General features: G+C 46.0%; 10 protein-coding genes and 1 pseudogene across 26 annotated transcripts; 5 read left to right on the forward strand and 6 right to left on the reverse strand.

The window, feature by feature from the left end:
- Positions 1-26,749: 26,749 nt before the first annotated feature.
- Positions 26,750-45,622, forward strand: NPR2 (natriuretic peptide receptor 2). 6 transcript variants are annotated; one of them, XM_060100805.1, is made up of 22 exons: positions 26,750-28,208; positions 29,033-29,238; positions 35,970-36,083; positions 36,387-36,522; positions 36,766-36,875; positions 37,088-37,220; positions 37,448-37,532; positions 37,772-37,892; positions 38,055-38,129; positions 38,341-38,418; positions 38,667-38,771; positions 38,889-38,960; positions 40,942-41,101; positions 41,282-41,437; positions 41,515-41,683; positions 41,843-41,989; positions 42,486-42,609; positions 42,799-42,867; positions 44,453-44,627; positions 44,699-44,797; positions 45,065-45,156; positions 45,290-45,622. In XM_060100805.1, the coding sequence occupies exons 1-22, from the start codon at positions 27,542-27,544 to the stop codon at positions 45,353-45,355; spliced, it is 3,159 nt and encodes a 1,052-aa protein (XP_059956788.1). In that variant the 5' UTR covers positions 26,750-27,541; the 3' UTR covers positions 45,356-45,622. The 6 variants fall into 6 exon arrangements, with proteins under 6 accessions (XP_059956788.1, XP_059956790.1, XP_059956792.1 ...); XM_060100807.1 differs by having other exon boundaries at positions 36,766-36,860; XM_060100809.1 differs by lacking the exon at positions 37,772-37,892 and having other exon boundaries at positions 37,408-37,532.
- A 545-nt stretch (positions 45,623-46,167) lies between these two features.
- SPAG8 (sperm associated antigen 8) lies at positions 46,168-48,003 on the reverse strand. The gene is made up of 5 exons (XM_060100810.1): positions 47,938-48,003; positions 47,035-47,836; positions 46,758-46,932; positions 46,541-46,586; positions 46,168-46,456 (listed from the first exon to the last, which is right to left on the reverse strand). Exons 1-5 carry the CDS (start codon positions 47,973-47,975, stop codon positions 46,267-46,269), a joined length of 1,251 nt encoding a protein of 416 aa, XP_059956793.1. The 5' UTR covers positions 47,976-48,003; the 3' UTR covers positions 46,168-46,266.
- A 758-nt stretch (positions 48,004-48,761) lies between these two features.
- HINT2 (histidine triad nucleotide binding protein 2) lies at positions 48,762-51,128 on the reverse strand. Of its 3 annotated transcripts, none has more exons than XM_060101040.1 (6): positions 50,806-51,124; positions 50,514-50,585; positions 49,444-49,584; positions 49,246-49,350; positions 49,069-49,141; positions 48,762-48,948 (listed from the first exon to the last, which is right to left on the reverse strand). In XM_060101040.1, the coding sequence occupies exons 1-6, from the start codon at positions 51,094-51,096 to the stop codon at positions 48,857-48,859; spliced, it is 774 nt and encodes a 257-aa protein (XP_059957023.1). In that variant the 5' UTR covers positions 51,097-51,124; the 3' UTR covers positions 48,762-48,856. The 3 variants fall into 3 exon arrangements, with proteins under 3 accessions (XP_059957023.1, XP_059957024.1, XP_059957025.1); XM_060101042.1 differs by having other exon boundaries at positions 48,875-48,959; positions 50,806-51,128; XM_060101041.1 differs by lacking the exon at positions 50,514-50,585 and having other exon boundaries at positions 50,806-51,121.
- Positions 51,129-54,144: 3,016 nt separating this feature from the next.
- FAM221B (family with sequence similarity 221 member B) lies at positions 54,145-60,322 on the reverse strand. Its single transcript, XM_060100461.1, is given in 10 exon segments — positions 54,145-54,509; positions 54,658-54,702; positions 54,705-54,773; positions 54,965-55,162; positions 55,319-55,429; positions 57,743-57,886; positions 58,065-58,391; positions 58,394-58,486; positions 58,489-58,684; positions 60,253-60,322. Coding segments are annotated over 9 exon segments (1,548 nt in total). The 5' UTR covers positions 60,253-60,322.
- Positions 60,323-61,081: 759 nt separating this feature from the next.
- On the forward strand, positions 61,082-192,884 carry TMEM8B (transmembrane protein 8B). Of its 10 annotated transcripts, none has more exons than XM_060100825.1 (14): positions 61,082-61,144; positions 61,689-61,816; positions 66,305-66,494; positions 66,873-67,080; positions 73,010-73,143; positions 73,435-73,901; positions 74,312-74,637; positions 77,622-77,715; positions 77,873-77,996; positions 78,085-78,227; positions 78,441-78,619; positions 85,564-85,710; positions 85,844-85,960; positions 86,211-86,634. In XM_060100825.1, the coding sequence occupies exons 7-14, from the start codon at positions 74,359-74,361 to the stop codon at positions 86,544-86,546; spliced, it is 1,419 nt and encodes a 472-aa protein (XP_059956808.1). In that variant the 5' UTR covers positions 61,082-61,144; positions 61,689-61,816; positions 66,305-66,494; positions 66,873-67,080; positions 73,010-73,143; positions 73,435-73,901; positions 74,312-74,358; the 3' UTR covers positions 86,547-86,634. The 10 variants fall into 10 exon arrangements, 9 of the variants coding, with proteins under 9 accessions (XP_059956808.1, XP_059956805.1, XP_059956807.1 ...); XM_060100822.1 differs by having other exon boundaries at positions 61,086-61,235; XM_060100824.1 differs by having other exon boundaries at positions 61,086-61,235; positions 61,738-61,816.
- On the reverse strand, positions 89,275-92,317 carry LOC132492315 (olfactory receptor 13J1). Its single transcript, XM_060101781.1, is given in 4 exon segments — positions 89,275-89,884; positions 89,886-89,985; positions 89,988-90,233; positions 92,296-92,317. Coding segments are annotated over 4 exon segments (978 nt in total).
- Positions 122,219-126,918, forward strand: HRCT1 (histidine rich carboxyl terminus 1). The gene is made up of 2 exons (XM_060100827.1): positions 122,219-123,257; positions 126,848-126,918. The coding sequence occupies exon 1, from the start codon at positions 122,285-122,287 to the stop codon at positions 122,618-122,620; it is 336 nt and encodes a 111-aa protein (XP_059956810.1). The 5' UTR covers positions 122,219-122,284; the 3' UTR covers positions 122,621-123,257; positions 126,848-126,918.
- Positions 126,972-128,324, forward strand: SPAAR (small regulatory polypeptide of amino acid response). Its single transcript, XM_060100828.1, has one exon. The coding sequence runs from the start codon at positions 127,186-127,188 to the stop codon at positions 127,411-127,413; it is 228 nt and encodes a 75-aa protein (XP_059956811.1). The 5' UTR covers positions 126,972-127,185; the 3' UTR covers positions 127,414-128,324.
- LOC132491599 (olfactory receptor 2S2-like) lies at positions 161,642-162,674 on the reverse strand. The gene is given in 2 exon segments (XM_060100462.1): positions 161,642-162,049; positions 162,051-162,674. Coding segments are annotated over 2 exon segments (1,032 nt in total).
- Positions 176,162-177,121, reverse strand: LOC132491947 (olfactory receptor 13C7-like). The gene has a single exon (XM_060101027.1). It carries the CDS (start codon positions 177,119-177,121, stop codon positions 176,162-176,164), a length of 960 nt encoding a protein of 319 aa, XP_059957010.1.
- A 424-nt stretch (positions 192,885-193,308) lies between the features above and the next one.
- LOC132491866 (olfactory receptor 13C7-like) lies at positions 193,309-194,316 on the forward strand (annotated as a pseudogene).
- The last annotated feature ends 12,528 nt before the right edge of the window (positions 194,317-206,844 follow it).

A 206,844-nucleotide genomic window follows, 5' to 3' on the forward strand; every position in this document is an offset into this window, starting at 1 on the left:
CCCAGAGATCAGGTCTGTCCAGAGGCCGGTGCGCTCCGAGAGTGAGAAGTAGGTTAGGGAGCAGCGGGAGTTAGGGCTCTTTGGGTACAGTTGTGGCGAGGTCACTGAAGGCTTTGAATGCCGAGATGAGGAATTCGGATTGGCCTCGCAGGCAGAATCGATGGTGTCTAAGCAGTAGTGAGGAGCTTAAACGCAACGTTATCTGTGTGTAGCACTACTGCCGCCTTCAGTCTTTGCCAAAGGATTAGGCATTGATCCTCTAATTTTTATAGTCATTTAAAATTGCATGACTACATTTATCAAACGATTTAAGTAATTTCGTTGAATTTTTAAAAATAGAAAAGTTGAAGAATCTGATTCAGTATTTGATTTAAAACCCAAAAGTGAGGCTACCAAGATTAGTTATATGGCATGGAGTCTTTTCCTTTGTCTTGCTTTTGTGCCATTTTCCCCTCACGTGGGAGTTCTTGTGTTGTTAATGCTTCAGTTCTATGTCAGTAGCATAGCAGTTCTAGTTTTCCTCTCCCTCATCTTACGGTCTTTACTTTTAACCTTAACTTTTGTCTGTGCAGCCCTTTAACTTGCACTATGTATCCTAAATCCAGTAAAACATTTCACTGGGCTACAGTATAGAAAGATAAGTAACCCAGCTTTACCATATATGTTAGGTTACTTATTATCTTCTGTGGACATGTATGTAACTATAAAGTTTCTATATTTACCCTGTGGCTGATAGAGAGATACAGCTAAACTTGTTATTCAGGATAGTATTTCTATAAGCAGAGCAATTTATTAGTCTTATTTCTCTTCTAAAATCAACTCTACAGTGTCAGAAACTGACACTAATTCTATCATGATCTTTTAACTTGATGTTATCTTGGGCCAAAGGCAATTGCAAAGATTAGGATTGTTATAATTTATTTTCAAGATCCTTAAATTCCAGTTACCTTTGGCCCCAAGCAAGAAAATCTGGGTCAGTTAATTTTTTAGAAAGACTATAATTTCCCACTCTGGGCCTTGTTGTTTTCTCCTGTGCTGTTTCAGCCCCAGCCCTACCTTATTCCTAGTGGCCTTTGCCTTCATTCCTTCTTTGCTCTGCTGGGCATCTTTAGAGGAAAACTTCACACCAACTTCCTCTACCATAAATTCTCTCCCTCCCCTCAGCTCTACACTTCTCTGTGCCAACATACACCACTGCTTCTTCATTGATTTTGGTTTTTTTAAGCCTACAGCCCTTTCTGGCTCTTTTCCATCTTAAACTCTCTTATGTTGAAATCTCTTTTTCTTCCTTTCTCTTTGGTAAGACCTCGGATTTTTAAAAGGTTAGGCTTTATTTATTCTGCATGATCCACTTCTGTCTTCCTTCCTCTTCTATCACTTTTTTCTTATTCTGGACTCTTTGTACACTCTATTATGCTTTCTTTCAGCAAGGCTTCAACCTTCTCCTTGTGATTAAACATTCTTCCTCTATATACAGCACAAGATGCTTATGCTTCCATTCTGTTTCCTATAAGAAAAAAAAGTCGTCAAATTCACATCTACTTCAGTCTCGTCTTCAAACATTTTGCATCCAGAGTCATGACGTGGCTATTATTGTAAAGTCCATTGAGTGACCACTTAAGCTTGGTGTCGTGCTAGGCACTGTATAGTGCATTTCATAATCCTGGTGCCAGATTGCTAAATGCTAACCAGTAATGGATGTTATCACATGTGTTTGCATGAATGTTCTCATATATGTATACACACCAGAGTACACAGATAATAGAACCATAAGTCAGTAAATGACTATGAATATGTATATTCAGTATATTACATTATAATCAAGCCAAATACATTTTGGGGTGGAAGATGAGGATGAGTAAATTCATAGCTAGGATAGAAGGTTAAGAGACAGTATCCTTTGGCATTCTGTATTCAGACGAGAAGGAGAGGAGAGAGTCTTGCCTGTGGAGATCAAGAGACTGTTTGAAGGTGGCTGAGTTTCAGGAGTTGAGAGAGATGACTTGTAAGGCTGTGGTGAATGGCAGGAGGATGGGATGAAGGGGCCAGAGTCCCAAGAACAGACAGCTGCTGTACCCAAACAGCTCATATTCTCTCTGGCAGAGAATATAAAAGATTCTTTGGTTGTGGTACTGGTTTCAGCTATAGTCAAGTTTCTCTTGATAACCTGTATTGAAGTTTTCCGGCCTTGTCTCTGCACCATTAGAACCATTCTTACCAATTTTTTCTTTTTAAGTTTTTTCTGCTTATAAATCGGTACATAAATGATAGCCCCACCACTAATAATTAACCCCCAGCTAACCATCATTAATTTTGACTAAGTTACTTATCTACTTATATGCTTTAATTTTGCCTGCCTGCCCCACAGTCTACTTGTGGTAGTAGTGACTTCTAAAATGCCGTTTATGACTCTCACTTTTATCTCATTTGTAAATTGCTCTTTTCTTAAAATTGTAGACTCAAAACTAGATACTGGCCTCCCTGGTGGCGCAGTGGTTGAGAGTCCGCCTGCCGATGCAGGGGATACGGGTTCATGCCCCGGTCCGGGAGGATCCCATGTGCCGCGGAGCGGCTGGGCCCGTGGGCCATGGCTGCTGAGCCTGCGCGTCCGGAGCCTGTGCTCCGCAACGGGAGAGGCCACAACGGTGAGAGGCCCGCGTACCGCAAAAAAAAAAAAAAAAAAAAAAAAAAAAAAAAACTAGATACTGAGAAGGCATCTAGTTCTTTGTTATCTCTGAAATATGACCAAGGAGGTCTTTGCTTAACTGTCTCTACTGAATGCAATGGATTACTGCCACCTGTGGTGAAGTTGGCCCATTCTATTGTCATCTAGCTTTAGGTACTAGCAGTTGTTCAGCTAAATCTGGCTTGCTATAGCATCTCATTTTTTTCCCTGTAGTTCTGCTCCTTGAAACATATGGGAAAAGTCTACTTGTTTTTCAATGTGGCAGCTCTTTAAAGATTTGAAAGGGTTTGTATTGTGTTAGCTATTTATCTAAGCTTTTTTCTTTACTCCAACACTGTTCAATAGAACTTACTATGATGATGGAAATGTTCTCTACCTGTCCTGTCTAAACAGTAGCCACTAGCCACATGTGGCTATTGAGCACTTGAAATGTGACTAGTGTGACTGAGGAATGGAATTTTAAATTTTAGTTAATTTAATTTAAATAGCTGGATGAGGTGAGTGAGTCTTGTGTTAGCATAGCTCTAAACTCTGGGAGTTAGTACACTGTCACATGGCTGTCTTTTGGCTGCTCCAGAAATCTTATGGTCACCTCAGACCTGGTAAAAACATATGTAACTGGGCTCTTGATCTGTCTGGAGGCCAGTCTTACATGTTGTCACAACTAGAAAAAAAACACAAATCCAACCCCCAAAGCCCTGATGAGTAATGTCAGTTTTTGTTGGAAGTTTCTTAGAAGGGGTAGGAGATGAAGGCTATATCTCATCTCCCGTATCTCAAAAGCAACACTAAAAAAATCCCTCATTTAATCTCTCTCCCTGAGAGTCCCTGAAGTCCCTCTCCCTTCTCTTCCCTTCCTTCTCAGAAACGTCTTTCCCCCTCTTCCTTGAGCCTTCCTCGTCCATGCTCTTTGAGCACACCTCTGCCCCCTTCGTCTTGGAGAAGCATTCTTGGGTGTGCTCCTCGTGCTCCAGCTCCCCTTAGGGAGAGGTAATTCTTATGCCCTAGGCTTGACCTTCCTGTGGCATAACTGCTGCATTACCCGCATTTTTTCCCTGCAAGTCTTCCTGGTGCTTCAGCTTTGCTTCCGATCCTGACCCCACGAAGCCAACACAAATAGGGAGGCCTCAGGTTACTAGGACAACCAGGGCACAGGAAACCGTAAAGGCTCAGCACTCCCACAGGCGTCACAGACTGGCTGTGCCCGCTCGCTTTCTCCTTAGGGACTCAGTCACACTTCCTAATCCCCATCCCCAAGTTACCCAGACTGGAGGATACCCAGGCCTAAGCCACAGATCCCTGATTTTGCAGACCTGGTGGTGGAATATGGAGTGGGTGGGATGAGGAATAGTGAATGAAGCTTTCTTACTAACACTGATATTCCAAGTCACCTTGGTAATAATTAACTTTTGTACCAGTGAGAATTACATTCCCCTGAGAGTTGATGAGAGTATAAGCTTTATTTATGTTATTTATACTTGCTGCATTGGACCTTGAGTCTTGGATCTTTTTGGATCCCTGAGTAGATGTTTTCACAATTTGCTTTGGGTTAAAAGATTTAGCAATCTACTTCTGATACACTGGCACCAGCTAATGTTTAGTAAGAAAACAATGGTTACCAGATAATGAATTTAGGTTCTATTTACACTTTATTATAAAGCTAGTCATTTGTTTCAAGGAAGACCATCTGATTTGATTGTCTTTAAAGCTGTGAATAAGTGCAGATCTACTTGCACTTAGATGCTCAGAGAATGTTGAATTGATCCAAAACTGGAGCAGGCCACTTCTGTGGAACATTCCTGGTAGGCCAGAGCAAGAGAGAATAAGGGGGGATAAGGTAGACTTGAGAGATCTTCTCAAACAATTGCAGGACTGTCTTGTGGAAGAGGGGTTAGATTTACTTGGTTTAGCTTCACAAGGTGGAATAAGGAACTTTATTTCAGATGGCAGTGATGGCGGACAAATTTTGGCTTAATAAGGAAGAACAGTTGAATAGTTAGAGGACCTCAAATTGGAATGAGCTGAATTGTTAGGCAATGAATTATTTGTGATTGTATTGTTTATATAGAGGTCAGATTACCATTTGCAGAAGCATTGGATGAGATTTTGGACATTTAATTGGATTTGACCTGTAAAGAGAAACAGGCAGATTTATCAGAAGTCAATTCACCCTTTCTAATATGATTCTGTGGCAACTATTGTGGTCAGTACGATTTTCCTAGACACTTCTGCTAAGTTTACCCACCTGAGTCATTGAGTATTAGATTTGGTAGTAGAGTGTTTAGAGACTTCTCTAATGCTGTGCACTAGTCCTCTGTTGATTCCTCAGGAATGCCTCAGAGGTGGCTGAGAGGTGTAATGAAGGAGAGCTGGGGCTCTGAGCCCTTTACCTGTGCGGGGAGCGGGGGTTCTGCTGGAAAAAAAGCCCAACACTTAAAGACCCTGATATTCCAGTTTCTTCATCTCATTGACAGGGAAAAAGATATGGAGTAGGGAACGTGTCTTACCAAATGTCACACAGCTAATAAATTTCAGAGCTGGAATTCAAATCTAACTCTTCTAATTCCAATCATTTGTTTCTTCCACTCTACTAGTCTACCTTATTATAATTCAGGAAAAGTTTCTCTCCATTTTTCTGACCACCGCAGTAATCCAGAATTTTATTTCTTCAGATCTACTCTTCTCTATTAGCCACTGAACTAGTCTCCCTGCTGTCCAATCTCTACTTCTTCTTGTCTATATTATCTTCACTGTTGCCAAGTTACTCTTCATGAAACATTGTCTTCATCGTGAGATTTCCCTGCTCAAGAACCTTTATGTCGCCTGTGAGAACTTTACAGCCTGGCACATAGTTAGCATTCCTTAGGATCCTTGTTCAGCCAGCTGAACTTGAGCCCATTCTCTTATGGGCTGTGTAATAGATTAACCAAGTCCCACCCTACCGCTAGACTCTAACTTTGGTAGAATTTTTATGTACATTTTTAATCAGGGATGATGATAAGATACAAAAGAAATTAAAGATCACAGCTAATAAAAAGCAAGTTGTATAACAATACGTATAATATAATCCAATTTATTATATGACATGCATTTTTTAAAAACAAAAATGAGATATATAGAAACTGGGAAAAAACACACCAAACTGGTGACAGACATTAACTCTGATGAGGGGGATTAAGAAAAGTTGGGAAGTAGGGGAGGAAGGTGGGAACTTAAAATATGTATTTCTCCACTGAGGAAAGCCTCACAGGGTGGAAGGGAAACCTAAGGAACCAGGCTTGGAACTGACAAGAGAAAGAACTGCTTAGTTGTCTTGACTGGCTCCACTGCAAGCCATTTCTTTGCCTCTTGCATCACTCTTGGAAAGAAACAAAAGTCGCATGAGATTATCTGATTGGTCAAGCTTAAGTCAAGGCCCATCTATGGCCCTATCAGGATATAGAGAGAAAGGATCTGGGGGAAGGACCCCCTAGGGAAGCTCCTTGGTTTCTGTCGAGAGAGGGCAAACATTTGATTTTACTCTCCCAACAAGGCTATACACAGCGCTGGAGAGTCAGTTGCCTGAAAGGACATCAGAGTAGTCTTAGGATGCTGGGGGCTAGAAATGACAAATGTCCATTGACTTTATCACCCCTCCCCCACCTATCTGCATCTGGATCCTAGGCCTGCCTTTTCTTTTGGCTCAACCAGGCCCTCTGGTGTGGTTTGTTTTTTTGTTAGTTTTTTTTTTTAAGATGGAAGCATTTACTTCTCAATTATGTATTGAAGATTTTTTGGCCACGCCGCACAGCATGTGGGATCTTAGTTCCCCAACCAGTGATCGAACCCATGCTCCCCGCTGTGGAAGTCTTAACTTCTGGACCACTAGGGAAGTCCCTCTGGTGTGGTTTTAACCTTTACTAGAGAATAAGGGGCAGTGAGTTAAGGGGATGAGGCAGAGGAGAAGGGTAAGGTAGGGCAGGTAGAGAGGGCAGTTAGCAGGTTTACTTTGCTTTCTCTCCTTCCTGTGCTTGCACAGAAAGCCTTTTCAGTGACTGACAGTTAAAAAAATGATCATAATAAACACTTGTGAGTCTAGTTACAAATAAAAACCTTATCCCTCTGGCTGTTCTAACAACCTGCTCCTCTGATGGAGGAACCATTCTTCCCCTGTGTCATGTAGACTGTGACCAGGGAGGCATTTCTGTCCCTCTCCCGTGTATGTGTCCCTGCCAGCACACACACCAGATGACTGTCTGCTGTATTTGGAAGGTCCAGACCCCAATCAGAGTATGTGCCAAAAGTATTTTGTTTTCTCACAGCGGGGATTCTTCACTTTTTTTTTTTTTTTTTTTTTGCGGTATGCGGGCCTCTCACTGTTGTGGCCTCCCCCGTTGCGGAGCACAGGCTCCGGACGCGCAGGCTCCGGACGCGCAGGCTCAGCGGCCATGGCTCACGGGCCCAGCCGCTCCGCGGCATATGGGATCCTCCCAGACCGGGGCACGAACCCGTATCCCCTGCATCGGCAGGCGGACTCTCAACCACTTGCGCCACCAGGGAGGCCCGATTCTTCACTTTTGAAGCATTAACCTTCTGATAAAAAATACCTTTCTTCACCTCTTCACATAGCTTAGGCCTGACTTTTTGAAAATTAACTTGAGTTAATCACAGGAGAGTGTGCAAATTCACACTGTAACTTCTGTGAATTGGAAAGCCAATTCCCTGACCTAACTCTATTTCTGCTGGTCAGAGAGTCCATTCCTCTGGTATGTTTCAGAAGGCTGATGGACCAAGGATAATCTTATACCACAATAGACTGATTAACCTCTGTAATGACTTATTGGCCAGCTACCATTGATAACAAAAAAAGACTTAAATAGCTCCTTAACTGTTGCAGAATAATTATTTTTTCAACTTTATTGAAATGACAAGATGATGCACACATTTTGTTTATTTTTTTAATTAAAAAAATTTTTATTTTATTTTTGGCTGTGTTGGGTCTCCGTTGCTGCACGCGGGCTTTCTCTAGTTGTGGCGAGCAAGGGGCTACTCTTTGTTGTGGTGCGCGGGCTTCTCATCGCAGTGGCTTCTTTTGTTGTGAAGCACAGGCTCTATGTGCACGGGCTTCAGTAGTTGTGGCACATGGGCTCAATAGTTGTAGCTCACGGGCTCTAGAGCACAGGCTCAGTAGTTGTGGTGCACGGGCTTAGTTGCTCCACGGCACGTGGGATCTTCCTGGACCAGGGCTCGAACTTGTGTCTCCTGCATTGGCAGGCGGATTCTCAACCACTGCGCCACCAGGGAAGTCCAATGCACACATTTTAAATGTGTAATCACTGAGTTTTTTTTTTTGTTTTTTTTTTTTTTTTTTTTGCTGTACGCGGGCCTCTCACTGCTGTGGCCTCTCCCGTTGCGGAGCACAGGCTCCGGACACACAGGCTCCGCGGCCATGGCTCGCGGGCCCAGCCGCTCCGCGGCATGTGGGATCTTCCGGGATCGGGGCACGAACCCGTGTCCCCTGCATCGGCAGGCGGACTCTCAACCACTGCGCCACCAGGGAAGCCCAATCACTGAGTTTTGACAGATGTTTACACCCGTGTAATCATCTCTGCAGTCAATATGTAGAACATTTCTCTCACCCTCCCCAAATTCTCCTGTTGCCCATTGCAGTCAGTCTCTCCCCACCCCACCCCAGACATCCACTGATCAGATTTCACCGTAGATGTTTTGCCTACTGTAGAGCTTCGTGTAAATGGAATCATACGGTATGTATCCTGTGTATGGCTTCTTTAATTCAGCATTATGTTTTTGCTCTCCATCCATGGTTTTGTATATATACCAATAGTTCATCCCTTTATTGCTGAGTAGTATTTCATTGTTGGAAATACCACAATTAGTTTATCCATTCACCTGGTGATGGACATTTAAGTTATTTTCCACTTTGAGCTGTGAACGTTCACATACAAGTCTTTGAGGATATGTACACATGTTTCTTGGATAAATACCTTGGAGTGAAATCTTAGGTCCTGTGGTAAGTGAATGTTTTTAACTTGATAAAGAAAAAACTGCCAAGCTTATCCAAAGTGGCTGTTCAATTTTACATTTACCAGCATTGTATTAAAATTCCAGTGTTCTGCATCTCCATCAGTACTTGGTATTGTCAGTTAAAAAAAAAATCATTCTAGTAGCTGTGTGGTGATATCTCATTGTGGTTTTAGTTTGCATTTTCTCAACGATTAATGATACTGAACATCTTTTCATGTGCTTAGTTGCCACCTGTATTTTTTTTTTTTTTTAAAGAAGATGTTGGGGGTAGGAGTTTATTTATTTATTTATTTATTTTTGCTGTGTTGGGTCTTCATTTCTGTGCGAGGGCTTTCTCTAGTTGTGGCAAGCGGGGGCCACTCTTCATCGCGGTGCGTGGGCCTCTCACTATCACGGCCTCTCTTGTTGCGGAGCACAGGCTCCAGACGCGCAGACTCAGTAGTTGTGGCTTGCGGGCTGTAGAGCGCAGGCTCAGTAGCTGTGGCACACGGGCTTAGTTGCTCCACGGCGTGTGGGATCTTCCCTGGACCAGGGCTCAAACCCGTGTCCCCTGCACTGGCAGGCGGACTCTTAACCGCTGCGCCACCAGGGAAGCCCCCCATGTATCTATTCTTTTTCAAGTTATTTTCCCATTAAAGAATACTGAGCAGAGTTCCCTGGCTATACAGTATTGGTTATCTATTTTAAATGTAGCAGTGTGTACACATACACATACTTCTAATAACCCCTCTGCTTGACTGGCAAGCCCTGGAAGCTGCCTCCTTGTGCTTATAATAAGCAGTCACCACCAAGCACAGCCCAGTTTTATAGGCCTAAATAAGTGTAGATGCTTCCTTTACCCCCTCTAGAGGTGTTAGTTGCTATGAGCCTTGGAAGTTCAGTTCTCAGTCATCTCCTTCTCTTCTGTTTTGCTTGGCTGAAGCATATTTATTAGCTAGATTTTAAGGTGGTTCTACCTTTCAGTGAAACTTGGCTTTTATATCTATTATTCTGGGCTAGTATCTGGGCCCAGTCTTATTCATGGCCTTAAGGCTTTTTTTTTTTTTTTTTTTTTTTTTTTTTTTTTTGCGGTACGCAGGCCTCTCACTGTTGTGACCTCTCCCGTTGCGGAGCACAGGCTCCAGATGCACAGGCTCAGCGGCCATGGCTCACGGGCCTGAATGCTCCGCAGCATGTGGGATCTTCCCAGACCGGGGCACGAACCCATGTCCCCTGCATCGGCAGGCGGACCCTCAACCACTGCGCCACCAGGGAAGCCCGGCCTTAAGGCTTCTGATGGCTTTTCCTGTGGAGTAATATTCTGTGGAGCTTTCTACCATGTGCTTTCTTTCCTGCCAGGATTAGTCAAAATTTAGCCTCAAATTGCTACCCTCCTATTCCAAAAGTCTGTAACCTTTATGTTCCATGTATTGGGTCTGAGGGATGACTGTAGCCCTTAGCTTATTTCAGGACCCATGATTAACATACCCTGGGTCTAAATAATGAATCTGTAAGCCCAGTGGTGGCTTGTAATTTCTATACAGAAGCTTAAGGGCAGAAATCTGATTGGAAGGGGAGGGAGGCGGTTAGAAGATTCATCTTGAAGCTGAGTCCAAAGAGTAATGTGATCAGCTGACTAGGACTGACCACCAGAAAAATAAAAAACAAAGATATGCTTAATGAAAATATGTACTTTGTTCATATAAGTGAGTTTTATAAATATAGAATCTAGGGCCTTTAAAAAATATTTTGTAGGCTAATTATTTCATTTACTTAGTTTCTTCCTTCCCCAAACAAAGTATGATACCATTAACCTGAGAATTTTAAACACATGCTTTGCTGACTTTTTCTGTTTGTATTTTTTAAAAATATTTATTTATTTATTTAGGCTGCACCAGGTCTTAGTTGCGGCATGTGGGCTCATAGTTGTGGCATGCATGAGGGATCTAGTTCCCCAACCAGGGATTGAACCCGGGCTCCCTGCATTGGGAGCTGGAGTCTTACCCACTGAACCACCAGGGAAGTCTCTATTTGTATTTTTTTGTTTGGTTTACTTTACGGGACGGGGGAAGGAGTTTACTGCCATTGATGCCAACAACTCTTCCTCAGTTCCTCCAAGCAGTCTTCTCCTTGGTGAGTTATACTGTAAAATTCTAATCATTACTGTTGTGCCATATCAAAATGCCTTATGTACGTAGCAATGACAGCACACATGCCCACACCTGGGGAAACAAGGTCACGTTCCACCTGAAATTATCTCCATTGAGGTGATAGATCATGCCATGATTGTGGATGAACTCTCCGAGGAAATGACTATGGAAGAAGAATGCCAAAAGCGGAGGACCAGAGCGTTGGTGGGGGGATGGGGGTGGGGGTGGATGGCCACAGTTCAGAGGAGGAAGAGGATCTGCACCACAGCGATCAGTGGACACTGAGACGGAACGATGACTAGGAGGATGAGCTGTGGTGGAAGCCATGGTAAGAGACTTAAGAAGAAGGTGTTGGCCGACAGTGTCAAATGTGTTCGAAGTATAGTGGAGGAACTTACTGTCCCCTGTAAAGTAGGAACTTCACTGGGTTCTTCCTCATCTCGATTATTTATAAAAATTTTACACTAGACTATTCAATTCTATTCAACAAGTATTTACTGAGGGCTTCCCTGGTGGCGCTGTGGTTGAGAGTCCACCTGCCAATGCAGGGGACACGGGTTCGTGCCTGGTCCGGGAGGATCCCACATGCTGTGGAGCGGCTGGGCCCGTGAGCCATGGCCACTGAGCCTGCACGGCCGGAGCCTGTGCTCCTCAACGGGAGAGGCCACAATAGTGAGAGGCCTGCGTACCGGAAAAAAAAAAAAAAGTATTTACTGAGCGGCATACTAACTGTGGTGGGGTTGTATAAAAGAGGTAGAAAGTGTTTTAAAGTAATATGTCTTTATAAATAAATATACTGGTTAATTTGTACATAAAAGCTCCATCAGTTTGGAATGGTATATTTGTTAAATTGAAACTACAGACCTATTTCAGTGACATTTGAAGAAACCTCTTTTGGTATCCTTTCATCCCTGTGATACCTTTTTTTTCCTTAATCCTCATCTAATTTTTTCTTATTATAAAAGTGATACATAATCATTGAAAATAGAGTTATATGTAAACTTATGACTCATCCCCAAAAGATAGTGATTCTTAACATTTTGATTTATATCATCCCAGATGTCTACTGTGTATTTATATGTGTGCGTGTGTGTGTGTGTTGAATGAAACTGGGCTCATTCCATACATTTTTCAACTTTCTGTTTTCACTTAATGATATATCGTGAACAATCTTTGATATCACACATCTCTGAAACAATGTTTAGCGGGCTGCTTGGATTTTAATGTATGAGTGTAACATAATTTAATTATACAATGTCCTATTATTAGAAACTTAAAGATCTTTCCTAATTTTTCATTATTACAAACAGTGCTGTATTGAGTATCTTTGAAGCTAAATCTATGATTGTTTTCTTTAGCTAAAATTCTTGAAGTGGAATTGATGGGTTAATGGTAAAAATATTTTAAAGGCTTTTGATGGAAATCACCAAGTTGCTCTCTAAAGTTGTTCCAGATTGTACTCCCACTAGTAGTATGTGAGAGTACCATTTTCCTACCCACTTGCTATTGTCAGGTATTATTATTTCAAAAAACCTTTTTTATAGGTGAAAAAATAGTCCTTCATTGTTATTTCAGTTTTATAGCCATTTTATATGTGTGTGTGTGTGTATGCATATATATATTCATTGGTGGCAAATACTTATTCTTCGAAGATAAATTTTATTAAAACAGACGTGTTTTAACAAGGTGAATGATCCATCTTGGTAGTACAGTTTTTTTTTTTTTTTTTTTTTTTTTGTGGTACGCGGGCCTCTCACTGTTGTGGCCTCTCCCGTTGCGGAGCACAGGCTCCGGACGCACAGGCTCAGTGGCCACGGCTCACGGGCCCAGCCGCTCCGCGGCATGCGGGATCTTCCCGGACCGGGGCACAAACCCGCGTCCCCTGCATCGGCAGGCGGACTCTCAACCACTGCGCCACCAGGGAAGCCCCGGTAGTACAGTTTTTGACTGAATGTAGATGTGACCCTGAAGTGGCCATATCCCAGTTCTGTCACTTTCTAACTGGATAGTCTTGGGCAATTGGTTAATGCCTCTAGGCCTCAGAGTCTTTACCAAATGAGCAGTATAATAGTACCTGTCTTAAGAGAGTTGTTAGGCAGATTAAATGAGACAACTAGATGCAAAACGCATGGCCCAGTAGTTGGCATACGGCACAGAATAAATATTAGCAGTAGTCATTGATGAGCCTGATTTTTCGTGTGGTCTCAAACTGGCTGAAGGCAACATCAAAAGTGATGTTTCAGAAACAGTTTTTTAAAGACTTCATCTTGGGAGTGATCATCTAGACTCCGAAGGATACTGTTCTTTCCATCAACAGATACTGTAGGTGCTGAGAGGATCCAAAAACGAATAAAACATGTCTTCTGTTTTCAGGTAGCTTACTGCCTCACAGGAGGGATGAGATGTACCCTCATTACTCTAATATGAGGCAGAAAGCGAAAGCCTTGCAGAAGAGATCAGATAGAGCACCGTGAGGGTTCAGGTGAGAGACAGTTCTCTAACAGATGGCAGCAATATTTGAACCAGTCCTTGAAGAAGGGTTAGGATTTGAATTTGTGAAATATGGGATGGGAGTGGGGAGGGTTTTCTTGGCAGAAGGAATCACCTGAGCATGAAGGCAAGTAAAGCTGGACATAGAAATCTAGGTATTATGAACCTCTGGCACTAGCTAAAATCGTGGAAGTGGATAAATGTGTAATTGGTATAAATTGCACAAGTCACAGACTTGGAGGTGTAGAGATTTTAACTTTTGCTTTTAGAGCTGGTATCCCCCCCTCTCCACTGAGAGAGGAAAGCTTACTCTTGTAGATATCAGGTATATATCTCTGGGCATTCTACCAGTTTAGTTCTATCCTTCAGAATTTGAATTCAAGGATGCAAGCCAGGCACTTGTAGGGAGGCTTGTATCCTTGTTATGAGTCTTATCTTGGTCATTTCCTCCCTCTGCAACAGCTTGTCATGTTCTCCTCTCCCCATAGCTGGTCCTTTTTAAAATTTTTATTGGAGTCTAGTTGATTTACAATGTTGTATTAGTTTCAGGTGTACAGCAAAGTGGATCAGTTATACATATACATATATCCACTCCTTTTTAGATTCTTTTCCCATACAGGTCATTACAGAGTATTGAGAAGAGTTCCCTGTGCTATACAGTAGGTCCTTATTAGTTATCTATTTTATATACAGTAGTGTGTGCATATGTCAATCCCAGTCTCCCAATTTATCCCTCTTCCCTTTTTCCCCCCGGTGACCATAAGTTTGTTTTCTACATCTGTGACTCTATTTCTCTTTTGTAAATAAGTTCATTTGTACCATTTTTTTAGATTCCACATATAAGCGATATCATATGGTATTTGTCTTGCTCTGTATGACTTCCTTCACTCAGTATGAAAATCTCTAGATCCATCCATGTTCCTGCAAAGGGCATTATTTCGTTCTTTTTTATGGCTGAGTACCAATAGCTGGTTCTAAGAAGATGATGGCCAGTGGTGGTTTTGATGGATGGTGCATAGATAACTCCTTAGAGACACATCCACTGTCTACCTCATCACCAGCAGGTGAACCCTGCACATCCTCTTGCTCTTTCAGAGACTCTTAGGGTTGGCACTCCAGCTCACTTTCCCTTCTAAAGCCTACAGTTCCCTCTGGGCCCATATGAATTTAAGAATCCCTTCTCTCCACTCCCGGGTCCTTAGGAGACTCAGCCTTCCAGCATCCCGCACCCCCCATAATAGTACATGCACCTTCCCTGAGAGGCTGGCCACTGGAGCTCTGGACAAGGCAGGCTTCCCAGGTCCATCACTGGATGATCCAATGGGTAGACTAGATGTGTGCTTAGGGCACCAGCAAAGCAGGGCCACAAAATAGATTTGGAGGAAAAGATTTTGATATATTTTTTTTAATGTGAAAGTAGTTACTGTGGGAAAAAAATCAAATTTATTGTACTTTATATTTACATTGTATTATATTGTAAGTGTAAAGGACTGATTTTATTTTTATTAATTTTTTTGGCGGGTGGAATACCATAATCTTTCAGTGTTTGGGATTTCTAAAGACCCTAATTTGGCCCTGTGCAGGTCTAGTCTCCTCTTTGACTCATCCGAATTTTAAGGAGGGGATTGTCCTTGCCCTTGTTAGTGGCCCCTTCCCTAAATTATCCTGAGGACAGGGAAGTAGGAAGTCCATAATGCTCCTTTCTCTCTCTTTTCCCCAACTCTTTTTCTCTCCTGATTTCCTGTGTTCTTTTGGAAGAAGAGGAAAATCAATTCTGTCTCTTCATTCCTCTGTAACTCAGTCTGAACTCACACCAATAGCAGTGAGCTTTGAATTTAGCAATGTTGGAATCGGGGTCTTTGCTCTCAATAGCAGTCAGTTCATTTTTGGCTTAGCTGCCACATTTCGAGTCCAGCCAGGAAAACAGAAATCACTCTAAGTATCTAAATCAGAGGGAATTTCATCCAGAAAATTAGCTATAAAAATGAAGGAAGAGCTGGGAAGCCATTCAAGGGAAGGCGAGGCAACCCAGAGATTAGTAACAGCAGTAATCGTCTTATCATCCCTGGGCTGAAGGAACAAGGATGAGTTAGAAGCTGGAACTTGGGAGCGCCTTCCTGAGGGCGGCAGCAGCCACAGGGGACACACAGCTTCTGTGGGAGATGCTGGCCAAGGCAGAGGGAGAAGGGGAGGAAACACTGGCTCCGGCTTCCTTCTGACATTCTTCTGTCAGTGCCCCTCGCTGACGGCATTCAGCAGGGATCCGGGAGCCAAGGGCTCAGTCTGTGAATGTCAGCCTCGCTGGAGAGGGAGAGGTGTGGATCTGATAAGAAACAGGCCAAGGACTGAATGGGTGGGTTGGGCCAGTGGGCGCAGGAAGGAGCCCGTCACCACTTTGCCACATAAACTGGCTTTTGTCCCTTCCTAGTTAGTACACTTCTTCAGGGTGGGTGAGGCAGGGAACTGTATTCTGACTTATTTTTGTGTCCTCTGAAGTCCTCTCAATAAATATTTGTTATATTGAACCGAATTTAACCGAATTTCTAAACTCTCTTTTGGTCATGTATCACTGACTGGCTCCTCTTCTTAGACTTTTCAGTGGGGAGATGAAAATTTTGAAGACCTTTGCACAGTTGCTATGAAAACAAGCAGACTCATTCTCTTCAAACATTTCACCTTTCCAGACTGTGACCTCAAACTGCTGATGGTGGGGTCTAGTTCCTTTTTGGGTAGGAAATATCCGTAATAATTACCATAATAATTAACATTTATACAATGCCTTACAACTTACAAAGTACTTTTACATTTATTTTCATCATAAGTAGGTTTTAATCTGGGGATCCTGGAATCCGTTTATTTGTCCTCTGTCAGACTGGCGTAAAGCTTAGATTTGAAAGGAAAACATCAGGGTTCTTTTCTTGTTCTTTCTGAATCGCAGATGGTGGGCAATCTTCTTGGCCCTTTTTGTTAGACAGTTTAGTTACTTTCAGTAGCTGATGGACATGTTCTCAGCTGCCGTTTGTTGGGAGAGACTGGCATCACATTACTGCTCCATTTTTCTCTCTCAGGGACCTAGCAGGTGTTTGAAGACAGTGACCATCTCATCTACTCACATGGGGTCTTTGCAGTCATATGTAGCACACCTGTTGTTTTTAGAGCCCTATTCTAATCCAAATATGTATATATGTACAGTTGACCCTTGAGTAATATGGGGTTTAGGGGCACCAACCCTCCAGGCAGTCTAAAATTCATGTATGATTGTAGAGGTGGCCCTCCATACGTGGTTCCTCATCTGTGGATTTAACCAACCATGTAGTACTGTAGTACCTATTTAATCGAAAAAAACAATCTGTGTATAAGTGGGTATCATGGCATGATATGGAAAAATAAGTTGAACAGTGTTAACCAATCAGAATAGTTTGGACTAAACATGTCATTTAGAAAACTGGCATCTGGTGTGGACTGCTTCTGGATGTATGCACGTCCCTAAATGTCTGACCTTTCAGGATTTGCCTTATCTGCATAAATACCACTCCTTCCTCCTACATAGAGAACACTGGACTCTCACTTCCTGCTTGCTTTTTCTTAGCCTAAGACTTGTTAATCTGGGGTCCTTTGGCCTTCAAGGGTCTCAGAAGATCCTGGGTCCATGTGTTCCCAAAATGATATGCAAACTTTTGTGTGTAATATATATATGTGCCTTTTGGGGGTTGGGGGTGGGAGAGAACGTGTTCATGGCTTTCATTCAATGTTCTACCCCCAGCCTGTCTCTGTCTTCTTTCTTTATTCTGCCTGAACCTTCAACTTCTAGTTCTTTCCCTCACTCAGAAGATGATTTTGCATCTTCATTTAGGCATGCAGTGGAGCCCCTTATTTCACAGAATTTTTCCTTCACTTCAGCACATTGTAGAAGATATTGAGTCGAATTTTTCCTGTTGCCCTGGAATTGGTGACTAGGGTCTAAAAATGAGGACAAGGAAACACTAAGCACCACACATTCTGGAGAGAGCTGCTAATAGCTGGGGTCAGTCATCCTCTCAAGGGCTTAAAAAGAGATAGCAGAACTGGCCCTGGTACCTCTAACCACTAACCCCACCCGTCCCTCATCACCTTGTTCCCAGTCTGTGTGAGGTGTAAGACGACTCAAGGGAGGGAGTCATGAGCCTACCAGGGAGTACCTCCCCCTCCTTTTGCCCCCCAAACCAAGCAGGAGGGTATCAAAGAGAGTCTACATGAAAGAGGGACTGATTTCTCATTCCCTGGCTAGTCTCTGTGTTTGAACAGTGGACTTGTTTAGCTCTGCATTTATCTGAGAAGAAGAAAGGCAATTAGGTGTGAAAGACAGGGGCTTAGCGGTAGAATAGCCTGTATTCCTTCTGTTTGGCTTAGCAAGGACATGTGAGTTTCTTGTGGTTCCGGGGATACTGAGGAAGATAGCTGGGCTTGAGCCATCTTGCTGGTAGTCCATGCAAGAGGCTGCCTGCTGGACAGAAGCTAGGAGGGTTAAAGGAGGTGACCTGGAGCGGGATTGTTTCCATTAGGGCACAGCTCAGTTGAGAGGCCTCACAAGTGCCCTATAAGAGAGCTGGCAGGGCTTCCCTGGTGGCGCAGTGGTTGAGAGTCCGCCTGCCGATGCAGGGTGCGCGGGTTCGTGCCCCGGTCTGGGAGGATCCCACGTGCCGCGGAGCGGCTGGGCCCGTGGGCCATGGCCGGTGGGCCTGTGCGTCCGGAGCCCGTGCTCCGCAACGGGAGAGGCCGCGGCAGTGAGAGGCCCGCGTACCGCAAAAAAAAAAAAAAAAAAAAAAGAGAGCTGGCATTTTGACATCTGTCAGACAACAGGCTCGGGTGGCCTGTCATCCACAGCCAACAGTGGTTTGTGATGACAGCTACCTTATTAAGTGAGGAGACAGTTATCTCTTCCCTCTCTGCTCTCCTCCTGGTTCCCAGCCCCTGTAGAGCTAGACCCCTTGTAGAGAAACTTCTAGAGAAGTAGAAGAGGAGGAGAAGCTACAGGAGGGAGCATGCTCTCCTCCCCACTTCAGGTTCCTTCAGCCATGGCTCAGGCTTGGGCTGGAAGAGGGGAGGAGACGAGTTCTGTGTTGGACCTGAGATTGGAGTTTAAATCAATTGGATTGGACTGAATTGTCACATAACTAAAAAGGAGCGGAGAGCTGTGGAATCTGTCTTTGCTCTTGTGAGGAGTGGGAAGGAGACATGTCAAGGCACAGATGAAGACTGTGATGGGGTGGGTGGCAATGTTTATACCTAGCTGAGTTCAATGCTCAACCAATAGTTACATTTATCTATCACTAAATCCATCCCTGAATTCATTGTTCTATCTTCCCCTGCAGTCTAAGAGGATATATTTCTTTTTCTGTAAAGTGAATCCCTTTATCTGTACTCTTGTTTGTTCATTGAGAAAACATTTATTTGACATCTTAAATGTATTGCCCCTGTTGAGGTACAAAGATTAAACATGAAAGAATTTTTTCCCTTGTAGAATACATAAACTAGACGGGAAGAGTAGAAAGTAACTACCTGCTTTAAAAACAACATCTTAAGGGTTATAAAAAGTGGCCTGGAAGGCTTCAAAGAAGAGTAGTAGTTGGAAGGCAAAAGAAGAGAAGACATTTCAGGTTGATGGAAAAGCAGTGGGCATGGACTAATGTGGCCCACTTAGGGTACTACAGATAGTTCTGTATGTTTGGAAGGCAGATGTGGCAGCAGAGGAGGCTGGAGAGAAAGGTAGGAGCCAGATCCTGATGGGCTAATGTGCTTGTTCTCTATTCTGTAGGCGAGTGGTTCTTCACAGCAGTGGTACTGCCCCTGGAGGGGCGTTTTGGACAGTTGTGGGGCACTTTTCATTGCGATAGTGATTGAAGGTGGGAGCTACTGGCGTTTTAGTAGTTAGGGGCCACAGGTGCTAGACTCTGCAATGTGAGGACAGTTCCACATAATTAAGAATATATTGTTTTAGGGCTTCCCTGGTGGCACAGTGGTTAAGAATCTGCCTGCCAATGCAGGGGACACAGGTTCGAACCCTGGTCTGGGAAGATATCACATGCCGCGGAGCAGCTAAGCTCTAGAGCCCGCGAGCCACAATACTGAGCCCACGCACCACAAGTACTGAAGCCCGCGCACCTAGAGCCCTGCACTGCAACAAGAGAAGCCACCGCGGGCCTCCCTGGTGGCGCAGTGGTTAAGAGTCCGCCTGCCGATGCAGGGGATACGGGTTCGTGCCCCGGTCTGGGAGGATCCCATATGCCGCGGAGCGGCTGGGCCCGTGAGCCATGGCCGCTGGGCCTGCGCATCCGGAGCCTGTGCTCCGCAACGGGAGAGGCCACAACAGTGAGAGGCCCGCATACCGCAAAAAAAAAAAAAAAAAAAAAAAAAAAAAAGAGAAGCCACCGCAATGAGACTCCCGCGCACCGCAATTAAGAGTAGTCCCCGCTTGCTGCGACTAGAGAAAGCCCGTGCAGAAACAAAGACCCAACACAGCCAAAGATAAATAAGTAAAATAAATTTTAAAAAAAAGAATATATTGTCTTTAAGTAGGTACCTGCCTACCCCACTAGGTCATGTATTTTATGAGAGAAGGCCTTTTTTTTTTTTTTTTTTTTTTTTCTGGCTGCACTGCACAGCACGTGGGATCTTAGTTCCCTGACCAGAGATTGAACCCATATCCCCTGCAGTGGAAGTGCAGAGTCTTAACCACAGGACCACCAAGGGAAGTCTGAGAAGGACTTTTTATCTTGTTAATCTTTGTACTTCAACACTGGCAATACATTTTGGATGTCAAATGACTTGAGTTCTGCATGATTTTTGAATGTTCCACCAAACATTTGTATAGGGTGTCATATATAAATATATCTGGTCTGTTGTTACTTATCCTAACACTGGTGTTTAACCGGGTTTTTTTTTTTTTTTAATGAAACGGCTTCTGATCTTACTTCTCTTAAATCCTAACTTACTCATTCCTTACAATTAGGTGCAAGAATCTGAGTGCTTCAGTAAGTCTTCTATGATGGTCATGTGCAATCATTTATGTATTGAAATACCTATTATTTTATTATAAGTTATTTTTTATTTCTCTTTTATATTAGATTTAGGACATTTTATTGGTGTTTTGAAATTATGTGTATAGATAGCTTGTATTATCTATGAATTTCATTTTAGGTTAGTAAAGGTGCTGTTATTTAAAATATTTATTAGAAGAAGGGAGACTTAGGTCTGATAGGATCGAGAGCCACTATGTAGCCATTGGTTTCCAAAGTGTTGTTTGGAGCCACAGAGCTCAGATGTTTTGCTCATGAACTCCCTAAAATAACAATAACCCCCTCACACAGTTTTAAGTTGAAACCTAACATTTATTATCCAAGTTTACATTTATGTATTGTTAACAGGAGATAGAAAATACTTATCATTTTATAAGTTGAAATAAGCTGAGGATTGACTGTAATCATAAAAAATATTTCATGATGATTTGACAAAGTAGACTTTGAACTATCTTATTGAATAGAGCATGCCAAATACAAAATAAGTTACTGAATTTTTTATCCATGGGTTTTTTCAGTGTATCTGAATTTTTTCGTGGCCTGTAAGACTTTCCAATTACTTTTTTTTTTTTTTTTGCGTTATGCGGGCCTCTCACTGTTGTGGCCTCTCCCGTTGCGGAGCACAGGCTCCGGACGCGCAGGCTCAGCGGCCATGGCTCACTGGCCCAGCCGCTCCGCGGCATGTGGGATCCTCCCAGACCGGGGCACGAACCCGTGTCCCCTGCATCGGCAGGCGGACTCTCAACCACTGCGCCACCAGGGAAGCCCCCAATTACATTTTTTTTAAGGTCAGGTTATTGAGGTATAATTTATATATGGTAAAATTCAAATGTGTACTCCAGTTACTTTTAAAAGAAAGTATGTCACTAATGTATTTTCCTTTGGCTGTGCCAATTGTAGAGAATCCCAGCATGGGCTAAACACCCCATTTCCAACGCCAAGTTTTACCCTTAACAGAAGTATGTATATAGTAAGGAAGGCAGGAAGCCCCATTAGTTTAAGGCCCCTTGATTAATCTTTAAACATTTCCCTAGACCAATATCTTCATTTATATATCCCTTTGTTGGGTGCCCCAGTATTTACACTCTAGAACAATTAACCATAGTAAGGTTTGGCGGCAAGAGACATGCCTTTCTTTTGTAAAGCGAGGGAAGGACTATGTGAGCCCAAGTTCATTCTCCAGAAGATGAATTTTAGGAAAGAGTACATATGGAAGACTAGGGTCTGGAAATGGATTCCCTTGAAACGATCTGTATATACATAGCCCTTGGAAAATCTTTCTGTACTCCCCTTGCTTGAAGGCTACCGCCCAGAGGTTCAGGGCTCAGAAGCTCTCTCTGAGAGGGCACGAAGGGCAGGGGATGTGGATTTCTGGGCTTACTTCTACTACTTCTCCTGGAGCACCTGGGCTTCTTTACTGTTTTACATTTAATCTTTTGTTTGAAGGAAGGGTTTTGCTGCTAAAAATATCACTTTGAAAAGTACAGCTCCCATGGGGAACCATTGAAGAAGTTCAAGCAGAGAAGTGACATAATTAGGTTTTTGTTTCAAAAGGGTCATTCTGGCATCTGAACACGTCATCACAGAGGATGGATTAGAGAGAGGTGAGACTGGAGGTCCAGAGACCTGTCGCAGAGGCATTGAAATGGTCCAAGGAAAAACTGTAAGAACTGGCGACTCTGGGCTCCATCCCAGAGTGGCAGCATCCACTTTAGATGGAGCAGGGCCTTCATGGTTTGTAAATCCCCATCCAGCTGCCTCTCACATTTACACTTCCTGCGTGGCCCTGGAGGGCCTGTGCCTTTGTGACCCCAGCCTTAGAGGAATCTTTGACTCTTTCCTCTTCACCTGTGGATCCAGTCTGCCACCAAGTCCTGTTGTTTCTTCCTTCAAATCATCTTGTATTTGTTTCTCTCTCTCCATTACTATGCCATCATCTTAGACCAGGTGCTTAGCATTTCATGCTTAGATTTCTCCAGGAGCCTCTTAACTTATCTTCTTGCTTTCAGTCTGTCTGCCAACCAATCCTACATTGCCACCGTAGCTACACTTTTTGTTTTCTATGACATAATTCAGCCATGTAAAAAGAGTATAGTTTTGTCAAATCTTGCTTCAGATTTCTCCTCCTGTCCCAGTCTTTGGCTTCTCTAGAAAATTCTAAGCAGAGCAGAAGATTAAAATAGGGATGAATACATTTCTTTTCTCTAGAAGCTGTTGTTTAGATCTAGAAGATTATGTTTCCTTTGCTTCTTTTTATGTGAGATATTTGTAAATTGAGCGGGACTTAAAAGGTGAGGGAACACATGCCACTTTTTCTCAGTGAAAGATTTTGTGAAGAAAGTATAATTTTAAGTAGAGTAGAGAAGGAAACATAACCGAGAATATTATATTTAAGACTTTATGGCATCAGATGCTCCCAAGGGGTGGTAAGTCATTACTGGGGATGTTAACAATGCTGAAGGGTGGGAACAGGAACATAGGGAAACAGTATATAAACCTGGGAGAACAGGCCAAGTGTGGAAGAGCAATGGGAACCACTGGGACCTTCTTGGACACTCACAGAGGTGCTGGTCCAGGCTTGGAGGGAGCAGATGGGTGAAAAAATGGGTTCACCTGGAGCTTGAATCATCATGGAGATAAATGTATATGGTGGCTTCTCCTGACAATTTTTAAATTGCTTCTTAGGAATCGTTGGCTCTCCATGAAGCATTTTTCCATGGAAAAAACTGCTCTTCTGGACCTTCTTTTCACAAAACTGATATTTGTAGCCCTCACAGTATGTATCATTTCAACTTTTAGAATACATATCCAGACAGGTAAGTTAGAAGCTGGGATTTGATTTGAAAATATTTTAAATTTTAAAACTTTTCTAACTTATACAAGAAAACTGTGTGTGAATTCAAAGTAAAAACCCTTGACCCTGTAAACAATAATAGCAGCTCTTTGGGGATATTGAATATGATGAGAAGGTGAACCCAAGGTCTAGAACCATGCTGTGTGCTGCTGTGTGGAAGGTGAGGGGAGTCGGGAGGGGGAGGGGAGTGGGCCACATGAACAATAATGGGGGTTTGACCTGTTTTCAGGAGTCTCTCTTTCCCTCACTAGGGATAAAAGAAATAATGCAGAATTTTAGTAAGGTCTTTTTTTGCCTTTAATATATTTCAGTATGTTGTTTTTTTGTTTTTGTTTTTAAAATTTTGGGGGGCTACAGCCGTGTGGCTTGTGGGATCTTGTGGGATCTTAGTTTCCTCACCAGGGATTGAACCTGCGCCCTCCGCAATGAAAGTGAGGAGTCCTAACCACTGGACCGCCAAGGAATTCCCACTGTGTTTCTTTTTTATACTGCGTCTCCCTCTCCCTTACTGAAATGCTGCATTTGAAAATGAATCTTTCCTGCCTTATTTTATCTTACTTTCCACGGCTGCTTTATGCCCTCTGTTGGCAAGTTCTTTTGGACCTGTCTTGTGTGCAGGAGACATTCACATATAAGTCAAAACCTTTTTCTGCAAGTCAGGTTGGTTAAGCAGAGAGAAGACTGGAAGGTGTTTTGTTTCTCTGGAATCCTACAGGCTTGTCAGTCTTGGTGTAGAGGCACAGTCTTGGTGTAGAGCAAACCGGAGGGTCCAGAGTTAGCTGTGAAATCAGGGAGGTTACAAGTTCAGTACTGAACTGGGAGTTTGTTTGGGGCATCAGGGCTTGACATGGAGATTGGCATGAGCCTGAATCCCATGTCAATCTCAGAACTCAGCAAGGGTCTTGAGGCTCCTTTGGCCTGAGTGTGACAGGCCTCAGGACTTCTTTGCACTAAGGAAGAGGGCAACTTGGAAACTACCATAGCTTCTAGCAGCTAGCTAACTGATGCTCCACAATTTAGTTCCGGATCAGATATGAGGTGTTTGGGCTAGCCCTGTCCCAGAAGAAATTACTGATGGTGTCTGTGAAGTAGTGGGAGGCATTACCAACTCTACAGAGATAAAGTTGGCTCCTAGCTGGGTGCTGCTCAGGCCAGCAGGACCTTTAGGTTTCCCAGGCTTTGTATGGGTAGCAGTAGGGCCACCAAATACAGACAAAATCTTATTGTCCATATCAGTGAGGATAATTAGATAGTTGGAATATATAGATAATCAATCTCATTTATCTAATATTTCCAGCCTCTCCCTACAAATAAACCAACAAAACAAAAAACTTTCATTGGATGTTAATAAGAAACAGCATTAAGTGATTAACTTTTATTTCCCTGACCTTTCCCACTTTCTAGTCTAAGTGGCCAGTTGGAAGGAAGAGGGAAGGGGCAAGATGCTTGAAATGACATGTCATGCATTTAAACTTGTCTGGGGAGTCTGGGCAACAGTGGTGTCTGGTCCTCAACTTGGGTCTGCAGGTGTTCCAGAGAGACTTTTCTGGGTCTTTAGTGTCCATTACACTCTAAGCACAGCCTCACATGGTAAATTCCTTGAGTCAGCAGAATATCTGTACAGAGCCCCACCTTAGAGACCAGGAAACCTGGATTCTAGTCTCTGCTCTGCTATTAAAAAGCCATATAGGATTGGGGGAGAGGGGCGGGGGAGGACGCTTATGGGACTTCCCTCTCTGAGACTCAGTTTTTAATAATCTTTAAATGAGGGGAGTGAACAATATTACTTATAAGATTCCTCCTAGCCCTGAAATTCTGTGATTCTGGCAGAGATTGTGTCATTTGGATTTGCTTCTCTCATTAAACTGTGTGTAGTTGCTTGAAAAGTATTATTTGGTGGATTGGGTCTGAAGTTAGAGCCATGTCTTTTTCAGGTTGTCCCATCACCCTTTTGACTGGTCTATATCCTTCTTTTCCTTGCTCAGATAGGACGAAATTTCTTTACATTAACAGTGTCAGGAGCTGGAACTGGCGTTAATCCATTTGTGTTAAAGAAAGAGCTGCCCTAAGGTTTCCATTTCTACCAGGTTGAGGGCAAGAGACGTTGTTGGGGGGCTGTCCTTTGGCCTCTGTGCCCCAGGGATTCCAATTGTATGCTCCTCAAAGGTAAGTCTGTATCATTCAGCTTTTTGTATTCACCCCCATAGCTTGTGCAAGGCAGCCAGTGTTCAATAAAGAAGTACCTAAGAATAAAATGGCATTGTCCTTAATTTCCCCCAAAACCACTAGGTGTCGCCTTCATCTCAGAGAAATTACGCCCCTCCACTCCCTGCCCGCCCACCCTCCTCCCTCTACTCCAGCTTTCTCAGCTTCTTGGCACTCTGATTTCTGGAGAAGTGGCTTGAAGCAGGAGACAAACTGTGGCTCTTGGCAGGGGGAGGAGAATGGGTTTATGTGCATCTCCTTTATGACAATTTGAGGAAAACTCCCTAAGGTCCCATGCAGCCCCTCCCAGCAACCATGAGATCATCCCTCACGAGCTGTTCCTCAGGATCAGATCAGCACTCCAGATATGGGGTGTCTGGGGTGAGCCTTCTAGGATGGAAACTTGGGAGTGGGGTGAAACCCAAGGGGGCCACAATGGGCTTCCACTGCTGGGGAAACGTTTTGCTTAATCAGTCTCTGAGCCTTTATCAGGTGCAAGCCCAGGCTGTGCAGGAAGACAAAAGAGAGAAGAGGCTGCTCTGGGCTCCCTCCCTGGAGCAGATGGTGTGGTGGGAGCCCAGTGGGCTATGGTGGCCTCTGAGGACACGGAAGGGCACAGAGGGGGCGTGGGGACAGGAAGAGGGAGATTGGAGGGTTGAGTCCTAAGGAAGAAGGAGACTCATGGACTTCGTAAGGACTCAGGAAAAATCGGTCACCGGAGCGCCTCGCTCCCGGAGGGGCTTATCTTCCAGGGAGCAGGCATGTCTTACTGGTGAAGGACGGAGAGGTTCCCGTCAATGAGAGGGGTGCTATCGTTTACTAGGTGGAGGACAAGTGAGGATACCAAATATGTGGGGATCCCTGACTGTTTCCTGGAGGCTGGAGTGTTTGAGGGACTCAGGGGAGTTAAGAAAGGATACGCGAGGGGTGGGTAGGGAGGCCCTGGGCTCGTGGGAGTGTGTGAGATGGAGAGCGCGCGGCGGGGTGGCCCAGGGGCCTGGGGGAGACGGGGTAGGCCTTAAAGTGAGGGGACGCCCGGAACCTCGCCGGCCTGAGAGGCCCTTGCGCGGAGCCCCCGGGCTGTCGCCGGGTGGGTTGGAGACCTGGGAGGTCCCCGGGCGCCCGGGTGGGAGTGGGGAATCGGGAGCGGGGGAGACAGCAGGCGCCGGAGGGTGGGGCCGGGCGGGGGAGGAGGAGGGGCCGCGGGGAGGGGGCGGGGAAGGCGCGGGGCGGGGGCGGGGGCGGGGGCGGGGGCGGGGGCGGGCGGCCTGCCCGGGGAGTCACACTCTGCAGCCGCCGGCGCAGCGAGCGGAGACGGCCGGGCCGCGGCAACCTGACCTGGACGAGCGGCGCGCCCGGGGGCCCAGGCGGGGGGCGGGAGGAAGCGCGGGGCAGCGCCGGCCGCCCGGGCCTAGGAGAAGCGGAGCAGAGAGGAGCGGGGACACGGGCGGGGCCGCCGCAGCTCCGGATGGGACCAGCGCCCTGGGCCCGTTAGTCCAAGCAGGAGCTTCGGGAGAAGCCTTCACAGGGAGATTTACCCCTGCCTTGCCTTCTCCTCCGGCCCAGGCCTCGCTTCGCTGCCCGCCTGCCCATGGTCCCAGTCCTTCCGCCGCGCCGGCCCCCTCCCACCTTATCCCCTTGGTCCTTCTTTTCGCAGCTCTCTGCCCTCCTAGCCCTTAAAGCGGTGAGGTCCCCCCAGGCCTTCTCTTTGTACCAGCCTCCCCACCCCCTCCACCCCATCGCAGTCTCGGATCCCCTTTTCCTTCTCAGCTTCAGATTCATCAGACGACTTCACCTCTCACTCTCCCCATCCCAGTCACAGGCCCCCTTGGTCCCTCCCTCCTCCTGCCACCCTACTCTTAGCCCTCCTCCGTCCCTGCCCTAGGCTGGTGGACCCACTCCTTACCCACTCCCCGGGGCTTCCTCCCACCTCCTCCTCCCCGATTCCTGCCACTTTCTGTATCCCGGCCTACCTAGCTCATCCTCATTGCTCTCCCTGGCGGCTTCCCCAGGTTCCAGGCTGGGCGGTGCTTGTGGCTCCCCCGTAGGCCAGAGCGGCCCCAGGCTCTGGGGGGGGTGGGGCCGCTGCTTTCTCCCCATGGCACTGCCATCACTCCTGCTGGTGGTGGCAGCCCTGGCAGGTGGGGTGCGTCCTCCGGGGGCGCGGAACCTGACGCTGGCGGTGGTGCTGCCAGAACACAACCTCAGCTATGCCTGGGCCTGGCCACGGGTGGGTCCCGCTGTGGCGCTCGCTGTGGAGGCGCTGGGCCGGGCGCTGCCCGTGGACCTACGGTTCGTCAGCTCTGAACTAGATGGCGCCTGCTCTGAGTACCTGGCCCCGCTGCGCGCTGTGGACCTCAAGCTATACCACGATCCCGACCTTCTGTTGGGCCCCGGTTGCGTGTACCCCGCTGCCTCTGTGGCCCGCTTTGCCTCACATTGGCGCCTTCCCCTGCTGACTGCGGGTGCTGTGGCCTCTGGTTTTGCGGCTAAGAATGAGCATTATCGTACCCTGGTGCGCACTGGTCCCTCTGCTCCCAAGCTGGGTGAGTTTGTAGTGACGCTACATGGGCACTTCAATTGGACTGCCCGTGCTGCCTTGCTGTATCTGGATGCTCGCACAGATGACCGGCCTCACTACTTCACCATCGAGGGCGTCTTTGAGGCCCTGCAGGGCAGCAACCTCAGTGTGCAGCACCAGGTGTATGCCCGTGAGCCGGGGGGCCCTGAGCAGGCCACCCACTTCATCCGGGCCAACGGGCGCAGTGAGTGTGGCCCGGGCTACTTAGGGTCAGGGGAGGAGGGTCGCTGTGTCCCTGGAGCTGAGCGCTGGGAAGCTGTAGATGGAGATAGCCGTGGAGGAGCCGAATGTGGTGGTTGGGATCAAGAAACACGTGTGGATGGAGCCCCTGGGAGGGGCTAAGGCGCTGTGTTGGGGGGCTTGTGGATGTCACAGACAGATGTGAACAAAGAGTAAGATGGCCTGAGGGGAGAAGCTTGTGTCGGGGAGAGTGTGGGATTGGGGGAAGTTGAATTTGGGGAGCAGTGTGAGTTCCCTGGAGTAGTGAATGTGGTTGATGGTCACTCCAAAATGTGTGCCTGTCTGTGAGCAGAGACTTCTCAGACTGGGCCGCCAATACCCCTTGGTGGCATAAAAAGCGTGAAGACTCCATAAATGGGCTTTGCGGTGCAGCTGATTAGGTTGGGAAAGACAGGTAAAGCTCACACTGAGAGAAATTCTGAGCAGTCAGTGCCTTTGAGCTTAGGGAAAGACAGGGCAGAGTGGGGGAGTGAGGAGGGCTGGGGGGCGAGCAGCAGGCAGGGCTCTGGGAAGAGGAGGGGCTTGAAGGATAGCTCCCTTCCTCGGGTCTGGAATCAGCCTCTGACTTCTGCCAGATGGTCCATACGGTCCCAGGGTACTTATGACATAGACTCCAAGGGGGGTGGGTTGGGGAACATCTGCCGGGTGGTTGATAGATTAGGCCCTCTCTTCCTCGCTGAAGATGGAAATGCAGATGGTCAGAGAGGGGGCTGTTTAGGGTCCTGGATGCTTTCTCAGAGTGCCCCTCTGTCATGTACCTGCTCCCAGTTGTGTATATCTGCGGCCCTCTGGAGATGCTGCATGAGATCCTGCTTCAGGCCCAGAGGGAGAACCTGACCAACGGAGATTATGTCTTCTTTTACCTGGATGTCTTTGGGGAGAGTCTCCGTGCGGGCCCCACACGCTCCACAGGCCGGCCCTGGCAGGACAATCGCACCTGGGAACAGGCTGAGGCCCTCAGAGAAGCTTTTCAGGTATCATTTGAGCCAAACTTGAAGGGAGTGGGGAGAGGAGCTTTTTTGGGAATTCTCTGTCTCTCACAAGACCCCACAGAAACCTCAGCAAGAGGGCAAGAATTGTGAACCCCAGGGGTGAAATGGACGGAGGCTTTCCAAGTCTAGTCTCATCTTTGTGGCTCTTTCTCAGTGTGTCTTCCAAGACTACCTCCCAAGATCCTGGAACACTGACTTTTCCTAAGTACCAATGGTAGATATACCGTGGGGTTGGGGGAAAGTTCAGGAAAAGATCTAGACCCCGCCTCTGGGAGGGCTTCCACCCTTTCTGGAGAGGCAAGGCATGATTGTGGTGCAGTTGGATACAAGTACAAGAAAGGATGTGATGATGTGTCCTGGAACAGACACTAAGAACTTGAGTGGTTCAGAGGAGAGAGTGGGCTGGGTTTAGGGAAAGCTTTTATAAAGGAAGCAAGACTCTATGGTGACTTTAAAGATAGATGCCATATTCCTAGTCAGAGTGGGTGAGAGGATGCAGGCAGCTGGAGCAAAGAAAAAAAGATGGGAATGGACATGTTTGGGGATCCAAGAAGATACTGACCTGACAAGAAAGAATGGCTCACTTGGAGCAGATTACAGGAAATAATGCTGCAGAGGTAGATTCAGATTAAGGAGAGCTCTGAACCTAAGAATGAGGCGCTTGGACTTGAATGGTGGGGTCTTCGAGGTGTTTTTGTGACGAGAAATATACTGACAGAACTCAGTTGGATTAGAAGAGGAGGAGACAATGAGGCCACCTGCAATAGGTTAGAAGGCGGTACGGAGGTATGGACTTGAACTATGGTGATGATAGCAGGAATGAAAAGAGATGGATATGAGAAACAGTTTGTAGGGAAAATTGACATGACTGTCTTCACTTCTCTGCTCAAAACTTTCAATGACTTATTTCCTACAGAATAAAGTCCTGACTCCTTATCATGACATTTAAGATTTTATACAGTCCTCAACCCACTTTTAAAATCTTACCTCCCGGTACTGCTGAGTACTCCAGCTGGCTAGACCTCGCTCAGACCTGCTACCTCGGGCCTCCCTGCCCCCCTGCCTTTGGGGTCTTTGCTGCTTTTGTCCACAGTGGTCTTCCTCCCCTTACCCCAAATCTCTCCCTCTCAAAATCATACCCATGAGTTGCTCCCCGATTCTCCCACCAATTTTTCACTTACTTATGTACATAAGTACTTTTTAAAACTTATTTACGCATACCCCCTTCTTATCCCAAAAAGGATTTGAGGTGGCGTATAGGATAACCTTAAGGTCTTTTCAACCCTGAGATTCTTTGACTCTAAGTAGGTGTGTATAAGGGCTGGACTTGGGTGGCCACCTTCTCCAATGAGTAAGGTTTTATGTGGCTGTGATTATGTATTTGGTAGTGTCTGACTGTGAATGACCTATCTGTTTGCATGCCTGAGTATGAGTCTGTGACCGTCACACTTGAACACGGGCAGTGGCAGGACAGGTTTTGTTGCTGCTGAACTTTTGCCTTAAAACGACCTTCTCACCTTTGTGTGTCTGGATAATGCTTGTGTATTCTGTAATACTCAGATCAGTTATTTTCCCTTCTAGGAAACATCCCTGAATCCTCAGGTTGGACTGAATTTCCCACTCTTGTGCCTATCTCTATCTGCTCTAGAACTTACAACATTATTCAGTGAATGTTTGATTCATCTGAAGACTGACTCATTCTGTTAGTGTTTACTGAGCACCTGTTATGTCCTAGTCACTGTGCGAGGTACTAGTATACAGCAGAGAACATAACAGATGTCCCTGCCTTTTGGAGCCTACATTCAGTAGAACAGGCAGAGATAAACAAGCAATAGTTACAAACATAGAACAAACTGTGATGTGTTACTTAAAAAAAAAAAAAAAAAAGCATAGTGTGGTATGAGAGGAGAGTATCAGGGGGATTGTGCTTTAGCTAGTGTGGTCAAGCAGTGTCTCTCTAACCCTCCCAGATGGGAAGACTCCACAGCCTTCTGGGCCATACTCTCTTTGTGGAGGGAACACCTCTCTTCTTGTGGGAGAATTCCTACCAGCCAAGGGGCCCCAGCACTTAGGGTAGGAGGAGGAGGGATCTAGTCTGCTAACAGTTAGTTACATACAGTTGACTCTTGTACACTGTGGGGGTTAGGGGCACCCACCCTCCATGCAATAGAAAATCTGGGTATAACTTTACAGTCAGGCTTCCCTCTTGGAGGTTCCATCCACATCTGTGGATTCAACCAACCGTAGATCACATAGTACCATGGTCTGCGTTTATTGAAAAAAATCTGCATATCAGTGGACCCATGCAGTTCAAACCCAAGTTTTTCAAGAGTGAACTGTAAATTAATTCTCAGCTCTCCCACTCACTGTAGGCATTATTCAGAAAAACAAAGAGGGAGATTTTGCTACAATATAAGAGAAGGGGCAGTCGAGAATATGCTGAGGGGAAAATCAAAGGGAAGTTGTGTGGTCAGCTCCAGACAAGGATGAAAGAGCAGAGAGCCCACACCCCGGAGATACCTGGCCCACTGGGGTCCCAGACCAGGCCAGCCTGGAAAAGGTGGCAGCAGAGGTGAGGAGTCCTGATATAGATGCCCACAGCCTTTCCAGGAGGGTGTCATGCCCAAGGAAGGGGTCCCAGCTCATGTTGGATACTAGCTATTGGGGGAGAGGACTCTAAAATTAACTATGTTGCTATGATTTTTCCCCCTCATTGAACCATAGCCGCTTGAGGGCAGGGATCATGCTTATCTTTGTATTCTGTGTGCCTAGCACGTTTGCTGAGTTGAATCAAGGTGTGTGTTGGGAAGAGGGGGGACGGGGTTAGGAATTCATTTAGACAAGAGTAGAGCTGGCAGGTACTGTAAACCAAGATGATCAACCAGGAAAGGGAAGAATAAGTAGATACGGTGGAACTAACCAAATGACTAGGCTCTAAGGATCCAGAGTCTCTGTCTGGACATTTGAGGACATTCTACAGGGTCAGAAACCCAGGCAGAAGCCACAACCTAGGTGACCAGCATGAGACTGGGTTACAGATGGGGGACACCAGCGGCTAGAATGGAAGTAAGCAGTAAACCAAGGGCCGTGTAAGGCAGCATCTCTTGTGGAGACCATTCTGTTAATTTAGGCCACTGTTGACAGCGCCTCCTGCGGCAGCCAGAGTGGGTCTGGTTGTGGGTGGGCCCACAGGCAGAGCCAGGCATCTGCTGCCCTTGCACATTTCCCAGGTGCCCTCCTGGCTTCCACCCACCACTGTACCCATTTTGGCAGCCTTTGCTTTTTTTTTTTTTTTTTTCCGTCTGGGGTCCCCTGTGGAATGGGACACAGTTACCTACCTTTACCTTCTCTCTAGCCCCTGAGCAAGAACAGAAATTCTTTGGAAGTTCTTCTGCTTCTCTCTCTTTTTTTTAGTAGCTAGTAACCACAGCAAAACAGAGTCGAGCATAGCAGTTCTCAAAGTGTGGTCTTGGGATCCTGGGGGCCCCTGGAATCCTTTTAGGGGGACCATGAGGGCAAAACTATTTTTAAAATAATACTAAGGTGTTATTTGCCTCCATCACTCTCATTCTTCCATGATTGTACAGTGGAGTTTTCCAGAGGTTATGTGACGTGTGATGATGTCATCATTCCGGCAGCTATAGGAGGTGTGCTCGTGTATTCTTGTGTTTTAAAACTTTGTCAGTTTTAATTTCTAATATGGTAAATATTGATAGATGTAATCCAAACAAACAAAAGCTCCTTGGGGTCCTCAATAATTTCTAGTAGCCTAAAGGGGTCATGAGACCAGAAAGATTGAGAACTGCTAGTCTAGCAAAGAAACAAACCTAGACCCACCGTGTGTGGCACCCCGACATATGTGGCCCCTGAAATCATTGCAGAGACCGGATATGGCCTCAAGGTGGACATCTGGGCAGCTGGTGTAATCACTTACATCCTGCTCTGTGGTTTCCCTCCATTCCGTGGAAGCAGTGATGACCAGGAGGTGCTTTTTGATCAGATTTTGATGGGGCAAGTGGACTTCCCTTCTCCGTACTGGGATAACGTTTCTGATTCTGCAAAGGAGCTCATTACCATGATGCTGATGGAGGATGTAGATCAGCGATTTTCAGCCGTGCAGGTCCTCGAACATCCCTGGGTTAATCCCCTAATTCAATCCTCCTTACCATCGTGTGACTTTCATTGTGGAAAAGATGACTCATTGCGTCCTTCCATTTCACAATTCTGGACCTCTTTTAGTAACCAATGCCCCTGATGCCCTTGACAATGCAATGCAGTGTGGTGGGAAGACCACAGAGTTCCAACCTATTTCAGGCCTGACTCAGCCATTTTCTAGCCCTGTGACCTTAAGCAAATTTTTTAACCTTGCAGAGCCTCAGTTTGCTCATCTTCAAAATGGGAAAAAATACTTTTTAAAAAGCATTGAAAACCTATTATCAACCTTTATAATGAAATAGAAATTGTGTGAAGCCTGATCTTTTCAAGTTTTCTTTTTTTTTTCTTGCGGTACGCGGGCCTCTCACTGTTGGTTCCTCTCTCGTTGCGGAGCACAGGCTCCGGACGTGCAGGCTCAGCGGCCATGGCTCACGGGCCTAGCCGCTCCGCGGCATGTGGGATCCTCCCGGACCGGGGCACAAACCCGTGTCCCCTGCATCGGCAGGTGGACTCTCAACCACTGCGCCACCAGGGAAGCCCCTCAAGTTTTTAAACTAACTTTTTACATTTTTTGTCAACCATATCCTACCCTTCTATTTTTCTTTTATTCTTTGAATAGGTGTTACTGAACGAACCCTTCCAACCCCACCCTCAGTCTCCCTCTCCTTTTTAATTCTGCCTGACAGTGGGAGAGTATTAGCAGTGTGTGATCAAGCATCCAAATGCTCCAGTAAGAATAATTACATCATGAAGTAGACTCCAGTCTAATATAATCAATGTATATTAGAAACTGACTTCATTATTTCCTACCTGGAATGAATTGATCTATAATAGATCGTAAGTGATATATCTAGTATCTCTATGGTACTTTCTGTGACAGGAATGAACACAACTGGGAGAAACGGCTAGTTTTATTTTTTTAATTTTTTAAATTTTTAATTTTTTTAAAGAATCAATTTTATTTATTATATTTATTTTTTGGTTGCATTGGGCCTTCGTTGCTGCACATGGGCTTTCTGTAGTTGTGGCGAGGGGGGGCTACTCCTCGTTGCGGTGTGCGGGTTTCTCATTGTGGTGGCTTCTCTTGTTGCGGAGCACGGGCTCTAGGCACATGGGCTTCAGTAGTTGTGGCACGCGGGCTCAGCAGTTGTGGCTCGCGGGATCTAGAGCACAGGCTCAGTAGTTGTGGCGCACGGGCTTAGTTGCTCCGCGGCATGTGGGATCTTCCCCGATCAGGGATCGAACCTGTGTCCCCGGCCTTGGCAGGTGGATTCCTAACCACTGCGCCACCAGGGAAGTCCCCAAATGACTGTTTTTATTTTTTTATTTTATTTTATTTTTTTTTATTTTTTTTTTTTTGCGGTATGCGGGCCTCTCACTGTTGTGGCCTCCCCCGTTGTGGAGCACAGGCTCCGGACGCGCAGGCTCCGGACGCACAGGCTCAGCGGCCATGGCTCACGGGCCCAGCCGCTCCGCGGCATATGGGATCCTCCCAGACCGAGGCACGAACCCGTATCCCCTGCATCGGCAGGCGGACTCTCAACCACTTGCGCCACCAGGGAGGCCCCCCAAATGACTGTTTTTAATCTCTCATTTCACAAAGTCACGTTTCACAAAATATATTGATCTGAAGTCTTTCCCCAAAGTTGCAGTGCCAGTTTCCTGACGAAGGCAGAGGCTGGTCTCAGTGATTGTGGAGGCCTGAGGTGGAGGCAGAGGCCAAGAAGCGGGAAGTGTGTGAGGCCAGTGGGCCAGTGGGAGCCAGGCAGGCATCCCAGTGAAAGACAGAGACTTGCTGACTGTGGCCAGTGAGAAGTGTGCATGACCGAGACCATGTGTGCCACTGGCTTATCTATGAGATGTGTGTGGGCACGTGACTGTTTGTTTTCCTTGTGACTCATGATGTGTGGGACTATGCCAGTATGCAGGACGGTGCTGCATATGGTGGGTGTTCCATGCACATTAAAGGAGCCGGCTCATGGCTTTTTACAGATGGAATCACTCTCTCAAAGTATTTCCCCCAGTTGTCATAGGACCTGAAATCTCTAATTCACTGGGAGGAGGCACCGTGCTCAAGTGGCCCAAATGAAAATGTAAACATTTTACTGATAACATTAGCAGTACTTAACACCAGGGAGAGGAGCTGTTGCTCAGTGTTGTCCTTGCCAGTAAACAGGTACCCGGAAAGGATGGGACAGAGGACCTGTGAGTGTCATGGCGGCCCTGCTGGGAGGCCTGGGTGGTAGTAGGGGCTTCAGGACGATGAGGAGCCCAGTGTGGGGGATGGAGTTGACTTCATCTATTTCCCAGTCTCCACCTTCCCAGAACCATCCTATCTATCTCTCTTGTATGGAGGTGTGCCACCTGCTCTCCCCAGAGTATTAAACACACACACACACACACACACACACACAGAGTTTAGTATCCTCTCGGCCTTCAGAGTCACCCATGTACATTTTATATCATGTATATTTCAGCAAGTTTCCCTGTCCTGCTTCCTCTCTTCCCCTAATGCCCACCTTGAATCATTTCCACTCTCCCATGTGCTGTTGGTACAGATGGTATTGGTCATCACATACCGAGAACCCCCGAATCCTGAGTATCAGGAATTCCAGAATCGTCTTCTGATAAGAGCTCGGGAAGATTTTGGTGTGGAACTGGCCCCTTCCCTCGTAAGTAGATCTCTCTTTCCCCGAGAATCAGGCCAGGCTTTGAGAAAAGCCTCTTCTCCCTAACTCAGAATCAAGCCTTGGCCATGGAGCCAGCCCTACTTTGGGGGCTGTCCACTTCCATTCAGGATTTTCTCTTCTGCCTTAGTGTTCAGTGAGGTAGGGATGGCACCTTAGGAATGAGAGGAGGGAAGAAAGCAAACCAGAACGAGGAGAGGTAGAAGGAGACCCCAGAGATGGAAAAGGGGGCTGGGGAGGGGGCCTGGCAGGACCTTTGGAGAGCACTGCTGACGTTACCACCCCCAGATGAACCTCATTGCTGGCTGCTTCTACGATGGGATCCTGCTATATGCTGAAGTCCTGAATGAGACAATACAGGAAGGAGGCACCCGGGAAGATGGACTTCGAATTGTCGAGAAGATGCAAGGAAGAAGATACCATGGTAATGGAGAGGGTCAGTTGGAGGCCAGAGTGCTGCTGTCACGCTCAGGAGTGGAGTGGGCGGAAGAGAACACAGACACCAGGGGCAGGAGGGGGAGTTAGTAGGGGTCAGAGAACATGGCAGAGGTGGACACATATTAAGAATGGGGGCAGGGACAGACCGTGAGGTGACTGGAGGGATTGGGAGGACAGGAGAGGGGCCTAGGGTAGATCTCAAAGTAAGGGGTACTCCTTTCTGTCTTAGGTGTAACTGGACTGGTTGTTATGGACAAGAACAATGACCGGGAGACTGATTTTGTCCTGTGGGCCATGGGAGACCTGGATTCTGGGGACTTTCAGGTGATGGGGGACGAGGTAGGGAGGAGAGTGGGGGGCCTGCAAACCCAGCTTTCAGGGGGTCAACGGGGGCAGAATCACAGGTTCTAGAGGCAGGGACTTATTTCCTCTGCTGGAGCTGCATGGTGGGTGGGCGGTAGGATGGGGAGAATAGCACCCAAATAGCTGGGTTTGGGGGGAGGAGGCTGGTGGGAGCAGGCCTGTGGGCCCTGTTTTCTCCTTCCTCACAGCCTGCAGCCCACTACTCGGGAGCCGAAAAGCAGATTTGGTGGACAGGACGGCCCATCCCCTGGGTGAAGGGGGCCCCCCCTTTGGACAATCCCCCCTGTGCCTTTGACTTGGACGACCCATCCTGTGATAAAAGTGGGTGTGTGCAGGGACTGGGAGCAATCCTTCCTCCCTTGACTTTCCATTCTTTTACCTCCTCCTCACGGGCTCCCCCACCCTTAGCTCTATATCCCCTCTTCTCCTATGCCCCCTGCCTGCTTCTTTACCTCTAGAGATCTATCTGCTCCCTGCACCTAAGAGCATCCCCCCTCCCCGTTCACAGCACCACACACAGTCTTTCTCAGGGCCCCCTCTCCCTTCAGCCCCACTTTCCACTCTGGCAATTGTGGCGCTGGGCACAGGAATCACCTTCATCATGTTTGGCGTTTCCAGCTTCCTCATTTTCCGGTGAGTTCTGGGCTTTCCGCTGACCTACTCCCTCCCTCCCGTTTCCACACAGACTTCTGGCTGAGGCCAGGGGCCCCCAGAACATGGGGGAGGGACTGCATCCCTCTCTCTCAGTCCTGTGTCTGGGGTGTGACAACTGCAGCTTCAGGAGCTGCCGGGAAGTCTCTGCAGCCCTGCTGTTGGCTTCTGGGGTGGTAGGATTGGGCTTGCCAGTCAACTGAGGTGTGCAGTCCTTACAGAAAACTGATGCTGGAGAAAGAGCTGGCTAGCATGTTGTGGCGCATTCGCTGGGAGGAGCTGCAATTTGGCAATTCAGAGCGATACCATAAAGGTGCAGGCAGTCGCCTCACACTGTCGCTGGTGAGCCCTCGTCTCAGCTGTCCCTCTGCTTCCCTCTGAGTGCCTGTCCTTTCGTACCCTGGACCTTTCCCAGCACATCAGCCTGTAATGATAGCACCTGCACTACCACCACCATCTAATGTTCCTTTCATCCTTCCGCCTCCATGTTGCCCTTGGCCCCAGCGGGGATCCAGTTACGGCTCGCTCATGACAGCCCATGGGAAATACCAGATCTTTGCCAACACCGGTCACTTCAAGGTGAACATTCGTCCACTTGTTCTGGTCCCCACCATTTCATCCTGTCTCATCCGCATCTGTCACCTCTTCCCGTGACCCTCTGCTCCTCATAACCCTCCTCTCTCTGTCCAGCTGAGCTCCTGGTTGCTCCCACAGTTCTCCAGTCTTTTCCAGCACCCAGAGACCCTTTCTGATATTAATGTCCCTCTTCCCCTTTCACTCCCACCATCAGGGAAATGTTGTTGCCATCAAACATGTGAATAAGAAGCGCATTGAGCTGACCCGGCAGGTTCTGTTTGAACTCAAACATGTAAGTCGTGGTGTATGGGTTGAGGGCCAGGGGTAAATAAGAATGGGAATGGGGAAGGGGAAGGTGAAGGGGAAGGGGAGGACTAGGGAATAGTAAAATTGGCTAGGAGGGCAATGGGTTTATTTATAAATGATTTCAAGTTGTAAGTACAATTAAGAGAAAGGTCCTCTCATGTAGTGGTAGATTTCTGTATCTAATTTTTAGCTCTTTCAATTCTCTTTTTCTTCCTTTTTTTTTTTTTTTTCTAGATGAGAGATGTTCAGTTCAACCATCTCACTCGCTTCATTGGCGCCTGCATAGACCCTCCCAACATTTGCATCGTCACCGAGTATTGTCCTCGTGGGAGTTTACAGGTGAGGGATATAGGTGGGGATTATAGGCGCAGGAGAGATAGGCCCAGAGTTACACTGACTGTGCAGGTAATAGTGGGGCTAGGAAAGTCACATAATCTATTCCATGTCACTTACCAGGATATTCTGGAAAATGATAGCATCAACTTGGATTGGATGTTTCGTTATTCACTGATTAATGACCTTGTTAAGGTGAGTCTTCCCCACTCCTCCCTGAGTTCATCCACTTTAAAATGCCTCCCTCTTTCTATCTTTGCTTATGGTTTCTCTTCCTAGTCTAAAAATTCCATCTCTCCATTTCCCCTTATTCTTAAGGTTGGATAATAATGGGTAAACAATGGATTTGGGGCTTTTAATTGGGGGGAATGAGTTTTATCTGCCACAAAGAGTCCTGTACTTGTAGAGAACTTCTGTCTTCCTGCCCAATCTCAAATCTCAGATCTCAAATATCTCAAATCTCTCTCCGTCATCTTTTCTTTTTCCTCCAAGAGTTTATATTAAAATCTCTTAGAAAGGAAAAATAAATGGGGTCTCCAAACATATTTATCTGCTGTTTTTTTCCTCATCATTTACTCTCTAACCAATATTTGGCGTATCTGCTCTTTTGTTCAGAAAAACTGAAATTCGAAATGAACATTTATTAGTAAAACTAAGAGAAGCCAAGGAAAATTACACTAAATGTTTGGTATCTTCTAATATACTAGGTTTCAGCTATTTTCAAGTGACCCAGAGGTCCATGGATTTGTGGAGGCATAAATTTGAATCTTGCACAGGTGGGACAGGTGTTTAGAAGCAAGTCCCCTAGCCAGTGAGCTAGCCTAGTGGATCACCTGTACCACACCTGGAGCTGGCTTTGGTTTTTCTGCATAGCTTTCAAGAGGTTATTTAAAAAATTTTGTGTGTGTGTGTTAAAGTTTGCCATCAAATCAGAGATAAAATATTAGGTAAAGTTGATGTGGTGCTCAGCTGGAGGTGTGATGATAAATGTAAGGAAAACATGACTCTTGAGAGAACAGTGATTTGATGGAAAGGTGATTTAGAACAAAGCCAGAAGCCTAATATCTGTATTCACGAGTTTGGAGATTCCCAGAGGTTTGTTGATATCAAGATGAAACGAATAAAAAGGAAGAGTTCACAGAGATTAGAGTTTTGAGTTGTTTAAGCCCAGAGCTAAACATTTAAAGGAGGTTAGCATACAGGACACTGTATCCTTTTTCTGTTCCACCTGAACTGACTTCCCAGGGGAAGCACCACTCTGCCTTCTTAGGACCTGCCTTAGAGTCCCTCACAGGCAAACTTTCTCTCCTCTCTGGCCCCAGGGGGGCCAGAGGTTTCAGGCTTCTGCATTGGCTTGGTAGCTACCTCCTACCTTTGTCCAATTCCCAGGTTTTTCTAATTTACTATTTTCTCCACTTTCTCTCTGGCCCGACATCCCCTGTAGTAGATCGCTTTCCTCCTCCATCTCGACTTGCCTGCCTATACATGGTTGTATGTTAAAGTTTACAACTGGCTAGTCTTCCTTGGTGCATCCAGGTACTCTTGATACCTGGATCTCAAGCCATGTCTTCCTGAGTAGTGGCCAAGCATTTGAGGCCACCATGGGTGTTGTATTCTTGGAGTTCACCCTCAGAGTTCTGATCCCTTCATTACTCAGAATGACAGACCGCCCCTTTCCAGGGTAATAACTGATAGCTCCCCTTGTCCTTCTTCTTTTTTTTTTTTTTTTGTGGTACGCGGGCCTCTCACTGTTTTGGCCTCTCCCGTTGCGGAGCACAGGCTCCGGACGCGCAGGCTCAGCGGCCATGGTTCACGGGCCCAGCCGCTCTGCAGCATGTGGGATCTTCCCGGACCGGGGCACGAACCCGTGTCCCCTGCATCGGCAGGCAGACTCTCAACCACTGCACCACCAGGGAAGCCCTGTCCTTCCTCTTAAGCATGTCTCCTATCCCTGGTGCCTGGGTGCGGATATACTGCTTAAGGTACCAGGAAGAGACAACTCTCCTATTTTGCCTGCTTCCTGGGGTGGAAACTGTACAAAGGATGCATTCCAAAATTAGCTTATTGTTTTTATGGTCCAAAGATCTTTAGACAGCTAGCTAATACCCATCTCATGGAGAGGGGGTATCCCAAGCCAGATATGATCCAATCCCATGACTTGATCTGTATCCTGCAGGGCATGGCCTTTCTCCATAACAGCATTATTGCATCCCATGGGAGTCTCAAGTCCTCCAACTGTGTGGTGGATAGTCGTTTTGTGCTCAAAATCACAGACTATGGCCTGGCCAGCTTCCGATCAACTGCTGAACCTGATGACAACCACGCCCTCTATGCCAGTGAGGCCTTCCCCCACAACCTGCTTTTACATTGCCCCCCTGGCCCTGATCATTTCCACCTAGGGAGGGTGGGAGAGGGAGACGGAGTGACAGTAATATGGCGAGCATTATGGGAATGAGGCCAGGTGGGCTTGGGGATTCCCTTTTTGAGGACCTGGCCAGCCTGTTCCCTCTTTTCAGAGAAGCTGTGGACTGCCCCAGAACTGCTCATTGGGAACCCCTTGCCAACCACAGGCATGCAGAAGGCCGATGTCTATAGCTTTGGGATAATCTTACAGGAGATAGCACTTCGCAGTGGTCCTTTCTACTTGGAGGGCCTGGACCTAAGCCCCAAAGGTGAGAGTCAATCTACTACCCAGAGCCTCCTCTACCTGGGGGACCTGTTCTTCATCCAAACCCTTTATCACCCTCAGAGATTGTCCAGAAGGTCCGAAATGGTCAGCGGCCTTATTTCCGGCCAAGCATTGACCGGACCCAGCTGAACGAAGAGCTGGTTTTGCTGATGGAGCGGTGTTGGGCCCAGGACGCAGCTGAGCGACCCGACTTTGGACAGATTAAGGGCTTCATTCGCCGCTTTAACAAGTGAGAGGGCACTACGGTGCAGGAGCTCCCCGGGGCTAGCAGACTCATCAGTCTTAGTGGATGAGGTGGGGTTGGTGGGGCCGAGAGGGTGGGTTGGGTAGAAAGCCCTGGGAGTCTTGAGCATCTTGGAGCAGGTACCCTATCCTGGCCTCCTTCCAGGGAGGGTGGCACCAGCATACTGGACAACCTCCTATTGCGCATGGAGCAGTATGCCAACAACCTGGAGAAGCTGGTGGAGGAACGCACACAGGCCTACCTGGAGGAGAAACGCAAGGCTGAGGCTCTGCTCTACCAAATTCTACCCCAGTGAGACTTCTGTCCCCCTTCCTGAATTTTCCTTTGGTATTTTGTTGGTTTCTGCCTCATCAAGGTCCTGAGAACTCACTTCCCAACCCTTAGAATGCTGCTTTGTTACATCTTGCTACCATGAGCCCATTCTGGCTCTAGACCGTGTGTTTTCATTCTGTCTCCAAATGAGTTGTGCTGCCTTCTTCCTGGCTTCCCATCCCTTCTTCTTAGGACACTGCTCTACCAGACCTTTGCTCCAGCAAGTGTATGTAGAACAATCCCAACTTGAGACGTTTAGCCCGCATCCCCAGGGATCCCCTTCCAACCCCACACCACTTGTACACCTTACCTTGCCCTGGACTGTCATGCCTTCCCAGCCACCTTCCTTCTCCTCCACCAGGCTCAGCTTTCATGTTAGAACTCATCTCTGCTCCAGCCATACACTCCTTTCCTCTCTCTCGCCCTCCCACCCTCTTTCTCTGAGTTTGGCTCCAACTGTACCTTTGCTTCCTAGTTCAGTGGCAGAGCAGTTAAAACGGGGAGAGACCGTACAGGCCGAGGCCTTTGACAGCGTTACCATCTACTTCAGTGACATCGTTGGCTTCACAGCTTTGTCAGCAGAGAGCACCCCCATGCAGGTGAGAGCCAGGTGAGGGGCAGAGGGTGGGGTAGAGACCTGCGGGAGCTTCACTGGGGCATAGAGATCCTTGATAATAGGGAAGATTAGCTTGGTCTGTAGTTTCCATATCTTGTTATGGCTTGTGTGTTAAGAATTCTTAGAAAGTTGGACACAAGTCTTAAGGCCTCTGCTTTCCCATCCCTGTTAGGTGGTGACACTTCTTAATGATCTGTACACCTGCTTTGATGCCATCATTGACAACTTTGACGTCTACAAGGTGAGAGCTGGGGCTGCCCTTACACTGACACACTTTTCAAACCCAGTCTCCCCGAATCCCACGTGCCTTACCTGTTCCAGGGTCAGTTTTCCTGCCTGGGTCTCCAGCATCCTAGTGCTAGAGTACCCTTTGTGGACAAATGAGGCTCTGGTACTGTAATTGTACATTCCCGTCCAATCTCTTGTGAATCCTTAAGGCTTCCCTAATCGGAACCATCACAAGACCTAACCTGTCTGCCACTTTTTGCCTGGGGGTATAGGCATAGCCTAGTCATCTTTTCTCTTTTCTTCATCCACTCCAGACATGGAGGAATCATACAGGATGTGGGTACAGAATGATTTATTGGGGTGAGGGACAAGCTATGTAGTGAAAGCTTTTTGTTGAAGTCATTGAGGTGGCACAGGGTAGGCTTTATTGTGCTTGGAAGTAAAAATGATCAGGCTTTGTGACCAACCGTGTGGCCTTGGGCAAGTAACAGAAGCTCCCTGAGCCTCAGATGTTTTATCTGTATGATGGGAATGATAAATTTATTGTGGAAAATGCCTAATATTGTGCAGATAATAATATTTATTACCCATTCCTGTCCCTTCCCTTTGGACTTACTCTGCCATCTCTGTTATTACTGTAACAAAGAACTCCCATAAACCCTTTACTTGCATTCACCAATTGTTTATATTTTCCCCCGTTTGCTTTATTTTAAAAAAATCTATGTATCCATATATTATTTTCTGAACCTTTTGCAAGTAAGTTTCAGACACAGTGCCCCCTTTTTTAGAAAAATAAATTTATTTTATTTTTAGCTGCGTTGGGTCTTTGTTGCACGCGGGCTTTCTCTAGTTGTGGTGAGCGGGGGCTGCTCTTTGTTGTGGTGCACGTTGCAGTGGCTTCTCTTGTTGCGGAGCACGGGCTCTAGGCGCGCGGGCTTCAGTAGTTGTGGCTCATGGGCTCTAGAGCACAGGCTCAGTAGTTGTGGCGCATGGGCTTAGTTGCTTCCCAGCATGTGGGATCTTCCCGTACCAGGGCTCGAACCCATGTCCCCTGCATTGGCAGGCAGATTCTTAACCACTAGGCAACCAGGGAAGCCCCACAGTGCCCCTTTATCCCTAAACAGGTCAGTGTGTAGTTCCTAAAAACAAGGACCTTCTCTTACACAGCTTCAGTACAATTAACGAAGCCAAGTGCCTGCTTTCTTACCTTTTGACACTTTAGGCTGTCTGAGGCTCATTTCATTGGGCCTTGTTGACCTCCCCACCAGCTTCTGTGCTCCTCAGGGCAGCCCTGTTGTCTTGCTTCCCATTTCCTGACAGCAGAGCCTATTTGACCATGTCCTGTTGCAGACAGGGTGTCCATTCAGCAGACATTTGTAGAGTATTCGCCAGGTGCTGGGGTGGGCAGGAGGATTTACAGATTCCCTTGACTTCCCCTTCTCCCAGATTCTCAGGACCATGGCACTTATTTTCTAGTCAATGTTCTGGCCCCCAGGCTGTCAGGATGACTCATAGTGGTACCCAGCTTGTCTCCTTCTGCCCTTCCCCATCCCCACTGATACAGATAGAGGTGACCTTTTCATCCCCCTCTCAATCAGGTAGAGACGATTGGAGATGCCTACATGGTGGTATCTGGTCTCCCAGGCAGAAACGGTCAGCGCCATGCCCCGGAAATTGCTCGTATGGCCCTGGCATTACTGGATGCAGTTTCTTCCTTCCGCATCCGCCACCGACCCCATGACCAGCTGAGGCTACGCATAGGGGTCCACACGGGTAAGGCCGACTCTCACTCCTGTCCTCATATCGACTTTTCCCAGGCTCTCCCAACCTATTTCTTCTCATAGGGCCCGTCTGTGCTGGGGTCGTTGGCCTGAAGATGCCCCGCTACTGTCTTTTTGGAGACACAGTGAACACTGCTTCCCGAATGGAGTCTAATGGTCAAGGTGAGATATCAGCCCTCAACCCCAGCTTCAGCCTCAACCTGTGTTGGCCTTTTCTTCTTTTCAGAGTTCCTCCAGATCTCATTCTGAGAGACCACAGTTTCTGACTGCCCCATCCTTGGACATATTTTGGTTCTAGTGCATGTGCCCTGGGAAGACTGAGACCCTCCTGAGGGATGGTGGTTGGGTAAAGCTCTCTCCGATGCTGCCAGTTCTTCGGTTGCCTTTTCTTTGATTCTTCTTTCCATCATTTCCCCTATCCCACCCCAGCCCTTAAGATTCATGTCTCCTCTACCACCAAGGATGCCCTGGATGAGCTAGGATGCTTCCAGCTAGAGCTTCGAGGGGATGTGGAGATGAAGGTGATGGCAGGCCATGGGGAGGGAGTCATGGAATGGGAGGATGAACACAAGTATGGGGTTTGTGGGGGGAAGGGAGGGAGATATGAGGAATAACATAGAGGAATCTGAATTATCTCTACTTCTCCGCTTCCAGGGAAAAGGAAAGATGCGAACTTACTGGCTCCTAGGAGAGCAGAAAGGACCTGCTGGGCTCCTGTAAACCCCACTTCTTCCCAACTCAGACAATTCCCTGCTGCTGGTACCCGGGTGGGCAGTGGCCATCATCTCTCCACATAGCAGAAGTGGACATTGTCACATGAGATGGAAACCAACATGCAAAAAACCCCCAATTTATATGGAAGTTGCTGCCCTTTGCAGCCCAGCCTTGTATATATACCTGTCCCTCTCTGGCCTGGTTCCCCTCCTCCCTACCTTCTGTAAATATCTGTATCTAAACCAGAATATTTTGGCCAAATATAAAACAAACAAAAGCAGTCATGGTGACATAGCCTGTTAGGGGCAACTCCAAGGAAAGGTTATGGGGTATGGACACAGTAACTCACAGAATCACTGAATGAGCAGTCTCAGGATGAGAGAGAACCCTTTTTATGTAAAGAGCCCCTTCACCAAGTACAGACCAAATTCACTTCCTCCCCATCTCTTCAGTACAGACAGAAGGAGATTCCATATTCCACATCTACTTCCCTCCTCGACCCTTAGACAGGAGTAGTTCTACCCCTCCCTCCACCACCCTGCCCTCCTCCCTGACGGCCAAGGGAAGATATTTTTCCCAATTGGTGGGAATAATTCACGGGTTCATAGGGCAAGGGCTGCCCTAGAGACAAAGGTACTGGTGTTGAGAAGCTGCAGTTCTTCCGGAATGGCGTGTCTAGAGTCCTGATGTTACTGACACCCTGGAGGAGTGCCAGAATGAGGACAGAGCCCTCTCTCCACCAAGCCAGGACCGAACAGCCTCTTCCCGTCCTTCTCCCCCACTCCCAACACCTGGGCACCCTCACACACCTGTAGCTGTGGTGCCCTCTGTAGCCAGAAGGTTTCAGGCTGTTCCTTACGGTAGTCGTGAGGCTGTGAGGGAGAGATACTGAATATCTTGCCCTGAAGCTCCCTCTCTCAACCTCTGGGCCTGCTGCTTTCCCACAGCCTGTCAGGGCCCAGCTGTACAAGTGGGGTGGGATGGGTTCTTACCTTTGTTGGGGCAGGAGGCCCTGATTGCACCAGCTCCTTTCCGTAGTCGTGGTGTGTCACAGACTCGACCTCAGAGTCCTTCCTTGTGGGTTCCTGCTCTGCCTGCACCTCTTTACTACATTGGCCTGGGGGTCATCAAGGCCATTCTCCCCTGATTTTTGTCCTCCCCCTCCCCTTTCCCCTTCACCCAGCCTCTCACCAGATCTGGTGGTGCAAGAACATCTCCAGCATGGCTTCACGCTTCCCTGTGGGAGGTCAGGGAATGGACAGAGTGGGGGAGTCTGGTTAAGAAACAGGCCAAGAAAAAAAAATTGGGGAAAAGGAAGAAAAACTGAGCTTGCCCTTACACTCATCAGACATTCCTCTCTTTTCTTCTCTGCTAGACTCACTCTGGCCCATTCTCTCATGTTTCATACCTCGAATTGGCTGAGAGTGTTTTCCTGGGGGCTGGTATGAGTCTTTCTGGGTGGTGCTGGAGCACATGGGTGACTGTGGCTCCAGGGTCAGCAGTCCCCGGTGTCCGTGCCAGAAAAAGAAACTCTCAGAGCCATCCTGCATGCTTGGGACTTGATCCAGGTGGTTGGTGGCTCTCTGTGGGCCCCAAGTTGAGTGACCATGATATCCTTTCTGGTACCCACCCTCATCAACTGGGGGCAGCCTTCAAGAAAAGGGAGCAGGTTAAAACCTTAATACCTCCTCCGCCCAGTTGTAGAGAAGGCACTGGCCCCGTGGCCGTGTTTCATTGAGAACCTTACTTGTCCCTTCAACCTCAGGGGGCTTCCACAGCCCTCGGGCACCAGGTTCTGAGACTTTCAAAAATTTCCAGGGTTGTTTCTGAGGCTCCCAGTGGCTGTGGTGACACCAGGAGGCATAATTAGGGAGCAGATCTGCCCTGGGTTTTCTGAAGCCTGAAGGAGCAGAGAAGCTGAAACCAGGGCCCTGGCCAGAGCCTGGCCTATGCCTAGAATCAGCGGCAGGACCAGGACCAGTGCCTCGACCAGAGCCGTCGCCAGGACCTTGACCAGAGCCACTGCCAGAACCAGAACTGGAGCCAGGCCCAGGGTCAGAGCTGAAGCCAAGACCAGGGCTAGAGCTGGAACCAGGAACAGGGCCAGAGCTGGAGCCAGGAACAGGACCACGGCTAGAACTAAGGTCATTTGCAGTATAGGGATTCCAAGCAATATGGGAAACAGAGACAGGCTCAAAGCCAAGTCTCCCGTGGCCTATCTTGTGGGTAAATCTGGGTCCAGTGTAGCGCTCCCCAAGAAGACTTTCAGAGGAGGGCTCCATGAGAAGGCTCCGTTCAGAGTAGGGCGCTGGGGTCTTTGTAGATAATGCAGCTGCTTTGGCAGTGGAGGCGGCTGCAGTGGCTGCAGCAGCTGCTGAAGCTTCTGCGGTTGCAGCTTCCAGGGCTGACCTATGACGGCCATCCCAAGAAGGAAAGGGATCCGAAATAGACCCTAGTCCTTCGGAGCTGGGCTGTACGTCTAAAGATCTGAAAAAAAGTGAAAGCGGCAAAGTTGTCAGAAGCGCAGCAAAGCGAGTCTATTAACCTTCCTTGTCCCCTAAGCCTGCAGCCAGAGCTGTGCCTCTCACCGCGACTGTGATCCCTCGGTAGACTCAGTGGTCTCCATCTTCAGACGCCAGCTACCGGGTTGCCATAGAGACGGCAAATCATTCCAGGAGACTGCGCAGAACCAGAGCTGGGCTGACGGGGAGGGTGGGGGTGGAGGCAAGGTCTCTGCGGGGCGGAAGTCTTGCACCTGGCGTAGTTTGGGAAGTCTGCCTTCCGTCCGGCCTCCCTTCCGCTTCAGCCCGGCTTTTACGGTTCCGCTGGCCTAAGGCCTCGCCCTCCATACCTAAGCAGGACTTACTGAGGCTTTCTAAAGGTGGTTCTTTGCATTGAACAGGCACAGAGCTGTTATATCAGATGAAAGCCTACTTGGTAGGTTTTTGCAGGGGCAACAGTAGTTCATTCTCAAAAGTGGGGGCATCTTTTCAAAAATTTTAAGGATGAAAAGACATCAGACAACAGCTTAAAAGCAAAATGGTGAGACATGGGAATTAGTCAAAGGGTAGCGATTTTTTTGGTGATTATTTCTCTTCAATAAAAGGCCTTCACACTGACAATCCTCCTTCCAGCCCCCCTTAGAACATGGCTTGGCATCTGAATTGAGCAAGTCTTGGGATTCAGTCTCTTCCTATTCATTCAGGCTTATTCCTACTGCTACTTTTCTAGAGGCCTGACCCAGGTAGACCATGAGTCCTGAGCTCACAGATATATAGGCAAATGCTCCTTTAACTACAGGATGGGCCTCCTTAGTGTCTCAGACCATAGTCAAGGGTGATCATAGTCTTGAATCAGTTTTCTTTCCTATTTGTGGTATAAATCTTTATATATTTAAGACAGGGATCCAGAATTGAGGGAGAGCAAGTTTATTAGCATTACAGGGTGCCATTTTTCCCCACCCCCATCCAAGCATCCAAGTCTGAGGTCCTTGGTCATTTGGTAGGTTCAACCTGGAGGCCACTGGAGCTGTCGGCCCCCAAGTACGTGAATGTGAAGGTGATACACAGATTGTGCACCCAGCTTCCCATCGTTGATCACTGAAATGGAGCTTGGGTTAGGGGGTCAGGATCATGGGAAAGGTCAAAGAATGAAGATCATACCGAGGAGTAGGTATGAGAATTCATAGGTGAAGGGCTCAAGGGCCAAACGTCACTCACCAAGTCGGTATCCATCTCCCAGCCCCTCAGCCTTTGCTGTCTTCTTGGCCACAAGGAGAAGGTGTCCTAGAAGCTACAGGGAAAGGGGAAGGAGACATGTGGCTTCATTTACAGGGAGCAAACTTTCTAGCTGAGTACAGGGCTCCCCCAGCCAGACCCTGGCCCTTTTCCTCCCACCTGTTGGTCTTCTTCTTCAGCCTGGCTAATGCGAGGAATGGGCTTCTTAGGAATGACGAGAAAGTGCACAGGAGCCTGAGGAGCCACATCACGGAATACGAGACACTGGGAGCAGTGACAGGCCAGAGGCCACCATGTTACTTCAACAGGCTGGATGGTATTTATGAAATTCCTAAGGGGATCCTAAGGGCGCCCCACCTGCTGGTCCTCATACAGAATGTCAGCTGGGAGGCTTCGATCCAGGATCCGGGAGAAGATGGTTGGGGCTGCCCCCCCAGGAGCTGCCTGCTGGGCCTTGGCCACTTCATTCCCATCAGTCACAGCTGCAACTCCTCGGACCTGAAGGTGGGTCAGACACACCCAAGGGAGAAAGCTGGCAATACCTGTCTCATGTACTTAGTTGGGGCTGGCAGAGGCTGGCCATTAACTTCACTGCTTCTAAGAACCTATTAGTGATTCCCACTCAAAGGGAAAGTTCCTCACTTTCAGAGCATCAGCAGCAGAGAGTAGGGCCAGACAGTGCTGGGCCTGGTTAGATAACAGGCAGATTTCACTGTAGGATTCAGCAGTGCAATTGATTCCTGCTCCTAAAGCGTTGAGGAAATCTAGCACGGTTCAGGGGAAAGGATCCAGAATGAGAACCTGGAGGCTTAGGTCCAAGTTCCTATTTTACTATTGAATTACCTTAGATAAATCCCTTCTCTCGGCTTCAAATATAAAGGGGGTGGTTTGCATCATCTCTTAAGACTACTTGGAGCTCTTTCCATTTACTCTCACCTTGTTAATGTTTCCATTTACTTCCATTACTTGTTTTCTGATCTTTAAGCCGTGTTAACTATCTTATCCAGGTTTTAATACAATTACCCTGTTTGACACAAAGGTGTCTGGGTGTCACATCTGACCTCTTACTGTGAATTTTCACTCCAGTCCCCTGAATCGGTGGAGGGTGGAGTTCAGTTGAGTGAACACAACCCCAGCCCCTGGGGATTGAGGGTAGGTAAGTCCCAGTTTCCCAGGGACTGAGAGAAGGCTGAAGTCAGAGATGTCACATTGTGGGGGAAAGGGACGGAATGAATCTGACCCCTTGAGTCGCTCTGGCAAACAGGAAGAAGGGGAGTTAGCGTTAGTGCTCAGTAGAAAGCCAGGAGTCTGACGGGGCAGAAGACTGGCTCTCAGGAGAAAAAGCTCATGTCCCGCAGGGGGCACTGAGGAGCTGCCCAGAGTAGGCGTTCGGTCGGCTGGGAGATAGCAGCAGACGCTGCACTGACCCTGTGTCGACCTCGGTGCCCGGGCCTGTGCAGGGCGTCGTTCATCGCCGGTTCGTTTCTCTCGCGGGGAGGCTTTAAGAGATGCTGCCGTGACCACCAGTCCGACCTCACCGCACAGCCCTGGAGCCTGCACTTCGGGAGGGGCAAGGTTCCCGGCTGGGCGCTCGGGCTCCGGCCCCGCGAGGCCGCAGGGCTGCGCAGGCCGGGGGTAGCCGGGGAGGAACGCGCCCCCCGGCCCTGGAGGGCGTCAGAGCCCGCGGGACCCCTTCCTCACCCCACGGCCACCTCTCACCTGCGCCCCCCGCGGCCCCGCTACCGCCACCGCCCGGCGCGCCACGCAGAGACCGGCGGCCAGCACCGTGGCTGCCGCCATCTTCCCCTCGGCCACGGGAACCGCCCACCCCGGCCAGCGCTCGGGCTCTGCGGCCAGCCGAGGTGGGGAGGCGGGGAGCCGGTGAGCGGCGGCCATTGGCTCCGCCCGCGGCCGGGAGCGAACCCCATCATCCCATTGGGTCACGCTTCTGGGCCCGGCACGCTTCTGGCCACTGGCTCCGCCGCCACGGTAGAGGCGGGATCTTTTCATTCCATTGGCTTCTTGTGCCAACTCGAGGGCGAATTTTCTACTCCTTTGGCTTCGTCCTCTAGTCAGAGTGAAAGTTCCTTTGCGATTGGATCCCCTCGCTAGTTGCGCTGTGAGATAGTTTCTCACTCCATTGGAAGGATTGAGAGACCTGGAGGTGGGATTTTCCTCCAATTGGCTCACAAGACAAGGCCGGCCCAGCTTAGGTTGCGGCTCGGGGGGCGGGGGGTAGTGGGGCTTTTATCGTATTGGCCCCTCCTATTCGGGTCGGGCCCCTACTGGTGGGCTGGGAGGAAGGGGGCGGTGCTCCGTCACCTGCCGCGCCGAGGCTCGGAGGTTGTGGACCCTTTCATTGCCTTGGTTAGGAGGAGGGCGGGGTTCGGAGAGGGGCCGATCCGCGCTTATTGGCCCCAGGAACCACCACTACCCCTGGAATTCCAGGCAGTAGGAGTCCCGGAAGAAAGAGGCGGGTGGAGGTCGCCGGGCGGTTGGCCTGAAGGTGAATGGGCACGGGTTTTGTTTTGTTTTTTAACTGGTGGGATAGATACGCAGCATTTTCCCCACAAGGACAGTTTCAGCCCCTTGACCATTTCAAGGATGTTAACTTACTCATCTGAGGGCAGTTCCTCCTTAGTTTATGTGCTTGTTAAAATATTCCAAGACTAAAGATTCTGCAGTTTGTTATCGGGGCGATTTTTGCATTTGTCTTTTCCTTTTTTTTTTTTTTTTTAACGGGCGGGGACAGGAGCGTCCTGTCTTTGCTGCACGACTAATAAGCAAAGGAATATGTATCCAATGTTCTTTCCTAATCAGAAAAAGTATGGGATACGGTTAGCTCCGTGCCTGGCATTTTCAGTGAGCCGGGCGAGTTTGAAGGACAAGGGAAATGTATTACAGCTAGGTTACAAGTATATTTCGTTCTGCTGGAATATATATTTTTTGACATCAGAAACATAGGGTCACAAAATGCTAATGTACTCACACAAGGAAAGTTTTAGTCTGAGGTTTAACACAGGAGAAAAGTCACCACCGTATCGTTAGTTTTTTGTTTTTGTTTTTGTTTTTAGCACATGGCCTGACATATATAGGTGCTCAATAATTATTTGTGGAATGAATAACATTTGGCGTTTTCTTTCTCTTCCTTTTCCATAATATATAATACATATGTATTACATATTCTTATTCTTCCATTTACAGTCAATTTCCTATATTATTACATAGTTTATGTAAATATACTTTGTAATGGCTGCATAATACTTTCTTGAATGAGCTTATCACAGTAACCATCCTTTATTGACTATTAGCTGAGTTGGTTTTAGTGAGTGGTCATCATGGTGCTAATTGCATAATAACCAGTAATGGGGAATTCTACTTCTGGAGATAGTAATGATTTCTTTTGAATAGCCATATTATTGTTAGAGAGTCCTTTCTCCTCCGAAGGACAGACATTTGACCCTGTGGTTTCCCCCAGGAGTTCTAGCAGTCAAAGTTGCATACCTTTCCTTGGAATAATAGAGGGCCTCCCTAAACGTGAGGAGATGTACACTGGCCTTTTCAGTGCCCTGGAGGCTGCCATTGTCCGTGTGCCTCTGGGACAGCAGCAGCCCCTAGAGCTGCTCTGGCGAAGGGCAAGAGATAAAAGGTGCTGGGAAGAGGAAACCAGCCAGGAGCGGTAGGTGAGTACAGAACACTTTGAAACTGGTTATTTCTTCGGATTCTCATAGAGGCAGGTAGCACAGAGGTTATCCTATTTTATAGATCCAGAAACAGAGGCCCTGAGAGGGAAAGTGACTTGTCTAAGATCACAGAGCTCATTAGTGTCAGAAACTCCTATTCCCCATAAGAATCACCAATGGGCTTCCTAGTCACTCCCCAACACTCACTGATTCTGGCCCCTAGCCCACAGTCTTCTCCACTCCAGGCTCTTGTGATCACTTGCAGCTGCTCTCATCTGAAAGCTGCAGCACTCTGTGCGTTCTGGCCACTGTCTCCTGTACTTTGATCCCTACCACTACGTCTGCTACTGGACCTAATGAGACTTCTGTTCCTTTGACTGTTCCATTTTTTAATCTGTCAATTGCTTCCTGGCTTCACTTTCCTATTTGTATGGTCAGCTCCCTCCACATCCTCAAGCCCTCTTTTGCATTATTTTCCTGATCATCCTCCCTGATACCCTTCCCGTCACCACCCATTAATCTAAATATTTTGCTTCTCTGCTTCTCTAACTAGGTTCCTGCTTCCAACTATACCTGAATCCCTAACTGCCCACCGATCAGCTTTTTCTCCAGTTTCCCTCATTAGCCTTCCCAAACCTTCACCTCTCTTCCTGTCTCCTACCCCCCACTCTTATCCCTCTCCTCCCCCACCAGCAACTGACCTTGTCTCCTACTTCACTGGGGAACTTCCACCAGATCCTACTCCGTGCAGCTCAGTGAAGGCCCCATCCTTCCTTCCATCCTTTCTTCCATCCTCCTTCCTCCTCCTCCTGGTCTCAAGAAGTGGTGTTTTTCCTGTCCAGAGTGAATCCCTTCACTTCCACCTTCACCCCATCCTCTCCTTCCATCTCTGGGATGTGGCTTCACCAGGCATCTCTCTTTCTCTTCTGTATCCTTCAAGGTCTTTTTCTCTACTGGCCCCTCCCTTTTTCCTAAATACAAAATGCTTCCCTGACCCCACATCCCCCTGTAGATATTATCTGACTTCTTCCCTGCTCTTTTCATCTAAGTTTCTTAAAGAAATTCCTTCACACTCACTGCTGTTTGGTCCGCTGCACCACTGAAGCTGCACCCTCTGAAGTCACCAAAGACCTTCTGATCTCAAAATCCGATGGACACTCTTCAGTCTTTGTCTTACTGGAGCCCCTACCTGTGTCTAACGTCACCGCTCCTTCTTGAAATCCCCTCCCTCCTTGGCTTCCTTGAAGCCACTCTCTCCTCCTGATGCCAGAGCTAGCAGTTTGAACGTGGGTGCAGTGGAAGCAGATGGCTGGATCCAGCCTCTCTCCTGCCTGGTGGCTCTCTCTCACCCTCTGTGGGTGCCAACTCCAAGGTCCTACCTTGTGTCTACCCCGGGCCGGTCTCTATCTGCCTCATACAGAGCCAGCCAGATTCCAGTGGCTTTCCCTTTATTGCTGATCTGGGCCAGGCTCACAGAGGCCTGCACCTGGTGTTGACAGTGTCTGTCCCTGGAGGAGGGAAGAGCAGGGGTGAAAGGGTCAGGTACAGGGGTCAGATATGGGGCCAGGCTGGACACTGCATGGGCTAGGGAGCCCAGGGGGAGCTGGGATGGCCAGAGGGCCCCAGGGTGGGAGCTGGGATGGCCAGAGGGCCCCTTCTTGTGGAGGGCCTCGAAGTCAGAGTTGTTGATGATGGCTTCTCGGAGGGTAGGCATCTCTGCGAAAGGTACATAATCTGCTCCTGGGGGTGGAAACCAGTGCGGGTATGGGATGAAGGAGGGAGGGGTGAAGTAGTCCTGGATGGGATGGTGGAGGGCAGGAGTGCCTTCCTGCCTGGCCTTTTTATTACAGACCCTGGAGTGGGCCCCTACCCCAGGTTTCCCCCTCACCGTGAGGCCTCCCTCCTCGCTGCGGGGTCTCCTCAGTCTCAAAGTCTCATGTTCTTCCCAGCGCCAGTCACAGGCCGCACAGAGGAAATTAGACTCAAAGCAGTTGCACCAACAGCCTGGGGCAAGGGGGCAGCCAAGAAAAGTATAGGGTACTGGGGCTTCCCCAGGGGCTGACTACATTCTCATCTCTTCCTCACCAACCACAAGCCCAAGTCTCTCCTCCCAGCTCCCCATCTGCATCCCCAAACTATTTGCAACCTATCCCGACCCATGCCCATCCCTGCACTCCCCTTGCTCTGGAAGGTACCTTTGACCCTGCAGGAATGGGACCTGGTAGCTGCGTGGTCTTCATGGCTGTGTTTGCAGTGACATTGGGCTCTCCAAGCCCTGGGGTCAAAGGTGGCCCGCCTCTTGAGCCAGAACTAACCCACCTCCTCTGGGCGTGACGGGATAAAGCAGAACATGAGGCAGCGGCACTGGCCCACATTGCAGGGCACGGATATGTCTGTGAGGAGGGGGATGGATGGTAGGGTTAGACCAGCACCTGACAGGGCCTGGCTTTCCCATGTCAACCCCCTCCCCCAAACAAACACACACACACACACACACACTTGCTCTCATACATCCCAACACATGACAGAGGACAGTTATCACTCCACACCTGAGATGATCTGGTGCTCTCTCAACAAGTGTCCACAAAAGCACTTGGACTTATCCCCAATCCGGAAACAGTCCCATAGATAATGGGGGCAGCGCCAGCCAATATAGAGACCTGGGTGTGGAGGGATTGAGTAATAAGGAAAAGTAAGGAGAAAAAATAGCCTAAGCTCCCCCCAGGGCGTTCTCAGCTCTCCCCCATGTGTATCTATCTCTACCCACGAGTCCTCATCCCTACCCCTTTAGACTTCTTTCTTCAACGTTTGCTCATCGCCCCACAAGTGTCTTCAGATCCCTCCCCACCCTAGGATCCATTCCACCTGTGTCAGCCTGTCAGAGGGAACAGAAGATGGTCTTCAGTGCCGAGCAGGAAGATTATATGTAAAATTTTGTTTGACGATGAACATGTATCTCGCTGAGTTCTCTGTGACTGTGGGATTCTCATCTCCTCCCCTCCCAGCATTAGAGTCCACCTTTGTTCTGTTTCATTGAAGTGTCTAAGGTGAGGGAAAGGGAAGATGATGGGCCAGGTGCAGAGTAGATGGTGGGGACTGGCTCCTAAGGAGCGTAGTATTGAAGGGACCTGAAGAGGAGGAGGAGGGTGGGCAGCCCTGGTGCCAGGAGGTAGGAGGAGGGTTTCTCTCACTTCTCCAGGTTGGCACCTTCATACTTCCCTTCTGCGTTCCTGGTGTTACTGAACTAATACCCTCTGTGAACTTGAGAAGGGCTGCCTATGGCTCTCCAAGGGTCAGGAGAAAGGGGGAGGCCAGAAGTCATGAGTGGTGAAAAGCAAAAATATAAGTTTGTGAGGCTAAGAAAGGAGGCATGGAAAGGAAGGTGAGACTAAGACGTATCCCTGAGAGCAGGCACCAGCAAGAGGCCACCACCCTTGAGATCTGAAACTGTCTGGCTTCACGGTCAGTCTCACCACAAGGCAAGGGTGGTGCTGAGTAAATGTGGGAGGAGAACCAGAGCATTTCCCACTCAGAGTTTCTCATCCTCTGTGAGAGCTGAGAGTATCCCAACTTCAAGCCAAGAGTCCTGAGTTCCCAAGGAGTGGGGCCTTTAGCTCTAGGACTCTTATTCCCATTTAAAGTTTCCAGTGAACTGTCACCTCCACCAGAAAGTTGTCCCTGACTTCCCCTGTCTGTCTAGGGGCCCTTCCTCTTGCCTTCTGTGGCTCTCATTCTACTCCTATCACAGTACAATGCATTATAATGGACTGTTCACTTGTATTCTCGTTAGACCGTGAGTTCCTTCAAGGAAGGGTCAGTCTTTTCATCGATGTCCTAACACAGGACCTGGCACAGAATAGGTGCTCAGAGAATATAGATGCTTGACTGAATAAGTGAGTGAGCAAATTCCTTTAGGAGGGAAGAGAGACTCCATATTCCAGGCAAAGCCCTGAAATTCCATAAGGAGAATGAGAAAGAGTTAGTGTCCTCTGGTCTTTGACTCTGGCCAGGACCACAATCCACAATTCTGTGCCTGTCAAACTAGATTTTCTTGTCTTTCCCCTGGTCTCTTAGGATCTTAAGCCTGTCCAGATGTGGCTTTTGGCTTTGATGCTTCTGACTTGATACTGCCAGCCTGTGGTATTAGTGCCCCATTACAACAGGGAAGCTTGGTTCAAAGGGCATATTTTAGGCCGAGTCACAATGCGGGTGGGCAGGGGCCAGGATTCCACTAGAGGAATTCTGAACTCTGTTCAGAGTAGCAGGATACAGTGCAGGAACAGGTGAGGTGCAGAGGTGAACAAGTGTTAGTGCCCATGGATCAAGGCCTAGCCTGAGGGCCTGGGAGAGTCAAATTTAAGCACTGATGTGGGAGTCATTGCCCACCTTTCAGGTGAAGAAGACTGAAGTTTGAACCAGGGGAATGGCAGTTATACCTCAGACACTACTTGAGGGGGCTGCAGTGATGACAGCCTTTTTTTTTTTTTTTTTTTTTTTTAACTTTTGGCCACACCGTGCAGCATGCGGGATCTTAGTTCCCTGACCAGGGATTGAACCCTGCATTGGAAGTGCAGAGTCTTAACCACTGGACCACCAGGGAATTCCCCACGACAGCCTTTTAATGGAGTTCCACCACGGGGACTAAGGCCTTTTGCCATATCAGAGCAACAAGTCACCTGGAAACTGTCCAGGGTCCTGGGCCATCTCTGCCTTAGGATCTGTTTGGTGCAGGGTATCTGAGCCTTCGTTCAGCCACCTGTTCCTGCCTGGCTTTATATGAATATCCCCACTTTTTGTCTGCATCCATCCTCATCTACCTTGGCCTACCTGCCTGCTCCCCTCCCAGATTCCAGGCAGGTGGCATTGCCATTTCCACAAGGGCTATCCATTGAACGGGCAGGTTCCTAGATCCTGTTGGATGGGAGGATGGCCATGGGCCTGTCACCAGCCCCTGAAAGGCTGCCTGGGCTCACCTGTTTGGATGGCATTCAGGGCTGCCTCCTTCTCCCACTGGAAAAGATAATTCACCTGAGCACCAAACTTCCCTTTGTGCATTGCCTTAGTCACTTCCACCAGGTCTGCCTGCTCAGCAGGGACCACTGGGTGGACGGTGTAACCTGGGGAGGAAGGGGCTGAGTAATTAAGGGGAAGCGAGGAGGCCCTAAAACTAAGAGAAGGGGCCAGGTCAGAGAGTAACTCAATCTCCTCCTCCTGGGGCAGGTCAAAGACAGTGATGAGAAAGGGGGAAAGGGCAGGAGCAATTACGGCTGACTCCTTTCTTCCCTTTCTTCTTGCCCAGCTGGTGTTCAGGCTGAGCTGCGTGAGCGGTGCTGTCAGTGGCATCGACCCCTTTCTCTCCCTCTTCTTCCTCTTCCCCATCTTTTGCAGATGTGTCCAGGTGGACCTGGGCTGGAAGGCCCGAAAGGGAGTGCTTTGGAACGCTCTCAGATTCAGAGGTCTGGATAGACCTCCTTGTCCATGAGCCTTCACTGGAGGAAGACTCAGAGAAGGCTTCCTTCAGGTAATCAGAGGAAGACACAGAGACACAGTTTAGTGATGAGGTCTGAAAAGTAAGGTGTTTCTCTGGGACCTTGGAGATGTGAGTCTCCAGCTGGGTCTCGGGGTAGGGGTCTCCAAAGGGACCTCAGAGGCAGAGTGTTCTAAAGGAATCTCAGAGATGGAAGGCTCCAAAGGGGTTTCAGAGCTGTGGGTCTCTAAGGAATCTGGGAAATGGATGGCACCATATGAGATTCAGAGGCAAGGAGCTCTAAAGGGGTTTCAGAGAGGGCAGGCTCTAAGGGGATTTCAGGGATAGTGGGCTCCTGTGAGTCCTCAGCAGAGGGGTCCTTTGAAGAAAGGCTCTCTTCCGCATCCATGGTGGTATGAGGCTCTTCTGTGACCTTGTCTGCTTCCATCTAGTGGTAGAATAGGGTACATGTTTCATTAGGTTGGGATTGGAGGGTCTCAAGTCAGGATTCACAGGGGGCTATGGAATTAGGATAAAGTTTTCAGTGTACCTGAGATATAAGGGGGAAGCCAGATGAGCTCTGGGCCAGGGTATGGTGCTAGGAGCTTCACCCATGTGCCTAGACCCCATATCGCATACTGAAAGGCTGAAGCAGTCAGAATCCCATCAGTAGATGGTAGCAGAGGAGGGGTCCTAACATAGCATCTTGGCTGGTCCAAGAGCAGGGTTCTGGGCATAACTTAGGACCATGGAGGTCAGGCTTTGGAGTTCTAGAGACTGGGAAGACCAAGCCAAAGTGGGGGTTTGCTCCCAAGAGTGCAGGAGGATGCCATGACCACAGTCTAGTTTTGTCTAGGGACCCCTCCCCCACCCCTTGGTGATGTCATTAATGTTCAAGGCTTCAGCTACTTCCAGCTGTATGCTGATGACACCTGATGACTCCTAAATCCATATTTCCAGCTCAGACCTTTTTAAACCCCTGTACTTCACAGTCATACCCAACTGTCTGCTGGACATTGCTAAATGGATGTCCCACAGGGCATCAAAACTGAACTCTGAGAATTATCCTAGAATTCTCCTTTCCCCTCAGCCTACATCTTAAAATGGGCACCAAGGACTATATTTCCTATCTTCTAAATATTCCCCAAATCCATTCTCTCTTCTCCTTTCTCTCCAATTTTGTTCAAGTTCTCATCATTTTCTACCTGGATTATGTGATAACTTTGCCCCTCTGCTGCCTTCCCCAGCATATTAATCCACTTTCCCATTCTTTCATTGATTTAGGTAACTTTTACAAAGAGCCTAATCTTAACACTTTTACTCAGGTACTGGACTCAGTTGAAAGAATCTGGGAAGAAGACAGGTTAACCAAAATGACAATACCAATGAGTTGGTGTTGTGCTGGGGTAAGCCCAGGATGCTGTGGGGAGTGGGGTGTGCCTAATTTATCTTGGAAGGATGTCTAAAAGGGGTCAGTCCACCTTAATGACCCAGGCGAGACTTTTCTAAAATGCAAACCCAACAACGGCATTCCCTTGCTTAAAAATTAACACTCAGTGACTCAGCCTAAGTATTAGGTCCAAATTTCTTGGCCCTGACATTCAAGGCCTGTCATCATTTGCAACACTGCCTAAGGATTCCAGCCTTACCTTCCCCTGGTCTCTACCTTTGTCCATGCTCCAGAAATACTATATTTATCATTTCGTAAATTCATCAGGGCCCTTCCAAAGGGAAGTTTGTGTCAGAAAGCAGGGGGAGAGTAGGATGATGGGAAGGAAGATGGCCAGACATTCAGCAAGAGGATAAAGGGGCTTGAGGGTGAAGAACCAGAGGATAGGAGGAGAGGAAAGGGAAAAGGGGAGGAGGGAACTGAGTGGAGAAACATGGGGGAGGGAGAGAATAAGGATGAAAAGTAGAGAATGGGAGGGGGTTGGACTGAGGTGGGAAGGGACAGGAAGGTATTAGGAGGGACTGGAACGAGGATTTGGAAGAGGGGCCTTTTGAGAGACTACATACCTCTGGGCTTTGTCTCGGCTGTTACAAGTCCTTAGGTCAGGAACTTGTCTGTAGCCGGGAAGGGGAAGTATTGGCCCCGAGGGAGAGAAGGCGCTTGAGGTTGTGGACGAGCCCTGGCTGCAGGTGCTGTGTGCTGAGAGGCCTTGCCTGCAAGTCACAACTTGAGGAGGGGACTTTGACACCTGCAGAAAATCGCAAAGGAGCTCTGGCCAGTTCTGAAGAAGGGTGGGAGGGGGAGGGACGAGAGGATCCAGGGCCGATGAGGAAGGGGCTTGACTGAAGCCTCTGGAACCCTGGCCGGGAGTGGAGGATCCGTCACCAGGGCAACCGGAATGCCTAGTAGTCTCCGTGGCAACAGTAGTCTGGTCACCTCCTCGGTGAGTGAGGTCTCCTGAGGGGTCTGCATTTGACCCGGAGGGGACAAACCTAGAGGGTCACTTCTTTTAATGGGGTTTTGCCGGATCTCTGTGAGTGGTTTTGCGGGATCTTTGTAAGACTCTGTGAGGGTCTCTGGGTAGGGTCTGCAGATATCTGTGGGGACGTCCGTGGGTGTCTGGGTTTATGAAGGCCTCTGTAGGGTTCCTATGAGATGTCTGTGGGGTGGTCAGTGGGGGCTGTGAGAATCTGATGGGGGCATCTGGGCTCCGCGGTTGGGGAGAGAAAGGCGGGGACTCTGGTAGCTGGAGCTGGGGCGGAGTCTGTCGTCGAGCCCGGCAGGGCCAAGTTAGAGACCAATAGAATAGGGCCGGGGGCGGGCTTTAGTAAGAAGGACCAATCGAACTAATCGGGGGGCGGAGCGTCATACGACGTTAGGCTGAGGCCGCCGCCGCGGGGCCTGGTTATCGCCCGTCCAGCGCAGCCCGGAGTCGCCCAGACCTGAACTCCTACCGAGGTCCCCGGCCTGGCCCCAGCAGGCTCGACCCCGGCCCCGGGCCCGCGAGGACACCGGAGGTCACCCCCCGGGGGTGGGAGCGGAGCCGCGGGTCAGCTCTGCGAGCGCCCGCGCTGGCCTGTCCGGCCCCGCCCCTGCCCCGGGCCATGGCCCAGTCCTTGTCCCGGTCCCTTTTCCTATCCCGATTCGGGCCTTGGCCCCCGACCCCGCCCTCGCCCCGCTTTCCACATAGGTTCCAGCTACGGCCTGGGTCCCAGCGAATGCCCAGATCCGGGTCCCAGCTCAGGCCCCCACTCCAGTCCCTGGCCTGGCCCCCATCCCAGCGCCTGCCCCTGTTTCACCTCCTTTCCCAAATCCCAGCCCAGCCCTTGTCCCAGACCCATTCTCAAAATTTGCTTAAGCCCGGGGCCCAACCCTTGCCCCTCGTCCAGTCCCCATCACAGTCCCTCCTTCCATCACATCCCCTACCCTTGCATAAGTCCCAGTGCCCAGCCCAGCCCAACTCTTTATCCCAGTCTTTGCCCTCATCTCTGTGTTTACCCAGGTCTCTCCCACTACCCAGCCCTCTCTTTCATACCCTGCCCCTCTCCCAGCCTCGACTCAGGTTTGGGCTCCAGCTGCCGTCAGCCTTACTGCTGCTGTTGCTGTTGTCTTTCCTTGGCCCAGGGGCTGGTGAGTGCAGAAGCAGGAAAGACCGAGGCAGGGATGGGGTTCTGGCAGGGAGGGGTGGACTGGAGGGATTCAGGAGAGGTGGGACCTGGGCAACTAGATCACTGGGGAAGAAGTGGAGAGAAATAAGAAGTCTTGCATAATTGAGAGGAATTGGCAGGGTCAGAAGAGTGGTAGCTGTGGGCTTGAGGCTCAGCAGGTGGCTGACAGAGACTGAAAGGCTTCCTTTTTTGCGGTCCATCTGGACTCCACTCTGACTCTTGTTTTTCCAAGAAAGTCTTGAGTGCTTTGCACGTGCTCATGAAGTTTGGTGGGGGAGACATAGTCCCTCAGCAGAGAGCCTCTAGTCCAGTGTGGGAAGATCTGGCCTAAACCTTTGAGGAACTGGGCATGCCTTAAAACAGGGTTAAGAAAGCAGTTTTGAAAATAACATGTAGCAAATAACAAAAAAACATGGGCATGGGTTAGTTGCCATTATAATGAGTTTTCTTCTTGTAACGAGTTTCATTCATTGGAGTTTCATTCCAAATAAGCTTGATTTGCTTAGGAATAATTCCTGACACTTTTAAAGCAGGGTTGAAACTCGGAGACTATTTTACAGATGGGGAAACTGAGGCTCAGCAAGAGATCAATTTGCCCAAGATCATACAGCTTGTCAGTGGCAGTGTGGGGCTAGAAAAAGATTTCCTCATTCCTACCCCATACTGGTGTTTTTTGTTTTAGTTTCTGTTTTTTATTTTCATTGCAATATGTGCTCAGTAGGAAAACAGATCCAAGTGCAGAAAGGCTCAAAGCACAACCTGTCCTCTCCCCTGTCTTCCCACAAGGGGGCTTCATCCACAAACTATCCTCACTTGTCAGTTGTCAGCCCAGGGCCACCATCCAGTGAGGAAGTGATTCAGACAGGAGAGGGAGATACCCAACTTCCTAATGGGTGGAATGTGGGAGGGTGAGGGGGTCCTGGCCATAGGATATGTGCTGTAAAGATGGCCCCATAATAAAGAGTCATCATGGCCCCAACCCCCAGCCATCTCTGGCGGGTGGCACTCTAGAGGTGATGGGGATGTGCTTGAGGAAGTCTTTGGCAATAACAAGTAGCAGAGCAGCTGGGGGTGGAGGGGCTGCGTTTCAGTGAGCTCTGGGGCCCTTGTTCAGTGTACAAGCTTGAGGAGATCAATGCACACCAAAGGTCACTGCCCCTGCAGAGATGTGCAAGCTCTATGTGGATGCACACTGGTATCTGGGCACTTATGCGTCTGTGTGTGTACCTGAGGGATCTGTGGGAATGCTGGGCATGTGCAGTGTGTGTATATGCTTGTGTGTTGGTAAGTGTAGGCGCATGTCTGCTGTGTGCATGTGAGCCTGTGTGTCCTTAGTGCCTGTGTTACTGTGGGAGGGGGAGGTACATGTTGTGGCCCATGCATGTTCCTCTTTAGCTCTTCTTGCCCCTCCTGCAGACAGATCACTGAAGCGTCACCTCCAAGTGGATAGTTCCCTGTTGGAGGCAGTGTTGGGTGCCTCCCACAACATACATGAGTAATCCATCTGCCCCCAGCCAGATTCCTTGAGGGGCTCAGTGTTGGTTACTGCTCAGTGTTGATTACTGCTGCTGGTAGATCAGGCACTCAGCAGAGGCAGAAGGCAGGTCAGTTTTTCAGTTTGGGTGAGGGGGAGTCCATTCTGTCAAGCCCAATTCATAGCTTCTATCCCTGCCACCCCAGCATCTTTGTTCATGAGCCCATTGAGCAGACACTGGGCTGACTAAGAGAGGAGGGTGATTGACAGCCACAGAGCTGTAGAAAGTTGAAAGATGTGGATTAAAGCATGATTGCCCAGAAGCAGTTTCTGGTGCTTTGGGAGGATTATAATGAGGGTGAAAATGAGCACTGACTAGGTCCCACAGCAGGCAGGGCTGCCCTGAGTGCTGTTACTAGTCACTGGCCTGCAGGGGTGCTCTGTGACCTGGTGGTGATGAGAGGTTTCACCTGAGGAGAGACTAGCACTGTCACAGGACCGTGATGGCACAGTCGGTCTCAACAAATCCTTGCGTCTTTTCCTTGGGCTTGTCTGACTGCAGTTGCATAACCCAGGCATGCCTTGCCATTACAAGAAATAGCCTTTTGTTCTACTGAGTGCTGTCACTAGAAGGGCCAGCCTCAGCCCGTGTGTATGCATGCGTGCGTGTGTGTGTGTGTGTGTGTGTGTGTGTGTGTGTGTTTCAGGGGGTGATGGAGAATCACTCTAGCCTCACCTGGAAGCACTGGCGCATCCAAGGCAGGTTCATCTGAGCTTGGTTAGGGCCTTACTTGTGCTTCCTCTGGGACACAGCTCTGTAGGTCCTGGTGAAACCCAAAACCAAAGCTTGGAGTGAATGGGGCTGTGGATGCTTTCTCAAACATCTGCCCTCTAGGCTCCTCCCAGCATCCCCAGCTTCTTTTACTCCCTTTTCCCACCAGGCTGTTCTGTGACTTCTGTAGCCCCTAGCCACTTCAGGGTGGCTTAACTAGTCCCCCAGTTCTCCAGGCCATGCCATGTTCCTTTAATCACAGGGCTCTTTGTGCACGTCTGTCTGTTGTTTCCTAAAGGTCATTAGCTGCTTTCATCACCAGCTCTCTGAGAATCTGCACTGGGGGCCTGGCCAGCATTTCTTCTAACAGTAGCAATGACCCATCTGATGACCCATACCTGGTACCAGCTCTGAGGAGAAGGAGCCCTTCCCTAATTCCAGCAGGGGGTGCTCCACTGCTCTGCTTTCCTGTAACAATAGTATGCGGGCCATTCAGCTCTTAGCTTTCTGCCTCCCAGTTGTCACAGCCAGGGCTCCTAGGAAACCTTTCTTCCTCATCCCTTGGTTCATTTCCCTTCACCCCTCTTTGATACATCACCACTGCCCTGTGAGTGCTGCTCTGTGAGCCTCTCTGGTTCCTGAGCAGTGCTCAGCTTGCAAGGTGGCAGGCCTTCCTTGTTGACAGTTGAGAGTGACCATGTGGCCTGAACTGCACAGACTATTCCTTGGGTATAACCGTAGCTTTTGAAGAGCACAGGCCAGTCTAGGGCTAGTGACCTCCACCTATATAGGACGGCTCTCTGCAGGGTGACTCAAGGTTGCTGAAGTTCAGTAGGGCCAACCTTGATCCATGTTCCCTCCTTCAGCAGCCTCCTTTTCCAGATGCTTCTTTCTCTGTTATTTCAAATGCCTCATTTTTGGAGTCACATCTCCCAGCTCCAGAGGGGGAAACTGTCAGAATAGGCAAGGCCTGTGGGTATTTCCTACGGGGCTGAAAACTCTGCTTCAAGGTCTCCCCTACCCACTGCCCCTACTCTTGTTCTGAAGCTGCTTGAGTTCCCAACCTTCTCATCTGTCCTGGGGGCATCCTTCTGGGCTTCGCTGGGGCTGGTCTTAAGTCTCCAAAACAGTCAGATTCCCCAGAGCTTTGCCTGTCATTTGGGGCCCTCTTCTATCCGACTGAGCCTCTGGGTTCTTTGCATTGTTACAGCAGTCCTGGTCCCTATGTGTTTGCTTGGTAGCTGCTTACACCAGACTTTCCTGCTCACTGGGCTCTGCTGCTAACAGCCATGATCAGGTATCTTGGCATTTCGGCTACAGAGGGCCGCTTTCTCCCCACCTCCCACCCCAGCCTCGTCTGGATATGAATATTCCCAGGTGGTTTGAGATTCCACTGGCTTACCAGTTGACTGCCTCGCTGGGCCTCCCTCCAGGAAGCGCCCCCAGCCCCTCCTTCTGAATCCCAGAGGCCCTGCTGGCTCTCCTTTCCTCCTCTCCCTGGGGCTCTTGTGGTGGCCTGCCAGCTCCTGTCCTTGCCTCTGCCACCCAAGCAGGCCCCTTGCAGCCTCACCACATTTTCCCCTCCCCTCTGCCGCCCTGAGCCAGTATACAGACAGCTCTTGTGAAGCTTCTGAGAGTTTTTATTGCTCCTGACCACAGGGGAACAGAAAGGGGAAGAAAATAAACAAGGCAGTTTCACAGTTCCATGCTGACTCCCAAGCCCACAGGTGGAGTTCCAGGCTGCTCAGTAGCCTAAGAGTCCATGCCAGCACACACACACACACACACACACACACGTGCACACATATGCACACAAACACATGCGCGTACACGCACGCACGCGTGTGCACCATCCACAGCCGTTTTGTTAGGCTTGGTAAGAGGAGAACAAAGGCTCCTAAGTGAGGGGCAGCTGTGGGGTCCTCAAAAGGGTCCTGGTTTTGCATGCAGACAGATCAAGGTTTGAATCCTCAGTTTGGTCTAGCGTTAAGCCTCAGTTTCCTTATCCGTAAAGAGAGGTCATTTTTCCCAAGGTCACTGTGAGGTTGAAAGCAAATGATGGCGAGGGCAGCATGAGACCCAGTTCCCGGGCAGAGGAGAGCCTTTGTTGAGTCGGTGCTGTGGGTGAGGCAGCTTGGTGTGCCTGGGGCTTGCTGGGAATGGCCTGTCCTACTTTGCTCCTTTCTCTTCCGCCTGCTCCCCAGGAGGCCTCTTCCTGACTGACTACTCCACCTGCTCACCCCGCAAGCTGAGTCCCTTCCGCTCCTTCGCCAGCACCGAGCTCTTCCACTTCCATGTTCCCGAAGACACATTCCTGGCTGTGTGGAACCTCATCATCTTCAAAGAGCAGGGGGGAACCTTTGGGGACCACTGCCCAGACCAAAGTGTGACTGTGTGAGCGTCTGAGTTAACCTCCTGACCCCCGCTTCCAACCCCAGGCCACTTTCCAAAGGAAAATGCCAGTTTAGGAGTATCTAAGCTGACCTCCTGACCCTGACCCCTGACCCTTGTCCGGATTGAAGTGTGACTGGCTGAGGGCCAAGACCTCTGTCTCCTGACCATTCCTGGCTACTGTGTGACTGTTTGAGCGCCCGAGCTGATCTTTTGCCCCTTATGTTCTGACCCCTGACCTGGAACCACTTTGTTGTGTGGGTCGGTATAGGGAATCCACTTGTTTTACTGGTGATAAATGACAGTTCTCCTTTCCTTCCCCCGTTTTCCATGTCCCACCCCATTGCCTACTTTCCTCTTCTCTTCATTCTGGTCCCCCAGGTACTTCCGTTCTGGGGCACCCCCTGTCATCAATCCCCTGCACACACACTTCCCAGGGGACACGGCTGTGCCTGGGGTTTTCTCACTGACTCTCAGCTGGACACTGCCCAACCGCACCTCTGGCATCTTTAACGTCAGCAGCCCCTTACCTGGGGACTGGTTCTTGGCTGCCCACCTGCCCCGGACCCACGGCCACATCTCTGTCAAGGTGGGTTGATACTGTCCAGGGTAGGAGGGGCCAGAGCTGCTTCTCCATCTCTGGGCCACCTGGCACACCAGGCTTGTGCCTGGGTGGGCAACAGCATAAGGGTGGCTGGCGTGGGGCATAGCTAGAGGTCAGCAGGTCACCTGGTGGGTCAAGACTAGTCTTGTTCTACGTTTTGGTTGGTGATAGCCCCGCGGACTCTGGTAGGCTTTAGCCCAGTCGTTAGTCCATTTGGGAGTATACGTTCCTCTTCTATCATAATTTTAGCTCCTGACACCTTATGGAAGATGGTAAGAGAATACTCTGGGGCAGGGAAGCCTTTTCCTGTTAAGAAGCAGCTTTGGGCGACTGGCATCCAACCTGAGTGTTGACGCTCTTTCCCCCAAACATCGGCAGTGATTTCATAGAGCAGAGTTTGTTAAAGTCTCCAATGTTGTAGGGTTGAGGTCAAGCTGCTTCTCCATTCTGGTTTGGAGGGGAAGGAAATGCTGCAGAGTTTTCCTGCCACTCCCAGGCACTGGGCAGGCTAGACCTCTTCATTACTGTGAGAGGACCTGAAGGTTTCTTGCTCCTGTCCACTGGTGGGAAGGGGGGTGGGATGCGGTGGCCATGTCAGAGTGGGATGGCCACGGGTGTGGGGTCAGTGGTAACGGCAAAGGGCCAAGTGTGAGCTGAGCAGGATTTAAAGAACAGGACGTGAAAACAAGAAAGTGAGTAGGGTTTGGCCACTGAGAATTGGGAGGGGCAGAAATTCCCAGTCAGGTGAGGATTTGACCTGGCCATCTCTCTCCAGGGTGAGTTCCTTGAGGGCAGGGGCCCCGGACTGTGTCAGACTCCCCTCTCCTCCTCCTGCTGAGGCCCAGCATTCAGAGGTGTTATAATGCTTTTGAATGAGCTGAGAATTACACAGGGACAAGTGTATGGGCACTGCTGTTGTCAGAGATGGGAACTCAGGCTGAGGGAGCATCTCGAGGCCTCAGTGATAGGCCAGTTTTTCCTGAGAGTGATGTACGGGAGAACCTCCTCTGCAGGCCTGGGAGCCCTCTGGGTGAGAGCATGTTGTGAACTTGCCCAGAAGTGGCTCTGGGTTCTAGGTTCTTGACTCCCATCAGAACCAAGCGTTCTTCTATTAGGAGGAATGTCTTCTTAGGTCTTTGGCCAAATCCCAAAGAGCCTGTTCCTGGTCCCAGCTCTGATTCTTGACTCTCTTTGTGAGAAGAGAAAATCCTTCTGAAGCCCTGCTGTAGTTATCCAACAACCTTTCTGACTGAGCAGGAGGAACCTGGCGCCTAGGCCTGGGCTGGGATTATGGGAGCTGAAGCCTGGTTAGGAGAGGTCAGAACCAGGCTTGACGTGCCCATTTGCATCTAGATATAGTTAGTGGGGCCTGGGGAACTTGGTACTGCAAGCTGGAGCCCTACCCTGTAGAGATCCCTGGGGTATGGTGAGATTAGAGAGAAGAGGGCGCAGTTACCCCTTGCCTGTGACTGGCAGCCATGTGTGGACCCCATGAGGGATGGAGCTCTCCAGTCAGGCCTGTTCTAGAGGTTGGGGGGCAAGATCTTCTTTGTGTTTCCTCTAAGAATTTGATTATCTTCTGGAATCTTATATGGGGCTGTAGGAATTCTTAAGTTCTCCGATTAATTCCCTAGAATCAAGCCTATGGCTGGGTCGTCCAGAGCATTTCTCCAGGGCTCCGTCTTCTCTGCTTGCCTCCTCCTCGCCCCATTGTCCTGACTTCCTATAAGGCTTGGACAACACAGGAAGTTATTGTGGGTTCAGGGATGTCCTTGGGTGGGGACTGAATGGTCCCAGAGTAAGAAGGCAGCACTGTTCCTCAGCTTTGGGGATGAGTTCAGGCCTCCCTTCAGACCTTAGTCTTTGAGCACCTGCTTTGTCCCAGGCCTTGGGTTGGGTGCTAGGGACACAGATAAATAAGATGTATACTAGTGAGATACAGGAGGTATTTTAAGAGGACAAAGGAGAGGTGGATAACTCAGCTTGGTAGTGTGGTGGGGAGTTGGTTTTAGGAAACTGTTAGGAAGTGAGACCTGCTGTTGAGAAAGCAGGGAAGGGCATTCCAGGTGGTGGGAGTAGCATGGGCTAAAGCTTAGAAGGGAGAACTGAAGTGGTTCAGTGTGGGGCAGTCATTGGGGTGAGTGAGGGAGCTGGAGGGGTGAACAGAGGCCAGATCAGGAAGGGCCTAGAAGTTTGAACTTTATCCCAAGCGTGAGAGGGAGACTTAAGAGGTTGTAAAAGGGAAGTGACTTACCTGGTCCAGGCCACTCTCCTGGGCTGTGGTCCCACACTTCTGCTGGCCTCTGTGTGTATCATTCACTACTGTATTCCTAGCGCCCGGCACAGAGCCCGGAACATGGTGGGGGCTTGGCCAATTTTTGTTGCGCTTCTGCCATCTTCTCAAACTCATGTTTCCAAAACTGATCTCATTTCTCCTCCTTTCCTTTTCTCCTTCTTACTGTCAGCTTCTTCTGTCTTGACCTGTGCCCTCTATCTCCTTACCTTTCCTGTGTGGCGCATGTATTCCTCCTGTGGTGTCCAGCTGCCAGTCTGCCCTGAAGGGCTGCCCTTTGGCTTGTGGGTAACATCTGGCACCCAAATGGCTTATTAGGGGAAGTTCTCCAAATGTCTGGGGCACAGTTCTCCTCGAATGCTTCCTCTTCCCAGCTCCAAGCTTTGAAAGTAAGTGAAAGCAGATAAAAGAATGAAAACAACAATAAGGAAAGAAATGGAGCAGATTGTACAGAAGAAAGGATTCAGTTGAATCCACCCGCTAGGACCAAGTGTGGCTCAGTATCTCAGCTGAAGTGGTTCAAATCTGCTAACAGTCTTCCTTCTGTTCTTCATCCTCCTTCTAAATTATTTTATTTGTATTTCAAATAGGTAATATATGCACCTGGTACAACATTCGAAAGGTACAAAAGGCATACAGTGAAAAGTAAGTCTTCCTCTTCCCTTTGTCCCCTTTCAGTCCCCACGTTTCCTCTCCAGAGCTAACTAGTAACTAGCTGTTACCTAGTTCCTTATATTACTCTTTCCTTCTTGAAACATTTTCTCCTCTTGTCCTTGGTGACTTTACAGAACTGTCCGGTTTTCCTCCTGCCCACCGCCCACTCCTCTGTCTCCTTTCCTGGCTTCTCCTCTGCTTGATCTCTTCACGTGTGGTACCCCAAAGCTTGGTCCTGGGACAACTCCTTTTTATTTCTTCATTCTCTTGCTAGGTGTCTCCAGCACAACAGTTTTAAATACCACCTATAAGTTCATGTCTTCCAGGTGTATTAAGTGAGTCCAAATTTCTTTGAATCTCAGACTTTATATCCAGTGGCTTACTTGACATCTCTGATTGGATGTCTAAGACCAGTCTCAAACTTAGGAAGTACATATCCAAACAGAGCCTCAAGTCAAAATCTCTTTAATTCCTATTTCACTTCTCCCCGTCTAAGCCTCTTTGTTCTCTAATCTTCTTCTCAGTAAATGGCACTGCCATTCACCAGTTGCTCAAGCCCCAAATTTAGGTGTCATACTTGATTCTTCTTTTTCCCTTATTTCCCCACAACTAATAAAGAAAAAGTATTGTTGACTCTACTTCTAAAGGATGCCCTGGATGCATCTACTTGTGTTTCCACTCTTAGCACACCTTCGCTTAGCCGTCTGCTGGGCCACCACAGTCATCTCCTAAGTGGTCTCCCTGCTTCCACTCTTGCCCCCCGCCGTCTCTCCAGTGCTCACCTACTTCCATGTTGACTGGTGCTAGCTAACTGTGGGCCGGGGCTGTGCCGAGTGCTGGAGTATTCCCACAGAGAAGGCCAAGATCTTTGGGCATCTTCAGTCTGCAGGCCTCACCCAGAGGCTCAGGCCTTACTAAAGAAACTCAGCCCACCTATACTAGGACAGTCTAGGCATCAATCTAAGGCCTTCCACTCCAGCTTCTTTCAGACTGCTTCTCACTCTCCTTCTCACGTTTGGCCCTCCTGGTCCCTCAAGCTGCCTTGCTTTGGCTCTGTTCCTTCCAAGACCGCTGATGTGGACTGAGTTTGGATTTTCTCGCTTGGCTTCTGCCTTGGGAGCTCTTGAGGACCTGACTTCTGGTGCCCTTTCTGTGGTTCCATTACAGGATGAAGGTCCCTGCTGCACCTTCCCTGGTCTCCACTGACTGAATGCTCCCGTCCACAATAAGGGAGGTGTTAGACATGCACATTATACAGTTTAAGGAAGGAGCACATCTTAAATAGAGAGGTCATGTCCACTGATCTTTTAGTTAGGGCAACAGCAAGCAAAACGTGGAACAAAGTGTTTCTTCCCTCTGGACTGTATAGTAAGGACAGGGGCTGTCTCCCGAGTGTGAGTCCCCACCCTTAGGACTTATTCACCACAAGATTATTGTGGTGGTGATTCCTACGTTAGGAAGTGGGGTTGATGAGATAACTCATGAGAGTATTTCTGGTCCTTAGGGCTTGACACGAAAGATGAGGGACTTCTGCTTTGGATATCAGAGATGGAGGTCTCTGAGCAACGAGGTGGGTTCAGGAGCTCTTTGAAGGGACCTCTTTTTGACACCTGTTCTTTAACTCAACAGATATTTTCTAGCACCTAGTATGTGCCAGGTGGTGTGCTAGGTATTGGGGGTGCAGTGATGCAAAAGGTACAGGAAAATTCCAGGCAGAGGGTAAGGAGATATTCCAGCCTGGCATCCATCAAGGCCCCCTTCCAACCTTGTGGAGCTTTGCTAGAAGTCAGCAAACAAACAAACAGACAAAACAAAAAAAAGTCAGCAAACAAGCCTTGGCTGGCTTTTTCCGTGGCATGGAACTCAGTGGGATGTCAAAGCCTGGAATTCTTGTCCCAGGTCAAGGCTAATGGTATGTCTCGGTCAGAATAACCACATAAGTGAACAGTGGCCTCTAGTTTATTGGGCCAGCATACGACCATTTGTCCAGAAGATGAGAGAAGCCTAATCAGGAGCCCCCCTCCCCAGAACTGCTAGAATCGAGGGCCCAGAGAGCTGCAAACGCCACAGAAGAGGAGCCGGAATTAATGGGCCCATCCTCACTGGAGATGCTGCAGGGCCAGAGTGGTGTCCCCCCGAGTAGAGAAGTGTTAGGGATTTTATCCAGAAGAGTAGCTTGGGGAGATGTGGCGGTTCTCCTCCAGTGGCAGAGGAAACCCAGACTGAGGCAGAAGGAGCAGATGTATCCGTGGGCCCCTGAGGCAGAGCGGTGGTCGGGGGACAGAAGATAGGCTTTGGCTTCATACAGGTCAGAGCTGCCCCCAGCTGGGTTGATTCGCTTATTCATTCATTTATTCAGCAAACATTCATCTGTGAGGGGTGCACTTTACTTCAGGCTCTGTGTCTGGGGGAACAAAATAAGACCAGGTTCCTGTTCTCAAGTTACCTGTAGTCTGGAGGTCCCTTGGGAGGCAGAGTGGCTCTTCCCTGGGGGTATTAAAGCAGAGGCTGGACAAGCACTTGGGAGGGGCAGGTGGACAATAAAGGAAATGAAAGATTCGGATGGCGGAAGCGGGGAGGTTTGGACTGGAAGCCTTTAAGGGGCTTTCTAGTGCCCTTCGAGTGCTAGTGTTCTACGTTCCTGAGGGCTTGGTGGGGGAATGAGGTGGTTTGAAATTACCTTGAGGGGCTGTCCAGGAATGCTCAGGAGGAGGGGTTACTGGAGGAGGGGTAGGGAAGGCCTGACTGTCAGGAGGGGCCCAGTTTTGAGCCCCTAAACCTCAGCCAATGCTGAGGATCCCAGCAGATCCTGCAGACCTAGGAGGGACCCAGAGCTTAGAGGACTGTGGTCACAGCCCCAGAAGCAGGAGGGCCAGAGGAGGTTTGTCCTCCGCCTCAGCAGGCTGTTCACCTTCTTTTAGTAGCACCTCGCTGTCTCCCCTCCTGCCACCCCTGCTTGTTTCTCAGGGTCTCCAGGATGAGTGTCAGTACCTCCTTCAGCCGCAGCTGATTGTCCGGCGTTTGTTGGACGTGGCTGTGCTGGTGCCTGGGCGACCCTCCGAGCAGACCCTCTCCCTCCACAATCGCTCAGCCCTGTACAAGTAAGTCAGATACTGCCCCACACCGGGCCCTTCCCATGTGTCTTCCCCAGCCTCAGCCTACCTGCTGATCCTCCTCTCCCTCTGGCCAGCCTGGACTGCTGAGCCACCCAGACGCTCAGGGCGGCTCCCACCCCTGCCTCCCCCTCTCCCAGCACAGAGGGGAAGGCCCGAAAAGGCCTCCGGTTCTTCCGTCCCCTATCCCTCCCTTCTTCCCAGTGTCTCCCTCATCCTGTGTCCCTCTCACCTCTCTGTACCCTGTCTTTTCTCACCTCCAACCTCCCCCCTGCCCAGGGTCTTTGTGCCCAGCTTCACTTACAGGGTTTCAGCGCAGCTGGTATGCGTGGGGGGCCGTGGGGCATCCGCCTGCCCCCTGACACTGCGCCTACGTCCCAAGGCCCCACCCCTGCACAACTCAAGCTCTGTGGCCTGTGGAGGTGCCTCGGTATGCCAACTGGAGCTGGCACTGCCCCCCTGGGGGCACTGGGTCTACGTGCGTGTGGAGACACCATCCCGGGGCCCTGTCAGGACCGTCTGCTTCCAGCTGTGCGTGCGGTTGCAAGGTCAGAAGCCCCACACCGGCTCCAGCCACCCAGCTTGTGTCGACTTCTGTGGCTGGGAGGAGGCAGGCACAGTGGCTGTGTTCATTGGTCCTCGGCCACGTCCCTACGACCTCCCCGGCCCAGCCCAGGCTCCTTTACTCGCCAAAGCCCTCCCACTTGGAGCTTCAAGTCATTGGAAGACCTTCAGATCTCTTCTTGGTACCTGACTTGGGGCTCACTAAGGGACCTCATTACTCTCCTTGATTTAATCTCTCAGTGTCCTGGCGTAGGCAGGGGACAGCTAGGACTTCTGGGACATGGTCCTTGCCAAAGCCCTTGCAAGTCAGTGAGAGGGTCCATCACCTGTTTCAGCAGTGTCCTCACTGCCCTTGGGGCGGGAGAGATGACCTTGAGTCCCTCCAACATGACATTCCATTAGCTGTGACCACTAGGAAGCCCCTGGACCCTGTCCTGTGACCTTAGATGCCAGATGCCAAAGGGACATTCGATTCCAGTTCTTAGCCTCCCCACCCTTTGTTATACCCTGTGGGGCTTAAGATCCGGTGTGTGGTGGGGCTGCAGGGCTGTGAGGGCGGCAGGCCCCAGCTCTGATTTCCTCTGCCCCACAGAGTGCCCACAGCCCAGCCTGTCCCGTGCCCTGGTCCCCGGAGCTGCCATGAACATGCCCCAGTCACTGGGCAACCAGCCACTGCCCCCAGAGCTGTCATCCCTCGGGGCCCCTGCCGAGGGGCCCGGGGCCACATCCCCACCTGAGCACTGCTGGCCAGTGCGCCCGACGCTGCGCAATGAGCTGGACACCTTCTCCGTCCACTTCTACGTCTTCTTTGGCCCCAGCGTGGCCCTCCCCCCTGAACGCCCAGCCGTGTTTGCCCTGAGGCTGCTGCCAGTGCTGGACAGCGGAGGCGTCCTCAGCCTGGAGCTCCAGCTCAACGTGGTACTATTTGTGGAGAGCGGGGAGGTCGCCCTTTGGGGGAACCCGAAGGGGAAGGTGTCGGGGTGAAGGGGCCCTTACCTACTCCAGGAAGCCTATCTAGGTTGCTTTCACCTTTCATGGTTAGAGACCATGCCTCAGCCCAATTCTGGTCAACAAACATGCCCTGAGTATTTACTACACATGGTCTGGGTCAGCCAGGGCAGCTGAGCGGTCTGGATTTTCCCAGTTTTATAGGCTTACCTGCCACTCACTAAGGGCCTCTCTCTATGGCAGGTGTTTACTTTTTCTTGCATATCTCCTGTGATGGGGAGCTCACCACCTCTTGAGGCCACTCTGATTGCTAGAGGCATTCTTGGCATTCCATCAAAGTCTGCCTCCATGGATTTTTACCCACTGACCTTTGTTTTGCCCCAGAAGCTATATCCAGTAGTCTACCCCGTCCTTCTTTTTTTTTTTTTTTTAATAGACATTTTTCAGAGCAGTTTTAGGCTTACAGAAAATTGAGGAAAGTACAGAGAGTTCCCCTCTTTCCCCACACAGTGTCCCCTATTACTCACGTCTTGCATTAGTGTGGTACGTTAGTTGCATCCCTATCCAATTTTAACAGCCCTTTGGATGCCTCTCAGCCTCGCCAAAGCTGAACAGCCTCAGCATCTTAGAGTTCTCATCCTCTGCCGTCTCCTCTGGTCATACTTCTGGTCATCATGCCTCTGAAATAAGTGATCCAAGGTGGTCTGACCTGGGTGGCAGGCAGCATTTGTGCAGCCTGAGATCAAGTTACCTCTTTCGGCTGCTGCCTCACACTGTGGGGTCACCTGAGGCTTGTGGTGGACTAAGACCTCTGGATCTTTTTCCTTTTCTTCCTTTTGTTTCTTCAAAACAATTGTATACATTTACTTTTTTATTATGAAAATAATAGGATCACATATAAAGGCTTTGGAAAATAGAGGAAGACGCCTCCATAACACAACTGCATAGCTTTTTGGTATATGTCCTCCTAGTCCTTATCCACGTTAACTGATTTGTTTATCTAGTTGTAACCAAGGACCATGCACATTTTCATGCCCTGAGCTTGGTTCATGTGAACCGCTGCCAATTCCTATCTCAGATTTTTGCAGCACACTTTTTAACCTGAGTGGAAGAATTTATGTCCATCTTTGAGGCATTGCCTAGCACTGGTTTGGACCTTGCCTCTTCACTGCTTTGTGTAATTCACACACTTGAAAAGCTGGCCTTCTAAACCTCTTGGTCATTATTTCCAGCACTGAACAAGACTGCGCTGAGGGCAGAGCCCTGTGTCAGGCCATTGGCAACTGTCTTGGGTTGGCGTTGATCTAATTATTTATCTACTGTTCCCTCAGTCAAAAATCCTTTTAACTTTACTATCCCTCAGCTCTGGGGCAGGGATCATTTTCCTATCATCCACCTGAGACCTGGTCTGTGTCTTAAGGTGGTATTTTATGGGACATGGCTCAGAACTTCCTAGTGATCCTGCTGGTCAGGACAGAGCTGACTCTTCAATCCCAAGATGATCCTTATTTTCATACTCAACTTCTCTGACTGTGTTCTGGCTAAGACTGTATATGTTTTGTGTTTGCTTATTGCCATGGCTTTAGGCAATGACAGTGAAGTCTTGATTTGTCCTTGAAACTATAGAGCCTATGTTACAGACCAGCCCCACCCATACTGATTCTTCCTCAGTATCCTGAGAGGAGAGGCCCACCTCCCCTGCTGCTTTGCCCTTTCTCTGCATTCTTGTCTATTTTCTCTAAAAGGCATCTGCTTACATTCCAGCCATCTGCATGCTATGACATTGCTGCACCCCTCAGACAGCCTGTTCTATTTATTCTGAAAGGTATATTGGCACACCTACTCTGATCTTTTCCTCAAGTATTTTGATGTTTTCCCTTGGATCAAAAACTGGACATTTGGCTCAGAGAACTGCATACCTAGAGAACATTTTTTCTTTGGCTCCCACCAGAATGGCTTTTGCTGAAAAATACTTTGGCATATGGCCCTGGGCTTGCATTGAGGGAGGTTATGAACAAGTTGTATGAAATTCACTCTCGCAGCTAAGGATAGGAGGTGGGGCAGCACACAGTGCTTCTTTGATGTGAATTTAACTGAGAACCACCCTTTTGGGTGCAGTGCTTCTCCTGAGACTCTAACTTTTATCTTGTGGACTCACAAATGTGGTAACTCACGTTTCCTTCTTTGCTTTGGTTGCTTGGAAGTCAGCAAATACATGGCCCACATCTAGGGACAGATTTGTAAATTTCCCTCATGTATTTATTTTATCCTGTTATATGTATTTAATAAGCTGCCTCAAATCCTTCTTGAATGAGATGAGCTTATGGCATCCTGTTACCTTTATTCTTGTAGACAACCCTTTCCCTTTACTCCTGTGGATATCCAGTTTCTTTTAATCCCAGCCAGCTTGCTACATTTAGTCCCGTAGGCGTTCTATTACCACTGCTCAGTACCTAAATTATTTCACCTGAGGAAGAGTGCATTTCTTTACATGCCTCCCGCCTTCAAGGCCCAGGTGAAGATGTGAAGATGACTGACAAACCTTACAATCACCTTTGTTTACAACTAGTGTCTACATCCAGCAACAGTGGTCTTCCCCTTCCCCCCATCAAGCTAGATAGGACTGAAAAAGTGGGTGTTGTCTCCTGCCTGGACAGAATTTAAACAATTCTTCCCAAAGAAAGGATTCAGAAGTGGCCTTGCCTTCTCATCAGTCTTTGAAAGATCTCTGCTCTGGAAGATCTGGTGTTTCCCAGTTTTTCTGTTGTAAGAACGAGGAGGTGAGGGGTGGGGAGGGTGCTTCCGTGTGGAGAGCACCTGCAGGAACGGGGTGTCCAGTGAGGGCCTGGAGGGGTTTCTGGGGAGAGGTTAAGAGGTGGAGGAGTCTGGCGGGGGGCGCTGGTGGGAGGACTTAGAGGGTGTGGCCGCCTCATCTTTATACCCGCCCTGCCCAGAGCTCCCTGCGCCAGGAAAATGTGACAGTGTTCGGATGCCTGACCCACGAGGTGCCCTTGAGCCTGGGGGATGCAGCAATGACTTGTTCCAAAGGTGGAGTGAGGAACCGGGGAAGGAGGGGGGGCTGGAAGTCGGGGGCAGGGGGGTGGGTATGGAGGAAGGATGGGCTACAGCGTCTGGGAACTGGGGGCAGGCGGGTGAGGGTTCTTTAGGTCCTGACCCCACACTGACTCCTCCCTTCTCCCCTCAGAGTCCCTGGCCGGCTTCCTCCTCACGGTCAGTGCCACCTCCCGAGTGGCCAGGCTGCGAATCCCGTTCCCGCAGACGGGCACCTGGTTCCTGACCCTGCGCTCCCTGTGCGGGGTGGGGCCTCGGTGAGCGGGGCGGGGCAGGGCGCGGCCGGGCGCGGCGGGGCGGGGCGCGGCTGCGCCAGGGCCCGGTTGATTGGCAGTTTGTGCGCAGGTTCGTGAGGTGTCGGAACGCGACGGCCGAGGTGCGGTTGCGCACTTTCCTTTCCCCGTGCGTGGACGACTGCGGGCCCTACGGCCAGTGCAAGCTGCTGCGCACGCACAACTACCTGTACGCGGCCTGCGAGTGCAAGGCCGGTGAGCCGGCTGGGCTGGCGAGGGACCCCACACGGGGCGGTCGGGAGGGAGGCGGCAGCCTGAGTAGCCGGGTTTGAGGTGGGGCGGAGTCAGGGTGGGACCAGCCTCCTCTGGCATTGGCGTCGGGCTTGAGCAGAGGCCGCCAGCGGAAGTGTCCGCTGAAGCCCGGGCTGCCTTCTCACCTCTTCCACCCTGTGTCCCTCCCGTCCGCAGGATGGCGGGGATGGGGCTGCACCGACAGTGCGGATGCGCTCACCTACGGATTCCAGCTTCTGTCCACGTTACTGCTCTGCCTGAGCAACCTCATGTTTTTGCCCCCCGTGGTCCTGGCCATTCGGAGCCGATATGTGCTGGAAGCGGCTGTCTACACCTTCACCATGTTCTTCTCCACGGTATGCGGTGGCATCTGTGTCTTCACCGAGTCCTTATCCATGGTGGTGGGTGAGAGTCTACATGTCCACCACGGGGTTTGGGGATGTCTACACCTTCATGGTATGAGAATGTCTCCTCTTCACTGTACAGCAGTGCTTCCTGACCGCTTCATATCATGGCATGCGAACATGATAATTTATATAAGGCACATTGGGATATATGAGCAAGGCTGTTTGCGACTTAAGATAACAGTCACTGGAGACAGTGTGGGGTCTCCAGCGACCCGCACCCTGCCTGTCCACTCTAAGGGCTGAGGGGACCTTTACCTCAACACACTGGCTGAGAAACTCTGACCTACAGTTTGGAATTGTGTCTGTACAATTCCCCTGAGATGCTACATCTAGGGATCTTTTCATCTCATCCCTGGGCTCTTGGTATCTTGTGATGTACAGTGCCTGCCTATGAGCACTGCAAACATCTTAGATGGATTTAGACTTTTCCACATGTCTTAGCAACAAGGATATCACAAAAACCAATACATGCCTCTCTGTTGTCCAGTATTAATAGATTAGACATATATCCAAATTACAAAAATCCTACTTATCATCTAGGAGAAAGTGGGGGGCAAATGTCCTGAAACTGAGTCATGTTCTAGGGTCCTGGTTGTTTCTCCACAGGTGAGGAACAGTGGGCTGTAACCGAGCCATGTAGCAGGACCTTGGCCACTTAAGCTGCATGAGAACAGCACACCTCAGTTTTGTTTGACTGGTCCCCTTTTTAGACCTGCTCTGACAATGCCCCACTCTGTTTTTATATTCAACATTGTTTCTCTCTCTCTCTCTTTTTTTTAGTTTCCAGATCCTTTTTATATTGTTGCTCACCAAATCCTCTAGCAACAGCTCGTTCACCAGCGCACTCTTGGTTATGTGCAGATCTAATGTGGTTCGCAATTAGTAAGAACACCTAAGTGTGTCAGGAGCCTGGAGCGTGTGAGGAGAGCATATCCATTCTCCTGCACTTCACAAAGCATCCTAGGCATTGGCTCCAGGGTATTCAGTATCAGATGACGTCTTATCTTCTGGATTTGATGGCATATCATCCTGAAAAGAAAAGACCTTCCCCTAGTAGGAACACTGGGGGAGTCGAAAGTGCCTGGCACCACATGCAGTGCTTCCACTTTCTTAAATAAGGCAGTAAGCAAATGATCAAGGAGAAGGTACTGGCTCTGAGGTGTTGCCTAAAGTCCTGCTCTAACTCCTGTTCTTTTTCCACACGTGCCAAAGTGTAGAGCTACTTGTGATTCATTTTTCACAGGCAGGTTTCCTGTTGTCACTCTTTCCTGTTCTTTATTTAGTTTAGACTTATTTCATTCCTTAGCAGTCTCCATTTAAGGACCCATCGGTCATATTGCAGGTATCAGCACCAGCATAGTAGGCGACAGTCTTCTTCCTTGCCTTCAAATCCAGGACAGTCTACACCTGGGAGTAGTGTGTCAGTTCCTACCCAGGGCCTGGGAGCAGACAGTAGCTTTGTTCTTCAGGAGTTTAAAATGCAAAATGTAAATAAGTTAAAAAAAAAAGCAAAACAAAGCAAGCCACAAACCCAGCACTTGATTTTGTATATAGCGGACAGTTCAGATAACTATAACAGAAAAACAACATCTACTGAATCCATGCTGTGTGTCAGACACTGCTCATCGAATCCTCCCCATAGCACTGTAATAATAGGTATTGCTATTATTATTCCTTTTTTGCAGATGAGGAAAGTTTAAATACTTTGCCTAAGTCCTGAGGTGAGTGGTAGAACCAAACTTTTCACTCAGCCTGCCTCCAGATCCCTCTCATGTAATCACTGAGCTGTAGTGTTCCCCTTGCATAGGGCAGTGAGCGTGCATTGATACATTTCTAACCTGACTTCAGTTTCTCAGAAGTCCTGGAGTATGTAGAAATACTAACGACCTCACTTTAGTAGTTTTAAAATTCTTAAAAAGAGCCAATCAAAAGGTCAGGAAATATAACCAAACCAAATACAAGAAATCACAGGGAAAATATATCAGACATTGCGGTTGTGCACCTCTGACTCATACCGTTCAAGCCACATGTCCTTCACAGTGCTAGAGGAGTCCTCATAATTGGATCCCAAAAGACCCAGACAGAGCTGACATCCTGGGGCCCCTGCAGCCTTCCTTGCTGATGGCTGAGATCCTGGCTGCAAGCCCACCTCCTCATTACCTCTTCAGTTCCTCACACCAGCACAAGTAATTCTCAGTGGCCCTTGGCAAAATCCCATGACTGTTTCCAAGAGGAAACGGAAGCAGAAAATAAGAGAACAGCAGGAAGTTTCATTCTATCCCGAGTACAAATATTCTAATCTTTGTATGGATTGAATATATTTGCATCTTCAATTTTAAATTCTGTAGTGCCAGGATACTCTGTTTTGGAGTGTTAGACAAACTGTATAGTTATGTTATAAAAGTATAAAATTCCACAGAGAAACAATTTAGGATAATTTTCCAAAATTACCTTGTAAGTAAAGAAATGTCCAAAGCTGAGGAAGGTGTCAAATTAGATTATACTAATAGAAGCTAGTTAGTAGTCTGAATTTCTTTTCTTAAATCCCCTAATCTTTCTGTGTTATTTCTACCAGTTCTTTTTATTGCTGATGACAAAAGGAATACTAGTCTAAAAATTAGTCCACAATTTTCAGTGAGACGATAGTGCAATATATATATATATAATTTTTTTTTGCATAAGGGAAAGTTTATTAGTGTGGGGATATTCTCCCATGAATATACATGGCATAAAGTATAAGATAACTCTAAGGTGACTAAAATTTACTGGGCACATACTGTGTGCCAAACATACAGGAGAGTATTCCAGACTTTCAGGGTAGAGTTTCCCAGGTGCCACTATAACTCAGCCTTCAGTAGCCCACTCCAACTTTCGGTTGAGCCGGTTGCTTCTAGGTGTTGGGTAAATGGTTACACCAGTGAAATCTATGGTGGTGAGCAATTTGCTTTACCTCATTTACTACGAATTGTGCCTCCTGGTTAAAGATGGTGCTGAATGGGTGCCATGGCAATCGATAATGGATCCTGCTCCATGAATAGTAAAGCAGGCTGAAGCACTGCAGGCAGAAGAGACAAACATATGCCTAGAATATATGATGACAAGATGCTGTCTCCTCCGGGTTGAGGAGTTTCAATGAAGCAAGCTGCCACAGGTTGTTGGCGGGTTTCCCTAGCAAAGTGTGCCCCGGGAGGGAGTCAGTGATGGACTTTACTGATGGCATTTTTGGACATTCAGCAGTGACAGTAGCCAGATCAGGATTGGTGAAATGTAGATTGTGTTGTTTACCTCACACTGCAGTTTTATTTATTTTTATTATTTATTTATTTATTTATTTTGGCTGCACCAGGCCTTAGTTGCGGCATGCGGGATCTTTGTTGCGGCATGCGGACTTCTTAGTTGCGGCATGTATGTGGGATCTAGTTCCCTGACCAGGGATGGAACCCAGGCCCCCTGCACTGGGACCACGGAGTCTTACCCACTGGACCACCAGGAAAGTCCCCACACTGCAGTTTTTTTTTTTGTTTGTTTGTTTGTTTGTTTGTTTTTGCGCTATGCGGGCCTCTCACTGTTGTGGCCCCTCCCGATCGGAGCACAGGCTCTGGACGCGCAGGCCCAGTGGCCATGGCTCACGGGCCCAGCCGCTCCGCGGCATGTGGGATCTTCCCGGACCGGGGCATGAACCCGTGTCTCCTGCATCGGCAGGCGGACTCTCAACCACTGCGCCACCAGGGAAGCCCCACACTGCAGTTTTAATTTAACTCTACCCCTAAGGGTTTTCTACAACCTTAATCTCTTTGACCTTCTAGTATACTTGTAGAATAATCAGTCATAGAAGATTAGAGAGATGATATCCCCCAAAACCTCTCCACTCCAGAGATGATCTCTCCATTATTCCCCACTCTTTTTTTTTTCAATGTAGAAATTCCTAGGAGGAAATCAACCTTCAATTAATTATTTTCTTAGATGTGTCTTCAATGTTAGGTGATTCAGCGTTGCTTTTTTCTGCTGGTATTTATCCTCTCTTATCTGAGATTGAAAGATTTATTACAAGTCCCTCTTCCAGAAGTGTTTGGGCATTTCCTTCTATATACCTGAAAGTCAGGCATATGAAACAAGCGCTTGGTGAAGTGTGAAAGATAAAATTAATGCTTTAAAATAAAATCCAAATCATAAAACAGTATTGGGTAATTTAGTGAGCAGTAGTACATATATCCGGTCTTGGAGGTAGAGAAATAGAAAAAGGCCAAAATATTGATTTGTTTAGGAACCAAATTAGTTCCCAATTAATCACATATAAGAGAAAGAATTAAAAAATAAACCTTTGAGGCATATTCAAACATTAATTCTAATACTGATATGGACCCACATGAAAAGTCTCTCCAAGTTTCCCAGTAAGAACTCATTTTCTCTATTTAATAATATAAAAGAGGGATTTATGTCCCCAAACTTATTGAACGCTCTGAAAAGCCTGGGATACTCACTTAAAACATGATAATTCCAGAGCAGTCTCTTCCTTAAGGGACAACATTCTTTACCTCCAAAGTGAAGGGAAAGAAAGAGGATAGGTACACAAGTTTAAGACTTGGCAGTTTAAAATGCGAAGGAATCAAACCCAAGGTTTCCCAGTGTCAATTAATATCCCTGAGTTTTCTTTTTCATTTTTTGTTTTCTAAACTCCTAGCTTGTCCCTGCCTTTACGTTATTCACCCTTTCCCCTGTGTTGGTTGAAGTTACACATTTTGCAATTTGAATGACTGGATGAAATCTTCAACAGGTTCAAAAGAAACATTAGCAATTTCTTTCTCATCCTTTGTCTCTCAAGACTAAACTTTTGAGTCTGTTTTCCCATCCTGTTGGTGGCAGCTCTGCATCTGGGCTGGCTTCTGTCAGCTTTCACAGAAGACCTACTTCAGTTTCCCACCTGCTTTCCCTAAGGTCGCTGCTGTTTCAGTGAGGTTGGGGTGTCATGGTTTGCGCTATGAGTTCAGGATATAGTGCTCCTTTTCCCTGAACTCTTCCTCCTGACCTCGCTTCCACCTTCTCGTTCTCAGCTCTGACTCATTCAAACAGGAGACTAGGTACTCCCATTTTCATCTTCCCCAGAAGTTACTGAGACCCCATGCTGCCAGTGAGTGAAATTGTGATATTGCTCCACTCTCTCTCTCCTCAGCTGTGGGCTGGATATCCCTGCCCTCTCCCTACCCACACCCAGAGCCATGCCTCTGGAGGCCTGGATACCTGTCTCACCGAGTGAGGCCTGTAAGGCTGTCTCTCTTTTGGGCTCAGAGCCCTTGTGACGTAGGGTTGCCTTTTGATAGAATGATGAAGAAACTGATGTGGGCTGAAAGTAGTGCCTAAAGGGTCCCTCCAGTCAGTGATCAAGCCACTTCAAAGGCAGCCTTTGGATGGTACAGCACAACCTTCCTGTCCCAGCTTCGGTTCAGCCTGATGCATTTCAGCCCAATCCTGGCAACTACACTGAGTTGTTTCTCCTATCAAGAGGTGCTCTCAGTAGCCATGGCTCCCTGAGGACCTGGGGTAAAGTGCAGGGGGCAGAGGTCAAACAGATTGATTCACAGAATCTTAAGAGACTTTTTTGATCCCCTAAAATCTGCTGGCGTGTCTCAAACTCAGCTCCAATGAGTAGACTTTGGTCAAGTTTACATAGGTCAAAACCTTTTTCTTTTGCATTATAGCTTTGTAATTTTTCTTAACCCTGCTTTCATTACCATAATAACCCATTCTTCCTGACACGGAGCAGGGGCGATGTTGGGAGATGGGAGAAGTGAGCCTGCCACTGTGATGGTTGTTCTCGGTCAGAGCTGTTTGTCTTCAGAGACCTTGCCCAGTCTCGTCTCTTTGGGTGGGCTCGTAAGGCACATGATACAGAAGGAAGCGTGTTCCTGCATCTCCGCACCAGATATTCTTGAAACCATCCATGGCCTTAGTGTTTAGCATCAATAAGTACTCAAATTACCTAAATTCTACACAGAAGTTCAAAGAAAGGTGACAGCAAATGTTCCAAGACAAAATAAACTTGAACTCAGGTAATCCCTGGGTCACTGTTTTCACAATAAGGGAATGCAGGCTGCCAGAGGTCCTGATAGCATTATCCAGCGGGGCACAGGGATTGCGACCACAGACCCAAGGGCTGATAGCAGAGCTTGGTTCCTTAATTGGAGTACCCAGTATAGCTTGTTCCAGTTCCACTTGTGTCCCCTGCACCCCACCTTTAAGCTCCTCAATACCCTATTCTTTACTGTGTTCCCCACAGTGTAGGGTAGGTGAGCACTGTCCCTTCCCTATGTTCTTCCCGTGGTGTAAAGTGCCATGCTCTTTTCCATGGCTTTAGGGACTGCCTTTTTTCTTACTGTCCCCCCGCCTTTCCCCCATGGCATTGGGTGGGAGAGGATGCAGAGGACCAATCAGTGCAAGGTCTGAAGGTGAAGCATAACTCAGAGTCTGAGCTAACAGACAGGGCTTGGGGTCTGGATTGGCCAAGAGGCCAGATTCCAGCCTCAGAGCTTGGGCCAGGATTACAGGTGGGACCCACACGAGCACAAGGGGATACAGGCAAGGATTGGCCTCAGCTTGAGAGACCTGGATCCCTTGGCTTGGTGCTCCCACAGCACATTCCAGAAGCAGGAAGATTAGGAAGGTGAGGACGAGGCTCAGGGCTGCCAGATACGTACAGCCTAAGACACAGACCGGGCCTCCCTCCCACATTCTTTTCAGGGGTGGGGAGTTGGGCATTTCCCAGTTCTGCTCAGTCTGTGCCCTCTGACCTCCACTTTTCTGACAGCAGCACGCCACCCCTATGGCCTCTTTCTCCACTTTTGTAGACCTGGACCTTTGCCGCAAGTTCTCTCAATGCCTGTCCTCTCTTCCTCCAGTTCTACCATGCCTGTGACCAGCCAGGCATTGTGGTTTTCTGCATCATGGACTACGACGTGCTGCAGTTCTGTGACTTCCTGGGCTCTTTAATGTCCGTGTGGGTCACTGTCATTGCCATGGCTCGCTTACAGCCTGTGGTCAAGCAGGTCAGTCCAGAGTGGGCCCTGGGGGACAACCATAGCCAAAGTCTACTTGAAATCCACTTCCCGATCTCTCCTGGGGGCATTGCCAAGTGCCTCTCGCCCTCCCGGCCCAGCCCCTGGAGACCTCTTTCTCTAGGTGCTGTACTTGCTGGGGGCTATGCTGCTGTCCATGGCTCTGCAGCTTGACCGGCATGGACTCTGGAACCTGCTTGGACCCAGTCTCTTTGCCCTGGGGATCTTGGCCACAGCCTGGGTAAGGTTGGGAGGGCTGGAGGTGGGGAGGTCCCAGCAGGACTTGGGTGCAGGGACTTGGGTATCTGGTTCCCAGTTTAAGGTGGGCTTGGACCATGTCGTCATCACTGTGCTGCTCACAGCGCTGCACTCCAGTCTTGGCAAATGCCTTCAGGTCACCACCAGGGCTCAGGGGAAGCCTGAGAGTGACCAGCAGTGGCTTGGGTTCCAAGGCCTCTCGTTTCTGAGCCCCACTTCTCTGCCTCCCCCAGACAGTACGCAGCGTCCGCCGCCGGCACTGCTACCCGCCCACGTGGCGCCGCTGGCTTTTCTACCTGTGCCCAGGCAGCCTTATCGCGGGCAGTGCCATCCTGCTCTATGCTTTTGTGGAGACCCGAGACAACTACTTCTACATTCACAGCATTTGGCATATGCTCATCGCTGGCAGTGTGGGCTTCTTGCTGCCCCCTCGTGCCAAGACTGACCGCCAGGTCCCATCTGGAGCCCGGGCCCGGGGCTGTGGTTACCAGCTGTGCATCAATGAGCAGGAGGAGCTGGGCCTTGTGGGCCCGGGAGGGGCCACTGTTAGCAGCATCTGTGCCAGCTGAGAGGGGCTTTGGGCTGCCCTTGGGGAACATGAACTCTTCCCCGGGGCAGAGAGCCCTACCTTGGGTTCTTCCTGGGAGCATGGAGTCCTCCCAGGGATAAGAGACAAGTTGTATTTCTTGAGGACATGGAGTCTTTCTTAAGGACACGGAACTCTTTCAGGGACCTGGCACACTTCCCGAGGGCCTGGAGTCCTTCTGCATCTTCAGGACTGGAGCCTGTGCAGGGCCACAGAGCCCCCTCAGGACCAAGGAGTCCCTCCGAGGGGTGTGGAGCCCTTCCCAGGGTATGGAACCCTCCCGAGGACATGGATTCCTTCCCTGGGAGACCAGGCCCTCTCAGGACATGGCGTCGTTCCTAAGGAAACGGAGTCCATCCTGGGGAAGCTGAGTCTCCAGATCTTCCCAGCAGCTCAGCAACTCTGGGCTCAGGCTTCCTTCCCAGAGGCAGCGTCTGGGCTGGGCTGTGCTGGGAGGGGGATGCAGGACAGATGGGGCTGGGACTGGGGCTGCGGTGACTGGTATCCTGAGTTGATGCAGGTGGAGTCTGGTGTGTCTCCAATGAAGTATTTGCTGGTTCTGTGCTGCCTTTTTTTTCCTGAGGGAAAGGGTGTGGGGAGGGGAGGGAAAGAGGGACCCTGAGACAATCAACGGGTGACAGAGCCCAGCTGGCGTGAGCTGTTGGAGCTACTGTCTGAGGCTTTTGCCCCATTGTGTCAGGCTGCAGCAGCTGGGAGTAGGGAGTTGTGTGAGTGTGTGTGTGTGTGTGTACTTGCTGAGATGATTTCAATCAGTGAGACCTCCCTTGTGGTGCGCACACCCAATAGGGAAGGAGGTTAAGGGCTCAGGAAATTGGACTAGCGGGTACAAATCTCAGGTGTGCAAGAAATACCACAAGAATGTAACTTCTGTTTTGAGTCTCCATTTTGCCCGAGTGCCGGAAACATAATCTTTTGTCATTTGGGGATTTCTTCTCTTTCCACAAAGGTCACAGCTGAGTCCCGAGGGTCTTATATAACGCCGAGATATTGCGAGGATGTTCTCCCTGGTCACCAGGGTCCATGTGGCGCCCCTGAGATTTCCATCATCCCACCTGGTCCCCAGTCAGTGGTACAAGCAGGCCATCCCAGAGTGGTTTCTTGTCCCCATCTGTGTAACCCTTTCAGTCCTGAGGCTCTCCACCACTTCTGTGCTACATGCAAAGACTTGTGAGACCTTGGCTACCCAGAAGCACCTTGAAGCCATTTCTATCCTGGGGTCCTGCTCTGCATTTTACTTGACCAACAATGCATGAGTTGCTCCAGCTTTCACACCCTGCAAACCTGTCCAGGGGCTTGGTCTGGGGAGTGGGGCTCAGGGCCCCTCCCTTTTGGGGCCCTCCTATGCCAATGCTCTCACTATATCCCCTCCTCCTTGCTTTTTCCTTTCCCTAGCTTAGGGAATCTTTTATTAATCTGGAGGTGGGGACACCTACTTTTTCTTACATTTTTCTCCCAAATATTTTGTTTATGCCTTAAGTCTTTTATGTTCTCTTTAGAGCCTAGGCTTTTGAAACTCAGATGCCAGGAAAACATCTCTTTGTTCTCTGCTTTCTGCAATCACATCTCTCCCTTCGGGCACTGAGCAGAGTGTGATGTGAGAAGATCACGTCTCACATCACATTCACCAATTAAATGGTGAGAAGGAAGGAGAGGTGTGGGCTAGGTGTCTGTTCCTGTATCAGAAATATTATTCCACAGAAATCACTAGGACACATGAGCCCAAATAGCTGGGATTCAGGACACAGCAGAGTACAGAAGGCACTGAAGAGAGACAGAGCTAAGACAGACCCCACCCAGCTAGGAGGGATCAGAAGGGGTTTTCTGGAAGCCGGATGGCATGGAGGGCATTGAGTGAGAATTGAATGAGTTTCCATAATGCCAAGATGTTGGGAGAGTGTTCTCTCTGGTCACCAGTGTCCGTATCACATTCCTCCCCTGAGATTTCCATCATCCCATCTGGTCCCCAAGCAGGAAAGCACTTAGAACACTTAGTATAGTGCCTAGCCTGGTATGTGGTAAGTCTCCAGTATATGTTAGCTAAAGGTCAGGTGTTTGGACATGGGAGGCAACAGCAAGGGGGAGACAGGGCCAGGAAAGACTGATCTTTACTGGGGAACTGGGACTAGTCAGGGTGTCTGGACCTGCAGAGTGTGTGTGTGTGGAGTTAGGGCAGAGGCAAGCAGCCAGTGATGAGGCTGGGCAGTGCTGGGCAACACTGAGGCTCACGGCCAGCTGGCGTGTGCAGCTGGCAGGAGGGAGGCTGTGGGGCACAGGACGGGGAGGGGGTTTAGTCAGGGCCAGCTTGTGGGGTCCTCGAATGCCCCACTGAAGACCTCACAGTTCATCCTGAGAGCTCTGGGGAGCCATCCAGGGGTTTCAGTCAGGAGAGTGACAGGATCACATGTACTTTTCTAAAAGATCCCTCTGGATGCCCCTTGGAGGAGAGATTGAGAGGAACAAGACTGAAATCCTAAGGCCAGACAGGCGGCTGGTGTAAAGATGCAGGCAGTGATGCTGAGAGCGCCCCATGGCTCTGCTGGGGGGAGGAGCAGAGGGGTGATTGTGAGCTCCTCTGTGGCAGGATCAGTGGGACTTGGTGCTGAGTTTCTGAGCTGGAGATTCCAGACCCGCAGCCCTCACTGTAGGCTAATGAAGGCCTGGCCTGCTAGCCTGCAGAGCCCCGGCCTCCCTCACCTGGAGGTCCATCTCCTGCCCCACACCTTCCTGGTGGCCTCCATCACTTCCTTGTTCCTCAGGCTGTAGATGACGGGGTTCAGCATGGGCGTGACCACAGCATAGAGGACCGTGGAGGCCTCATCAGAGATGCGGGCCTCCTTGCTCCTGCGTTTCATATACATGAAGATGACGGTGCCATAGAAAAGCAGCACCACAGCCAGGTGCGCCGAGCAGGTGGAGAAGGCTTTGTGGCGTCCAGCGGTTGAGGACACCCTCAGGATGGTGGCCAGGATAAGCATGTAGGACAGGCAGATGAACGCCAGGGGCACGGGCAGCAGCAGGATGGCACCCACCCACAGGAAGACCTCGTTGACTGACGTATCACCGCACGCCAGCTTCCGCACTGCCAGGATTTCGCAGGTGAAGTGACTGACCACACGGTGGCCACAGAAGGGCAGCCTCATGGTGATGACTGTCTCAGTCACTGACTTGAAGAAACAGAGTACCCAGGCGGCTCCCGCCAGCAGCAAGCAGAGCCGGTGGCTCATCAGCACAGGGTGCCTGAGTGGCCGGCAGATGGCCAGGTAGCGATCATAGGCCATGAGGGCGAGCAGCAGACACTCTGGAGCCCGTGGACAGGCTCAGACACATCTGCATTGCGCAGCCAAGAAAGGAGATGGTCTTCTGGGCCGACAGGAGGTGGACCAGCATCAGGGGCACAAAGGTGGACTGTAGCAGATAAACAAGATGGAGAGGTTGCCCAGGAAGGAGTACATGGGCGTGTACAGGTGGGCGTCCAGCACGCTCACTGCCACGATGGCCGTATGCCCCAGCAGGGTCCCCAGGTACATGGCTGAGCACAGAGGGAAGAGCAGGTGCTCCAAGGCTGGGTAGCCCAAAAATCCTTTCAGAAAGAAATCAGAAACCTCTGTCTGTTGACCAGCTCCATACTGCAGGGCCTTGGAGGGCACAGCTGGAAGGCAGGGAAAGAGGGTGCAGGGTGGCGGGGAGCCCACAAAGTCTCTTTAGGGATGAGGTGTATTGTTAGGGTCCTTTCCAGCTCTGACACACTCTCTCTCTGTGACTTTGGGCAGTCCCCATTCTTCTAGGCTGCGATTTATCCACGTGAAAAATGAGGATTGATGTGGATCAGAATTTCCCTAAGAGTATTCATGGAAATGTTAGTAGGCAATCTGAAAAATCAATTTGAAACAACATTGGGTTAATCAAAAGTAAATAATATACTGCAGGACTTCTCAGAGCCTTTAATGCCCCACTGTGATTTGTGACTTTCTGAAAGCAGTGTAGAGTATGTAATTCCCAGACTTATTTGACCATAGATCCCCCTTTTACAGAACACCCATTAACCTCCTGCAAATAAGTATTCTACCAACATAGTCTGGGAAGCAATGGGCTGGATCAAAGGTCCTCAAATCTTAGGATCACTTGGAAAGTTTGTTAAAACACAGATTTCTGGGCTCTATCCCCAGAGTTTCTAACTCATTAGGTCTGAGTGATGCTGCTGCTGTTGGCCAAGGGACCACACTTTGAGAATCACTGGGCTAGGTGGTCTCTGAGGGTCCTCCTGGCTTTCAGGAAGCCTCTGAGCTACCTTACACCGTTCCCACTGTTGGGGATGCCCTTCTTTCTCCCTCAGCCTGCAGAAATCTGACTTATCTCTGCAGGTCATCTCTGGTCTCCATGCATGAAGCACACATTGTGCCTCGCATTGGAGAGGCTCCTGGCCTCTGAGCCTACCAGAGCGCTTGTCCACCTGTCCCCCCATAGGGCCTGCTTCATCGGCTACCGTGTGTGGATTGACCTTCAGAATCTGCCTCCATCGTGTGTTTTTGAGCGAAAATTTGATAGATCTTTTGGCCCTGCCCCAAACCTCCTGTTTTCTCTGAACCTGAGCCAGGCCTGCTTTGACTTCATGAACTCCTAGGCATCAGCGTGGAATATGCCCTTAGAGGTCAACTCGTTGGAGCTCCCATTGTGCAGGTAGGGAAACTGAGGCCACACAGCAGATCCCTGGCAAGGTGAGTCTAGAATCCATTCCTCCCAACAACATGACAGCTGTACCATGCTCAGAGCAGATGTTTGCCTCTGTTAAAACCCAAATCTTGGTTGGTCTTTTACCGCACTGGATGGACGTCTTTCTCCCAAGTCCCCAACCTTCCCCTAATCTTCTCACCAGCTAAGGAGCATGACTTAACCTTTCCTTGGTGTTTCGGGCACCTGGCACTATGTCACTAAACCCTGGGATGCACCGCCCAAGCCTGGGTCTGAGGCCCAGGGATACCCGGAGAGACTCCGTATCAGGAAGGATTTTGTGACCCTTTGAGTGGCCTGAAGGCACAAAGAAAAGAAGAAAAGTTATGTCTAAGGGAGTAATGCGCTTCCTGTCACCAGAGGCGTGCAAAGAGAAGCAGGATGAGGCTCGGGTGGGAACTGGAGAGGAGTTCTGCCTGGGAATGTTCGGGATCCAGTGTCCTGGGGGCACACGTGTTCTCATTCATTTCCCTAATACCTAGCACAATGCCTGGCATATGGTAGGAACTCAATCACTTCTTGATTCTGAAAAATGGGAGGACTAAGAGAAGGAAATCATCTGCTACAAGGGAGGCGTGGACAGGAATTGGAGCTTAACCCAGCCAGCCCACAGGGGTGCCACCCCTCTCCCCTCTTCACCCAGATTCTGAAGGCCAAGTTGAAGGCCCCAGCCTGGCCACAAACAACTTCTTCCTGCCTTGCTGCCACTTCCTGGGGCTAAGACAACTTGGGAGTGAGCAACTGGCTGCCAGATACGAGCTGTTCCTAGCCTGGATGACACATGGTCGAGCTGGGAGGGGTCTTGCAGATCCGCAAGGCCACTCCCATGTTATATACGGGGGAAGTGAAGCTCAGAGAGGGAAAGAGGCTTGCCCAGCACTGCACAGTGAGTTAGAGGGGGAAGCCAAGGCTCCAGGAATTCCCCTGGGGCTCCTGACTCCCAGCCCCTTCCTCTGCCCCCATTTCCCCATTTTTTCACTTACCTTCAGGCTCTTCCAGATCCATGTCCCTTGTTCCCTGGAAAAAGTTGCAGAGACCAGGAACCTTCTCTGGCTGGAACTAGGAGAAAACAGGTCAAAGAAGCAGGTCTGAGCTTCCTGTATCCAGGGAACCCCGGTGGGCAGGACCCAGAGTTTCACACTGATTCAGCTTTCCAAACTAAGAAGACATGCCTAGGCTTTTGTAGAATTCAGCGAAGTGCTTGCAACTTGATAGACTAACGTGGAGCTTTCAGAATTTTGTGGAAGTAGACAAAGTACTTAGAATTCAGTGGAGTTCTTTGAAAATGTGTCAGGTTTGGTAGAATTAGGAAATTCTGGTGGGCTCAAGGCTGAACAGGGTGCCCGATAATTTACTATGGGCAGCCAGGGACCGCCCGACCTGGGCAGCTCCCAGCTCCATGCCAGCTGACAGCCTCCCGGGAAGCAGGCACCTTTCAAAGCTCCCTGCGCCAAGGGACTGCACCATCCCCAAGGCAATTTAGAGGGAGAAGAGGAAATGCGCCCAACTTAGAAACTTTGGGGTGCTTCAGGGATGATGTCCCAAAGACCCAATTACACAGAGTCTACTTAGAAATCTTAATTGGTGTGGGAAAGTTGGAGAAGGTGGCTCAGGGCCAGGGATCCACTCTCAGAGGTCATTCCCCAGCCAGCGCAGGCCGAGAATGTTTACAGGATCAATAAATGAATGAATGGATGGATGCACAATTAAAGCAATGCATAAGCAATTCTCGGTGAATACATTTAAAGAGAAAGGAATGAGTGAGTGAACAAATGATAGGCAGGGTTGCTTTCCAGGAGGGTTAGAGGTTTTGGCTCAACTCTCATAGGGATCTTAAGAAAATGCAAAATCTGGAAAGAGTGTAACAGGAGAGGGAACTGGAGGGAGAGAGAATTACGGAAGAGCAGAGCAGGGGCGTCCTCACAGGCCATCCCGACCAGCCCTCACTCTATGGACAGGAAAACTGCCCTAGAGTGAAGCAGCTGGCTCAGGTCACCTAATGAGGCAGAGACATGGCCCTGGATTTGTCTGCACTTGAATCGTTTGTCCCTCAGTCAATGCAAAACAGGTCATCCCGGGTCAGTTAGTGATCGGGTGCCTCTCACCTCCACCCACCCCTTTTCCCAACCCTCAAAACAGTCATCGTGGTGGATTCTCCTTGAGGTTCCTTCTAGTTTTCTGACTCCACGCCTCTGCGGGCTTAAGGACATCTTTATCAAATAGGGTAATTTTTATTTTGAAACTGGGTATTGTCATTGCTGTTGGATTTTTAACTATTTTAAAATTAAAATTAATTTTATTAGCTTTTTATTTATTTGTACAAATTGTACATATAGAACATTCTCGTAAAAAATACAAAGAATGCAGAAGTATATAGTGTTAAAGTGACACTCCGTTTTCATGTCCCCTCCTCCCCACTCCCCAAAGGTGACCAGTGTTATTAGTTTTATGTATGTCTATCAGGTACTTTTCTGGTCTTTCATACCTGCATATCTACACATAGAAATAGATTTTGTGATCATGTGTAAGGTTGGCTTTTTAGCAGGCTCTTCTGTTGCAGTCTTACTGAAGGTAAGTGATATACAACGGCACACATTTAAATCATATAATTTGATAAATTTTAACATATGTATACAGTCATGAAACCATCACCACAAACAAGATTGTGAGTTTATCTGTCATTAGCAAAGTTTCCTCACGCCCCTTGGTAATCCATTCCTCCCTCCCCCAAGCAGGCCATCACTGACCTGCTTTCTGTAAATATAGATCACTTGCATTTTCTAGCATTTTACATACATGGGATTATACAGAATGTACTCTTTTAAAATATGGCTTCCTTTAAAAAAATACGGCTTCCTTTACTCAGTGTAATTATCTTGAGGGTCATTCATGTTGTGTGTATCAATAGCTCTTTTCTAAAATAACATCTTTATTGAGCTATAATTCAAATGTCATACCGTTTCCCCATTTAAAGTGTACAATTCAATAGTTTTTATTATGTTTACAGAGTTGTGCAACCATCATCACAATCAGTTTTAGCACATTTTTATCACTTCCAAGAGAAACTCTGTACCCGTTAACAGTGACTCTCCGTTTCCCCTCAAGCTTCCTCTGGCCCTAGGCAACCACTAATCTACTTTCTCTCTCTATAATTCTATTCTGGTCATTTTATATAAATGGAATCATATGATATGTGTCCCTTCGTGACTGGTTTCTTTCACATAGCATGTTTTTAAGGTTGACCTATATTGTAGCATGTATCAGTACTGAATTTCTCTTAATTGCTAGATAAAATTCCACGGTATGTATGTCTTTTTCCATTTGGGCTGCTGTAACAGAATACCATAGACTGGGCAGCTTAATAAAGAACATAAATTTATTTTTCATAGTTTTAGAGGCTGGGAAGTTTAAAATCAAGGCTCAGGTAGATTTGGTGTCTGGTGAGAGCCCACTTCCTGGTTCTTGGACTACCGTGTTCTAGCTGTGTCCTCACATGACAGAAGGGGTGAGGGAGCTCTCTGGGGTCTATTTAATTTAATTTAATTTAAATTAAGTTAAATTTTATTTTTTGGCATTCTCTTATTTTCTTGGTGTTCTTTTTTAAAAAATTTATTTGATTGAAGTATAGTTGATTTACAATGTGTTAATTTCTACTGTATAGCAAAGTTGTGTTAGTGTCTGGTGTACAGCAAAGTGATTCAGTTATACATATATATAATAGTTTGCATCTGCTAATCCCAAGCTCCCACTCCATCCCTACCGCTCCCTCTCTTTGCAATCACAAGTCTGTTCCCTATGTCTGTGAGTCTGTTTCTGTTTTGAAGATAAGTTCATTTGTGTCATATTTTAGATTCCACATATAAGTGATATATGGTATTTGTTTTTCTGGCTTACTTCTCTTAGTATGATAATCCCTAGGTCCATCCATGTTGCTGCAAATGGCATTATTTCATTCTTTTTTATGGCTGAGTAGTATTCCATTACATATATGTACCATATCTTCTTTATCCATTCATCTGTCTGTGGACATTTGGGTTATTTCCATATCTTGGCTATTGTAAATTGTGCTGCAATGAACATTGGGATCTTTTTGAATTATGGTTTTTTCCAGATATGTGCCCAGCAGTGGGATTGCAGGATCATATGGCAGCTCTGTTTTAAGTTGTTTGAGGAAACTGTTTTCCATAGTGGCTGCACCAGTTTACATTTCTGGGGTCTATTTTATAAGAGCACTAATCCCATTCATGAGGGCTCAACCCTTATGACTTAATCATCTCCCAAAGACCCCACCTCCTAATATCACATTAGGGGTTAGGGTTTCAACATATGAATATTTGGGGGACACAAACATGGTCTATGGCAATGGATATTTTAATTTATGCATTCATCATTTGATGGACATTTGAGTTTCCACTTTTTTTTTTTTTTTTAGAATAATTCTTTATTTATTTTATTTATTTTTGGCTGTGGTGGGTCTTCGTTTCTGTGCGAGGGCTTTCTCCAGTTGTGGCAAGCGGGGGCCACTCTTCATCGCGGTGCGCGGGCCTCACTGTCGCGGCCTCTCTTGTTGCGGAGCACAGGCTCCAGACATGCAGGCTCCGTAATTGTGGCTCACGGGCCTAGTTGCTCCGCGGCATGTGGGATCCTCCCAGACCAGGGCTCGAACCCGTGTCCTCTGCACTGGCAGGCAGATTCTCAACCACTGCGCCCCCAGGGAAGCCCCTGAGTTTCCACTTTTTGACTGTTATGGATAATACTGCTATGAACGTTCATGTACAAGTTTTTGTGGGGACATATGTTTTCATTTCCCTTGGGTACATACCTAAGAGTGGAACTGCTGGGTCATATGATAACTCTATGCTTAGCCTTTTGAGGAATTACCAGACTGTTTTCCAAAATGGCTGCACCATTTCATATTCCATCAGCAATGTATGAGGGTTCCAATTTCTCCGAAACCTAACCAACACTTGTTATTATCTGCCTTTTTGATTATAGCCATCCTAGTGGATGTGATCTCATGGTGGTTTGCATTTTTTTTTTTTTTTTTTTTTTTTTTTTTGCGGTACATGGGCCTCTCACTGTTGTGGCCTCTCCCGTTGTGGAGCACAGGCTCCGGACGCGCAGGCTCAGCGGCCATGGCTCACGGGTCCAGCCGCTCTGCGGCATGTGGGATCTTCCCCGACCGGGGCACGAACCCGTGTCCCCTGCATTGGCAGGTGGACTCCCAACCACTGCGCCACCAGGGAAGCCCCAACATTTTCTTGATGACAAGTGATACTGAGCATTTTTCGTGTGCTTATTGGCCATTTATATATCTTTTTTGGAGAAATGGTTATTCAGATCCTTTGCTCATTTTAAAATTGGGTTATTTGTCTTTGCATTATTGTCCACTGTTTTCAAGAGCACGTTTAGGATTAACTTGTCCTCACTGTTTCAAATAGAGTCAGTTCCGTTGAGGGAGAGCTTTGAAATTTTCTCTTCTTATAGACTGCCTCTTCCCCTGAACTAAGTCTCTGAGCCACTGCTGGGTGAGGGGTAGTAGCCTCTGGTCTTCTCAACTTGTCTCTCCCAGTGCCCTGAAAGCTGGGGTGGGTGAGATTGGAGCAAGTATTCTCTGGCTGCTGCATCTGGGGTAGAGCCTCCACCCTATGAGTGGAGACTCAGGGGAGGAAGGGAGCCCCCAATTTCTCAGCTGCACTGACCATAAATTTAGCCTCTGTGACTCAGAGCTGGAGGGGATGAGAAATACTGGTGGCCTGCCTGCCCCAAGATAAATGTTTTCTATGCATTTTGAAAAAATGTGTATCCTGCTGTTATCGGGTGAAGTGTTCTATAAATATCAGTTATGTCAATTTTATTGAGAGTGTTGTTCAGATCTTCTGTATTTTTACTCATTTTCTCTTGTTTTTTCAATTATTGACGGAGAGGTGATGAAATCTATGGCTGCAGTTAGAGATTTGTCTATTTCTTCTCTTCTGTCAGTTTTTGCTTCATGTAGTTTGAAGCGCTGTCATTAGATACAGGAACTTGTACTATTGTTACAGCTTCTTGATGAATTGACCCCTTTGGCATTTTCTAATGATCCTCTTTATCACTGTTAATATTCTTTAAAATCTACTTCATATGCTATTACTATAGATTTGGGTCTTTAAAAATTTAATCTGACAACCTCTGCCTTTTAATTGGGACGTTTACACCATTTACATTTAAAATGACTGTGGAAGATGTAGAGAACAAACGCATGGATACCAAGGAGGAAAAGCGGGGTTGGGATGAATTGGGAGATTGGGATTGACGTACATACACTAATATGTATAAAATAGATAACTAATGAGAACCTGCTGTATAGCACAGGGAACTCCACTGTACAGTAGACACTAACACAACATTGCAAAACAACTATACTCCAGTTAAAAAAAAATAAAATGACTATGAATATGGTTGGGTTTAATCTTCCATCTTGCTGTTTATTTTCTATTGCCCCACCTGTTATTTTTTTCCATTTTTAATTTTGTTCTGTATTCTTTTGGATTAATTGAGTATTCATTATGATTTCATTTTATCACCTGTATTGGCATACTAGTTATTTATTTTTAGTGGTTGCTTTAAGTATAACCTATCAGTTTACCTTTCATTAATATTGTACCTCTTCACCAACAGAGTATAAACCTTTTAACAGTACACTTTTATTTCCCCCCTCTTGGGCTTTGAGCTATTGTTGTCCTATATTTTCATTCCACTTATGTTATATATCCTGTAATACCTTATTACTTTTGCTTCAAATAGTGAACTATTTTTAAAAGAAGTTTAAAATTTAGAGGAGAAATTCTTTTATAATTATTCACATATTTTACACTTCCAGGACTCTTAATTGCTTTGTGTAGATCTAGATTTCTTTCTGGTAATCACTTTTCTTTTACCTGAAGGAATTCTTTTAACATTCTTGTAGATATGGTCTACTGGTGATAAAGTCTCTCAGCTTCTGTATGTCTGAAAACATTTTTATTTTGCCTTCATTTTTGAGAGGTAGTCTCACTTAGTATATGATTCTGACAGTATTCCCCCCACCCTCCTCCGTATTTTAAAGATGTTTCACTACTGTCTGGCTTGCATTATTTCTAACAAGAAATCTACCTCCATTCTTATGTTTGTTCCTCTGCATAGTATGTCTTTTTCTTTGGCTGCTTTTAATATTTTTCTTTATCATTGGTTTTAAGCAATTTGATTATGATATGCCTTGGTGTAGTTGTTTTCATGTTTCTTCTCCTTGAGGCTTGTTGAGATTTTTGGATCTGTGGATTTGTAGTTTTCATCATATTTGAAAAATTTTCAACCATTGTTTTCTCGCATTATTTTTTCTGTCCACCATTCCTTTCCTTGGGATTCCAATTGTACTTATATTAGGGCACTTGAAGTTTTCCCAAAGCTCACTGATGCTCTGCTCTTTCTTTTCTTTTTCTTTTTTTTTTTTTTTTTTTCGGTCGCACCACACAGCTTGTGGGATCTTAGTTCCCCAACCAGGGACTGAACCCTAGCCTTCGGCAGTGAGATCGTGGAGTCTTAACCACTGGACCACCAGGGAATTCCCAGTTCTTTCTTTTCTTTTTCAGTTTTTTCCCCTCTATGTTTCATTCTAGATAGTTTCTATTGCTCTCTCATCAAGTTTACCAATATTTTCTTCTGCAAGCTCTGGTCTGCCATTAATCCCATCCAATGTATTTTTGTTTTAAAAAAAAACCTTTAAAATGTTTTAGGTTGGCAGGAGAATTCCAAGATAGTACATAGATTTCCTGTATACCCTTCACCAAGCTTTCTCTAATGTAAACACCTTATATAAATGTAGTGCATCTATGAAAACTAAGAAATTAGTATTTTTACAACACTATTAATTAAACTAAGGCTTTATTCAAATTTCACCAGTTTTCCCACTAATGTCATTTTTCTCTTTCTGGGGCCAATCAAGGGTACCTGTTGCACTTAGTCATCCAATGTATTTTTTAATCTCAGAAATTGTATTTTTCATCTTTAAAAGTTCTATTTGGGTCTTTAAAAAAATTCTGTCTTTCCTTAATGTGTGAAGCTTGCTTTTAAATAAATTACAATATAGACGTTTACAGTGTAGACCTTTCAATATACTTGTTTCTTTTAAGATGGTACTTAATAGTCTACTGTATAAATATACTAAAGCTTATTTGGCCATTTCCTGTTTTAAACATTTAGGTTATATTCTAATGTGTTTTTCTTTCGCCATGCAAACAATCTGCAAAGAATATGATTTTATGCAGCTCTTTGATACACACACAGATATTTCTCTAGGATAGCTGTCTTGATAGGGAATTAATTATTGGATCAAAAGTGTAATTACTTAAATTTTTGAAAGATGCAACCAAATTGCCCTCAGAAGTGCTGTCTTTTTTTTTTTTTAACATCTTTATTGGAGTATAATTGTTTTACAGTGGTGTGTTAGTTTCTGCTTTATAACAAAGTGAATCAGCTATACATATACATATATCCCCATATCTCTTCCCTCTTGCATCTCCCTCCCTCCCACCCTCCCTATCCCACCCCCGGTGGTCACAAAGCACTGAGCTGAGCTGATCTCCCTGTGCTATATGGCTGCTTCCCACTAGCTATCTGTTTTACGTTTGGTAGTGTATATATGTCCATGCCACTCTCTCACTTTGTCCCAGCTTACCCTTCCCCCTCCCTGTATCCTCAAGTCCATTCTCTAGTAGGTCTGTGTCTTTATTCCCGTCTTGCCCCTAGGTTCTTCATGACCTTTTTGTTTTTTAGATTCCATATATATGTGTTAGCATACGATATTTCTTTTTCTCTTTCTGACTTCACTCTGTATGGCAGACTCTATGTCCATCCACCTCACTACAAATAACTCGATTTCGTTTCTTTTTATGGCTGAGTAATATTCCATTGTATATACGTGCCACATCTTGTTTATCCATTCATCTGTTGATGGACACTCAGGTTGCTTCCATGTCCTGGCTATTGTAAATAGAGCTGCAATGAACACTGTGGTACATGTCTCTTTCTGAATTATGTTTTTCTCAGGGTATATGCCCAGGAGTGGGATTGCTGGGTCATAAGGTAATTCTATTTTTAGTTTTTTAAGGAACCTCCATACTGTTCTCCATAGTGGCTGTATAAACTTACATTACCACCAAAAGTGCAAGAGGGTTCCCTTTTCTCCACACCCTCTCCAGCATTTATTGTTTGTAGATTTTTTTGATGATGACCATTCTGACCGGTGTGAGATGATATCTCATTGTAGTTTTGATTTGCATTTCTCTACTGGTTAATGATGTTGAGCATTCTTTCATGTGTTTGTTGGCAATCTGTATATCTTCTTTGGAGAAATGTCTATTTAGGTCTTCTGCCCATTTTTGGAAGAAATGCTGTCTTAATTTAAATTTCCAAGTGTGCAACAGTACTAATTTCTCAATACCCTGACAGATGCTGTGTGTTATCAGCCTTTTATATTTTCTGTTATGATGGATGAAAATGGATACCATATTGTTTTATTTTGCCTTTATCTGATTACCAATAAGGTTAGGTATGATTTCATGCTTCAATTTTTGCTGTTAATTTTTTTCCTTTTGTTAATTGTCTTGATACTTTATGCCCAGTCTTCTAATTTTGAAGAATACTGATTTTCTAAGAGTCCCTTATATATTCTCTATGATATTCCTTTGCCTATTATATGTGTGGCAAATATTTCCTGTCATTTGGCCTTTTACAAAAAGGTGCCTTTTTGTTACATAGAAGTTTGTTTAGGGTGCCTTTTGTTACATAGAAGTTTAATGATTTGGGGTAATTAAATTTCTCTCTCCTTCATTTCTCCAAAGTTTTAAATATATTTTCCTTTCTGTACTTTATTCTAGTACTTTTTAAAAGTTTTGTTTTTTAATTTCACTCTTATTTTATCTGGATTTATTTATTTATTTATCTATTTATTTATTAGCAAGATAGGGTAAGTTTATTTACTTGCCTCAACAGAATTTATTGTAAAGGTAACCCTTTTCTCAGTATTTAAAAATACCATCTTTATCAATACTAATTTCTCATACATTTATGAGTCTCTTTCTAGACTTACTGTTATGTTCTAAAGAAATTTTTATTGTCTTTTACTGTCCTCATACACACTATTTTATTTGGTTACTGTAGATCTGTAGAGTGTATTGATATCCACTAGGACAAATTCCCTCTTACTAGCCTTTTCAGTAATATCTTGGCTATTCTTTTATTTATTTATCTATTTATTTATTTTTGGCTGCGTTGGGTCTTCATTGCTGTCCGCAGGCTTTCTCTAGTTGCGGTGAGTGGGGGCTACTCTTCGTTGTGGTGCACGGGCTTCTCATTGTGGTGTGGTGGCTTCTCTTGTTGCGGAGCACGAGCTCTAGGCACACGGGCTTCAGTAGTTGTGAAGCACGAGCTCTAGGCACACGGGCTTTGTTGCTCCACGGCATGTGGGATCTTCCTGGACCAGGGCTTAAACCTGTGTCCCCTGCATTGGCAGGCGGATTCTTAACCACTGGGCCACCAAGGAAGCCCATCTTGGCTATTGCAAATTTTCTTTTCCAGAAAAAATTTGCAATCAGCTTGTCAAATTTCATAAAAATTCTTCTGAGATTTTGCCTTTAATTTATCGACTAATTTGGGGGCAGAATTGACATTTTTGTAAAATCAAGTTTTCCCATTCAGAAACATTGTCTTTCCATTAATCCAGGTCTTTTACTATGTCCTGATCACATAGCTCTCTCCTAACATGTTAATTAAGTGCTTTTCATCGATATATTTCCCATGTTGAACTCTCTTTGTATTTCTGGGATAAACCCTTCTTCCTCATGGTGTTTCATTCTTGTTGGTGCAGGATTGATTTGGGGTGAGCTGAAGGGTTCCAGCTCCTGGGCTCCACCTGGTGGGCACTAGGCCATTCTTCAGGACTTTTGGGGATGGGTGTTGAAATAGCTGTGAGGCCCTGAATTCCAGGGCTCAGGCCTAGGCAGATCCCTATGGCAGCAGGATGATAGATCTAGGAATCTGGTAGACATAAAATGTGTGTGCCCCAGCTATGTGACTCTCCATCCTGCCACCTTGGGCTCTACTAGTTTCTTATTGCTCAGAGACCCTGAGAGAAGAGACCAAATGTGTATTAAAACAGTCTATATTCTCTCAGAATCCAGCAGTCTGTTCACTGACATGTCCTTTCTCTAAGCTTTATATTTATCTTTATGTCATTTTCGATGAGGGTAAACCCTCAAATACAATTTCATTTTTATGAATCTGGATGGCTTTTCATATCAACAGACTTACAAATCAGAAAACTATGTCCCAACTTTGGTCCGGAAAGTAAGCTCTTGAGTCTTTGGCGCCAGCCTAGTTTGGAGCACAGAAGTTGTTTAGAGATCTCACTGAGAGCTGTCGAAAATAGAACTTGTGTATGTTTAAATGAAAATAAATTCTTAACAGCGGTGAAAAATCAGTGAAGGTGAAACCACACTCCCTCTTGGGTGGGACTTGAAGCCAGCCAAAACTCAGACTGGGACTCAAACCCATGGGCTTGGACTTGAAACCACCCACGCCTCAGATTGGGGCTTGAACCCACAATCCCTGACTTAGGAGGGGACTCAAACCCGCTGTCTTTTTTTTTTTTTTTCTTTTTGCGGTATGCGGGCCTCTCACTGTTGTGGCCTCTCCCGTTGCGGAGCACAGGCTCCGGACGCACAGGCCCAGCGGCCACGGCTCACGGGCCCAGCCGCTCCGCGGCATATGGGATCCTCCCAGACCGGGGCACGAACCCGTATCCCCTGCATCGGCAGGCGGACTCTCAACCACTGCGCCAACAGGGAGGCCCCCGCTGTCTTTTAATTGAAACCTCTCACCTGATGTCAGGACTTACTGAAGCTCAGGTCTTTTTATCTCAGTGGAGAAAGAATTCCGCCAGAGGCAAAGTGGCAGGCAAAGAATGAGTTTATTAACATAGGATGCTTTTGAGAAATGCAAGCGGGTAGGCGAGAAGACTTTGCCCTGAGGACTGAGAGGGCTTTATTTTTATAAACAAAGGAAAAGTGGGAAGGGGGAGAAGACCACCTTCTTTCTTATTTTTGGGCAAATGTCAAGGCTTACATCGTTAGTTCCTCCTTTGTCCTATACTGGTTAAACCGGGACTATCAGGGCACTATTTAAATCATATGTGTATTAGTAAAAGGGTGGTAACATATACTAAAATATGATAATTCATCTCAGGTTTCAGTATAATGTCCCCTTTCACCTATATTTCTGTCTTGACTACATGTAGAAATGCTACTCTTCAAGGACTATTAACTCCCTGACTTCTTGTAACAAGATTCAGACCCCATATCTACGGTCTTGTGGTCCCCCCAGTCATCTCCCACCCCCCACCCCCATGGCATGCGGAATCTTAGTTCCCTGACCAGATATTGAACCTGTGCCCCCTGGAGTGGAAGCGTGGAGCCCTAACCACTGGACTGCCAGGGAATTCCCTATTGTCTTGTGTTTTAACTGTCAGGGTTTGTGGCTTGAGTGTGTCTGGCGCTTGTATGCACCTGGTCTTCTTTCAAGGTAGTGTAGATTGTTGCTAGGTTACTGGATGTTTTTTCTTGAGTGGTCATTAGCTTACAACAGTCTCCCAAACTCCCTAAAATTCTCTTCCTGTCTTTAATTAGTGGGATTTCTTTTCTTTTCTTTTTTTCTTAATTTATTTTTTGGCTACGTTGCGTCTTCATTGCTGTGCGCAGGCTTTCTCTAGTTGTGGTGAGCGGGGGCTACTCTTCATTGCGGTGCACGGGCTTCTCATTGCGGTGGCTTCTCTTGTTGTGGAGCACGGGCTCTAGGCACACGGGCTTCAGTAGTTGTGGCACACAGGCTCAGTAGTTGTGGCGCACAGGCTTAGATCTTCCCGGACCAGGGATCGAACCCATGTCCCCTGAATTGGCAGGCAGATTCTTAACCACTGAGCCATCAGGGAAGTCCCCTAGTGGGCTTTCTAACCTGACTAAGTATCCTACTCTATCCCTATCAAGAGTGCCACCAGCAGACCAGAAATGTGGAGGAACTTCTGAAAAATGGTAAGCAAATGAGGTTAGATTGCTAGAGGAAACCACAGCTAAACAAAGTAAGAAAGGGATTACTGCAATAAAGGGAGTGGTCTGGGGGGCAAGCTCAGCTCAGAGGCAACAGTTACAAGGAGCAGGAGGAAGGGCCTGAGACCAGCATCCAGATGACTGGTAGGGACTCTAATTAGCAGCAAGTGGGCAGGTCCAGGTAGTGGGCATCAGAGATAGTTGCCTTCAGACTGAGTCAGTAATTGTTAATTCTTGGACGGGAGACTAAGAGAAGTTCCTGGAGGGATGGGGGAGCCACCAATCCCAGACGATATCCTCTCAGTAACACCTCCAGCCCCTACATCATGATTCCTGGAGATGGTAAATGGAAACTGAATCCACAGACAGACCAATAGGGAATCTTAAATAAGAAGATGAACCTACCATGTGGAATTATATGGTATTTGTCTTTTTGTGACTGGCTTATTTCACTTAGCATAATGCCCTCAAGGTTCATCCATGCTGTAACATAATGTAGAATTTCCTTATTAAGGCTGAATAATCTTCCATTGTATGTATGTACCACATTTTATGTATCCATTCTTTGCTTAATGGACTCTTGGGTTGTTTCCACGTTTTAGCTGTTGTGAATACTGCTGCTATGAACATGGTGTACAGATATCTCTTTGAGACCTTGCTTTCATTTTTGGGGGTTATACCCTAGAAATGGAATGCTAGATTGTATGGTAATTCTTTTAAATTTTTTTTTTAATTACGCTATTTTCCACAGTGGCTGTACCTTTTTATATACCCACCAATAGTGCACAAAGGTTCTAATTTTCTACATCCTCACCAACACTTCTTTTTTTTTTTGATAGTAGCCATCCTAATGTGTGCGAGGTGGTATCTCATTGTAGTTTGGACTTGCATTTCCCTAATGATTAGTAATATTGAGCATCTTTTTATGTGCTTATTGGCCATTTGTGTATCTTCTTTGGAGAAATGTCTATTCAAGTACTTCGTCTGTTTTTGGATCAGATTGTGGGTTTGTTGTTGAGTTTTAGAAGTTCTCTGTATATTCTGGATATTAATCCCTTATCATATATATAATTTGCAAATATTTTATCACATTCTGTGGGTTGCCTTTTTACATGGATAGTGTCTTTTGATGCACAAAAGTTAAAACTTTTTATGGAGTCTAATTTGTCTATTTTTCTTTTGTTATCTGTGCCCTTGGGGTCATATGTAAGAAATCATTGCCAAATTCAATGTCCTGAAGATTTTGTCCTATGTTTTCTCCTAAAATTTTTATTGTTTTAGGCCTTACATTTAGGTCCTTGATCCATTTTGAGTTAATTTTTATATATGGTGTTAAGTAAGGGTCCAACTTCATTCTTTGCGTGTGGATATCCAGTTTTTCCAGTACCATTTGTTGAAAAGGCCATCCTTTCCCCATTGAACGGTCTTGGCACTCCTGTCAAAAATCATTTGACCATATATGTGAGGGTTTATTTCAGGGCTCTCTATTCTATTCCATTGGTCCATATATCTGTCTTAATGCCAATACCACACTGTTTTGATCACTGTAACTTCATAGTAAGTTTTGAAATCAGGAAGTGTGAGTCCCCCAGTTTTGTTCTTTTTCAAGATTGTTTTGGCTATTCGGGGTCCCTTGAGGTTCCATATGAATTTTAGGATGAGTTTTTCTATTTCTGCAAAAAAAGTCATTGGGATTTCGGTACAAATTGCATTGAATCTGTAGATTGCTTTGGGTAGTATCGACATTTATACTCTATTAAGTCTTCCAATCCATGAACATGGGAAGTGTTTCCATTTATTTATGTCTTCTTTAGTTTCTGTCAGCAGTGTTTTTTAGTTTTATTGTACAAGTCTTTCACCTCCTTGGTTAATTCCTAAGTATTTTATTTTATTTTTGATGCTATTGTAAATGGAATTGCTTTTGTAATTTCCTTTCAGATTGTTCACTGTTCATGTATAGAAATGCAACAGATTTTTGTGTGTTGACTTTGTATCCTGGTACTTTCCTGAGTTCATTTATTAATTCAAACAGCTTTTTTTTGTGTGTGGAGTCTTTAGGATTTTCTACATATAAGATCATATCATCTGCAAAGAGAGATAATTTTACTTCTTCCTTTTCAGTTTGGATGTCTTTTATTTCTTTTTCTTATTTATTTATTTCTTTTTTTAATTTTCTTATTTCTTTTTTTCTATTTCTTACTTCTAATCGCTCTGGCTAGAACTTTCAGTACCATGTTAAATAAAAGTGGTTAAAGCAAGCATCCTTGCCTTGTTACCGATCTTAGAGGAAAAGCTTTCAGTCTTTCACCACTGAGTATGATGCTTACTGTGGGTTTTTCACATGTGATAATTATATTAAAGTAGTTTCCTTCTGTTCCTATTTTGTTGAGTGTTTTTTATCATGAAAGGGCGTTGAATTTTGTCAAATGCTTTTTCTGCATCAATTGAGATGATCCTGTAGTTTTGTCCTTTATTTTGTTGACATGGTGTATTACACTGATTGGCTTTCATATATTGAACAATCCTTGCATTCTAGGAATAAATCTGACTTGGTCATGGTGTATAATTCTTTTCATGTGCTGTTGAATTCAGTTTGCTAGTATTTTTATTGATGATTTTTGCTTCTATGTTCATCAGAGATATTGGCCTGTAGTTTTCTTTTCTTGTGGTGACTTTGTCTGGCTTTGGTATCTGGGTGATGCTAACCTTATAAAATGAGTCTCTAAGTGTTCCCTCTTCTTCTGTTTGGGTTTTTTTTTTTTTTTTTTTTGGAAGAGATTAAGAAGGATTGGTTTTAATTCTTCTTTGAGTGTTTGGTAGAATTCACCTGTGAAGCCAACTGGACCTGGGCTTTCTTTGTTGGGAGGTTTTTGGTTACTGATTCAATCTCCTTATTTGTTATTGGTCTGTTCAGGCTTTTTAATTTCTTCCTAATTTTGGTAGGTTGTGTGTTTCTAGGAATATATCCATTTCTTTTAGGTTATTCAATTTGTTGTGTATAATCGTTCACAATAACCCCTTATAATCCTTTTTATTTCTGTGTCATCTCTTGTAATGTCTCCTCTTTCATTTCTGATTTTATTTATTTGAGTCTTTTCTTAGTTTTGCTGAGGGTTTGTCAATTTTGCTTATTTTTTAAAGCTAAGTCCTGGTTTTGTTGATTTTTTCTATTGTTTTTCTATTCTCTATTTGATTTATTTCTGCCTAATCTTCATTATTTTCTTTTTCTGCTAACTTTGGCCTTCCTTTTTCTCATTTTTTAAGTTCATTAAATTTCAGATTTTCTTTTTTTTCTAATATAAATGCTCTTTTCATTTCACTCCACAAGTTTTAATATATACTATTTTTGTTTTTGTCTGGTTCTAAATAATTTCTAATTTTCACTATTATTATTTCTAGTTATTATAGAAGTATATTTCTTAATTTCTGGAAGTTTTTTGATAAATCTTCTAATTTTTAAAATTGATCTCAGCTTGATTCTAATTTAATTTCATTATAGTCAGCAAATGTGGTGTATATGATATATGTTATTTAAAATTTTTTGAGATTTGCTTTATGACCTACTCTCTGGACATTTTTAGTAAATATTATCTGTGTGCTTGAAAATAATGTGTCTTCTCTGTTGAGGGCAGTGTTTCTATATATGTCCATTTTATCAAGTTTTATAATTACTTTGTTCAAATCTAAATCCTTATGGATTGTTTTGTCTGCTTCATTTCTCACTTACTTAAAGATATGTGCTAGAATCTTTCTCTTTATTATGAATTTATCAAATTCTGCTTACAGTTCTATAAATTTTTGCTTTATATATTTTGAGACTATATTGTTAGGTACATATAAGAATAGAATTGGTATATCCTTCTGATGAAAATAATCTTTTATGTGTATATAGAGATCTTCTTTATCTCTAGTAATCCTTTTTGCTTTAAAATTTTACTTTTCTATTATTTATTTATTTAAAAAATAAATTTATATTTATTTATTTATGGCCGTGTTGGGTCTTTGTTGCTGTGCATGGGCTTTCTCTAGTTGTGGCAAGTGGGGGCTACTCTTCATTGTGGTGCACAGGCTTCTCATTGTGGTGGCTTCTCTTATTTCAGAGCACGGGCTCTAGGCGCATGGGATTCAGTAGTTTTGGCACGAGGGCTCAGTAGTTGTGGCTAACAGACTCTAGAGAGCAGGTTCAGTAGTTGTGGCACACGGGCTTAGTTGCTCCGTGGCATATGGGATCTCCTGGACCAGGGCTTGAACCCATGTCCCCTGCATTGGCAGGCAGATTCTTACACTGTGCCACCAGGGAAGTCCTACTTTTCTATTATTAATATTATTATACCATCTTTCTTTTGCTTAGCATTTAAAAAAATATTATTTATTTATTCATTTTTTATTTTGGGCTGTGTTGGGTCTTCGTTGCTGTGCGCGGGCATTCTCTAGCTGCGGCGAGTGGGGGCTACTCTTTGTTGTGGTGTGGGCTTCTTATTGTGGTGGCTTCTCTTGTTATGGAGCATGGGCTCTAGGTACGCAGGCTTCAGTAGTTGTGTCATGTGGGCTCAGTAGTTGTGGCTTGCAGGCTTAGTTGCTCCGCAGCATGTGGGATCTTTCCTGACCAGGGCTCGAACCCCTGTCCCCTGCACTGGCAGGTGGATTCTTAACTACTGCACCACCAGGGAAGACCTTGCTTAGCATTTGATTGACATATCTTTTTATATCCTTTGCTTTCAACTTTTCTATAACCTTTTTTTAGACTTTTATAGTAAATAGTATTACTATACATAGCTTTAAAATTTTTTTAAAAATGGGCAGGAAGGAAGAGAAATGAAGCCCAAGGGCGATAACTTCAAGTATCTAGTTGCCAGGGGCTCATGACATCAGGCCTTGAGACAGGGAATCAATCTCAAAACATCCCACTCCACCCTATCCCTGACCCTAATCCTTCTCTCTTTCTCAGGAACCTCATTTCATGCGTCACTCCTCTCCCCTTGTGACTCCCCTGAGAACATAAAGCTTAATCTTCTTGTATCTTTAAAATAAAACCTTCTTTGACATAATTTCCTCCTCCAGCTGCTGCCTCATCTCTCTCCTCCCTTCACTGACAAGTTTCTCAAAAAGTTATTCTTGCCTGTTCTTCCACTCAGTGGCTCATTCCAGATACCTGGGAGTTATACTTGGCTCCTCCTTCTCCTTAATTCTCCTCATCAAAAAGTTAGAATGTCCTCTTAATTCCATCTCAAAAATATACTTTAAATCTGTTCCACCTGTTCCTCTCCCTGATACTGCCTTGGTGCAGGCACCCATCATCTCTTGCCTGGGCTTTTGCACCTTCTTCTAAGAAGGGATTTCTGAACCTCTCATAAGGTGGCTTTGATTCCCCCTCTCCCTCTGAACCCTTACACCTTTACCTATTCCTCAACTAAGGCCTTCTGAGGTCTGTGGAATGTTGACATTCCATGTCCTTCAACTTGAGGTATGTGGGATACCCATCCACACTCCCCATCTCCCATAGCTCCAGCCCCTAAGATCGGACCAAAGGGATGACTCATTTTCACTGGGCACCATTCCCAGAAATGCTCTGTTCCTGTGGCATTTAGGGCCTGATGCTGGAGGGTGGTGCCCTGAGCTCTGGAGACAGGCTCTCAGAAGGCTGATTAGGCTAGGCTAATTGAACACTGCCATTGGCAGTCTTTATAGCCAGACAGGTTTCCTGCTGGGAGCCAAGCCCTTGGGTGTCCCTGACTGTCCCAGCTGTTTTCCTACCCTTAAGGAGATATGAATTGGATTATGTGATTCAGTACCCCAAGAAGTTCCTTGTTCTTGCCTCCACAGAAATAATGGTGCTGCCTTCTCTGGGTTGGAGAATAGGCCTCAAAGTCCTCATCCAGAAGACAGAAACAGGTGTGTCATTCTTTCTCTACTTTTGGGTTTCTCAACAGGTCCCCTACTCGTGTTTTGGACAGGAAAATTCTTCCTGGACTACCCCTGTCATTGTGGGATGTTTACCATCCCTGGCTCCTGCAAGTGAAGTGCTGATCCCTCTCCCCAGTCAACCTGACAAACTCAAATACCCCCACATATTTCCAAATGTTCTCCAGGAAGATTCTATCCCCAGGTCTAATCCAAAAGGTACCAAGTGGATACCTACAAGCAAGGAATTCACTGAGATTCCTAAGATGCTGAAATTCTCTGATGTTTTCAGATCTGTCTTGGCTTGTCCCCAGGACCTAGACCTTCAGCTCTCTGAGGCTGTGAGTGTGTTTGATTCAGCACAGGGCTTGGTCCAGAGCAGGTGTGAGTGAACAAAGGACCAGGACTGGTGGTGACTGGATGCTCTAGAGGGCTCTGTCCAGTAGAAACATAACTCAAGCTGGGTATGTAATTTAAATGTGTAGCAGGATAAAAAATGTAAAAAGAAACAGGTGAAATTAATTTCAAGCATGTATTTTATTTAACCCAATATATCAAAATGATCGTTTCGACATGTAAAAAAGATAAAAATGAATAATGAGATATTTTCCATTCTTTTGTGTACTAAGTTTTTGACATCTAAATTACACATATAGAACCTCTCAACTCAGACTAGCCACAGTTTATGTGCTCAGTAGCCATGTGACTAAGTAGCTACCATATGGGACAGCACTAGAAAACTCTATTCTCCTACTGCCCCCCAACTCTTGCTTAATTTCCCCTGCTTCCAACATTTTTGTGTGTGTGTGAAAAATTTCGAACACGTAGAAAGGCTGAAAAAATTGTAGAGTAAATAGCCAGGTACTTAAAATCTAGTGTCCACAGTTGTTAACCATTCCCTACATTTGCTTTATCACACATCAATCCATCTATCCAACCATCTTATTTTTTGATTATTGCCTATTTTTTTTCCCCTTGGCTACACCACGTGGGATTGAACCCGTGCCCCCTGCAGTGGAAGCGTGGAGTCTTAACAACTGTACCACCAGGGAAGTCCCGATTATTGCCTACTTTTAAGAAGACCTTTTGATTGACTGATTGATTGGTTCAGGATAGGTTGGAAAGCCACTCAGGAACCTATTATGTCTTTGAACATTTCACTACAAAAGCCTGACTAGGAGCTTTTCAAATTTTTAGGGCGAAGGTCCTTGAAAGACTCTTCCTTTTTTCTCTCCATCATCCTCTCATGTCCTCCTTTTCCTTTCCTGTGGATTCTCAGAGGTATGGTTTCTGTTTCTGAGGGAGACATCATGCCTTCATGGGTTCCATCTCTCAGTCTAGCAGAGTGTTGCCAGAGGTTGAGGTGGGCTTTGGGGTCAGACAGGCCTGGGCTTGATTCTGGCTCCACCACTTCCTAGCTATGTGACCCACAGCAAGTGTGTTAACTCTGTAAGCCTCATATATAATGTGGGGATAATGGAGTTTTTGTGAGGTTTAGGTGAGGTAAGTTTGTAAAGTGTAAGTATTGTAGCAGTTATTAAAATAGTAGCTTGGGGAGGAAAGGGAAAGGAGTTTATTGCTTATGAATGACCCTCTCCTTTGCACTTTTCTGGGGCCTTGAGAACACTTAGGTTCCAGAATTTACCAGGTACATGGTAATCGCTTATACTTCTGTCTCCCATCCAAGGTAACAAGCTCCCAGAGGACAAGGACTGTGTCTTTCTTCTCCCTAGCCTCAGCACCAAACACAGGGCCTGGTTAAATAGATGTTAGTTAGGGACTTCCCTGGTGGTCCAGTGGTTAAGAATCCATCTTGCAATGCAGGGGACGCTGGTTTGATCCCTGGTTGGGGAACTAAGATCCCACATACTACGGGGCAACTAAGGCCCTGCGCCACAACTAGAGAGAAGCCTACATGCCACAACGAAAGATCCCTCTTGCCGCAACTAAGACCCGTCGCAGCCAATAACTAAATAAATAGTTTTGAAAAAAGATGTTAAATAGATGAGTATAATTCTACGTGTCACAATTACAGTAGTTCCCCCCTGCCCCAATCTGTGGTGTTCCTTTCTGCAGTTTCAGTTACCTGTGGTCAACCGAGGTCCAAAAATATTAAATGGCAAGTTCCAGAAATAATTCATATGTTTTAAATTGCATGCTGTTCTGAGTTAAGATGATGAAATCTTGCACTCTCCAGCTCCGTCCTGCCCTGAACCACTAGGCACTTAGTGGCTGTCTAGGCTATCAGATTGAATGTCAGGGGATGGCAGTGCTTGTGATTAAGTAACACTTATTTTACTTAATAATGGCCTCAAAGTGCAAGAGTAGTGATGCTGGCAATTCAGATGTACCAAAGAGAAACCATAAAGTGCTTCCTTTAAGTGAAAAGGTGAAAGTTCTTCTTGATAAAGAAAGAAAAAAATCGTATGCTGAGGTTGCTGAGATCTATGACATGGATGAATTTTCTATCTGTGAAATTGTGAAGAAAGAAAAAGAAATCACCGGGAGCAGATGATCCTCCCTCTGACGTATTGTCAGGTCAGTGGTAACCTTACGCTACATCACAATACCTGCGTCATTCATCTCACTTCATCTCATCATGTAGGCATTGTGTCATCTCCCATCATCACAAGAAGATGGGTGAGTGCAGAACAATAAGACATTTTGAGAGAGAGAGAGAGAGAGAGAGAGGGAGAGAGAGGGAGCACATTCACATAACTTTTATTACAGTATATTGTTATAGTTCTATTTTATTAGCTATTGTTAATCCCTTACTGTGCCCAATTTATGAATTAAACTTTATCATAGCTATAAATGTTTAGGAGAAAACATAGTCTATATAGGGTTCAGTACTATCCATGGTTTCAGGCATCTGCTGGGGGTCTTAGAACATATCCTCCTCGTGGATGGTCGGGGAGGGACTACTGAAAGCATGGACACTTATCAGTCAAATCCATTTCACCTGCCTTCACTAAGCAAGGTCATTTAAGGACTTGCACGTTCTCCAGGCAGCAAATTGCCTAAACAAGATGTTTGCCCGAGTTGTTTTCCAGGAACTTGAAGTCAGCTGTGTCTAGTTCAAGCTGAGCCAGTTAAGACTGGGTAGGACCACTGACCCTCCAACTGGGTGTCTGTTCAGTGACCTTTTGACGTCAGAGGGCTGAAAACTCCACCCTTAGATCGTGCTAAGCATCTCCATTTTTGACCGTGCAGAACCTGTAGCTTAGTTATGCCTGAGCAGAATGATGTTGACCACACCTTTTCCCAATCACCTTTCCCCGCGCTCGCCATGCTCCCCATGCCCCCTAAGCCTAAGACCACCCTGCTGCTTTATTCTTTATCCCATAAATACCCCGAGCCCTTTGCCTTCTGGGAGGCACATCTGAGACTTGTTCTCTGGTCTCCTTGCTTGGCTGCCTTGTAAACAAACCACTCGTTGCTGCAAATCTCGGCATCTCAGCATTTTCACTTGCTGCACGTTGGGTAAAACAAACCTGGTTCGGTAATACTATTGTTTTTCTGTTTTTTAAGAATAGAAATGTATTCTCTCACGGTTCTGGAGGCTGGGAGTTCAAAATTAAAGTGACAGCACGGCTGAGCTCCCTCTGAAACCTGTAGAGGAGAATCCATCTTGCCTCTCCCGCTTCTGGTGGCTGGTTGGTGATCCGTGGTGTTCCTCGGCTCACGGTGTAGCACGTCAGTGTCTGCCTCCCTGGTCACAGGGCGTTCATCTCTGTGTCTCTTTTGCTCGTATAAAGACACCAGTCATATTGGGTTAATGGCCCACCCTTCTCCAGGATAATCTCATCTTTGCTAATTATATCTGCCATGACCCTGTTTCTTTCTTTCTTTTTTTAAAAAAGTATGAGTGAGGAAGCACTACTTTATTTTTATTTTTTGGCTGTGCCACTCAGCTTATGGGATTTTAGTTCCCTGACCAGGGATCGAACCCAGGCCTTCGACAGTGAGAGTGAGAAATCCTGACCCCTGGACTGCCGGGGAATTCCTGATCCTATTTCCAAATAAGGTCACATTCTGAGGTACTGTGGGTTAGGGCTCCAACATATCATCTTTGAGGGACACAGTTCAACCCATAACACTCAGGGTTGCTTCCTAGTCCTCTGTCAGTTCCCTTAGCCCTGCCCCTAGCTCTTCAAAGTATCTTTTCATTGAAACTTCTTCAATTACCCCTTTGTGTATGCTCTGAAGTGGATCTTTGCTCTGACCCTTACAAGCTGTGTGATCTTGGGTAAGACACTTAACCTCTCTGAGCCATGGTTTCTTCACCTCTAAAGTGGAAATAATTTTCATACCTGCTTTATCTACTTTACTGTGTTGCTGAAAGCTCTTTATAAACCAAAAAGGCCCATAGCACTGACTGGGGTCATAATCATCCTGTGTGTGTTGCAAGATACAGTTGGGAAAGGGCTGTATCTAGACCAGAGAGACCCAACCCCCGGGCTGTGGACCAGTACCGGTCCATGACCTGTTAGGAACCAGGCCTCAGAGCAGGAGGTTGAGTGGTGGGCAGGTGAGCGAGCGAAGCTGCGTGTGCCGCTCCCCATGCTCCCCACTGCTGGCATCACCACCTGAACCATCCACCCCCACACCGCGTCCGTGGAAAAACTGTCTTCCACAAAACCGGTCCCTGGTGCCCAAAAGGTTGGGGAGCGCTGGTCTAGACTGTTCTCTTTCATCTAAACCAAACCTAGTACTACATGCAAATACATGCCAAATAAACCCTTCTTAATGTTGTCAGTGATGTATCTCGTGCATCCTGGCCTGGCCTTGAGAGGCTGAACACTGAACTGCGTCTCAGAATACAATTTATCCCGGGCCATTTTTAAAAATTTCTGATACTTTATTTTAAATTTTTTTAATTTTAATTTTTTGTTGAGGTATACTTGTACAATATTATATGTTTCAGGTGTACAACATAGTGATTCACAATTTTTAAAGGTTGCTACTGTATCTTTATTTTTTTTAAAGAATTGAACCACCTCTTTTTTAAAAATATTAATTAATTAATTAATTTAGGCTGCGCTGGGTCTTAGTTATGGCACGTGGGATCTTCGTTGCGGCATGCATACAGGATCTAGTTCCCCAACCAGGGATCGAACCCAGGCCCCCTGCACTGGGAGCGCGGAATCTTACCCACTGGACCACCAAGGAAGTCCCCCTAATGTATCTTTAGATAGTCATTTCAGAAAGTTAGAGCTTTGGAAAGGCAGAGAGGAAAGAACCTGAGATTCAATGTCTCCAATCTTTCCCTCATTGTGCATAAGGGGAAACTGAGACGCAAGAAAATTTACTACGTTGACTTACATATGCACATCTAAAAGCCCGTGGGCACGCTATTTGGGGGGTTGGGGTGGGGAAAAGCTCCCTTTGTATTAATGAGCTCCCACACACCCCTGAGGATAGCCAATTTGGTACACTTCTTCCACTTTTGGGCATCTTTAAGCTGACACCAATCGAGTTTATGATTCTGGAGTCTGGCTGCCCTCATCTTTGGTGAATGAGGTGGGTCACTTGGCCAGGATTCAGAACTATTCTGTTTGGGTGGGCTCGGTTTCTGAATACTTTTCAAAAGCTATAACTTTTGTTGCTTTCATTATTCTACAAGTAACATGTTTATGGCTGAAATTTTAAAAATATAGGTTGCCAAAAATAAAAGTTGATCCCCTATAACCCTATCAGAGGGGAGCACTGTTATGACACTGGGAGCAACTCAGCCCTTTGCCTGTGTGTGTTTACAGTTGTAACATGAACATTCCCAGCACTAACTGCCCCGAATGCACAAATGGGGTCACATTTTCATGAATTCCCAGATTTTATAGCCCATATTTCCCATCCAAATAACATCAGTGTCTCAGTTTATCCATCTCTGACCCATCCATCTGCAGTCTATTCATTTGTTTTGGGAGTTCCCCAGGGGCTGCCTCACAAATTCCATACTTCTTTCCTCGTTCTTCTCTATCCTTTCTCCTTTCCATCATCACATGGGGCCAGAAGAGACCAGGCTTCCCCTGGCCCTGGATATCATGGCCTTTATCTTCCTGAGAGCTTCAAACCTCTGCTACTCAGCTGTCACCAGTGGGACGGAGTGGCTTTCTGCATTATGAGGTAACTCCATGGGCTGCGTCCTCAGCTTGGTTCTCCATTCAGTAGTAAGTCCCCTACGCATGAACGAGTTCCGTTCCGAGAGCACATTTGTAAGTCCAATTTTTTGTAAGTCCAACAGAGTTAGCCTAGTTAGCTAGTACAAATCAGCTATATAGGACTGTACTGTAATAGGTTTATAATACTTTTCACGTAAATAATATGTAAAAAACAAACAAAAAAATAAAGAACTTTTTTTTTTCCCCCCAGTACGCGGGCCTCTCACTGTTGTGGCCTCTCCCGTTGCGGAGCACAGGCTCCGGACGCACAGGCTCCGCCGCTCCGCAGCATGTGGGATCTTCCCGGACCGGGGCACGAACCCGTGTCCCCTGCATCGGCAGGCAGACTCCCAACCACTGTGCCACCAGGGAGGCCCTAAAGAACATTTTTAATCTTACAGTACTGTACCTTGAAAAGTACAGTAGTACAGTACTAGAGCTGGCATACAGAGGCTGGCATTGAGTAAACCGGCAAGAAGAGTTACTGACTGGAGGAGGGAGAGGAGGTGGGAGATGGTAGGGCTGAAGGATCGTCAGCAATAGGAGACGGAGGGCAAGCTGCAATTTCACTCATGCCTGACATTGATGGAACGTACGTTCGCATCTTTGAAATTTCACAACTTGAAGTTTCCTATGTAGGGGACTTACTGTATGTTGAAAGGGGGAGAAAAAAGGATTTAGAAGATCCTCTCAGGAAAACAGCTTGACTTGCAAGACAAAAGCCTACTTTAAGTGTCAAAGATTGCATAGTAGCTCCTCTTTGTACTCCTTCTGTAATAATTCAAATCTCTCTCCAGTTGGATGCCCTAGATGAACTAGGAAGAAGCTCACATATTTAGAAAGGCAAAATAAAACAGCGCGTTAATACTTTGCAAAAATTACCTTTATCACATTTAACAATAAATTCAACAGATGCCTGTAAATATTGATCACGTGATTAGTATTCACTGAGCTTTGCACGGCTTACGATAGGTGCTCTTCCTGGTCAGACACACATGCGTCATTCCAGTTACTCAGGTTTTCCTTCATGGCCCTCAGCAACATGGTGTCTTTTTTCTGCCCATTAGTACCCTTGTTTATGCCTCGACATTTTATAATTTTTGTTGCCAATTTTACTGATATATTTATTCTATTATGTTTTTGAATTTGTTATTGCTATTACATAGGAAAGTCACTGCTTTTTATATTTTTATTTAAAATTTTTCTTCACTGAACTCTTGTTAGTGTGAATAGTTTTCCAGCATATTCTTTTAAGTTTTCTAGATATGCAATTATTGGGTTAGTCAAAAGGTTCGTTTGGTTTTTTCCATATGATGGCTCTAGTAGCACTTTGTTGCCTCTAACTTCATTCAAAACAATTTTGTTAGATTGTATTGTGACAGCTGTCATATCAGCGTGCATTTTTTTTTTTTTTTTTTTTTTTTTTGCGGTACGCGGGCCTCTCACTGTTGTGGCCTCTCCCGTTGCGGAGCACAGGCTCCGGACGTGCAGGCTCAGCGGCCATGGCTCACGGGCCCAGCCGCTCCGCGGCATATGGGATCCTCCCGGACCGGGGCACGAACCCGTATCCCCTGCATCGGCAGGCGGACTCTCAACCACTGCGCCACCAGGGAGGCCCTCAGCGTGCATTTTAAAAAAACTTATCAAAATTGGTGAATTTTTGTGCAACCATTTTAATATTGAAAATGGAAGAAAAAAGCAACATTTTTGGCATATTATGCTTTATTAGTTCAAGAAAGGGAAAAAGGCCACTGAAATGCAGAAAAAAAATTTTGTGCAGTGTATGGAGAAGGTGCTGTGACTAATCAAATGTGTCCAAAGTGGTTTGCAAAGTTTCGTGCTGGAGATTTCTCGCTGGATGATGCTCCATGTTCGGGTAGACCAGTTGAAGTTGATAGTGATCAAATTGAGATATTAACTGAGAACAATTAGTGTTATACCATGCAGGAGGTAGCCAACACACTCAAAATATCCAAATCAAATGTTGAAAATCGTTTGCACCAGCTTGGTTATGTTAATCCGTTTGAGGTTTGGGTTCCACATAAATTAAGCAAAATGAACCTTCTTTTTGTTTTTTTAAAATCCACCTGTTTTATTTACTTATTTGTTTGTTTGTTTTCACATCTTTGTTGGATTATAAATGCTTTAAAATGTTGTGTTAGTTTCTGCTGTACAACAAAGTGAATCAGCAATATGTATACATATATCCCCATATCCCCTCCCTCTTGAGCCTCCCTCCCACCCTTCCTATCCCATCCCTCTAGGTCGTCACAAAGCATCGGGTTATCTCCTTGTGCTATGCAGCAGCTTCCCACTAGCGATCCATTTTACATTTGGTGGTGTATATATGTCAGTGCTACTCTCTCACTTCATCCTAGCTTCCCCTTCCCTCCTGTGCTCGCAAGTCCATTCTCTATGTCTGAGTCTTTATTCCTGTCCTGCCACTAGGTTCATCAGTACTGCTTTTTAAAATTCCATATATATGTGTTAGCATACGGTATTTCTTTTTCTCTTTCTCACTTACTTCACTCTGTATGACAGACTCTATGTCCATCCACCTCACTACAGGTAACTTGATTTCATTTCTTTTTATGGCTGAGTAATATTCCATTGTATATACGTGCCACATCTTGTTTATCCATTCATCTGTTGATGGACACTTAGGTTGCTTCCATGTCCTGGCTATTGTAAATAGAGCTGCAATGAACATTGTGGTACATGTCTCTTTTTGAATTATGGTTTTCTCAGGGTATGTGCCAAGTAGCAGGATTGCTGGGTCATATGGTAGTTCTATTTTTAGTTTTTTAAGGAATGTCCATACTGTCTGTATAAATTTACATTCGCATCAACAGTGCAGGAGGGTTCCCTTTTCTCCACACCCTCTCCAGCATTTATTGTTTCTAGATTTTTTTTTTTTTTTTTTTGTGGTACACGGGCCTCTCACTGCTGTGGCCTCTCCCGTTGCGGAGCACAGGCTCCGGACGCGCAGGCTCAGCGGCCATGGCTCACGGGCCCAGTTGCTCCGCGGCATGTGGGAATCTTCCCGGACCGGGACCCGAACCCGTGTCCCCTGCATCGGCAGGCGGACTCTCAACCACTGCGCCACCAGGGAAGCCCCGGGGAGCTATAACTTTTGACAGGTCCGAATACAAAACTGATTTATTTACAGTGTCACCGCTAGGTGGTGCCACCAATTAGTGAAAACAATGGTTGCTGTCATGGGACAACCGAAAACCATTTGCAGCCCGTACAAGCACAAGTTTGTGAGCTTGTAGGGAACTTGTGTGTATAAGTGTGTGCACACACAACTCTTGGTGCATGAGTTTTCTCTCAGTGCAATGTTGGTTTACAAGGGTACACATGTGTGCAAGTCCATGCAGAGGTCTGTGCACCCTGGAGAGCATGGGCATGAAGCTAATGATATGAACTCCAAAAGTCTTGACCCATCAGCCGTATGTATTGTCTGGAACTCTGGCCTCTCATCTTGGAAGGCTGCTTGTGGAGCATGCAGAAGCCCCGACCCTAAGGGAGAAATACAGTGACAACGCCACAGGACAGCTTTTCTGAGGCAGGGAATCCCTAGACACAGCCACACATCCTCTAAGGTCATCAGTCCTGCAAGCCCTCCAAGGAGGTCTCAGTCACTTGTGATGTCCTGGAGGACCGTGGTCTCAACACCTTCCCGAGTGCCCAAAGCTTCAAATCAAATGCCTACCTTGGGATTGTATCTTCTGTCCAGATGGGGAGTGACTCTGCACTTAAGAAAATAAATGTGTGTGTATGTGTGTGTAGGATGGGGGAGCTCCCCCAATTCCCTGCTCCCCCCAAAGTCATCCAAATCCGCACACCCTTTCCCTATTATCTCTGTGGACGGTCCTCAGCTGATCTCAGCTCTCACTCTGGAGCCCCCCTCATTCCAGGAATCGTGCTGTCTTGACTATTTGCTGTCTAGAATAGCCCACAAAGCTGGGGTACCTTAGGCAAGTCCCCTCCCTCAGTTTCTCTGGCTCTCAGTGAGGGCTGGGTCTGTGTGATTCCAAGAGGCCCTTAGTGCTAACTGGAGTTCTTCCAGTTGCAGGGCCTTGCCCCCCTCCCGTGGCTGGTGTGGGGTGGGAGTCTCCTTGGAGAAGCTCCCAAGAAGGAGAAAGTTCTGTTTGGCTTCCTCCTCCTTCCAGCACACTTCCCTCCTTAACAGGCCCCCAGGGAAGGCAGCTGGGCTCGCAGGCCTCTAGAAGCCACAGGAGGGAGTTCTCACTTGAGCATCATTAAAAGTACAAGTGGCTTCCTCCCTCCATGCCCCCCACCCCAAGGTGAAAGCCCCAGGACTCATTAGACCCGCTGCCCCCAGAGCCCAATTTGGTTGAAGGGAATGCTTGGCTTTTCCATCCAGAGGAGCTTTGCCCTAAGGGTTTGGGGCTTCCCTGAGAGAGCTCATCTCAGATTGAGGTCAGAGAGGGAAGGTCCCCAGAGGTCACCTCTTGCCCTGGCACTTTTCCAGTGGAGGAAACAGCCTGCAGGGGAGGGGCTTGTCCAAGGTCCCACAGAGGTGGGCTCACTGTGGAGGGCTCCCGGGCGTCCGTGGTCTCGGGATGGAGATGCAGAGCTGGGTCTTTGGGGAGGCCCTGCAGCGTGTGAGGAAGAGCTGTGAGAACAGTCCAACAAGCCCACAGCAGAAGGGGCTGCCCAGGGAGATAGTGGGCGCCCATCCCTGGACGTGTGGGTGGGACGGGTAAGTGCTTGTCTAGATGAACAGAGGATTCAGGACCAGGACGGGGAGAGGGATCCGAAACTGCTCAGGTCCTGCCTCCTCTGTAAATTCTCCCCCAGGCAGGAATGGCGTGTCACAACTGCTGGGCAGGGAGGCTGGGGTGGAGCGAGGGCCTGCCATTTATGGCCAGTTGAGCCTGTTGGTTGGAAGCCAGGAGGCTGGCACTGGGGCCTCTCTGACCTCAGCGGCCTCCTCCCTGCCTCCTGCAGCCCTGGGCTAACACCCAGACCCTCTTAGCTCCCAGATCCAGCAGGACTGAGGATGCAGAGACCGTTGTTCAGCTTCCCTGGATGATAAAACCCTGCCTGTAGGGCCTGCCTGAGCTCCTGAAGTGTGGGACAATTGCACGATAGAACCTGACTAGTCCAGGAGGCCTCTGTGGGCTGCAGGACAGGGAGCCGCAGACTCTCAGATGGCACGAGGTCTCCCAAGTCAACTGGTCCAAACTCCACTGCCTTAATATCAGTGGTAAACGTGTCAGGATCTGGTTTAAGTGCCTTATAAATCTTAACTCCTTGAATCCTCAGAAAACCCTATGAGGAAATATGCTCTAATGAGCCATTTTACAGATGAGGAAACTGAGGCACGGAGAGTTTAGGAAACTTGTGCACAATCACAGGGCAAGTGAGTCATGTGGTTCGAGAACCCATGTGCTGTGCTCTCTCTAAGAGAGGAGGAAGCCCAGGGAGAGGACAGAGCTGGCCCAGTCACTTGGCCTAACAGCAGGACTGGGGGCCTAGACTCTCATCTCCAGCCTCCGGCCTCTCCCCACCCCGCAGCCCCTCCTTTCAGCTCCTCTGTCCCAACCAAGCCTCGCTGTGGGCCTCCCCAGAGCTAACAGCGGCCAGGCCTCCCCTTGGCTGGCAGCTCCAGCCCAGAGAGGCTGCACCCGCATTCCCTGGCTGCTCTCCAGCCCACAGGAGCTGAGAAAACAAAGTCCAGTGACCGTGAGGGCTGAGCAGAGGCTGCCGAAGGGGAGGAAGCAGCGAGGAGCCACCGAGCGGAGGCTGCTGTCAACTCCCAGATGCTGGGCCTCCTGGGGAGCACGACCCTCGTGGGCTTGATCATAGGCGCTGCTGTGGCTATTCTGCTGCTGCTGCTGCTGGCCGCCTGCTTGTACTGTAGACAGGAGGAGCCTGACGTGGAGAGGAACCACCCTGCTGCAAGGAGAAACCGAGTCCGGTGGGCCCAGCCTCCGATCTCCTCAGGCCGGGGCCACCTGGGACGCTTGCACCATTTCCGTTATTCTGGCCGTGTGCCTCACATGCCCCATGCGACCCTCCATCACCACCATCACCTCACCCACCACCATGCCCACCGTGCCCACCACGCCCACCAGGCCCAGCGAGGCCGCCGCTGATGCCTGAATGGCAGCCTGCCCCACCATCACCAGGATGCGGGGACCCCGAGGTTCCCGTGCAGAAGGGCACCTCTCAGCGGTGAACGTCGGGACCTGCTTGGGCTTCATTCGCCTACTGTGCCCCGCCAGTGTGCTACGGAGGCGGAGAACTGAAGAGCACCAGGGGTGGCCCTGCGCACACCGGAGGGTGATGGGGCTGAGAGCAGGGGTGGTGGTGGTCCTTCGGGGGCGGACGCCACCTTGTGACTGTAAGTCCCAACGGGCACCAGAAGTGACGGCCAGTCTGGTGCAGGTGCACAGGGGTGTGGGGATGCACAGAAGGTGTACCCTGCTCTCTCCGAACAGCCAGGCCTCTGGCCAGGGCGGTAGCTGGGAGGCGCCCTGGTAACGCCCTTTCATTTGCAGAAGGCAGTTTGAGGCTGCACAGTCAAGTCAATGGTGCCTTAATACAAGAAAAGAAAAACCACTAAGAAGCTTTTGTGAAGAGGCTCTTGATTGTAACTCAAGTGGGAGGGAGGGAGCGGCCAGCCCTGTGTCTGCCTCGCCCTGGACCTTCCTCTCCGGTGGGAACGAGTGCCTGGTGCGGGCCCTGCAGCGGGGGTGATTGGGCGGCTCTGCAGGGCTCCGAGGACAGTAGGTGAGAAGGCCTGGGGCCTGAGCTCTGATGAGGGGGAGGTTAGGGTTTGCAGGCAGCCCTGCCCAGACAGGGCTCAGAGAGAGGAGGAGCGAGGCCGTCCAGGCTGGCCCCTGGGCTCTACCTCCAGGGCTCTCTTCAGTCCTTCTCTAGGGCAGACTGCGCTCTGGAACTGCAGAAGCCCCCTTGCATGAGCTGTGCTGAATTAATGTTTCTTTGGTAACTGGGTCAGGGTTTCTTATCCAGGCCTTGAGTCTCCAGCCAGCCTGACCCCTCCCGTGCTTGGGTGTAGCTGGCGCTGTGTCTGGGAGGGAGGGTGTGGTGTTGGGTGGCCTTGGGGGAGTGCTCACCTCAAGGGAGTCTCAGTTTCCTCTTCCCTAAAATGGGATAGATGACAGAAACTTCTTGCCAAAGCCTGGAGGCCTGTTCCCAAATACCCCAGAACAGCTGATGGAATTCCAAAGTGAGGAAGGAAATCTTGTACTGAGGCCTTCCCTGAGGAAGGAAGTCCTGTGAGCCAGGGTGGGAAGTGGAGGGGGAGAGGCTTTGGGGCCAGGCCAGGTGGTGGGGAGGGGCTGGAGAACAGGCCAGGAAGTCCGGGGCCTGATGACTGACTCACTGGAACAGAATGTCCTGTTTCTTTTCTATTTCCTGGTGGATTCTGTGTGAGGGCTGGGATGGGAAGGGGTGGAAGGGGGAGAGGGAGGCCAATTCACACTGAGAGCTGGACTAGACGGCAGGCTTGGGAAAGTGGATCAGGGTCTACAGTGCCTTTTGAACCCGCCTCCCCTCGCCTCCCCCGCCTCCCCCTACGGCTGCCCTTAGCTCATCCCCATCCTGGACTCCTGCCGCAGGCCCTCCGGGATGCCTACCTCCAGCCCTGCCCCTTTGTGAAGCGTCCCCACACTGTAGCCTCCTCACTGCCCTTGGAACCAAGTCTCTGCCTCCTGGTTGGCCATTCAAGGCCCCCTGGTCTGTTTCGTGCCTACCCGTGTTCCTTTTGTCCTATCCGCACTGCTGCACCTTCCCTTCTCTGTGTCTTTGCCCAAGATGAATCTGAATCTGTTACTCACTCCTATGGGTTTCCAGTGTATTATTATTGTTGTTGTTGTTGTTATCGTTATTTCTGTTGGCACACTGAACACACTCTCTTTCCCTAGAGATTTACGGCAAGATTCAAAGGCCCCTGCCTTCATAGGTCTGAGAACTCTTTGAGGGCTCCCCACTGCCCAGGGTGGGACCAGTCCACACAACAGATACTCAGGAAGGATTCCCAGAGCCTCATGCTCTCTAGGAAAGTAAATGTGCTTGGAATAACCTCTGCCAGAAGCTTGGGGCTTCAGGGACACCAGGTATAGCAGTAGGACCCTGCAAGGATTAGGCTGTTGAGCTCCTGGGGCCTTGCTGAGGGAGCTTGTGTTCCTACCCTATCTCCCCAGTGTTGGGGGTGTGTGGAGGTCTGTAGCCTGCTAGCTTGGACCATGCCCCCCATCCCTCTGCAGAGCCCCATGTCAGCCTGGCTGGCCTGTCTTTCCTAAGTGTGGCTTCGAGCATCCTCTGGGAGAACCAGGATGCCTGCCATCATCTTTTCCCTTGTTAATATAAGTGGGATGTATGGGGGACTTCCCTGGTGGTCCAGTGGTTAAGACTCTGAGCTTCCACTGTAAGGGGTGCAGGTTCGATCACTAGTGGGGGAATTAATATACCACATGCCACGTGGTAAGGCCAAAAGAAAAAAAATATGTATATATGTATATGGAATGTACGGGGCGTGGTCTTTCTTCTGACCAGTAGACAGTGATGGATGCTGGGAGGACAGATGTGTGTCTAAGTGGTAGACATCTTTGGGAGCCCCATTGCATCTGGGGCTCATAGGCAGGGACTGTCTATCATAGGATTACAAAAGTCACAAGAAGAGAAAATACCTGGAATAAACCCTTAGGACAAGCAGTTCCCCTGGTGCCCTCCATCTCCCAAACTGACTAATTGATTTTGGTAATTCAGTCTGAAACCACAGGCCCCACAGATTGGTTTATCATGTTTCCTGTCTCCTGCTTCTGGTCGCCCCAGCTAATACAAATAATTCAGTATCCAGCTTTCTGTCATAGCCCCCGCTGGCTCTGGGCTCCCCCTCTGTGTGGGTGTCCGGTCATCTTAGAAAAGGGAAGAGAGAGAATTTAGCAGGGTATCATTTACTCCGAATTGTCACTCTCCCATTCTGTGTGTAGGCAGTTTCCTACAACTAGTACCAAAGAAAGTTCACTGGGCCTTGGAGAAATTGAAAAGGACCCAGGCTGTGTGACCCTGGGCTAGGCCTTGGCCCTCTCTGGGCCTTTGCACTCTGATCAGTAAAACTGTAGAAGGAGACACTTGCTCTGTGGACTGGTGGTAACTAGAGAGAGCATCGAACTAAGAGGAAAGGGAGGAAGCCCCTCCTAGACTATTTGGTACTCTAGTTATCACTACTAACTAGCAGTAGGCCTTGGGCAGGGCATTTAACCTCTGTGACTATGGGCACTGTTATCTCTGAAATGGAGATAATATCACTTCGCAATGTTGCTGGAACCATGATACTAGACAGTACCTGACTGTGTCTAGTACCTGGAATTATTGTTTCTCACAATACCTTTTCTCCAAGGTTGGGTAAAGTGAGGCTAATAACGCAGTCTACTTTCCGGAAGTGGTGGTGGTCTCAGGAGGTGTTGGCTGTGGAAGGGCTGTGACCGAGTGACAGTCAGGATGGAGCCCCTTCTTGCAGATTTACTCGTGGCCTGGGCCTGGCTCACCCCCTCCCCTGAGCCGGTGAAGTGGAGACCCTGGCAGGGAGCAGGGCTGGAGTGGCATGGGTGTGCATGGGGGTTGAGGTGGGGTGAGTGCAGTCACCAAGGGAGCCGGCAGCTGTGCGGGTCCTGGGCCCTCACTCACAATTGGAGGAAGGAATGCAGGAAGTGCTCACAGCCGCTCAGACATCTCAGAGCCTCGTCCCAGGCAGGACCAAGGCTGCGGTACCCTGGGAATGAGTGTGCCATGGCCTGGCCCCTGGGGTGGCCACCGGGCCAGGAGCCCACGGCACTGCGTACAGCCAGAGCTGTCCCTCGCGGAGCCCAGGGTAAGTTTTCACGGCACGAGCAGGCAGCGAGGAGGGCTGCGGGGAGGCTGGAGCAGAAGCCTGGGGAGAGGGACTAAGGAGCCCACAGTAGTTACTGAAGGGCTCAGATACCCCGCCGGGAGCATGACCTGCCTTATCTCAACAGCACTCTCCCAGCCCGTGCAGAAAAGGAGGTCAAATGAAAGGGCACTTGTTTCCCAGCAGCACTCCCTGCATCTGGCCCAGAGCTGCCGTTGCCTCCTCCCCACTTTCGTCCCTGCCCCCAGCACAGGGCCAGGGGTTCGAGAGGCAGCAGATAGGCTGATTCAAGGACTGGCCCAAGGTTCCTGCAGGGGAGGAGCCTGGGCTCATCTCGGATCCACAGGATGGGGAGTATTTTGTCTTTTGTCTGAGTGTAAAAACACTCGTGAACTCCATATGCGTCATCAGAGGGCCGGGTTAGTGAGGCTCCCTCTGAGCAAAGTCTTCTGCCTTCTCCTTCCAGCCCTCTGCATCCAGGGAGTCTTGAGCTCACATCTTTCAGGACAGCACTTCTTCCAGAGCTGCCAGGGGAGTTGCCCATGGCTCTTAGAAACCTGGCCTGAGGCTTAGAAAACAGTGACAGAGACCCCCTGAGGTCGGAGTAGAGCCATGTGGGGCACCCAACGGCCCAGAGGGGGCACCAGCCAGGGCCTCAGACCGGTATCTTCTTAGAAGACCACCGGAAGAGGAGCTGGAGGAGCAAGGGTACCTGCCATCACCAAGAGCCCCTCGCTTCGGATGGGGAGCTAAGGTCCGAGACGCATCCCGGGTTGCTTAGTGGGTCAGTGGCCAAACGGGGCCATGGAAACGGCAGTGATTGGAATGGTGGCCGTGCTATTTGTGGTCACTGTGGCCATCACCTGCATCCTCTGCTGTTTCAGCTGTGACTCAAGGACCCAGGATTCTCAGGGGGACCCACGCCCCAGCTTCACAGTGGCCACGTTTCGCCAGGAGGCTTCTCTCTCCATGGGGCCAGGTCACCATGCCCAGCCAGTGGCGGGTGTCCGGGACTTCTGGACTTTCATGTGAGACCTACCAGCCCCCAGGATTTGCTCTGCTGGTGGTCAGACTCATCTACCCCCCAGCAAGCCTTCTCTGATGACCCACTCCATCAAGCCTGTCATTCCTGTCCTTCCCTGCCTGTATCCAGAAAACTCCCTGTCCCATCCCATCCCAGCTTGCCATGGCCTCCAGTCTGGGAGATCCATGGTGATGGGACCAGGTGGGAGTCAGCTCTGACCCCTGAGAGCTCAGCTGGACCCAACCCACAGGATGGGGCATAGGAGAGGTCCGGAGCTTGAGTGACCGGGCAGAGTTGGATGGCATGGTGGGCCAGCTCTTCTGAGCTTCACGGTGAACTGAAATATCACTGGACTTTATTGTGAACAGAGTGTTGGTTAACTCAAGTTATCCCAGGATGCCTATGAAACTGGTTCTATTGCCACCAGAGGAAGCAGCGCCCTCAGTGGACAGTTTTACAAACCACTTCTTATCTGTTCCTCTAATTGAGTCATTTTGCTACTTGCCTGTGCATATCCTGCAGAGCCCACCCCTGAGATCTGCCTCCTACCCGTTACCCGAAATCAGCCCTGAAATTCTGAAACCAAAGGGCTGCTTCCTGGGAACTGGCTATTTATTTTATAATTGAAAATGCATATCCTTTTATGGGTCTCCCAAGAATCAGGGTTGGGGAATCACAAAAGGAAACAGAAGAGAAAAATAGAGTCACAGAAAGTACAAGATGTTTTATTAACAGGAAAGCCAGAAAGAAGACTTTGAAACATATTTTGAATGAGACTTTATTACTATATTCTTATAGGTCACTTCTATTCTTAGAGACTTTAAGTGACTTGGGTCACTCAGGAATGACAGAAAAATGATAGAACTCCAAATGACAGAACTGAAAGTTAATTTCGAATAAGTTAAAATGTTATGTTATATTGACAGTATGTAACAAAGCTCTTGTCTGCATCACAAATAAATAGATGTTCAGTTTTTTGTTTTTTTTTTTTGCGGTACGTACGCGGGCTCTCACTGTTGTGGCCTCTCCCGTTGCGGAGCACAGGCTCCAGACACGCAGGCTCAGCGGCCACGGCTCACGGGCCCAGCCGTTCCACGGCATGTGGGATCTTCCCGGACCGGGGCACGAACCCGTGTCCCATGCATCGGCAGGCGGACTCTCAACCACTGCGCCACCAGGGAAGCCCAGATGTTCAGTTTTTATTTATAGAAAATCTGTTTTCTCTGTACCCATGAAACAAATGCCAGGCCATATTTAGCATATGGTTTGAAGGGTGCAGAATTCTGAGTCTCCTGACTCATGTCTCCAGCCAGCCCTGAAGGAATGACTCTCCCAGGACCTGCCTGTTGAAGGGGGCAGGACTGACCTTGAGAGGAGGTCTGGCCTCTGAGGGTGCCCGATGGGCCACTCTGGCCACGTGGCTGCCATAGGAAGGACTCTGCGCCAAGGAGGAGCAGCTAGAGAAGGGGCAGGAAGGTGGGGAGCGAGGGGGGCAGAGAAGTGTGGAGTAGGGTTACCCGATTTAGCAAATAAAAATACAGGACATCCAGTTAATTCTCATTTCAGGTAGACAACAAATAATTTTTTTTTTTTTTTGCGGTATGCGGGCCTCTCACTGTTGTGGCCTCCCCCGTTGCGGAGCACAGGCTCCGGACGCGCAGGCTCCGGACGCGCAGGCTCAGCGGCCATGGCTCACGGGCCCAGCCGCTCCGCGGCATATGGGATCCTCCCAGACCGGGGCACGAACCCGTATCCCCTGCATCGGCAGGCGGACTCTCAACCACTTGCGCCACCAGGGAGGCCCAACAAATAATTTTTGGTATACATAGGTCCCATGCAGTATTTGGGACACACTTATACTAAAACATTACTCGTTGTCTATGTGAAGTTCAAATTGAACTGGGTGTCTGGTATTTTTTCGGACAACCCTACGAGGGAGGGAGTGGTTCTCAGAGAGGGCGGGTCAGTTGGTTGAAAGCATCAGGGGGGCCAGCGAAGGTGAGCACCCAGAAGAGACCTTGGGTTAGGCAACGTGACAGTTGACAATGACCTTGGCGAGAACGGTTTGAGAGGAGTGAAGGGAGCAGCCCCACGGCTGTGTGCTTGTGCGTGGGCGCGTGCGTGCGCAGGGGCGGTGGAGGCAGTGGGAGCTGAGTCAGCAGGAGATCACAGCCGAAGATAATCTGAAGGGAGGCAGGGCGATGTATGGTGGCCAGAGGGAGAGTTTACTACTGGTCTTTATTTTATTTTATTTTTGCGGTACGCGGGCCTCTCGCTGTTGTGGCCTCTCCCGTTGCGGAGCACAGGCTCCGGACGCGCAGGCTCAGCGGCCATGGTTCACGGGCCCAGCCGCTCCGCGGCATGTGGAATCTTCCCGGACCAGGGCATGAACCCGTGTCCCCTGCATCGGCAGGCGGACTCTCAACCACTGCGCCACCAGGGAAGCCCCTACTACTGGTCTTTTTAAGAAGGGGAGGGAGGTTGAGCATATGGAAGGCCCGAAGGAGAAGGATTGCAGAGGGAGACACTGACAGTCGCCAACGAGGAAGGGACCCACGGAAGGGTGGGGCTGGGAGCTGGAGCACGCGGAGGGGGTCCGAGGGGTCAGGTCTGGATGGCAGGTGGGGGGCAGGGCAATGCTGCTGGGAAAGATGCTTGAGGACATGGGTAGATGCTCATGTTGTGTGTGGGGCGCGTGGGGAAGGAGGGAGATGAGGGCATCATGCCAGATAGTCTGTTTTCTTGGTGAAGCAGGAGCAGCTGCTCAGAGATGGGTCTAGGGGAGCTGGGGTCAAGGAGATCCTGGAATGATGCCCCAGAGAAGGGAGGAGCAGCTCCTACAGTCCTGCTTTTCTTACGTGTGTGGAGTGTGTGGGGGCGAGAATGTGTGTGGTTTGGGTGCGGTGCGTGCGTGTGGCATCTGTGTGTGCGTTGTATGGTGTGAGTGTGTATGTTGTCAGGCGTGTTTGTGAGCATGCCGTGGTGTGTGTTGGCCTGACGTTCTCCTGCCATTCCTCCCAGTGCAGCCCATTGTGTAAGAAGAGGGAGGGGTTCTCTAACAGGCCAGCACGGAGCCCCTCTATCCCCAAGGGAGGAGGTGGCAGTGTAAGGACAGAGGCTAAGGCTGGCACCAGGAGGCTGGCAAAGCCGGGAGTGTTTACTTGGTGGCGGTGAGGGAAGAGGCTGCTCCAGGTCACCTGGAAGTCTGGGTGGAGCTGCACTTGAACCCCCAATCTCTCAGTCTCCAAATGCAGCATTCTCTCTGTTCATTCTGCTGATACTAGTTCTTACTTATTGGACTCCTACTGTGTGCCAGGCACTATGCTTTCTGCGTTTCATCTCGTCTTTGCTCACAGCGACCCCCTCATCTCCATTTTACAGTCGAGGGACCTGAGCCCCCGCTGTGGGTCACTCTGGGCCAATGCGTCCCAGCGCTGCTAGAACCTGCAGACACAAAGTGAACCTGCCCTTTTCCTCTGTAAATGGGGGCTGCAAGTCTCAGCCGACCCATTTCATATCTTCAGGATGAAGGAAAGGCTGGAGCACCAGGGATCTGATTTGCCCTGGGTCTCCCTGTACAAGAGCCTTGCTCACACGTGACCCACCTGGATCTGTCTTTGAAGAAGGAAGAGGTCTTTGCCATATACAGTTCAAACAGGCAGCCCAGGAAACCTCACCCCAGATAACTCTGCCAAGGGTTGGACTGCTGGGTTAACAGACCTCAGCCCTGGACTGCCCAGCCAAGGCCTCCCTGCAGAGGTATGGACTGTGCCTCTCCACGCCCAGGTCCACCCCAGGACAAAGGGGAGGGAGAACCCTGCTCCGCTCTGCCCAGCTCTGTCCCAGTGCTGCCCCCGCCACTCACTGGCTGGGCCTCAGCCTGGTGCAGAGGAGGTGAGAATCCTGCCCCCTTGTCTAGAGGCCATGTGAGGGAGGGAAGAGCCTGGAAACCCAGCTGTCAGGAGCCCCTGCCCCTCCGCCTGCCCTTCCTCCACACTCCTGACCCTGCAAGCAGCTTGGTGTTTCTCTCTGGGACAGGCTGGATCCTGGAATCAGGAGACCCTGAAATAACATGTTTTCCGGAAAAGTACCTTCCTTAAAGGAAACCACTTGTTCCAAGGAGTTGAAAAGGGCCATTGTGCTCTGCCAGTCCCTGCTCCCCTCAGGACAGGACACTTGAAAAGACACACACTGCTACACACACACACACACACACACACAGATGCATTCATCCAGTGCATTTGTAAGAGTGAAAGGAGCAGACTAAACACCAATCAGAGGGGGGCCGGGCAAATCCTAGCAGAGACACAACATGACACTAGGCAGGTGTAAAAACAATGAGGTAAATTTAAACTCATTACTATGAAAGGGCATTTATCATATATCAGTAAGTAAAAAGTAGAGGGAATTGGAGAACTATAAACGTGCCCTGTGGTAAAATTCTATTTCTGTTAAAATACACTTAGATGCATGGAAGAGGTTGTGGAGAGCTACATGCCCAGGTGTTAAGTAGTGATTGTCTCCAGGTGGGTGGGGTGTTTGTGTGTTTCATGTTTTCCCTTTTTGTTTATCTGTATTTCCTGTAATAAATGGTTTGCTTTTGGATAAGAGAAAGCAAGAAACTTACAAAGGAAAAGAACAAAATTAATTTTTCTAAGTTATAAAATGAACCAACTCCAATCTGAGGAAGAGACATAAAAACCCAGTCAAACACAGACGTAGAAATGGTGACAAATTCTCAGGACCGACAGACAGACACACACATATTCTGCAAAATTCACAAGGTTGAGGTAGAAAAGACTGAGGAGTTGGGGGATGGTTGCTAAGTTTCTAGGAAACGCTGGGATCTGGATGTGAGGGTGACTGCAGGGACTTCAGGGCCTGAGGGTTGTGTTTGGGTGGGTTGGGGAGGGTAGAAGGAGTGTCCTGGGACTCAGCCTAGCCTGAGGGAGAGGCTTAGCTAGACGCACCTGCCTTCTGCGTCCTGAGAGAACGTATGGATTCTCATCCCTGGTCCCCAGTTCAGGCAAGGCTGAGAAACCTGCCAGGGCATCTCCCACCTCTGCTGCCTCCTGCCTCCGCCTCACACTGTTGTGGAGGGAGATAGCAGGGCCCACTGCTGGCAGGGGCTGCCCTGCCACCACTCATACTACACGGCAAAGGGAATTACAGTCGCTGATGGAATTCCACTGGCTCATCAATTGACCTTAAGATAAGATTATTCTGGATTGGGGCTTCCCTGGTGGCGCAGTGGTTAAGAATCCGCCTGTCAATGCAGGGGACATGGGTTCAAGTCCTGGTCCGGAAAGATCCCACATGCCGTGGAGCTACTGAGCCTGCACTCTAGAGCCCGTGAGCCACAACTACTGAGCCCACGTGCTGCAACAACTGAGCTTGCATGCCGAGAGCCCCTGTTCTGCAACAAGAGAAGCCACCACGATGAGAAGCCTGCGCACCACAACGAAGAGTAGCTCCCTCTCGCTGCAACTAGAGAAAGCCCGCGCGCAGCGATGAAGGCCCAACGCAGCCAAAAATAAATCAATAAATAAAAAGATTATTTTGGATTATCCAGATGGGTCCAATGTAATCAAAAGGGTCCTTAAATGTGAAAGAGGGAAGCATGAAAGTCAGGTCAGAGTGAGGTGAAGGTCACCAGCTAAGAAATGAGGGCAACCTCTAGAAGATGGAAAAGAAAAGACAAGGAAACAGACCTAGTGTCTCCAGGTAGGAACTCAGCCCTCTGACATGAATCCCAGTGAGTCCCATCTTGGACTCTGGCTCCAGAACTGTAAGATAGTACCTTTGTATTGTTTTAAGCCACTAAGTTTGTGGTAATTTGTTACAGCAGCAGAGTATCCTTGGCTCCGCCATTAGTGCTCACCAAGGTTGGAATTTGCCCATCAGGAATCCCTTTCCTGTCTGTCGAGGAACATGTAAGGTGGCATCTGAGGGGATGCAAGTATTAGAGCTGAAGAAGGCGGTTGGGCTCAGGGGATAGATGGGCTGGACTACTTTATAGAAAAAGATGGGAAGATAGAAATCATACTTCTCAGATGAGTAGGGTGAGAGTAACAACACGGTGACTAGCAGGCTGTGCTAGGTGTTATGCGACGTGTATCTCCAGCAATCCCAGTCCTATCCTGTGGAGACAGCCATACAAGCACGCAAGGGTGTTCTTGCAGTTTTATTTTTGATAGCAAAATATTATAAAGATCCAAGTACCATCAACAGAGAAATATATAAACAAATTGTGGTACAGCCACAAATGGAATAATAGTCATTACAAAAATGTACTGACTTGGAAACTGCCTACTAAAAATAGAGAAAGAAAAGTAAGTTACAGAATGGTCTTATAAGAAGAAAGGGGGAGCAAATAAACAAATATCCTTTCTTCCTAAGGAAAAAAAAGAACCAAAAAACTCCTAAATTACACTTATGTGTATGTGTTTGTATAAACATAGAGGAAAGTCTGGAAGGATATGATTACCACTAGGGATAGGCTCGGAGGGAGAAGGAAACACTGTTTTCTTTATATTCTTCTGCATCGTTTGAATATATTTTAACAAGAATTTGTTGCTTTTTATTCCATGTAACATTATTTTTTAAAAAGACAGTACAAAGGTTAAAAAGAGCAAACTTTACTATTACTGTTGTTATTTGCAAAAAGAGCTCTCTGGGCGGAGGAATGCTAGAGGTCCACTTAGCAGGAACACTCTGGACACAGATGAACAAAATTGATTCCTTTTCCTGTGTGAGCTTAGCTGGGGAACGAGGTAACATGAATCCTGTGAGTGGAAAAGTGGAGTCATCCTAGCCCGCCTGGCCTTTTACAGATATGTGACCTGACGTTCTGTGAGGGACCTGACATTGCTCTAGACTGTATGGCAGTTCCAGACTGAAATACAACTTTCTGGCCCCCGTTTCAGTGAACTTGGAACTTCCTCAAAATTCAAACCCCCTTTTCATAATTCATAATTTTCACGTGAGGAATAAAAATGTCTGTGTTTTGCTGCCTGATCCCACTTTAAATCTGAGGTCTTGTTTATGTCTTGAAACCCCAGCTCTTAAAAGGAAGGGACACTGGCAGAGAGAGAGTCCTAGGAAAGTAGCCAGGGTGGGGCGTGGAGTCTGGGGTCCTTGCTCTTCCATCAGGCTCACAGCACAAGGGCTGGATCAGGTGTGTGGAAGTTCTCTGTCTGTCCAGCACCTGAAACTCTACAAGGTGTCCCAGGTTTGCAAAGCTCTTCTGCAGCATCATCACAACTGTCTCCTGCGATATGCACGGGGACCCAGTGGAGTGGTATCGACCGTAGTTTACAGATGAGAAAACTAAGACCTCGAGACACTAAAGTGATGAACCCCAAGCCATTCAGCAATTTGGTCACAAAGTTTAGGACAGAGTCACATCTCCTTATTCTCCCATCTCCTTCAGCCAGAGTTTCATTTTTATCTCCTTTATATCTTCTATTTCCAAGGTATATTTTATTTGATTAAAAAAAGGTCTGCTGGGGCTTCCCTGGTGGCGCAGTGGTTGAGAGTCCTCCTGCCGATGCAGGGGACGCGGGTTCGTGCCCTGGTCCGGGAGGATCCCACATGCCACGGAGCAGCTGGGCCCGTGAGCCATGGCTGCTGGGCCTGCGCGTCCGGAGCCTGTGCTCCGCAACAGGAGAGGCCGCAGCAGTGAGAGGCCCGCGTACCGCAAAAAAAAAAAAAAAGATCTGCTGCTTCAGAAAGTTTGAAAGTCAATGATCCAGAATGATGTTTCCAAATTCCCAACTGATACTAATGTTCAGCAGTCAGGGATGACAGATTGGAATTTCCAGGAATTCTTGGGAATTTCTGAAATCATAAATTATTATGCACTATTCATAACACTTATTTACATGCTTTTAAATAATGAGTGACCATAATAATAAACAGTGAATAATTTTCTGTGATAGAATGATGCTAAAAGTTTCAGAAGTTTTCAGTAAATAACATAGTTTTATAGTTTGTTATTATTATGAATCAATATATTATGACAAGATTATTTCAATAACATGGAAAAATGATCTCTACCTAATACAGACATTGGATATAGAAAACGTTAAAAGGAAGGAAACATTAACCCCAAATAAATACCAAACAAAATCACTTAAAATTGAAAGAGAATACCACAAACATTTGATATTTAAAAGTTATCATTTGAAAAATGAACTTTAAAAAGACAAAGAATTAATTGTTCCAACTTTAAAAGGACAAGAATTAAAGATAATCTTGATCTTTGCTTTGTGACAGGTATTCCAGACATAGAAAACTTTCATTTTGCATTGATGTTGGTTGAATTAAGAGTGTGTCCCAAACGTCTTCAAGTTGAGTATTAGGGTGCATGTTGCTTCATAGAAGCTAATTTCCTTTTTAAATTATTATTATTATTTTTGGTCTGCTTGCCTTAGTCTTGATTTTGCCATTGAATTTAATATTGCCCTTGCTGGTGGCTACTGCCTGGACCTGATTGGAGACCCCTGTTTTGTAGTCCTTACTTTACTGAAAGTTGTGGAGAGGGTGGGATGTGAAAATGAATAGTGAGCAAATAAATCCAGCGCTTGGGTTAACAAAAAAAAATTGCTCTTGCCAATTCAGATTTTAGAGCAGTTTCTGATTTCATCTTTTTCTTTTGCATCTCTTCTGTTAAGTATTTACAAAGAACTGTAGCCTATGGTGAATACTCAAATATTTGGAAATGCCAGCTACATTATTGGAAAGTTTTCATATAGTATTAATGTTCAGACCTGCTAGCAGTGTTAATAGCACTACACAGAATCACTTCTTGAAATTGCCAATATAAAGACTTATTTTGCTTCCAAAGTTTGTTATTTTTTTCTGACACCACTCATACGATTTGTATAAATATCCTATGTGTATGAACTTACTAATATTTATTTTATTTGTAGAAATGAGTTGCTGTTAGAAACAGACCTGGCTACAAGCACACACTTATAACCAGTGTGTGCTGGTAAACTGACCCCCTGGGGGGGAGAAAAGTCATAATATGTAGCTTTTGCCAATTTCTGAGGGGAGGTGTAAATATTCCCACTAGGGTCAATTTCAAGCTACCTACGTGATGTCACCGAGAGTCAGAAAGATATGCTCACAGCTGGCCGGCTCTCTCTCTCTCCTTTGTGAGCCAGCTCTACCCCACCACAGGCAAGACTGATTAGATTGTGACATCTCTCCTTCCTGCTCCCATTCCATTCTGGAACTGTCGACCTTAATTTTCCAATACATGCTTTTGCGTTTTCTACTCTTGCTTTCGATTTGGTATTAGTGGATTCCTTTGAACTAGTGAGATCTCTATGTTGATCATTAAGTTTTAATTCTCACAGGGGAATAGTTCTCTCAGGTTTCTAGATTCCTCAACTTATTTTTATTAGGATTTGGGCTTTGGAAAAACATAACATTTCTGAGAAATGCTGGGAAGGAATTCCTGCAGAGAAACACTAATCCAGAAAATCTGAGTGAAAACATCCCATTTGTTTAAATGATCATGATTCTACTGGGTATGTTTTCATTTGTCCCAATTTTGCCCACTGGTCATTGTCATTCATCTTATTTTAGGGCATTTTAGGTGTGGAGTCCTATACAGTTTCGTGTTAAGTTTAGTGATTTTCCAGAGAGGCTGATCACCAGGCTTGATTAGTGATCACTTGACCTCTGTCTGATCTTGTACACGTGGCACAAGTTAGTCGTCAACATAGCTGGTTGTCTCCGACCTGTTTTCTCCTTCATTCTTTTTTTTTTTTTAATATTTATTCATTAATTTGGCTGCGCTCGGTCTTTGTTGCGGCATGTGGGGATCTTCGCTGTGGCTTGCAGGATGTTTGCTGCGGCATACGGGATCGTTTTTTAGTTGTGGCATTTGGACTCTTAGTTGCGTCATGTGGGATCTAGTTCCCTGAGCAGGGATAGAATCCGGGCCGCCTGCATTGGAAGCGTGGAGTCTTAGCCACTGGACCACCAGGGAAGTCCCTCCCCTTCATTCTTATTCTTAGCACAAAAACAACACAGCCTCCCTTGGAGCTAGGAGTGGCCAACAAAGTGGGGTGCAATGTCTGGGAAATGTCCTTAAATAGGGAGGGCGTACTATTCTTTTCTTTTAATCACTCACAGCTAAAATGAATTAAACGGCAGACTAACCCATCTGTTCCTATGTAAAGCACAGACCACTAGCAAGAAAGTTAGAAAGGTCAGTAATGGAGTATGATCAACGGAAGAACTCAGCATTATTCAGTGACTCAGGAGGCCTGGGGGAGGAGATTTGACCTAGACGTGCAAATGATATAATTTGTAATGTAAGAGAATGTAGCCCCCTGGGTGCCTGCTGCCTGTCTGCCAACGTTGACGAGTAAGTAAAATTCTTTTTTAATAGATCTGTACTGGAGTATAATTGCTTCACAATACGTGTTAGTTACTGTTGCACAACAAAGCAAATCAGCCATATGCACACACATGTCCCCTCCCTCTTGCGTCTCCCTCCCACCCTCCCTATCCCACCCCTCTAGGTCATCGCAAAGCTCGGAGCTGATCTCCCTGTGCTATGCTGCTGCTTCCTACCAGCCAACTATTTACTGCTCTGAGTTGGTTAGCCTGGGGAAAGAAGTTTTCAGATTTCTAATCCTTCACAGGATTTTTTCAGGAATGTCTGTAATCTTAACTTTGTAGCAACCAGACTCCTGGAAGGCATAGAATGTACTTTATTGCTCCGCCAGCTGAGAGTATAAGTACTGGCTGAAGGAACAAGGGGATTCAGCCTAGGGAAGAGATCATGAGAGGTGAGCGCTGGGGATCTGAGAGCCACTTTCACACGTCAAAATAAAAAAGAGTTTAGGCTTCTTCATGGAGACCCCCCAGGCCAAAATCAGGACACATGGGTGGAGGCTGCCAATTTTACCCTCACTTAAAGAGAAACCTATCTAGCAGAGCTGGAAGGAGGTAGCGGAAGGGGCACCTCTCCACTGCTGGGAGTACTTAAGCCGAGGACACTCTATTGTAGAAAGAATGTTTCAGTTGAGCACCAGTTCCCAATTACCAGGCTATACATTGGTACCTGTCCACAAAGATTTCCAGGTCTCATTTTCCTATTGAAGAAAGAAAAAACAATGTGGAACATTTTTTTTTAAAGCTAAATATTTGATATTTGAAGTACATTTCCTTTGTTCTGAGATTATGTTCTATTTTTTGTTAGATAGTAGGTGGTATTTGTTATTGTTGTTGTTTAACATCCTGACTCAAAAAAATAAAATCTCAACAACTCCATGTAAGTCTCCATTAAAAATAAATTATATCTCTGTGAAATCTGGAAATCTGGTAACCCGCAAGGTGGATGAAATGATACCCAGGATCTCTGACTTGACCTTTCAAGGAGCTGTAGTTTATGTTTGTGGCCACTAGATGCCACTCTTGTTTAGTTACAGCAGCTAGATAATTTCATGGTGCAACTAGAGAAGCCAGAAATGAGATCCACTTGTTTTACAGTAAATTAAACTTTATTAACAAAGTATTCATTTTTTCCATATATAGCTACTTTTTAATAAACACTGATTTTTTTTATTTTTTGCTTTATAACAAATTTAATCAGTTATACATATACATATGTTCCCATATCCCCTCCCTTTTGCGTCTCCCTCCCACCCTCCCTATCCCACCCCTCCAGGCGGTCACAAAGCACCGAGCTGATCTCCCTGTGCTATGCGGCTGCTTCCCACTAGCTATCTACCTTACGTTTGGTAGTGTATATATGTCCATGCCGCTCTTTCACTTTGTCACAGCTTACCCTTCCCCCTCCCCATATCCTCAAGTCCATTCTCTAGTAGGTCTGTGTCTTTATTCCTGTCTTACCCCTATGTTCTTCATGACATTTTTTTTTCTTAAATTCCATATATATGTGTCAGCATACAGTATTTGTCTTTCTCTTTCTGACTTACTTCACTCTGTATGACAGACTCTAGGTCCATCCACCTCATTACAAATAGCTCAATTTCATTTCTTTTTATGGCTGAGTAATACTCCATTGTATATATGTGCCACATCTTCTTTACTCATTCATCTGATGATGGACACTTAGGTTGTTTCCATCTCCGGGCTATTGTAAATAGGGCTGCTATGAACATTTTGGTACATGTCTCTTTTTGAATTATGGTTTTCTCAGGATAAACACTGATTTTTATTAGTGTTTGAAAACAAAATTAATTTTTAAAGTTCAATTCTTAAAATTGAAATTATTACTTTCTTAAATGCTTTCTTTGAATAAAAGTCTCCAATAGTCTCAGAAATTTAGTGTACCTACAATAAACTGTTTCCCTTGATCAAGAGCCTTCTGTGAGCATCTCAACTGGCTGATGACTTTATTCATGAGAGCAGGGTCTCTGTCCTGTCCATTTTACAGAGCACACAGCATCTAGCACAATGTCATATTAATGTATTGATAATAATCTCCATTTGTCTGGTGGTTTACACTTTACCAAGCCCTTATAGTTTATTCCCTCTCAATGGTAGTTCAAGTTGCAGAGAATGACCTTTTCTTTGTTCTTCTTTGTTATAAGCCAAAGTGAATCTAATGCACATTCTTCACAATGAAACCTTTCTTCCTCACTTACTCATGCATTCATTCAACAAACATTTATTGAGCACTTCTATGTGTTAAGCACTATACTGTGCCCTGTGCTGGGCACCATGTGTTAGTAATGAACACAGCAGATGAAGCCCCTTCCCCCATGGAGTGGACATTCACATGGGGAGACAGTAAACAAATGAAGAGATTACTTGTCAGGTGGTAATGAGTGTTATGGGGAAGAATAAAGTAGTAGGGGGAGGGAAAGCAATGGCAGGGTGTCCATCTTAGGTAGGTGAGAAGGTGTGCTTCATGCAGATGCCTGAGTGATGTGACGGAGAGCAAAGTTTGGCAATCTGGACAAAGCACATTCCAGATTTTGTGGCAGAAGGGAGCTTGGGAGTTTGGTGTCAAGGAGCTTGGGAGGACGTCAGTGTGGCTGGAGGGAGGGGAAGGGAAGGAGGGGTGAGTGGTGGGAGATAAGGCTGCAGAGGTGGACAGGACATGGATTGTGTGGGAATTGGGATTTATTTTCCCAGTGTGACAGGATGCCATGGGTGGGTTTTGATCTGGGGAGGAACGTGCTCTGAAACATGAAGAATGGGAAGCACGTGCACCTACTGAGTAGGCTCAATTTGTATATATTTTGAAGGAGGCAGACAGGACTCCCTGATACACTGGATGGAGAGGGTGAGGGAAAGAAGAGTCAAGGAAGATCCATAGGTTTTCAGCCTGAGCAACCAGGTGGGTGGTGATGCCCCATTTACTTATATGGGAAAAATTGGGGAAGGAGCAAGTTGGAAGAGGGGCACTGAGAAACTGAGAGTTCTATTCTGGACTTATTAAATTTGAGGATTCTACTGTACATCCAAGTAGAGATGTTGAGCAGGCAGGTGTTATTCTAGTCTGGACTTTGGAGGATGGGTTCGGGCTGGCAAAATTGCTCTGAGATCTATTCTTGTGGACCTCTGCTACCTGGGCAACTTAGGTACAATAGGAGCTATTTAACTTATTCTAATGGTACCTGGGAATTTAGCACGATCCCATAATATCTTCACTGAATTTCAGCTGGAATATTTAGTAAGTTTTACACCTACTGAAGCTGTCAGACATAAGACCAATATGTTTCAAAACATAGAAAGTGGGCTTCCCTGGTGGCACAGTGGTTAAGAATCCTCCTGCCAATGCAAGGGACACGGATTCAAGCTCTGGTCCGGGAAGATCCCACATGCCGTGGAGCAACTAAGCCCATGCACCACAACTACTGAGCATGCGTGCCACAACTGCTGAAGCCTGTGCTCCAAAACAAGAGAAACCGCCGCAATGAGAAGCCCGCGCACTGCAACAAAGAGCAGCCCTCACTCGCCGCTACTAGAGAAAGCCCGCGCGCAGCAACGAAGACACAACACAGCCAAAAAAAAAAAAAAATACAAAGCATATTTTGAAAAGTTAAAGATTACACTTTTCTATTAAGTTTACTTAACTAATTTAGAAGTTACTTTGCTTCTGAATGACAGTTGTATCAACTGGAGAGGGCTTTCCTTTGAGCACCTCCTGCTGGTGAGAGCATCAGGGATCAGATGATACCTGCTGAACCAGCAATCCCCTTCTAGAACTCAGTCCTAAGGAAAGCATTAAAAAAAATGAATCAAGTTTTCTCAACAAAAATGTTCATCTCTTCGTCATTTACAAGAGAAACATTGTAAACATAGTGTCCACCAGTAAGTTGCATACTCAATAACTGTGGTGTAATAATGGAAATGGAAAATTATTCACACATCAAAAGATGTTAACAAAGGGTTTTTAGTAACACAGTAGAGCTGGTTATGATATAAAATTAGGTGAATCATAGGATATAAATGTGCACATACAATAATATTCTCAATCACATAAAAATGTGTATCAAAATGAACAATTAAAAAATTGTAATAGGGCTTCCCTGGTGGCGCAGTGGTTGAGAATCTGCCGGCTAATGCAGGGGACACAGGTTCGAGCCCTGCTCTGGGAAGATCCCACATGCCGCAGAGCAACTAGGCCCGTGAGCCACAACTACTGAGCCTGCGCGTCTGGAGCCTGTGCTCTGCAACAAGAGAGGCCGCGATAGTGAGAGGCCCGCACACCGCGATGAAGAATGGCCCCCGCTTGCCACAACTAGAGAAAGCCCTCACACAGAAACTAAGACCCAACCCAGCCAAAAATAAATAAATTAATTAAGGAGCCAGATTTAAAAAAAAATTGTAGTGCATTAACTATACCACAATAAAACTGTAAACAAATTTTTTTTAATTAACAGAGGGAACTTATTTCAAACTTTTTAGAGCAGTTAACTCTAGGAGATCAAATTCCCTCTTATACTGCTTTGGTTTTGTCCAAACTTTCTACAATGGGCAAGTGTAATTTTGTGCTCTGAAAAAAAATCATCATTTGGATTGAAAATAATGAAAAAGAAATGGGAAAATGTAAAGAACTAGCTTTGGCCTGGGGATCAGGAGCTAAGGATTTGGATCCAGAGTCCTGACTCACCCTTTGAGCAGGGCAGACTCCCTTCTTTCTCTGAGCCTCAGGTTTCTCACCTGCAGAATGTGGATAGGAATCCAGCCTGTCTCTCTGCTGGAGTAGATGTGAAGATCTAGCAATGATGCCAGCAAAGACGCTGATCCCAGAGGTAATTCAAAGTCTGGAATGTGAGGTGTGCTCTCCAAGGCTCTAGGGACGATGTCCTGCCTTCCCACGAGTGCAGAGTTAGTGGGAGAAGGTAACTGAAGGGGGAGAAGGTTCACAAACACAGTGGCTCCTCTGGGTACCCTGTTCTGGGCCCCAAGGAAGAAGGTCTTCAGTGTCCACTGGATGTGAGCCTGATCCTGACTCATTCATGCCTTAGAGATTTGGTGGTTAAATGGGAGAGATCTCAGCAAGCATCTGATAGTAATACTAATTTTATAGTTGTAGTTATTGAAAATTCCCAGTGTGTCAGGCACTGTGCTTGATGCCTTTTACTAATTTTGTTCATCAGTTCTACCCAACAAATATTTACTGTGCACATTCTATGTGTCCTACCTGTGCAGTTTGTGTTAACTCCATTTTTATGTGGCAAGATTTCCCCACTCCTTACTCCTTTATTAGGGCCCGTCACACACCGTCTCCCTTTTGGCATGAGTGAGACATACCACACCAAGCTGGGATAACAGGAGTTCGCCTTTTTGTAACACAAGTCGAAGCACAGAAAGAGACAGAGACTTTTGTGGCATAATAATACATACACGATATATTAAGGGTATATCAACTTATATGGTAGTCAAGCAACTTGCCTACATTTCCACGGTTATTAAGTGATGGAGCTGGGAATGGAACCCAGGACTGTTTGTCTCTACAGCCTGTGCTACTTCACCTGTTTCTAGCCCATCCAGGGTGGAAGCTGTTCTCCCCAGCATCCTCTACTCAAGCTCTGCCCTCTGGATACCTCCTGAGTCAGGGCATCCCATTGGAAGGTTTTTTTTCCAGGATGAGCTGTAACTTCGATCCCCTCTTCCTGTCTCATGCCAGAGGAGCCTTCCCTGACCACTGCCACACTAGGCTAGGTTAGGCAGCCTGTCCTGGGTTTCCAAAGTGTTCTGTACTCCTTCATGGTGAAACGGAGCAGGACCCTATGATACTCCCCCCACCTGCCCGCCACGTCCTCAGCCTGCCTTTAGTCCGTGGGAAAATATTTAGCCAAAGAATAAGTTTAATCAGAGAAGTGAGATAATGCAGAAACAGAGGAAAACAGTCAAAGGAGACCAAATAATAATAGTTTAGTCATAAGCATAGCCAAGGACTTTTAGTTCCTCCTTAAGGGCTATAGGTAATATTCTGAACCATATCCTGGGAGCTGTCTTGTAGATACTGAAGCCCCCATCAGGAGGAAGAAGTTAACTATATGATGACCAGGCTGTAGCCATGACATAAGCTGCCACAATTCCAAGAATTGACCTCAGGGAAATGGAAACAAACCGACAGTGGAACTGAAGATTAACTGTACCTAAACCAATCGAGATGACGCTGGTCAGACCACCAATGACCAACTTCAAGATGATTGTGAGAGCTGACTGTATTGTTTCTGCAGCATGTAGCCCCCTCCCTCTATCTATAAAAGCTCTTGCCCCTTGATTGTCAAGGGGGGAGTCGGCCTTTGGACAGGCATCCGCCCTCCCCTCCGGTGGCCAGTCTCAAAAATAAAGCAACCTGTCCTTTCCTACCAAGGCTTGTCTCTCGAGAATTGGCTTTTGAGCGGCGAGCAGCCAGACCTGGGTTTGGTAACAATGGCACTCTCCGCACTTAGAACTCCTTCAGCGTTCATTTTCTCCTCTTGGCTCTAGCTCCATGGAAGCAGGGTCTTCCTTGCTACATTCACTGCTGTGCTGCTTGTCACTCGGGCTGTTTGCCTGATGTGGAGGAGGTAGACCCTAGGCACGGCCAGGTCACTACATGAGGATGAGTTCCCTGGAGGGTTGGCATCCCGGAAGGCCCCAGTCAAAGGACCCATAGAGTCCTCAGCCCTAAGCCCGTGGCGCTTGCTTTGGATTAGAGACACATGTGGTGGGATGGGTACTCAGGGAACACTGCAAGGATTAGTTTATTTCCATGGGCTTTGACGTTTTAGAGGTAATCGAATATTGTCAGTTATCTTTCAGGGCAAGAGAAAATGAAAAACAGTGAATGCAAAAGCAGGAGACGTTTAATCTTGTGAGCAAACTTGCCACGTGGATCCTAGATAGTAATGGGATTTTCTTAGAATTGCTAAAAAATTGCTGCTTTATCATTTTATCTGCTTTCTGCTTTTGTTTTTTGTGGTAAAGCTCCTGGTATTTGGCCAAAGGGATTGGAATTACAGGTAATGACCCCTAGGATTCAAGATGACTATGGAAGAGCAGCCGGGTGTGGGTGGTGGGTGACCAGCACAGGGATTTCAACCATATGGAACGGCTCTCACCTGATGTTTGTGGTCTGGTTCTTAGGGAAAGTGAGGACATAGGGGCTTATGGGAATTGTCATACTTACTGTCTGGGTAAAAGCCATCTCATGGCAAGGCTTGCCTTCTATGATAATTTTTATTTATTATTTTTATTTCTTTTTATTTTATACATTCAAAGATAAAAGGAAATTTAAATTTGCTATCTGGGGAGACTAAGAGGATAGATTTTTTTTCCATCTTGAAAAGAATGTGTGTTTATTCTTCAAGAATAAAAGTTAGGTGCTTCCCTGGTGGCGCAGTGGTTGAGAATCTGCCTGCCAATGCAGGGGACACGGGTTCGAGCCCTGGTCTGGGAGGATCCCACATGCCGCGGAGCAACTAGCCCCGTGAGCCACAACTACTGAGCCTGCGTGTCTGGAGCTTTTGCTCCGCAACAAGAGAGGCCGCGATAGTGAGAGGCCTGCACACCACGATGAAGAGTGGCCCCCGCTTGCCACAACTAGAGAAAGCCCTCGCACAGAAACGAAGACCCAACACAGCCAAAAATAGATAAATATATAAATAAATAAATAATTTTAAAAAAAGAATAAAAGTTAGTTTCTAATTCCCTTATATTTTATTGCTATTTTCCATTTTTATTTTTTCTATCCATTATGAAAGTTGCACTCTTTACTTACGAAACTAAATTGATATCATTTTTTACCGGGGTAAAGTATACACAACATAATATTTATGATTTTAAAGTGTACAGGTCAGTAGCGTTAAGTACCTTCACACTGTTGGGCAACCATCACCTCCATCCATCCGCAGAACTGTTTGCCTCCTCCCAAACTGTAGCTCTGTACCAGTTAAACACTATCTTCCCATTCCTCCCATCCTCAGCGCACCATTCTACTTTCTGTCTCTATGAATTTTAATACTCTAAGTACCTCGTATAAGTGAAATCATACACTATTTGCCTTTTTTGACTGGCTTATTTCACTTAGAATGTCTTCAGGTGTCATCTATGTTGTAGCATGTGTCAGAATTTTCTTCCTTTTTAAGTATAATATTCTGTTGAATGGATAATTTTTATTTTAAAAATTCTATTATGGCAAACTTCAAACATACATAAAAACACAAAGGATAGTATACTGTGCTCCTAGGTACCCATTATCCCAATGGAAGATTGTTTATTCCATTTATACTTCCACCCAGTCCACATCCTACCTTTGGAAGCTAATTCCAGAACTATCACTTAATCTGCAAACATTCCAGGATGTATTTAAAAGATAAGAACTTTTATTAAAAATGTAACCATTATCACAACACCCTGAAACATTGAACAATGATTCCCTAATATCATCAAGTATCAAGTCATTATCCAAATTTCTTTATAATTTTAAATGTTTTAGTTGATTATATTTTCTCATATTTGTAACTGGCCATTTCAAGCCTCTAAAGATCTGGTGGTAGTAGAAGGGGTTTAGTTCTAAATCAAGGTAAATGCGATTTGAACTAATCAGGCTCCAGGTAAACTTCATGTACAGGTACTTGAAAGAATCTTTTCCTGGCTTGTCTGTTCCAAAGGATGTTTGCTTTCTTCTAAAAGCTCCGAGAGTAGTGAAGCAATTGTGTCTTTGCAGTTGAGCACCCCCAAAGATTTAGCCTTTTAATTATTTGTGCTCTCTGATTTGGATTTGGCCTCTTATGCCCTTCCCTAGGGAAATTTAGTAGTTTATAGTTTTGAGATAGGTAAGAGGACGGACTCTGGAATATACCTGGTGCTGTTAACTGCAACTTGAAATTGAAAAGGCTTATGAATGAAAAAGAAAAAGGAAATGAATGACGGATACTGGAGGATATTGTAAGACAGACTCAAGGATAAGGGTAAAATAAAGGGACTAGCTGAGCAATTCCTGTTATAAATGGTTGGCAGCAGTATTCCCTGGGGGAAGGGACAACATAAAAGAGGAGACTCAAGGCAGGATTTTTAGCAACAATCCAAGGTACAACTTTCTTCTTCTTCTTCTTGTTTTATATTAAATTAGGGCTGCCAGATAAAACATAGGTTGCCAGTAAAGCTTCAATTTCAGATAAACAGTGAATACTTTCTAAAGTATTATAAGTGTGTCCCGAAGTGTCCTGGGTACTTTTGCCGTAAGCATTTTTGCTGTAGATATCTTTGCCACAGGCATTTTCACCGCAATATTTTTGCCGCATCACTAATTGGCCGTAAGGCAATTTTGCCGTGAAAGAGAAAATAACGGGTTGACAGTTTTGGGTTTGACAGGTTGGTTAACTGGTTGAGATGTGTTAGCATTTCTTCCAGTTGGCGACATTATTGATGGCTTTATCGAGCTAACAGATGAGGATGGGATGATCTGCCCCCCCAGAGTTGGCTTCCAATTTTGAAACACACTAGGGTGGAAGAGAAAGAGACCTCGGAGTGTCTTGAAGGCATACCGTTGAACCCACACTTCCCACAGAACTTTGGAACGTCTATCAACAGACATGTGACAATGTGCCAAGAACAAACAACTGTGTAGAAGCTTTCATTATGCAATACAAACCTCGGTCACAAACATGCACTCTAGTTATTGGGAACTAACACCTCTCTTTTAAGTTTATTTTTATTTTTATTCAAGTACAGTTGATTTACAATGTTGTGTTAGTTTCTGGTGTACAGCAAAGTGATTCAGATATATATGTATATGTATACATATATATATTTTTTCTTTTCCGTTATGGTTTATTACAGAATATTGAATATAGTTCCCTGTGCTATACAGTAGGACCTTGTTATTTATCCATGCTGTATATAATAGTTTGCATCTGCTAACCCCAAACTCCCAATCCAACCCTCCCCGCAACCCATCCTCTTGGCAACCACAAGTCTGTTCTCTATCTGTGAGTCTGTTTCTGGGAACTGACACCTCTCTTTTTGGCCTACTGCACCGCTTGTGGGATCCTAGTTCCCTGACCAGGGATTGAACCCCCGGCCCTCGGCAGTGAGAGCATGGAGTCCTAACAGCTGGACCTCCGGGGAATTCCCGACAGCTCTCTTAACAAGGGAACAAATTTTAGCAAAAAAGAAAAAGTGTGATGCTGAACAAGGAGAGGAATGAACAAAGGAAAAAAAAAAGGGCGGGGGGAGGGCGTATAAGATACTATGAATGAGAGACTCCGTGCTTAGGTACAAGTGCTTAGGTACAATGCACAAAGTCAGTTATTTGTGCATTATTGCCGTGAATCTATACACGTTTTAAATGTATTTAAATGTTTTGTATTTTGCAATAAAGTCTGTTTAATTTTGTTATTCATTTCTCATGCTTCATTATGTCCTTTTTAATGTTCGTTCCCCTTTTATTTTTCGTCCTTTTACGGCAAAATTGCCTTACGGCCAATTAGTGATGCGGGAAAACGCGGGAAAATGCGGGGAAAGGTGGGGAAAGGCTTGCGGCAAAGATGCCTCCGGCAAAGATGCTTCTGGCGAAAATACCTGACTCGTCCTGGGTACGTTGACATCTTTATACTAAAAAAAAGTATTCGTTGCTTATTTGAAATTCAAATTGAATTGGCCATTCTGTATTTTTATTTGCTAAATCTGGTAACTCGGCCCGTCAATGCGTAGGGACTCCACCTGTGAAACAGGGCTTTTGAGCTTTAGGCCCCTTAGTTTTCTTTCTTAGAGGATGGTTGATGGTTGAATTTTCATTTCTTTATTCAGTCTCCTTGTTCTGCATGTTCTACCTAATATCATAGCTTTATATTTAAAAATTGACATAGTTTACATTAGCACCAACAGAATATGAGCATTTATTTTTCTCTATCCTCTTCAACATCTAAAGCTATTGGTCTTTTAATTTCTGCTAATTTTCTGGACAAATGTTTGAGAATTGCTGGTTTAGAGCACTTCTTTTTTTTTTCTTTGAGGTACGCGGGCCTCCCACCGCTTCGGCCTCTTCTGTTGCGGAACACAGGCTCCGGACGCGCAGGCCTAGCAGCCACGGCCCATGGACCCAGCCGCCCCGTGGCACGTGGGATCCCCTCCGGACCGGGGCACGAACCCGCGTCCCCTGCATCGGTAGGCGGACCCCCAACCACTGCGCCACCAGGGAAGCCCTAGAGCACTTCTTAAATGAGACGAACGTTTCTTTTGTGACGCCTAGCATCAAGGTTTTGGTTAAAAAGAATTTTAAATTTTATTCTATATTGTAAAGAATTTTACAATAGGGCTTCTCTGGTGGTGCAGTGGTTGAGAGTCCGCCTGTCGATGCAGGGGACACGGGTTCGTGCCCCGGTCTGGGAAGATCCCACATGCTGCGGAGCGGCTCGGCCCGTGAGCCATGGCCGCTGAGCCTGCGCGTCCGGAGCCTGTGCTCCCCGCAACGGAAGAGGCCACAAACAGTGAGAGGCCCGCGTACCGCAAAAAAAAAAAAAAAAAAAAAAAAAAGAATTTTACAATGAAATGTAATGACTTACAACATGTTAGCTGTTTTTAAATTCCAACAGTGGATTTTCCAGCTGCTTCCAAAAAAACTGATCTTTTCTGTGCATACTCAAGGCAACACTCAAGAATTTCAAATTAGCTTTAGCAAAATCAAATATTTATATTTAAAAAGAAAACATTTGAACTTAGAACTCGTTAAGATAAAAAAGTTAACAAGCTGAAGATGCCTTGTTAGTTAACGCCACTAATGGCAACATCTAGGTCAGATAAGTTATAGAGATTTAAAACAGCATTCCCACTAGCTTTGTGTAACCATATTTGTAATTATTGCCATAAATGATTTAAAAAGTCCCGTAGTCTCTTTAGTCTACATTTCCACAAAAAGCTCTTGAAAGAACAAATTCTGCTCAGTTGTTTTTTCCTTTGCTTAAAAAAAAAAAAAAGTGCCAGGAATCCCACCCCACCCTGCTGCTGGGTAACAGTCAATCATTTATTATTCCTGGATCAAACACAAGCATTCATGTCTAGGAAAACATTTTGCAATGAATGGGATCTTGGTTTCTACTAAAAACAAAAAATGGCTAAAAAGAGACTTCAATTTATTTTCAAATTCTATGGCTAAATTCCTATAATTCCTAACTGGTGAAAATATTGGCAAGCTACTAGATTTTACTTAGGATCAGATTTACTTCTTTGGTGTCTGCCCAGAGGAGCTATTGAGAGCTACTTGTGGCTAGCTTTTAAGAGACCAAATGGACCTCGAATGGAATGAATATTGACACTGATGTACAATGCACAAGGAGAAGCAGAAGAAAGAATTGAATACTTTTATTTTTTGAATAACTAAGTATAACCAACTTTCACTTCAAAGTTTTAATATTTGGCAAACCAAAAAGGTTACTTCTCAAAATGACCAAACATAACTGAACCCTTTCTTTGCATTTTGATATTAAGCTGGGAGTTATATAGCTTATCAAAATTCTTATCTAATCAACTAATTCAGGCTCACCAAATACAGTCACTGTCAATCCCGACATACTCAGTGGTCTTCCTTTCCGTAAGCCTAATCAGACCTAAAGCTAATTAATCCCCCCAAAATAATCAGTTCCCCTCAAAGTGATCAAATCCCTTCCCCCAAGCATTCTCAATCATCTCGTCAACCACTAGCCATGATCTAGCAATCATCCATTAAATAAATGTCATTGTGGCAGGGACTGATAATCTTTCAATATCCATTTTTCATTTCCCCTTTCACTAATAGAAACCCCTAAATTTTAACTAAGCATCCGGCTTCGTGGCTAGACACTATATTTCCCACCATCCTTTGCATCTGGGCGTGTCCACGTGACTAAATCTGGCCAATGGGATTGAGTGGAAATGATGTTTTCAACTTCCAGGTCAAGTCCTTGAGAAAAAAACTGTCCACGCCTTCTCAGTCCCCCTTTCTTTCGGCTGGAATGTTTGAATTAAAGTAGTAAACTAGCTTTGATCAGTTGGATGAGGACAACAACATAGGGGAGAGTGGAGCAAAAAGAAAGAAGTGGGTCCCTGGATCACCTTGTAGAGCAGCATGACAGAAGTGCCAGTGAAGTCTCATGGTCATCCAGTCCAGATGCATGTAGGCCAAGGGTTGTATCCTTACACCTACAGTCATGATGCAGTGTTCTCCTGTCCCACAGGTCAGATCTCAAGGTGTGGCCAACCACAGAGGGGTTTTGAAGGGCTCAGTACTTTCCAAGTCCTTGTCACTCAGATGCTGAAGCCTGTGATTAACCAGCAGAAAAAGAAGTTGGCCCCCAAGTACCCCTCTTGCAGTCTAGGAAGGTGAAGTCACCTAAGACTTCTGGTGAGAAGTCTTTCTGTTCCCTTAGAGGTGAGCATTTGTGAGAGACCAATGAGATACTTTAGAGTTACGGACTATTAAAACTGAATCTGGGTAGAGTAGAAGCCTTTAGCAAGACCTATGGGTCATAACTATAGACATTTAACATCTGTGGATGAGTCAAAATGTTATCAGTTCTCAATATTTTCAAATGGATGGTGAACTAGCTTCAGACACCTCTTTGTGGTTCCTGCCACCTCCTTGTATGCCCTCGAGTTTGGTGAAATTGGTTTAATTATATCATTAGGCCCAACTGCCTCTTGAGACTTGGGATTTTCTGCCAGAACATTCAGTTGTGCACTTTGAGGACTGTTTACAAGAGTTGGTGAAGTCGAACAGTGAAGTGTTTCATTAGAGGGGGAATCAATTCTGCTCCAAAGTCGTCTTTTTGCTCTTACACTAGGAACATTATTAGAGAATCAGAGGGTACTCAGAGACATTTAGTTAGAGCACAGTATATGGAGAAGACAAACTTTGCATAGATTGTCTCCTTGGACAGAGATGAAGGTGAAGTTTATAAAAACAAAATCTGCAGGTGATCTTTGTTTTTGGGTAAGTTCATTGGCTCCAAGGAAGGCAGTTTGTGCTCGAAAAGGGCTGACAGAGTTATGAGGAAAGGCAATTCTTAGTTGTATGTGGGTTTTTCTGAGAAGCCTTATGATTTCAGCTATAGTACGTTCGTCGTGTGTCCCTCTCTGTATCATAGCAGCCAGTGTCCTTCCATTGGTACCTGCATGATTTTTCTCATTGGAATTTCTTTGGGGAATTAATAATATGGGAATTTCATGATGGTGCTTTTGGACCCAAATTGAAATATAAACATATACATGTATGTCATGGCTGTTGATCCCTAGCTTACAGAAGGGGGCATGAAGCGAGCATACTGCCTTTGTTATAGGACTGTGTGGATCATCTGGCTGTGTGTTTGATGTAGTACAACACATGATGAGATCTTAGGCAGCCTGGATAATAGGATAGGGAATTGTGATAACTATTATCAATACATTTCATCTTCTCTGAGAAACACAAAGTGAAGCTTTACTGTCATACTTGCTGGGAACATGTCCAAAAAGATGAAAGACTTTTTAATTATCTGGATCCAGTCAAAGAACCTGATTCCACATCCACACATATTGCTTATTATATTAGATGTACACGACAAACCAGTATCCATAATCCATATCACAATTATGCTGCCCAGGTCCATCTCTGATGAACCTGAATGAGAACTAAAGGTGAAGAATGTGTTGATCACTTGATGAAGAAATTCGTAATGCCACATTAGCTAAACTTGATGTGTATTGCCCATAGTTCAGAGTCTTATGATAGCTATTTTATCATGGGCTAGCATTGTCCTGGCAATTGTGCGACCGGCTGGGAAACAGATACATATGGAGATAAAATTTCTAAGAAACTATTTTGTCAACTCTTTTATTTTTTTCCCAATGTAGCTGAGCAAGTTTCTATAGACAAGGGGCTTTCTGGGAGTGAGTGGCAGCTCTTACATTAAAAACAATATAATGCAGAATTAGAATTATGGAGGATTTTGTGGTAGAAACTGTTTATTGTTCCACAATATCTGGTCATCTCTTCTTTAAGAATCAAAGAATCCCCAATTTTTAACTAGGTCACATGTTTGCACAGAATTAAGGCTGTATTTCTCAGCATCTCCTGCAATTAACTACAGCCACATGACTAAGGCGAATGGATTGCAAATAGAATTGTAACATGACAGCTTCTAGAAACCTATCTTATAGGACAGCTGGCATATGCCCTTTGTGCCCTGTATTATTCAAGATTCTCCAGAGAAACAGAACCAATGGGAGATATTTATTTGTTTATTATGAGGAATTGGCTCACACAATTATGGAGCCTGGGAAGTCCCACAATCTGCTGTTTGCAGATCCTGGAGACTCAGTCTGAGTCCAAAGCCCTGAGAACCAGGGGAGCTGATGGTGTAAATCGCAGTCTGAAGCAGGATGAGATGGGATATCCCACTGAATTCCTCCTTCCTCCACCTTCTGTTCTATTTAGGCCCTCAACATATTGAATGATGCCCACCCTCACTGGGAAGGGCAGTAAACTTTATCAAGTTCGCAAATTCAAGTGCCAATCTCATTGGGAAACACTCTCACAGACACATCTAGAAACAATGTTTAATCTGAGCATTCCATGGTCAGTCAAGTTGACACATAAAATTAACCAGCACCCTCCCCTTCTTCTTTGTCATTCTTTCCATCCTACCACTTGTAATGTGGCATGAGAGCTGGAGCTCTAGCTGCCTTCTTGGACTATGAGGATAAGGACTACACCATTGTAATAAGAAAGCAGTAAACTAGAAGGAGGTGGAGTCTTTGAGGAACAGAGATTCCACAATATCCCTGGATTACCTACCCTGCAGATGTTTATACAAGACAGAGAAATGAGCTGCTATCTTGTGTAAGCATTACTAATGTGAGGCTCTGCTATATTTGATTAAACCTAATCTTCACTGATACAAAGCCTTATCTTTATGTTTACTTGATTCTTCATGGGCCTTAGTCAATGCGTCTCTAGCCATTTCCTGTCAGTGTTAAGAGGCCAAACCTTGGTCCTTAGGATAACAAACTCAACATGTTACGAATAAGAAGAGGTCCAATGAATCTCAAGGACTTAAATTTTCCAGCTGCTTCAGTTGGTTCTGAAGATAATAGCCACGAGCTCTATGAGGCAATGTGACTACATTTTTACTCTTCAGAGAGCATTGCTAATGCAAAAAGTATTCCTATCCTTTGCTTAAGGATGTCTATTCATTCATGAAAACCTTTCTACTAAGGGAAAAAAGTCAGTAGATGGAAAAAATTTTCTAATGATTTTAATACGAAAAATTAGGATACTGATCCAAGATACCCTAAACAGTATTCACAGAAGAATATATTAATTGAACAATGAAAACAAGTTTATGTAATAAACAGCAGTTAGAAAGTAAATAAATAGAATTTATATGTAAAATGTAATATAATGAAGTTTACAGTACTTTCCAAGGGGGGAAGAAGGACTTGATAGTGTGTGGGGCTGGGGGAGAAGGGATTCTTTGGAAAGTGGAGTCTTCTTTCTGCCCTATTTTCTTCAACAATATTTCAGCATTTTGCGGGTTTGTGGTAATCTTGCATTCAAACTGCACTATAAATCATATCACAAAATACTTCTAGGGCAAAATAAAAATAAATACACAAATGCTTCAAAACATGTAAAAAATAGTGCATGTGCACAGCCCACTGAAGAGTCGCAGGAGGTACTGCCTCTTCATTCGTCTCGCTTGGCAATACATTTGGGTTCATCCCTATGTGGCAAACAGCTCCTGTTTGTTCCATATGATATTCACCAGCTAGAAACTGCTGTGCTGAGTAATAAGTTGGTGAGTGTGTCTTTGCCTGAAACCGAAAGTCAAAATATTCTTGTAGTATATGTCATTGGGTGAAAACATTGTTATTCTGAAAAAAAAATTTTTTTTAAATTAAAGGAGTCACTGTCTGAAAAGTGGAATAACCTTCAAAGCCATAATGGCAGCAAGTCATTACTGATTGGTCATTATGTGGGGTATGTGTATGGCTGGAGAGGAGGGGTCAGGAAGAGGCAGCAACTCGAATCTCTTTACAGGGGTCTTACACTTGGTAACTGTGAGCTAAGTCGTTATGAGGTGTGGTAAGAATGCCAAACTGCAGGCAAAACTGCCACATCTAGCCTTTTTGCCAGGACCCTGGGCCTAAAATTGCTCCTGTGTTTTCTTTCAGCCAGACTTGAGGGATGCAGGGTGTGTGTTCCCCCGTCTGGGAGAAAGAACGGGATAGTTCACCTGTACCTGTTTGCTCGCCTCCCCATTTTCCTGAAATCTCTTGAACGCCGGCTGGGTCTGTGCTCGCTCTTTTCCGGCTCTGAGCCCCACCGTAAACCTCGGTAAGTGCTGCTGGAGCCAAAAGGCATGGGCTGTGGAGTCAGACGAAGTTGGATTCAAATCCTGACATTTCCTTCTCTGAACACTTTTAAGTTTTTCTTATTCACCTCCTCCCTCTTTCCCCCCTAGACCTTCCTCTGACCTTGCATTCTCCTCAAGTTGCATCGTATCAAGTTTTTTCTTCTCTAACTTCACTGTTACACGTGTTCAATCTGCCATCTTATCAGAAAGACTTTTTGTGCTGGACTCGACTCTCCTGGAGTGCTCTTGGCATGTTTTTGTTCCTCTGGCGGTTCACTCGCATCAGGAGACTTGTTTCTCTAGGTTCTGTTTACTCCTCTGTCTGGCTGCTGGGTGCTCTGCTGCTGGCGCTCTTCAGGCAGCTGCATCCTGGGAGTGGGCCAGGCACTGTAGTCTGCCCGTGTGCGTTAGGGTGTGAGACACTGGCCGCTTGTGAGTCCTTTAATAGGCCCCAAGCTGCCAAGGCAAGTAAAACTTGCATAATTCTCTACTCTGGGCCAGAGAGACAGACCCCTGGGCTCTTCCAGCGACCCTGACATGGAAGCAACAGCCCTGCCCCTCTGTGGTCCAGAAATTGCCCAAGCAGACTCTCTTAGATACCACAGCGTTTCCTCTCTTTCTTGCCCCAACACGTGATGCTTGTCTCCAGGATCTCCTCGTACAGAGGAGTAAAATTCCTTCACCACTTCCATCTTTTAGGACTCTCACATAGCCTCGGCATTGCCCACGGCTCTGAGTCTCAGCAGCTGCCTGTTCTAGGAAAGTAGAGTCGCTGGATTGGGGTTGGGTTGTGATGCATCATGGATTCTACAGAACAAACTGCTGTCTTCCCAGAATCCTCAGAGGCTTCTCTAGTAGAATCTTTTAAGATTTTATTTTTTTTATTTTAATCTTTGATTCCTCTGGAATTTATCTTGGTGTTTGGGGAGGGGTCTTATGGAACTGAGACCCAGAATAATGAGCCCGGTTCCGAGACTGTGGAAAGAAGCAGGACATTGGAACCAACTGATGTAAGAAGCAACTGCTGCTGCTCAAAGGCATTGTGGGGCCACAAGGCCGGGAATAGGGAGCAAACCAGAAGGAGCAAGTCCCTTTTTCCTCCTCCAGCCTTCCACTCTCCCTCTAGCGCCCCCTATGGGCAGCACCTATAGGGAGCCAGCTGGCAAAGCAGAAATGTGGTTTGGAATCCCAGCCCAGCAACATAAAACTGAATAGTATAGAAGGATAGCTTTGGAGCTGAGAGACAATAGCTTAATAATTAGCACATTGACTTTATCACATATTAAATGACCATATATATTTGGGTCTATTTCTAGACTCTATTCTGTTCTAGTGATCTATTTATTTCTCCACTAGTACCAAACTTAAAAGAAAAATTACTGTACTTTTACATACATTTTGATATCTAGTAGGACTAATTTCCCCTTGTTGGTCTTTTTCCAAATACTTCTGGCTGTTCTGACATGTTTTTCTATATGTATTATATATAATGTATAATTTATTTCTGTGTGAATTAGAGTTAGCTTGTTAGTGACTGGGATTGCATTGAATTTCTGTATTAATTTCAGGAACTTGAGAAGTTTACACTAGCAAGATTTCTTATCTGAGTTATATTTTTCAATTCAATATTCCTTTGAATTCTTTCAATAGAGTATTTTGCTTTTATTCACGTAAGTATTGTGGATTCTTAACTTTATTCTTAGGTGTTTCCCTCCTCCAATTCATTGCTAATATAGATGAATTCTTTTTCCCCCATAATATTTCCTCCTGGATACTGTTTGTATGAAAAACTTGATTTTTGCTTGTTAATTTCATAACCAACTTCTTCATTGAATTCTCCTATTTTTAAAAATAATTTATTTATTTACATTTAAAAATTGTTTGGCTGCATTGGATCTTCGTTGCTGTGCACAGGTTTTCTCTAGTTGCGACGAGCCGGGGCTACTCTTCGTTGCGGTGCGTGGACTTCTCATTACGGTGGCTTCTGTTGTTGCAGAGCACAGGCTTAAGGTGCACAGGCTTCAGTAGTCGTGGCTCGTGGGCTGTAGAGCACAGGCTCAGCAGTTGTGGTGCACCGGCTTAGTTGCTCTGCGGCATGTGGGATCTTCCCGAACCAGGGCTCAAACCCGTGTCCCCTGCGTTGGCAGGCAGATTCTCAACCACTGCGCCACCAGGGAAGTCCCAAATTCTCCTATTTTAGAAAAATTGCTTTTCAATCGATTTTCCTGTTTCATCGAGGTATAAAATTATTAGTATATAAGTTATCAATAATAATAAAATTATTCCCCACTTTCTTCTATTTTCACTCTATATTTCTTTCTGTTCTCTAATTCAATGGTTGGTATTTCCAGAACAGTGTTAAATTGTAATGGGTTTGATCTACTGATTCATCATTAAGCATGTTGCAGACTTTTAAAATTAGAGACATTTTAATTTTGTTAACACACCTGTTCCTATTTTATTGGAAGTTTTATAAAACTCAGAATTAGATTTGTTAAACTTTAAAAAATAACTTTGGGGGAACTATTGAAATGGTTATTTTTTCCTCCTTTGACCTGTGAATGTGATGAATTATCCCAGTAGGTATCCTTAAATTTTTCCACCTTTACATTTTAAAAGTAAATCCACTTGGACATTGGTTTATCTACTTGGACATTATTTTAATGTATTGCTGAATTCTATTATATATGTATAATACCTATAATATATGTATATACACAGACATACATTTGTGAGATGGGTCTCTGGTTTTCTCAGTTGTACTTTCTTTGTCATGTTTTTCATGTTTCAATATCATTGTTATGCTGGCTCGGTTAAAGGAATCTGGAAGATATCTTTCTCACTGTATGCTCTGAAATAATTTAAACAGTATTAAAACTTTTATTTAATAGCATTCACCTGTGAAACTCCCTGGGCCTAGAACATCTTCAGGTGGTCAATCTTTGACAATTTCTCAATTTCTTTTTAGATAGTTGGTGTTTTAAGATTGTCTAAATCTTAAATGGTTAATTAGGTAATTTATTTTTTCTTAAAATATAATTTTTCCCCAGATTCTCACATTTATTTCTGAGAGTAGAGCGAAAATATGCTTTTACAGTGTTTAATTTTGTTGGCTACAGTGGCATGCATCATAATTGAGTTAGGTGGTCCATCCGGATTGGGGGACCCCTGGTGGGTGGAGATGAAGGGCAGGCTGAGCAGGTGGAACCTGCCTCCCTCCACTGTCTCCCACCTCCATTCTGCCCCCAGCCCTGCCCTGCTTCCGCCAAAGCAGATCCACTTTATATTTGAAGTTTCAGCTTAAAGATTTCATTGGGGATTTGGTCACTAAAATAAAAGCCTGAAAAAGCACAGATCCAGAACTGTAAAGTTGAAATAATACATTTGTTTGAATAAGTATAATAATATGATAGTATTCCTGTCCCCCCAAAGAATTTATCCATTCTAGTCATTTTCATTTGGGGGATTTTAGGAATGAGTTCCTATATTGTATGATGTCATATCAATACTTTTTCAGAAAGACTGATGACCTAAGTCAGTGAAAAATTTCCTCAGTTTGGTTGTCTCTTCTTGTTCCTGTTAATGCATCTTGTTCTTTTTGAAAGCGTCGGCTAGAAGAAAGGTGACTGACATTGAAAGGCAAGAAATGTGAAGTTGGAGTAGGGTTAGACATTGTTCCTAGAGAAAACAATTTATGTGATTTCTAATTTAATAATTACATCAGGATCATGTAGTTTGTAATATAAAAAGACACAGCTACCATTAGAGGAAAAGAAAGTAGAGGACAGCCTACTAAGAAGGTAGACTTGTTCTCGGTGTTTCTCAACGTCAGTCTGATCTCAGTTACCCTGGGGAAATAGAATTAGCTTAGCAGTGTTATTATTCCCAAGGTATTTTCAGAAATATCACATGCTTTCTATTGCCGGAATAAATGAGTTGATGCTGTAGACACAGTTTGGTACCTCCAGTTGGGTAATGTTGGGTGATTTTGGCACAGGAGGAAGGGCTGGGGCTGTTTGGGCTGGAGGGGAATAGCCTCGGAAAGAACTATCTTCATATGTCAGAGGGAAAGGGATTAGGTGCATTTCATGTGGAGACACAAAGCTGAATTAGGACGGGAAGGTAGAGGCTACAGGAGGATATATTTTCATATAATTCAAGGAAGAATTTGCTAGTAGGGCTGAATGAAACAGCTAGAATCTGGAAGGATTAAATTCTTCATCACTGGAGATGTCCAAGCAGATGCTGGATGACTGGCGTCAGGGATATTGGAGAGGAACTCCATGCATCATGTAGCTCTGGTTGAACAAGAAGACCTCTGAAGCCTCATCTACGGATGATGTTGCACGGCTCCACAAGTGTCTGAAGTTTGCCTAAATTGCCACTAGATGTCACTCTTGTATGTTTGCAATAGCAAGATTTTTTTTTTTTTTTTTTTCTTTTTGCGGTATGCGGGCCTCTCACTGTTGTGGCCTCTCCCGTTGCAGAGCACAGGCTCCGGATGCGCAGGCCCAGCGGCCATGGCTCACGGGCCCAGCCGCTCCGCGGCATATGGGATCCTCCCAGACCGGGGCACGAACCCGTATCCCCTGCATCGGCAGGCGGACTCTCAACCATTGCGCCACCAGGGAGGCCCAAGATTTTTTTTTTTAATAGGTTTATTTTTTATTTATTTATTTTTGGCTGCATTGGGTCTTCATTGCTGCTCTTCATTGCTGTATTGGGTCTTCAAAGCTGCAGGCTTTCTCTAGTTGCGGCAAGCTGGGGTTACTCTTTGTTGCAGTGTGCAGGCTTCTCATTGCAGTGGCTTCTCTTGTTGCAAGCGTAGGCTCTAGGCGCACTGGCTTCAGTAGTTGTGGCATGTGGGCTCAGTAGTTGTGGCTTGCAGGCTCTGGAGCGCAGGCTCAGTAGTTGTGGTGCACAGGCTTAGTTGCTCCATGGCATGTGGGATCTTCCTGGACCAGGGCTTGAACCCGTGTCCCCTGCATTGGCAGACAGATTCTTAACCACTGCACTACCAGGGAAGTCCTTTTTTTTTTTTTTTTTTTTGCTGGTGCAAAGTAGAAATCAGGAACATGACTGATTAACATAAGACAGTGAAATTTTATTAACAAAATGTACATCCCTGTCTTATACAATTCATTTTTAATAAATATAAGAAAACTTAAATATCACTTGAAGCAAAAATTTCCAAGATCTACTATATTCTCAAAATTGGATTCCTTTTCTAAATTCTCTTTTAGTTTTCCAGTATTCTCAGAATTTAATATAACTTGCCATAAAACCGCTTCTGTTCATCCACTGCCATCTCAAATGTCTCATCCATCTTTTGTATCAATTGTTCTAGATAGGAACTATATCTTGCTCTCTTCCACATGGCACATTAGCACTGTGCAGCACTCATAATAATACTTCTAGCAATATCTTACATTTCTATGTTGCTTACTATTTACAGAGGACTTATTTATAGTGTCTTATCTAATCCACATAAAATAAAGTGGTTAGGTTTTTAAAATATGAAGAAATAAGCTGAGAGATGTTAAGCAACCTGCCCGAGGTCATAAGTAAGAAAATGCTTCCCAGTTTTATTGTGCTAAACTGTGGAGGCTCAGGAAATGCTACAGACTTTATGTCTCTTGGACATTTGCAGTGTACATTAGTATATTAAAGGCTCTGAGAATTCCTGGCAACTTTAACCCCCCACCCCAAAGTCTTCAAACATATTTAGCCACTATCTATTTCTTTCTTTATCTATCTACCTGTCATCTGTTTTTTTTTTTTTTTTTTTTTTTTTTTTTTTTTTTTTACAGAATGTGAGTTATTATGTAACAGAATACTAACTTTTCTATTGGGAATTGCTGTAAGTGATGAATATCAAATTCAAACCCTATACTCCTTCTTCAATTTAATTTGATTGACTAGCAGTGTTTCAAAATGTGCAGTGCATCAAGAAAAATATAGCCTCAATTTTCTCATAGATAAAAAAGAAATTTATTTAATCAAAATAGGTTATTCTCACCCAAAGTCTTTCAGTGTGGCAAATTTTGTCTCTTCTGAGCATTTCAGACAAACTCAATCTAATATACAGAAGTCCAAGGTGAAAATGTCCCCTTCCTCCTTGTTCCTCTGTCTCTCCCTGTGATTCCAAAGGGGTGGCAAAGCTGCTGTGAGAGCCATCTTACCTCTCTGAACTAACTCTGCAGTTTAGGCACAACACGGGCCATTAGGCTTGCTCTAATGGTCCCTGTCTCCTTGGTTTTAACATGTTTTCAGAATGTCTTCATCATTCAATTAGAGGATTTATTGTCTGGCATCTGTTGAATGTCAGACATGTGGCCAAAACTCAGGAAATACACTCTGAAAAGTTAAACATTCCCTGAAAATGGACTTAAGGGCAAGAGATCATTCCAGTTAAGTTGACTTGGCTTTAGAATGGCAGCTGTAATGACTGAAGTCCTTTCTTCCATGGGGGTGAGAACCACAGAAGACTCCTCCTACAACACTGACTGAAGGATTTCTGACTCACCAGTTTCCTCACAGTGGCCTTCACATCCTTGTTCCTCAGGCTGTAGATGATGGGGTTGAGCATGGGGGTCACCACCCCATAGAAGAGGGGGATGAGCTTGTCTGAAAGATCCTCTTTGTCTACCCCCAGGGGGTCCTTAGACTTGGGCTTCCCATACATGAAAAATAAGGTCCCATAGAATATTATCACCACAGTGAGGTGGGCAGAGCAGGTGGAGAAGGCCTTTTTCCTCCCTTCAGCTGAGGGGATCCTCAGGATGGTAGCAATGATGAAGACATAAGAGGCAGAGATGAACAGAACTGGGACCCCCCAGGAAGATCACATTGGTCACCCCCATGCTGATCACATTGATGGAGATGTCGGCACAGGCCAACTTCAGGACAGCCAAGATCTCACAGGTGAAGTGGTTGATGATGTTGTCCCCACAGAGGGGCAGCTGAATTGCCAAGGGTGTGTGTACCAGAGAAGCAACACCACCAATAGCCCAGGAGCTGGCAGCCATGGGCACATAGGCAGCCTTGCTCATGACCACAGGGTATCTAAGGGGGCTGCAAATGGCCACATAGCGGTCAAACGCCATCATGCTCAGGAGCACATACTCTGTCCCTGCCATGGCAAAGGAGAGGAACATCTGCACGGCACAGGTAGAGAAAGAGGTGGTTTCCTGGGGGGCCAGGAAGCCATCCAGGGCCAGAGAGACTGAGGAGGTTGTGTAGCAGATGTCCAGGAAGGAGAGGTTCCTCAGGAAGAAGTACATGGGCTTGTGTAGGTGGGAGTCAAGGTTGGTCACCAGGATGAGGACCCCGTTGCCCAGCAGGGTCACCAGGTACATGAGCAGGATGAGCACAAAGAACGTTTTCTCCAGCCTTGAGTGGGCTGAGAGGCCCAGGAGAATGAACCCCACCAGGGGGGAGGTCTGATTAGCTTTTTCCATGTGATATCCCCTCTGTCATCAGCAAATTACAAAAGTAGCACATCAGGCTTTCTGGAAAAGAGTCCCAGGCATCGTATGCGGTCACTCCTGCTGCGTAATAGGAGAGCATATGTGTGTTAGAGAAAAACAACTGAAAGAGACAGCAGGGTGTCTTCAGCTCTTACATGAGAGAAGGTCAGAGTTGGAGCAGAGCTTACAACGGGCCAGCATTGGGCGAGGGCCTCAAGGAGTCCAGGTGTGTGAGGGGTGTTTCCGAAGTTGCTACATCCTCTCATTGTCCATAAAAGCAACTGAGAGCTTGAGAGGGAAGTGACCTGTCCGAGTCTTCTAAGTCTTCTAAGTTGGTGACAGAGACAGGACTTGACCCCAGCGGACCTGATCCCTAGTCAAGGAGGGATTTTCTTCCGCATTATGACTAGCGGCTGGAAAATCCTTTGAATGATTTCTCTTTAATGTAAATGTATAGACATTTCATTTAATCTGAGTTTTCTTAGATTCTCAGGGAGGAAAATCCCCAAGCTGATCCAATTCTTAGAACCAGTAAATTTTAAAGCCTCTTTAAATTTTGACTACAAAACTTGTATAAAATGTCAGTCCACTTCCAGACAGAGACAAGCCCAGGTAAAGACTCAACCATATGGAGGATGACTTCTCCAGTCTGCCTACCATAAATGACACAAACTTGACGTTGTCAGCATTGGAATCTGCCTATTTTAATACAGATTGATAGCACTATATGGAGAGCTTCCTATATGGGGAGGAACTTGATGAAGTCAACACAAGGATTGATTGGAGTGATTGAACACACACTATGGGCTGACAACTGTGCAGCTTACTAACCAGTTAACTCAGTGATCAATAGCCATCTGAACTACACATACCAGATAGTAGGCTGTACAGCATTAACTTCTAACCTCATCTCCTTGGAATATTGGTGAACTTCTTAGCCAGAGGTAACTAAGAAATGTTTTTCCTTTGTCCTTTTATGCTATATTTCATTCTTGTGTAATATTCTGGCTCTCTGACCCCATCCTTGGGTTCCGTACAAGCAACTAGCTTATAGGGAGACCTATATGCCTTTGTGTAGAGGATTTCTAGTCTCTTAGTTGCAATCGCTCAGACGCTAAATTCAGAATCCTCATTGATAATATTTCTCTAGCTCCTTCTTTTTTTTTTTTTAAAGAAGATGTTGGGGGTAGGAGTTTATTAATTAATTTATTTATTTTTGCTGTGTTGCGTCTTCATTTCTGTGCGAGGGCTGTCTCTAGTTGTGGCAAGCGGGGGCCACTCTTCATCGCAGTGTGTGGACCTCTCACTATTGTGGCCTGTCTTGTTGCAGAGCACAGGCTCCAGACGCGCAGGCTCAGTAGTTGTGGCACACGGGCCTAGTTGCTCCGCGGCATGTGGGATCCTCCCAGACCAGGGCTGGAACCCGTGTCCCCTGCATTAGCAGGCAGATTCTCAACCACTGCGCCACCAGGGAAGCCCTCTAGCTCCTTCTTAATTACAATGGGTGTGTGTGTAGGAGTGGGGGCGTGGTGGAAGATGAGTGGTAAGTATTAAGGAGCATCTACTCTGTGCTACATTCTTTGAAACACCCCAAGAAGATACTGTCATTCAAGGTCTATAGATGAAGTAACCAAAGCTCAGAGGAGTGGAAGATTTTCTCTCTGGGGTTGAATGACAGATTGGGATTGAATGATTTTCTCTCTGGGGTTGGATTGCAGGCTCCAATTCTGAGTTCTTTCCACCAAATAGTTGCCTTGATGTCTTGGTGCACAGATTTTTGAAAGCTCCTGTCTCTCCATTACCAGCTTTATATATTCTCTGATCCATCTCTTTGTTCAGCATACCTTTGCTTCACTCATGGTGGAAGAGTTTATGTCAGATGTGTTGTCAGGCGGATCAGCTCCTGCCCTGAATTGAATCCAGTGTTTCTCAACCTCAGCACTATTGACATTTGGGACTGGATAATTCTTTGTTGTGAGGGGCTGTCCTGTGCATTGTAGGATGTTTAGCAGTAGCATCTCTGGCCTCCACCCACCAGTTGCTAGTAGCACCTACTCCCTGAGTTGTAACAGCTAAAAATGTCTCCAGACATTGCTAAATGTTTCTGGGAGGAGAGGGGTGTGCAGAGTTGCACCCAGCAGAGAGCCAGGAGACCTCCCTCATTATGCAATCCCGGGTTTCAATGTATGTCCTGTGCAAGCCTATTACCCTCCCCCCAGTCCCTCAGCGCATGAGGATGTTTCTGTTTGCTCGAGGCAGGTCCAGTCTGTGTGCCCCGCCATGAACTTCTGCCCCAACTTACCTCACATTCCTCCCAGTGTCTCTCCCAGCTCTTCCAGGAAATGAAAAGTAAACATTATGGTCAGTGTCACAAACAAAATTTGATAGTGACAAGGACATGCTGTGCTGACAGAAGCCAAGGAAAGTGGCTTCTGTTAGAGAAGCCATCGTGTCCACTCCCAGCAGACAAATCTGTGCACACAGAAAGTCGTGCCCATGAACAATGCGGTGTGGGCGTGAGTGATACACAAGATTTGACCTAACTGAGAGCTGCATCCATGGAAATCTTAGTGCCTGTCACATAGGAGATGCTGAATAAAAGTTGGTTGAACTGAACAGCTAGGAAGACCTTGCACACCAAGACCGGAGCTGTGGGACCTGCCCCTGCCCATGACATGGGTATTCTCTGTGGCTTGAGCAAGTCCCTTCTCCTCCTGAGGTCTCAGTTTCCCCATGTGCATCCTGAGAAGGCTGAATCAGGTGCTTCCCTGGGCATCCCAACTCTGTTGTGGACTATCCCGTGCTGGGAGCAGTCTTTGGTAAAGGTGGCTGCCCACTCCTTTGGGTGTGGTGTGTGTGCATGTGTGTGTGTATGTGTGTGTAGGGGAGATAAAGTAGGGCTGTGTCAGGCCTTGGAGGGGACTCAGGTTGGAAGAAAACAAAGAGCTCTGGCTCATATAGCCCAGTGAGAGGAGGGAGAGGAGGCCAGCAGGGAGAGGAACGGAAGCTTTCACCTTTGTGGGGCTGTACGTGCAGGTGTGGCTCCTTGGCTTGTCCTGAGGACCTGGCCTGGCTAGTGGTCCCACCTCTACCTGTCTCTGGAGCCAGCAGGTAGCTGAGGAGTGGAGGCAGCTCAGTGTAGTCAAAAAGCCCCTTATATGTTCATACAGCCTTTCTGAGGAGCTGTTTGCCTAGAAAAAGTAAAAACCTGAAAAACCTGCATACCCATCACCTTAGCAATTCCATCTCTGGGAAATAATTCTACAGAATCAATGAGAGCAGAGGGCCAATGTCTCACAGTAAAGGCTTTTACGTAGCAATATTTGCAAGTGAAAATAGGAAACAAAATAACTGTCCACCAAGAAATGCCTAAGTAAATTATGCCACTTCATATAATGGAACATAAATTATGTATATTTAATATATAATTAAGGTTATATTTGTGATTTTTTACACCAGAATATTATTCCACTATAATGGTAAATGAAAAGGGAGAATACAAAATTTTACACACTGTTATGATCTCAATTAGGTAAATGATATGTGTGGATTAAAGTTACTGGAAGGAAATTATAGCAAAATCAGTAGGGGAGGGATTCCTCTTTGTACCTCTTCAGTATTACCCCATTTTCTATTAATACAATGGGCACAAGTTACTTGGTATTCAGGGGGAAAATATCTAAGTAATTATGAAAGGAAAGTGAGGAAAACAGAAAGAATTAGCCATAGACTGGAAACCAGATGGACCAGGCTCAGGTCTGCTGACCCTCTGACCCTGAGGAAGACCATTCTTCTGAGAAATCTCTGCAGGAGGGGGATGACGGGAATCCCATCGGCCTCCCTCCCTGGGTTCCTGTGAGGAGGGAGCAGCAAGGGCAGGGCAGGGGCTTGGAAAGTGGTGAGCCCTGGAGAGCATGATGGACGGCCTGGCACTTTCTCTCAGCTGCTCCTCCCTGCTCCAGCATCAGCTGCGGGAAGGTTTCTCAGAGCAGAGGCAGGGGAGGGGAAAGTACATCTTTGGGAAATGCTCTGCAGAAGGCATGGCCAACCACCTCTGTCCCCGTCACAGCCCAGCTCTCCCCACCTGTGTCCTGCTTGTGGCCGCCTCTCTGAGTCTCCTGATCCCAGACACAATTCTCAACTCCTCACTGCACCCCAGGACCAGACCCTAGATGCCAGGGAAAGACCCAGACACTCCCCTGCCTGACTTCCTTTACCTCTGAGACCCTCTTTCTTCTTTTTCCCCCTGAATCCTTGTGGGAACTTTAGGCTCTGGTGGGTGTTTCTCTCATGTCCCTCCCAGCTGTGTTGGCTGAGCCCTGGGTATTTCAGTTACAGACTCTTCCTGTACAGGACCTGTCATCCTTGTCTGAGGCTGAGGAATCCCAAGGGTCCATTTTCCCCAGCAGTGAAGGGAGTCCTGAAGCTGCAGCCGTGGACTCCTACAGGGACCCTGCTAGTCCCAGAAGCAATTTAAACTTTGGAATGTTGAGTGTGCACAGGGTGCTGGAGCTCAGCATACTTGGGGGCTCCACATCCCCGCCGTCCGTTGCAGTTAGAGGCAGTGACCGGGACATGGCCAACTGGAGATGGAGAGGCGGGCACAGCAGATGCCGGCTTCCTCCTGAGCCTTCCCCAGGGTCTCAGAGAAGCCAGTGCTCGCTTTAGGGGCCAAGCACACCTTGTCCCCAAGGTGAAGGCCTAGACACCCAGAATGGGGAGGCAGACAGATATCTAACAGCAGCAGCTGCTGCAGAATTAACTACATTCACTGAGCTCCCCCATGTGCCCGTCACTGTGACAAACACTTTACACACATTATGTAAGTTCAGTAAAATCCAGCAATGCATGTATGTTAAGTATCTACTTCCAGTCTTCCCTGGGAGGTTGTATTTATTATCGCCCTATTTTTTTATTTGAGGGAACAGACTTTAAAAAGTTAAGCGATTTACCAAAGACCACATCTTGTGAACAGCAGAGATGGGATTTCAATCTCAATACATCTAATTCTCTTTATCATTATTGATATCACCATCATCATCATCATCATCATCATCATCATCATCATCATCATCATCATGATTATCATCACTGTTATTTAGTAAGTATTACTTGTACTTGGAACAAAATTTATAAGGTATAGAAGGTATAATAAAATTAAGCCTCTGTCTCCAGTCACCCAGTTCTTCTCCCTCGAGGCAAACAATATTAGCAATTTCTTATATGCTTTTTCTTCAGTGGTGTTCTATGCATATTGTTAAGTAAGAAAGGCAAGATAGTAAGACATTGTGTATTTGTGCTAAATTTGTCTCCAAAATAAAGTTAGCACAAATACACACTATCTTACTGTCTTGCTTTTCCTCACTTAGCAATATACCTTGGAGATATATACCTTGAAGAAAACATATGTAGTACTGCTTCATTCTTTTAAATGTCTGTATATATTCCATTGTAAATATAGATAATCATTTAATTAACCAGTCTGATATTGAAGGACATTTAGATTTTTCAGTCCTTTCCAATCTTATGCTGTTACAATCAGTGCTACAACAAACATCCTTGCATATTTATAATTTAGCACATGTGGTAAAAATATATGTTTTATGTACATTTGTAATTTTTATAGATATTGCCAAATTTACAGGGTCTTATCAGTATATGAGAATGTCTGTTTTCCCATACTCTGTCAACATAATATGTTGGTCTTGAGACTTTTTGGTCTTTGCCAAACTGATAGTTGAGAAGTGACATCTCATTGCAGTATTTAAAACTTTTGGTATTTAAAATAATTTAAAATGTGAAATATAGCACATATATGTAAATGCATATGAAAGTATATAAAACACATATTTTAAATTTAAAGAATAATAAAGCAATTGCCACCTAATTTAAGGAGTAGAACATTGCCACATTGCCAGTACCTTGAAATCTTCCTGGGTATTCCTTCCCACTCCCAGCCCTCTCTCTCTCTCCCCTCCCAGAGATAATCACACTCCTTACTTTTGTTATAATAATTTCCTTGCTTTTCTTGAATTTTATCACCTATGGATGCATCTTTAAACAATGTAGTTTAAGTTTTCCTCTTTCTGAACTCTAAAAATCAAATCACTTGTAGGTGTTCTTTTTGACTTGTTTCTTCATTCAATATTATGTTTGCGAGATTCATTCATATTTATAAGTATAGTTAAATTCATTAGTTTGTATTGCTATAGTCCATTATATGACTGTAGCACAGCTTATTTACACGTTCTATTTTGATGGATAATTGGGTTGCTTCCCAACTGAATGCTGCTATAAATATTTTATACTTTTCTCCTGGTACACATATGTCTTCCCAATTGTCCTAGTTGTGTTTATAGCACATCCTTTCTCCACCAGTCTGCAGTACCATCTCTGTCATATATCAAGTCTCCCAACATAAATGGATCTACTTCTCGGATCTCTATTCTTTTCCATTGTTTCGTCTATTCCTGTGTCAATGCTACACTGCCCTAATAAATATTGCTTTATTGTATGTTTTGATTTCCTGTAGGGTAAACCCCTTTATTCCCCCCCTCCAGTACTTCTAATACCTCATGCCTGTTCTTGGTTTTTTGTTCTTTCATATAAATTATTGAACCAGCTTCTTAAATTCTGGGGATTAAAAATTTGGGATTACACTGAATATATAGAGATCAATTGTGGGAGAATTAACATCTCTATAATACTGAATTTTCCTACCCATGAATGAGAAGTATTTCTCTCTTTAATATCATTCAAAACATTTTATAATTTATAATTGTATGCATAAAAGTCTTGGAGCTGTTTTACTAGATTTACCCCTGTGTGGTGGTATTTATATCTTAATATATAAATATCTATATTTACATTTCTTGATATCTTTAAAAATATTTCATAATCCGCTGCTGGAATATAGAAATGCAATTGGGTTTTTTTTAAACATTGATTTTGTCTAGGAATCTTGCTGAACTCTTTTAAATACTTATATCTCTAAATTATTTTAGATTTCCTATATAGTAGGTAATAATAATATCTGTGAATGATGACAGTTTGTTTTTCTTCCTTCAAAAACGTTAGACTTGGGGCTTCCCTGGTGGCGCAGTGGTTGAGAGTCTGCCTGCCAATGCAGGGGACACGGGTTCGTGCCCCGGTCCGGGAAGATCCCACATGCCGTGGAGCGGCTGGGCCCGTGAGCCATGGCCGCTGAGCCTGCGTGTCTGGAGCCTGTGCTCTGCAATGGGAGAGGCCACAACAGTGAGAGGCCCACATACCACAAAAAAAAAAAAAAAAAAAAGTTAGACTTGTAGTCTTTTTTTCTTGTCGTGCCTCACTGGCTGGGGCTTCCAGTTCAGTGCTGAAAGTTTTTATCATGAATGAGTGTTATTTTTTCAAAAGCTTCTTCCGTTTCACTTGATATAATCATGTGATTTTTTTCCTATTTAGCCTATCAATATGGTAGATGAATTGACTGATCTTTGAATATTGAACCAGCCTTGTATTCCTGGGAGGAGGGGATCCTCCTTACTGCTGGGTGGGGAGTGGGAATTTCAGCTCCCTACTAGGGCTCTGCTGATTCCCTTCTGCCTGGCAGAGGCAGGACTGCCTAATACTACTCCCACGATCTCCACTGACACTGTGGGAAGGGGTGGCCTCATTAGCACAGGCACAAGTCCTGACCGTCCTTTAGGCCCCCTCTGATACCACCCAAGTGGGAAGGAGAAGGAGCTTCCCACGTGGTCTCCACTGACACTGTGGGTTGGGGTGGGGACTTGTTACTGCCCAACAGATATAAATATCCCACCTCCCTATCCAGCCTCCTCTGATACCACATTGACAGGGTAGTGGTTGGGTTGCCTTGTCATGGCCTGGTAAGAATGGAAGTCTAGGCTGTCTGCTCAGCCTTTGCTGGTGGAGTGAGGGTGTTGTTGTTTTTTTTTCCTGAGGTGTCTGGCTGGAGTAGAGTGGTTATTGTCAAGACATTTAATTTTTTAAATTAATTAATTAATTAATTTTTGGCTGTGTTAGGTCTTCGTTGCTGCGCGTGGGCTTCCTCTAGTTGCGACGAGTGGCGAACAGGGGCTACTCTTTGTTGCGGTGCATGGGCTGTAGGCGTGAGGGCTTCAGTAGTTGCGGTGCATGGGCTCAGTAGTTGTGGTGCATGGGCTTAGTTGCTCTGAGGCATGTGGGATCTTCCCGGACCAGGGCTTGAACCCGTGTCCCCTGCCTTGGCAGGCGGATTCTTAACCACTGAGCCACCAGGGAAGTCCCAGGACATGGAGTTTTATCAAACACTTTCTACATCTATTGAGATGATCATTTGGTTTTTCTTCTTTAATTTATTAATGTGGTAAATTTTTAATGTTCACCCTATCCATGCTTTTTTGGGATGAATGCAACTTTCTCACAGTGTATTATCTTCTAAGTGTATTACTATATTTGTTTTATTGATTTTTTGTAATTTAGCATTTTGGCATCAATGTTCAGGGAGAGTGCAGGCCTGAAAAGAGTTTATTCCTTCTATTTTATTTGAAAAAGAGCCTGGAATTTGACCAAGACTAGTTTTCCGTTTTTTGTATCTCAATTGGGAATTATCTACCATGTAATATAAATATAAGATTGCAGCTGGAGTATGCAGTGGTCAGCAAGAGAGGGTGACTATGTAAAGATGCTTTTACTTTGGGCTTTGTAATTGTCAGGACTTTGTAAGTTTCTAGGTAGAAAACTTACTCCAACCAGCATAATCCCAATACAAACTTTAATGCTCATACAACTGAGAAGTTCAAGGGTGGATTCAGTCTCAAGCACAGCTGGAATTAGGGACTCACCATGTCATTAGGACTCTCTGTCCCTTCATCTGGTTCTTATCTCTACTTGTCTTTTCCTGGCTTCATTTTTAGCAGACTTTCTCACGTGCTATGGAAGAAAGCTGTCAGCAGCCTAATCCACATTTTTCTATTTGAGTCTCCAGATGAGAACTGAGTCCTGGCCAACACCTTAGACTGCAGCCTTGCAGAGGACTTGCTTGAATTCCTAACTCACAGAAATGGCAAGATTATAAATGTGTATTGTCTGAAGCTACCAAGTGGTGATCTGCTATGCAGCATAGAAAGCTAATACAGGACCCCTTTCTTCTTGCTCCAGTTGAAATATGCTGGGGAATGGTTCTGATTAGTTTGACCTAGGTCACATGCTTTCCCTTAGACTGATTGCTGTGGCCAAGTGTTGGTGTAGTACAATTGGCAGCCCCACTAGAATCACATGAAATGAGTGAGAGGGCAGTTTCCTCCCCAAACAATAGATGCACAGTGAAGATGTAAGTGACCTCTGTGACGGCATCCTTAGGAACTCCAACAATACTGTGACTTACATGTGCTTCTAGCAGAGGTCGTAAATTGCAACCCATAGCCAAAAACGGCTGAGGAACAAATTTTGTTTGGTCCTCATAATACTTATATTGTTGAAGAATTACGGGAAGCACTTAACTCTGCAAACACCAGAGATAAATGTAGAGCCTGCAGCAAAGGGAGCAGCTCTTTGCATTCCCTCCCCACCCCCTTCCTGCATTCCTATCTGGCAGCAGTTGGCTGGAGCTGAGGAGGAAGAGGCAGTTAGCTCCTGCTTTCCCACCTGGTTCTTCCACCAGGACCTGGTCCTGGTCCTTTCCCACCTGGTCGTGTCCACAGGGGACACGTTCCCTCTCCGGCATCTGAAATGCTCTGATTCCTTAAATGCTCTGATTCCTTAAATGCAGTTTGGGTGATTACATTCTGGACACGTTGTCTGTGATCATCTGTGATGTTTGATTTGGTCATATTTTGTGATAACCTTCATTAGATACTATACTCTCTTGAAGGTTTTAGGGATCATCCTAAATTGAGAGAAGTGGTCACCAGTAGTAATCAGGTAGAAATTAATTTGCACATACGACTCCATTTGTCAGTGGTCTGGTTTAAACTCTTTGGTTACCTTCAAAACAAGGGCTGGAGTAAAGACTGCTTTTCTTTGCTTCTGAGAACCTTTGATGAGTGAGCCTTTGTGTTTGCCTCCAAACCCGGGGCTTGGACCTTTTCCCAACAAATAGGATGGACCTGCTCTAGGGATGGGAAAATGGATGGAGCATGGGTCATCCCAACCTGTTAGAAAGGGGGAAAAAGGCTTTGAATGAGGGCACTTGGAGGATACTCTAGACTGCCCTGAAGTTTACATTCAGGGCTTTTCCTCCCTCCAAAATGAAAACATCTTTTTTTTTTTTTTTTTTTTTTTTTTTTTTTTTTTTTTTTTGCGGTACGCGGGCCTCTCACTGTTGTGGCCTCTCCTGCCGCGGAGTACAGGCTCCAGACGCGCAGGCCCAGCGGCCATGGCTCACAGGCCCAGCCGCTCTGCGGCATGTGGGATCCTCCCGGACCGGGCACGAACCTGTGTCCCCTGCATCGGCTGGTGGACTCTCAACCACTGTGCCACCAGGGAAGCCCAAAACATCTTTTTAAAATATCTTCTGTTAATGCGTGACCATTGTAAATATATGATGTACTCAAACTTCTTTATGTATTTTCCCTAGGTATTTTAAAATTGTGACTGGGGTGAATTATATACAACCCCCCTACTGTACTTTCTTACTAGTTGTAGTAGTTTTGCACTTGATTAAACTTTTTTCCTCAGTAAACAACATCTGTTTACTTACTGAATAGTTTTCTTCTTTTCTATATTTTGTTCCTTATTTATTTTTCTGATCTGGTTTAATTAGCTAGAATGATGCAGACATCGAGAGCAGAGGTCCTAATCCAGACATACATTGTAGGCATGTCACTGGTATTCTGCCATCAAGTATGCTGTTTGCTGTTGTTCTTCATGTCAAGGATGGTTTCTTCTATTCAAGTCCACTACTTTAAAAAGTCAGAAATAGATGCTAGATTTTACCAAATGACTTCTCAACATTTGTGGATGGGATTACTTTTTTTCTTATTTAATCTGTTAACAAAATGGTTGCAGTAATAGATCTCCTAATGTTCCTAATGTTAGAAACCTTGAAATTCCTAAAAAAAAACCCACTGGGTAATGTGTATTATTTGTTTACTGTACAGTGATTTATATCTACTCAGGTTCAATAAATGAGTTTTTTCATTTGATGAACTTTCTTTGTTCTTTCATAATCCTCTGACTCTTTCAAAGAAAGAATTCTAATACTTGTCTACTGGTATTGACTCGTAAATTTTCAACAATCATGTTAAGACTTTTGTTGCATTTCAGTATCAATGCAATGGATTGTATTTCTAAGAACCCCTTCCCACCATATCCTTTGTAAGATGAGACCTTCAGTGGCTTTTGCTTCTCTTTCTCCATTTCCCAGCTTGATGAAGTCATCTAGAATTGTAACTGGAGCTCCATCATTGCTTTCTTGTCACCGTTTACCTCAACATGATTGCTAATAATTCCTTCATATATTAGTCTTTGCAAATTTGGTATAAGAATTGACTAGACTTCATTGGTCTTATGCATTTCATCATTCTCCACTGTCTCTTCTATGGCATATCCATCACATCCTTTCATTTATTTATTTTTAACTGTTTGTTGGGAGAATGTTATAAATAAATTTTTTTCCAGGAAGGGATTGCAGGGGTATGTGCTTTCTGTGTTTACACATGACAGCAAGTGTCTTTTTAACCCTCGTATCTGTGCAATGATGAGGGGTATGTAGAACTCGGGACTCACAGCCCATTTCCCTCAGAACCTAATAAACCTTGTTCCACTGATGTCTACATTTAGGGCTGCAGAACAGCTGGCCAATGGCAGTCAGATTCTCATTCCTTCTTAGGAAATGTGCTTTTCTTCTGTGTAAAAGTCTATAGAACTATTTTGGTATATATAGGAACCAAAACTTATCCTTGAATAGTTATCCTAGGTAGGTGTGTCTTTTGCTACAATTCTTATCTGGTGATTAATGAACATTTTGTGAACAAAATATCTAAAACTTCTATTCAGTGAAATGTGTTTTTTTCTCTTTAGTTATTATTTGTCTTTTGTCTGCTCTGTTTTCTCTTCATGTTTTCCATGATGGATCCCCCTGGTCTATCTCCCATGCCTCTCATCTTTTCTCAAATAACTTAAATCTCTTTGTTTTTCTCTCTGAAGTCTAGGAGAGGAATTTAAGTTATTTTTAATTTTAAAGTTCATTTAAAAAAATTGTGCTCTCTACTTTTAAATACTTTCTACTGAATTTTATTTGATCCAGTAAGTGGAATCTTTCCCCTAAGAAAAAGTTCTTATTTCCCAGTTATCTTTTCTCCTAGCTTCTTTTTTCATAGATTTCTCTTATTTTATTGATTCACTAACCTTTTGAATTCTGCTGAGAAAACCAATGAGAATTTTCTTTAATGCTTTCACCATCTTCCTGCAATAACTCTTTTTCAGCAAAGGCTGATTGTTTCAATTGTTTGTTTCCTCTCTATTGGATTAAAAATTGATATCAACTGTCAGAGGTTTTCTATTCTGCTCATTCTTTAACTAGACTTCTAGATTAATTGCTCTAGGGAGCTGCCTTGGAGCTCCTCACCAGTCATGTAGGTGATTCTTAGATGTCTCCTCCTCCCTCTGAGCATCACCTCCTCTCCCTCTGACTACCGTGTGGCTTTGGGGTTTCTTAGGTAGAAAAGCAAGCGATAGTCACCCCTTGGCTGCACACTCGGTCAAGCCAGGTCAGGTGGTTAATAGAATTCATTTGATTCTCCTCGATACCTCTCAGTTTTGACATTACTCTGATGACCCTTGGAGGCCAAGGATATCTAGGGAGAGAACCCAGGGATGAATAACATTTTCAAAAAAGGGAAAAGAAAAAAGGCCTGAACCTTTGACCTTTGTATCAGTTTCGCCACACCTTACTCTCCTCTCTGCTCCAAAGATGTAAATGATTTTCTGGTGGGGGACTTGGTTAAGGACAAGAGAAAGAGGTTAATTTTGAAGACACAGGAAGAGAACGATTCAAGAAACAGTTTTAAGAATTTAAATGACAATAAGGAGAAAGAGGCAACGAGGATAAGGATAAAAAATATTACTGTTATTTAATAATGGAGTAGGAAGAGTTGACATAGGTGACATAAAAATAAGAACCCTTTCAAATATATTCAAAGGGCGAGCCAAGGAGTAATTGAATTATGGTCCTACAGACGAGAGCTTTTCATGAGTTAAACAATAAATCTTGAAGAGTTACTTTTCCTTGACATCAGTTTCTTTAGTATGCATCACAGATATAGAGAACTGTAAGGCTTGATCAGCAGAAATATACTTTTGTAGAATCACCTATAGAATGAGGGGAAAATTCACATTAAATGCTTTCTGTTTGCACAAAGCTCTTGGGTGTAATGAGATTCTGTGTAATTAGATTTACCTACGTAAACTTGCATGAAGTTAGCCCTTCATCTTAACCTCCGAGACCCTCAGGTGAGAGAAACCAGGGAACAGGAACCATCAGGACCCCTCCAGCATCACTGGGTGAAGCGTTTCCGAGTTACCAGGTTCCTCACAGCGGCCTTCGCCTCCTTATTACTCAGGCTGTAGATGATGGGGTTGAGCACCGGGGTCACCACTCCATAGAAGAGGGAGGTGAGCTTGTCTGCAAAATCCTGTTTGTCTGCCCCCAGGGGGTCCTTGGATTTAGACTTCCCATACATGAAGAGGATGGTCCTATAGAAGATGACCACAGCTGTTCGGTGGGCAGAGCAGGTGGAGAAGGTCTTTTTCCTCCCCTCAGCTGAGGGGATCTTCAAAATGGTAGCGATGATGAACACGTAGGAGAAAAAGATGAACAGAACTGGGATGTCCAGGAAGACCACATTGGCCACCACCATACTGATTATATTGATGGAGATGTCAGCATAGGCCAACTTCAGGGCAGCCAGGATCTCACAGGTGAAGTGGTTGATGACATTGTCCCCACAGAAGGGTAGTTGCATTGCTAGGGATGTCTGCATCATGACAGTGGTGCTTCCAGCTGCCCAGGAGCTGGCAGCCATGGGCACATAGGCAGCCTTGCTCATGACCTCAGAGTACCTCAGGGGGTTGCAGATGGCCATATGGTGATCAAACGCCATCATGCCCAGAGGCACACACTCCGTGGCCGCCATGGCAAAGGAGAGGAACATCTGCACAGCACATGCTGAGAAGGGGATGGTTTTCCTGGGGGTCAGGAAGCTGTCAAGAATGAGGGGGACTGAGGAGGTTGTGTAGCAGATGTCCAGGAAGGAGAGGTTCCTCAGGAAGAAGTACATGGGCTTGTGTAGGCGGAAGTCAAGGATGGTCACCAGGATGAGGACCTCATTGCCCAGCAGGGTCACCAGGTACATGAGCAGGATGAGCACAAAGAACGTTTTCTCCAGCCTTGAGTGGGCTGAGAGGCCCAGGAGAATGAACCCCACCAGGGGGGAGGTCCAGTTAGACCTGTCCATGGTGCCTCTGCTCTGTCACCTGCAGGAACTCAAAAAGCCCACTTCATGATTCTCTGATGCCTAAAGTAGCCAGAAAATCAGTGAGGAAACTGGTCCTGCTGAGCAGCTAGACAACAGCTCTAGAAATCTGGTGGGTTCTTTGTGTTGTTCTAAGTAAAATAGAGAGAAATTGATGAAAATCTACTTTGTGATATTTGTCTGCCCATAGAGGTGTTTGACATGTCACCAGATTGGATTGAATTTTTCTAATCATAATCAAGATTGATATCACACATTTACATCAAGTTATACCATGTGTGGCCAATTAATTTTAATCAATTTTGTGAGAAGTGTTAACATTCCCTTTGTGTGATTTCCCCTGCTTTGGGGTATAGGACTGGTAGAAATAACTGATCTTCTTCATCCTCAATTCCTGGCCATTCCTCTCCAAGTGCTATTCGATATTACCTTCCTCTTCTTTCATAGTTCTCTCTCTTACAATCCCCAGGCCCCTGGGATATTCATTCCTTTTATTCCTTCACTCACCTGCCAAACTCCGTGGAAGAATTTTCCCAAAGAGCTGGCCTTTGCCAACTACTCAGTGCCTGGGAATCATTAAGTCCCTTTTCCTCTTTGGACATCTGGCTCCCTAATACTCACTCTGGAATGGATTATTTTTAAAGGTTTTTCATCCCAGGGACTAAGTGATCTCACAAATTTCTTGTTCTTGGACTTTCTGTCACACCACTAAGATGTCCTTTTCCTTCAAGATCCCCACATGCCACTTAGTCAAAAGGAATGAAGCCAGGAATGGGGCTGGGCCCTCAAAAGTTTATATATATATATATATATATATATATATATATATATATACATATATATATATATATATATATATAATTTTTTTAAGTGTTCTCTTACCTTTTTTGTAAATAGATCGATAAAGAAAATCACTTTTCTTTGGGCTGGGAATAGTCTAGAGGCCTAAAATAGCCAATCTGGTCTGAAAGTAGCAGCCATTTCTTGTCTTTGTTCTGTGTTTCAGAAAAATCCACAAAGGACCATACATTGCATTTATGAAGCCATTTAAATCCCACCCTGCTATTGGTATTACTCTAGTCCCTGAAGTGATTTAAAGTTTAGAAATTGAAGTGACAAAATTTAGAAACTTTATACATCTGAGATTATGTCCCCAAGATCCAATTACTCTGAAGTCCCTCCAGAAATACTTTCTTCCCCCTCCCTCCCTTTGTATCCATCCTGCTGAGCTACTGGAAAGCGTTAGAGAAGAAGGGTCATTCTGGTCTTGCCAGAATTAACATGAACCCCCAATCAATTAGAACTCTCAGCAGAGCCCACAATAGATCTGGGAGAATGTGAAACCCACTGCACAGGACAAATCCTTGTAGCACCCCTGGCATTTCAAATTCAGGATCTCAGGGCTGGAAAGAAGCAAGTGACCTAGAAGTTTCCCTCTTGTCTGTGTCCCACTAAATAGATTCTGAGTGCCTACCATAAGCCAGGCTTTCACAGGGTATTGGGAGAGTCATAAATGAATCTGGTCCTGGCTCCTGCCATGAGAATTTCACAGGTACCGCAGCTGTGGGCTGCTGTAAAAGATCAGTTGTAAAAAAGGTCAGTTGATCACAGAAGTGATGACCTTTTGCTTGAAGTCTTTCTTAGGTGCATGTGTTTTATCCTTTCCAGAGAATAAATTTTTTGCTGGGGTAGGTAAGGGACAGTCGACCAATGTCACGGAATGAGGGAGGGGGTATAGGAACTCTGTTTCTTCTATGTTTTTTTGCCTCATCCTCCTTATTTTAGCAGCACCCCCCTTCATCCCTGGTCCCAGAGGGACCTGGTACAGCGAGTCCTCTGTGCTGTAGGTCTGGTTGTGTCTCAGCTCTCCTAGGTTCTGGCTTAGGATTTGACTCGATCAGATCTGCTGTGGAAATGGCCACTAGTCCATTCACTTTCCAGCCTTCAAAATGTTATCACTGTGATGTCTCCCTTCTTCTCCTTAACCTTGTTGATTTTGTCCATTAAAAACAAAAATTAAACAAAACAAAATCATACTACTGTAGTTTTTGTGGGTTTCAGGAAGGAGCAAAATCAGATTCATGTGTTCAGCCCTCCTTTATGCCTCAGTCCTGATTCCACACAGTTTCTAACACCCTCTATTATTTTCTTATTTATATTAGTCATTGTTTCTTGTCTGTTTCTCTCCTGATAGAATGTAAACAAGTTTCACAGAGACAGAGATTTTTTTTTTCCTGCATTGTTCGCAGATGTATCCTATGTATAAAAACTGTACCTGGCTCACAGTAGGCACTCAATGAATAGTTGCTGAATGAATTAATAAGTAAATTTGTGACCTACCCTTGTTTTCTTCTTTGCCTCATGTTAGCTCTTCTTTTTTATATTTTATTTTATCTCTATCCCATCTTTTTAATTTCTATTTTTTAATAAATTTATTTATTTTTATTTATTTATTATTTTTGGCTGTGTTGGGTCTTCATTGCTGCACGCAGGCTTTCTCTAGTTGCGGCGAGCGGGGGCTACTCTTTGTTGTGGTGTGCATGCTTCTCTTGTGGAGCATGGGCTCTAGAGCACGGGCTTCAGTAGATGCGGCGTTTGGGCTCAGTAGTTGTGGCTCGTGAGCTCTAGTGCACAGGCTCAGTAGTTGTGGCACACGGGCTTAGTTGCTCCGCAGCACGTGGGATCTTCCCGGAGCAGGGTTTGAACCCGTGTCCCCTGCATTGGCAGGCAGATTCTTAACTACTGTGTCACCAGGGAAACCCTTTAATTTCTATTTTTATAAGCATTTTATAATGTACATAACATATTTGTACATAACATCTATACATTTATAAATGAATAAACAAACATACAGTGTAAATTGTAAGAAAACATGACTTTAAGACCTAGGAGACCATTGACCCCCTGTGACTCAGCTTCAGCTCCCACAGGCCAGGCCTCTCCTCACTACCCGCTTTCTTTGTGTTACTCTGGTTTCTCCTTCCTGTCCTTCCTTCCTTACACCAGCTGCTGACTCTGTCCTGGTGTTTTGAGTTCAAGCTCCTAAGAGACAGAACTAAGGGGTTTGGTTACTCATCATCCAGTATCAGCCACCAGACAGCCCATATGCTGACTGCCCCTGAGACAGGGGTCTACTGGTCAGTCAGGTGAGTCCTGTGGCCAGGGCACCTCGTGGTACAGAGCATGGAAACAATGTAAGGGACCTCCTCAGAAGGAGACTGTGATACTTCCTGGAATGAAGCAGCGAATCAGGCAAATATTGTTTAGACGATCCAGCGTTCAGACATGAGAAATTATACACTTACTTCTCCCCTGAGTGCTTGCTGCATGAGTGGGCTCCCCTCCATGAAGGGGCAGTGCTTTGGCCCCTCTCCCTTCCACCCCTTCCCTTCTCCCTCTTCAGGGAAGTTCTGTCTCTCTGACCTTTATAGCACCTGATTCCAGCCCTGGTATTATCTCAAAATGGTGGTGGTTCTTTTCCACCTTTACAGAGAATGTGCTGTTACTCATGACTCCCAACAGAATCTCAAAGTGTTTCGAGCAGGGATCTGGTTACAGACCTTATGAATTTCGTGGGGTGTCACGTCCACATTTGTCCTTAGAAAGCCACAATAAACAGATGCTTCCCAGGAAATGCTGGGGTTGGTGGAGTTCAGACTACCCCTTTGGTCCAATTATCTATGGCAAACTCACATTTACACACATACACACAAATACACTTGTAGAAAGGAGATTTCTGACACACAAAGCTTTGTCTTGGCCAATTAAAACCCAGTATCCCCTTGGCTGGTCTGTCTGAGCCTTCCCTAGACAATGAGGAATAATGAGGAGAAGCATTTTCTGCAATACCTCAAATTTCAATGCCCTGAGACCCTACACACTGAGTTAGTAAGAAGCCTAACCCTGGGCTACTCAGTGTGACAGAGGGCAGCGTCGGCATCACCTGGGAACTTGTTAATGCAGATTCCTGGGCCTTTCCCGGGACCTACTAAATCAATCTCTGTGGGTGGGGCCCAGCAGCCTGCACATGCACCTATATGTGTGTGCGTGTGTGCCTATGTGTTTCCAGTCTGTGTTTTAACAATTCCTCTAGGTGATTCTGATGCATGCTACTGTCTGAGAAGCACTGGTCTATCTAGACTTTTCCTAGGATTGGGGTCCCAGTTATTCCTTCTAAGGAATCCAAGAGGAAGGAGGGTGTTTTTTTATGCAGGATCAGAACAGCTGCCTGTAATTCCTCTGATCTGGAGACAACTGCTCTTCCAGTCCTTGCTTGCCCCTAACTCTTGACTTTTGACCCTTGACTGTCCACACTCCTGCTGACCTCCTCTGGGTCACTGGTCTCTGTGGCCTTACTCTCTCCTCTGCCAGCAGCGAACCTCATTCCTATCCTCAGAATCCACTTGCTCAGAGGTTTCTCATGACAGAGTGGATGGGTCCCTAGTGGCCCAGAGGTCAAGGAAACCATGTAGATATTATGAATTTGCATTTCAGGGGGCCCCCAACAATCTTCCATGGCAGTACAGTTAGACTTGTATCTACAGACAGCAGAGCAGTGCGAGCATCTCCAGGGTTCCAGCCACTCTCCCTAAGTGATGGATAAGTTGATGAGACTCCAGTTCAGACATTTCCCCCATCTCTAGCTGGAAGTTCCTCAAACACACTATACTCCAAAATGAATTCATCTTCTCCCCCAAAACCAACAACTTGGTTGATATTCTCCACTTTGGTGGTGTCACCATCACCCACCCATCATTTGAGCTAGAAATATTGATTCTATCCTCTTTCCCCCTGCTATATCCAACCAAAATCTCCTATTGTATTTTGTACTTACCAAACCTTTCTTGAATCTCCCCATCTTCACCACTCAATCACTCAAGTCAATGTTCATCTTTGTTTGCCTGAAGTGCTTCCCTGTCTCTTTACTTTTTATTATTATTATTTTTATTAGTTTCTGCTTTATAACAAAGTGAATCAGTCATACATATACATCTGTTCCCCCATCTCTTCCCTCTTGCGTCTCCCTCCCTCCCACCCTCCCTATCCCACCCCTCCAGGCGGTCACAAAGCACCGAGCTGATCTCCCTGTGCTATGCGGCTGCTTCCCACTATCTATCTACCTTACGTTTGGTACTGTATATATGTCCATGCCTCTCTTTCGCTTTGTCACAGCTTACCCTTCCCCCTCCCCATATCCTCAAGTCCATTCTCAAGTAGGTCTGTGTCTTTATTCCTGTTTTACCCCTAGGTTCTTCATGACATTTTTTTTCTTAAATTCCATATATATGTGTTAGCATACGGTATTTGTCTTTCTCTTTCTGACTTACTTCACTCTGTATGACAGACTCTAGGTCTATCCACCTCATTACAAATAGCTCAGTTTCGTTTCTTTTTATGGCTGAGTAATATTCCATTGTATATATGTGCCACATCTTCTTTATCCATTCATCGGATGATGGACACTTAGGTTGTTTCCATCTCCGGGCTATTGTGAATAGAGCTGCAATGAACATTTTGGTACATGTCTCTTTTTGAATTATGGTTTTCTCAGGGTATATGCCTAGTAGTGGGATTGCTGGGTCATATGGTAGTTCTATTTTTAGTTTTTTAAGGAACCTCCATACTGTTCTCCATAGTGGCTGTACCAATTCACATTCCCACCAGCAGTGCAAGAGTGTTCCCTTTTCTCCACACCCTCTCCAGCATTTATTGTTTCTAGATTTCTTGATGATGGCCATTCTGACTGGTGTAAGATGATACCTCATTGTAGTTTTGATTTGCATTTCTCTAATGATTAATGATGTTGAGCATTCTTTCATGTGTTTGTTGGCAGTCTGTATATCTTCTTTGGAGAAATGCCTATTTAAGTCTTCTGCCCATTTTTGGATTGGGTTGTTTGTTTTTTTGCTATTGAGCTGCATGAGCTGCTTATAAATTTTGGAGATTAATCCTTTGTCAGTTGCTTCATTTGCAAATATTTTCTCCCATTCTGAGGGTTGTCTTTTGGTCTTGTTTATGGTTTCCTTTGCTGTGCAAAAGCTTTGAAGTTTCATTAGGTCCCATTTGTTTATCTTTGTTTTTATTTCCATTTCTCTAGGAGGTGGGTCCAAAAGGATCTTGCTGTGATTTATGTCATAGAGTGTTCTGCCTATGTTTTCCTCTAAGAGTTTTATAGTGTCTGGCCTTACATTTAGGTCTTTAATCCATTTTGAGCTTATTTTTGTGGATGGTGTTAGGGAATGATCTAATCTCATACTTTTACATGTCCCTGTCCAGTTTTCTCAGCACCACTTATCGAAGAGGCTGTCCTTTCTCCACTGTACATTCCTGCCTCCTTTATCAAAGATAAGTTGACCATATGTGCGTGGGTTTATCTCTGGGCTTTCTATCCTGTTCCATTGATCTATCTTTCTGTTTTTGTGCCAGTACCACACTGTCTTGATTACTGTAGCTTTGTAGTATAGTCTGAAGTCAGGGAGCCTGATTCCTCCAGCTCCATTTTTCGTTCTCAAGATTGCTTTGGCTATTCGGGGTCTTTTGTTTTTCCAAACAAATTTTGAAATTTTTTGTTCTAGTTCTGTGAAAAATGCCAGTGGTAGTTTGATAGGGATTGCATTGAATCTGTAGATTGCTTTGGGTAGTAGAGTCATTTTCACAATATTGATTCTTCCAATCCAGGAGCATGGTACATCTCTCCATCTATTTGTATCATCTTTAATTTCTTTCATCAGTGTCTTATAATTTTCTGCATACAGGTCTTTTGTCTCCTTAGGTAGGTTTATTCCTAGATATTTTATTCTTTTTGTTGCAGTGATAAATGGGAGTGTTTTCTTGATTTCACTTTCAGATTTTTCATCATTAGTGTACAGGAATGCCAGAGATTTCTGTGCATTAATTTTGTATCCTGCTACTTTACCAAATTCATTGATTAGCTCTAGTAGTTTTCTGGTAGCATCTTTAGGATTCTCTATGTATAGTATCATGTCATCTGCAAACAGTGACAGCTTTACTTCTTCTTTTCCAATTTGGATTCCTTTTATTTCCTTTTCTTCTCTGATTGCTGTAGCTAAAACTTCCAAAACTAGGTTGAATAAGAGTGATGAGAGTGGGCAGCCTTGTCTTATTCCTGATCTTAGTGGAAATGGTTTCAGTTTTTCACCATTGAGGACGATGTTGGCTGTGGGTTTGTCATATATGGCCTTTATTATGTTGAGGAAAGTTCCCTCTATGCCTACTTTCTGCAGGGTTTTTATCATAAATGGGTGTTGAATTTTGTCGAAAGCTTTCTCTGCATCTATTGAGATAATCATATGGTTTTTCTCCTTCAATTTGTTAATATGGTGTATCACATTGATTGATTTGTGTATATTGAAGAATCCTTGCATTCCTGGAATAAACCCCACTTGATCATGGTGTATGATCCTTTTAATGTGCTGTTGGATTCTGTTTGCTAGTATTTTGTTGAGGATTTTTGCATCTATGTTCATCAGTGATATTGGCCTGTAGTTTTCTTTCTTTGTGACATCCTTGCCTGGTTTTGGTATCAAGGTGATGGTGGCCTCGTAGAATGAGATTGGGAGTGCTCCTCCCTCTGCTATATTTTGGAAGAGTTTGAGAAGGATGGGTGTTAGCTCTTCTCTAAATGTTTGATAGAATTCGCCTATGAAGCCATCTGGTCCTGGGCTTTTGTTTGTTGGAAGATTTTTAATCACAGTTTCAATTTCAGTGCTTGTGATTGGTCTATTCATATTTTCTATTTCTTCCTGATTCAGTCTTGGCAGGTTGTGCATTTCTAAGAATTTGTCCATTTCTTCCAGGTTGTCCATTTTATTGGCATAGAGTTGCTTGTAGTAATCTCTCATGATCTTTTGTATTTCTGCAGTGTCAGTTGTTACTTCTCCTTTTTCATTTCTAATTCTATTGATTTGAGTCTTCTCCCTTTTTTTCTTGATGAGTCTGGCTAATGGTTTATCAATTTTGTTTATCTTCTCAAAGAACCAGCTTTTAGTTTTATTGATCTTTGCTATTGTTTCCTTCATTTCTTTTTCATTTATTTCTGATCTGATCTTTATGATTTCTTTCCTTCTGCTCACTTTGGGGGTTTTTTTGTTCTTCTTTCTCTAATTGCTTTAGGTGCAGGGTCTGGTTGTTTACTCGAGATGTTTCCTGTTTCTTCAGGTGGGATTGTATTGCTATAAACTTCCCCCTTAGAACTGCTTTTGCTGCGTCCCATAGGTTTTGGGTCGTCGTGTCTCCATTGTCATTTGTTTCTAGGTATTTTTTTATTTTCTCTTTGATTTCTTCAGTGATCACTTCGTTATTGAGTAGTGTATTGTTTAGCCTCCATGTGTTTGTATTTTTTACAGATCTTTTCCTGTAATTGATGTCTAGTCTCATAGCATTGTGGTCGGAAAAGATACTTGATACAATTTCAATTTTCTTAAATTTACCAAGGCTTGATTTGTGACCCAAGATATGATCTATCCTGGAGAATGTTCCATGAGCACTTGAGAAAAATGTGTATTCTGTTGTTTTTGGATGGAATGTCCTATAAATATCAGTTAAGTCCATCTTGTTTAATGTATCATTTAAAGCTTGTGTTTCCTTATTTATTTTCATTTTGAATGATCTGTCCATTGGTGAAAGTGGGGTGTTAAAGTCCCCTACTATGAGTGTGTTACTGTCGATTTCCCCTTTTATGGCTGTTAGTATTTGCCTTATGTATTGAGGTGCTCCTATGTTGGGTGCATAAATATTTATAATTGTTATATCTTCTTCTTGGATCGATCCCTTTATCATTATGTAGTGTCCTTCCTTTGTCTCTTCTAATAGTCTTTATTTTAAAGTCTATTTTGTCTGATAAAAGAATTGCTACTTCAGCTTTCTTTTGATTTCCATTTGCATGGAATATCTTTTTCCATCCCCTTACTTTCAGTCTGTATGTGTCTCTAGGTCTGAAGTGGGTCTCTTGTAGACAGCATATATATGGGTCTTGTTTTTGTATCCATTCAGCCAATCTGTGTCTTTTGGTGGGAGCATTTAGTCTGTTTACATTTAAGGTAATTATTGATATGTATGTTCCTATTCCCATTTCCTTAATTGTTTTGGGTTCGTTATTGTAGGTATTTTCCTTCTGTTGTGTCTCTTGCCTAGAGAAGTTCCTTTAGCATTTGTTGTAAAGCTGGTTTGGTGGTGCTGAACTCTCTCAGTTTTTGCTTGTCTGTAAACGTTTTAATTTCTCCTCAAATCTGAATGAGATCCTTGCTGGGTAGAGTAGTCTTGGTTGCAGGTTTTTCTCCTTCATCACTTTAATTATGTCCTGCCACTCCCTTCTGGCTTGTAGAGTTTCTGCTGAGAGATCAGCTGTTAACCTGATGGGGATTCCCTTGTGTGTTATTTGTTGTTTTTCCCTTGCTGCTTTTAATATGATTTCTTTGTGTTTAATTTTTGACAGTTTGATTAATATGTGTCTTGGCGTATTTCTCCTTGGATTTATTCTGTATGGGACTCTCTGTGCCTCCTGGACTTGATTAACTATTTCCTTTCCTATATTAGGGAAGTTTTCAACTATAATCTCTCCAAATATTTTCTCAGTCCCTTTCTTTTTCTCTTCTTCTTCTGGAACCCCTATAATTTGAATGTTGGTGCGTTTAATGTTGTCCCAGAGGTCTCTGAGACTGTCCTCTGTTCTTTTCATTCTTTTTTCTTTATTTTGCTCTGCATCAGTTATTTCCACTATTTTATCTTCCACCTCACTTATCCGTTCTTCTGCCTCAGTTATTCTGCTATTGATCCCATCTAGAGTATTTTTCATTTCATTTATTGTGTTTTTAATCGATGCTTGATTCATCTTTAGTTCTTCTAGGTCCTTGTTAACTGTTTCTTGCATTTTGTCTATTCTATTTCCAAGATTTTGGATCTTGGAAATAGAATCTTGGATCATCTTTACTATCATTATTCTGAATTCTTTTTCAGGTAGACTGCCTATTTCCTCTTCATTTGTGAGGTCTGGTGGGTTTTTATCTTGCTCCTTCTCCTGCTGTGTGTTTTTCTGTCTTCTCATTTTGCTTATGTTACTGTGTTTGGGGTCTCCTTTTTGCAGGCTGCAGGTTTGTAGTTCCCGTTGTTTTTGGTGTCTGTCCCCAGTGGCTAAGGTTGGTTCAGTGGGTTGCGTAGCCTTCCTGGTGGAGGGGACTAGTGCCTGTGTTCTGGTGGATGAGGCTGGATCTTGTCTTTCTGGTGGACAGGTCCACGTCTGGTGGTGTATTTTGGGGTGTCTGTGGACTTTTTATGATTTTAGGCAGCCTCTATGCTAATGGTTGGCATTGTGTTCCTGTCTTGCTAGTTGTTTAGCATAGGGTGTCCAGCACTGTAGCTTGCTGGTCGTTGAGTGAAGCTGGGTGCTGGTGTTGAGATGGAGATCTCTGGAAGATTTTCGCCATTTGATATTATGTGGAGCTGGGAGGTCTCTTGTAGACCAGTGTCCTGAAGTTGGCTCTCCCACCTCAGAGGCACAGCACTGACTCCTGGCTCCTCAATTTGGGATGATTCGTTGTCTATTCATGTATTCCACAGATGCAGGGTACATCAAGTTGATTGTGGAGCTTTAATCCGCTGCTTCTGAGGCTGCTGGGAGAGATTTCCCTTTCTCTTCTTTGTTCTCACAGCTCCCGGGTCTCAGCTTTGGATTTGGCCCCACCTCTCTGTGTAGGTCGCCGGAGGGCGTCTGTTCTTCGCTCAGACAGGACAGGGTTAAAGGAGCAGCCGCTTCGGGGACTCTGGCTCACTCAGGCCGGGTGGCAGGGAGGGGCACGGAGTGCGGGTGGAGCCTGCAGCAGCAGAGGCCGGCGTGACGTTGCACCAGCCCGAGGCGTGCCGTGCGTTCTCCCAGGGAAGCCGTCCCTGGATCCTGGGACCCTGGCAGTGACGGGCTGCACAGGCTCCCCGGAAGGGGGGCGTGGACAGTGACCTGCGCTTGCACACAGGCCTCGCGGCAGCAGCAGCAGCCCCAGCGTCCCACTCCCGTCTCTGGGGTCCGCACTTTCAGCCGCGGCTCGCACCCGTCTCTGGAGCTCCTCCAAGCAGCGCTCTTAATCCCCTCTCCTCGCACGCCAGGAAACAAAGAGGGAAGAAAAAGTCTCTTGCCTCTTCGGCAGGTCCAAACTTTTTCCCGGACTCCCTCCCGGCTAGCTGTGGCACATTAGCCCCTCCAGGATGTGTTCACGCCGCCAACCCCAGTCCTCTCCCTGAGCTCCGACTGAAGCCCGAGCCTCAGCTCCCAGCGCCACCCGCCCCGGCAGGCGAGCAGACAAGCCTCTCGGGCTGGTGAGTGCTGGTTGGCACCAATCCTCTGTGCGGGAATCTCTCCGCTTTGCCCTACCCAGGTACGTGGGGAGTTTCTTGCCTTTTGGGAGGTCTGAGGTCTTCTGCCAGCGTACAGTAGGTGTTCTGTAGGAGTTGTTCCACGTGTAGCTGTGTTTCTGGTGTATCTGTGGGGAGGAAGGTGATCTCCGTGTCTTACTCTTCCGCCATTTTCCCCGGAAGTCTGTCCCTGTCTCTTTAGACCTTGTCCTCCTGCCCCCAGTCTTGCCTCGACATTGTGCCCAGAAGGATCAACCTAAGATGCAAATTTCATCATGGCGGACCTTTACTTAAAATTTCTAAGTGCCTTCTCATCCCCTACAGCAGAAAGTCCTAACTCCTTAGGATGTCCCAAAAGATCAACTTGGGTGCAGCACTGCCTTCCTCCCCATCAGCAGCCCCTTTGTGCTCCAGCAACACTGCACTGCTGGTCACTCCTCACTCCTGGGGCTCTTTTTCATTTCTGTGTCTTTGGTTATGCAGCCCCCTCTGCCTGGGATGATTACCCACTCCCCTTCATTGGGCAGATTGACATTCCTCCATTCCAGTGGTGTGCTGGTGAATATTTAACGACTGCCATCTCCAAGTCAAAAAAAGTCCTGATCTGGAGCATTTGATGATTTCTGTGATATAAACACTCCCAGGGGGCCTCCCTGGTGGCGCAAGTGGTTGAGGGTCTGCCTGCCGATGCAGGGGATACGGGTTCGTGCCCCGGTCTGGGAGGATCCCATATGCTGTGGAGCGGCTGGGCCCGTGAGCCATGGCCGCTGAGCCTGCGCGTCCGGAGCCTGTGTTCCGCAACGGGGGAGGCCACAACAGTGAGAGGCCCGCATACCGCAAAAAAAAAAAAAAAAAAAACACTCCCAGGATGGCCCATTTCAGGCTACCAACAAAGTCACTGAATCGGAGTTGGGAAGAGATGTGCACAATTGCGAGCCAGCGCCAGCACACCGCAGACCTTGGGTCACCTCCTCCAGGAGGTCTGGCCCCTGCCTCCTCTGGGCTGCCACATCAGCGTGGGCATTCTCCCTGACCTGCACTTCCTTCCTTGTTTGGTAGTTTTCTTTTCACATTCCTGTCTCTAGACCGTGGTTCTCAGCACATTTCTGCCTTCTGTGTAGTACACACTTAATAATCGTTTGCTGGATAAAGGAGGGTACCCATTTTCTGGACCCATCCCTGTTCTGGGTCACATTCTGTCCGTGACTACCGTAAGGTCTGGGAGCACATGTGCAGATGATAGGTCGCTCTAAGGACAGTGACTTAGATGGATGCCAAGTGAGGATTCAGGAAGAACACGGCAGGTTACTTCAAGGGCCCTCATCCAACAAGTTGAAAATCCAGGAGAATATAAGATATTCACTCAGACCCCTAAAAACCACTGCATAAGCACAGACTTGGGGTAATGAGGCTTGACTACAGCACAGGAGAAAAGTCTTGGCATCTGAGTGAGTCATGTTCTGACCAGCAGGCTGCTGGACTCTGTTAATGGGATTATGATGTTCAGAGAGAAGGAAGGGAGGGAGGGAGAAAAGGAGGGAGGGAGAAAGGAAGCAGGCAGTAAACTTCCTCCAGTGCCTTCAACACAATTGGATCTTGGAGGTGTAATCCCAGAAGGATACAAAGTTTCTAAACTGAGTCAACTCACTTTCCAAACTTTAAATGACTTCAGGGACTAAAATGGTCCCGAAGAACAGACTGGAATTTTTTTTTTTTTTTTTGCCGTACACGGGCCTCTCACTGTTGTGGCCTCTCCTGTTGCAGAGTACAGGCTCCGGACGCGCAGGCCCAGCTGCTCCGCGGCATGTGGGATCTTCCTGGACCGGGGCACGAACCCATATATCCTGCATCGGCAGGCAGACTCTCAACCACTGCGCCACCAGGGAAGCCCCACAGACTGGAATTTAAATGATCTTCTAAGGGCAACGGCCAGTCCTTTGGAGATTGCACCCTGAACACAGGAGACAGGTGGAGGGCAGAGGACTGGCTGGACCCTTCACCTGTCACACATTCCGAACCCTCACCCTGATGTTTCCCACCTGGTATCGCTATTTCTGACATGTGACCTCTTCCCAACTCTTAGGAAGCAGATCCTTCTTGCTCACCATGTCTCTGATAAAGGTAAGCACAGGATTTGATCACACCAAAAGTTTCATTCGTGCGGCTGTATTTCGGCCGTCAGACTTGATTGTAATGGAATGGAGTTGAGAAGGGGAGGTGGGAAGCCCTTTCACTGATATGATGTTATTCTCACAGAATCAAATAGACCCATCAAACTGCAAGTGTCTCTGAGGTCCTCTGCACTCACCCCACTTTGTGCTGAGGGGAAAGGTCTTGCCTGGGACCCCGCAGTCCTAACCTTCTTCTTACACAGTTGTCTCTTCTTGATTGAGACTGGTGTGTGGGGCGGTGCTGTTTCTTGTTTTGTGGTTAAGAATCCGAAGTCCAGCGATAATAATGAGCCACGATTCTGGATCTTGTGGTGATGACATGGGGGGAATATCTTCTTCACAGGATCCAGGTTTTGGGGAGAGGTTGGAGGGCTGGCTGACATAGAGTGAAACCCCAGCCTGGGACTGATTTACTGCCCCAGCACACACATCCACCTAGCAGTGCGGCACATACGCCATCCTCAAGCTGGGGGCCGTTCTCAGTGCTGACCAGCCTTTGTAGTCAGTTCCTGGCTGGCACATTTGCCCGTATGAGAGATATATCTGTTTTAAGGCCCTGGGAGAAAAAAGGAGATGGATCCTTGTTTATCTTCATGCTGAAGCCAAGTTATTTCTAGACACTTGGAGGGCTGCCTGTGGAAGAGGGATTAATGGTGCAAAGGAGCAGACTTTGGCTCAGTATCAAAGGGGAGCTACTTCAAAGTGCAGTGAGCCTTGCCAGGAAGTACAGCACCCCACATCATTCAGGGAGCCAAATGCAGGCCAGAAGACTGTGAGGAATGCAGCAAGGGGCTTTCCACATTGGAAAGGGAGCAGATTGCGAAATAGATCCCAAGGCCTGTTGTCAGTAGCATCAGAGCGATCGTTTGGGTTGATAAGGATGAGGGTGATATAATCACTTGTGTGTGTGACTATTTGCATGACTATTTCCTCTACTAGATTTTGAGCTCTTTGATGTTATGGGCTGTGCCTGTCTTTGCTGTGATCCCAGCACCTAGAATTATGCCTGGCTCAGCACAGATGCTCAATAAATATGTCAACCTGAATTGAATTATTGTGGCACGACTTGATCCCAACTACAATGCTGAGCACTGCCAGAGGAGTGTCTCAGAGCTCCCCAGACAGGAAGTGCCCCCATATAATTGAGGCAGGGGCTGGATGACTGAGAGCACTTGAAGAGATGGAGATCTGGGAAGTTCATGAATATTTTTGATACAGAGCAAATAAAACCAAATGCCCAATATCCTCAGTGTCACCTACAGTTTTTCACTGGTCCAGAATAAATCCTAGTTTGGGGAGCTCTTAGAAGTCTGAGGAGAGATTCAAGCTTCCCAGAAAGAAGGCCTGACCGAGCAGGACCCAGGGACAGTCTGAACAGTCTTAGGAAGAAGCCAGTGCCTCTGGTGAGGCAGATGGAGAATGAAGAAAAGAAGGGACATTCAGTCAAACTCTCCTTCAACTTGGCCACAGTGCACAAGAGGCTCACTTGTACCCCAAATGTACAAGAGGATCAACCGGAGGTTAAGACCTTGGCGCTGTGTCTGGGTTAATTCTCTCAACAGGCAACACCAGGGCAGAGGAACTGCAGGCTCCCACCTCCCCCTAAGAGAAGAGGCTTGATTTTCTTTTTTTTCCTCTTGGTTTTCATTTATGTTGTCTTGTCTCCTGTGTGCCTTATTCTTTTTCAATGTGTGCCGAATGTTGTATTTGCAAAATTACTTGTAGACATGATTTAGAGACTGGGTGATATTGCTTTCCCTCAAGGTAGATTTATGTTTGCTTCTGTTAGGTATTTGGGAGCATCAAAGATTTGGGACCACCTCAATCCAATTTCAGGGCTTGATTTGAAGCTGAGCTACAGCACCTGTAAATGCATGTTTCTTTCTGATTCACTCATTCCTATGGTGCTGCCCTTTGGGTTCCCTACCAAAGGGAGGAGGTTTAGTTAGGAGCCCTTCACAGTGGGCCTTGCACTTCAAAACCTGTTCCCACCTCCAGGAGGCTATGCGTAGTGCTTCTTGGCCTCTCAGTGGCCACCTCCAGAAGCTGCAAATGCCCTAGTTGAAACATAGCCTCAAATGCTGGATATACTTCTTTGAATTCCTTTTTTCCCCCAGAATTATGACCCTATGATTCTTTGTTGTCTTATTTACCTCGCCAGTGCTTTACACAGATGTTTTAAATCATTTGCCCAGTTTTCTGTGCTCTAGCGCCCGCGAGCCTCAACTGCTGAGCCCATGTGCCACAACTACTGAAGCCTGCACACCTAGATCCCATGCTTTGCAACAAGAGAAGCCACCTCAATGAGAAGCCCGTGCACCTCAACAAAGAGTAACCCCCACTTGCCGCAACCAGAGGAAGCTTTCGTGCAGCAATGAAGACCCAAGGCAGCCAAAATAAATAAATAAATAATAAATAAATAAATTTATTTTAAAAAAATCATTTGCCCAGCTTTTAAAATTGTCACCTGCAGATGAGTTAATCCATATTAACTCTTCATTCTTACTGAAAACAAGTTAAATACTGATCTCTACTATATTTTTTCTAGAACCCCTTAGACATGACAGAATTGTCAGAGCTATTCTCCAGTTGCTCAGCAGAGTGAAGAATTTTTGCCCTGCTGCCCAGGCACTTTTGGAGTCAGAGAGTGCTGAGATTGACCTCAGAGACTTCCTTTAGGTGATAGATTGGAGGTACCATGGACAGGTCCAATCAGACCTCCCCCCTGGTGGGGTTCATTCTCCTGGGCCTCTCAGCCCACCCAAGGCTGGAGAAAACATTCTTTGTGCTCATCCTGCTCATGTACCTGGTGACCCTGCTGGGCAACGGGGTCCTCATCCTGGTGACCATCCTTGACTTCCGCCTACACAAGCCCATGTACTTCTTCCTGAGGAACCTCTCCTTGCTGGACATCTGCTACACAACCTCCTCAGTCCCTCTCATCCTTGACAGCTTCCTGACCCCCAGGAAAACCATCTCTTACTCAGCTTGTTTTGGGCAAATGTTTCTCTCCTTTGCCATGGGAGCCACAGAGTGTGTGCTTCTGGGCATGATGGCGTTTGATTGCTATATGGCCATCTGCAACCCCCTGAGGTACCCCATGGTCATGAGCAAGGCTGCCTACGTGCCCATGGCTGCCAGCTCCTGGGCAGCTGGTATCACCAACTCTGTAGTTCAGACATCCCAGGCTGTGAGGCTGCCCTTCTGTGGGGACAATGTCATCAACCACTTCACCTGTGAGATCCTGGCTGTCCCGAAGTTGGCCTGTGCTGACATCTTCATCAATGTGATGAGCATGGTTGTGGCCAATGTGATCTTCCTGGGCATCCCAGTTCTCTTCATCTTTTTCTCTATGTGTTCATCATTGCTACCATCCTGAGGATCCCCTCAGCAGAGGGGAGGAAAAAGGCCTTCTCCACCTGCTCTGCCCACCTCACAGTTGAGCTTATCTTTTATGGGACCATCCTCTTCGTGTATGGGAAGCCCAAATCCAAGGACCCCCTGGGGGCAGACAAACAGGACCTTGCAGACAAGCTCACCTCCCTCTTCTATGGGGTGGTGACCCCCATCATCTACAGCCTGAGGAACAAGGATGTGAAGGCTGCTGTGAGGGACCTGGTTCATGAGAAACACCTAACTGAGTGACCGTCACAGATTTCTCAGACTGCCAGAGTGCAAGGCCTCCAAACTCCTCATTGTCCTCGTGGGGGAATGGTAACCCAGGGAAGTCCTTAGGTTGTCAGTGGTAAGAGCCTTTTCATTTCTGGTGCTGCTGATTAGTTTGTTGGCTTCACCCAGAACCATACTATATCATATCATAGCTTATTTTGCTGCCTAAGTCTGAAATCCTCTGATACAAGAATTTGATGAATACCCATAAAAAGTTATAAATACAGTCAAAAGAGACAAACAGAAATTTTGGTGGTACTAAGACTTTCGAGTATTTTGTTTTTCTCTGTGTAGAACTGTTACCAAAAGTGGGGTCCAGCTACTTGCTGCTCAAAAGCCAATAAAGAGGCAAAGTTAGTGGAAAGGAAAGATTGCTTTATTTTGGAGGCCGGCAACTGGGGTTGGTGGTGGGTGGCAGACGCCTGTTCAAAGGCTGATTCCCCCTCCACTGACAATCAGTGGGCAAGAGCTTTTATAGGCAGAGGGAGGGGCTACATGCTGAAACAGCACAGTCAGCTCTGACAGTAGTCTTGAAATTGGTCATGCGGTGGTCTGATCAGCCTCATCTTGATTGTTTTAAGTGCAGTTAGTCTTCAGTTCCAGGGTCAGTTTTTTGCCATTTATTTTGAGGCCAGTTCAGGGAACTGTGGCAGCTTATGTCATGGCTACAGCCTGGTCATCATGTAGTTAACTTCTTCCACCTGGTGGGGGCTTTAGTATATACAAAACAGCTCACAGGATATGGCTCAGAATATTATCTATAGCTCTTGAGCAGGAACTAGAGGCCCTTGACTTTGTTTAATGACTAAACTATTATTTTGTCCTTTGCTTCTGCATTTTTTCATTTCTCTGATTAAATTTATTTTTTGACTAAAGGTTTTTTTTACAGATAAAAGGCAGGTGGAGGACATGGGGGAAGGACCATAGGGTCCTGCTCCATTTCAGAACTATTGCTTCCCCTGTTCTGCTTTGGTCTCATCCCAGAGACCTTGGCTCCATCTGATAAAGTGGAAAATGACAACTGCCTCAACGTACAATAGTGCTCATTAGCACCATGGCAGATATTCCTCTCGTATGTTAGCACTAGACGTAGTGAGGCTTATCTTGAGCTGCTGCTTTGTTTTGATCTGATGGACAGTAAGAATATTGTCACGTACCATGTTCTCCTCTCTGTTGTCACTGCAGAGAAGTCAGAGGCAAGTGTGCCACTCCACCGTGGCAGAAGTAGAGTGCCGCAGGACAGGGGGCCTGCAGCTCCTACACTAGTGTCCACGCAGCCCACATGGCTCATGGATGCCAGTTACATCCAGCACATGCTTCATGAGTCTGCCCACACTGAGGTGAAACCCCAGAAAGACTGTGGGAAAGCAAATGCAGAAATGTTCTCAACCCTATAACTAATGAGAGCAGTAGTGGTGCCTTCTGTGGCACAGGCAAGATGGGCTGTGAGGTCAGTGCCGCTCCCAGAGCTCTATGTCCATGATTTTCTCCCAAGCTCAAGGAACATACTGAAATAGAAGTGAGATTTACTGTATTATAGTGATGATTTTTAATCCACTTGACATTTTTAAAAGTCAGCGATTGCCAAATTTTGGTCCTTTGAGTTTTGTGAGCATGTAACACATTGCTTTCTCTCTTTCTTTCCTCTCTCTTCCCTCCTGTCCCTTAAACCAGATCCAGGTCCTTGCCTCAGATATGTTTTTGTAGGTGGAAGCACAGTGGAACCATATGGGGGATGGTCCAGAGAACTAAAACAGAATGCCAGAGCTGGCATTCATCAGTTCCCTTCACTTTCTTAAAAGCCTGAGCCCATTAAAGAAACTCATTTAGATGTCCTGAAGTGGAAGGGAAAGATCATCTGTGAGATGAAGGAGGAGAGATTCCTAGAGGCAGGGAGGTGTGGAGGTGTGGAGGTTGGCAGATCCTACTCTGGGTGGGACAGATTCCTACACTAAGGCAGTGTCCTAGGGTCTCGGAGAGAGTGGCTGCTTAATGCTTGCACGGAGGACAGCCAACGCCAAGCTTTTCTAAGATGTCGGTCTCCCCTCACCAGTGCATGCCTTATTGCCTTAGTGGGGGGTGGCCTCTGTATTTTCCCAGGGTGGTGGGTTCTTTGATCTCCCCTCAGAAGCCCTTTTAAACATTCACACTCCCTGAACCTTCTCATTTCTTCCTCCACATGCTGCCAAGGCGGCGCCAGCCTTCTTACCTCATTTAGTGTGGACCACTGTCACATCCCAGCTTCATGAACCCAGCGTCCTGCACGTTAGGACAGCTCCGCCATTCTTGCTGAGTCTTCAGTCCGGAGTCAAGGAGAGCATGTCCACATCAAGACACTGTCCCCATGTAGCCGGTATGCCCACACCCTGCTCTCCACTCCAGCACCCTCCAGGTCCACTCCCACACTGATTCCCCAGGTCCTAGCATCCTTTTGCAGAGTCGCTGTTTCCTCTCAGAGCAGGAACTGTACTGAAGGGAGTCCAGGCTTTATCTTGAGAAGAGTATCTGCCTCAGATGAGATCCCTGCACAATCTCCAGGCAAGCGGAGGCTGCTCTGTGGCAGCACCAGGGAGGGGACTCAGGGGCTGATTCTGTGGGTCTGGAGGGTTCAGAGGAATCTGAGGTCTCTAGATTCTCAGGAGCATCCACCCAGATACCCTGATCCCATGATGCAGGGTCCCACTCTTTCCCTGTCAAGTCCCCAACTTTAGCATTGGAAACCTGGCAAGGCTGCACAGTCTCCTTTGTAGCTCTGCCATTTTTACAGTCAAGTCCTGGCCCTGCCTTGTAGCACAATCTGCCTTGTGGGTGCAGGAGATGAGAATCTCTTTAAAAATTGCCATGGATGCCTTCTCGCTTTCATAGCACGCTCTGTGTTTACACTTAGCTTACCTGAGCCTATTTTTCTTTCTTTAAGTCTTATAAGGTAGTTAACAAAAGAGGGTCAATTTTACCACCCTTAAAAATACCTCAGGGCTTCCCTGGTGGTGCAGTGGTTGAGAGTCCGCCTGCCGATGCAGGGGACACGGGTTCGTGCCCCGGTACGGGAAGATCCCACATGCTGCGGAGCAGCTAGGCCCATGAGCCATGGCCGCTGAGCCTGCACGTCCGGAGCCTGTGCTCCACAACGGGAGATGCCACAACAGTGAGAGGCCCGTGTACCGCAAAAAAACAAACAAACAAACAAAACCCTCATATTATCAAAGTACTAGAGCTACTGAATAACTCATGCATCCCCTTCGACTGTAAAACATTTCAGCCCCATGCAGGTGAATGTCTTAATGAGTATGATGCTACAACAGGCCAGGGGTTATCGCCACTTCACTTACCAACAGAAATGGGGTCCTTGTTGCCGTCTGAGTGGTGAGGGCATGTTTTCTAGGGCTACTCCTGGTAGCAGTTGTCTTGATTGTGTTCCCCACAAAGCAGAGCCTGAGGCAAGGACTTGGGAGCAGGCAGTTTATTTTGGAGGTGATCTCAGGAAGCTGGCATGAGGGAACAGGAGGAGTGAGATGTGAAAGGAAAAGCCAATATAAGGGTACATTATTAAGGTGGCTGCTGTGCGCAATAGGGGATCAGTTCTGCTGGAGGGACCCAAAGAGCATGAAGAATGCCTCTCAGAATTGTCTACGTGAAGGATGGGAGGCTGGTGACTTTATCCCCAGCTACCTTCCCCTACTGGTTGATAGTTCCTCCAGGGTTGTGTCAGTTGTCTATTGATGTGTAGCAAATCACCACAATTTAGTAGCTTAAATCAATGCCCATTTATAGCTCACAGTTCTGTATGTCGGAAATCCAGCATGGCATGACTCGGTTCTTAGGGTATCAAATGGCTGAAATCAAAAGTGTCAGCTGGAGTAAGTTCTCATCTGGAGGCTCTGAGGAAAAGTCCACTTTCAAGCTCATTTATGTTTCAAAATTCAGTTTTTTTGCAGCTGCAGTACTGAGGTCCCCATTTCCTTGCTACGTGGCTCCTTCCTTCTTTATGTCAGTAATGGTGCATCAAATCCTTTCAGTGCTTTGAATCTCTGACTTCCATTTCTGTCACTAGCTAGAGAAAAACTCTCTGCTTTTAAAGGATTCATGATTAGGTCAGGCCCACCTGGATAATCTCCCTATGTTAAGGCCAACTATGTCATGTAGTATAACCCAACCATGGGAGTAAAAGCCGTCATTTTTACAGTCCTGGGGATTATGCAGGGTGTGTACACCAGGGGGAGAGAAAACTTGGGGGCAGCTTAGAATCCTGCCTACCACAGTTGTAACCCCTGTTCTTCTGGACTACAATGCTTTCTTCAAGGAAGAAAGAGTATTTGAGCTGGCATGAGATTAGTGTCCTTAGAAGAGGCAACAGAGAGCTCTCTTTCTTTCTGCCATGTGAGGACATGGCAAGAAGATGTCTGCAAGCCAAGAAGAGAGCTCTTACCAAAACCTGAACATGTTGGCACCCTGATCTCAAAATTCCAGCCTCCAAAACAGAGAGAAAATAAATTTATGTTGTTCAAGTTTAAAACAAGAAAAAAAGAATATTTGAACTGGACTTTGAAGGATGCAAAGAACCACAGCAAGTGCTTCATAAACGTCCACCCCACTCTGGGTGATCAGCATCTGATGTTTCATCGGCTCTGAGGCAATGAGGAGGCCTCAGATGAATCACTGCCAAAAACAGTCTATGGGTTATTAAGCACCTTGTTCTGTGTCCACTTGTGTAAGCCTGGGATGGTGAGAACCTCCAGCATGACCCATCAGGTCAAAGGATGAGGCGCCCCCGTACACAATCTGTTTGCATGATGCCTGCCTTATTTTATTGCCCTCTGTCTCACTTATAATACATGGTACACTCAAAACAATATTTTAACTGATTATAAAACACATGGATTATATTACTTAATGTTAGTAAAGAGCAAGAAAATAGAAAAACTCAGTTTTTGGTTTTCTGCATATATACAAGTATTTTTTAAAGTACACCAAACAAAATTGAGCCTAACCAAAATGTCACATTTTATTATTATTAATGCTATGACAGCTATTTCAATACAAATAAGAAATATACTACAATCTTAGATAAATAGATACAGTTAGCATTGTTTTTATGTCCTAAGAGAAATGAGTATATGATTATAAGATGAAACAGGAAGAAAAGCCATAGAAGTTGACCAAAAAAAATGTTTGCAGGTACGTTTTAAATCTTTTAGAGCAGAAGCAAGAAGAACTACAGACCTGCAGCCTGTGGAACAAAAACCACATTCACAGAAAGATAGAAAAGGCAGAGGGCTATGTACCAGATGAAGGAACAAGATAAAACCCCAGAAAAACAACTAAATGAAGTGGAGATAGGCAACCTTCCAGAAAAAGAATTCAGAATAATGATAGTGAAGATGATCCAGGACCTTGGAAATGAATGGGGAGGCAAAGATCAAGAAGATGGAAGAAATGTTTAACAAATACCAGAAGAATTAAAGAAGAAACACCTAGAAGAATTAAAGAACAAACAGAGATGAACAATACAATAACTGAAATGAAAAATACACTAAAAGTAATCAATAGCAGAATAACTGAAGCAGAAGAACGGATAAGTGACCTGGAAGACAGAATGGTGGAATTCACTGCTGCAGAACAGAAAAAAGAATGAAAAGAAATGGAGACAGCCTAAGAGACATCTGGGACAACATTAAATGCAACAACATTGGCATTATAGGCGTCCCAGAAGGAGAAGAGAGAGAGAGGACCCGAGAAAATATATGAAGAGATTATAGTCGAAAACTTCCCTAACGTGGGAAAGGAAATAGCCACCCAAGTCCAAGAAATACAGAGAGTCCCAGGCAGGATAAACCCAAGGAGAAACATGCCAAGACACACAGTAATCAAACTGACAAAAATTAAAGACAAAAATTATTGAAAGCAACAAGGTAAAAACGACAAATAACATTCAAGGGAACTCCCATAAGGTTAACAGCTGATTTCTCAGCAGAAACTCTACAAGCCAGAAGGGAATGGCATGATATATTTAAAGTGATGAAAGGGAAGAACATACAACCAAGATTACTCTGCCTGGCAAGGATCTCATTCAGATTCGATGGAGAAATCAAAAGCTTTCCAGACAAGCAAAAGCTAAGAGAGTTAGGCACCACAAAACCAGCTCTACAACAAATGCTAAAGGAGCTTCTCTAAGTGGGAAACAGAAGAAAAGGACCTACAAAAACAAACCCATAACAATTAAGAAAATGGTTATAGGAACATACATATCGATAATTACCTTAAATGTGAATGGATTAAATGCTCTAACCAAAATACACAGCCTTGCTGAATGGATACAAAAACAAGACCCATATATATGCTGTCTACAAGAGACCCACTTCAGACCTAGAGACACATACAGACTGAAAGTGAGGGGATGGAAAAAGATACTCCATGCATATGGAAATCAAAAGAAAGCTGAAGTAGCAATACTCAGATAAAATAGACTTTAAAATAAAGAATGTTACAAGAGACAAGGAAGGATACTACATAATGATCAAGGGATCAATCCAAGAAGAAGATATAACAATTATAAATGTATATGCACCCAACATAGGAGCACCTCAATACATAAGGCAACTGCTAACAGCTATAAAAGAGGAAATCGACAGTAACACAATAATAGTGGGGGACTTTAACACCTCACTTACACCACTGGACAGATCATCCAAACAGAAAATTCATAAGAAAACACAAGCTTTAAATGACACAATAGACCAGATAGATTTAATTGATATTTATAGGACATTCCATCCAAAAACCGCAGATTACACTTTCTTCTCTAGTGCACACGGAACATTCTCCAGGATAGATCACATCTTGGGTCACAAATCAAGCCTCAGTAAATTTAAGAATATTGAAACCATATCAAGCATCTTTTCTGACCACAATGCTATGAGGTTAGAAATCAGTTACAGGGGAAAAAACGTAAAAAACACAAACACATGGAGGCTAAACAATACGTTACTAAATAACCAAGAGATCACTGAAGAAATCAAAGAGGAAATAAAAAATACGTAGAGAGAAATGACAGTGAAAACACGACGATCCAAAACCTATGGGATGCAGCAAAAGCAGTTCTAAGTGGGAAGTTTATAGCAATACAAGACTACCTCAAGAAACAAGAAAAATCTCAAATAAACAATCTAAACTTACACCTAAAGGAACTAGAGAAAGATGAACAAACAAAACCCAAAGTTAGTAGGAGGAAAGAAATCATAAAATTCAGAGCAGAAATAAATGAAATAGAAACAAAACAGTAGCAAAGATCAATGAAACTAAAAGCTGGTTCTTTGGGAAGATAAACAAAATTGATAAACCATTAGCCAGATTCATCAAGAAAAAGAGGGATGGCTTCCCTGGTGGTGCAGTGGTTGAGAGTCCGCCTGCTGATGCAGGGGACACGGGTTCGTGCTCCGATCTGGGAAGATCCCACATGCCGTGGAGCGGCTAGGCCTGCGAGCCATGGCCGCTGAGCCTGCGTGTCCAGAGCCTGTGCTCCGTGACGGGAGAGGCCACAACAGTGAGAGGCCCACGTACCACAAAAAAAAAAAAAAAAAAAAAAAAGAGAGAGAGAGGACTCAAATCAATAAAATTAGAAATGAAAAAGGACAAGTTACAACAGACACCACAGAAATACAGAGTATCCTAAGAGATTACTACAAGCAACTCTATGCCAATAAAATGGACAACCTGGAAGAAATGGACAAATTCTTAGAAAGGTATAACGTTCCAAGACTGAACCAGGAAGATCTAGAAAATATGAACAGAAAAATCACAAGTAATGAAATTGAAACTGTGATTAAAAATCTTCCAACAAACAAAAGTCCAGGACCAGATGGCTTCACAGGTGAATTCTATCAAACATTTAGAGAAGAGCTAACACTCATCCTTCTCAAACTCTTCTAAAACATTGCAGAGGAAGGAACACTCCCAAGCTCATTCTATGAGGCCACCATCACCCTGATACCAAAACCAGACAAAGATACTACAAAAAAAGAAAACTACAGACCAGTATCACTTATGAATATTGATGCAAAAATCCTCAACAAAACACTAGCAAACAGAATCCAACAACACATTAAAAGGATCATACACCATGATCAAGTGGGATTTATCCAGGGACGCAAGGATTCTTCAATATATGCAAATAGATCAATGTGATAAACCATATTAACAAACTGAAGGAGAAAAACCATATGATCATCTCAATAGAGACAGAAAAACCTTCTGACAATATTCAACATCCATTTATGATAAAAACTCTCCAGAAAGTAGGCATAGAGGGAACTTGCCTCAACATAATAAAGGCCATAAATGACAAATCCACAACCAAAAACATTCTCAATGGTGAAAAAATGAAACCATTTCCTCTAAGATCAGGACCAAGAAAAGGTTGTCCACTCTCACCACTATAATTCAACATAGTTTTGGAAGTTTTAGCCACGACAATCAGAGAAGAAAAAGAAATAAAAGGAATACAAATTGGAAAAGAAGAAGTAAAGCTGTCACTGTTTGCAGATGACATGATACTATACTAGAGAATCCTGAAGGTGCCACCAGAAAACTACTAGAGCTAATCAATGAATTTGGTAAAGTTTCAGGATACAAAATTAATGCACATAACTAATAAGAACCTGATATATAAAAAAATAAAATAAAACTCAAAAATTCAGGAAAAAAAAACAAAATTAATGCACAGAAATCTCTTGCGTTTGTATACACTAATGATGAAAAATCTGAAAGAGAAATTAAGGAAACACTCCCATTTACCATTGCAACAAAAAGAATAAAATACCTAGGAGTAAACCCACCTAGGGAGACAAAAGACCTGTATGCAGAAAACTGTAAGACACTGATGAAAGAAATTAAAGATGATAACAACAGATGGAGAAATGTACCATGTTCTTGGATTGGAAGAATCAATATTGTGAAAATCACTATACTACCCAAAGCAATCTACAGATTCAATGCAATCCCTATCAAATTACCAATGGCACTTTTTACAGAACTAGAATAAAAAATCTTAAAATTCAATTGGAGACACAAAAGACCCTGAATAGCCAAAGCAGTCTTGAGGGAAAAAAACGGATCTGGAGGAATAAGACTCCCTGACTTCAGACTATACTACCAAGGTACAGTAATCAAGACAATATGGTACTGGCACAAAAACAGAAATATAGGTCAATGGAACAGGATAGAAAGCCCAGAGATAAACCCACGCACCTGTGGTCAACTAACCTATGACAAAGGAGGCAAGGATATACAACAGAGAGAAGACAGTCTCTTCAATAAGTGGTGCTGAGAAAACTGGATAGCTACATGTAAAAGAATGAAATTAGAACACTCCCTAACACCATACACAAAAATAAACTCAAAATGGATTAGAGACCTAAATGTAAGACTGGACACTATAAAACTCTTGGAGGAAAACATAAGAAGAACACTCTTTCACATAAATCACAGCAAGATCTTTTTTGATCTACCTCCTAGAGTAATGGAAATAAAAACAAAAATAAACAAATGAGACTTAATGAAACTTAAAAGTTTTTGCACAGCAAAGGAAACCATAAACAAGACAAAAAGACACCCCTCAGAATAGGAGAAAATATTTGCAAATGAGTCAGCAGAGAATGGATTAATCTCCAAAATATATAAACAGCTCATGCAGCTCAATATTAAAAAAACAAACAACCCAGTCAAAGAATGGGAGAAGACCTAAATAAACATTTCTCCAAAGAAGAAATACACATGGCCAAGAAGCACATGAAAAGCTGCTCAGCATCACTAATCATTAGAGAAATGCAAATTAAAGCTACAATGAGGTATCACTTCACACCAGTTAGAATGGGCATCATGAGAAAATCTACAAACAAAAAATACTGGAGAGGGTGTGTAGAAGAGGGAACCCTCTTGCACTGTTGGTGGGGATGTAAATTGATACAGCCACTATGGAGGACAGTATGGAGGTTCCTTAAAAAACTAAAAATAGAATTACTGTATGACCCAGCAATCCCACTACTGGTCATATACCTAGAGAAAACCAGAATTCAAAAAGACATATGCACCCCCATGTTCATTGCAGCACTGTTTACAATAACAAGGTCATGGACGCAACCTAAGTGCTCATCGAAAGACGAATGGTTAAAGAAGTAGTGGTACATATATACAGTGGAATATTACACAGACAATAAAAGGAACAAATTGGATCATTTGTAGAGACATGGATGGATCTAGAGACTGTCATACAGAGTGAAGTAAGTCAGAAAGAGAAAAACAAGTATCGTATACTAACGCATATATGTGGAATCTAGAAAAATGGTACAGATGAACCGGTTTGCAGGGCAGAAATAGAGTCACAGATGTAGAGAAGAAACGTATGGACACCAAGGGGGAAAGTGGTGGGGGTGGTGGTGGTGTGATGAATTGGGAGATTGAAATTGACATATATACACTAATATGTATAAAATGGATAGCTAATAAGAACCTGCTGTATAAAAAAAATAAAATCTTTTATTTTCAGCACTTGGAATCCAGCTGTTATTAACTTCTGTGAAAAATCAACTTTGCTTTCCCATACACACTAATTTTCAAAAGAACTATAGTAGACATGAAAACTACATAAAGTCTACATATTTGGAACCTATTTGAGTTGAAAAAAATAGAAGTTTGGAATCCATGTTACCTACTAATGTAATTGCACCATCTACAATATCTGAAAAAATTATCTTATTGAAAATGGTATCTCTTTTAAGAATGATGTATGTATGTGTGTGCATGTATATGTCTCTGTGTGAAGTTTTATTACATAACTGGAATGGAAAAAGATTAATAACAATGCCTTGACTTATGGCTGCCCCATTTAAGCTTTCTCCCACAGTTTACTAACATAACTCAGTTATTTCCTTCACACAGACCTTTATTCCAGTCATTCCCCACGTTTTTTGACTTCCTATTGTAAAAAGAATACATGAACAAAACAAAATCTTTAGCAACCACATCTGATGAAACAGTGTCCAAAAATGCTTTCATATAGTTTCTTTCTACAAAAACAGCCCATGGCATCACAATGCATATTAATCACTATTATAACTGAGGAAAAGATTTTAAATTGCCCTTTTTAAAAAAGATTTTTTAGTGAATTTTTAAATTGAGGTACAGTTGATTTATAATATATAATTTTCAGGTGTAAAACATAGTAATTCACAATTTTTAAAGGTTATACTCCATTTATAGTTATTATAAAATATTGGCCATATTCCCTGTACTGTACAATATATCTTCATAGCTTATTTTATACATAGTAGTTGTACCTCTTAGTCCCCTACCTCTATCTTGTTCTCTATATCTGTGAGTCTGTTTCTTTTTTGCTGTATTTACTATTTTGTTCTATTTTTAAAATTCTGCATATAACATACAATATTTATCTTTCTCTTTCTGACTTATTTCACTGAGCATAATACCCTCCACCGAGACAGTCTTTCATGGAGTGCCTCAGTGCTCTGTATCTATTCCTGTCCTGTGTTGTGCTCCTGTCAGTGACTCAGATGAGGAATTGAGCATGCACAGAGGACAGGAAGCCGAAGTGACAGTAACTTACTAGAGGCAGAGTGAGGATCCAGAAGGAACACAGCATGTTGCTTCAAGGAGCCTAACCACTCTACGGGTGAGTAGTCATCCTGAAATCAAACTCTAATTCTCCTCCCAAAACCACTGCAAAGTCCAGGCTGGGGATGATGGAGCTGCTGCTGCAGCTGAGGGAAAAGGACTTGGGGGCTGAGTGAGCTACAGGATGACTGACCAGAAGTCTCTGGGCTCTGGGTGATGTCTTCATAGGAATACATTGACCAAAGAAAGGAGAGGAGGACATGGAAAGTGGGGAGGGAGGCAGCAAGAAGAAAACCTCCTCCAGGGTCTTCAGTATAAATGGATTTGGGGATATTATCCCAGAACAATACACAGTTGTTGTTTTTTTTTTTAAATAAATATACTTATTTTATTTATTTATTTTTGGCTGTGTTGGGTCTTTGTTGCTGCGTGCAGGCTTTCTCTAGTTGTGCTGAGCTGGGGCTACTCTTTGTTGCAGTGTGCGGGCTTCTTATTGCAGTAGCTTCTCTTGCAGAGCACAGGCTCTAGGTGCGTGGGCTTTAGTAGTTGCGGCATGCAGCTCAGTAGTTGTGGCATGTGGCTCAGTAGTTGTGGCTCGCGGGCTCTAGAGCACAGGCTCAGTAGTTGTGGCGCATGGGCTTGGTTGCTCCATGACATGTGGGATCTTCCTGGACCAGGGCTCGAACCTGTGTCCCTTGCATTGGCAGGCAGATTCTTAACCACTGCACCACCAGGGAAGTCCCAATACACAGTTTCTAAACTGAGTACAACTCACTTTCCAAACTTTAAATGACTTTAGGGACAAAACTGGTCCCCAAAAGGAAACTGAGACTCAAATTACCTTCTATAGGCAATGGCAAGTTCTTTGGAGATCATTCC

Source organism: Mesoplodon densirostris, chromosome 6 (assembly GCF_025265405.1).
Source record: "Mesoplodon densirostris isolate mMesDen1 chromosome 6, mMesDen1 primary haplotype, whole genome shotgun sequence".
In the NCBI taxonomy this organism is placed as follows: Eukaryota; Metazoa; Chordata; class Mammalia; order Artiodactyla; family Ziphiidae; genus Mesoplodon; species Mesoplodon densirostris.

Coding starts and splice junctions, on each gene's coding strand:
- TMEM8B (XM_060100817.1), top strand. CDS start 61,291: ATGGCCCAGTCCTTGTCCCGGTCCCTTTTCCTATCCCGATTCGGGCCT. Junction 66,495..66,872: donor CCAGACCAAAGTGTGACTGT/GTGAGCGTCTGA, acceptor CTGGTCCCCCAG/GTACTTCCGTTCTGGGGCAC. Junction 78,228..78,440: donor GGCCTGCGAGTGCAAGGCCG/GTGAGCCGGCTG, acceptor TCCCGTCCGCAG/GATGGCGGGGATGGGGCTGC.
- HINT2 (XM_060101040.1), bottom strand. CDS start 51,096: ATGAAAAGATCCCGCCTCTACCGTGGCGGCGGAGCCAGTGGCCAGAAG. Junction 49,142..49,245: donor CTGAAGAAGAAGACCAACAG/GTGGGAGGAAAA, acceptor CTTTCCCTGTAG/CTTCTAGGACACCTTCTCCT. Junction 48,949..49,068: donor GGGAGATGGATACCGACTTG/GTGAGTGACGTT, acceptor GCTCCATTTCAG/TGATCAACGATGGGAAGCTG.
- NPR2 (XM_060100803.1), top strand. CDS start 27,542: ATGGCACTGCCATCACTCCTGCTGGTGGTGGCAGCCCTGGCAGGTGGG. Junction 37,221..37,447: donor CGACCCATCCTGTGATAAAA/GTGGGTGTGTGC, acceptor CTCTCCCTTCAG/CCCCACTTTCCACTCTGGCA. Junction 42,868..44,452: donor ACAACTTTGACGTCTACAAG/GTGAGAGCTGGG, acceptor CCTCTCAATCAG/GTAGAGACGATTGGAGATGC.
- HRCT1 (XM_060100827.1), top strand. CDS start 122,285: ATGCTGGGCCTCCTGGGGAGCACGACCCTCGTGGGCTTGATCATAGGC.
- LOC132491947 (XM_060101027.1), bottom strand. CDS start 177,121: ATGGACAGGTCTAACTGGACCTCCCCCCTGGTGGGGTTCATTCTCCTG.
- SPAAR (XM_060100828.1), top strand. CDS start 127,186: ATGGAAACGGCAGTGATTGGAATGGTGGCCGTGCTATTTGTGGTCACT.
- SPAG8 (XM_060100810.1), bottom strand. CDS start 47,975: ATGGAGACCACTGAGTCTACCGAGGGATCACAGTCGCG. Junction 47,837..47,937: donor ACCGAGGGATCACAGTCGCG/GTGAGAGGCACA, acceptor ACTTTTTTTCAG/ATCTTTAGACGTACAGCCCA. Junction 46,457..46,540: donor TTCTTGCACCACCAGATCTG/GTGAGAGGCTGG, acceptor AGGCCAATGTAG/TAAAGAGGTGCAGGCAGAGC.